Source organism: Diospyros lotus, chromosome 12 (assembly GCF_014633365.1).
Source record: "Diospyros lotus cultivar Yz01 chromosome 12, ASM1463336v1, whole genome shotgun sequence".
Classification (NCBI taxonomy): Eukaryota; Viridiplantae; Streptophyta; class Magnoliopsida; order Ericales; family Ebenaceae; genus Diospyros; species Diospyros lotus.
In genome coordinates this window covers 9695941-9984298 of record NC_068349.1, presented here as the reverse complement: position 1 = coordinate 9984298, position 288358 = coordinate 9695941, and the positions used below count along the sequence as shown (strand labels likewise).

Sequence of the window (288358 nt, the reverse complement as noted above, 5' to 3'; positions counted from 1 at the left end):
GCTTGTCTTTCAATGCAGTCAAGTATCCAAGTTTTAAGCCAATGATTGAGGCTATTGGTCGAGCTGGTCCAAGCATGAAACCTCCTAGTTATCATGAGGTGAGAGTTCCTTATCTTAAGAAGGAGTTGGTACGCACAAATGAAATTATGAAGAGTCATAAGGAGGATTGGCGTAAATATGGATGTTCCCTTATGTGTGATGGTTGGAAGGATAAGAGAGAGAGATCTTTGCTTAACTTTTTGGTAAATTGTCCAAAGGGAAGCATGTTCATTAGATCCATTGATACTTCCTCATATGCCAAGGATGCTATTAAAATATTTAAATTACTTGACCAGTTTGTAGAGGAAGTAGGTGAAGCAAATGTGGTTCAAGTTGTGACTGATAATGCCTCGGCTAATGTTTTAGCTGGTAAGTTTGCTATTTTTTAACTTTTGCCTTTGAATGATGTTGATGTTGTTAGTTTAATGACAGATTTTTAACTTGTCTTATAGGAGAGTTCTTAATGGCTAAGCGAAAGCACTTATATTGGACACCATGTGCTGCCCATTGCTTAGACCTAATGTTAGAAGATATTTTTAAACTTCCTATATTGAAGAAGACTTTTCAAAAAGCATGTGCAGTAAATGGATTTTTGTATAGCTCTACACAAGTGTTGAATATGATGAGAATATTCACAAAAAAGAGAGAGATGTTAAGACCTGGGAAAACAAGATTTGCCACGGCTTTCCTCACCCTTTCAAGACTTCATAAACAAAAAGCCAACTTGAGGAAGATGTTCACTTCAGAAGAGTGGACTAACTCTAAATTTGCAAGAGAAGCACGGGGTAAGCTTGCATCTCAAACAGTGTTACAAGATTCATTTTGAAAAAATGTTCTTTATGCTCTCAAGGTGTCAGGGCCACTTGTCAAGGTCCTTAGAGTGGTAGACAATGAGGATAAGCCTGCTATGCCTTATATTTATGAGGCTATGGATAGGGCAAAAGAAGCCATTGCAAAATCTTTTGATGATGAAAGGAAATACAAGCAAATATTTGAAATCATTGATGGGAGGTGGAATATTCAATTGCATCGTCCTCTACATGCAACCGGATATTACTTGAATCCAGAATTTTTTTTATTCAAATGCAAGCATTGGAGAAGATCAAGAGATTATTGATGGGTTGTATCAAACCATAGAGAGGTTGGTTCCCACTGCAGAGGTGCAAGACAAAATTTCTAAAGAGCTAAGCTTGTATAAAAATGCTGAAGGGATATTTGGAAAACAAATATGCATAAGAGGAAGGAATCAATTGGCACCAGGTAATATGGTTTTTTAATTAATAATCTAAGTAAGTTTAATCATTAGTCTACAACTAGCAATTTTCAATTACTGATTATGTCATTATGGTATATTTTTTCCTAGTTGAATGGTGGTCTCAATTTGGTACTGCAACGCCTAATTTGCAAAAGTTTGCCATCAAGATATGTAGCCTCACTTGTAGCTCTTCAGGTTGTGAAAGGAATTGGAGTGTCTTTGAGCATGTAAGGGTGTTTTTTCTTATTCTTAATATTCACCACTAAAGGTGTATAATTTCTTATTTCTTTAACTTACTGATTCTAATTTAATTGTGACAGCTTCATAACAAAAAGAGAAATCGATTGGAGCAACAACGTCTCAATGATTTGGTATTTGTCAAGTATAATAGAGCTTTGAGACGTCGTTTTAGTTTGCGTAAATCAATTGATCCAATTTCTTTAGATGAAGTTGATGAAAGTAATGAGTGGTTGCTTGGGGCAATTGATAAATTTGGAGAGTCAGATGATGAGCTGGTACATGAAGATCATGATTTGACATGGGCTGATGTTGCTATGTCATCTGGTGTTGAAGAAGCTAATTACTCAACTAGATCAAAAGCGACTTCAACTTCAAATTTGACAAAGGGGAGGGGGATAAGGGCATCAACTTCAAATGCTCCAATGGATCTTGACGAGGAAGAAGAAGATGGAGAGGGAGATGATGTAGAAGAAGATATTGGAGATGATAGTTCTGATGATGAAAATATGGATACATTTGATCTTGATGATGAGGATGATTTCTAGTTATTATGTATATCTAGTTAATCCTAATTAAAATTTAGCCATTTAGGACCTATTAATGGTTTAAGGTTGATCATTTAACTTTTCCTTTTAAGTTGATTGTTGACTTAAAGTCTTAAAACTAACATTTTTTGGTGGGTTTTGCTTAAGTTTAATGACATTTTTAATACTATTTTGTTGGCTTTTAATTATATATGTCAAATACTAATTTTGTTTTTTATTTGTGGTGTTTAAATGTTGATTCCTTTTTCTGATTTGTTGAAATATGGTGAGATTTAATTTGCTGAAATTTACAGGTATGTCATGAATTATGTTTATGTTGTGATTTATTTAATATATGTTGAATTCTTGAATTTTTTGATAACATAAATGTTGATATGTGATTAGGATCTATTTTATGACTTATTATTCAATTAAGAAGTATATTTTTCTTTCTTCTTAGTTAGCATGCGCCTTGCACTTGCCAGGCGCGCGCCTCGCCTTGCGCCTCAGGCTCCAAGACCCTTTGCGCCTTAGTGCATCTTGGGCCTTTAATAACACTGCATTTGCACTGTCAGTTCATTTTCATCTTATGCTTATTTTCGTTTCTGATGTAGGGACATAAACAATGGCTTACTGAAGTTAAATATCTGAGCATTCTCAATCACCCAAACATTATAAAACTTATGGGATACTGTTCTGAAAATTTGGAAGGAGGGCTACATTGTCTATTGGTATATGAGTATATGCCCAATAAGAGCTTAGAAGATCATCTTTTCAGCAGCACATTAGCATCTGTGTCTTGGAAAAGAAGACTAGAAATAGTTCTTGGTGCAGCAGAAGGATTGGCTTACCTGCATGGGGGATTCATATTCCAGGTACTGTTTTTGATAACTTGTTGCGTTCAATTGGTCACACATTGGTACTTTGCAAAGTGTTAGGTATAAAAATTGTTGGAAATTCTGGGCGCATTACACTTAACTTACTGGCCTTTGGTTTGTGGATGCAAGTTCATTCCAATTTTGTTAGAAGCACGCTTATGGATATGAGCATGACTATGGTCACAAATACAGTGATTTGAAAGAAATGAGGGTGTGGATATGGCAGGGATACTAAAAGGTTTACATTTTTGTATATCTTCATTAGCTTTGATTTGAAAAATAATATTCACAAATCACAAAGAGTACAACACCAATCACAAAAAAATAAGGGAATTATTGTGTCTCTAAAAGTGAGTAAAAAGCTGGGAAATGTTGTCTCATAGTTTAATTTGGCATATAGTGAGAACCATAATACAGGTTGTTGCGAGGAAAAATCATTTTCATATAGGAGCACCAAGAACCTTTCCAGCATTTATATTTTTGGCAGTTGGAAATGATGGGAAATCATTCCATCGCCGAAAAAATTTCTTGGCAGCAGGATCTTCTCCAGCATTTTTGCTAAGAATCTTTCCTGGCATTCTCAAATGCTGGGAATGTTTTCCCTTCCAAAATTTGTTACTAAATTTATAATTTGCTAATTTGATTAAATGAAAGTATGCATGCTTCAATAACAACGTATCCAGCCTTAATCCCACCAAGTGGGGTCGACTACATGGATTATAGCTCTTTAATCATCTCTATTTATGACCATTTTTTCTTTAAAATAATTATACTGTGTATTATGATGCAGATTCTAGCCAAAATAATTAATTGCTGACAAGTGGCAGTGGGAGAATAGCAATTAGCTGAAACAATCTTGTTTCAGTTGTTGGTTATGATAGTAGTTTGTTAATTCAGTTGGCAATTATTGGCTGTTAAATAAGTTTTTAGTTAGGGGTTGCCATCTGTTGTCCAGATTGACAGTTATGTTGGTTAGTTGGCTATTAGCTGGTAGGTAGAGATAATTGGAGGGATTGTTAGAGAATTCCCTCCAAAAGAGAACTCATCTTGCCCCTATAAATGCATTTCATTTTTATTCTCTTCTGGAATATCAGGGAACAAATTTCAGTTTTCATCTCTCTCTCTCTCCACCCCCCCCCCCCCCCCCCCTCCCCTGCCCCCTCCCCCTAGCTCTGATACTGGCATCGCTAAAAGTGGGTGACAAGCTGGGAAATCTTTTCCCGTAGTGTAATTTGACATATAGCAAGAACCATATATAGGCTGGTGGGTGCTAGGAAAATCATTGTCACTTATAAACACCAGGAACCTTTTACATGTTTGGCATTTGGAAATTATGGGAAATCATTCTTCACCAAAAAAAATGTTTTGGCAACTTGATCATCCGGTATTTTTGCTAAGAATTAATTCTAAAGTTTTCAAACACCAGGAATGTTTTCCCTCCAAAAGAAGTGGTTAAATTTATAATTTGCTAATTTGATTATACGTACTTCAATAACAACATATCAAGCCTTAGTCCCACCAAGTGGGGCTGACTACATGGATTCTAGCTCTTTGACCATCTTTATGATACGGATTCTAGCTAAAATAATCAACTGCTGACAAGTGGCAGCAGGAGAACTGAGGCATGTGGCAATTAGCTATTACTAGCTTGTTTCAGTTGTTGGTTATAGCAGTTGTCTGTTAATTCGTTGGCAATTAGTGGTTGTTACATCAGTGGGTGGTTAGTCGTTGTTATCTATTGTACAGACCAAAAGAGAACTCCTCTTCCCTACCCCTTTAAAAGCCTATTGTATTCTCTCTTCTAGAATATCAGAGAAAAAAAATTGCAGAATTCAGGTCAACTCAACTTCGTTGACCCCTCAAATAACTACGCAGATTTGCAGTTTCAATTAAGATTTTTAGGTTCACTGGTCTAGTTAAATCGACTTAATGGCCTTTCAATTGACTTACTATTGTTTCATCGAACTGAATACCAATTTAAGTCAACTGAATAAAAGTAGAACGGGTTGATTTCAAAGTCTGGATTAACTAGTTGATTGAATTGATTGTACATCGTGAGAATAGGTTACTTTCAATGGTTTTTAAGCAACATAAGATGAATAAATATGAAGTTAAAGCTTGGGCTTTGATCACACTAAAAAGCAATTGCAATGATGCAATGGGCTCAAAAAATGGATAACTCAATGAATAGATAAAATTATAGTGAAGGTCGGAATTGGATCTATGTGAAAAGTGAGCTACAGTAGGACACATGCTAATCAAGAGATATCTACTTGCAAGAATTAGATATGATGGGAGGAATCAAATATAAGGGAATACAGCAAGGCGTGGGTGTAGGGATGTGAATGGGTCTCCATTGGGGGTCCCAATTAACCCCATTTAAAGTGAAAACAAGTACAAAAATGAGGTATAAGTATAAGGCTCATTTGAAAATTTATCAAAACAAACATGTAAATGGGGTTAATTGGGGACCCCATTTACATCCCTACGTGGGTGAGGGGAGTGTAATGAAAACAAGGGGATAGGGTTGAAGAACATGGGTGATGACACAAGTATTCATGAGATATGGCTTGAGTGTTCAACTAGTACAAGCGAGTGGGATGTAATCATGACAGTGAGGTGACTAAATAGAGCCTAAAGATGTAAGTGGCTTCATTTAATCTAAACCCTAGGATCAATTAGGATCAAGGGCCATGATGTCTCTTATAACTTAAGGATGTACATAAGAAAGAGAGCAGGAAGACTTAGCCATTTTGCTCCAACCAGCTGTGAGAGAGAGAGAGAGAGAGAGAGAGGAAGGAGGCTTTCCAAGTGATCTTCTGCTTTCTGTGCCTTGTGCATTTGATAGTGTATAAACATATGTTTAGATAGTGTATAAACATATGTTTATATTGCACCTTACGCTTTGGATAGTGCTTCTGTATGCATATACCTATGTTTATGTTAGACCTTTGAATCTGATAAGATATTCTCACTGGTTTGGTGAAAATTGGGCAAGAACTTAAGGGAGAAATTGAGAAGAATTGTAGGGAGGAATAGAAGAACAGTGAATGAGAGGGAGAAAGATCTGGAATTTTTCTATTGATATTTCGATGCTTTGATAAGGCTGAATCAAGCCTTATATACTAATTACAGCAGCATAACTAATTGGTTCCTTTCGTACAATGACCTGGCCATCTTCTAGAACAATTTTGTTATAACTACCAAGGTACAACCCCTCACAGCCCTAACAACAATGGTACAACCCTTGTTTACCCTATGCACATGACAGTTTATATTGCATATTTGTGCATACTCATGGCGTATATCTAGCCACTCTAGTAATAACAGGAATACCAGTTTAAAAAAGCATCTTATAAATGGAAACAAGATGCTCATGATTCTAGATATGCATAGACATGGGAAGGAAGAAAATAGCAATTATTTCTTACTGATAGCATCACATGTATTTGGTCTTGGCTACATTCTTTCTGAGTTCATTTTGTTTTTCTTTTCTTCTTTACTTTGTTTGGAATGCTGTATATGATTTTGGGCTATTATTTCGTGTGTAAACTTGAAGGTTATACATCGAGATTTCAAATCTTCAAATGTGCTCTTGGATGAAAACTTCAAGCCAAAGCTTTCAGACTTTGGGATTGCTAGGGAAGGTCCAACTGGTGACCGAACTCATGTATCCACAGATGTAAGTAGATAGTGTATAAATATTAGTGCAAAAAAAAAAAAAATTGTGGATAGTTGTATAAAATAGGACCACATAATGTTTAGTTGTATGTGGTGTAAGGGCATCCTGGCTCCTTCAACTCTTTTTTTTCCTAATCATTTACCAATATTTTTTTAGACAACCATTTGTTGACATTTGATAGGCTCATGAACTTCTTTTCTTTTTTGTTTCCCGTGATTTTGTATTCTTCTTGAAGTTCGTGTTTGAGAAGCATATGCTCTCCCAATCCAGTTTGGCTTACACTGATTATTATAGTTGTGCTGATGAAAACATGGTTTGGATTTAGTTAGCTAATTTTTTTGATGTCAGAAGGTTGGAACATTTGGATATTCTGCCCCAGAATATATTGAGACTGGCCATCTTAATGTCAAGAGTGACGTATATAGTTTTGGTATAGTGCTATATGAGGTGTTAACAGGCCGGCGGGCTGTGGATAGAGACCGCCTCCCCCTGGAGCAGAGGCTTGTAGATTGGGTGCGGCGGTACCCAGCAGACAGCCACGGGTTTAGCAGGATCATTGACCCACGACTTGGAAACCAATATTCTCTCCCCACCGCTCAGAGGATTGCCAAGTTGGCAGATAGATGCGTTAAAGGGTACTTGAAATGCCGGCCTACAATGACTGAAGTTGTGAAGAGCTTGAAAGAAGCAATACAAGATTCTGGAGGAGGAAGTTCTCCAGAGCATCCGCATCCAAGCTGGGCCCCAAATGGGAATCATGGAAACTGTTCAACCAAGTGATACTTCAATGAGGGTTAGTAAAATAAGAATTTATGAACCCTAAAGAGGAGAAAGAAACATTGACTATTGTACATAGCTGACATAATTTCTTCTGCTTTTGACACAGGTATAAATGCTTGGACCTCAAATGTGTGGTAGCAGGAATCGTTCACCTCGTGGCTAAGAGGTTTGAATCTCAAATTCTTACACGTCTATTGTAATTGTTTTGGGGTCAAGTGATAAACGTTATTATTCATGAAATGATGATGTTCTTTTTGCTTTTCATTTTGTAAGAGGTTATTCATTGATTGTGGAAGAGGGCAGGGTGAAAGGCATCAGTGACCTTGGTAGCATGAGTGGATTTTTGTGTACATTTTGACTGTAAATCATTAGAGTTGGAACTTGAACAGCTTATTGCTCTTGTTTTCTTCTCTCTACTCTTTGCTAATTTAGACATGTTTTACACCTTTTAAACCAGACCTATTAATCACGGCCTTCATTAAGCAAGCCATTAGTATTGTTCATTATAAGTGATACCCAACCATTGAAAATTATCTTTCCTCTTTTCTGGAAACAGTTCCTGGCAGAATAATTGATTGTGGTCATTTTTTATTATATTTTTTCTCGCTTTATTTGAAATAGATTTAGGCTGTGCCTCTCTTTGTCAGCAATTAAAGATGACCAACGTCCCCCCCTTTTTTTTTTAAAATAAGGGAATGACTTGTAATAAAGTTTTGGTGTGTATTACAGCGGACAATATTACTGATTAATATTTAATTTTAAAAAGGTAAATCAAACACAACAGGCAGTCTATTTTTGATTTTTTTAAACTAGAAATGAACATTGGACCTAAAATTTTGAGAGGGATGCCGAAAATAAACACAAAAATTGACAGTAGAACCAAACTTAGGCAAGTGATGAGTTATAATGTGATAAATTGAGAGTGAAAGTGGAAGTGTGACAAGTACATTTAAAACATTATTCATGATATTGTTCACTCACCCAAGCATTCAATTAGGATAAACAACTCAAAAGAAAATACAAAAAACATTATAAATAACTGCTTTGATGTGTCATTACTTACACCAAGACCACGGGAAATTTGCAAAAATAGGACTGCCGGTGAAGAATTTTTTAAAAATAGGACTCTTAATTTTTTTTTTACAAAATTAAGACTTTTAATAGTTGAATGGACTAAAATATCCCGATTTAAATCAGCTTACGATCCCCTTCGTCTTCTTCCTCTCGTACGCACATCCCCAATTGCCCCGCCGACCAGAACATCTCTCTCGCTTGTCCTATGTTCTAAGCATCTAAGGTTACTGTTTCTTCGTCGGTCTTTGCCTTCAAAATCATTGTAGGTAATTTAAGAATATCTGATATTTGTTAAAAATATCTGTTAAGGGTATCGGTAACAGATATCTGTTAAGGATATCGGTTAATAGATACCGATATCGGTAACCGATATCTATTAAGGATATCGGTTCTGTTAAAGATATCAGTTACCGATATCTGTTAACCGATACCCTTAACAGAACCGATATCTATTAATCAATATCCTTAACAAAACTGATATCCTTAACAGATATCTTTAATAAATATTAGATATCCTTAACAGATATCTTTAACACTTATCTGTTAAAGATATCTGTCATGGCCACGACAAGAAACTAAAATAGTTGTAGTGAATATATCAGTCACGACCGCAATCAACGATGCCATGGCCCTACCGCAATCGTTTTTCTTTTTTTTCTTATACATGGCCACCATTTGTCTCTTTTTCTCTCCTATCAACGCAAATACACACAATACATGTATAATATATAATACATAATAGAGAGAGAATGAGAGAAACCCATATCTCTTGAATCATAAACAATATATATACATATATTTAAGTTACAAAAAATGGTAAAAAAATAAAAAAATGATAGATGCATATATATACATATGTACCTTATATATATAGAGAGAGAGAGAGAGTAATAGAGAGAGAAGGAAAAAAATCTATTGAAAAAGAAGAAGACAAAAGGGATTGTAGGTTGATTTAAATCAGGGGCATTTTAGTCCATTTAACTCTCAAAAGTCTTAATTTTACAAAAAAAAAATTAAGAATCCTATTTTTACAAAATTCTTTGCCGGCATCCTATTTTTGCAAATTTCCACGGGACCGCACCACTGGGGCTTATGGTACTGAGTCTTTTGATAATTTATTGTTAGAAAGTTGTTAAAAACTTTCCAAGATTGTCAGCAACGCACGTGAATAACTCCTAAATCATTGTACAAGAAATAAAAAAAATAAAATATTATACTAAATTAAATTTACTTTTGATACCTAAACTTGATTGATTTCACAATATTACTCATAAAAATAACTAAGAGAGTGATTTTTAAGTTTAAAATGATTTTTATCAAGTTATTAGTTTTTAAAACAAGTTTAGTATTAGATTTATTGATAAATAGATAGTTGTAATAATCTTAACAATCAAGTGTAATCAACACACAATATTTTTATAAAGATTCGGCTATATGAGTTTACGTCATTTCTTTTCAAGTTTAAAAAAATTGAGGGCTACGCTAAAAATGGAAGAAATAAGGTTAAAGGCATAACGAGCCACCTTTCACCATTTTATCATTTTACCCCCTTAATTTAAACAAGAACCTATTAACCCTCTTAACTTTCAATTTTGAATCTTGTTGACACATGGGTCAATGCGTGTAGCACATCACCTCTTTCTTGTCTCCAGCGAACTCCCGCTCGTTGCCTCTCTCATCCCGCCTCTCTCCTCCCGCTCGCTGCCTCTTTCTCACTCTCGCTCTCTCTGTCGGTGGTTGCCAGCAGCGTCGGAGGTGCCGAACGAGGTTAGGGGCCCGTCGATAACAGCGACCAAGAGTGGGTGAGCAGATTTGGGCGATGGCGTCGATTGGGGTCAGGGGGCGGCAATGATGCCTTCTTCTTCTGCGGTCGTCTTCTTCTTCTCTCTGCCTCTCTCTCGCTCTCGCTCTTTCTCTGTCGGTCTATCTCGCTCTTGCTCTATCTCTGTCTGTATCTCTCGCTCTCTGTCTGTCTGTATCTCTCGCTCTCGCTATCTTTCTGTCATTTCAGGCGACTATCCGTTGCCGGCGGCCATCGGTCCTCTCCCTCTCTTGCAGATCGAGACACATGGCACACTTCCATTGGCTTGGTCAATGTGGGGCCCACATCAAACGGCATGTGCAACTCACACAGCAATGCTTGCTGCACTAAGGTACATAACTATTACAAAATTAATAGTTGAGATACATAATAGGTTTAAAATTAGGAATTGAGGGGCTAATAGGTTCTTGTTTAAGTTAAGGGGGCAAAATGGTTAAATGGTGAAAGATGAGAGGGCTGGGTATGCCTTTAGCCGAAGAAATAACCCTAACTTTTGTACTAGAGGTACAATCGCGATCACAAATAACCTTATTAACAAAATCACACTTGTAGTAATTTAAATACCTCATAAAGTGGGACCACCTCACATACAAGTGACTAAAATACAAATAACTGACTTGTAACCTTTTAATCTTGAAACAAAGAAAAATAACTTTGTTGCCACAAATCTTTTACACTTGAATGCCTTTCACCTTTAAATGTACAAAGAGCTCACTAAGTTCGTTCAAATGCTGATAGGTGAGCTGCTTTCAAAGTTTTTTCTTTGTGTTTCTATCTGTAGGAGAATATGTCATATTGGTTTGAAATGTGAACATTTTACTAAGTAGAAGACCCTATTTTTTTTTTTTATTAAAAACATAGCTCAAAAAGAATTACTCAAAAAAGGCAACCATGTTGCATTAAATAGACAATATTGGTAAAGAAACCGTAGATCTGTAAAATAAAATATGTTCCAAGAGATAAACATCATTATTTAATAGTAAAATAGGCTATAAAAGAAACAATATTGCCTATAAAAGATGGCTAGTCATAGGAGATATAGTATTTAGGACCTCAAACAAGCATTAGAAAGAAATAAGGCAGCTTTGAAAATAAACAATATTTTAAACAAAAAGAAAAGGGCAAACTGCCTCATCATGTTTTAGTGAAAAACATTAATGATAAAGAGGAAAATTAGTTTTTGTCTTGTGTTACAAAAGAGAAAATATGATTGACCTTAAGAAAAATTAGGCAGAAGAGTCTTAAGGTGATTGAGAACACTAATAAATAAAGGAAAAAAGTTAGTTAAAGTTTTTAAAAAAAGATCATTTAGATACAGTATTTGGTTGACCAAATCTCAAGTTTGGTTGACTAAACTCTTTTATAGGAGAAAATAAAAAGTATTTTGTGATGATTTAGTTTACTAGTTTGGCTTTGTTAAAGGGTCTTGAGATACATTGGGATTATTTGGTGGACCATAACTTTCATCTGGTTAACTAGATTAAGTGTCTAAAAAGATGAGATGCATTTTGTCTCATTTTAGTCGACTAACACCATTTATTTGGTCAACTTGATACATTGAAAAAATTAGTGATTTTGATTATAGGAATATTTGGTTGATTGAACCTACAATTTTGGTTCTTAAAAAGGCGTCTAAAATCTTTTATAGGAGTTTGGTCAACTAGACTTGAACTTTAGTTGATTAAATTAAATAGTTTACAAACAAAAATAGCTTAGTACCTATCTGATGTATCCACCAGAAGAGAGGAGAAAACAACTCTTATTACTGAAAAAGATATCTATTATTATTAGATTATACCTTTCAAGATGAAAAATGCAAGAACTGCATATTAAAGAATGGTTAACAAGGTCTTTAAGGACTTGAGAAATACTATGGAGATGTATGTTGATAATATGATCACCAAAAGTAAAAAAATTAAGCCACATGTGATGAAACTTGCCTAAGTATTTAAGGTGCCTAGAAAATGTAATATGAGATTTAACTCTAGCAAGTGCTCGTTCAAAGTATAATTAAATAAATTCTTGAGAAAATACAAGTTATCCTAGACATGAAATCGCCAGCTTTGTTCAAGGAAGATTAGCGATGGATTACGATAATAGTTGCCATAAATAGATTTCTTACAAAATTAGTAGAAAAAAGTCTTTCATTTTTCTAAATTCCAAGGACCAAAATGTTAGTGATATGATCTAATACTAGATTTAAATGACATTTAAATGGATATTTTGATTTTTATTAAATAATTTGTTAAATTTTTTAAAATGCATTAGGGGATATATGAGTCATTTTTTTATCTGTAAATTTCAAGATAAATTTATCTAAATAAAGAAAAACATTTATCTAAAAAATCTAAATAAAAACTCACACCACTTATTTTTCAAGCATTATTAGATAAATTTAATAGATATAATAAAAAATATTTATTTTTTCAAAATACTTTACATACTCCACTTTTTTTAACACATCTTGATTAAAGTGTACAAAACATGAGTAGTCCGATTTGGCTAGATTATCATAGCCATCATAATTTTTTAGCCAAAAACATGAGACAAATAATAGTACCAAAACCATATCATTAAAAATTAGGGTAAATTATATGAAACCCTCCTACACTTAGAGTTATGTGCAACTTACCCCCTATGTTTTTGATTGCATCAAATAACCCTTTTACACTTTCAAAATATTGCAATCGGTCACAATTTGTTATTATTTTACACAATTTTATGCAATCTATTGGTTGATTAATGCAAATTTTTATATTTTTTTGATATATTGAAATTCTATATGTAGAATTATATATTTTGTATGTAGAATATTGTACAAAATTATGTAAAATAACAACAAATTGTGATTGAATGTAACATTTTGAAAGTGTAAAGGGGTTATTTGATGCAATTGAAAGCACATGGGAGTAAGTTGCACATGACGCTAAGTGCAAAGGGATTTCATATAATTTACCCTAAAAACTATAACAAGTTCTTTTAGAAAACTAGGAGCACTTCTTTAGAATCTATAAATAGGTGAAATTTATAAATACTCTTATAAGGTAAAAGGTGTTTGTAAGTTTAGAAAAAATAAACACATTTACAGTCTAAAAGTTTCAAAAATTATACACTTGTACATGGTGAACATGTTTATAATTTTATAACAAAATGCTTATAATTTTTTTCAAATCCTATTTTAATTTTATTTTGGTTCAAAGTAAATTACTCAACTAACTCATTATGTATTTTAATTAACTTTGGGACATATAGCTTTCAAATTGCTCTTTAATTTTCGATAAAATTAGGTCTTGAGGATTGGTTTCAATCCTACCGAGGAAGCCCTACATTGACACCAACCCAATTTGTTTTGATTTTGTCAAATTTCGCACTCAAATTTAGCTTCCTAACTCAGAAAAATTAACCTATTTTATTATTTTTAACAAATCACACACTTAGATCTAATTTCTTCTTAAATTTATGTTTTAATTCTCTTAGGTCTCCTCCTATCCTCGACAATATTTTTCTAAATATTTCTATGTCTCATTCAAAAAAAAATTAATTGAATTAAAAATAAATTTTAATATCTAAAATTTATCTAAAATTTTTAGTATTACAACGTTTATTTTCTTTAACAGAATTTGACGAAAAATCAAGAGAGATTGAATTTAGCAAAAATTAAAGTTTAGTAGTTGTAATAATAAAGATTAAAGTATTGTAATCAATTTGCTACATAATGCAAAATTTAGGTTAGTAGCAATGTAATTTATTAGAAAATATTGTAAAATTATGAAAACTTATCTAAGACGACGATACATGAAATCCACTCGTTAATATTACATATATTTTTTATTTCTTGCTCACATGGTGTCAGGAAACTCAATTAGAATGTAGAAAATTTTAGTTTAAGTTTTAATAGTTATCGATTAATAGTTAATGTAGAGATGGCAAACGGGCCGGGCCGGGCCAGATCAATCGGCTTAAAAAAGGGCCAGCAAATTGCTGGCCCTAGCTCGGCCCTACACGGGCCCGCGGGCCAAGCGAGTCCGCCCAAATTTTTTTTTTTTTTATACAATTTTTGGCCCAAAGACAGACGGCGTGAGCGAGAGAGGGCGAGGGGCGCCGAAGACAGAGGGCGAGGGCAAGACGAGGGTGACGACGACGACGAGCGAGGGCGAGAGCGGGAGGTGTGGGCGAGGGCGAGGGGCGCCGAAGACAGAGGGCGAGGGCAAGACGAGGGTGACGACGACGGCGAGCGAGGGCGAGAGCGAGAGGTGTGGGCGAGGGCGAGGTGAGGGCGAGGGCGACAGAGGGTGAAGGCGAGGGCGAGAGCGAGGGGCGTGGGCGAGGACGAGACAGAGGGCGAAGTGAGGGCGAGGGTGAGGGCGAGGGCGAGAGGCGAGGCTGAGGGGGGAAGGGGATTTTGTGGCCGATTAGCGGGCCAAGCGGGCCGGGCCAAATCGGCCCGGCCTTAAATGGGCCAGCAAAATGCTGGCCCTAGCCCGATCCCAGGTCGGGCCCATTTTGCTATCTCTAAGTTAATGTTTATTAAATTAATTAAAAATAATGTATAATCACCGCATCAATGAGTTTGCAAAATAACCAAGATTCAAGGTTGATGTCAATTAATTTGTGAGAATTAGTGATTGGGCACTTAATTTTTGTTTAATTATGGGAGTTTTTGTTTTTATTCACATGGGGTGTTTAAATTTCGCCCGACTAATTCTCAAGAGGTAAGTGATCTTCTCTCCTGATGTATTTCTTGAGTAAATTCAAATACGAACATAGTCTATACACATTTAAACCTAGACATTCAGTGTAGTTTACACGGGACTTGTTTTCTATTCTTATTGTTGCTTTTTAGTTAAATATTGTCTTCTAGCAATAATTTTATCTTTTAAATTGTCACACTGATTCAAATCTCAATATTCTATGTGAAACTTTAAGGCCACGTTCTTTTTGTTATTTTCAAGCTATTTTTAGTCTTTTATTTCTTTAAAATAATAAAAATGTGTTTACTTTGTCATTTTCGAAAACAAGAAAAATTTTTGTATAAGAAACCCAAAACAATAAGATGTTATTTTAATTGTTTTCAGTCAAAACAATCTCGAAGTCCAAAATATGGAAAATACAATTCATTTTTCATATTTTAGCTATAAAAAATAAAAGAAGGAAAAAAATTATCCTTAAATTTCAAAAATAAAATTATATATTTATTTAAAATTTAAAAAATATAGTATATATATTATAATTAAAAATATAGGATAATATATAATATATTATTAAGTATATTACACATATTATGTATAATAATATTTAATATAAATTATTACTAGATATCAGTAATTTATTAATCAAATTTATTATTTTATTTTAATAGTAAAATTTTATTAAAAATAGTTAATTTTATCATTTAATAATCAAATTTATTGAATAAAATATCATAAAATAATTTTTTTCAAAATTCTAAAATAAACATGTTTTTTAATTTTTTGTTTTAAGAAATAATTTTTTAAAATGATAAAAAGAATATATTTTCAATTTTTTAAAAATAAATTATCAAAATAAAAAATTGAAAATAAATTTAAAATTAAAAATTAAAAATTAAAAATTCAAATAGGACATAGTCTAAATATTTTATCTGCACCATGCCGTGAATCATCATGGTTTGAATATTGGCTTCACGCGTTCATAATCATAATTCTTATGAGGTTGCTCTGACTTAATCATTACTTTTTGAGGAATTCTATATTGGACTTTGTTAATCCACTCATGGACTGAGCTAATAGGATCACACCATGTGTATTGTGGCAAGTCAGCCAATATTTTCTTGAGTGCGATTTTGTTCACCCCCTGTTTAATGGGGTTATTTAACCCTAATTAGTTTGGGGATAAAAATATCATTTTAGGGGTCTTTACTCACCTTATTTCTCTTTTTCTCTTTTCCTTGCTCTTGCTATCTTCCTCCTGCCACCAAATGTCTAGCCACATTCCTTTCACCGTTGCTGCATCATCGCCTCACTACCACCTCGTCACCTTATTACTGTCTCGCCTTGCAGTCAGTACAGTGAGGATGCAGTGGCGAGACTAGGCAGTCTGCGTGCGAGAGGAGGCGACATCAGCATGAGGCTGGTTGGAGAAGAAGATGAAAGGGGGAGGGAGAACAAAAGAAAAAGGGAGACTTGGAAAAGAAGAGGGAAGCAGAGAGAAAAAAAGAAAGACCGTTAGCTTTCATGGGGGTTATTTTAACTCCCATTAAATGGGGTGAACAAAATTGCACTCTCTTTTCTCTACCCTTTTCTCTTTCTTATTCATATGACACATTCTCCCCTCTCAATCGTTGGACGGTAAAAACATGCCACGTGTATTGTCGTAGGTGTGTCCCTTCTTTTCTCTCTCTCTAGTACGGTAGATTGTCCATTCTCTCTCTCTATGTAATTAGTTTAAAAATATAAAAAAATAAAGAATTAAATATTTTGTTATTATTATATTAATACAATTTTTATTATAATTAAATATATATTTATTAAAATTTTGATATTATATTCACTTTTTAATATTTTTTATAGTCTCAACTTTTAATAATTTAAAATAATTAAAATTAAAATGTTGACTCTTTTTTATCATGGAATTCTTCTATTAACAATTTTAGAACAAAATTTTAAATTTACATATTATTTATGTGTATATTTACTAGTCTCTAAAGTTATTTTATAATCTTTTTTTATAATAACTCAATAAAAAATATCAATATATGTTAAAAATAAAATATTACATATAAAATAAAATATAGAATAATCTGAATTATCAATACAATTAAAATCTTACATTTACAATTAAAATTCACATTTTCAATTAAAATAATCTTAGGGAGTTGTAAATATATATATATATATAAATAATATATAAGTATGTGTTTGATAGTATACAAATTTTATGAAAAATGTTACATTTGAGAAAAAAAATATTATTTTGATTGTATAAGCACGATTTCAAATGCTATGGTTAAAAATGTAAGATTTTGATTGTTGGATAATTAAAATTTTAATTTTAAATCATTCTTAAGTAAATTTTCTTTACATTTTAAGTTATTAAAATTTGAGAATATAAAAAATATTAGAAAGTGAATATAATGTCAAATTTTTAGTAAATATATATTTAATTATAATAAAAAATATAATAATAACAAAATATTTTATTCTTCATATTTTTTCATGCTTTCGGCCACTTACAGCCTGAGAGAGAGAGAATCACTTCTCTTCTCTGCTGCCTCCTCGTCTTCTTCTTGGGTACCTAGAAGAAGACGAGGAGGCAGCAGAGAAGAGAAGTGACGCGCCCGCCCCTGCTGGCCCGGTCCACGGGGCCCAGCGTAGAAATTTCCTTACTTTTCTGAGTAGAAATCAGTATGGTCTCTCTGTTTTCCTTTGGGTTTTCTCCAGCAAATTCAGCCAAGTTGATCGCTTCTTCACTTTCCAACTGGGTCTTGTTTGCATTTGCTCTTTCCTGCCATTCTCTACTGACATTTCTCCCGATTCCTCTTCTTGACTGTTGTCTCTCCTCAGTTTTCTTTTCCCTATTTCCACCCCAATTCCGCTTCTTTCTTATATGAGAATCGCAGTCACTTCCTTTTGTTTTAGGCCTTTTCAGGCTCCAATTCCATCAATCGAGGTTTAACAATGTAGAAGTTGCTTGAAGAAGGACAAGAAGAATGAATTGTTGTTGTTTTCCTTTCAAAGATTGCTCCAAGTCCCTGGAAGGCAAATCACCGCCTGAGTTGAAAAACCAGAACAATGAACCAGAAGCTCCGGCTACAAATCTGGTTTTAAACTCAGCAGATTCAGTGTCTTTGCCGCCGAAGAGCTTAACGGAAACGTTCGAAGAGAAGCAGCGGGATTTGAGGGTTTTCTCCTTCTCAGAGCTCAAAATTGCCACTAATTCTTTCGACAAGTCCCTAAAGATTGGAGAAGGTGGATTTGGAAGTGTGTTCAAGGCTACAGTTAGTCCTTCTCATGGTCAAGGAGATCCGATTGTTGTTGCCATTAAAAGGCTTGACCAACATGCCTTCCAAGTATTATTTTTCTACCCATGCAGTTTCTTATTTTCTAATTATGCTTCCCGGTCAAATTGAATAAACTCGTAATTTCTTGCCGCATTCATCCAGTTTAATCTTCAATCATAAATGTAATTTCCTCGGACAAGATCGTTAGTTCCTGAACTAGCAAGAAATGTGACCCCCTGAAAAACTTGTTAAGGGTATAAACTCATGTGATTTCTATATATTTCATTATATGTTTCTGTAGAACACATGTACCTTTTAGGGATATGACTGGTGGAATGATTATTTGAAGCTAAGAACATACTGGTGTAAACCGTGTAATTTGGAAATACTTGTGCAACAATAAGGAAATAGCATTCAGTGTAAGTAATGAGGACAAGAGAAAGGCTTGGGTAGCTTGTCATTCGCAGATAATTTGGAAAGAATTAATAATTGGTAAATCAATGATCATATAAGCAAGAGGTGTGTAAAACCAGCTATGGGAGTTTTCCCTTTTTACAAGTAATACAAATGCCTATGGTGTAATATAGTTTAAAGTTTAAATAATACAGCATGGTCTTGTATGCATGGGCTATGCCATTTGCTTGAGCCGTCCAGCATAAGTTCAAATGCTATTCTTTCCTGAATGAACTTCTTTGCTTTACTTTTTGGGTAATGAAAATTTAGCACTGCTATGCTTAGTTGCAAGAGTATTTTGGATCTGTTCATGTGAGAACTTATGTTGCATCTGTAGTTGGGAGACTGGGCATATATTGATGCGGCCACTGTTCTTGTTTGAAGACCCAACCAATGGCCGACGACCCAACTCGTCCAAGATCCAGCCCAAGGCCGACCCAACGTAAATTGGGCAGTCTAGAACGGCCCAAACAGTAGCGGAACAATAGCGAAACAATATTTTAATACTTTATATATTTTAGGATGTTAATTCTATTTTATGTTTGTTAGGGTTTTACTTCTATTAGGATTTTATTTACAAGTATTAGATGGATTAGTCGAACACTATATATATATATATATATATGCTTAGAAACTAGGGTTTGGAATAAACTTTTTATCAATTCAATTACAACAGTCTATTCGAGTTTCTTTCCAGCAAAACAAGTTCAGTTTTGTGTCTCTTTGAAAGTCAAACTTTGGCTATTGAAGCTTGTTTTCAAGGGTTTCTTTCGTGTGTTTCTTTACACACTCGTTACACGTTGCGTCATGTGGTATTAGAGTGGTTAATCAACTAATGAAATGGATAATTTTAAAGGTAACGGTAGCAACCAGTCTCGTGACCATGATTAGGGGTTGTTCGCGGTTTGGAGAGCAATCGAAGAACAATAGGAAGTAACTCATACTATCTAGTAGCAATTGGAGCAAATCAGCAACCAATTGGGCACCTTACTATGAGTTAATGATGATAGGAACCTGAATAATGGGGTGAATCAATCCGGAGTAAGAAGACCACCCATTAATCATGTCCCTGTTAATCCTAGAAAACCAATGATTGAAGAGAGCGATGAAGAGGATGATCTTGGTCGAGCAATAGCTAACCCTGGTGGTAGCGGGGTTAGGAGGAATGCGTATCAGCACAACCATCGGGGCAACGATGAGTATAAACTAAAGGTTGATATTTCTACCTTTAGTGAAGATCTTGATATTGAGGGGTTCTTGGATTGGATTACTGAGGTTGATCGATTTTTCAAATACATGGAGATCCCAGATGAACGACAAGTCAAGTTAGTGGCTTATAGATTAAAGGGCGGTGCATCTATTTGGTGGGAGTGATTGAGAGAGACGAGATTAAGAGAAGGCCGACACCCAGTTTAGGCATGGCGACGAAAGAAGCAATTGTTAAGAGGTAGGTTTTTACCCCCTGATTATAAACAATACATGTTTGAATCCTATCAAAGATGTGCACAGGGAATGAGGAGTGAGAATGAATATACTTCTGAGTTTCTGAGATTGGCAAAGAGGAACCAATTGTCAAAAAGTGAGAATTAATAAGCAGCTCGTTATTTGAATTGGTTGAAGCCTACTATTCGTGATAAAATTGGGGTTTAGATAGTCCTGATTGTGCAAGAAGCAAGGAACTTGGCTTTAAAGGCTGAGTTCATGTTGAGTGAGAAAACCTACAATGACAACTATCGCTAGTATAGTGAGAATGACAATAAATCTTAGAAATAATCAAAGACAATTTGTCTTAATTAATTACAATGAGCAAGAATAGCATCCTTTTTTAAGGGGAGGATTATAAACAAAAAAGGAAGAAAATAAACTAAATATTGACAGCATCCTAACCTACATCATTGACTTACTATATTTACATAAAATTTAAATCCTAGAATATTCTAGGATCAAGGACAAATTTTCCTTAATTTGAGCATATTTCCAGCACTCCCCCTCAAGCTGGCTTGTAGATGTCTTCCATAGCTAGCTTGCTAATAAGTTTATCAAATTGCTTCTTGTGAAGACCCTTAGTTAGAACATCAGCAATTTGTTCAGTTGTTGGAAGATATGGCATGTATATTATTCCAGCATTGAGCTTCTCCTTGATGAAATGTTTGACCACTTCTATATGTTTTGTATGATCATGCAACATCGGATTATGAACAATAGAAATGCAGCCTTGTTGTCACAATGGACTTTTATAGGTTTTGACTGAGGAAACTTCAGTTCTTTAAGTATCCTTTTGATCCACATTCCCTCACAAATTCCATGAGCAACAGCTCCGAACTCTGTTTCTGTACTACTTCTGGCCACCACATTTTGTTTTTTGCTTAACCAGGTGACTAGGTTTCCCCCAACAAAAGAACAGTAGCCTGAAGTAGATCTCCTATCATTAACACTTCATGCCCAATTTGCATCAGTGTAGATCTCAACTTATAGGTGGCCATGTTTCTTAAACAGTAATCCTCTTCCAGGAGTCCCTTTCAGATATCTTAGGATTCTGTAGACTGCTTCAAAATACTCTGGCCCAGGTGAGTGCATAAATTGACTCACCATACTCACTGCAAAAGCAATGTCAGTTCTCATATGAGACAAGTAGATTAATCTGATATTGTTCCCTATCCTTTACTTCTTCAGCTTTGGTAGCATATAGTTTCACATTAGGTTCAATGGGAGTTTTTGACACCTTGCAACCGAGTAAACCTGTTTCTCCAAGAAGGTTAAGAACATATTTTCTCTTATTGACAAAGATGCCTTCTTTAAAGATGCCTTCTTTGGATCTTGCAAACTCCATTCCAAGGAAGTATTTTAGGATCCCCAGGTCCTTGATTTGGAATTCCTTTGCAAGTTTCTGCTTGAGGACTGCTAACTCTGTCTCATTATTACTAGTTAAAATAATGTCATCAATATAAACAATCAAAATTGCAACTTTACCATCTTTTAAGTGTTTATAAAATATAATATGATTTGCCTAACTTTGAAGGAAGCCATAACTGGTAACTACCTTTCCAAAGCATTCGAACCATGCTCTTGGGGACTGTTTGAGACCATATAGGGATTTCTTCAGTCTACATACTTTGTCACTCCCAAGTTTATTTATTCAGTCTACATACTTTGTCATTCAAGATCACCATTAAGAAATGCATTTTTGACATCAAGTTGGTGTAGAGACCAATCTGAATTTACTGCAAGAGACAACTGGACTCTGATAGAGTTTGTTTTTGTAACAGGAGCAAATGTCTCCTGATAATCAATCCCATAAGTCTGGGTGAAGCCTTTAGCCACCAGTCTGGCTTTGTATCTGTTGGGAGATGATAGAAGGCCGAGCTAATGGAAGGTTGAGTTGCCGAACTGATGGAAGGCTGAGCTGTCGAGCTACTAAGCTCGTTATCGGCTGATTTATCTTATGTGATTTATCTTAATTTATATTGCTGTTATATCTTATCTTTCTTTTTTATTAGATTTGTTTGTATTTAAGGTTGTTGTAATCTAGTCCTACAAATTAGGAATCTAATCTCTAAAATTTAGGAGAATTCTTAGGATCCACTGTGTATATATCTGTGGCATTCTCAAGGGAATAATTTACGGAGTATTATTCTTCTAAAAGAAGATTTCTTCATGGTATCAGAGCCTGCTCTTCGATCCTAAAGCAACCTCTATTCTATTTTTCCGTCCACACTTTGCTTCATCAATCAGTTTTATTTGTTTCTTCCGTCTACACCCTGTTTCATCAATGGCGGATACTCAACCTAATTCCACTCTAACCGAGGCTTCTGCCACAAGTTCTCCGATCAATCTGTCTGTTCCGCCTTCGAATTTTGCAACAAATCTTTCCAGCAACTCAATTGATTATCTTCTTATACAGATTACTCACCATAAGTTGAATGGGAGTAACTTTAGGGAATGGTTTTCGTCAGTTATGCTGGTTATCTAGGGAAAAGGCAAGGCTGGTTACTTAATAGGCTCTACTCCTTCTCCACCGAGCATAGCAGCCACATATGGTACCTGGGAAGCCGAGAATTCCACCATAATGGCCTGGCTGATCAATTCGATGGAGCCTAGAATAGGAAGAACTTGCCTATTCTATAAAACCGCAAAGGAGATATGGGATTCGGTCCAAGACATCTACTCAGATTTGGAGAACTCATCTCAATGCTTTGAGATCAGATCTGCCATTAGGACTACACGACAAGGTAATCTAAATGTTACGGATTACTTTAATGTTTTGGTTGAACTTTGGCATGAAATGGATCTGTTTTACACCATTAATTGAGAATGTTCTATGGATAGTACAAAATATAGTAAGATGACTGAGAAAGATCGGGTGTTTGATTTCCTACATGGCCTTAACCATGATTTGGATGAAGTAAGAGGCAGAATCTTGGGTACAAAACTTCTGCCTTCACTTCGAGAAGTTTTTGCTGAGGTTCGGAGGGAGGAAAGCCGAAAAAAGGTAATGCTAAATCAACAAGGTGAGTCCCCTTTAACTTACTAAAATTCTGCTTTAGAAAGTTTTAAACAAGAAGAGAGTCAACCAAGAAATCTAGGATGGGAGAAGCAGTGGTGTGACCACTGTAAAAGGCCATATCATACCAAAGAAACATGTTGGAAAATTCATGGGAAACCAGCTAACTGGAAGCCAAGAGGAAAAAAGGAGAGTGGAAGGACTGCCTACATAGTTGATGCACCAAAGAAGGCAGGAAGTAGTACCAGCCTTAACCTATCAGAGGAGCAGATTCAAACTTTGTATAAGCTGTTGAATCCTCTCCAAGTCCTCCTATGGCTGCTATTGCTTTACAAGATAATCCCCATTATTCTCTAAGTTCCAACAAACTCTCTATGAATACATGGATAGTAGATATGGGTGCTTCCGACCATATGGCATGTTCAGCCTGTTCAATGACAGAATACACCCCTTGTGACAACTCTATAAACATTTCAATGGTTGATGGTACCACCTCTCCAACCAAAGGACACGTAATTGTTTGTATTTCTGGTTTAAAACTTTAATCAGTTTTACATGTTCCTGGTTTAAGATGCAATTTATTGGCAGTCCATAAGATTACTTAAGATATGAATTGCTGTGTGATCTTCTTTCCTTCATATTGCTTATTTTAGGACCAAGTATCGGGGAGGACGATTGACAGTGCTAAAGCTAAGGATGGGTTTTATTATTTGACAGAGGATAAGATTTTTTCTTCTATAAATAAGGCTATTTTGACAGCCACAACCAATGTCAAAATTTTGTTGTGGCTTAATCGTTTAGGTCACCTAAGTTTTCCTTATCTTAAATTCTTGTATCTGCATTTTTTCATCAATAAAAATCAAACTTTCTCATGTGAACAATGTTCCATTGCCAAATAGTCTCGTTCTTCTCATCTAATTCAATCCTATAAGCCATCTAAACCATTCCATTTAGTTCGTAGTGATATTTGGGGACCATCTAAAACCCCTAATATTTCTGGTTCTAAGTGGTTAACCTTTATTGATGATCATTCTAGGGCATGTTGGGTGTACCTTATGAGGGAAAAATCTGAAGCTTGCAACATTTTTAAGAAATTTCACAAACTCATCTTAAATATGTTTCAAACTTCCATCCAAATTCTTCATATTGATAATGGTCGAGAATATTTCTCCCATGACCTTACCAATTATCTATTCGAACATGGCATTTTACATCAAAGCTCTTGTCCATACACACCACTGTAAAATGGTGTGGCGGAAAGAAAAAACTGCCATCTTCTAGAAATGGCTCGTGCTATGGTGTTCACCACCCATGTCCCACATTTCTATTGGGGGGAAGCAGCTCTTACGGCTACTTATTTGATCAATAGACTTCCCTCAAAGACCCTAAAATTTCAGACCCCTCTTGCTGTCCTTTGTTTTCTCTACCCAATTGTTAGCCACTTACATTCTCTTCCTCCAAAAATTTTCGACTGCACTATGTATGTTCACAATAATCAGCTTAACCGTACAAAGTTGGACCCCAAGGCCCTTAAATGTATCTTTATTGGGTACTCTCCCTCCCAAAAAGGTTACAAATGCTATAACCCTTTCAAAAGGCAAGTCTTGGTCTCCACAGATGTCACATTATATGAAGACCAATCATTTTACCCCTCACTAATTTCAGTTGCTGCATCTCCATCCCTCTCGGATTCTACTCCTATTTCCTTTCCTTCCCTTGATGCTCCTCTGCCCTTATGCTCTCAAGGGGGAGAATTTCTGGCCTCTCCGCCTGTCAAGCCTTCAAGTTCCGATAGCATAAGGGCAGATCCTTCAAGCTCTTCTCCTATTTCTCCTAATCCATCTTCTCAGCCATTCTCTCAACCAGAAACTACAGTTGAACCTCATGTTCCAACTCCACATTCAGCTACTAAAAATCCTATGCAAGTGTATTCTAGACGTTCAAAGGCCTGAGGGGTAGCAAAACCAATCATCACTTCCAGATGTTGGTTTATCAGAAAATAACATTGAGAATGAGTCTACCAGTAGTGATAATTTGGATTGGGCTATGCCTATTGCTCTAAGAAAAGGGATAAGATCTTGTGTCAAGTATCCTATGTCTAATCACTTGACTTATGCTAAGTTATCCCCTCAGTACAAGGGATTTGTTGCAAGCATTGACAGCATTGTCGTTCCAAGGAAAATTCAAGAGGCTATGAGTGATCCTAAGTGGAAAGTTGCAGCTATGGAGGAGATGAGTGCCTTGGTGAAAAATAACACGTGGGAGATTGTTAAACTACCTTCAAACAAAAGGGTGGGTTGTTGTAGATGGGTTTTTACAGTAAAACATAATGCAGATGGAAGTGTTGAAAGATACAAGGCAAGATTGGTTGCACAAGGGTTACTAAAACATATTGGATTGACTATGAGGAGACTTTTGCTCTTGTGGCCAAACTCAACTCAATTCGAGTATTAATTTCTCTTGCTGTTAATCTTGATTGGTCTCAACTTCAATTTGATATTAAAAATGCCTTTTTTGAATGGTGACTTGGTTGAGGAGATATATATGAGAATACCTCTAGGATTTGAACAGGAAATTGGCAGTGGAAATGTGTGCAAATTAAAGAAATCCCTATATGGATTAAAGCAGTCTCCAAGGGCTTGGTTTAAGAAATTTAGCTTGATTCTCAATCGTTTGGGATATAAGCAAGGGTAAGCTAACCATACCCTGTTTATAAAGTCTATAGTAGAAGGTAAAAATGCCATATTAATTGTTTATGTTGATGACATTATTGTGACGGGTGATGACTTACAGGAAATTGAAAATTTGAAGAAGTAATTAAAAACTGAATTTGAAGTAAAAGACCTAGGAGTCATGAGATACTTCCTGGGAGTGGAGGTGACTCGGAGTAAAGAAGGGTTATTCATCTCTCAAAGGAAGTACACACTTGATTTGTTGAAGGAAATTGGGATGTTAGCATGCAGACCGACTGGTACTCCTCCAGAAAAGGGTTGGAATGTCGAAGAAAAAGAAGACACTCTTGTTTAAAAAGAAAGGTACCAAAGGTTTGTTGGTAAACTAATTTATTTGTCACTTATAAGGCCAGACATAGCCTATGTAGTAAGTGTCATAAGTCAATACATGCATTCTCCTACTCAAAAACATATGAATGCAGTGTTTCATGTTCTAAGATACCTCAAGGGAACGACAGGGAAATGGCTGATGTTTAGGAAAACTAATGAAAGAAGAATTGAATGTTTTGTGGATGCTAATTGGGCTGGTTCACGTGAGGATAACAGGTCAACTTCAGGTTATTGCACTAAGTTATGGGGTAATGTGGTTACTCGGAGGAGCAAAAAGCAATCCGTAGTGGCTTGAAGCAGTGCCGAGGTCGAATTTCGTGCTATTGTTCAAGGGATACGTGAAGTTATTTGGCTGGAAAGGATGATGGAAGACTTGGGGATATCCTTATCTCAACCAACAAAAGTTTATAATGATAGCAAATCTGCTATCAGTATTATGAAGAATCCGGTTCAGCATGACCGAATGAAACATGTGAGAATTGACAGGAGTTTTATAAAAAGGGAAATTGAAGAAGGAGGAATCAGCTTATCCTACATTCCAACTACTAATCAAGTGGCTGATATTTTCACAAAAACTGTTGCAAGGCCAGGGATCGAGTTACTAATTGGCAAGCTGGGAATGACTTGTATCTATTCCTCAGCTTGATGGGGAGTGTTGGAAGATGATGGGAGACCGAGCTAATGGAAGGTCGAGCTGATGAGGCCGAGCTGCCAAGTTGATGGAAGGCCGAGCTGATGGAAAGTCGAGTTGCTGAGTTACTAAGCTCATTATCGACTGATTTATCTTCTGTGATTTATCTTGATTTATATTGTTGTTATATCTTATCTTTCCTTTTTATTAGATTTGTTTGTATTTAAGGTTATTGTAATTTAATCCTACAAAGTAGGAATCTAATCTCTAAAATTTAAGAGAATTCTTAGGATCTACTATGTATATATCTGTGGTATTCTCAAGGGAATAATTTATGTAGTATTATTCTTCTAAAAGAAGATTTCTTCAGTACCTATCAACACTCCCGTTAGCCTAACATTTTATTGTAAACACCCATTTACACCCTACTATTTTTTTTTTTTTTTCTTTGGGCAAGTTAATTATCTCCCAAGTGCCATTTCTCCTTAGAGCATTCATCTCCTCTATAACTGCTAATTTCCAGTTTGGATCATCCAAAGCTTCTTGTATATTCCTTGGCACAAATAAGTGTGAAATCCTAGATGTGAAAGTCTTATGATTCTTTGATAGTCTGTGGTAGGAGAGATATTTAGTAATAGGATATTTAGTGCAACTTCTGACACTTTCCTAATTGCTATAGGAATATTAAGATCAGAAATAGTAGGTAAATGATTGGAAATAGTTGAAGAATCAATTTGGGAACTATTAGGTAAAGTAGAAGGAGGCGGACTCAAAGTTGAAGTGGGATTTTGTGAACTTATAGTGCCATTTCTCGGGTTTTCAGACTGGTTTTGTGCAAAATTAACATTCAAGTCTTTGTTCTTTTGGTGAAATCTCTTCCTGGTATAAACCTGAAGCTTAGAATTTAGATCATGATGATCAGTTTGTAGTAATTCTCCCCCTGCTTGAGAAACCCCTTTACTTGGCATAAAAGAACTAGAATCTCCTAAGTGACCATTATTAGAAGTATGTGGTTCTTGAGTAGGACAGATTGCGTTTGGAAGGGGGACAGAAACATCCCAAAAATTGTCTTCAGCTTTATGTTTCTCCCCCTGAAGAGAATTTTTGGTAAAATAGGATTTGTTTTCAACAAATGAGACATCCATACTCACGTGGATCTTTTTTGTGAGAGGATCATAACATTTATAGCCTTTTTTATAAGAGGTATAACCCAAGAAAACACATTTGACAGCCCAAGGATCAAGTTTTGAGCGAAATTGAGTAGGTATATGAACATACACAGTACATCCAAAAACTTTGACGGGGGAGGTCTGAATGTAATCTAGTCTTGGCAAAAATGTCTTTTAGGCACTCAAGGGGTGTTTGGTATTTTAATACTTTAGTAGGCATCTTATTTATCAAATAGGATGCCATCAAAACAGCTTCACCCCATAAATATTTTGGAACATGCATAGAAAGCATGATGGCATGTGCTACTTCAAGTAACTGTTTATTTTTACGTTCAACAATGCCATTTTGTCAAGGAGTATGCCGACAAGTAGATTGGTGGTGAATACCTTTGGTTTTCAAAAAATCCCCCAAGTGCTCATTGAAATACTCGGTGCCATTGTCAGAGTGTAAAATGCCAATTTTGGTTTGAAATTGGTTTTCAATCATAGTGTAAAAGTTTTTGAATAAATATTCCACTTCAGGTTTTTTGTGCATTAAATAAACCCAACACAAACGGGTATGATCGTCTATAAAGGTAACATACTATTTTTTTCCAGATAGAGTAGAAATTTTAAATGGACCCCAAAACATCACTATGAATTATATAAAAAGGTTTGGATGCTCGGTAGGGTTTTGGTAAATATGTAGAACGATGATTTTTTGCCAAGATGCAACTTTCACATTAAAAAGAAGAACAATGCATTCCTTTAAATAATTCAGGAAATAAACGTTTCATATAGGCAAAACTAGGATGTCCTAGTCTAAGATGCCATAGCATAATTGTGTCTTGAACAGGAATTGAACTAGTACTACTAAAGCCTTGAGCTTTTTTTTTACCAGAAGAAATTTCATCAAAGTAGTAAAGACCTTCAATCATCCTAGCACGCCCAATCATCTTCCCCAAGTTCTGGTCCTGAAATTCACAATGGGATTCAAAGAACGTAACACGACAATTAGAATCTTTGTAAAGTTTACTAACAGACAAAAGATTGCAGGCCAAGTTAGGAACATGAAGAACATAGTGGAGATTAATTTTCGCGGTTAGTTTAATAAGTCATTTTCCTGCAATAGATGAAAAACTACCATCAGCAATTTGATTTTTTCATTACCAGAGCAAGGAGAATAGGTATTAAATAAATAAGGAGAACTAGTCATATGATCAGAGGCTCCGGAATCAATAACCCATGGAAGAGGAATGTAGACAAGAAAGAGCTTTAGGTTTTCTATCTGTGTGTGCCAAGGAAATACTAGGAATACCAAATGAGGAATTGGATTGTAACAGCTTCAAAAGTTGATCAATCTGTTCGTTGTTGAAGGGACCTGTGTCAACCTTATTCACAGTAGGGACCCCACGATTACTGCTCTTGTGCCCTTGCTTGTTGCTCTTCCAATTGGCAGGTTTGCCATGAATTTTCCAGCAAGTCTCACGAGTATGGCGTGGCTTGTTGCAATGGTCACATCAGACCCAAGGCCACTCATTGCTCCTACGCTGGTAATTTGCAGCTTTGTAGGCAACAATATCAGTAAACAAGACAGAACTTTCAATTGACTCACCAGTAGTTTTTTTGTCGAGCATGACACTCCTTCGACTTTCTTCACTTCTAACCTTAGCAAATACTTCACCAATAGGAGGAAGGGGAGATCGGCCAATAATCCTTCCTCACACCTCATCGAACTCGATATTAAGGCCATCAAGAAACTTGTAAATACGGCCATCTTCAACCATTTTCTTGTGGTGGTTGCAATCTTCAGTAGATTTCCACTCATAAGTGTTGAAGAGGTCAAGATCTTGCCATAATCTCTTCAATGAATGGAAGTATTTAGTAACAGAATATCTCTTTCCCGAATCTCTCCCAGCTTTAGAGTCAACTCAAAAACTTGATATTAGTTACCCAGGTGAGAGTACATCTGATTTACATTATCCCATAATTCCTTTGCAGTAGGATAACACATATAATTGGAACTGATATCTTAATCCATGGAATTGACCAGCCATGTCATGACCATAGAGTTTTCAGCATCCCAAACGGAGTGTGCTGGGTCATCCACTGCAAGTTCCTTCTTGTCTTTAGTAATGTAGCTAATTTTTCCTTACCCGTGGATATACATTTGGATAGATTGAGATCAACGAAGAAAATTATCACCATTTAAACGAATGGTGGTGATTTGGACAGAATGGGTGTTAGAATGGTTTGGCTGGGTCGCTGGATTTTTTGTTTGGATGGCAGCGGCAAGGTTTAGGGTGGTTTCAGAAGTGACTTCCGACATAACTTATCACGTTGGGAGTGGAAAAACAAGAAGGAAAAGCAGGGTTACCAAGATCTGGGAGGTGGCTGCCGATGTAAGATGCCAGCAAGCAGTAGGCGGTCAAGGCAGAGAGGCTGCGAGCAATTGGCGGTGGTTGAAGCAAACACAGCCAAACCAATCAGAGTGGGCGTCACCGTCCTAAATGGTGAACTTACACTCGCCCAGCAGAAACTTGCACTCGCAGGAGGTAGAAAGTGACCTGACGGTTAACAATGGAGGAAGCGACAAAGAGGACGACCTTGGGTGGCCGCGACCAGTAGATTCGAGCTCGACGACGGCTGGGAAGAGCTGAAAGTTGCCGAATTCGAGCGTCAGTGGCCAATAGAGAGGCACAGGCGGTCGCGAGTAGGGTCTCACACGGAATGGATGGCTGTGATTTAATCCTGCTTTGATACCATCTTAGAAATAATCAAAGACAATTTGTCTTAATTGATTACAATGAGCAAGAACAACATCCTCTTTTAAGGGGAGGATTATAAACAAAAAAGGAAGAAAATAAACTAAATATTGACAGCATCCTAACCTACATCCTTGACTTACTATATTTACATAAAACTTAAATTCTAGAATATTCTAGGATCAAGGACAAATCTTCCTTAATTTGAGCATATTTCCAGCAATAAACAAACAACTTTTGATAGAGGCAAGTCAGTTCAAGGAGTGCAACCTTCCAATCCACCTAATGCAGTCAACCCTAATAAGGCTACAATGGGAGGAAACACTTCAGGTACTACTTCTAATATTCCAAAATCCACTAATCCTTATGCAAAGCTTGTTTTTTTAAAGTGTTTCAAGTGCAATGAGGTTGGACATAGGTCCAGTGATTGTCCAAAGAGAAATACTATTAATATTGTAGAAAGGGAGGAGGAAGATGTTGAAGAAGATCAAGGAGAGTATGGGCATGAAGAGTATACATGTGTAGTGAGGAAGTTAATGTTGTCTCAAAAGAATGAAGATACTACTCAGCTGCATAAGCTTTTTCACATGAGATGTATGGTGAAGGGGAAGATCTTTGAGCTGATTATTGATAGTGGAAGTCAGGAGAACATCATAGGAAGAGATGTGGTGGAGAAGTTGTAGCTAACTCTTGAAAAGCATCCCAACCCTTACATGATTGGATGGATCAAAGAAGTTGGTGGCATACGTGTGGATGAACGTTGCAGGGTGCCTTTCTCTATTGGTAAGTACTTTGATGAAGTTTATTGTGATCTTGTTGATATGGATGCTTGCCATATTTTATTTGGTAGGCCTTGGAAATTTGATGTGGATGCTAAGCACTCGGATAGGAAGAACACATATTAACTTGAGCAATAGGGTGTGCGTTATACCTTGTTACCTATGGTGGAAAATTGTTAGAACGGGAGGTGCTATGGCACACACCAAGAGGGGGGGTGAATTGGTTATTTTAAAATTTTATTTAAACTTGAAAAACCTTTTGATACAAATTGAGGTTTTAGGACTTAAAAACGTGAAGCGTATAAAATGACAGATGTAAGTTTACAAAGAAAAACATATGAACCAAGTGAGGAAAAATCAAATGTTTGGAAAGATAAATAAATTAAGAAGCACAAGCACAAGAGACACAAGGATTTATAGTGGTTTGGCTTAATCCAAGCCTAATCCACTACCTTAGCTCTTCATTAAGGATTTTGCAAACAATCCACTAAAACCCCATACTTAAACCAAGTAGGTCCTCTAGTCCAAGACTAGGAATTACAACCTCTTGCTTATACAAGCAAGTCCTCTAGCACAAAGCTAGGAAAATAAAAGTGATACAAATGTAAACGAGATGCTAAGAGTTGGCACTCTTAGTTACAAGTTCTCTCACAAAGAAAACAAGGCTTGAATGAATTAATACAAGTTAAAATCAAAGCCTTGAAGAGAGAAAAAATTGAAGCCCAATCACTGTAAATACAAACGAGAGTAACAGTAAGCTCAAATTATTTTATTCTCGTCCATTAGCCTTTTCTTGATCATCCATGACTTGTATTTATAAGCTTCCCACAAGATTGAAGAGAAATGAAGCCGTTTGTGACCGTTGGAGAATGAGAAACTAGCCGTTGGAGATTAAAAAACTAGCCGTTGTAAGTTTCTGTGAAACACATAGTCGACAGAGAAAATAGGTTAGTCGACTATTTTATCAAATAAAACTAGCCATAGTCGACAGACAGAAAAGCATAGTCGACTATTGCTCAACCAAAACTTCTCATAGTCGACAGATCCTTTTACATAGTCGACAGATCAAAAATTATAAAGAAAATTTTGAATATCATGTACAAACATAGTCGACAGAATAAATAGCATAGTCGACTATCCTTTCACAATAGTCGACAGAATGAAATATAGTCGACAGAACAATAGGCATAGTTGACTATCCTTAAGCACATAGTCGACTATTTATGGGCATAGTCGACAGATTGAATCACACAGTCGACAGATGAAGAAGATTTTCAACAAAATGAAGCTTGACAACATTACAACATATTTACAACATATCACACAGTCGACAGATGAAGTAAATGTCCTCATTTTGTTTAATTTATATTTTACCTTCCATTTACTTTAATACATAAATGTAAATAAGAAAGTACCCCCCATTTGAATTCAATAAAAATATCAAAAAAATCAAAATCCATAAGAATAAAAAAGTAGAATTTGGATTTTAGTAGGAACTTAGGATTTTGCGATTTTACCACCTCCAAGATATACACTTTCTATTTCTTGAAAAAATCGTTAAAAATCATTTTATCACTAATGAATGTTAGTTATTGAATTACTGGGAGTTAGTTTTCTAAAAAGGAAACATTTTCATATATGTCTCCTTATAAGGTGCTAGTCTTCTAGACTTAGAAAAAAAAATATTGAAATGTTATCAAAACGAGTTTCAAGACATGATGCATGAACTAAAAGATTTTTTATACGATTAAGTTTCAAGCCAAAACCTTTTATGCACATTTCAAAATATGAAAGCTCATTTTGAAGTATGAGATTAACATAAATGATTTTTCATACTTAAGATTGGATTTTCATCAAACACATTTATGTTCAAGTTGGTCTTTTGCCTTAGAACAATTTTAGCTTTATGTTGACCAATGACTTCAAAGCTAATTTGAAAATCATTTTAAGAGATTCTTTTAAGACTAAATACTTGACTTTGCAAATCTCCAACTAATATAGAAAATCATAAATCTTTTTAGTTTTCATTTTAACAAAGCACTTAAAATTGATTTTTGTTGAAAACCATAGACTTGACTCATGATTTAGGGATAAAACAAGGTATTGTTTTTCATCATCAAAACTAAACACAAGGGTAGAACATCAATCTCCCCTTTTTTGAGGATAACAAAACTTAAAATCAATTTCAATTTCAATAAATCTCTCCCTTTTTTTGTCATAAATCAAAAAGGTAAGGCGTTTAAAAAAAATAGACTCCTCCTTAAACCAAAAGATAATCTCTCTCCCCCTTTTTAACTCTCCCCCAACATAGATTGAAAAACTTCATTTTTAAATAAAAACATCTCAAACGATTTCACAAATCTTTAAAATAAATAATCTCCCCCTTAAACCAAAATCTTTTCAATAGAAATGAATTGGAGATAAACATAACCAAGTAAAGATAGATTTAAGAACTAGAGATAGCTCCCCCTTAAGATGACATTATTAATATCAAACATAATTTTTGAGCACATGTCATATATATATAAAAAAAAAAACCTTTTTCATGAGATGCCAAAAAACATTTTCATACCATATTGCAAACTCATGATCATATCAGAGCCAATCTATATCTTTCAAAGTAATCACTCATATTTAAACAATCAAAGCACTAGATCAAATGCATAGCCATTCATCATATAAGAGGCATATATATTAAATGACCAATATAGGAGTGAAATAAATCATTTCCAGCAAATAGAAAGACTCTCTTTGAAAAAGACTCCCCCTTAAACTTATATGGGAGGTTTTAAGATATAGAGACATTTTTCATATACAAGCCCTTAAGGACATGTATCATGGTGTAGAGACAAGGGTCAGAACATGCGGAGGGGATACTGAACCATTTACAACTACAATAGGACTGCATCAAGGTTCTGCACTAAGTCCATACTTATTTGCCCTAGTAATGGATGAACTCACTAAAGATATTTAGACAGATGTGCCATGGTGTATGCTATTTTCAGACGACATAGTGTTGGTGGATGAAACAAAAGGAGTGAACACTAAGCTTGAGTTGTGGAGAAACAATTTAGAATCTAAGGGATTTAAATTAAGTAGAAAGAAAACAGAATATATGGAATGCAAATTTAGTAAAAATGCAAGAGTGGATGATGTTATAATAAAATTAGAAGACCAAATCTTACAAAGAAAAGACCATTTTCGATATTTGGGATTAGTGATTCAAAAAGATGGAGAAATCCATGAGGATGTCGCACATAGAATTAAGGCAGGTTGGCTAAAATGGAGAAATGCATCGGGGGTGTTATGTGATGGTAAAATCCCATTAAAATTGAAAGGAAAATTTTATAGGATAGCTATAAGACCAGTCTTGCTGTATGGCTCAGAATGTTGGGCAGTCAAATACCAGCATGAGCAAAAAACGAGTGTAGCGGAGATGAGGATGTTAAGATGGATGTGCGGACATACAAGAAAGGATAAAATTAGAAATGTAGTTATTCGTAATAAGGTAGGAGTAGTGCCAATCGAGAAGAAGATGAGAGAGACTAGACTAAGATGGTTTGGTCATGTGAGAAGGAGACTAAGAGACGCTCCTGTGAGGAGAGTTGATGAAATGGAACAATTAGTCACAAAAAGAGGTAGAGGTAGACCCAAGAAGACTTTGGGAGAGACATTAAAATTTGATATGAAATATATGGATCTAAATGAGGATATGACAAGAGACAGAAATACATGGAAGTCTAGAATTCATGTAGTCGACCCCACATAGTGGGATAAAGGCTGAATATGTTGTTGTTGTTGTTGTAGACATTTTTCATATAAAAATGGAATAGCAATTTATCTCAATTCAAATGATTTTCGCAAGAGTGGAGGGGAGGAATTTTCTTACCATCACGCTTAAACACTCTGAGTTTGTGATGGAGTGTAAGGATACTCGAGAGGTTCACTTGTTGGTTGTAAAGGACGAGAGTGTGAGTGATCCACTGAAGGTGAATCAAATTCCAGTGGAGGTGCAAGGATTATTGGAGAAATTTCATGATGTGGTTCCTAAGGAATTGCCTAATGAGCTATATCCTATGAACACCACATTGATTTGGTTCTTGGTGCTAGTTTTTCTAACCTACTGCATTATAGGATGAGTCCTAGAGAGAATGAAATTTTGCAAGAGCAAGTAGAGGAATTGTTGAGAAAATGGCACATTCAGGCTAGTATGAGTCCATGTGCAGTGCCTGAATTATTGACACCAAAGAAAGATGGAAATTGGAGGATGTGTGTTGCAGTTAGCGACTTAGCCGAGCAAGTTTAAGCGGTTCAGGAAGATGTCAAGCAAAAGTTGCACAAGGCAAATGAGAAGTACAAGGCAATAGCTAACAAGCATGGGAAGCACAAGGTATTTGAGGTTGGAGATGAAGTTATGGTATTCTTGAAGAAGGAAATGATTCCAGCAGGAAAGCACAACAAGCTCAACCCAAAGAAGTATGGTCCTTACAAGATTACAAAGAAGATCAATGAGAATATTTATGTGGATTTACCTAATCATATGGGTATTTCCAAAACCTTTAATGGTGCAGATTTTTCTTTGTATTTGCCGGACGCTGTGTTGTCATACCCAGATCATAATTTGATGTTGAATTCTTCTCAAGCGGAGGTGAATGATGCGGTCACTGTTCCTATTTGAAGACTTGGCCCAAGGCCAACGACCCAGCCAGTCCAAGACCCGGCCCAAGGCTGACCCGACCTAAACTAGGCAGTCCAGAACGGCCCAAATAGTAGCAAAACAATAACAAAACAGTATTTTAATACTTCATATGTTTTAGGATATTAATTCTATTTCATGTTTGTTAAGGGTTTTACTTCTATTAGGATTCTAGTTGAATTTTATTTACGAGTATTAGATGGATTAGCCAAACACTATATATATATGCTTAGAAACTAGGGTTCGTAATCAACTTTTTATCAATTCAATTGCAGTAGTCTATTCGGGTTTCTTTTCAGCAAAACAGGTTCAGTTTTGCGCGCCTCTTTGAAAGCCAAGCTTCAGCTATTGAAGCTTGTTTTCAAGGGTTTCTTTCATGTGTTTCTTTACACACTCGCTATACACTGCGTCATATATTCCCGGGACTAATTATGAATTGTAGCTCAAATTCTCCTGTCTAACCTTCCCAGCGGTCATGGCCTGAATGTATATCTGAAGAAAAGAAAGGCAATATTCTGCAAAATATACTCCAACAAGTGCTAGTTCTTTTAAAAAAGTAGGGTTTAGTGGCTAGCATTTGATGCATAATTGGCTATTTAATCAAACTGTGAGTCCATTCTCATCTTGATAGATTTTCAGTAAAAAGAATTTTGTTGTCTTTTGATTTTTCATTATAAGGCTTTACTAACTCCCACTCGTTTTATTTTTTGTTACTTTTGCACTGTCAGTTCATTTTCATCTTACGCTTATTTTTGTTTCTGCTGTAGGGACATAAACAATGGCTTGCTGAAGTTAAATATCTGAGCATTCTCAATCACCCAAACCTTGTAAAACTTATAGGATACTGTTCTGAAGATTGGGAAAGAGGGCTACATTGTCTATTGGTATATGAGTATATGCCCAATAAGAGCTTAGAAGACCATCTTTTCAGCAGCACATTAGCACCTCTGGCTTGGAAAAGAAGACTAGAAATAATTCTTGGCACAGCAGAAGGATTGGCTTACCTGCATGGGGGATTCAAAGTCCAGGTACTGTTTTTGATAACTTGTTGCCTTCAATTGGTCACACATTAGTACTTGCAAAGTGTTAGGTATAAAAATTGTTGGAAATTCTGTGCGCATTACACTTAACTTACTGGCCTTCTGTTTGTGGATGCAAGTTCATTCCAATTTTGTTAGAAGCACGCTTATGGAAATGAGTGTGACTGTGGTCACAAATACAGTGATTTGAAAGAAATGAGGGTGTGGATATGGCAGGGATACTAAAAGGTTTACTTTTTCTGTATATCTTCATTAGCTTTGATTTGAAAAATAATATTCACAAATCACAAAGAGTACAACACCAATCACTAAAAAAAATAAGGGAATTATTGGTGTCGCTAAGAGTGGGTAAAAAGCTGGGAAATCTTGTCTGATAGTGTAATTTGGCATATAGTGAGAACCATAATATAGGTTGTTGCCCAGGAAAAATCATTTTCATATATGAACACCAAGAACCTTTCCAGCATTTATATTTTTGGCAGTCGGAAATGATGGGAAATCATTCCATCGCTGAATAAACTTCTTGGCAACAGGATCTTCTCTAGCATTTTTGCTAAGAATCTTTCCTGGCATTCTCAAATGCTGGGAATATTTTCCCTTCCAAAATTTGTTACTAAATTTATAATTTGATAATTTGATTAAATGAAAGTATGCATGCTTCAATAACAACATATCCAGCCTTAATCCCACCAAGTGGGGTCGACTACATGGATTTTAGCTCTTTAATCATATCTATTTATGACCATTTCTTCTTTAAAACAATTATACAGTGTATTATGATGCAGATTTTAGCCAAAATAATTAATTGCTGACAAGTGGCAGTGGGAGAATGGCAATTAGCTAAAACAATCTTGTTTCAGTTGTTGGTTATGATAGCAGTTTGTTAATTCAGTTGGCAATTATTGGCTGTTAAATAAGTTGTTAGTTGGGGGTTGCTATCTGTTGTCCAGATTGACAGTTATGTTGGTTAGTTGGCTATTAGCTAGTAGGTAGAGATACTTGGAGAGATTGTTAGAGAATTCGCTGCAAAAGAGAACTCTTCTTGCCCCTATAAAAGCATTTTATTTTTATTCTCTTCTGGAATATCAGGGAACAAATTTCAGTTTTCATCTCTCTCTGTGCCCACCTCCTCCCCCTAGCTCTGATACTGGCATCGCTAAAAGTGGGTGACAAGCTGGGAAATCTTTTCCTGTAGTGTAATTTGACATATAGCAAGAACCATATATAGGCTGGTGGGTGCTAGGAAAATCATTGTCATTTATAAACACCAGGAACCTTTTACTTTTTTGGCAATTGGAAATTAGGGGAAATCATTCCTTCACCCAAAAAAATGTATTGGCAACTGGATCATCTCCGGCATTTTTGCTAAGAATTAATTCTAAAGTTTTCAAACACTAGAAATGTTTTCCCTCCAAAAAGAAGTTGTTAAATAATTTGCAGGTTTGATTAAATAAAAGCATACGTGCTTCAATAACAACATATCAAGCCTTAGTCCCACCAAGTGGGGCTGACTACATGGATTCTAGCTCTCTGACCATCTTTATGATACGGATTCTAGCTAAAATAATCAACTGCTGACAAGTGGCAGCAGGAGAACAGGAGCATGAGGCAATTAGCTATTGCTAGTTTGTTTCAGTTGTTGGTTATAGCAGTTGTCTGTTAATTTGTTGGCAATTAGTGGCTGTTAAATCAGTGGGTGGTTAGTGGTTGTTATCTGTTGTACAGACCAAAAGAGAACTCCTCTCCCCTACCCCTATAAAAGCTATTGTATTCTCTCTTCTAGAATATCAGAGAAAAAAAATTCAGAATTCAGGTCAATTCAACTTCGTTGACCCCTCAAATAACTACCCAAATTTGCAGTTTCAGTTAAGATTTTTAGGTTCACTGCTCTAATTAAATCGACTTAATGGCTTTTCAATTGACTGACTATTGTTTCATCAAACTGAATACCAATTTTAAGTCAACTGAATAAAAGTAGAACGGGTTTATTTCAAAGTCTGGGTTAACTAGTTGATTGAATTAATTGTACTTCACGAGAATAGGTTACTTTCAATTGTTTTTAAGCAACATAAAAGGAATAAATATGAAATTAAAGCTTGGGCTTTGATCACACTAAAAAGCAATTGCAATGATGCAATCAGCTCGAAAAATGGATAACTCGATGAATAGATAAAATTATAGTGAAGGTTGGACTTGGATCCATGTGGAAAGTGAGCTACAGTAGGACACATGCTAATCAAGAGAAATCTACTTGCAAGAATTAGATGTGATGGGAGGAATCAAATATGAGGGAATATAGTGAGGCATCGGTGTAGGGATGTGAATAAGTCCCCATTGGGTGTCCCAATTAACCCCATTTAAAGTGAAAACAAGAACAAAAATGAGGTATAAGTATAAGGCTCATTTGAAAATTTATCAAAACAAACACGTAAATGGGGTTAATTGGGGACCCCATTTACATCCCTACGTGGGTGAGCGGAGTGTAATGAAGACAAGAGGATGGGGTTGAAGAACATGGGTGATGACATGGGTATTCATGAGATATGGCTTGAGTGTTCAACTAGTACAGGTATGTAATCATGAGAGTGAGGTGACTATGTATAGCCTAAAGATGCAAGTGGCTTCATTTAATCTAAGCCATAGGATCAATTAGGATCAAGGGCCAAGATGTACTCTTATAACTTAAGGATGTACATAAGAAAGGGAACAGGAAGACTTAGCCATTTTGCCCCAACCAGCTCTGTGTGTGTGTGTGTGAGAGAGAGAGAGAGAGGCTCTGCTGAGTGGGAGAAAAGGGAAAGGAAGGAGGCTTTCCAAGTGATCTTCTGCTTTCTGTGCCTTGTGCATTTGATAGTGTATAAATATATGTTTATATTGCACATTACACTTTGGATAGTGCTTCTATATGCATATACCTATGTTTATGTCAGACCTCTGAATCTGATAAGGTATTCTCACTGGTTCAGGGAAAATTGGGCAAGAAATTAAGGGAGAAATTGAGAAGAATTGTAGGGACGAATAGAAGAACAGAGAATGAGAGAGAGAGAGAGAGAGAGAGAGTGTTTGAGAAGGAATCTGGAATTTTTCTATTGATATCTGATGCTTGGATAAGGCTGAATCAGGCCTTATATACTAATTACAGCAGTATAACTAATTGATTCCTTTTGTACAATGACCTGGCCATCTTCTAGAACAATTTTTCTATAACTACCAAGGTACAACCCCTCACAGCCCTAACAACCACAGTACAACCCTTGTTAGCCCTGGGTACATGACAGTTTATACTCCTGGCGTATATCTGGCCACTTATAAATGGAAACAAGGTGCTCATGATTCTAGATATGCATAGACATGGGAAGGAAGAAAATAGCAATTATTTTTTATTGATAGCACCACATGTATTTGGTCTTGGCTACATTCTTTCTGAGTTCATTTTGTTTTTCTTTTCTTCTTTACTTTGTTTGGAATGCTGTATATGATTTTGGGCTATTATTTCGTGTGTAAACTTGAAGGTTATACATCGAGATTTCAAATCTTCAAATGTGCTCTTGGATGAAAACTTCAAGCCAAAGCTTTCAGACTTTGGGATTGCTAGGGAAGGTCCAACTGGTGACCGAACTCATGTATCCACAGATGTAAGTAGATAGCGTATAAATATTAGTGCAAAAAAAAAATGTGGATAGTTGTATAAAATAGGACCACATAATGTTTAGTTGTATGTGGCGTAAGGGCATCCTGGCTCCTTCCAACTTTTTTTTTTTTCTTAATCATTTTACCAATATTTTATTTTGAGACAACCATTTGTTGACATTTGATATGCTCATTAACTTTTTTTCATTTTTGTTTCCCGTGATTTTTTTTTCTTCTTGAAGTTCCTGTTTGAGAAGCTTAGGCTCTCTCGATCTAGTTTGGCTTACACTGATTATTATAATTGTGCTGGTGAAAACATGGTTTGGATTTTGTTAGCTAATTTGTTGATGTCAGGTGGTTGGAACATTTGGATATTCTGCCCCAGAATATGTTGAGACTGGCCATCTTACTTTCAAGAGTGACATATATAGTTTTGGTGTAGTGCTATATGAGGTGTTAACAGGCAGGAGGACTGTGGATAGAGACCGCCCCCCAATGGAGCAGAGGCTTGTGGAATGGGTGCAGCGGTACCCAGCAGACAGCAACATGTTTAGCAGGATCATTGACCGACGACTTGGAAACCAATATTCTCTTCCCACGGCTCAGAAGATTGCCAAGTTGGCAGATAGTTGCCTTAAATGGTCACCGAAATATCGGCCTACAATGACTGAAGTCGTGGAGAGCTTGAAAGAAGCAATACAAGATTCTGGAGGAGGAAGAAGTTCTCCAGAGCATCCGCACCCAAGCTGGCCCCCAAATGGGAATCATGGAAACTGTTTTCCAGTTACCTCAACCAAGTGAAACTTCAATGAGGGTTAGTAAAATAAGAATTTATGAACCCTAAAGAGGAGAAAGAACCATTTGACTATTGTACATAGCTGACATAGTTTCTTCTGCTTTTGACAGATAGGTATAAATGGTTGGACCTCAAATGTGTAGCAGCAGGAATCGTTCACCTCGTGACTAAGAGGTTTGAATCTCAAATTCATGCATTTTACACGTCTATTGTAATTTTTTGGGGTCAAGTGATAAACGTTATTATTCATGAAATGATGATGTTCTTTTTGCTTTTCATTTTGTAAGAGGTTAGTCATTGATTGTGGAAGAGGGCAATGTGAGAGGCATTAGTGACCTTGGTAGCATGAGTGGATTTTTGTGTACATTTTGACTGTAAATCATTAGATTTGGAACTTGAACAGCTTATTGCTAATTTAGACGTGTTTTACACCATTTAAACCAGACCTATTAATCACGGCCTTCATTAAGCAAGCAATTAGTATTGTTCATTATAAGTGATACCCAACCATTAAAAATTATTTTTCCTCTTTTCTGGAAACAGTTCCTGGCAGAATAATTGATTGTGGTCATTTTTTATTATATTTTTGGTCCCTTTATTTGAAATAGATTAAAAAGGAAAAATGGATAAAAGAAATATAGTGTTCATGCATCACATTAAATTCCAGCAGTGGCTGAAGGTGATTTACTAAAATATTGATTTGCATTTGCATCAACCGACTTTAATATAAGAGGGAAAGGGGAATTCGATAGAGCCTTCAATATGATAGAACCAATTAAATTGAATTTTGAAGCACATAAAATGGTGCCCTTTATTTCTCATTTTTGTACTTGTATTTTATTTTAAATGAGGATAATTGAGATTTATGGGGAATTCATCGACAGTCCTAGTCCTGAGGTATAGTCTAATAATCAGTGGATATTATTTTTGATAATAGCTATTAAGGATCAAGACTCTTTGAGAGTAGGAGTCTATTAATCTTTAATTGATTAATGCCCTCACCATCATAGCAATGCATAATAGTCGTTGCCAACCAGATGGGTCAGTCCACTCTGCCCTATCAACTACCAACATGACAATTTTATGGAAAAAAAAGTAGTGGCATTAGCATCAGAGTTGGAATTAGCTATTAATTTAAGCTGTGCCTCTCTTTCTCAGTAATTAAAAATGACCAACTCCCCATTTTTTTTTTTTTTTTTTGGATTATGCTATTGGTATCTTTTAAATTACACCTTAAACTACGTAATATATTACAAATGATAAAAATACTCCTTATGTCTCACAATCTCGCCTAATTGCATCTAATCGTCTCGTGTCGTCTCATTGTCTTGAGTGAGGGGTATTTTAATGATACACTTACTGTTTCACCTTACCGTTTTGACTGAGGGATATTTTAAACATTTTAACTAAATTACGTAATTCAAAGTATAAGTTATAACGTATCAATAGTATTTTTATTTTTATTTTTATTTTTCAAATAAGGGAATTACTCTACAAGTTTTGGTGTGTCCTACAAGGGACAATATTATTGATTAATATTCAATAATTTTTGGTGCGTCATTACTCCAGAACCATTGGGGCTTATGGTACTCAAGTCTCTTGATAATTTATTGTTAGAAAGTTGGTAAAAACTTTCCAAGATTTTCAGCTGAGCACGTGAATAACTCCCAAATCATTTCATTGTACAAGAAATAAAAAAAACTAAAATATTATACTAAATTAAATGTACTTTTTGTTGTCTAAAAAAATAGAGTGAATTGAGTTTTTTTTTTTTTAATTTACAAATTTATTTCTTGTTGAAAATTCTTAAATTGTAATATTGATAATTGGTGATTACAACAAGAATAAGAACACTTAAATCAAATAACTACAAGGAAGATGAGAATTTTTATAGATATTTGACTCTAAAGAGCCATGTCATCTCTTTCAAGATTGTGTTTGAGGTTTCATTAGAAAAATATAATATTATCTTTTAATTGAAGTTAGAACTAACATATAATCATTTGCTTAAGGAAGAATTATTAGTGCACTGCTAGCAAATACAAACCCTTCACATAACAAGTGAATAAAACAATAAACTTTCAACTAAAGATAATTTCAAATAATTTATCAATGTTAAAAATTCCACCAGCTAGTACACTTTCAGTACTTTGAATTTTCTCACTCTTGTTTGAATATTCTTTCAATAGTTTGTTCTCCATATTTAACTTCTAAACCTATCTTATAAATATACATATTTCAGAAAACTAGTTGTTACAAAGTGAGGCAAAAGACAAATTTGAAATTTTGAAAAAAAAATCTTCAAGCTTTTCAGACTTCAATAAGTTTGGGTATCTTTGCTTACAAACATATCAAAAAAAAATATATATATATATATATATATTGTTCAAAAATTCAATCAAAGAACTCTGAGAAGACAATCTGATAACAAAATTAGCCATAAATTTTTTACTACAAAAAGTTTATGAGAGTTAGACAACAAAATCAAAATTTATAAAATTGAAGTCAAATCACATTTTCTTCAAAAAGAGATTTCACTTTTTGTATGAGTAGAGAAAATACGTATCAAAGTATGATTTTAAAGTATAAGAAGAAAGATATTTATATAAATTCATTTTTGAATGAGTAACAGAAAAAAGGTGTAGAAAATAAAAAGAAACATAAATGACTGTTGGAATTATAGGTGTCAAAAGGGCCGGCCCGAGTCGGCCCACTGGCTTTTTAAACGGGTCGGGCCGGGCCCGGGCCCTTTTATAATTGATAGGGCCCGGCCCGGCCCACGGCCCCCCTACAAAAGGGCCGGGCCGGGCTGGGCCGGGCCAGCCTGTGGGCTAGAGGGCCGGGCCAGGCCCTTAGCCCACAGGGCCTAGTGGGCCGGGCCCGGTGGGCCCGGCCCTTTTTTTTTAAATAATTTTTTTAAAAATAATACATATAATATATACATATATAAATATCAAAATAATACATATATAAAAATTAATTTATTTTTTTTAAATATTTTCTATCTTAATTCTTAAGTTTTAAATATTATTTCATTATTTTATATTTCAAAATTCTATATGCCTTATAATTTTTGTTGTGAATTGATATGAAAAATAATGTACGTATAAAAAGGAGAATGTTTATTTATAATTTAAATATATAAAAAATTTAACTTAAAAATTTTAAATAAATTAATTGATGGTTATTATTTATATATATTGCGAAATTAAATTTTTTAGCATCCAATATCAATAATTACCTAAGAATAACAAAATTAAAAAAAAAAATGAGTAAGGGCCTTACTGGCCCATAAGGGCCTCATGGGCCCGGCCCATAAGGGCCCAACGGGCCACGGGCCGGGCCGGGCCGGGTCCTTAGACGGGCCGGGCCGTGGGCCCAATTTCTTTGGCCCAGCCCGGCCCGGCCCGTATGAACAGTAACGGGCTGGGCCGGGCGGCCCGCGGGCCGCCCGGCCCTTTTGACACCTCTAGTTGGAATTCAATCGATTAAAGGTGTCACTTTGATCAACTTAAGTCATTCAACAACTTTATGCACAATTTCAGTTGAAAGGCCAGTTAACCTAAGATTAGAGACCACCCTTCTAGGCAATTTTGGTCAACTAAAGTTGCCATTTCGATCAATTTAAGTTGTCCAAAAATCTTTTATACAACTTAGGTCAAATGAAGTTAATCTTAGGTCGACTGAACTTACGCAAAATTAAATACCAACTTACTATCTTATTTCAGTCAACTTAAACAAAATCACCAGTCGAATTAAGATACAAAATTATGAAAAGCATTTTTACTTCACAAAAAAAATAAATATATATATTTTTAATAAAAATATTTTTATTATTATCAAAATCTTATTATTCTATCTTTGAGCTTAACACTTTTGATACTTAGGATTTGATTGATTACACAATGTCTCTCGAAAAATAACTCAAAGAGCGGGTGAATTAAATTTTAAGTTTATAATAATTTTTACTAAGTTATTAGCTCTTAAAACAAGTTTAGTATTTGATTTACTGATAAATAGATAGGGCTTAGCTATAATAATCTCAACAATCAAGCATAATCAATACACAATATTTTTATAAAGGTACGGCTTTAAGGATTTATGTCATTTCTTTTCAAGTTCAAAAACTTGAAGGTTTCACTAAAAATAGAAGAAATAACTCTAACTTTTGTACAACAGTTACAATCGAGATCACAAATAACGTTGCTAACAAAATCACACTTGTAGCAATTTAATACCTCATAAAGTGGGACCACCTCACATGGAGTAAAATACAAGTAACTGATTTGCAATTCTTTTAATCTTGAAACAAAGAAAAATAATTTTTGGCCACAAATCTTTTACACTTGAGTACCTTAATCTTTAAATGCACAGAGAGCTCAATAAGTAAGGTCAAATATTGGTTTGAAATGTGAACATTTTTATATGAAAAATAATTGTATTTTGATAATAAAATTATTTTATTAATAGTCGGTGCTCCAAATTACTATTTAAGTATAAATAATATCTAATGCCAAAATGTTGAGCTAACTTCCTCTATTTAATTAGTAATTAATTTTTAAAATTTAAAATAATATTTTGAATAAATATACAAATTGAAATATCAAATTATTTTGGATTAGTTTATAAAATTTTTTAATAGTGTATGTATTTCCAAATATATTTTTTTTCACTAAAATTATTTTTTAAGTAATTTTAATATGCATAAAAAATTATTTAATTTTTTTTCTAAAAGATGAATCTCTTAGATATAAAATCTCTCAAAATAATTACAAGACTTGGAAGCAATTTAATACGCTATGAATGTAAAGCCTTTGTGAGAAAGAGAAATAAATAAAACTATTTAAGTATAAATATTCAAGACAATGAAATATAAAATCTCAATTATCTTGTTAACTAAATCACATGCTTATTTTTCTAAAATCTCATTTATTTACATCAAAATTTTATTTTTCAATAAAGAAGATTTCAAGTTCAATTAAATTTTTAAAATAACCCTATTCACCCCTTTCTTGAATTATGGTGTCATTGCTATACAATTATAACATATTTCCCTAAGTAGAAGGCCTTTTTTCTTCTTTATTAAAAACATAGCTCAAAAATGATTACTCAAAAAAAGAAACCAGGTTGCATTATATATACAACATGTAAAGAAATCATAGATTTGTAAAAGAAAATATGTTTAAGAGATAAACATCTTTATATAATAGCAAAATAGGCTATAAAAGGCCTATAGGGGGCATAGCCCAGTGGTTAGGGTGAGCATAAAAAAAGGTTTTTCGTTCTCACATTTACGATGTGCTAGTGTTCGAACTTTTGTTGCTACTATTTCTTGATTTACATCCTCTGCTAGAATCATGGGATCGAGTAATGGGGCGTCCAATAAGTATTAGAAAAAAAAAGCAGCTCCAAAAATAAATAGTATTTTAAATAAAAATAAAAAGGCAAACTGTCTCATCATGTTTAAGTGAAAGACATTAATGATAAATAGGAAAATTAGTTTTTGTCTTATGTTACAAAAGAGAAAATATGATTGACCTTAAAAAAATTGGGTAGAAAGGCCTTAGATAGATTATTAAAGTGATTGAGAACACTAATAAATAAAGGAGAAAAGTTAGTTAAGGTTTTTAGAAGAAAATCATTTAGATAGATATTACTTGGTCGACCAAAGCTCACGTGTGATTGACTAAACTCCTTGAGAAAATAAAAAATATTTTGTGATGATTTGGTTTACCAATCTGGCTTTGTTAGATGGTCCTAAGGTATATTAGGGTCATTTAGTTGACCATAACTTTTATCTAGTCAATTAAACTAAGTGTCTAAAAAGATGAGATATATTATGTTTTCTTTTAGTTGACTAACATCATTTATTTGGACAACTTGATATATAGAGAAAATTAGTGATTTTAATTCTAGAACATTTGGTCAATTGAGCCCACTAAAGGAGTTTGGTTGACTAGACTTGAACTTTAGTCGATTAAAACTTAAATAGTTTCCAAATAAAGTTAGCTTATTGCCTACTTGATGTACTAGTCAGATGAGGAGAAAATAACATTTATTACTAAAAAAGACATCTATTGTTACAAGGTTATGCCTTTCAGGATAAAAAATACAAAAGTTGCATATCAAGAATGGTTAGCAAGGTCTTTAAGGACTTGAAAAATACCATGGAGGTGTATATTGATGATATGATCACTAAAAGTAAGAAAACTAAGTCACATGCGATGAAACTTGCTATGTATTTGAAGTGCTTAGAAAATGTAATATGAGACTAACCCTAGCAAGTGTTCATTCAAAGTATGATTAAATAAATTTCTAGGGTATATGATAATGAAAAAAGGAATCGAGACTAATATTGAGAAAATACAAGTTATCCTAAACATGAAATCCTAAGTATTTGAAGTGCTTAGAAAATGTAATATGAGACTAACCCTAGCAAGTGCTCATTCAAAGTCTAATTAAATAAATTCCTAGGGTATATGATAATGCAAAAATGAATTGATACTAATCTTGAGAAAATATAAGTTATCCTAGACATGAAATCGCCAACTCTGTTCAAGAAAGATTAGCGATGGACTGAGAGAATAGTTGCCTTAAGTAGATTTCAATCATAGTCATCAAAAAAGAGTGTTCCATTTTTTCAAATTCTAAGGACTGGAATATTAGTGATATGATCTAATATTAGATTTAGATGACATTTAAATTAATATTTTAATTTTTATTAGATTATTAATTAATTTTTTTAAAAATACATTAAGGGGTATATGAGTCATTTTTTCCTATCTATAAAATCTAAGATAAATTTATCTGAAAAGAAAAAATAAATTTATCTAAAAAATATCAAATAAGAAGTTATGTAACTTCTTTTTTAAGAATTGTCAGATAAATTTAATAGATGTAATAAAAACTATTTTTTTCTAAATATTTTATATACCTCACTTTTTCTAACTCATATTTTAATTAATAAATACTGTCTAAATATACAACGAGGACATAAGTAGTCAGGTTTTACTAGATAAACAATATCAAACTTACTTGTGAGCATGACCCAGGCACGGGGTCGTTGAGTTGGTGTCACGTTGACTTAACACAATCCTAATTTAAGCACTCAACCAATTATATTTAATTAATTGAATTAAAAATAAATTTTAATATTTATAATTTATCTAAAATTTTGAGTATTACATCGTTTACTTTCTAACAGAATTTGGTAAAAAAAAATCAAGGGAGACTGAATTTAGCAAAAATTAAAGTTTAATAATTGTAATAATAAAACAAAGATACATTAAATTCACTTGTTAATTTACATATATTTTTCATTTCTTGCTCACACGGTCTCCGGAAACTCAATTAGAATGTAGCATATATTACATATATTACTGAAAGTTTGATATTATATTCACTTTCTAATATTTTTTATATTATCAACTCCTAATAATTTAAAATGTAATAAAAAATTACTTAGTGATTTAAAATTAAAATTTTGACTCCTTTTTATAATGAAACCCTTCCTATTAATGATTCTAGAACAAAATTTTAAATTTACATATTATTTTTGTGTATATTTATACATAAATAAAAAAAATTAATATATGTTAAAACTGAATTATTAATATAATCAAAATATTGCATAAACAATGAAATATAAAATAATATGAAATATCAATACAATTAAAATTTTCATTTTCAATTAAAATAGTCTTGGAGGTTCGTAAATATACACATAAATAATATGTAAATTTAAATTTTTATTCTAAAATTGTTAATTGGGAGGGTACAAAATATCATTTTGATTGTGTAAGCAACATTTCGAATGCAAGATCTTAATTGTTGAATTAATTAAAAATTTTAATTTTAAATCATCATTAAATAAATTTTCTTTACCTTTTAAGTTATTAGACGTTAAGAATATAAAAAAAATTAGAAAGTGAATATAACGTTCAACTTTCAGTAAATATATATTTCATTAAAATAAAAACTTTAAATAAAATTTTTAATAATAATAAAATATTATACTTTTCATATTTTTTTCATGCTTTTTGCTCCTTACAGCATGTGAGGGAGAGACATAAGCAAAGGAAACGTCAATTGCCCATAATTTAAAATATTCATGATTTCAGTAATACTTTCATCGATATTTTCATAAATCAGGGGTATTGATATAGATAGAGGGTGAAATCTCTTATCTGTTAAAATATCTTGAAATATTCGCGGTATTTTCGTAAAATATCCTTTCCGTGAACTTGTAGTATAAATTTTACAAAATATTAAGAAAATATTATAAAATAACCGTAGAATATCTAGGAAATAACGAATAATTTTTTATAAATGAAAAGTGAAATTTAAGTTTTTCAAATAAGAATTTGTTAAGATTTTATCAAATAAATAAAATAAGTTTTCAATCCACTTGAGAAATCTCATTCTCATTAAGAATATAATTATTCATATTGCATTTTAGTAGTCAAGTATTTTATTATTCATATTCCATAAAATATTGACTAGGTGTTATCAGAAGAGATTACGAGTAGTAGTAGAGGTGTTCCATGGGACATGGGAATGTGAGGAAATATGCGTAGGTCCAAAACTAGTTTTTATCTAGATGATCATATTGATGGAATTGGTAATGAAGATACTGGTAACATCGCAATGCGATGAGAGGTGTGCAGGTCCACAACTAACTTCAATCAAGATGATCATATTGATGGAATTCATAATGAAGGCAATGGTGTTGATGATGGTGATAATAGTGATGGCGATAATGATAATGATGATAGTAGAGGAAATAATTATGCTTTTACTCAAAGAAACGATACTGATACAAGTGTGTCATTGAGCCCATTTACTTGTAAAGAACAATACACTCATTACACAAATGATGAAGACCATAAGTGTAGAGTTGAGGGTCCAAGCATAGGGACTATCGATAAGGATTATACAAGGAGAATCCATAAAATGCAATTATGGATGTTATCATCCAATGAAGATAACATTTCAACCACTTTTAAATCCATGAGTTTAAAGACTAGTGATGATGGCTACAGAGGTTTTGAGATCTCTAATAATCATTGCACACAATTTCTTATATATGAATAGATGGTAAGAAAAAATCAAGAAACTTATTCATGGCATGTTCGTGATTATATTCAAAATTATTTAAATTATATATCATGGTATCAGTATTGTATAAATTTAGATATTAGTTACACCATGTATGAACCATTTAGGACATTATTTTGGTATTAAAATTTGCATGATTTGTATGATGTAAATTAATTGAAAAGTTTTAATAATTTTTTTTAATTTTTTATATAGCTCGTTTATATATTATATCCATATTTATACCTTTTAATTATTACTTGTTAGATATAATATAGTTTTTAATTATAGAAATAATTATTTTAATATTATTAAAAAATATTATATTTTTAACTAAATTTTTGTACTTTTTATAAATTTTACATCAATATCCATTCATGTCCATATTTTCATCACATCATACTATCGACATTTTCGTACATATCAATATTTTTTATGAAATAATATTATTGGTATATCTTTGTGTATATCTTGGACTACACAAATGTGTATCAATGATAAAAATATTCTTCATAAAGTATATAGAGATACATGATGTTTTGATCATAATACCTCTTTTATAACCTAAGATGTATAAAAATGATTCACGATTCTTTTCTAAGTTGATGCTGACGCATGAGAGAGAGGGGAGGGGGGACGGGGGGACAAAGAAGGGGAAGCAGAGGAGAAGTGGTGCGCCTGCCACAATACACGTGGCGCGCCCCTGCTGGCACGGTGGACCGGGCCCAGCATGGAAATTTCCTTAACTTTCTGGGAAGAAATCAGTACGTTTTCTCTTCTCGGTTTTTCCTTGGGTGTTCTCCAGCAAAGTCATCCAAGTTGATCGCTTCTTCACTTTCCAACTGGGTCTTGTTTGCCGTTGCTCTTTCCAGCTAGTCTCTACTGACATTTCTCCCGATTCCTCTTCTTGACTGTTGTCTCTCCTCAGTTTTCTTTTCCCTATTTGCACCCCAATTCCGCTTCTTTCTTATATGAGAATCGCAGTCACTTCTTTTTGTTTTAGGCCTTTTCAGGCTCCAATTCCATCAGCAATCGAGGTTTAACAATCTAGAAGTTGCTTGAAGAAGGACAAGAAGAATGAATTGTTGTTGTTTTCCTTTCAAAAATTCCTCCAAGTCCCTGGAAGGCCAATCGGCTCCTGAGTTGAAAAAGCAGAACGATGAATCAGAAGCTCCGGCTACAAATCCGGTTATAAACTCAGCAGTTTCAGTGTCTTTTTCGCTGACGGGCTCAACGGAAACGTTAGAAGAGAAGCAGCGGGATTTGAGGGTTTTCTCCTTCTCAGAGCTCAAAATTGCCACTAATGGTTTCGACGAGTCCCTGAAGATTGGAGAAGGTGGATTTGGAAGGGTGTTCAAGGCTACAGTTAGTCCTTCTCATGGGCAAGGAGATCCAATTGTTGTTGCCATTAAAAGGCCTGACGAGCATGCCTTCCAAGTACTATTTTTCTACCCATGCAGTTTTTGATTTTCTAATTTTGCTTCCGGGTCAAATTGAATAAACTCGTAATTTCTTGCCACATTCATCCAGTTTAATCTTCAATCATAAATGTAATTTCCTCGGACAAGATCTTTAGTTCCTGGACTGCAAAGAAATGTGACCCCCTGAAAAACTTGTTAAGGGTATAAACTCATGTGGTTTCTAAATATTTGATTATATGGTTCTGTAGAACACATATAAGTTTTAGGGATATGACTGGTGGAATGATTATTTGAAGCTAAGAACATACTGGTGTAAACCGTGTAATTTGGAAATACTTGTGCAAGGATAAGGAAATAGCGTTCAGTGTAAGTAATGAGGACAAGAGAAAGGCTTGGGTAGCTTGTCATTCACAGATAATTTGGAAAGAATTAATAATTGGTAAATCAATGATCATATAAGCAAGAGGTGCGTAAAACCTGCTATGGGAGTTTTTCCTTTTTACAAGTAATTCAAATGCCTATGGCGTAATATAGTTTAAAGCTTAAATAATACAGCATAGTCTTGTATGCATGGGCTATGGCATTTGCTTGAGCTGTCCAGCATAAGTTTAAATGCTATTATTTCCTCAATGAACTTCTTTGCTTTACTTTTTGGGTAATGAAAGTTTAGCACTTCTATGCTTAGTTGCAAGAGTATTTTAGATCTGTACATGTGAGAACTTATGTTGCATCTGTAGTTGGGAGACTAGGTATATATCCCCGGGACTAATTATGAATTGTAGCTCAAATTCTCCTGTCTAACCTTCCCAGCAGTCATGGCCTGAATGTATATCTGAAGAAAAGAAAGGCAATATTCTGCAAAATATACTGCAACAAGTGCTAGCTCTTTTAAAAAAGTAGGGTTTTGTGGCTAGCATTTGATGCATAATTGGCTATTTAATCAAACTGTGAGTCCATTCTCATCTTGATAGATTTTCAGTAAAAAGAATTTTGTTGTCTTTTGATTTTTCATTATAAGGCTTTACTAACTCCCACTCATTTTATTTTTTGTTACTTTTGCACTGTCAGTTCATTTTCATCTTATGCTTATTTTTGTTTCTGATGTAGGGACAAAAACAATGGCTTGCTGAAGTTAAATATCTGAGCATTCTCGATCACCCAAACCTTGTAAAACTTCTAGGATACTGTTCTGAAGATTGGGAAAGAGGGCTACATCGTCTATTGGTATACGAGTATATGCCCAATAAGAGCTTAGAAGATCATCTTTTTGGCAGCACATTAGCACCTCTGGCTTGGAAAAGAAGACTACAAATAATGCTTGGTGCAGCAGAAGGATTGGCTTACATGCATGGGGGATTCAAAGTCCAGGTACTGTTTTTGATAACTTGTTGCCTTCAATTGGTCACACATTATTGCTTTGCAAAGTGTTAGGTATAAAAATTGTTGGAAATTCTGGGTGCATTACACTTAACTTACTGGCCTTTGGTTTGTGGATGCAAGTTCATTCCAATTTTGTTAGAAGCATGCTTATGGATATGAGCGTGACTATGGTCACAAATACAGTGATTTGAAAGAAATGAAAGTGTGGATATGGCAGGGATACTAAAAGGTTTACTTTTTGTTATATCTTCATTAATGACTACATGGATTATAGCTCTTTAATCATCTCTATTTATGACTATTTCTTCTTTAAAACAATTATACAGTGTATTATGATGCAGATTCTAGCCAAAATAATTAATTGCTGACAAGTGGCAGTGGGAGAATAGTAATTAGCTAGAACAATCTTGTTTCAGTTGTTGGTTATGATAGTAGTTTGTTAATTCAGTTGGCAATTATTGGCTGCTAAATCAGTTGTTAGTTAGGGGTTGCTATCTATTGTCCAGATTGACAGTTATGTTGGTCAGTTGGCTATTAGTTGGTAGGTAGAGATAATTGGAGAGATTGTTAGAGAATTCCCTCCAAAAGAGAACTCTTCTTGCCCCTATAAAAGCATTTCATTTTTATTCTCTTCTGGAATATCAGGGAACAAATTTCAGCTCTCTCTCTCTCCCCCTAGTTCTGATACTGGCATCACTAAAAGTGGGTGAAAAGCTGGGAAATCTTTTCCCGTAGTGTAATTTGACATATAGCAAGAACCACATATAGGCTGGTGGGTGCTAGGAAAATCATTGTCATTTATAAACACCAGGAACCTTTTTACATTTTTGTCAATTGGAAATTATGGGAAATCATTCCTTCACAAAAAAAAAAAAAAAAAATGTATTTGCAACTGGATCATCTCCGGCATTTTTGCTAAGAATTAATTCTAAAGTTTTCAGACACCAGGAATGTTTTCCCTCCAAAAAGAAGTGGTTAAATTTATAATTTGCTGGTTTGATTAAATAAAAGCATACGTGCTTCAATAACGACATATCAAGCCTTAGTCCCATCAAGTGGGGCTGACTACATGGATTCTTGCTCACTGAGCATCTTTATGATACGGATTCTAGCTAAAATAAACAACTGCTGACAAGTGGCAGCAGGAGAACGGTGGCATGTGGTAATTAGCTATTCCTAGTTTGTTTCAGTTGTTGGTTATAGCAATTCTCTGTTAATTCGTTGGCAATTAGTGGCTGTTAAATCAGTGGTTGGTTTGTGGTTGTTATGTGTTGTACAGACCAAAGGAGAACTCCTCTTCCCTACCCCTATAAAAGCTATTGTATTCTCTCTTCTAGAATATCAGCGAAAAAATTTGCAGAATTCAGGTCAATTCAACTTTGTTGACCTCTCAAATAACTACCCAAATTTGTAGTTTCAGTTAAGATTTATAGGTTCACTGGTCTAATTAAATCGACTTAATGACTTTTCAATTGACTGACTATTGTTTCATCGAACTGAATACCAATTTAAGTCAACTGAATAAAAGTAGAACGGGTTGATTTCAAAATCTGGGTTAACTAGTTGATTGAATTGGCAAGAATAGGTTACTTTCAATGGTTTTTAAGCAACATAAGAGGAATAAATATGAAATTAAAACTTGGGCTTTGATCACACTAAAAAGTAATTGCAAGGATGCAATCCGCTCGAAAAATGGATAACTCAATGAATAGATAAAATTATAGTGAAGGTTGGAATTGGATCTATGTGGAAAGTGAGCTACAGTAGGACACATGCTAATCAAGAGAAATCTACTTGCTAGAATTAAATGTGAAAAATAAAAAACTATTGGAAGTTTTATGAGAGGAATAAAGTATCATTATCTCATTGTTCCGATACAATATATATATATATATATACACAATCTCCTAAAATATAGGAATTGATTTCAACAAATTTATTTGAATTAGGACTTCCTTATCTGGTTTTGAAGCAGCTTTATCCTTCCTTTCCTTCATCGTAGAGATGTCAAAAAGGTTGGCCCACGGGCTTTTTAAACAGGTCTGGTCGGCCCATTTACTAAAAGGATCGGGCTCGGTCCGACCCTTTTTTCCGTGGGCCCGGTTTTTGCCTTGGGTAGGGCCCGGCCGGGCCAACCCGTGGGCTAGAGGGCCTGGCCGGGCCCTTAGCCCACTGGGCCTTGCAGGCCGGGCTCGGTGGGCTTGGCCCACAAGCCCTGGTAAGCTGGGCCCACCGAGCCCGACCCTTTTTTTAAATAGTTTTTTTTTTAAAAAAATAATGCATATATAAATATCAAAATAATGCATATATAAAAATCAAAATTTTTATTTTTTTCTTTTTTAAACAATTTTCTATCTTAAGTTTTAAATATTATTTCATCATTTTATATTTCAAAATTCTATATTTCTTGTAAATTTTCTTGTGAATTGATATGAAAAATAATGCACATATAAAAATAAGAATGTTTATTTATAATTTAAATATATAAAAAATTTAGTTTGAAAATTTTAAATATATTGATGGTTATTATTTATATATATTGCGAAATGTAAATTTAGCATCCAATATCAATAATCAATAATTAATAAAAAATAACATAGTTAAAAAAATAAATGAGCAAGGGACACTACAATTTATAGAGGTTCGAGCCATTCGGTAAACAAATGGCCTACTCCTCTCTTCAATCCATCACTTGAGGAAATTTAATAAAATAATTTTTTTAGCCTTTTTTACTTGAGCTAGCAACCATCCCTAATAATCCTAACCTTTTTTTAGAGGTAGGAAATTTTTAAATCTGTTGCTGCAACAAGATCATTATCTTGCGGCTAGCAAAAAACTCCCATCACTCAAATGACGATTGCCAATACTGATTGGTGAGGGAGAACAATAGTTGAATTAAATTTTTACATCTTTTCGATTAAATAAAAGAAAATTGTACAAAATTGCAAAGGTAAAGTGGCTTCAGGTAGTCATCAACATCATCTTCACTTGATTCATCAACTAACTCGATCCCTTGTTGTTTGAACTCCACATCGAGCCAATCTTTAAAGGAAACACACATTTCCAATATTTTTGGTGATAATCTTGATCTTTTTGGATCTAACAACCTGTTATCTGCAGAGAAAACAGACTCCGATGGTACTGTGGACACCAGAAGAGTTAGCACATCATGGGCCATGGCAGCCAAAACGGGATATGTGTGTTAGTTTAGGCGCCACCAGGCTAAAACATCAAAATTATTTATTTAATCAGCAGAAAATTGCATATCTCTATTTAAATAAAAGTCTAATTCATTAAATGCACTACTTGACGTTGTAGTTGTTTTCTTTTTTATTGTTTACTTCTCAAAAATTTTGAAAATTCAAATTTCCTTTGGATTTTGTTTGTTTTAATGAGTTTTCAACTTGTTGTCTAGGTTTAAAATGAAATTCGTACAAATTATACATTTTATATACTAATTGTTTAACTTCATATTTCGTATCATCTATATTAATGTTCATAACATCGCTATAAAAATCTAAAAAACCATCTACAACATTCCATTTTTTTGTGGGATTTAACGTACTAGCTATTAGGTAAAGTGGTGGAATTTGCGTCCAATATTTCCTAAATTTTGCTTCCATTAGGTCAAGAAATGACATGTAACTTTGATATTCTTTATATTTATTGAAACAATTTACTGTACTATATATTTCTCTTAAAAAAGGTGAGTTGTTGGGTATTTACAACCAGAAAATGTAACTATAGCACGATAAAATTGTTCTAATATAAAAATAAGTATATCTAACAAATTCCAATAAAGTTCAGTTATGTGATGAGATGGGGGCATTTTTTTATTCCAAAACATTGTTAAAAGTTCTCTATATGATGTTATCATTTGTAATAACAAAAATGTTGAGTTCCATTTAGTTTCAATGTCTTTTGGAAATTTTTTATAGGGCAGTTGATAAGCATGAACTAATTGTTTCCATTCTCTAAGTCTAGACGTATTAATGCGTATAAATTTTAAACAACTTTTTACTTTTTCTAATGACTGAACCTACACGAAGACCATCTTGAATACATAGATTTAAAATGTGACATGTACATCTATTGTGGAACAATTTTCCCCTAAAATTAAGGGCACAGAAAGTTTTAATCGTTCCATTGCGACATTATTATTACTAGCATTATCAAAAGAAATAGTAAATAATTTTTCCAGAATATTGTAATCTAATACGGACTGTGAAATCGCTTGAGCAATGCAGTTTCCACTGTGTTCTTCTATAAGTTCTTTAAAAGTAATTATTATTTTTTGAATAGCCCACGTGTCATCTATCCAATGGGTTGCCACACATAAATAAGATTATTTGTTAGTCCGTCATACCATATGTCGGACGTAAGTGAAATTTTACTAGTAAGTTGATTAAATACATTTTTTAGTTTATCTTTATATACTAAAAATAATCTCATTACTTCATTTCTAATAATGTTCCTAGAGAAACCTCTAGACTGTGATTTGTGTACAGTTTTACAATACCACTTAAAAGCGGGATCTTGTGCAAACAAAAAAGTGTATTCTGATTTAATTATCATTTTAGCTAAACACTCCTTGTTTAGTTCTGGATTATAGCGATGAATATTACCTGAAAGATTTAATTGAGTTTGTGTACTATTTTTTTCACTACAAGCCATTGCCTCCTCATGCTTTGCTTTGTGCCTTTTTAGATGATCTGTTTCATCGCCACACACAAGATGTTTTTTACATACCTTACATTGGGCCCTTTCAGCCTCGCCTTCAACCTGAACTATTTCATAATAGTTCCAAACAGTGCTTGTCCGCTATATTTTCCTAACAGCTCCAAAATTTGACAAACCTGCATCATCTTCTTCGTCCTCTCTGGGTGTTGGTGGGGGTGGAAAATCAATAGGCCTAGCAAAGTTGATGTTGTCATCCTCTTTTAGTGAGTCAGGTGGAAGTGTTTCATTCTGATCTGCATAATTTGTGTTATACAAATCAGGAATGAAATCCACTGGGGGTTGGGGCTAAGGACGGCGAGGTGGATGGATTATGGGGTTAGACATGCTAGACCGTGGTGGATCCATAGAACCAGAAGGAGTCCCACGAGAAAAACGGGTGGATTTTGAGCGACGAAGGAAAGACATTATTATTGATCGTTAAAAATAAAAAAAGTATAAATTGTTTAGAAATAAGAATAATAACTAACTTGTGAATGGATAAAACTTATAAAATAGAAAGGCAAAAATAAGTAAGAATTAAGAAGTCAAATTCAAGAACAATCGAATAACTAAATTGCATGGAATTCGAAAGCAAATGAAAATAACTCATTTGTTCTCCTATTTATAGATAATCAGTGTCAGGGGACTTGCAAGACTTCAAATTTGAATTTCAAATTCAAACGTTGGTGAATTTCAAATGCAAGCTTAGCACTTGTGACATAAAGCACCTGTCACAAGTGCTTGTGACATAAAAATATAAAGGTGCTTGTGAGTTGTGACATAAAGCACCTGTCACAAGTCTTGTGACATAAAGACATAAATGTGCTTGTGACATAAAGACATAAAGGTGCTTGTGACATAAAGCACTTGTCACGAGTGCTTGTGACATAAAGCTTATAGAAATGTCACACATGACATATAAGTATGGTCCACAGGGCCTAATTGGCCGGGCTCATAAGGTCCCAACGGGTCGGGCCCAGTGGGCCACGGGCCGGGCTGTGGGCCCAAATTCTTTGGCCCAGCCCGGCCCATTTGAACAGTGGCCTCGACCCTTTTGACATCTCCACTTCACCATCTCAGTTCAAACCCTCCTTAATCTTTTCCCATATTAATCTTCATCTTCTTCTCTTCTCGTTTATAGCTTGAAATTTCTACTTTATCTTCTCTAACACTCATCTCAAGCTGGTGAATAGATATCCGTCATTCCCAATTTAACTCAAATGGATTCAAACCCTTGCTTTTGCATTGCTTTAGTGAGAATATCTGCCTCTTGAAACTCAATAGAAATATAAGCAAGACTTATATAGACTTATATCTCCTCTATCAATTTCTTGTTTGACAAAATGTCGGTCAATTCTTACATGTTTCATCCAGTCATATTGTACCGGATTATTCACAATACTAATTGTCGACTTACTGTCACAATAAAGCCTTTTTAGAGAGGATACTAGTATGTGTAAGTCTTCCATCATTTTTTCCACCAAAATTACTTCACAAATGCCTTGAGCAATAGCTTTATATTCTGCTTTTGCACTGCTATGTGCCACTACTAGTTGCTTTTTGCTTCTCCATGTCACCAAATTACCCCATAGTTTAGTGTAATATTCGAATGTAGATCTGTTGTCTTCAATTGAACCAGCCCATTCAACATCTACAAATGTACTAATCCCTCTGTCTTTGCTCTTCTTAAACAAGATGTCATAGCCCAAGGGCTAGTATGTAATTAGAATGGTGTAGCAGGGTATAAGGGAGATTGATATAACTGTAATAAGCCACTTGGCACATGGCAGCCTACTTGGCACATGGCCACTTGGAGATTCTAGAGAGGTAGTTAGAGGAAGTCTTTAGTGTAACCAACTCCTATAAATAAGAAGTTGCTCACGAGGATGGGGATATGTGAAGATTAATTCACAAGTCCTTTCCTTTCTAATTCAAATCTCTATTCTCTCTTTCTCTATTTCTTTCTCCCTCCCTCTTATTTCCCTTCTTCCTGCTAATTCTCTTCCTAAATTCTGGAAGAGATTTTTGGTCAAATCCCGAGATCTGACATTTGGTATCAGAGATAGCGACCTATTAGAGGGTAGAATGGCCGACGGAACGCGAGCAAAGCAAGCGGAATCGAGGTTGGATGCCATGGAAGCTGAACTGCGCTGGAACCAGGCACAAGTAGAGGATCTCCTGGAAATTTTGGAATTAGGCATACGGAACACCCAGGAGGAGATTAGTAGGAGTCGATCGGAACACACGTCCAATTTGGATCGGATTGCAGACGGAATTAGATCGGAATTTGCGGGGTACGCAACCAACTTTGATTGGGCCGTTAATGGAATTAGGGAGGAATTCGCAGGGTTAAGTCAGCAGGTGAACGTCGCTTTGGGCATCTTTGCTAGGCAACCCTAGGCTAGTCTACCAACTGATTTTCCCCCGAGGGCCTAATCGGCACCAATTCTGACTACACCGCGAGTAAGGCCTAATGACCCAGTAGAGGTAGGGGATAGGCGGGAAACAGAGGACGATATAACAAATCGAGGAGGGGGATTAAACTAGAGATGTCAAAAGGGTCAGGCCAAAGAATTTGGGCCCACGGCCTGACCCGTGGCCCATTGGGCTTAGCCTGTTGGGACCCTATGGGCCGGGCCCATGAGGCCCTTGTGGGCCAAGCCGGTTAGGCCCACTGGGCCCGGCTCGTTGGGACCTTATGGGCCCGGCCGGTTAGGCCCTGTGGACCATACTTATGTGTCATGTATGACATTTCTATAAGCTTTATGTCACAAGCACCATAAAGTGCTTATGATAAATGCTTTATGTCACAAGCACCTTTATGTCTTTATATCACAAGACTTGTGACAGGTGCTTTATGTCACAACTCACAAGCACCTTTATGTCTTTATGTCACAAGCACTTGTGACAAAAGCACCTGTGACAGGTGCTTTACATCACAAGTGCTAAGCTTGCATTTGAATTTCCACCAACGTTTGAATTTGAAATTCAAATTTACAGTCTTGTAAGTCCCCCGTCACTGATTGTCTATAAATAGGAAAACAAATATGAGTTATTTTTATTTGCTTTCGAATTCCATGCAATTCAGTTGTTCAATTGTTCTTGAGTTTGACTTCTTAATTCTTACTTATTTTTGTCTTTCTATTTTATAAATTTTATCCATTCACAAGTTAGATATTATTCTTATTTCTAAATAATTTATACTTTTTTTATTTTTGACAATCAATAATAATGTCTTTCCTTTTTCGCTTAAAATCCACTCGTTTTTCTCGTGGGACTCCTTCTGGTTCTATGGATCCACCACGGTCTAACACATCTAACCCCATAATCCGTCCACCTCGTCGTCCTCAGCGCCAACCCCCAGTGGATTTCATTCCTAATTTGTATAACACAAATTATGCAGATCAGGATGAAACACTTTCACCTGACTCACTAGAAGAGGATGACACCATCAACTTTGCTAGGCCTGCTGATTTTTCACCCCCACCAACACCCAGGGAGGATGAAGAAGAGGAGGCAGGTCTGTCAAATTTTGGAGCTGTTAGAAAAAGATAGCGGACAAGCGTTGTTTGGAACTATTATGAAATAGTTCAGGAGCTGTTAGGAAAAGATAGCGGACAAGCGTTGTTTGGAACTATTATGAAATAGTTCAGGTTGAAGGCGAGGGTGAAAGGGCTCAATGTAAGGTATGTAAAAAATGTCTTGTGTGTGGCGATGGAACAGATCATCTAAAAAGGCACGCGGCAAAGCATGAGGAGGTAATGGCTTGTAGTGAAAAAGGTAGTACGCAAACTCAATTAAATCTTTCAGGTAATATTCATCGCTATAATCCAGAACTAAACAAGGAGTGTTTAGCTAAAATGATAATTAAATCAGAATGCACTTTTTTGTTTGCACAAAATCCCGCTTTTAAGTAGTATTGTAAAACTGTACACAATTCATAATCTAGAGGTTTCTTTGGGAATACTATTAGAAATGAAGTAATGAGATTATTTTTAATATATAAAGATAAACTAAAAAATGTATTTAATCAACTTACTAGTAAAATCTCACTTACGTCCAACATATGGTATGACGGACTAATAAATAATCATTATTTATGTGTGACAGCCCATTGGATAGATGACACGTGGGCTATTAAAAAAATAATAATTACTTTTAAAGAACTTATAGAAGAATACAGTGAAAACTACATTGCTCAAGCGATTTCACAGTCTGTATTAGATTACGATATTTTGGAAAAATTATTTACTATTTCTTTTGATAATGCTAGTAATAATAATATCGTAGTGGAACGATTAAAACTTTTTGTGCCCTTAATTTTAGGGGAAAAATTGTTCCACAATAGATGTACATGTCACATTTTAAATCTATGTATTCAAGATGGTCTTCGTGTAGGTTTAGAGTCATTAGAAAAAGTAAAAAGTTGTTTAAAATTTATACGCATTAATACGTCTAGACTTAGAGAATGGAAACAATTAGTTCATGCTTATCAACTGCCCTATAAAAAATTTCCAAAAGACATTGAAACTAGATGGAACTCAACATTTTTGTTATTACAAATGATAACACCATATAGAGAAGTTTTAACAATGTTTTGGAATAAAGAAATGCCCCCATCTCATCACATAACCGAATTTGATTGAAATTTGTTAGATATACTTATTTTTATATTAAAATAATTTTATCATGCTACAGTTCCATTTTTTGGTTATAAATACCCAACAACTCACATTTTTTAAAAAGAAATATATAGTACAGTAAATTGTTTCAATGAATATAGAGAACATCAAAGTTACATGCCATTTCTTAACCTAATGGAAGCAAAATTTAGGAAATATTGGACGCAAATTCCACTACTTTACCTAATAGCTAGTACGTTAAATCCCACACAAAAGTGGAATGCTGTAGATGGTTTTTTAGATTTTTATGGCGATGCTATGAACATTAATATAGATGATACGAAATATGAAGTTAAATAATTAGTATATGAAATGTATAATTTGTACGAATTTCATTTTAAACTTAGACAACAAGTTGAAGACTCATCAAAACAAACAAAATCCAAAGGAAATTTGAATTTTCAAAATTTTTGAGAAGTAAACAATAAAAAAAAAACAACTACAACGTCAAGTAGTGCATTTAATGAATTAGACTTTTATTTAAATAGAGATATGCAATTTTCTAATGATGAAATAAATAATTTTGATGTTTTGGCCTGGTGGCACCTAAACCAACACACATATCCCGTTTTGGCTGCCATGACTCGTGATGTGCTAACTCTTCCGGTGTCCACAGTACCATTGGAGTCTACTTTCTCTGCAGGTAACAGGGTGTTAGATCCAAAAAGATCAAGATCATCACTAAAAATTTTGAAAATGTGTGTTTGCTTTAAAGATTGGCTCGATGTGGAGTTCAAACAACAAGGGATCGAGTTAGTAGATGAATCAAGTGAAGATGATGTTGATGACTAGCTAAAGCCACTTTAGCTTTGCAATTTTGTACTATTTTCTTTTATTTAATTGAAAAGATGTAAAAATTTAATTCAACTATTGTATTCACTCACCAATAAGTATTGGCAATCACATTTGAGTGATGAGAGTTTTTTGTTAGCCACAAGATAATGATCTTGCTGCAGCAATAGATTTAAAAATTTTCTACCTCTAAAAAGAGGCTAAGATTATTAGGGATGTTTGTTAGCTCATGTAAAAAAGCTAAAATAATTATTTTATTGAACTTCTTCAAGTGATGGCTTGAAGAGAGAGGAGTAGGCCATTTGTTTACCGAATGGCTCGAACCTCTATAAATTGTAATTGTAGTGTCTCTTGCTTATTTTTTTTTTTTTTTAACTATGTTATTCTTTATTAATTATTGATATTGGATGCTAGATTTACATTTCGCAATATATATATAAATATTAACCATCAATATATTTAAAATTTTCAAGCTAAATTTTTTATATGTTTAAATTATAAATAAACATTCTCCTTTTTATATGTGCATTATTTTTCATATCAATTCACAAGAAAATTTACAAGGCATATAGAATTTTGAAATATAAAATGATGAAATAATATTTAAAACTTAAGATAGAAAATTGTTTAAAAAGAAAAAAAATTGGTTTTTATATATGCATTATTTTGATATTTATATATGCATTATTTTTTTAAAAAAGGAAAAAAGAGCCGGCTTCCCAAGGCCGGTGGGCCAGGCCCACTGAGCCCGGCCCCTATCCACGGCAAAAAGGGCTGGACAGGGCTTGGCCTTTTTAGTAAATGGGCAGGCTCGGCCCGTTTAAAAAGCCCGTGGGCCAACCTGGGTCGGCCCTTTTGACATCTTTAGATTAAACCACTCCAATCCTCAAGGGCCGAGGATGGACATTCCCCTGTTCGAGCGCGATCGACCTAGATTGTGGGTAAGACGTCGTGATAGGGTTTAGACGAACTAACAGGAGCAACCATCTTCTCAAAGTTGGATCTCACTGCTGGTTACCACCAGATCAGAATGAACCCAAATGATTGCCATAAAACAGCCTTTAGAACACACCAATGATACTATGAGTTCTTGGTAATGCCTTTCGGTCTTTCTAATGCCCGTGTCACCTTTCAAGCTCACATGAACCACATTTTTGCTCCCTATCTTCGAAAATTTGTGCTGGTATTCTTTGATGACATATTAATTTACAGCCCCAGCCTAAACCAACATGTAAACCACCTAAGGAAGGTATTCGAAATCCTCAAAAGCCATTAACTCTTTGTGAAGAAGTCTAAGTGTACCTTTGCAGAGCCAAGAGTGGAATATCTAGGCTATATAATCACTGGTCAGGGAGTTAGTACAGATCCCTAGAAGGTGACAGCTATGGAGAATTGGCCTAAACCAAAAATATTAAAGAAATTGAGGGGTTTCTTAGGGCTCACTGGCTATTACCGGCGATTCATCAAAGGCTATGGGGTATTGAGCAAACCCTTGACAGTTTTACTTAAAAAGAATAACTTCCATTGGGGCAGTGAGGCAGATAAGGCTTTTCAAGCATTAAAGGCAACCATGACTCAAGCTCCGGTATTGGCCCTTCCAGATTTCTCGAAAGAATTCGTGTTAGAGACAGACGCTTGTGACGTGGGAGTAGGAGCTATCCTAAGTCAAGAGGGCATACCAGTATCATATCTAAGCCAAACCCTGGCACCCAGGCACTTAAGCCTTAGCATATACGATAAGAAATTACTAGTTGTACTGGTGGCAGTGGATAAGTGGAGATACTATCTAGAAGGCAGGCGGTTCATCATAAGAACAAACCATGAAAGTTTGAAGTTCTTGTCTCAGCAACGGGCACACAACCAACTGCAATGTAAAGGGATAACTAAATTGATGGGATATGACTATATCATCCAATACAGAAAGGGTAAAGAAAACTTAGTGGCAAATGCACTATCAAGGAAGGTGGAGCTTGTTAGTTGCCACGCCATCTCAGCTTTGGTACCAGATTGGGTGCAGGAGATAACTAACAGCTATGAGCACACGACATGTATTAAGGACAAAATAACCCGGCTGATAGTACATCATCCTCAAGGAGATGCGGGATATTCCTTCCAAGGAGGCTTGCTGAAATACCAAGGTCGAGTGGTCATTGGCAACGGCGATCAACATCGAGGCAGGATCTTGCAAGCACTACATGATTCACCCATAGGGGGGCATTCAGGGCTAAATGTCACATATCGCCGGGTAAGACAACTATTCTATTGGCCAGGCCAAAAGAAGGACACCACTCAGTATGTGCTACAATGTCCCCCCATCTGCCAGCAGTGCAAGCATGAGCAAGTCCCATATCTCGGCCTATTACAACCATTGGAGATTCCCTCCCAAGCTTGGGAACATATCTCAATGGATTTCATTGAGGCCTTACCTAAGTCTGAGGGCTTTGACACCATCCTGGTAGTAGTAGATAGACTGACTAAGTTCAGTCACTTCCTTCTCTTTGCTCACCCTTTCACAACTACTGAAGTGGCCAGGAAGCTAATGGATGGAGTCTTTAAAGTACATGGAGTACCGAAGCCTATGGTTTCAGATCATGATAAAATATTTACAAGCCAATTTTGGAAAACCTTGTGTCAAGGGCTCGGGATAGGGCTGCAAATGTCATTTGCTTACCATCTGAAGACCGATGGACAAACTGAACGCGTCAACCAATGTTTGGAGACATACCTCAGGTGTCTCTGTTTTACAAAACCCATAAATTGGAGCAACCGTTGGTTATTGTTGGCTCAATGGTGGTATAACACCAACTTCCATACAACCCACAAAAGAACCCCATTTGAGGCTTTATTTGGCTATCCACCTCCTATAATTCTCACTGTGATACATTACACTCCAGTAGAAATATCGGCTGACCACTACCTACAAGCATGGCAGGGTGCTTTACAGGTGATTAAGAGGGAACTCAGCATGGCCCAACAGAAGATGAAACAAAGGGCAGACAGGCACCTCACTGATCGGACCTCTGAGGTGGGTGACAAAGTATTTCTGAAGGTAAAACGACTCCAACAACACTTATTCCAAAAGGGACCTATCTCTAAAATTAGCCCCAAGTACTATATTCCCTTCAAGATAGTGGCCAAGATCAGAACTGTAGCCTACAAGTTGCAATTACCTGATAGTGTGGGGTTACACCCAATCTTTCATGCGTCTCTTCTCAATAAGGTAATGGGAACTGCGACTGATGCTAGTAGGGATTTACCAGAGCTACAAGATGATACGGTAATGGAAGTTGAGCCTAAGGCAGTGATAGATCGACGAGTGATTTACAAAGATTCCCTGCCCATTACTCAAGTACTAGTCCAATGGACGCACCTACATCCGTATAACACCACCTGAGAATACCTTCCGAAGCTCCTTCAACACTATCCCAGAGTGGCCAGCTTTCTCTAATTTCTTGGGGACAAGAAATATTTCAAGGGGTGGGGAATGTCACAGCCCAAGGGTTGGTATGTAATTAGAATGGTGTAGCAGGGTATAAGAGAGACTGGTATTACTGTAATAAGCCACTTGGCACATGGCCACTTGGAGATTCTAGAGAGGTAGTTAGAGGAAGTCTCTAGTGTAACTAACTCCTATAAATAAGAAACTGCTCACGAGGATAGGGATATGTGAAGATTAATCCACAAGTGCTTTCCCTCCTAATTCAAATCTCTATTCTCTCTTTCTCTATTTCTTTGACCCTCCCTCTTATTTCCCTTCTTCCCGCCAATTCTCTTCCTAAATTCTGGAAGAGATTTCCAGTCGGATCCCGAGATCTGACACAAGAGTCCTTTCCCTAGTGTTCCTTTGAGGTACCTAAGGATGTGATGTGCTGCCTCAAGATGTTTATATTGCACCTTATGCTTTGGATAGTGCTTCTGTATGCATATACCTATGTTTATGTCAGACCTCTGAATCTGATAAGGTATTCACACTAGTTCGGTGAAAATTGGGCAAGAAATTAAGGGAGAAATTGAGAAGAATTGTAGGGAGGAATAGAAGAACAGAGAATGAGAGGGAGAAAGATTGAGTAAGAGGGAGAGAGAAAGTGTTTGAGAAGGAATCTGGAATTTTTCTATTGATATTTGATGCTTGGATAAGGCTGAATCAGGCCTTATATACTAATTACAGCAGTATAACTAATTGATTCCTTTCGTACAATGGCCTCGCCATCTTCGAGAACAATTTTGTTATAACTACCAAGGTACAACCCCTCACAGCCCTAACAACCACGGTACAACCCTTGTTAGCCCAAGGCACATGACAGTTTATATTGCATATTTGTGCATACTCATGGCGTATGTCTAACCACTCTAGTAATAGCAGGAATACCAGTTTAAAAAAGCATCTTATAAATGGAAACAAGATGCTCATGATTCTAGATATGCATAGACATGGGAGGGAAGAAAATAGCAATTATTTTTTATTGATAGCATCAAATGTGTTTGGTCTTGGCTACATTCTGTCTGAGTTCATTTTGTTTTTCTTTTCTTTTCTTTACTTTGTTTGGAATGCTGTATATGATTTTTGGCTATTATTTCGTGTGTAAACTTGAAGGTTATACATCGAGATTTCAAATCTTCAAATGTGCTCTTGGATGAAAACTTCAAGCCAAAGCTTTCAGACTTTGGGGTTGCTAGGGAAGGTCCAACTGGTGACCGAACTCATGTATCCACAGCTGTAAGTAGATAGTGTATAAATATTAGCGTGAAAAAAGATGTAGATAGTTGTATAAAATAGGACCACATAATGGTTGGTTGTATGTGGCGTAAGTATATCCTGGCTACTTCCAACTTTTTTTCCCTAATCATTTTAACATTTTTTTTTTTGAGACAACCATTTGTTGACATTTGATAGGCTCATGAACTTCTTTTCATTTTTGTTTCCCGTGATTTTGTATTCTTCTTGAAGTTCCTGCTTGAGAAGCATAGGCTCTCTCGATCCAGTTTGGCTTACACTGATTATTATAGTTGTGCTGGTGAAAACATTGTTTGGATTTTGTTAGCTAATTTTTTGATGTCAGGTGGTTGGAACATTGGGATATTCTGCCCCGGAATATGTTCAGATTGGCCATCTTACCGTCAAGAGTGACGTATATAGTTTTGGTGTAGTGCTATATGAGGTGTTAACAGGCAGGCGGACTGTGGATAGAGACCGCCCCCCAATGGAGTATAGGCTTGTAGATTGGGTGCGGCAGTACCCAGCAGAGAGCAACAGGTTTAGCGGGATCATTGACCGACGACTTGGAAACCAATATTCTCTCCCCACGGCTCGGAAGATTGCCAAGTTGGCAGATAGATGCCTTAATGTGGACTCGAAATGCCGGCCTAAAATGACTGAAGTTGTGGAGAGCTTGAAAGAAGCAATACAAGATTCTGGAGGAGGAAGTTCTCCGGAGCATCCGCACCGAAGCTGGTCATTTTAACAAGCGCTCGCCCCAAATGGGAATCATGGAAACTGTTTTTCAGTTACCTCAACCAAGTGATACTTCAATGAGGGTTAGTAAAATAAGAATTTATGAACCCTAAAGAGGAGAAAGAACCATTGACTATTGTACTTTGCTGACATAATTTCTTCTGCTCTTGACAGATAGGTATAAATGGTTGGACCTCAAATGTGTAGCAGCAGGAATCGTTCACGAGTGGATTGTGGAAGAGAGCAGTGTGGAAGCAGGAATCGTGGCTAAGAGGTTTGAATCTCAAATTCATGCATTTTACACGTCTATTGTAATTGTTTTGGGGTCAAGTGATAAACGTTATTATTCATGAAACGATGATGATGTTCTTTTTGCTTTTCATTTTGTAAGAGGTTATTCATTGATTGTGGAAGAGGGCAGTGTGAAAGGCATTAGTGACCTTGGTAGCATGAGTGGATTTTTGTGTACATTTTGACCGTAAATCATTAGAGTTGGAACTTGAACAGCTTATTGCTCTCTCCACTTTTTGCTAATTTAGACATGTTTTACACCTTTTAAACCAGACCTATTAATCACGGCCTTCATTAAGCAAGCAATTAGTATTGTTCATTATAAGTGATACCCAACCATTAAAAATTATTTTTCCTCTTTTCTGGAAACAGTTCCTGGCAGAATAATTGATTGTGGTCATTTTTTATTATATTTTTTTGTCCCTTTATTTGAAATAGATTAAAAAGGAAAAATGGATAAAAGAAATATAGTGTTCATGCATCACATTAAATTCCAGCAGTGGCTGAAGGTGATTTACTAAAATATTGATTTGCATTTGCATCAACCGACTTTAATATAAGAGGGAAAGGGGAATTCGATAGAGCCTTCAATATGATAGAACCAATTAAATTGAATTTTGAAGCACATAAAATGGTGCCCTTTATTTCTCATTTTTGTACTTGTATTTTATTTTAAATGAGGATAATTGAGATTTATGGGGAATTCATCGACAGTCCTAGTCCTGAGGTATAGTCTAATAATATCAAGACTCTTTCGAGAGTATGAGTCTATATTGACCTTTAATTGATTAATGCCCTCACCACCATGACAATGCATAATAGTCGTTGCCAACCAGATGGGTCAGTCCACTCTGCCCTACCAACATGACAATTTTATTGAAAAAAATAGTGGCATTAGCATCACAGTTGGAATTAGGTATTAATTTAAGCTGTGCCTCTCTTTCTCAGCAATTAAAGATGACCAAAGTCACCCCTTTTTTTTTTTTCAAATAAGGGAATGACTTGTAATAAAGTTTTGGTGTGTCCTACAGCGGACAATATTATTGATTAATATTCAATAATTTTTAGTGCGTTATTACACGAGGACCACTGAGACTTATGGTACTCGAATCTCTTGATAATTTATTATTGGAAAATTGTTAAAAACTTTTCAAGATTTTTAGCTACGCACATGAATAACTCCCGAATCATTGTACAAGAAATAAAATAAAATAAAAATATTACACTAAGTTAAATGTACTTTTGATACCTAAACTTTATTGATTTCACAATATTTCTCATAAAAATAACTCAAAGAGGGATTGAATTAGATTTTTAAGTTTAGAAAATGAATTTTATGGAGTTATTAGTTTTTAAAATAAGTTTAGTATTTGATTTTATGATAAATAGATAGTTGTAATAATCTTAACAGCGTAATCAACACATAATATTTTTATAAAAGTTTGACTTTTTAAGCCTATGTCATCTCTTTTCAAGTTTAAAAAAAATTGAAGGTTTCACTAAAAATAAAAGAAATAATTTGTACAAAAAATATAATCACGATAAAAAATAACCTTGTTAACAAAATCACACTTGTAGGAATTTAAATACCTCAAAAAGTGGGATCACCTCACATGTAAGTGAGTGAGTAAAATACAAATAATGACTTGCAACCCTTTTAATCTTGAAACAAAGAAAAAAAACTTTGTTGCCACAAATCTTTTATACTTAAATACCTTCATCCTTAAATGCACAAAGAGCTCAATAAGTAAGTTCAAATGCTGATAGCTGAGCCGTTTTTAAAGTCTTTTCTTTGTGGTTCTATTTGTAGGAGAACATGGCATTTTGGTTTGAAATGGGAACATTTTCCTAAGTAGAAGACTTTTTCTTTTTTTTATTAAAAATATAATTAAAAAAGAATTGATTCTGTTATATTGCATGTGTCAAGCAACATAACATTTCTGTCCGTAAATTGAGAGAAAGAGAGGAGCCCATTGGGGGTGGGACCCACACACCCACCCCCGATGGCAACAAATCATTCTTGCAAAAAGGATTAGTCAAAAAAGGCAATCATGTTGTATTAAATAGACAATATTGATAAAGAAATTATAGATCTTTAAGAGAAAATATGTTCAAGAGATGAACATCATTATATAATAGCAAAATAGGCTATAAAAGAAACAATCATATTTGATAAAAGATGGCTGGCCACAGGAGATATAGTATTTAGGATCTCAAAGAAGCATTAGAAAGAAAAAAAGCAGCTCCGAAAATAAACAATATTTGAAACAAAGAGAGAAGGGCAAACTGTCTCATCATGTTTTAGTGAAAGACATTAATGATAAATGGGAAAATTAGTTTTTGTCTTGTGTTACAAAAGAGGAATTATGATTGATTTTAAAAAAAATCTGGTAGAATAGCCTTAGACAGGTTATTAAGATGATTTAGAACACTAATAAGTAAAGAAGAAAAATTAGCTAAAGTTTTTAGGAAAAGATAATTTAGATAGAAAGTACTTGGTCGGGCAAACCTCAAATTTGATTAACTAAACTCCTTTATGGGAGAAAATAAAAAATATTTTGTGATGATTTGATTTATTAGTTTGGCTTTGTTAAAGGGTCTTAAGGTACATTGGGTCATTTGGTCAACCATAACTTTCATTTGATAACCTATACTAAGTGTCTAAAAAGATGAGATATATTTTATCTCCTTTTAGTCAACTAACACCATTTATTTGGTCAATGTGATACATAGAGAAATAGAGAAAATTAGTGATTTTGATTCTAGAAATATTTGGTCAGCTGAGCCCATTGCTTTGGTTGACTAGATTGGTTCTTAAAGTGCTTAAAATCTTTTAAAGGAGTTTTGTCGACTAAACTTCAACTTTAGTCGATTAAACTTAAATAGTTTCTAAACAAAAATAACTTATTGCTTACCTGATGTACCCACCAGATGAGGAGAAAATAACTTTTATTATTGAAAAATGCATCCACTGTTACAAAGTTATGCCTTTCGAGATGACAAATGCAAGAGTTGTACATCAAAGAATGGTTAACAAGGTCTTTAAGGATTTGAGAAATATCATAGAGGTGTATGTTGATGATATGATCACTAGAAGTAAGAAAACTAAGTCACATGCGATGAAACTTGCCTAAGTATTCGAAGTGCTTAGAAAATGTAATATGAGATTTAACCCTAACAAGTGCTCATTCAAAGTATAATTAAATAAATTCCTAGGGTATATGATAATGAAAAAGGGAATCGAGACTAATATTGAGAAAATATAAATTGTCCTATATATGAAATCACCACTTTTGTTCAAGGAAGATTAGAGATTAAACAGGAGGATAGTTGTCATAAACAAATTTCTCTCAAAGTCAGCAAAAAATAGTCTTCCATTTTTCCAAATTCTAAGGGTTGGAATGTTAGTGATATGATCTAATGCTAGATTTAGAGGATATCTAAATGAGTATTTTGATGTGTTCTTGTGCATAATAAAATGGCAGTTTATTTTCATTCATGACTTCTAATTTTATATGAATAAGTCCCTAAATTTTTTGTTAAATATCTCATTTTTAAGTTATTAAAAATATAATAATGAGATTCTTTAGTACAAAAAATCTTAAATTGTTCATAATTCTTAGCTTCCTTAAATGGGGACTTTAAGCAAGTGGGTATGGATTAACATAAATGTTTACTACTTTGATTAGTATGAGGTATTAATGATAAAGGGTGGTGAGTCACATGTCACAAAACATGAGATGCTTGTAGTAAATGTGTGAATGATTGTTGGTTGAATAACATACCGAACATGACATTGATAACAAATTACATAGCTACAAGAATTAATAATTTGTTATTAGTTGCCATTGTTAACTGATCATTTGACTTGAAGCAACACGGTTGTCTTATGTATTGATATGTGAGATTTGTTGGTAATGTAGATTCATCCAATTGTAAGGTTGGAATGTTCACTGTATGGTCTCATTTGATTGATATGTAGAGACAGGAGTTTGTCAAATAATATCCATTATCTTCTTACATGAGGTAAACATCCTATGTAATCTTCTATTGGTATGTGGTAGAAGAAGACTTTGGCCAGGGTATGAATGATTGAAAAAGAGTTTTCAATGTGTCATCTCATCACTCTGGCTAAGATCTATCATATAAAATCAAGTTAGTAAATTTGATTAGTCCATGGCTCTCAATCAGTTGGGACATTAGTAAAGGAATGATTGAATTATATAGTAATTATCAACAAAATAGGTTTACTATGAATTGACTTCATTCTATTTATATTATCTTGATATGTTGCTAGACGCACTTAAGATTGTTAGAATATTTTGAGAAAATGAAAAGATTTTTATAATAGATTGAAGAGTTTAATTAACATAAAAGGAATTTGATATTTTTTTATTGCTATTTGGCGATGAACTTAGAAAGTCACATACCTAAAATCAAAACATCTCAAAATAAGAATTATGGGGCTCGTGTTATGTTCTTGATACTATTAAAAGTTAATGGAGGGTCTACTTGTCATTAAGAGTTAATGATAGATTTGTATGCAATTGAGTAAGGGCCTTATAGCAACAAAAATCAAATTGTCTGACTCTTTTTATGAACTTCCGACAGTTTTTCAGAAATTAGAAACTGTCAATTACTCGATGAATACTATCGACAGTTTATGTTTAATAGATTGTGTATGGAATGTAAACTTCAAGGAGTCAATGAAAAGTCCACTCACTCTCATGCTACATGGGTTTGAAGTGAATTAATCCAGAATCCACTAATTATCCTTCCACTAATGCATATAGATAGAGAGATTAAAGATAAAGAAGGTTTTGGTTCTAGCTAATTTTACATCTTGTTCTTCTCGGCATCTCCTTCGTGTTCATGTGAGTGCAATGTTATTAAGAAAAGATGACAAGATAGATTAACTTGTGTACTACATTAGTAAAGTACTTAAATACCCTTACACCAAAGGATTGCACTGTCATTAATCACGACTTCCAAAAAGTTAAAGACTATTTTCAAGCTCACTCCATTATAGTTCTAATCAATCATTCCAACAAATATTACAAAGGCTGAATGTTCAGGATGACTTACTAAATGTGCAATAGAGCTTGGTGTGTACAATATTCATTTCTAACAATGACAGACCATCAAAAGACAAGCTCTAGTACACTGTATCATAGAATGCACGCATGATGAGGAACCCTTAAAGATTGAAACATCAGAGTAGAGATTATTTTTAGATGGGGCCTCAAGTTCACAAAGGAGTGAAGTTGGAGTGGTTCTGATATCCCTCGAAAATGAAATCTTAGAATATTCATTACGTTCTGCCTTCCCTAACTCAAATAATATTGTAGAATATGAAGATTTAATTATAGGGATGAATTTAACAAGAAAATTTGAAGTAGAAAAATTAACAACACATAGCGACTCACTGCTAGTGGTCCAACAATTTCAAGGGTAATATAAAGCTAGAGAACCAATAATGGGCTCAATATTTAAAGAAGGTCTAGGCATTAACCCAACTTTTCAAGAACTTTAAGTTATTATAAATCAATAGATTGCTAAGTAGTCACACTAGAGCTCTATCTAAGTCAGCATCGGTAAAAGAAATAACTAGAAAAATGATGCATGTGGAGGTCCTTCAAAGACCTGACATTAAAGAAAATGAAATGCTCATTTTTTATATTGTTGATAATTGGAGAACCCTAATTCAAAATTTTCTAATAACTGGTGAACTCCCAACTAACCCAATAGTTACAAGACAAATGAAAGTCCTAGGAGCACAACTTCCTGTCATCAATGGGGAACCCAAAAGGATAAATATAGTTTAGTAGAAGTTCATAAACGAATTTGTGGGGAACAATTGAAATCATGAGCATTGATTGCTAAAATTCTCCGAGCAAGGTTTTTCTGGCCAACATTGCAAAATAATACCTAGGAAAAAGTTAAAAATGCAATAAATGCCAAAGACATGCTCTTATTCATTTTGCCCCTATATCTACAATTTAGAATACTTTTCAGCCAACCGTCTTTCCACAATGGGGTTGGATATTTTGGGTCCTTTTCCATGAGCAATAATCCAACTTTAGAGACAAAGGCCCTAGCTAGCATTACCAAGAAGAAAGTTGAATCAATGGTATGGAAAGATATTATATGGTGATTTGGTCTACCCATATTAATTTATTAACATAGATCACGACAAGCAACTCAATTGGGAAGCCGTCTCTATTGGTGAAACACCATATAACCTTGTTTATGGGACAAAAGCTCTCATTCATGTCGAGATTAGGGTTGGATCTCTCTAGTTGGGTGACTTTAGTGACAAAGCTAATTCAGAACCCCTAAAAGAAAACATGAACCTATTAGAAGAAAAATGAGATCAAACATGTATTAGAATAACCACATATCAATTGAGGGTGGCCAACTCTTATAGCTCAAGGGTAAAAACCCAACCTCTGGCAAATAGAGATCTCATTTTATGAAAGTTAGCTGTGACTAATGCCTTCCAAGAAGGAAAATTTTATGCTAATTGGGAAGACCCCTATAAAGTCCAGAAGATGATCGGGCCAAATACATGTATACTATAGACTTTATAGGAAAGTAAAATAGGCAAAACATGGAACATAAATCATTTAAAGTTATATTATCCTTCTAATGTATGATGCATTTTTTAAATTGACTAAATAAAAGCTTTCACCTTATTGTAATTTCTTTTTTGTGCAAGTTTTGTTTTCAGGACAATAGATGCATGAAAAGGGTAAAAAGGACGGATGGCTAAGAAAAACTAGAAATAGAAGCACAAAATGTGTAAAAATAATCTAGAATTAGAAACACCGAAAGCATAAAAAATTAAAGAACTGTTAAGACAAACAGTGAGCCCGTAACTCATCATGTGATGCGCATAATATAAGTACATTAAGAACTCTTAATACATGCTATGAGCCCATAGCTCATTATCATGCACGCAGTATAAAAACTAGAAAAATTATAAGACTTGGTGTGAGAAACTTCATATCTTGTGGTTAAACCCTAGCCTAGTTTAACCTAGCTCAAGATTGATTTAGTCTCCAATCCAAAGAGCCATTAAGACGTTCACAGGTTACTTCTATTGAAAGAACCAAGGACTTGTCTTAGACGCACGCAGATAAACATGTAGACATGTTAAGACATCTAAGGGTCACTTGTGTTAACCAAGAACTAACCTTGGATGCAGTTGGATGAACATGAAAACCTATTAAGACATTCATGGCTAACTTGTGTTAACGAACCAAGAATTCGTCTTAGACACACATAGGTGAACACGAAGACTCGTTAGAACATCCAAGGGTCACTTGCATTAGCGAACCAAGGACTCACCCTAGACACACGTGGATGAAGACAAAAACCCATTAAAATGTCTAGGGGTCACTTGGGTGGATGAACCAAGGACACACCCTAGATGCATGCAAATGAACACGAAGACTCGTTAAAACGTCTAGGGGTCATTTATGTTGACAAACTAATGACCCATCCTAAACGCACACAAATGAACACAAAGACCTATTAAGACGTCTAGGGGTCACTTGTGTTCATGAACCAGGAACTTGCCTTGGACACACTCAAATGAACACAAAGGCCTATTAGGATGTCTAGGCGTCACTTGTGTTGACAAATCAATGACTCACTCGAGATGCACGAGGATACCCAATAAATAGCAAACACGAAAATCTTTTAACATAACAAGTCATCTCAAAAGATTAGGGAGCAAACATTATTAAATAGCACGATAAGAAGTAATGAGATGAAAAAGGAAAGTCATTTAATTATATTCAAAGAAAGGAAATGTACATAGCAAAAGAAAGAAAAAAATACATCAAGAAAACAAAAATGACTACTCTTCAAAAGAAAAAAAAAAAATACATCAAGAAAACAAAAATGACTACTCTTCTAATTAAGCTGGAGCGAATCTCCACCTAAGGAGCAGAAGACAAAAAATGGACACTATAAGGAACTGGGGTCGAGGAAGGGTTAGCTATATCAACATTAGCTAGCACCTCAATAACATAAAGAGAGGACGGAGCTAGATTCTCAACAACTATTGTAAAGACCTCTACCTTTAAGAGATTCTCTAAATCGTCATCTAGGCAAGAATCTAGGTAAGCCTCCGAGCTCATGGGATTTAAATCGTAGCAGCGCCAATCTAGTGCTTTGAAGCCCGTAGCCTCCTAGGTGTAGACTAACTCATTAAATAACTGCTCAAGGCATTTCTACTCAAGAAAGGAATGAGCTAGGTGTAATGCCCCACTTTTCCAAATACATAACAACGTGAAATAGAAGCAGACATCACCTAGGGTGTTATGGAAACCCTTGCCAATAGAAGCGTTGCGAATCTGAAAGCTTAATCAAAGCTAAATAAAAGGGGGTTTCCACTATAGTTCCTTTACAAGTATGAGAAATGCTCACGACCTCCAATATGCCAAAAATAATACATCACTGAAGGTACAATTGCAGGACACCCCCACACACACTTCTTACAACCTTGAGTAATCATAGCTGCTATTCACAATGCATCATTGGAAAACTTCCAAAATTCAACAAACAACTCTTACCACGTTCAATATATAGTAACCCCGACTTACACCCTCAACAACATATAAGGTGAATCCAAGCCTTACATAACCCCTGTTTACACGAGTCTCAAATAAATTCAAAGATTACATAAGATCCATAGCACATGAATAATATGAAGTTAAACAAAACATCAGGCTCCTCGTAACCTTTTCTCTTGCTTGTCTCCAGGGTACTTGGCATGCTAATATACCTAGGACATTGAATGTCCCAGGGGTATGAAACACCCAAGTTAGATAATGACATCTAAGTGAGTGACTCAGAAAATAAGAGTACATGAGTGTAAATGCAATAATGCCATTATGAAATCCACCCCTGTGGTAGTAATGCCAAGGTGTTGCAATCACCCCTGCGGTCATCAGTCACCCCTGGCTCACCGTAAGAGCACGAGTTCTTCCATGATGGCCCAACAACTAGCCATAGTCACCAACACAAACATGATATATGACAAAGCAGAAGAAATATGCATAGCGAAGGGAAAATATGACATGTAAGCCACGAAGGCATGATATGCAATCCATCATCCACACACAAGTGAAACAACAAATGCTCAAAGTGTCACACAACATGCAGGAATCACTCACCTTGATCGGTTACCTTAGGAAGCACGGTTTACAACGAGCGGAATGGGTTTTCTCACAGTTTTTCTTTCTGCTTGGCACGAACTTCAAGAAATACCCAAAAATTCTATCAAGGCTTATTCTCTCTCGACTTTTTCCCTTCTTTTCAACAGCATTTCCTCTCTCAAACTCCCTTCCTTCTCCTCCTTACTTGGTGCCCAAAATGAATAACTCCAAAGCCCTTATTTACAGGAAACTTCGACGAACCAAATCGCACCACGTGTCGCGTCATCATTTCATCCTTAAGCATCCAATTAAAATATGCCATGTGTCCCTAGGGATTTGTGCCTCCACATGTTTAATTAGATTTTCAAGATTCCCCATCATTACATCCCACATGGTAAATTACATTTTCTACATTTTCCATCATTACAACTACATCCCACACAGTTAATTGCATTTTTCACATTTCTCATCATTACACTTCAAATCCTATCTCCAAGTGGCCAATGAATGCTTGCCACATGTCTTTAGGGATAAGGTTTGGAGACTTTTGCAAACTTGGAAGCTAAGTAAACTTTTCTTTGGCCAATCACGCAATGCCACCTCAATGGGTCATTATGAGCCATCATGTGACCTTATCTTATCTTCTAAGTGGCCAATGGTTGATTGCTATGTGTCATTGAAGATAAGGGTTCATCATTTCTCCTATGTGCATCCAATCCAAATGCACCATTCGTCTCTTAATTGAATTTAATAGAGTTTGGAATCCAAAGCTCCATTTGATTTGAATTTGAAATCCATGATACCTTGAAAGGATATTTTTAAGGTTTCAAGAACTACACCTTGGCCCAAATTTTTCGAATAATTTGCACTTAGACCCTTGCAACTTGGTCATCGGGCCATTTTTAATTGCACTTTTTGGTTCATGAAAAATAGATAAAATTACACTTAGCACCCCAAGATTTTAGATAAATTACACTTTTACCCGAACTTCAGTATTTATGATTTTGCCACTAGTTCAGAAACTGAACCTTTGCCTCAAGGCTTCTATAATCCCTTAAAATGACCTATTTCCTCAAGTATTAGAACCTAATAACCTCAGGTATTACATCATATTTGAGTTTAAAAATTTAGAGTGTTACACTAGGTATAAACTATCTTGATAAAACTGCTTGCATGTCGCTCATTCCTGTCGTAGCAATCTTGGGACAATTAGTATTTGCAAATAATAGAATAAGACTGCCTAAGACCATCTCCAACGCAAAGCTCCCATCCTTGTCAAGTCAAAATTTAGAGAGCATCTCTCAATTTTTTTGCTCCAACGCTGTTTATCAAGTCACTCCTCAAATTTTTGTGGAGCTTGAAATGGCTCCCTACAGTTGAGGAGCCATATTTTGCTCCCTACATTTTTCCAACGGTTCTATTTGGAATATAGACCGTTGTTGAAATCTTTCAATAGAATATAACCATGTAGAATATGACCGTCATTGTAATATTCCATTGGAATATGACCGTTGTTGGAATTTTAATTTTAACATATTAAACTATTAATTTTTTAATTATAAAAAATATTTTAAATAATTTTTTTTTAAAAATATTAGTAAATTTATTTACAAATATATTAAATATTATAAAAATTTAATACCGTCATATTTATTATTAAATTATCAAATAACTAATAAATTTTATAATAATAAAAATTATAAGTGAGGTAAAATAAATAGAATTGAAATTTATTAATAAATAAATGAGATAGGGAGTATGGTTAGAGCACGCACAATTTTCTAGTCAAAATCAGAATAGGGAATGAATTATTTATAATATAATAGGGAGTGAAACAAGTAGTGCAGTCGGAGATGGCCTAACGTCCTTTATAGTTTTCTTTAGTTCTAGTTTTCTTCAGTTCCCTACTCGCCCTCTTCAGTTCCTAAACCTTATTCTACGAGGCATAATCAGTGCTGACATTTGCCTACTACTCGTGAAGAGCTTTATAGTCCCTTTCTAATAGTCCATTTCCTACCATTCTTTCTCTCATTTTTCCTTCTGGGCAGGCTAATAAAAAGCTCGACTTTATGCTTTCACCACTACCATCCTTTGCACACATTGAAAAAAATCTATAAAGCAAATATCAGAAAAAAGAAAACATCTGACAAAAATTTTGAAATCTTTACCCGAATGATCTCTTGCTCAAGCTCATCCAATACTCGGGGAAAGTTGCTGAAAATCCTATGCTCATCCCAAGAAAGAATGGTGGAATAGATTAGATGAGCGTAATCCTTGAATCTTCCACAAAATCAATATTAATCACCCCAGGGTAAATTTGTTAGTGAGCTCCTTACAGTTGTTGCCTATTAGGAAATTAGATTGAGCGGGAGCTTTGAGGGTTAACCTCAAGAAGGATAGGAACAGGCACATAGATGGCTCTCTTTCCCTAAAATCCTCTGATCCTTACAAAAAGAAGAATAGGGGTAATTGCACTTTGTTTGACTTGACGATGATGCTTACCTAGATCGAGGATAGAGGTGGCCTCCTAGCCCATAAGGTATGGAGAAAAAGGATCTTAACAAGAACTCATGGTAACTGCTCCTCGGGAAGAAGGAGAAAAAACAATTGGAGGCTAAGAAGAAAGAGAAGAAACTACAATTGCAGTATAAGAAGGAAAAGAAGAGGTCGTTGATGGTTGAGAAAGAAGATAAGGAAACCCATAGGCCATTTCAGCTTGGGTAGAATGACCTATTGCCTCTTGGAAAAGATAAGTTCGCTTACGCAATGCTCTCTCTTGGGATGCCATGCATATTCAGGCCCCGTTAGCCTCAATCCTCTGATGGCAGCATCCCCAAAATGACCTATTCTTGCAAAGTCAAAGAAAACAAATTTAAAGCATCAATAACTCAAATCATCACAAAAAACAAGGAAACACACACACACACACACACACACACAAAAAGGGAAAAAATACCCTCAAGAGATGGGTGCTCCTATGAGGATGTGGAGGTGTACAAGTAAACCTCATCTCTACTCATGCTCCTCATCTCCCTTCATTTGCCACCAGAAAAGGAGTCACTAGTAGGCGGAGAATTGGAGGAATTAGGAGCCCTGTCGAAGTCAAAGGGAGAGTTGCCTCCCTCGTTTGAAGAATAATCGGGGAGCCTTTCTCCATTACTAGAGGCACCGAAAGATCTACAAGAACTTGTGCATCTCTATGTTGGGCACCACTCCACACTAGTGGCATAGGATTAAGAAAGCCATTAGTTGGGCCCACTCGTTAAGGTGAAGTTGAGTTGAAATTAGATGACTATTACTCAAAAAGTTCATCCCCAAATTGGAAAGTAAGAATCAAAGACTGGCAGCCAAAGAGGCCTCGTGAACTTCTATATAGTCATCATCCACATAGGTAGTACAAGTGTTCCTATATCTAAGGAGTCTTATTTCATAATTCTCAAGGAAAGGATATAGAGAATGGGCTCTTGCAAGATCAATCTTTGAGAAATTAAATCAATTACCTAAGATCAGTCGCTTGTCTTGAGGAGTGACAAATATTCAAGTTTGTTTTACCCTCATCATAATAATAAGAGAACTCACCACAGGATTTATAAAAACTACAAAAATCTAAAAGAGTCAATGAGATAATCAACCAAAGTTCACAAAAGAGCTCAAGAGAGTCTTTTGAAAGACTTAAGTAAATTCATAGATCATTCTAGTAAAAAAGTAAAAAGAAAGAAAAAATAAAAATTGAGGTCCCCTTTTTATAGGGGACTTTGGAAGACAAAGCGATAGAATACACGATAATTCAAATCGACATGTGAAAAGTTTATAGAATACCTCAATCGTTGGATCAAAAGAATTAGAGATCTAGTAAGATAAAATCCATGGCAAAAGAAAAAGTCATCATCATAAAAAAAATAATACTCTTCTTTTTGGGAGACTCGAAGAAAAGAATGACAAGCCATTGATGTATATTTGGACCAAGGCCCATGAAACTCAAATTCCAAAGCTTAAAAGCATAAAAGCCATGGAAATGAAACTATGCCAAAAGGAGACCTGGGAGACCTTTTCAACTTAAAGGCCCCCCGAGAGACTCCCTCTTAAGCCTCTTGATAAAAATGACCAACAAGTCTTGGGAAAGTCCCCAGGTGGTCCCTCGTAGGGTATTTCCATGACAAACATGCAAACATTTATCTCTAAGATTTCTTCCAAAAAATCCTCAATAAGAATTATTTACAACAATTATAATCTTGATATATCAGGGATTATTATCACGTCCCAACAATTCCATTTATAAATACAAAGACCTCTAAAGTTTTTAACTAATTCAAGAGCTTTACACTCCTTATACAATCTCTAAAAATTTTACCTGAGCATTAGTGTTTGTTTGAAAATTGTCTTGTGCTTTCTAATAGTTGCATTTTTACACAATTCTCAAGATTCAAAAACGATTCTTTCTGATAAATAAATTTTATTATTATATTTGAGCGATGACAATATGACTTTTTCTTTTTAGATAAAATGCGTTAGAAATGATCTTAAAAATAGCTAATAGATTTATTCATATTAATAGGAATTAAAACGTATTCTGGAAGACATAAAAGCCCTTGTCAAGTACATAGGTCAATCCACTCCTCGCCCAAATAAAATAATTAATTCAATGGAAAAAATAGGTATCACCACGCATAAATTTTCTTTATAATAAAAGACAAAAACAAAGAGTAAAATAAATATTTCACTTGATGATTTCGGCCGACTCTTGTGTTTTTTCTAATTTTATTTATATATATTAGTCATATGACCCTTTGAAAGAGTAAGCAGTAGGGAGTGCGATTTTGTTCACCCCTTTTAATGGAGGTGAACATCACCCTCACAGCTTTTGTGAGGGTGAATAACAATGAAATAGCATGCCATCTAAAATAGAGTGCCGTTCCATTACTCTTCACCCTCACAAAAGCTGTGAGGGTGATGTTCACCCCTTTAACGCGAGGGGGTTCCATTGCTCTTCACCCTCACAAAAACTGTGAGGGTGATGGTTCACCCCTTTAACCCCCCGGGGGTGAACAAAATTGCACTAGGCAGAGGTCTTCACGTCACCCCCATCCCCGCCTCTCGGCCATCGCCAGGACCATAGGTTTTCAAATATTTTGTTTATTTTACCGTCTGTGGGCGGGTCAAATAATTTTTATTAATTAAGAAGAAGTGGGCGGTGAGGCGGGAGAAGGTGAGATTCATCGTTCATGGTTCACAAGTCAAATCTCTTATCTTATCTTCCTTAACAAATTTATCTGAGTCTCTATCTGACTTAACAAGTCAAATGTGGAACAAAATCTGTCAAAGGCCCAACTGTCCATTTTACCCTCATATTTTTACTTTGTCAGCTAACACAAGAGAAAATTTGGAATTTTAGTTTACACTGTTACCAGACTTTTTAACTAAGAGACATATTATTAAAATTATACAGATATATATATATAAATTATGGAATTCTATATAAAACAGCGTTAGACTTTGACCTTTATATATATATATCATAAACTACTTTAAAATAGGGTTAATTATTAAAAAAAAAAAACTAAGATTTACCTATTTTTTTAAGTAACCCTTTAAATTTAAACCTCCAACTCGGAGGGTCCCACGGGGGGCGCGGGCGGGGGGAGACCGTACGGCCGTTCTGGGTCCTCACAATTCTTAGTTGGTGAGATGTCCGCGTCGGAGCAGCAGTCTCGTAAGTGTCTTATTGCCAAACCAAAACCCACGCAAACAAACCACGTACGAATACAGAAAGAATACTCGATCAAATTCATAAATGAAAAATCGTGACAATGTGAACGCTGACACCTTTTTCTTTCCTCGGCCTTCCCCGGAAAATACCAGTCAGTTGCGTCATCGTTTTTGTTCACTTTTCCGTTTCATACACGACTCCGTGTCCCGTGTCCTTATCTCCAACCTTAGCTCATGCGACGTTGAATTTCTGAGTCCCATCGCTTTCACCACCTCTGTTAATATGTTATGGGGTGTTCTCGTCTTATCCCCTTGATTTGACAATTTTTTTCTGATTTACTTTGGATTTCCCTTCTGTACCGCTTATCCTTGCTTACTTTTCCACCTGGTCAATCTGTTTTCTTCATTTCCCATCGGGGTTTGCTCCCGTCTCTACTCTGTTTATTTGGGTTTGCCTTTTCCCTTCTGGCTTCCCATTTGGGTCTTTGCCCATTTTTTTGCCATTCACTGTTTTCTCGATTCCTCTTTTGAATCCGTCTTCCTTATGGTCAGTTCCTTTTCTTCATTTCTCATCTGGGTTTTTTTTTCCCCTGTATATTAAACCAAGTTTTTTCCCCCTGTTGTGTGTTTTTTGGCTTTTTGCCCTTTTGTGCTATTCATAGTTTTTCCAGTTCCTCTTTTCCATCTGGGTTTTCTTTTCCCTCTTTGGTCCGCCCCAGTTTTGTTCTTTCTTTATTTGTGAGTTGCAGACACCTTTGATTTGGTTTAGGCACCAATACCGTCAGTGAAAGAAGTTTTCTGAGTCTAGAAACAGCTAGAAGAATGAAGTGTTTCTTTCCCTTCAAGGATAAGTCCAAGTCCCGGGAAAGGAAATCGGCTCCTGAACTGAAAAACCATACTAGTACATCGGAAAATCCGGCACCAGATCGGAGCGCAAAATCATTAGGTTCAACGTCAACGCCACCACGGAGCATACCAGAACTGTACAGAGACAATCAGCAGAATTTGAGAGTCTTCTCCCTCACAGAGCTCAGAAATGCAACTAATGATTTCAACAAGTTGTTAAAGATTGGAGAAGGTGGCTTTGGGAGTGTATATAAGGGTACAATTAAGCCTTCCGATGGGCGTGGTGATCCCATTGTCGTTGCCATTAAAAAGCTTAACAAACACGGCTTGCAGGTATTTGCCTTTCTACCTATCTAGGTTCTTATGTTTATATCCTTCCTTTGATGTAAAATTCAATAAGCTCTTTAGTTGCTTGTCTGCGGCGGTTAAGTTTATTCTCCTATTATTAGGGTAATTGGCATGATAAGATCTTTTCTTGCTGTGTTGGGAAAAAAATGTGAACTCAAGAAACACGTTGAGGGTATAAACTGAAGTGATCCCTACAAATTTGGTTGTATTGTGCTATAAAAAGGTATATATGGTTTAGGGATATGAGTGGTGGATGATATATTTGAGCCCAACAATGTATTGATGTAAATCGTGATAGGTCACTGGGAATTTGGTTATTAGGAAAAGAATTTGATGACAAAATAGGAAACCACATTCAGTGTAAAGTAATGGCTACCTTCTCATTTGCTAATAGCTTGGAATGTATCAATAACTCCTAAAATAATGGTCATAAATTCACAGAGGTGTATACGCGCTATGGAATTACTCCTTTTCAGTAGTAACGATCAGAAATGCGGAATTTCTCTGAATTGCCTAAATAATGATAAAGACAAAATTTTTATGATACAGCATTTCTGCCTACATGCACTGGAGGGGACTCAACCTTTGGACTATTGGTATTGACGATCTCAAAAATAGGGTAAACTGGCCTTTTACCTAGCAATATGAGCTATCAACACTGCCTAATGGACTATTGCATTTGCATGGGGTGTTAGTGTCATTTGACGTATTTTCTTAAATAGTATGGCTTATTTTTCTTGCTTGGGTAAATTAAGGTTATCACTGATGCCATGAAGTATGTGCTTCATAGTTGTCAGATCTTATGCTTATTTAGTTGGGAGATTAATATTGTGTCCTAGAACTGATGATGGAATGTAGCTCCCAACTTCTTATGTCTTACCTTCACATCATTCATGGCCCCTATTTATTTCGAAGAAAAGGATAAACCATTTTCTCCAAAATATACTTAAACAAGTGTTAGTTCTTTCCAGAAACAGGATGAGCTTGCTTAGCATTTGATGGCTAGTTGGCTATTAAAATCAAATTGCAAGTCTATTCACATTTTTGGTTAACATTTAATGAAAAAAAAAAATTGTTGGCTTCCTATTTTACCTTGTACGACTTTGCTAACTTATGCTCTGTTTTAATTTTTGGTTCTTCCAACCCTTGGAAAGCTGGGATCCTCATGCACTAGGGGTGCCTTTTATCTTACACTTATGTTCGTTTCTCATGTAGGGTCATAAACAATGGCTTGCTGAAGTCCAATTTCTGAGTGTTGTCAATCACCCAAACCTTGTAAAACTTCTAGGATACTGCTCTAAAGATGGGGAAAGAGGGATTCAACGACTATTGGTGTATGAGTACATGCCCAATAAGAGCTTAGAAGAACATCTTTTCAGCCGCACAGCGGCACCTCTGCCTTGGAAAACAAGATTAGAAATTATCCTTGGCGCTGCTGAAGGATTGGCTTACCTGCATGAGGGATTGGAAGTCCAGGTATGGCTTATGTTAATTGCCACTGGTTTATCACACATTATTACTTCGGAGACTATAAATTAGTTTTCAGAAATCACAACAAATAACGCTGATTCATCATAAAAAATATGTTATTAACAAGTGAAAAGATATCATAATTTAATACATTGTTACAGTTTGAAAATTATAGAAGGCCCAAGGAAAAAAAAAAGTAAGCAAAGAACGAACTTGGAACTTTGCAATAAACCCAACCTTCACCAACTTACTATCATATTCTTTTGGATGTTCAGCAACTTATTGTCATTGGACTATATTGATGTGTTTGTAATGTACTTTCACGTGTCCTGTAAGTTATATCAATCCACATGGCATGCATGGAAGTATATTGATACATTTGACAGGGCTGTGTAATGCATATACGCTCAAATATGGATGAGTTCCCTGTTTTGGAGGGAGTATGTGCTTGCCAACCAATTTCTTAATAAGTACTAAGGTATAGCCAATGAGAAAAAATAGTGACTTAGCAACAAAAAGAAAAGAAAGAAAAAATAGTGAATTAATTGTTAGTAAAACTTGTTGGTACTTGTGCCAAGTTTTTCATGATGATGATTCCCTACTGTTTTCCAGGCCCGAAAATAGAGGATGTTATCTTGGCTGATTAAGAGGATGCAAATGATCAGCCTCATGTTTGCACCCTCAATAGCGGTCTACAGTGTATGTCCCTAGATGATAGTTGTATGCACGTGCCTCTGTCCATACTGTTCATTGGCTCACAAACTTAACAGTTAACCAGTCCACTAATAGCAAGATTACTAGTTTAAGAAGTTCCTTCTGAAGTGGATATGGGATGCTTGAGAAGGTGTATGGAATGTAGATAAACTGAAATAGGAAGATTAGCATTCACATGGGCAAGACAGAAATAGCAATTAATATTTATTGATATTACCAATTATGTGCATGCACCGGGTACATTCTTTCTGGCTTCATTTTTATTTTTCAAAATCACCTTGTCTTGAATGTTATATATGATGTGGGACTATTTTTTCCTGTTAAACTTAAAAAGGTGATCTATCGAGATTTCAAGTCGTCAAACGTGCTCTTGGATGAAAACTTTAAGCCAAAGCTTTCCGACTTTGGGCTTGCTAGGGAAGGCCCAGTTGGTGATCGGACTCATGTATCAACAGATGTAAGTACTAATGTATCAACAGATGTAAGTAGACAAGTATGTAACATAGGACCACGGAATGGCATTGTTTTATGCAGCATAACTGCTAGCTTCGGCTCCTTAAACAAATAATGTGAAACAACCAGTTGTTGACGATTGATATGCTCATGAACTGCATTTGGATTTTGTTGCCCATTTTTTTTTTTTTTCTTTTTATGTCAGGTGGTTGGAACATTGGGATATGCTGCTCCAGAATATGTTGACACTGGCCATCTTACGATCAAGAGTGATATATATAGTTTTGGCGTAGTGCTATATGAGGTCATAACTGGCAGGCGTACTTTGGAAAGAAACCGGCCACCCAAGGAGCAGAAGCTTCTAGAATTGGTGAAGCAGTACCCAGCTGACAGCAACAGGTTAAGCATGATCATTGATCCACGGCTCAGAAACCATTATTCTCTGGTCGCAGCTCAGAAGATCGCCAAGCTGGCAGATAGTTGCCTTAGAAAAAATGCAAATGATCGGCCTACAATGAGTCAAGTGGTACTGAGCTTGAAAGAAGCGACACAAGATTCAGAAGCAATTTCTTCGGAGAATAGGAGCGAGGGCACGTCTGCATCCAAGCCGGTTGCTTTAAACAAGCCCCCACGCCGCCAAACGGAAATTACAGAGACTGCAACCAGGCCAACTCAGTTACCTCAACCTAGACATACATCGATTAGGGTTGGTAGAAGTAGAAGAATTTTTATGACCTTAACATGTAAAGGATAACCGACTCTTATTGTGCATCTGACTTTTTGTCTACCTTGGGCCTTGGCAGGTATAAATGGCTGAGCATCAAATATGTAGCAGATGCAGGTCTCTTGCAGCTGCAGCTCTGGGCTAATGAGGTTTGGACCCCGGATCCATGCGTCTCAAAGGGAAGGGACTAGAGTCTTTCTTGGACCTAACATCACCCCGGATCCCGGATCATCGACTGGCCGGGCCTGGCCTGGCATATCCATCTATCTATCTATATATATCGAGTAGTGTTTTGGAATGAAAATATTTAATAACCAATTTTTTTATTCGACAATGTTCATCTTTTGGTTCCCCAGCCTTCTCTATTCAGAGGTTATTTGTTTATTTATTTATGGAATAGGGTGGCGGCGGTCTGAAAGGATGGCTGGAATTTCATGCAACTGAGTGAGGGAGGGGAGGGGAGTGGATTGTATGCGTCATCTTGACTCTAAATTACGGAGTTTTGAGCTTTGATATTTTCTGCGGCAAATTACTCTGCCCTTCTCTCTCTCTCTCTGTCTACCATTTGGAAAAGCGTGCTTGTCTTGACCCTAAGAGAAGAAAATATTCATTATGCAACCCCCCAAGCATGTGTCACGTAAATAATGTTACCAACTCTCTTCTCTTGTTGCAATACATCATATAATATTATTTATTTATTTGGGTATGATGTCATGTTAAGGCCTTCATTTGATGTCATCGTTACATTAAATGTATTTTTTAAAGAGAGTTTGATATGACGTTGGGAAACGCATTTTCTCGCATCAATGGTTCATTTATCCATGAAAGGTGCATTGATTAGTGAACCCATTATTACACCTAATGAAGTGGTCGCTACGTGTCAATTTTTTATTGATTTAATAAAATTTATTAAATCCTGCCACATTAACACTTTTAAGCAAACTGTCACAACCTTTGTTATAATTTGAGTTGTTTGTACAGATGACTTAAAAATGTTTTTAAGAATTTTTAACAATTAATCTTAATTAAATTATATTAAATTAATTATAATGAAAATATAACATGAAATTACAATTATTTAATTTATTTTTGAAAATTTTATTTTATTTAGGTTAAAATTTAATTTAAAATAATATAATTTGAGTTAATTAACAAAATTTAGGTTAATTAGTTTTGAATTAACGTAGTTAGTAATGGAGTGGTTATCCAAGTAAAAAAAAAAAAAGGTAAAGTAAAATATACTTAAATTTCTTGTGGTTTGGTGATTGAAGGAGATACTCTAGTGGCTTAGAAATATATTTCTACTAGTCTTTATATTTAGTTTTTTGGTGAAATACTCCCTCCATTACTAATTTTGTTATATTAGTTTAAAGTATTTTAATTAATGTTTAATTAAGTTAAAATAAATAATAATTAAAAATAAAAAGAAAGATTGTGGCATGACAACAATATAATTCAATAGGTATTAATTAATTAGTTTTATTATAATTCATATAGTTAATATTGAAAATAGGATTAGCTAAAATTATTTATATAAAAAAAGAAAATATCTGTTCCCTTTAAATTTGACTGGGTTTATATATATATATATATAGAGATGTGAAATGAATAAACTGGTCTACGTTAAATTTGGCATTTTCTTGTTTTGATAAATCAAATTTGTACCAAGTGACTTATATTAAAAAAATAAACATGACTAAACTCATCGACCTTTAATAAAAAGACCGGTCATGCCACCTATTGAGCCACCCTTAGTCTTAGAGGGCGGCTATGTTTAGGTTAGTCCATATAATTTTTTTAAAAATTTTATTTTTATAACAAATATTTACAGTTACTTTAAAATAAAAAAATATTTCAAACATTTTTGTATTTATTAACAAAACGTTAGATAAAGTCTCAACCATTTTGAAAGTAGATATTTTTCAAATTTGAAATTTAAATAATAAATTTTAGAATTATTTATATTTATTTTATTTATTTATAATAATTTTTCTCAATCAATCGTTAAATTTATCAATTTTACATAATCCAAAGCATCTTCTACGCTAAAACTGTGCAAAAAACTACGCTAGGGGTTGCGATATTATGATACTTAATTAGTGTAGTTTCATTAAAAATATATATAATATTTAAGTGTAAAGAAATAATAAGTTATTGAATCAAATAAAAGAAAAGCAAATTGATAGTGATACCTAACATGATGATATTAAGAGGGCATTTGGTATGGTAGAAATTTTAAGATTCTTAAGAATGTTAGATTGAGAATCTGTATTCTTATGTTTGGTATAACTTTTTATAAAAAGGATTCTGAGAAATATAATTCTTGGAATTGATTTTTAAGCAACTTTCTCACAAAAATATTTCTATTGGGGGTTGAGAATCCAAGTTTTCCATGGATTTGAAAATGTTTTTAACAAATAAAAAGACTAAAACATCACTTACCTTTTTATAACCCAATATAAGCATATTATATATTAAATATAAAAATATATATTATAATATATTTATTATAAAATATTATATATATATATATTAAAGTAGATATTCATACAAACATATATATTATATATATACACATGTATATATATAATGTGTAAAAAAATGACATTTTTTTGATTTCCTAAAATGTTGTGGGTCCCAATATTTTTTAAAGTAGAAGGAATTTATTATTTTTAAATAAAAAATTAAATAAGGGTAATTTTGAAAAAACAACATGAATTCTGAAGAATATTACATTTAAACCAAATATAGGAATATAACATTTTCAGAAAAGAATACTCAACATTCCTGATAATGTTTAAACCTAACCAAATATAGAATTGTATAAATTCTGAGAATCAAAAATTTTTAAGAATATTCTCAAGAATCATGAATCTCAAAAATTTAAAAGTTTCTCTCGTACCAAACGTACCCTAAAAGTATCTACAAATAACTACTTCTAATATTGCTCCTAAGGATACTCCAATACTTAAATTGAATGGTGTATTAAACTCGTAATTTTAAAAGTAAAACTTAAATTTATTATAATCAATTATAATACTACTAATTAGACTAATATGTAATATTTTAATGAATAATGATTAAATAAGTAAATACGAAATATAATATTAATTTCAAAAATTTTAATTTATTATAACAAATTAACTTATTAATTCCTGGGGATAACTGTTAATATTTGATTTTTTAAAATTTTGTTAACTTGTATAATTTTCAAAAAAATATATATAGTTTAAATGGGCCAAATGGATTTTGTCATGAGTAGATTAGGATGAGCCAAACCATAAGGTCAAAGCATGCAATGTCAAATTGATATGTCATATCTTGTTAAGTCATGGATCGGATATATCTAACTCGATATATTTTTATATTTTTCTGTGGGACTAACACAATTGTTTACTATAATAGATATAGTGATAACTTAGAATACAAGATTGAGGAGTCGATAATATCAACCAATTAAGCCCACATCCACGTGCCGATATTAAGTCCTCCATACAATTGTTATTTAATTTATACCTAATCTATTATTATTTTTAAGTTTTCCTTAAGGTTATGAGTACTGATTAACTTGTCATTTGTTTTCTTTTATATTTAAATATATTTTGGTACAGTTTTAGAGACCGTATTCTTAGAGAAACTTTTATCAAAGTTTAGAATTATTATTAGTCAAAGGAAGTTAATTTTTGTTTTCTTTAAGTTTCAAAAACACCTTATTGGTTCAATTTGTTATTTTATTAGGATTATTGGTGTAAGACGGTATTTGTAAATCTTCAAATTAGAAGAAAGACTTATAATTATACAAAACTTTAAGGGTGATTAATTTAATTATCCCTCGCTTTAGTGGACGTTTAGTTGATTTAGTAGATTTTAAGAGAAATCAATGATAAGTTAAAGGTTTTGGCTAATAAATTAAGGTATTCCATTTCTAATCGATAAACTAAAGAGTGTAGTATAGTCATTATTCAAAGTTAATTGCAATAAGATACGGATATTTTTGTAAAGAGTTATGCTAATATTATCTTTACGAAAATGATTAAGTTCTAGTAATTGTATCTTATTTTATAAATGATGTAATAGATAAGTATTTTTTAATTTTAATAAAAATTTATAAATTAATTATATCATACTTTAAAATATATTAAATATTAAAAATAAAATTATTCATGAATAAAATATATTTATTATAATTTAAAAATAGTTAAGGGTGTACAAATGATCGGTTCAGTTACTGAAATGACTGAAATTTAATAATAAAAAATAACTAATATGGGATAAAAAAACCAAATAAAAAAATTGAACAAACTAAAAACTAAGGTAACTGGAAAAAAATAAAAAAAATTGAACTAACTGAAATAATAAAAAAAACATAAAAAATAGAACAAATCGATAAATGAAAAATCTAAGAAAAAAAAAACCAAAAAAATCAAAGGCCAAAGAGTCAAAAGATAAAGACAAACTAATGATACCTAAATTAGAATCACTATCTCCATTGATAGTGGTTAATCAATTGGAATCGAAAGGCAGAAGGCCAAAGAGTTAAAGACAGAGGTGAAGGCAAAAGGCGATAGGTCAGAATTGTGAGTTGATAGTCCAAGAAAAAGAAGGGTTCAAGGGTAGGTAAGTTTAGTCGTTTGTGATTCGCCAAAGGTGAAGGCAGAAAGAAAGGCCAAAGATGAAGGGAAAGGCAATGATGATGATGGTTGATAAGAGCAAAGAAAATGTGTGGATCTTCGTTCGAGACGACAATGATTGACAAAGGTAGTATAAGTAAAGGAATGGATGAAGGCAATATTAGATATGAGTCGTAAAGACCAATTTTAGTGACATAAATGGACTCGATCTTATAATTTTTTAAATATTATTTAAATAGTAAATTTATGTTTTATTTAAATTACAATATGGTTTAAATTATAAAATATACATTCATTAGTATAATAAGGAGTGGATACCATTCTTAAGCGTTAAGAATACGAGTTACGAATAATCTACAGTTCGTTATACTATAAACATGTTCTTGATCGTAGAATTTCTAATTTGGATAATAGCAACTCGTAAAAACCAGCACATTGTCTTCTTCCTTATTCAGTATGAGATACTGAAAGATAATGTTGGTGAATCTCGTGCCATTATGTATGAGATATAGAATAAAAATGAGTGGGTGCTCGTTGCAAGAACGAGTTCACTGAACGTGACTGTTAACATTAAATCACATGAGTTACTTCTCATGGGTCCATGATTTAATGTTACTTGCGATTTTGCAATTAGTTCTTCGACCTGAAATGATATGAATATCTGTGTATTGGTGGATTAGGATATCAGAGATATTATGTGGTTGTTCTAATCAAGGATAATCATACGTATATATGTGTCTGATTCAGTAATACATGAGGTATGTGTGCATTAGACATGCAATCTATCACCTCAAGATTTATGAGGAAGATATCCTATGCAATCCAGTAATCACTTGACGATATATCATTGGCCGAGGTAATATGACGATGGAATTTGTTTCATATGGGTTGTGTCATAATTAGTCAAGATTGATTTTAGATTTGGTCATATGACGAGATTAAGAGATTCGACCTACTGATTATGATCTCATATCTTGTCGGGATATAAGATGATAGAAGGACCATATTACATGGTAACGTAGTAAAAGGTTCACAATGCTCGCTTCACAATAAATTGGGTAATCATGACATATTGTTATATTTAACTCGTGATTTACGAGAATTAATTGTTGATTATTCTTGTTGCCAATTTATTTGTGAACCCAGAAAGTCCCACCCAAAAGAAATCACTTTCAAAGAGAAAATAGATAAATTAGTAATTTTATAATTACTAATAATAGTACATTATTTATTGAATAAATAAGAATAATTAAATAATTATATTATGAATATAATTATTTTATCATTAATTGGGTTGAGCCTTTTGCTAGCACATTAGGCTTGGTCCAATGACACTATTGGATTTAATTTAACACTATTGGATTGGGGTTGACCCAATTACGTTAAATGGAATGGGCTTAAGAAGCCCAACCCATTTAATGTATATATAAAAGCTCTCAATCTCTTTATTCACTACACTTGAGTCTTCTTGATTCACTTGAATGTTGAGAGAGTTTTTGGAGAAGTGTTATTGAATCCAAAAGGTAAGTTAAAAATTTGTGTGAAAAATTTCTTTTACTTATCTCTCTCTTTAATATTCTTGGACATAAGTGATTTCGGGTGGACCGACTCGGCATCCTACACTTGGAGGATTAAAGGGTGAGAAATCTAACGGTGAAATCGAATTTCATCAAAGAGGTAATCTTTCGTTTTTGTTTCCAACTTGTTAAATCATAATTTCTGAAAAACAAGATACCTGTAAATTAAATTTTAATTTTGCTACGTATATGATAAGATTTATGTAATCCAAATAGGCGAAAGAGGAAGGTGATGATGACAACAACCAATGAGAGCAAAGAGGATGTGTCAAAGGAGGCCAAGACGGTAATAATTGATGAGAGCAATCTAAGTTAAAGGAGAAAAAAAAGGTCAAATGTGAAGGTACTAGGGAGCACCCCAATTCTACATCTTTCGTTATGTTTTAGTGTTCATCACTTATTCTTTTCTTCTTCAGTTTGGTAAAAAATGACGTATTTTGTTTAATTTAATTATTTTAGTTTTTTCAATACAAAAACCCGAATCAAAATAATCGAGATTTTCAAAATTTATAACCGAACTAAACTGACCTTTAATAAAAACTGAACCAAATCAATAATTTTGGTTAACTCAATTCAATTTTTTTTGATTAAACCAAAATTTTAGACACCTAACATAACCCTTTTGTTAAAAAGCCATATGAATTTGGCCCAAATAATCGGAATTTGTGGGTAAAGAAATTGGGTTTTGACCGAGATGAACCCTCGCGAGGCCCCCTGCATCCAACTGGAGAGCTGTAGCAACGGAGAAACGTTCCACTCTTATCCAAACAATCGCCGCCGCCGGCGTCTTTTCCACCGTTTCTTCCTGGTTATCTTCCTCTCTCTTATTTGAATCTCGTTCGCCCTTTCTAAAGGTACGGCTTTATATCAAGGAGCTCGGCGACTTGATTGGAAATCTCCGTTGCGTCAATTTCGATACTGGCTCTTCACCGCATTCATAGAAATTGCAATTTGCCAGCCTCCCTCCCGCTCTTTCTGGCATATATTTTTCTTTGCTTGGCTTGGGTAGTAAAATATGCTTTATACATGTCATAGCAGTAGCATTATTGAAATCAACCTGTTTTTTCAAGCTGCAAGTCTTCACGCTTAAAATTACCTTTACGTATTCGTTACTGATGTCTTCACGGCTCATTTCAAAGCAGAGGGTTGCTTGTATGAGAGCCAAAATGGGAGAGAGTAGGTAGAAATTTGTGAGATTGATCGATAAAGGTAGGTTTGCTAGAAAGGCTATTCGCCGTGATATGTACGCAAAAGATGATTATTTCTATGGACAAATTTTGGGATGATTCATCATAGTTTTTAAGTCTCTCTGGCTACATGCACTCCATGCTAGGGATGCTGCTAATTGAATTTGAATATGGTGTTTGACCTTATAGAAAGACTTAAATTGAGCACATGATATCGCTGTTAAATATCAATTGTTACCTCAGCTAGGTAGTAGCTGAAACTCGTTAAACAGATTAATTCAGTAAGTGAGGGGGCTTTGCTGGTGCAAGTCTTTGTATTTGGTTTAATATCTTAATCCATAATTTCTGATCGAACATGTGGTGGTGGTGTGTTTCAGGTAAATTTGGACTTGCAAATAGGTAATTTGTACGGAGAACTTAAAAGGGAACTTGAAATTTGAGAAAACAAATTTATAATGTAAGGAAAAAAATTGTATTAGGACCCTAGTCCTAACTGATGTTTCTTTAGAAGATAGAACTGGAGAACTAGCAAGAATTGAGGGGGAAACAGACAAAATATTAGGCAAAACAAATTGAAATTAGGGAGAACTGACAGAAATGAGGGGGAAATCAAAAAATAATAATAAGGGGAAAATAGACAGAATTGAGGGAGAATAGAGAGAGTTCAATAAATTCTTGATAACTCACAACATCATCTGCATTGTGGGGTTACAGGTTTATATAGAAAGCTAACCAACAATTATTTGTAATAGTTACAATATCCTCCACTGCCAATAACTACTCCTAAACCACTCCACTATCTCCTTACTTTCCATAATTGAAAATTAATTGTAAATAATACCCAATTACTCCTAGAACATAACTGTAAAATTACTGCAACTGAATAAAAATATTACAACTGCCCCTAATTAACTAGCAGGTTGTGACATTCCCTCTCCATTAAAAGATTTATTGTCCCAAAGAAATCTTAGCTTCTGGCCTCACTTCTTCATCCAATCCTTGCTTTTACCATCTGATTCATCCTTCTTAGATTGTAAGGTGTAGGATCCTTCATGGTGCCCAAACGATTAGCCAAGTCTGATACCAGTCGAGGATGAATGCTAACTTATTTTTCCTCCACCTTGCTGGCTCTATCCAGTAAATCCTCCATTACTATCTTTGCATTGACCTCAGGTAATGGAGGGGTACCCATTTTGTCAAGAATAAGAGGCTTGAAATCTTCAAGATTCGGAGTTGATGTAATCATAACCTTCTTCAACAGCACAACATCTTTTGTTGCCTGCTTGCTGGTGTACCCCAAGGGTCCATCTTCAACCGATATCTCTTCCAATGGTGTTGCAATGATTTTTCCCACAACTGTCATTCCTTTCTTGCCATCCAATTCAATATGTTTCTTTGCTTCTTGTAAATCAGAAATCTGAGGAAGGACCCCAGTGCTTGCTTGAATCGATTCTATAGTAGAACTTGAAAGAAATTATACTGATAGACTGATCTAAAACCTCTTTGAAATCATAATCATTAAGCTGTTCAACTTTTTATTTAACTCTTCTTTGAATACTATCACGTTCGTCCCTTAATAGCAAGAATTTTAATTTCTTTTGCATTGTAATTTTCTGATTTGCTTCACTGCTTTCATTTTCTGGTTATTATTATAATTCCTAGAATCAGTTTGTTAGCTAAGATTCCCCATGTGGAGAGGGGGGGGGGGGGGGGGGGGTAGAATAGGACAAAACTTTTGGTTACAACCGTTTGGGGGGTGAGGATCGCCTGTGGTCGCGGCCACCCAGCTATATCAGCCCCCAAGACTCTCTTGGAGAGGCATCGAATATGAATTCTAAATTCTGATTTCTATCTATCTTCTCTCCTCCTTGCTCTTCCTTCTTTTCTTTCTAACTCTCTCAATCTCTCTCATTTCTCTGTTTACGCCGATTACATCTCTTCAATTCCATCTGGATTGTGAGTGTAATCCTATTGTCACCCACAACTGTGACAAATACTTTCTCGAGCAATTGAATTCTCTCAAGAATTCCTTCAGCCATCTGCATAGTCCAAATTCTTCAAAATCTACTGCATATCATTACTGCAATAACTACCTTGTTTTGATCGAAAATCAACTGGTAGGAACCCTAAATTACAGTCGAGAAACCGCTGCTCTGATATCAAATGTCAGGACCCTAGTCCTAACTGATGCTTCCTTGGAAGATATAACTAGAAATTGAGGGAGAAATAGCAAGAATTGAGGGGGAAATAGATAGAATATTAGGGAGAACAGACTGAAATTAGGGAGAACTGACAGAAATAAGGGAAAAATCAGAGAATAATAATAGGGGAAAAATAGACATAATTGAGGGAGAATAGAGAGATTTCAATAAATTCTTGATAACTCATAACATGATCTGCATTGTGGGGTTACAGGTTTATATAAAAAGCTAACCAACAGTTATTTGTGGTAGTTATAATATCCTTCACTATCAATAACTGCTCCTAAATCACTCTACTACCTCCTCATTTTCCATAACTGTAAATTAATTGTAAATAATGCCCAATTACTCCTAGAATATAACTGTAAAAATACTGCAATTGAATGAAAATACTACAACTGTCCCTAATTAACTAGCAGGTCGTGACAAACTGCTAAAATAGGAACAACATGCTTGCATTGATCTTACGTAAAGATCAATTATTAGTAATTTCCATGCTTGTATAACATTTAGGTTTTCTCCTTTCAAAATCAGGAGATAGAAATACAATTTTGTCTTGTCATCAAATACCTTCAAAAGCTTAGCAAATTATGCTGAATTTATAACTGTTTGGGTCCTTTTTAATTTTGTTTTTTCACTAGTCTATATACTGGACTTTTTACCATTATACATGAACATGAGCGGATGCTGCTATATGTCTTTACACAAGAGCGGCCTCCTTTGTCTTCAAATTATTATCTTTTATGAATCCAATGTAGAGGTTTGTTCTGCCCGTGTCACTTTCTGGAAGTCTTCTGCTCCGACCTCCTTCTGACATGTTCTTCACAAAATCCACCATTTGCCTCCAGTTATCTGCTTCAAATAATTTCTTGTTCATCCTTAAATATGTGAATGCACTCAATCCATTTCCAGTATCTGATCTGCTTGTTGCTAAAACTTGTGCATATGCACCAGTATCATACCTCTCCAATGCATTCTCTCCAGCAAGTTCCGTTCCTGCAGTTTTAGTTGCCTTCTTTACTTGTCGAACTAACCCCTCTGGTGAGCAGTTTGCATTCTGTGGCTGTTCTGCATCTCTCATTTCCATGCATGTGAAGTTCAGAATGACTCCGTGTTTGCCCATCATCCTTGCTATTGGTAGGTAGCCATCTCGATGCCTATTATTGTAGTATCCAGCAGTTTGTTCAGCTGCATGGGATCTAGTTTTATAGTGCCAATGAATCCCTGCTACTTTTCCAGATAGTTGAGCTCCAGTTCCTTGAAAGATTCTTTTCGCGGCTGCTAGGATTCTGTCTCCATGCTCTAGTAGCATCCTGGAGTACCATTCCAGGAAGAACTGTCCATACTCACTGTTCCAAGTTCCATCCCCTCGGAAGAATCCAGTATCTTCAGGAAATTGGTTGTACTGGCCAGAATCATGAGGACCACTTCTTCCCCAATCTTTCTTACCAATTGCCTCTGCAGATGCTTGCAATGAAGCCTTCACGTACTGTTTTAACAGTAGCTTGTTAGGGAAAACTGTTTACAATAAGTCTTAATTGTGTTGATGATATGTTCACAGACTTTATATTATGTTGCCTTGGCTTGTCCTTTCACCAACATTTTTCATGTTATGGGCCATTAGTTGAAATGCCTTAATTTCAGGTGCCATCATATATGAAAAAGTTCGGTTATACAAAGGAGTTACCTTGTCATAGCATTGAAATTCTCCAATTCCTGGAAACCTCCATGTTCCATTGCTTTCCGGGTAGGATGGATATCTGAGCTCTCCACAAGGGCCCATCCCCACTTGAATTTCCTGCATTAGAAGAGCGGAGCTTGAGAGATAAATCTATAAGATATGCCTCCCTATCTTTGGAAAGAAAATTTGAAGAAGAATATGGGTGGGTCCTCAAACGTGGTATTTTAAGCATGGCTTGAATATTGTTGATTGGGGGCAAATGCCCTTCATTGCCTCTTTTGGCTCCATCTTTCATCTTATCAGTACTACCTTTTCTCTCTCCCACTCTGTCTGTAGAAATGAGAGATGATTGTCACTCCCCTTTGCATGCCCATTTTCATGGGTCTCCTTATCTTTCAATTTTTTTGCCCTTTCTCAAAATATGATATGTGACCTTTACTGTCTTCTCATGTTGCCATACATATGTGAAGGTTAGATCTTCAAAAACACTGGTATAGTTACATAGGGCTGTCTACAGGTGATTCTATTTAATTGTGAATCCTGTTGGTTTTATTTTCATAGAGGTCAAGTTTCTTTCTTCATTTTCTTCCTTCTCTCCTGTTTGCTTTGCATCAAAAACTTGTGTATCCTTATAGAAACATTAAACAATAACCTTTGGTCCTTTGCCAGGATGTTGACCTAAAAAACTTGGGTTGATAAGAATCATCATAAGACAAAGGATTCAGAAAATGGTTCCAGGAGTTTTGCAATTGTTTTTCTACTTAAGAAATGGGAAGTAAAAGAACAGAAAATCTATCACTTGATAAAAAATAGGATAATGAATGCAAACGTTCAAATGAATAAGTAAACAATAACATCAGAAAGAAAAATAAATTGCAGAAATCCATTTCTTTTTCTCCTAAGACCTTTTGAGGAGATTTGGAATTTCAAAATTTATTATTTGTTGACGTCTAGCAAAACAATCTAGTTGCAGTCTGAACATCTTTATTTTTAATTTCACTTGTTATATTTGGTCTTGTCCCTAAAATTATTGTCAAGCATGTGATATGAAAGTTAATCCTTACCACAATAACTTCCCCTAGGTAATCCCTGAATCTGTCACGGAAGTTGCTCATGTAATCTGAGTAGACCTGAATTGGTGTTCTTCCTCTAAGCACCGGTAATGTATCACAACCCAAGGAGATATATTCAGGATTTCTCCGGCCAGATCTGTCTGTGTAGACAAGGTCAGGATTCCTACTGATTTCTTCAAGTACCCATGGTGGTAGAGGAATGCTGAAAATCAGAGAGAAAAAATGTTTATCACTGGGTACATCTGGTTTACTCTCTCATTAGGTTTAAAAGTAAAAGATTTTAATTTATAAGCTGATATGTGTAATCATAATGGTTCTGAACTAGGCTATCACTGAAGGAGGGGGACAGCTGGTGATTAGAAACAGTTTCTGTTTGTACAATCTGAACAGGCTATCTCCTTGGAGGAGGGATGCTTGATGGAGAAGATGGAAGTGAAATTCAAATGACTGGGTTCAAAATAAAAATATGTCAGCTGGCTGCTTTAATTCAAAAAGAGTGGAATGTTAAGACATTCAGTTAATGGTCTTGATTAATCCATATGCTAAAAAAGAAGAAGAAGAAGACGAAGAAAAGAAAAGAAAAAAAGAAAAGAAGGAACAATTACAGGAAAATGTTTTCATACCTGCAAGAGTCTCCGACATTTCCCCCACATTGATGAAATGACATAACAACTTGGAGCTTCAATCCATGCTTTTGCACCATATTCACAAGCTCTGCATACCCCTCCCAGTTATACTTCAAAGGTCCCTCTTTTTCTACCAGTCCCCACCAAGCATCAACCATTACTCCTTCAACTCCTGCACTTTTCAAGGCCATCAAGCTGGCATTCATTGCTCGTGGCTTGTTTAAGTTTCCTCCAAATGACATGGTGTCGAGTGGTAGCATAACAAACACAGGCACCTTGGAATCATTTTTCCCGTAAGTTTCTGGTAGCCTGTGAAGCCTTTCCCATTTCTCATTTCTCTCTTCCAAACTAGGGTTTCTCTCATGTGCGAGTTGAGCTTCTTGCATCAAACTTTTTGCCTGGAGACTGCGAGATGACCTGATTTTTGCAAAACAGACCTTGCTCGAGAAGTTATCAAGAATTTTGAAACTTCTGGTGTCTTTTAAATTGCTAAAAGAAGTTGAAGAACGTAGTGTCAAAGCCATTTTCTATTCTTCTTGGTTTCCTGAAGGGTAGAGAGATGTGGGAATTGATGAAGAGAAGTTCATGCCACTATATATAAAAAGAGAAACTTGTTTGAAGGAGACATTGGTGGGCTCTTGTTCAAAAGGCAAAAGTGCAAAAAATCAAGACTATTCAGCGCCGCCCCCCCCCAAAGTTGTTTTCCTTTCACATGTTTACACCTGTTTGCATTCTAGTCAAATTCAGGGATTGGACAAGGAAAAACAAAAGAAAAATAGATGTTAGGAAATTTGAAAATTCATGGATAATTTGGGAATTCGGTTATCTGCCATTGACCTGTATCGTTAAAGATTGTTTTGAATCATAAGATTGTTAATTAGTATGACAGATTTGAATAAGAGAATTGGTAATACTAATTTGGTATTATCTGTGAAAATTGTAGATATTCTTGGAACTCAGGGAGCTTGCCCTATTTGCCCCCTCCTGCACCTGCCAACCTTTTAGATGTCTTTATTCACATATAAGTTGCTAATTATTTGGTATAACTTGATTGTAATATCCCTAATAAACTTTGCAACTTAGGTGTAGCACATACATTTGATTCCCACATACTAGTTGTTTATTATATCAATTGCTCTCTTCAGATTCGCATAGTGCCTCCTCTTCATATTGATTTGTCTCTTCTAATGCTGAATTTCACCGCAAGCTTCACTTGGTCTTAATCGTTCAGATATTGAGTGAAAAAATGGGAAAGAAAGAGTGAACTCTATTCGCTAGTCTCTGGAAATATAACTGTTAGTGCCTTCGTTTCCATAAAATTCTTATCCATATATATTGGTGTGATAACTAATGGGTGGCTTTGTTTTGGCTCAATCCACCAAATCCCACAAACTCAGCCCTACTCCTCGTTATGTGTTTTGCTGCACACGGCAATCTATGTGGATGGCAAAAATCCCTTGATTTTGAACATACTTTGGTTTTAATTGGTTTAGGATAAGAAATTGGAGTACAAAAATGTAGGATGTGGTTGTAAAAATGTAGGAAGTATGTGGCTTTTATTTTTATTTTTTGGGATTTTATTGTGTTTTCTACGAATTGTGAACTCAACTTACTTACCTCCCGGGTTTATGCATTTCCTATTCAGACCAGTGTCTTGAAAGGCATGCAAATGGATGCTTTGATGCTAGATGTAATCCATATGAAGCTCCTAGTACCATGACTATTCTTCACCTTTTTTGATTCTTCTCCAATTTACTGGCTAAATTTATTGCGTCAGTTGTAGTTGAATTACATCTTGTGTTATGAAGTTGAAGAATACTAGTCAATTACTAATCATTTATAGGGGAAGTTTCATTAGACAGCATTATATGTGGTCTAGTCCATTTGCTGAAAAGATAACACCGAATCCCTTGCCGCTCAAAATTGACAGTTTGGTCTTTGTTCAAAGTGCAGCTTACTCAGGGTAGCTGCTGGCCATCTAGTTTTCGTGTCCCTATCACGGCATCTTTTGTGGTGGCAGTTGAACCTTATCCTCTATTGCTAGATGTAGAGCATACTCGGTGGGTCTGGGAGGTGACTAAACATAAAACTTTAAAGATCAATTATGATGCCGTAATGTATTTGCCAATCCAGGGATGAGAAGAATTCATTTTCATTACCACCAGTATGAGAAGGGCCCCAAGTGGTCCACCATCAGGAAACCATACAGAGATACATTATTATCTTCATTGGCAACTTTGCAACCGTAAAGCATGCCTCATGTATAGGCCCCATTTTTTGTTGTTCCTCTTTGGTGGCTAAACTTCAATTCGTCTGGAGCAGAGGTGGCATCAACTTGTAGTGGTAGGCACCTCTCCCAGCTCCACCTCTCTCTCTGACCCCCTCCACGTAGATGATATATTCACACATTTATCACCAATATATGACAAAAGTGGAAGATTTTGGTTGCATTGGTGTCATGGCCGAGATTTTGAAGGCCCTAAACTTACAATTTTATTAGAGCCTTAAACTTTTAAGATTTTAAATCGAATATAATATTAACGATTCATAGGATTGACTTTCAAATTTAAAAAATTTAACTAAAAAATTTTAAAGATCCAATGATTAAAGTATTAATTTTTCTTATAAAATTTTGATACATGGATGATATTTATTGTTTAAAAAATATTAAAATAAAAAAAAATATTAAGGTATTAATTATTTTTATAAAATTTGTAGGATTAGTATTTATTATTTAAAAAATATTAAAATATAAAAAATTCAAATGTGCCGGTGGAGTGACTTGACCTAATGACTTAATAAACTTTTGATTTGTAATCCTTTACTCTACTAAGCTCAAATAAAATTTGTATAAATTATATATTTTAATATGTATTTATTATATATTTAAAATATATATTCAAAATTTGAACTTAATTTTTAAGAGTCCTTGTATGGTTGGGGCCTACCTCAGGGCTGAGCTGGTGTGCAAGTCGCTCGGCATCAAGTTGTGCTTTTTTGATTGAATTACGTCAAAGATGTTATCTTTTAGCGGTACTATCTCTTCTTGCACACAAATACACACCCGGAGAGTATGGTTTCACTGTCATCATCAGTACAATTACATGATCTATCCATCTTCCAAAGGAGGAATTAGGACAAACAATCGACAAAGATCTCTACTTTTGCCTACCGGTTTCACACCTGCAAATTACACTTTTTTGCAATCTGTCTGTTTGTCTTGACCCATGCAATGGTCCCCAGTATGCTTCCATTTTCAGGTGATCCCCACTTTTCTCTCTTCAACTAGTGGTTGTTCTTACACCATTTGAGAAGCTCGTGGTTGTTCTTACACCATGTTAAACGCCGGTACGATATTCCCCACATAATTGGCGGTAGTGTCACCGCCATTCCTCCGCCACCGTTGTCTCTCCTTGTCATGTCCCGGACAAAACTTCAATGGAATCTTTTTCTTTTCTTTTTTTTCCCCTTTTAATGTCCGTTGTTTTGTCGGAAAACTATTTAGAAATAATTTTTAATTTTGTATAAAAATTACTTGTAGAAATATCAACTTCCTTTTGAGCGACGTCTTAATGATATTTTCTTTGCACCCAATAATTAAGGACCAAGAAGTGAGTTATCGATAAGGGAGCATAGTTTTCCATTTTCAAGAAGTGAATTATTGATAATCTGGCACTTCTCCAACGCTCGTGCTTGATATGCTGCTCTCGGTTGCTTGCGGGTGCTGCTTCATTGCTTTTCCATTTTCTCATGGATGCTTCTTGGAGTTGGAGCAACGATATTTTGGTTAAAATATAATAAAAGAGGGCCATACATACAGGAAGGAAGGATCTTTTTCTATCATTTTCACGTCTACTTCCTACTTCTTGTAGTTTCCTTCAAGCCAGTTGGCCAACTCAAAGATGGAAATTTGCCAACGCGGAATGATGTGTAATCGAAGAAAAATTTTGTTTTTAATATTTTATTGATAACCTTTTATAACATCAAAAGTGAGTTTGAGTGTTTATATAATAGTTTGTTAAGGCACTTTGAATGTGTCGTGTCTCAAATTGTCATCTAAGCTCTAATCGTTTTAAAATGAAGACAAACTAGGCGAATTATAAGTACGAAAATAACATGTACCTACCCCGTGTATTGAGTTGCTTTACAAGCTACATACAAGTTGCTTGCAAGCAGAGCGAGTAGAAAACATACAGCATACAGCAACACTTATTGCTGTTTGATTATACTTTTGTACAAGTAATGTCTTATCAAAGCGCTAATGCCCCAACAATTTTTCATGTGTTTAGAATTTGTTTATTTAATAAAGAATCCATTTTTATTGATTTCTTTCCCTTGCAACCCTCTTAATAATGGAAGTAAATTAATATTTTGTTCGAGAGTTTTCATGAACAGAGAGAGAGAGAGAGAGACAGATAGATAAAAAATGTTTCATCGATCTCAATTTATGATCCCAGCCCTTATATAATAAACCATAGTTTCAGTAATTATAGAAATGCCATTGTACAACTAATACAACAACTCGAATGTATCACCCCCTTTGTAGCAAAATAATCCTGAAATTTGAGTTCGGAGCATTATTTGACCTAAATTTTTTCACTTTTGTGTTAAATTATGTTTTCACCATGGAGAAAAATTTAGGAACAACCCTAGCATCAAATTTTTGCCGCATCAAGAAAATTCAAGTGAATTGTGTGTAATCATCAGCTATGGTGAGAAAGTATATATAACTAGCATATGTTGGAACATAATATGGTCCTCAAGTGTCACAATGAACTAAGTCAAAGGCATGTGAAGATAGATAGTTATTATAAACAAAAGATAACCCTTATCTATTTGGCTAATGGACATATGGAACAAGAAACATTCTCAGTGTTTTTATAGTTTAGCAAATCTTTCAAATTCTCCATCTTATAAAATGAAATATGTCCGAGCCTATTATGCCAAATATGTTTGCTTACAACATGGGACGTATGAGTAGAAGAAATACATATTCTATCTACTGGTTGACATTTAGAATCAATAGAATCAACATCAATGACATATAAATCTCTGTGAAGATTATCCCCGCCAATTATCTTCGAATATTTGACATCCTAGAGAATACACGTGCGAGAGAAGAAATTAAGACTCATACAATTTTCCTCTGTAAGTTCACAAACAGAAATCAAATTAAACTTGAACTGAGGCACAAACAAGACATTCTTAAGCACTAAACAGTGACTAAGCAATACAGTCCTAGCATATAATACAGAAATCCGAGAGTGGTCTAGCAGAGTAATATATGTGTTCTGAATTGGTCTTAAATGAGCAAATGAAGACTGATTGAGGCATATATGACTAGTGGCCCCATAATCCACTATCCAATACCTAGGATTATTTAGAACTGAACTATCAAAATAAAAGAAAGGTATCTGATGCTTGGTCTTGGGAAGCATCAGGTTTTGCCCGTGTCTTAGCCACGTTTAGATGAGTGTTTAGCATGCTCAACAAATGTTGATATTGTGTAGGACTCAATGTCTGCATAAAATCTCTCATAAACCTGATTACTGCTAGACAAATTGTGATGAGTCTCACAAACTTGATTAATAATAGTATTCACTTGATTAGGATGCATTTGGCTAGGGTTTCTCTGCTTGAACTTATATCTAGGAGGATACCCGTGCAACTTATAGCACTTGTCAATGGTGTGACCATGAAACCCACAATGTGTGCACAATGATCTTTCTTTCTTTGTAGACCGACCATGACCAGTTTTATGCACATCATGTTTAACATTGAATAGAATAGAATCATTTCCAATAGTCTGATTAACTACATTCCTTTGATTTTTTTCTTGAGAAATTAGAGCAAAAATTTTATTAATCAGGGGAATAGGATCCATTAATAATAATTGACCCTTGACTTAAGTGAAAGAATCATGCAACCCATTAAAAATGACATCACATACTCCATGTGATATGCTTTACTAACGCCCTAGTTCCTTCACATGAACAATTTCCACATGTACAAACATGCCTAAAATTACCAAGTTCATCCCAAATAGTTTTCAATTTGGTAAAGCAAGCACTTAACTCTGAGTTAGGTTCATTAATTCTTGCATCAGTTGAAAAATTTGAGGACCATTACTCTACTGGTCTTTTAAGGCTCTGTCTAGATATCTTGCGCTGACTCAAAGTATATGATGCTTGCAAAAATTTCGTTAGATACAGAGTTAAGTATCCAAGATATGACTATATTATGGTTCCTTATCCAAGCATTAAGTAAAGATTCATCACTTGTAGGTTTTGATATTGAGCCATTCATGAACCCTAGCTTGTTCTTCACCAACAAAGCGATCACCATCACACGGCTCTAGGAGGCGTAGTTATCTCCTGTTAATGGCTGAGACACCAAGTGTTACGCCCCACTTTTTTGAGTGTTAAATAACTTAGGAATTTCGGGAATATTTTTTTTTTCAATATAGATAATTTCCTGACAATCCTGTTCCACCTTCTCGGCATATTAAACAAGAATTAATAAGCTAAGACAAGTAATTATCATAAATGCGGAAGCTTAAAATTGAAACCCGATATGGTACATATTTGAATTCACTTAATCACATCATAAGAATCTGTACCATCATATCATTAAATACTTAAATACATGGAGACTTATCTGTACAATTTGACGATTCCTGAGAAATACATAACAATTATACATGATCATCAATATAGTATAATCTTTTAAGAACATGTCCTGAATCCTCAAGAATGAGCATATACCCGAGCAACTCACCGAAACCATTGGCCACGTCATCAATCATTCCTTTGCCACAGCTGCAAATCTTAACTGGAACGTTTGAATGTTCCAGGGGCATAACCCATTAGAAGATGAAACTTCTAGTGAGGGTTCAAAAACATATATATATATATATACATGATACAATAACGTGAACAAACATTTTCCCTAGTGTAACTTCCCTAGCTTACAAGCCCGGCACAGAATCCTAAACAGAATCTTGGCACCTCTGGTAAGATAATTCTAACGTTATCCCATCAATTGCTCTTGAAGAATTATGGCTATACTCTTAGGGTGACATCTCATTTCAATGCACAAATATCAATATGATAATAATATTGTGCCATGCAAATATCACGACTTTTCATGCAATATGACAAAATGAATCATATCTTTCATAAATATCATGCATATATTAGCAATCATATCATATAGGATAGGATAACTCACCTTTAGAGATAAATTTGAATAAACTCAAATTTCTCGAAAAACATGCATTGCCTCGACATGCGTGCCCAACCTTGATTTCTGTGCCAACTTGCACCAATCACTTTTCCTTGAGCACATAAATCATAAAAAACATATTTAATCACTAAATATCTCAATATTCCAATTTCTTTCATTTTTCCTTCATTTTCTTCCATTTTGCTTTCTAAAAATCCCAATAAATACCCTCGAGATTATTTTCTCGAATTTCTTTCTACAACAATTCATAATATCCAATGAACTTCAAAGGAAAATTACTGAATTTACTTGGATATTGCGTTTTCATGCAAAACGAGGCTGTTTGGTGTGAAAACCGAGACATCGGGAAGCCCAACTTCAAAACTTTTTGCACAAACCCTCATAAATTATTTTTCTCGATTTTTGGGACATTTTTTCAATATTTTCCAAGCACCCACACGCCCTCATGCGCTGGCGCGTGGTTTGTGCGTATGACCAACGTGTGCAGGTCAAGCGTTGGTTATCTTCCCCAACCACGACACACCAGAGATTGGAGATTCCGATGCCATTTTGTAGCCCTCTTTGAGTCGATCTAGATGGCCAAGTTTTAGCTCGAAAGGAGCACTAGAGAGCCTCTGACCAGCTGCTTGAAGTTTAGACCTAAGCGGACCGCCTTCTTCTTCGGCGAAGCTTGAAACCCTACCAAACCTCAACCAAAATGGCTCAAATTCTCCAGGATGAATCTACTCCTCATGGGCAACAAAAGCCCTTTAATTTGGTCTCCCAATTCATTCGAAAAAGCCCTCGATTTGAAGGTTTAAACTTCTAAACTTTCGGCCACTTCGTGCACTATTTATAAACGAAATCAAAGCTTGAAATGGCCTTGCTCGACCAACCCAAGGCCCTTAGAGCATCTACCTATCTTGGATCGACCTTGAATCACCCTCACCTAACCGCAAAAGCAAGTTGCAGGTGTGCGATAAACTGACCAACTTTCTGGTTTGTTTTTCTTCAACTTTTGGCCATCGCCGTGGCCTCTGTCGGTCCAGCCTTTACACAAAGGCTTCCTCGACAAGTCCTCGTGCTATCCTTGTGCTCCAGATGGCCAGTCGGCGACTGCCAGATGGGTTGATCGAATCCTATGGCCAAACTTTGCTAATTTTGCACTTTGACCCTTCTAAGTTTGGGTTTCTAGCTTTGACCCATTTTCACAGTCTCTGAACTTTTCATAATTGCTTTCAAGACCCTCAAGTCCTAAAACATCCATTTGACCCTCAAAAATTCTGAAAAAACCCTTTCTCCGGTAATTTTAAAAAACTGCACTTAGGACCGAATCTTCGTTTTGGTCCTAAACCCTTTCATTTCTTCCTGAAACCGCTGAATGATTGTTACTTATGAAAAACCAAAGCCCTCTCAAGTTTCTGTTGACTTCTCGAAAATCGCCTCTAAAGATTCAATTTTGCAGCCTAATTGACAGTTGCATTTTAACTGTACCGAAAATCGTTCCCGATCCGATTTCTTTCGATACAATAAATCCTATCTCAGAACGCTCGTTAATGCCACATCGTTTTTCTTTGGCATCTTGGCTCCAAGGCACTCCCTTCAGTTGATTCGATCATTCATACGATAATAAATTACCTTTATACTCTCAATTTATCTAAAATTTCACTTTTACTCCTAGATAATTTATTCTTGAGCCCTTTTAAAATTCTCGAGTATTACACCAAGACTAGGCTAGAGTTGTCAGAATGATATAAGAAGAAAGGACTCATTCCGTCGCCATGGATAAAAAATGGAAGAACAATTTTGCATATAAAAAATAAATGCAAGATTAACGATTTCCAGAAGAGATCGTCGATAACAATCGTTGACAACAGATCTTCAAGCAAGGAAGAAATGTTTCAGATCTAAGAAAAAAAAAAAAATCAAATCTCTCAATTTCTAAACAAAAGAGAATCAAAGAGAATACGAAAAATCAAAAAGAGAATCCGAACAAAGGAGATATTCACAACTCACGGAATCGTCGATTACAAATCTTCGTATCACAGATCTTCGATCAAAGAAGAAGCGAAGCATGCGATGGAAGATAACCTAAGACTCGACAGAAAGGAGCCCTAAGGTTCCAGAATCGCTTTGATACCATTTCGTGAACAGAGAGAGAGAGAGAGAGGGGGAGAGAGAGAGAGAATGCTTCATTGATCTCAATTTATGATCTCAGCCCTTATATAATAAACCATAGTTTCAGTAATTACAGAAATGCCATTGTACAACTAATACAGCAACTCAGCAACTAAAGCAGCAGCTAATACAACAACAAAGTATAAGTAATACACTAAAGCAACTAATACAAGTAATACAACAACTAATATTCTGTTAAGAGTAAAAAACGATTCTCCTCGTACCCCTGAAGAGACTTGTTTAACTCAAAATGAGCAAATTTACAAAATGCAGAACACCTTGCGCAACCAAAAGTCTTAGATTTACAGAGACCACATTTGACCATTCAACAACCATTTTAACGTGAGCATTACAACTTCTTCCGGCTCAAAACTAAATAAGAAAAGGAAATTTATTTAACCACCACCACCGAAAGAATTGTTACAGCTGAAATCACACAACAGCACAACAATTAACAAACCCAAACTCTTGCTGCTGCTTAGTTTTTTCTAAACAAGAAGTCTTCCCCCTTTACTGTACTGAAAACGGAACTCTTTACTCTTACAACAGCGAGACTAACCCGAGTCGGTCCCAATGAAAACAAAAAGCAATTTCCAAATATGCCGACAATAACAGAGTTGAAGGCAGCATTCTGCAATCTCGTTAAATCTTCAACGAAATTAAGAGCTCCCACATGACGACTACGGAGCCTCTGATGGTAGCAGTACTGGCCGAGCATCGTCAAGAACCCTCATTGGTTTCCAATCAGATTCTTCTCTAGGCTGTCTTAAGGCAACAAAATGAAGAGCGTCACTTTTCACCTGATAAACGTGACATGCCCAGGGATATGAATCGGGCGCTGACCAAATCTTTTGTTGTTCAAATACGGTCTCCTCGGCAAGTGATACTGCCATGCAGTACACGCAATCCAGTTCTGGCTCTGTAAAACTGGATACAGCAACACATCCAGGAGAAACAAAACCCTCTGGGGCGCGTGGGTGCCACATTGATACTGGAGTTACGTAGTCATCTGGGCAATTCCTCCAAACCTGTACACATTTCCAACGTAAGAATGCAAGTTAAAAAGAAAACTTCGAAAAGTAAACCGCAGAAAGGACAGAAAAGAAATAAACATGATAAAGATCAAGAATTTTAATTATTGTAAACCTTATAATTCTAGTTTTATAATGATTTATTTAGGATTTTCCTACTTTAGTAAGGATTTGTGAGCATATAAATAACCCAGCATTGAGGAATCATTTAAATTTGGATTTTGATGGTTTCCAAAGTGTCCAGAGTGTGGCTCCAACAACCTTATGCGGTACCCTGTTTTTACAACTTTCGCACTTCCCCCCAGGCTGGATAGTGTGTGTGTATCATATAATCTCATCCAACGAAGAGTTCCTAAGACAATTACAACTTAATGACTTGGTAAAAATATCTTCCAGTAGATCTTCTGATTTTATACCCAGCAGCCATGTCCACTCAATAGCTTGTTTAGCATGTCTATTTTACTTCTGCTCTAGATCTTGCTACCATGAACTGTTCCTCTTTCATGCAACTAGACTACCCCCCACCAAAAAAAAAAAAAATATTACAAGTGCATTTTCTATCCAAAGGACATAGTGCCAATCAACACCTGTAGAGCTCAGTTAAGCTACGGAATAATAATAGCATTCCAGTAAAGTTCCAAGGAGCTTCAATAAGTTCACCCACCAAACAAGAAGTGGCCGATCTGATAACATACGTTACTGTCCTTTGGCAACTACAAGTCAATCCACCGTATCAGTTTCCCTAACTAATAAAATATATACATCCTCTTGACATCTTTGATCTTGCAACTTGAATCATTATCAACAGCACCTATCCTAATCAAGTTATGATATGTAGCATGGCATTCATAATGTTTCATGACTTATAAAAGTCACATTGATAATACAATACATGCAAAAGAACAATGTGCAAAACTTTTCGTTGCATGTCCTTCCTGCTGCAACCCTTAACAAATAAATGATAAAATAAAGTTTCAACACTATCTTTATATGAAAAAGTTTCATGTCATGAGGTTGTCTTTTATAAGTGCTCTATCACGTAGTTAATATTGTAAAACCAAAATGTACATCATGAAAAAATGACTAGATCTTGGAACTTAAATACCAAGAAAAAATTGAAGTTTTCCTAAATCCTTAATACAAAGTCTTTGTTACTAAAATCTCATTGTCAGTGATCAGAATAAAGTGGTGTCTAAGAAAAGAATACAGTGCTGCTCCATAGTCCCACAAACTTACAACGTCAACAAAGTGCTAAATAATATATCCTATGAAATCTCTTTTTGCATGTAAGTTGGAGAAAGATGAATCAAACTGTAGCGCACCAATGCACATAAATAAGATTGCATACTAATCATGAACACTGGGAACAAATAGTTTATGTTTTCAGTTTTTGTACTCAGTTTTCGTTCTTATTTGATAATTTTGATCTCTTTTCGGAATTTCTTTATTTTATTTTATTTTTTGTATTTTTTTTCTTCTCCCTAGTCCTCCCAGCAATAAAGAACTTGCTGGAGGGGTCCCTAAGAGTTTGGCGTTGGCTGCTGTTTACAGGGAGGGGGAAGGAAATGAAACAGAAAAAAAAAAAAAAAAAAGTTAAAACATCTTTTTCTTATCTTTTTTTTTTTTTTGTTTTCATGTCATTAGAAACATTTGAAAATTTTTTGAGGAAAAAATGCAATCAAAAACCTTTTCTATTTTCATTTTCAAAAATAAGACTCCTTCAAGGAGTTGAAGACACGAATGAAAAATAGTCCACAAACCGTGGCTTTGATACCATGAACAAATACCGTAGGAGAACTCAACTTTTCTCCCTTAATCTTCCATTAGCTAGTGTTAAACTTATATACAGAAAATTCCTACAAAATTTCCTATAAAATCTCCTAGATATTCTCCTAATTTACAGCAGTGATAGTCTTTATCTAATGTACAATACAAACTTAAATTAAATAAGAATATTATCTTAAATAAAATCTGCATTATCTTGGGTCTTCTCCTTCTTGAACAAGGAGTCTTTTCCAACAGTATTGTTTATTTACTTTATTTCCTATTTTAGTTTGTTTCCTAATTTTCTGTTGACTTCTTTTAATATATTTTTGTTTCCTTTAAGAGATTTTTGTCTATTAGTTGTTTATAAATAGTCTTTTAGATTGTAATTGAAGGAAGCTTTTGATTATTGACATTGATAAATGTATTGATCTGAGTAATCTTACTCTCATGTTTTGGTTTTGTGTTCTGCATCGCTTGGATTTCACAACCAGTCTCATTTGGGAGATTAAACATAAAGAACGACTAACAGGAACAAATTCAAGTTTTTGCACTTCCAGTTGTCTATCATTTCTAACAATGATGATTTTAGATAAACTTCTGTTCAGAAATCTTCCTGTGTGGTCCATTCCCAAGTGAAATAATCTAAATTGAATTTAAAATATTTGAAAAAGATGCTAGTACAGTAGTACCATTAACATAGTCTTCTGAATTGAAACGTACCAGGTCATAACCCACTGGAAGTGCAAATAGTTTGTCACTGTTACGATACACAGAAGCAACATTTGGAGGATGGCTTCCAATATGAGCTATATCTCCAACTGAGACATACCTGAAAAATGAAATCCCCAGTTCAAGTTTCATTGATGATGCATTAAAATTGCCAGCATGTGGCTGTACAAAAGGCAAATTCTTTGAAGTTCCAAAAGTAAGACTTCACATTATGTGGAGCAAATTTCATGTCTGACCAAGAAAATATGAGAACTTCCATCACCTCGAGTATACAAATATGAGAACTTTCACAATTTTTATTGAAACAGGAAGATAATCTTCTGGGGCATCTACATTAAACTGGAAACCTATTATAAGTGTGTAAGTATATAGTAAGGTTATTTTTGTAATTAAAGTACTTAGTATACTCTTGAATATATACCTTGTCTATACATTTTAAAGAAATATAAAGATTATTTTATTCCTCTACATGGTATTAGAGCCAAAACTTAACCCTAACTCCCAGTGCTTCACGCCTGCTTTGCCGCTGTTGACTTCATTGGCGTTGCTCACCGGCTGCCATCGTCTTCACTCTTCACTGGGCTGCTCTCCTCACCACAACTCCCAGTGCTTCGTGCCTGGAGATCTGCTTTCCTCACCGACACCATTGACTTCACTGGTGCTGCTTGCCGTGCCTTCCAGTGCTCCCTGCATGCTTTTAGTGGTCTTCAGATCTGGTTGAAATTTTGCAACCCCTTGATTGACTTTGACTCGATTTCTGGTTCTCTCTTGCTGATTATCAGATTAGGGTTTGAAATCATCATCATGTCTTCATCAACTCCATAGTCTTCACCCACAACTATCTCATCAACATCAAATGTTACCATTCCCAGTTCTTGGGCACATCAGTTATTACCACAAAAAAGTTTAATGGGAACAATTATTCTGCATGGTCTACAACATCTGAAATCTGGTTTCTTGAATTCCGGTTTCTTGGGCATGGACTCCAAGATCATTTTAACACATACCATCTCCAACATTCCTGTGAACAATATCAATCTCTTTGGCAAAAGGTAGACGTGCAGTTACTTAGTCTGATATGGAAGACTGCTGAGCCCACTTTGATACCTACTTTTTGACCTCTTCCCGAGTGTAGTGCCCTATGGATTCATGCCTATGAGCTGTACATGAGTGACATGACTCGTATATATGATGTGATTGGTACTCTGTTTCGTCTTCAACATGATTTAGACATGACCACCTATCTTGGTAAGCCTTGGGCTTCCAATACTGATTTTTTATAAAATAATGCGGTTTGATGCCAATGTGAAAAAGCAACAAGAGCAACGTGATAAGATGTTTATTGTTCTTTGTCTCCATGGGGTTCAACTAGAACTTGAGCCAGTTAAAACGCAAATTCTAGGTAGTGCCTCTCTTCCACCTTTGACAGAGGTATTTGCTTGGTTATTATGAGCCTCTCCTCTCTACCTAGAGACCACTTTGCTCTTGCCACTGCCTAGACAAGTTCCCCCTCCTAGTTGGGAGGGGGGGGGGGGGGGGGGGGTGTAACTTATGTCTTGGTGGTGGTGGTCGTGGCGGACTTACTTAGCTCTAGTGTTCCTTTTGCAATCATATTGGTCATCTTTGGGAGACTTGCTATAGCGTACATGGTTGCCCATCTCAAATAGCTAACACTACCCACATTGCTATTGGTACTTACTTCAAAGGGTTAGGAGGCTATAACCCCTAGTGCTTCTTCACCAATGACTATCTCTGAGCGAGAGTCTACTTAGTTTCTTTAATTTCATGTAGCACAATAGGCCATTCCACTTGTTGCATCCCTTACTCGCAGTGGTAATCCTACTGCTTTCTTTACAAAGTCCTCATATTCTCTTGGTTCACTCTCCTCACATCTCAACACCTTGGGGTTTGTACTTATTGTTACCTTGGTTGATGTTTCTCTACCCCTTCCTAATTTACTACGGTCATTTGTTACATTTCCCACGAGGTCTTTTTTTTTTTTTTTTTTTTATGACCCAGGTGTCCGGGCTTAGCCCGAATAATCCTGGGGAGAGTGGCCTTCCCCATTGGTTCGCACTTCGAGTAAATCCAGATGTGGTCACAGCCTATACACACTCGGAGTGAACTTTCGAGAAACGACTACCCTCCTCGTGGACCCCACCTTTACGTCGTGCGGACGTGACCCCCGGAGGGGCGACAGGGTGCACCATGACCCTGCCTCCATGTGGACGACTTGCCTTCCATCCTTATTGCTGCCTTCCAACTAATGCTACCTTCTAGCAATAATTTTGCCTTCCAAGACGTCACAAGCATTCAAACCTCCGATGCTCCTGTTATCCTCATTGTGCTTTACCGCTGCGCCATGCTTGTGGGGGCTACCATGCCGTCTTTTTAATTTGCTTTTTGTTAGTCGACTAACTCATAATCGAAATTGTTCCATCACCTTTTTGTCTAATTCTATTTTTGTTCAAGATCAGAGGATCGAGCAGATGATTAGGACGTGGTATGATTCTCACGGGCTCTATTATCTGTCTTGATCTACTTCACTAGTGGCCTGCACGACTACAACTTCACTATTGCATATCCATTGTCGACTAGGGCACCCATCTCTATTTCGTCTCAAGAAGATGGTTCCCAGTTTGTTTAGTCTTCCTATTTTAGAGTGTGAGTTTTGGTGGTATATGTTGATGATATAGTTCTAATAAGTGTTGAATTATTATATTAACCACCATTTGATCTAAAAACTTAAGTTTAAACTATTAGATAGAAGGTTAACTTTATCTTTTATACTATTATTTTACTCTCAACAATAGGGAATGATGATGTTGGTATCACTAAGTTGAAAGCTCACATTCAATGACGGTTTCAAACCAAGGATTTGGGTCCCCTACAATATTTTCTTGATATTAAGGTGGCTTGAACAAAGCAGAAATTTATATTTCTCAAAAGAAGTGCACCTTGGATATGCTTGAGGAGACATACATCCTTGGATGCAAGCTTATAGAGACTCCTGGACCCAAATATCAAGTTGCTTACAGGGTAGGGGGAGCTTATTTTTGACCCTAAGCACTATCATTGATTTTTTGGCAAGATTAATTACCTCACAATCACTCATCCTGATATTTTATTTTTGTGTGGTAAGTTAGTTTCTAGGTAAAAATTCACCTTGTGATAGCCAATGGGATGATGTGATTCATATTCTTTGATATATTAAAGGTGGCCCTAATTGTGGTGTGATGCATCTAGATCATGGACACAACTAAATTATGGGATATACATAGGGTTGGATCTCCTGCAGATAGACAATCCACATTTGGATATTGTTGTATTTGTTGGTGGCAATTTAGTCTCTTGTAAGAGTACGAAACAAAGTGTTGTTGCTAGGTCCAACACAAAAACTGAACATAGGGAAATGGCAAGTGTGACAATCAGGTTGCTATGCAAATTGCTTCTAATTTTGTATTCCACAAGAGAACCAAGCATATTGAGACTGATTGCCATTTTGTTAGAGAAAAGGTGATTTTTGGGGATGATGTTACAACATTTGTATTAAGTCATTTAGAGGTCTTCATGTGATCAGTTAACTGATTTACTCACTAAGTCATTTAGAGGTACTCGTGTGAGTGACATTTGTATTAAGCTGGGCATGCTTAATATATATGCTCTAACTTGAGGGGGATTGTTGAAGTGTATAAGTATGTAGTAATGGTATTATTGTAATTAAGGTACTTAGTATACTCTTGTATATACTCCTTGTCTATACATTTTAGAGAAATATACAGATTATTTTTGTCCTCTATAATACAAAACTCCTTTTAGTTTTCTTTATATAAAGAAAAAATGAGAATGCCAATATCTGAACCTAAGATAAATCATTAAATGGTCATTACTGTGTTAAATCTAGACTGAATCAGGAATTCCATGTGTCTGCTTAAATAAAAAACTTTGGAGGGAACTGATAGCCTCCAACCAGTTAATTATCAAAGTAATTTCTGGGTTCAGCATCTTAGCAAACTATAATAAAATCTGATAAATCCAAAACTTGAGGTCAGGATCAACAGACCAAAATATTTGAGCGAGCTTCAAAGCCAGAGAGTACAGGCTTAAAATTGCAACAACACAAGTCACTGGAAAGGGGGGGGAGGAAATCTCAAAACAGAAAAAAAGGTGGTTACCCGTCAGGACAGACTGGTCTCCAAATGCTACAGATCTGAGCATCTTCCAAAACCTGAAAGAGTTGATACATGTAATTTATACATACAATAGCATCAGGCACCCTAAACCGAGAGATTAAGTGATTAGAGCAAGGCCAATAGTGATTACCTGTTTTTTGCACAAAATGCATCGACCTTTCAATTCTTGTTCACTGCTCCAGATCTTTACAAAATTTATACTATGTTTAACAAATCTCCTTTCATCAGATAAGGAGCTGGATAATAAGAGCTTTCTTGACTTGACCACGGCTTTGCTCCGGCTTTGTGGGTCCCTCTTATCAGCTTCACTCCAAGCAAAGGATACGTGTCTCTGGCTTGAAGGAACCTGCACAAGAAGCATCTGATATAGATAACATGTACGCTCTTTAACAAATAATTCTATATCCATGTACAACTCTGACCTTCAATCTCAAACTTTTCACACGAGATTGGTGTGCTTTCCACATCTTACGCACAACTGAACACATCCTGACTGCCTGTATTTCTCTTCCCTGTGTTTCATCTTCCACACTGCACTTTATGATTCTGACAAAGACGTCCGATCTCCTAAAACTTTTGAGATGGAGAAGTACGTGAGAAGGCACAGCAGATCCTGCCTTTGCCAACTCAACTGCCATAAGCTCTTCCCAGGGCACATCCCACATGATTTTACAAGGTTTTTTATCCAACTTGTCAAGGGACAGGGACTTTGCAAGCAAAGAGGACAACAAAGTCAATACAAAGAACTAGGACTTATTAAAAAACTACATAGTAGGAGTCAAAAGAAGTAACATGTGTCCAGAGCAAATATAATACACCAACCTGAAGCAGCATGACTCGTTTATTAGTGACTAGAACAATCCTTTGATAGGGCACGATAAAATGGTCTTCATAATAATCAGTCCAAGCAAATTTTGAAGGCTCTTTGAATATGTCAGTGCATCCAAAATGCCGACTTGCTTCAGCAAGGTAAAGTATCATCTAAAAACCAAAATAAAGGATGAGAAAATGCTGAACCTATACCAATGGGTCTAAAGAACTGACGAGTACAAGGAACTGATGCATGGTTCTCTTTCAAAATAGGCATTATTTTCTACCACTCAACTATTCTTGCACGAGAAGCTAAATTTAGTTCACCCTGAAGGAGAAACAAAAGTCATCTGGTCTCTGTACCATCAGATTTCAAGTATTTTTATTTATTAATTTATAAGAAAGAGTATAAATAATGGACAAACCCTGTATGAGCAAACCTGATAAACTAATTACAAGGAAAGGTCATAAAAAATAGAATTAAAAACTCTATAGAGAAGGGAGATCTCATCCACAAAAAAGGAAGGATGACTCCCTTAATGGCATACAAAGTATTGTGGCACTTTGAACAGCCATTCAGCAGGATACTCTACTACGAATCATGCTTGATACTTTTGAGGGCATTGTTTGGGTAGGATGAAGCAAAATCTAGGGGCATTACAATGGTTCTATGGTCTGGAATGGATGAGAATTTGAATTTGACAAAGGAGTAGGGTAAAAGAAGAGTTTGGCAAGAAATCGCCAAGAGACGAAAGAGGAGTTTCTCCATTGAATTCAAGAACACTATGGCAGCACTCGATTTGTGAAAAAACAAACCATAAGAGCTACAATTCCTTCTTGAATCTGCTGAAGTTCTGCACTTGCTCCAATTGTTAGTACAGCAACTTAGTTTTTAACTCGACCTTTAGTTCAACACTTATCGTTCATTTAGATAATCATCTTACCATCGAAAGGTTTCCATTTTCCGTGTACTTCTTTGCAACTTTTCTTTTAGTTCCTTCAGAATTCACTCATCTAAATGAGAATTGGGTTCAAGATTAGATTTTTAAGCCTAGGATTAAAAGATTGGGTCATTGTGAGCCAGTTATTATGCCTAAACAGAATGGGAGAGAGAAATTCATGGGAGGAGAAGAAGAGAGAAAAGAAACTGAAATATGACTTTCCTTATCCTAGAAAATGGATTCATCAGCTTTTATACTAGAATATTGGAGGGAACTCTTCAACTAATTCTTCAACTAACTACCTTTCAGCTAGCTAATTGTACAAGTAACTGACAGTTTATAACACACTGACAAATAACAAAACTACAACCAATGGTTACTGCCACCTTCTTGCAACTCCTTTCTATTACCAATGCTTCTAGCCAACTCCAAGCATTTGTACCATCATATGGGATCATGCCTTCCCATAATATAATGGGTTTATCACTAAAATACTATAACTTTTAAATAATATTACCTAAATAATATTAGGGCAAACTTACTTACCAAAACAATAGTGAGGCTGCCACCTAGGTAATATTATTTAAAAATAATATAATTAGTTAAATGCTTTCATCATTGGTACCATTACACGAATATGAGAACCAAAAAGAAAGAGAATATGGTTTGTGTAATTTGACCACATTGAAGAGTGCCCTCCAATCCATCTTAAAGCTCATTTCTAAGTTCAATACTCACCTACAAATGAAATAAAAAAATCAAATAACATTTCCAATAGTTGATAAATATGCCTGAAGTAAATGGCTATTTGACATAACACTCATATACTTCAAGAAAAGAAATCATCATTTCATTTGTGATTAGAGCTCCTATCATTTTAGAAATCCATATTGTCTATGTTGGCCAGAATTTCTTAGTTGCATGCCTCTGGTGATGGGTAATTATTGCCTCCACCTAGCAGCAGTGATTTGATTCTGGAAAAGTTGAATAGTATGATGAGGTATAACAAAATGGATTGGTTTGAGTCCATTCATAATCCAATAGTAAAACCTTAAAATAAGTTTCAGAATCTTGAGGTATGACCTTTTTTCATTTCAGAGCATGAATGATAAGCTACTCCTTTTCCAAACTTCAATCATAAACCAATACAGAGCAGGCGCTTATAGAAAATAAATAATAGTAGAAGGTAAATAAAAAACAAGGTGTGTTTACTGAATACTAAAGCATCATACTGACAAAAATGTAGACAATAATGTTTTTTTGGGGACTTTGTTTCAGATCCGCACAAGATTTGGCTTATCCAAGCATAAAATGCAGGAAAATTGTCAGCCTAATACATGGATTTTATGGAAAAGGAAGAGAAAAAGTACCTGGCCAACAGCTTCTCTTTCGCAATACTCTCTAAGTATATTATCAGCACGGATAGCCCGGGGATTTCTAATCCTCTGGAACGTGATTTTGTTATTCAAAACCTCTAAGCACCTGGTACAACTTGCCCCTATGCCATCAACAGTCAATGAGAAGAAGTCTAATGCTCCACTCACTGGTTGTACAATGATTCCAAGGAAAGCTCGTCCCAGTCCATGAGCAAACCCAAGAAGCCCATTTTGCCTGGCACTCTCCACGGGTTTTGTCACAACTCCAGACACCCCAAAAGCAACACCTTGCGCAAGAGCTTCTGTTCCTTGTATGATTCCATCACCTACACCTGTTATTCTTCTTGACCATACCTAACCCCATATTCCATTTTCAGGTTTGGATTATACTGTTGAGGTATTTAAGAAAATAAATCAGTAAATACTTACCTGCTTTGAACGTAGCTGTAGAAACTGGCCATCTGTTGAGAGTTCAGCAAATCCTTTACCAAGAGAAGCTAATGTAGAGCTTGCCATACCAAGTACATCTACTGAAAAAATTAAATGCAAAGGATTATGGATTAAATCTCTCCATATACTGTTTCCAATGGCTGGAATGACTGAGCTTTTCCGCATGAATCTATCTCTGTGCATCACGCTCCTTAAATGCACCTAAAAGAGTTGTTACATTGAGTGTGAGCATCATGCCAATTATACATGGTTTTATATCTGATATTTCTCAATTTTACTTGACAGAAATTATTGAAAAATTTCAGAGAAATAGACTGACTTCGAATTGAGAAAGAGACTGAAAAGACAGCAATATGAACATATAAATTAACTGGAAGAAGTGATAGGAATTGGATATGAAAAAGAAAAGAAAAAATGCAAACACATTAAGAGAAAGCACCAGGTAACCAGACAAAAAAATGCAAGGACTGAGGACTTGAAATTTTAAATATAAGGTTCATAAGAATGAAATCAGAACTTGACTTTCTAGTTTTAGATTCCTTTTAGGATAGGGAACTCAACTCCAGATGTACAAATTTCAGGCAAAGTATAGGATAGATACAAAAAGCCCCATATGTCATCATAAAATGATTACGGAGAGAATAATTGTATCTCCAGGCCCATATGTTCTCTGTTTTGCTTCACATATCAGTATATTTGCCACTGAAACAATTGGATGTCTATCTAACTAGGATCACGCTATTTGTACAGAAAAGGGTTCATAGAACACTTTACAGGCGCGATATATCGCGATTTTGTTCACCCCCTTCTCTTTCTCTCTCCCCGCCCGCCTCACCCTCGCCTGCTCTTGCCACTGCCTCACCTCGTCTCGCCGCTGCAACCTCACCGCCTCGCCTCCTCTCGCCACCTCGCTTGCTCTTGCCTCTACGCCTTGCCACCTTGCCTCCGCCGCCTCACCTTCTCACCGCTGCAACCTCCAACAACCGGCGACCACCCAAACCAACCAAGGATGCAGCAGGCAGTGAGGGCGAGGCGGGCGAGAGAGAGACAGAGGAGAGAGAGTGTTTTGGGTCATTTATCAGAGGGATAAATTGGTCATTTCATTATTCTATAAAGCTTTCTGTACACTGCCTTTTGTACAAATAGCATTATCCATCTAATTATTGGCTTTGCACAGATTTTGTAAGGTTAGATGAACCACGATCAGATTGGAAACTATACTATACCAACACTAGCTTTGCCTAGGTAAATCATTGCAGCAGAATTAAATTATTTTTACATGAAATCTTGTGTTAATAACTGAGTTCAAGAATTTTATTTTTTTTTTTTTTAAATTGAAGCATGAAAGGAACTGTATGATGTAAGAAATAAGCAATTTAAAGGTCTAAAATCCTTCACCAAATTATATCATGACAAGTTCAAACAATTAGGCGAAGTGAAGGGTAAAAGCTTTTATAAGCATAAAATATATAAACTATTAAAAAGCAATCATTAAAAGGAAGGATGAAAGGTCTGAACTCTTCATTGAATATGCTGAACTCTTCATGGAGAAAAAGATGTTGAACACTTCATTGAAAGATGAAAGGTATAAACTATTCATCTTCTGCCAGAAGAAGTCCAGGCATTTCTAGGAATCTGGAGTTCTCTCTCTCTCTCAAATATATATCTGATTTTATTCAGATCTTTTTAAGATCCAATAATAGATTTTTTTTTTGAGTAAGGGTTCCATACAGCAGCCACAACATATCACAAATTTGATTGCGCTCAACTATAGTTGTTGAGCTTTGTCCACAAAAATCTCTGAAGGAGTTACGCTTAGCCCTTTGCACTTAAAGTGTGCTTTTTAAAACACTAGCGTATATATATATATATATACATATATTTGTGATAGGCTTGGCCTAACATTGTCTCCTAACTGTGCCTAGAGACAGATTTCTCTTTCTGTGTAATATGCTTGATCTAACATTTTCTCCTAACTGTGCTGTTCAAGATAAACTAAACAGACTGCTTCTACTAAGGATGATTTGCCCAAAGTTGCAGTGTCTAATTTGAGGGGGAAGGTAGAGATAAGTAGTTTTGTTTGTTATTAAGTAGTTACTGTTGAATTCAGTTTGTTCGTTAGGATTTATCCATTTGTTCTTAGGATTTGTCCGCTTGTTCTTGTACAGCTGTACAAATTAGTTGTATTTTTACCTACTTGTATTTCTAACAGAATCAGTTGAGTATTCAAGTCTATATATACTCAACTGATTCTCTGTTTTTAGCAATCATGGGATTATTCTTCAGTAAATCCTAGCTTCTGTTTTCTCTCAGTTCCTTCTCTTTTCTTCATAGAAGCTCTCGTTTCAGTGGTAGAGGTGCTGGCTAAACAGCCTTTCTGTAATTACAGTTGTCACCCTGAACATTATAAGGAACCTTGTTAGGCTCTCCATGGTTGGCCTCCTAAGGCCAATCTTGCAGCCCTTGAGAGTGCAGAAGAGCAATCAGTAATGCCTGATACTTCTACTCACACCGAGAGACCAATCCCTACTTATAATATCTTTGTTGAGGAGTTGGCAGAGTATCGCCAGCAGGTGGCTAGACAGGCATCCTCTCCTGTAGTCTTTGTTGCCCAGGATTCTTCTTCTCTCACTTTGTCATCCACTAGTAACTCTAGTATGCCATTCACAAGTCTCTCTTAGTCCTAGGATCCTTGATTCTATCACTTCAGAGTATATTTCTGGTAATCAATCCTTACATTCTTACTTTGATCCATTTGTTCAACTTCCTCCTATTACTATGGTTGATGGTTGTAAAAAAAATCCCCACAGGCACAGGTCCATATAATCTCATTTCCATTTCGCCTCACTCAGTCCCTTCATTGCCATGTTATTTTTTATTTTGATTTCCTTCTTATGTAGGATGGGGAGCCTAGTCTCTTTTTCTCTTCACCATCTGGTACTTCTTCCCATCTTGATGATGTTCTTCCTGTTCCATCTTTTCATCCTCCAGTTCCTGTCCCTATTCCAGCTCCTGTTGTTCCTGCTCCTTTTTAGACTTATCATTGCCATTCTAGACCACCACATACTCCAGTGCCTTTTGTAGTAGATCCAACGCCTCCTATTGCTGATGGTGATGTTTCTTCAAACTGATGTCTTCCGACAGATGGTGCCCGAAGAAAGAAATAATTCTTCTCTTGCATTGAACTAAATATGAACTTTATAACATATACTAGAGATTCAGAGATTATATCCTAATGTCTTAGGAAATATACAACAGGAAAAGAAAGAAAAACAAGAAATTTGACACTCCCCCTCAAGTTGGTGAGTAGATATCTTTTATTTCCAGCCTACTTGTTATTTTTGAAAACTAGGCAGTTGAAAGTCCCTTAGTTAGAACATTTGCTAATTGATCACACGAAAGCACATACGGAGTGCTAATCAGCCCACTGTCAAGTTTCTCCTTTATAAAATGTTTGTCAATCTATATGTGCTCAATTCTATCATGTTGGACTGGATTGTAGGCAATGCTAATGGCTGATTTGTTATCATAATACAACTTCATAGGTCCACTTCATTTAATCCTCAAATCATTTAGCAGTAACAACTCAAAAATTCCACGAGTCATCATAAATTCAACTTCAACACTTGATCTAGCAACCACAGATTGCTTCTTCCTCCTCCATGTCACAAGATTGCCTCCTCGGAACATGCAATAACCTATAGTAGGCCTTTTATCAACGGGTGATCCTACATAGTCTACATCTGTATAAACTTCTAGGGCTAGCTCACCACCTATTTGGATTAACACTCATTTCCCAGGTGTAGCTTTGAGATAGATATTGAAGTATTCTTTGAACAGCTTGTGGATGCTTCTCCCTAGGATTATGCATGAACTGACTTACTACACTGACATCATAGACTATATCTGGCCTTGTGTGTGATAGATAAATTAGTTTCCCAACCAGTATTTGGTAGCTCCCTTTATCCAAAACACTACCGGTTTCTTCTTTGCCTAAGTTGTGATTTTGTTCAATAGGAACATTTGTTGATTTGCTGCCAAGTTTATAGTCTCCTTAGAGTAAATCTAAAACATACTTCCTTTGAGAAATAAAGATTCCTAGTTTGGACCAAGCAACTACAATCCCAAGAAAATATTTCAATTTTCCCAACTCCTTAATCTCAAATTCACGGGCCAAGCAATCTCTAAGTTTCAGTTTCATCATTTCCAATTACAATTATATCGTCAACATAAACAAGTAAGGCAGTAACCTTACCTCTCTTGGTATGTTTGATAAGCATCATATGATCCACTTGACTTTGCTTATATCCCATTTGCGGCTGTGAATCTCCCAAACCATGCCATAGGTGATTGCTTCAACCCATGTAGTGCTTTCTATAGCTAGCACACCTTCCCTAAGTCGTCCTCATCCCATGCTTGGAACTTAGGGTCATCACTGCTTGGACTAGTCCCATCTAAGTGGCAAATTTTCCCTTTTCTCTTAAAGAGCGTCATCATGATCTGCGACCATTGCAGATAATTCTTCCTATTCAAGCAATAAATGGCATTGATGCTTTGAAGCTCTCCACTTGAACCAGTTGATGGGACATCAGGAACAACTCTAGGATTGGATGTCATGTTCTCAGAAGTCTCAGACATATTCTCATCGAATAATTAGAAAATAATAAAGGAGATTGAAGGGAACAAGAACAAGTTAGAATAGTGGTTAGCAAAGAAAGGTCGACATGACAGGATTTCAGCAAGCACAAAGAATAGATGCGATAAAGGTCAACAAGAAACAACACAAAGGGTTACAGTTCTCTGAGTTGCTCTGATACCATAAAGAAAGAAATAATTCTTCTCTTGTATTCAACTTAATATATCCTTTACAATATATACTAGAGATTGGGAGATTATATTGTAATATCTTAAGAAATATACAACAGGGAAAGAAAGATAAACAAGAAATCTCCAACAATAGGAAGAGAACATATTTAGGAAAGGAGACATTAGGAAAGAAGCCATATTTAGGAAAGGAGACATTAGGAGAGGAGCCACATTTAGGAAATGAGACATATTTAGGAATAAATTCACAATCTTTGATAGTGCCATTGTTTCGTCTCCCTTTGGTTTTGCCCAAGCTCCTATACATCAAGGTACAAGTTCCACTTAGAACCCTTATCCCATTTATACTTTTGTGAGCTATTTTCATTTGTCACCTGTCCATTTTGCTTTTGTTTTTGCTCTTCTTCAGTTTCTATTCCTGAGACAAATGCAAAGGCTCTTTCTCATCTTGGGTGGCAGGATGCTGCTAACGAGACATGGGATCTTACACCTCTTGGGAAGTCTATTGTTGGTTGTTGATAAGTGTTTACTATTAAGGTTAGTTTTGATGGCACAATTGATCATCTAAAGGCTCAGTTGGTTGCTAAGGGCCATACTCACATTTTTGAGTTAAATTATGGTGATACATTCTCTTCAGTGGCTAAGATTGCTTCTGTTCATGTCTTTCTTGTGATAGTTGCTATTTAATAGTGGCCTTTTACCAACTAAATATTAAGAATGCTTTTCTTCATGGCAACCTCCAGGAGGAGGTGCATATGGAGCAACCTCCTAGGTTTGTTGCTTAAGGGGAGTCTAAACTGGTGTGGCTTGAAGAAGTCCTTGTATAGCTTGAAGCAGTTTCCTCAGTGTTGGTTTGGTCACTTTTTATCATATAGTCCTTTTCCATGACTAGAAGTGAAGCTATCATTCGGTTTTCTATAGCCATTCTACTAATCGAGTTATATACTTGGTGGTGTGTATAGATGATATTGTTATTACTGTCTTGAATCAAGACTGTGATTATGTGTGTGATTGCTCAAATATTTTATAGATTCAAAGGCTATAGCAATCCCACAATCTATGGGATTGATTATTATCAATCTTAATTGTTGGGATTGATTGATTGATGTAAATTAGTAATTGATGTAATTAGGGTTCCTTCTTTTTTCCCCCTTAGTTATAGGGATTTGATTGATTTCTTTCTCCTGTATATATTGTAATCAAGTGGAAGTGGAAAATATACAAAGTTTTCAATTTTCTTCTACATGGTATTAGAGCTCAAGAAATCCTAGGACTCTTATTTTCGAGCCTTCATCGTCGACTATTCTTCTACTGTCTCTGATATCCTATCACTAACCTTCATTATTGCCCAACCTTACCCGCTACTACAGCCATCACAAGTAGCATTCATTACTGCAATAGTACATTATTTCCCATTCCTCCCTTGGCTCTTCCCATTAACCGAAGATGTCAGCCACCACTGATGAAGTTAGTTCCCATGATAAGAAGGGAAACACTGGCACCCATGCTGCTTTAGTCGTCAGGAGAACCGTAGTAAATCAATGCTGCTGACCAGTTGGATGAAAGGAATTATCTTAAATGGTCCTAGTTGATTCGAACCAATTTGAAAGGGAAGGGGAAGATTAACCATATTATAGGAACTAGACCAAAGAAGGGAGATCCAGCCTATGCAACATGGGATGAAGAAGATTCTATGATCATTGCATGGCTGTGGAGTTCCATGGCTCCTGAAATCAACAATACCTGCATGTTTTTGTCAACAACAAAGGAGGTTTGGGAGTCTATCTAACAAACCTACTCGAAGGTGAAGGATGCAGCCCAGATCTACGAGTTGAAGACCAAAATAGTTGCAGCAAAGCAAGATAATAGAACTGTCACCGAGTATGCCAATTTCCTAAATGGACTATGGAAAGAAATGGATCGCTACAAGGTAATTGTGATGAAGAACAGTGATGATGCAACCACCTTGAAGGCTTTTATAGACAAAGATCGCACCTACAATTTTCTTACAGGCCTAAATGTGGAGTATGATCAGGTGAGGGTTCAAATCCTAGGCAAAGATGACTTACCTTCCCTTAATGAAGTGATTTCAATTATTATAGCTGAGGAAAGCAAGAGGGGTGTCATGTTGGACCCCAAACCAATTGAGGCCTCAGTAATAGTGACAAAAGGAGGAGGAAATCGTGGGTTTAAGAAGGGCTAACTGCTTGGAGAAAATGGAAAAACAAGTCTCAAATCCATGGGCAATGACAACTATGAGAATATGTGATGTACTTTCTGTAAGAAACCACAACATACTAGGAAGATGTGCTGGAAGCTACATGGAAAGCCACCAAGTAAGGAATGGGCAAAACATCAGCATAGGAGCCATGGGCAAGTTAATATGGCAACTCCACAGGAGGGAAAACAGTCCCATGAACTTGAATTCAACAAGGAAGAGATTGAAAGGCTATAGTACTTTTTAAGTACCCTTGAGGCATCATCCTTTTCAGGTACATGCTCACTGCAACAATTAGGTAAAACCCCAATTTCACATGCTTTAAATGCCTTTGAAACATCCTTAAAGACTCATGGATTATTGACTCTAAAACCATAGACCATATGACTCCTTCCTCCCGGTCTTTTCTTTCATACTCACCCTATTCTAGCAATATATATAGGAGAAAGAAATCAGTTAACACTAACCTTTGATATGCTATATCTGGCCATGTTTGAGAGAGGTAAATTAGCCTGACGACTAACCTTTGATATGCCTCTTTTTCTGTGTCTCTATCTCCCTTAGCTTCACTAAGTTTGTGATTGGCGTCAATTGGAATGCTAAATGGTTTGCAAACCTATTTTCCCTATGTCTCGTAAAAGATCAAGAACATACTTGTGTTGGGATATAAATATCCCTAGTCCGAACCGTGCCACTTCAATACCTAGGAAATACTTCAAATTTCTTAATTCCTTAATCTCAAACTCTTTAGCCAAACATCTGCCCAAGTTTTGCCTCTCCTTTTCATAATTTCTTATCACTATAATGTCATCAACATAAACAATAAGAGCTGTGACAAGACCTGAACCTGAGTGTTTTATGAATAAAGTGTAGTCCCCTTGGCTCGGTTTGTAACCCACGACCTGCGTTACTTTGAAAAATCTCCCAAACCAAGCTCTAGGTGTCTATTTTAGGCCATATAGTGTCTTCTTGAGTCTACAAACCTTAGTCCCAAGTTTATTTTTGTTGAATACTAGGGGTATGTCCATATAAATTCCCTCCTCAAGGTCTCCGTGCTAGAAAGCATTCTTCACATCAAACTGTAACAAAAGCCAATCAAAATAAACTGCTAGGGATAAGAGAATTCTCACCGTGCTCATTTTGGCTATCGGGGCAAAAGTTTCTTGGTAATGGGAATAGGAGAGATCAAAATCAGCCCTTCCCTGACCCTAAAAAATGTCCTTCATGTGCCTAAACTGTTCACCAACTTAATCTCTATATCCAAGCTATCTTATAACACTAATTGCAAAGTGTTTTTTCTTCCTTCTTCTTGTTGGTTTTAGGACAAGGACTTGGGACTGATGATTGGACATGCTAAGGAACGAGATAGCCTGTACTATCTAGAGAAATTTGAGAAATTATTTATTGGCAGGTGGAAGCAACCCTTAACATGTCTTTCAGAATCATATAACCCCCCCAAGGACACTATTTGGTTGCATCGTTACAGGTTGGGACATTGATTCATAGATATCAAGGGTCATCAACCATTCCAAATGTTTCTAGGGCACGTTGATTTGTTTCGTTCATTGATAATTGCACAAGGGTTACATGAGTCTTTTTTCTTAAATCTAAATCTGACGTGAGCAATATTCTTCCCAATTTCTTTTCTATGATCCACAATCAATTTGGGGCACAAATCAAACGATTTTGGTTAGACAATGCAATGGATTATTTCAACTAAACCCTTTCCCACTATTTTCTTCATCGGGGAGTTATTCATGAATCCTCATGTGTTTCTGCCACTCAATAGAATGGGATTGTAGAATGAAAAAACAAGCATCTCCTAGATACTACTAGGCCATTGTTGTTTCACAAAAATGTGCCTAAAAATTTTGGGGAGTAGCTGTCCTCACAGCCACTCATGTCATAAACCGATTACCCTCTCGAGTGTTATATTTTCAAACTCCTATGGTAGTCTTATCCCTCTTCTATCTTGCTCTTCCCACTGCAAATCAGCTTAGTCCTAAAGTATTCGAGTGTGTTTCATTTGTTCATGTTCACAACCCTCATCAAGGGAAGTTGGATCCTAGAGCTCTTAAGTGTGTTTTTGTGGGCTATTCTTCTACACAAAAAGGGTACAAATGCTATCATCATTCGAGTAAAAAATTTTTGGTTTCTGCGGATGTTACCTTTGTTGAAACTGAACCCTATTTTAGTCACCATTCTCTTCAGAGGGAGACCTCAAGTGTGGAAGATAAGGATGGGTTGCTCCTTCCTAACTTTCTGTCGCTAGCCCCAGTTCCTAAACCTCTACTTGAACAACTTGCATTTGACTCAGCCTCACAAGCTCATGAACCTAAATCCTCCCTCCAACCTGTCGGGGAAGAGACCACCACTGACAAACAGTTTTTCCAAATTTACTCCAGAAGAAATAATCTAGAACCTGAACCAAGACTACGCCTATCATCAGTTCCAATGTCTGGAAATGAGGTAACATCTATTGACTCACCTTCTAATGTTGATTCCATGGCTGATATTGACCTTCCCATAGCACTAAGAAAGGAATTAGAGAGTGCACAAAACATCCCTTATATCCACTCTCACTTTGTATCCTTTAAAAGATGCTCTTCATCTGATAGAAGCTTTCTTACAAACATGCACACAACATCCATTCCTACCACATTATCAGAGGCTTTAAATTGTGAAAATTGGAGGAATGCCAAGAATGTTGAAATGCAGGCTCTTAAGAGGAATAATACATGGGAGATTGTGGATTTACCAAAAGGGAAGAAACTTATTGGGTGTAAATGGGTCTTAGCAATCAAGTATAAAGCAGATGAGATACTTGAAAGATACAAGGCTAGGTTGGTAGCTAAGGGTTTTACCAAAACATATGGAATAGACTATCGAGAAACTTTTGCCTCGGTAGCCAAAATGAACATGGTGAGAATTCTCTTATCCCTAGTAGTTAATCTCTTATCCCTAGTAGTTAATTTTGATTGGCTTTTGTTACAGTTTGATGTGAAGAATGCTTTCTAGCATGAAAACCTTGAGGAAAAAATTTATATGGACATACCCCTAGGATTCAACAAAAACAGACTTGGGACTAAGGTTTGTAGACTCAAGAAGACACTATACGGCCTAAAATAGTCACCTAGAGCTTGGTTTGGGAGATTTTCCAAAGTAATGCAAGCTATGGGTTACAAACCGAGTTAAGGGGACCACACTCTATTCATAAAACACTCAGGTTCAGATCTTGTCACAGCTCTTATTGTTTATGTTGATGACATTATAGTGACAGAAAATGATGAAAAGGAGAGGCAGAACTTGGGCAGATGTTTGGTTAAAGAGTTTGAGATTAAGGAATTAAGAAATTTGAAGTATTTCCTAGGTATTGAAGTGGCACGGTCCAGACAAGGAATATTTATATCCCAACACAAGTATATCCCTGATCTTTTACGAGACATAGGGAAAATGGCTTGCAAACCATCTAGCATTCCAATTGACCCTAATCACAAACTTGGTGAAGCTAAGGGAGATAGAGACACAGACAAAGAAGCATATCAAAGGTTAGTCAACAGGCTAATTTACCTCTCTCAAACATGGCTAGATATAGCCTATGCTGTGAGTATACTGAGTCAATTCATGCATGAACCTAAGGAACTTCACGTGCAAGCAATCTACAGAATTTTACATTACCTCAAGGGTACTCTAGGAAAGGGAAATCTGGTAAAAAAGGGGGACAAACTCACTTTAGAGGCCTACACTGATGTAGATTATGCAAGCTCAGTGATTGATAGAAGATCTACCTTGGGATATTGTACTTTCTTGGGTGGAAACTTGGTTACTTGGAGAAGTAAGAAACAATCTGTCGTGGCCAGATCAAGTGCAGAATCAGAATTCCAGGCAATGGCACAGGGGATATGTGAACTATTATGGTCAAAGATTATTTTGGAAGATCTAAGACTCAAGTGGGAAGGTCTTATGAAGCTCTATTGTGACAATAAGTCGACCATCAGCATTGCACACAATCTTATGCAACATGACCGGACAAAACACATTGAGGTGGATCGACATTTTATTAAAGAAAAATTGGATAGTGGTCTTATATGCACACCTTATATACCAAGCGAATCACAACTATCAGATGTTCTAACTAAGGGACTCAATAGTCAGGTCTTTTACAAGCTTACAACCAAGCTGGGAATGGACAATGTTTATTCACCAGCTTGAGAGGGAGTGTCGTGAATCAAGGCTGTGATTATGTGTGTGATTGGTTAAATATTTTGTAGATTTAAATGTTGTAACAATCCCACAATCTATGGGATTGATTACCAATCCCAATCAATCCCTCAATCTATGAGATTGATTATAATCAATCTTATCCCACAATCTATGGGATTGATTATAATTAATCTTAATTGTTGGGATTGATTGATTGATGTAAATTAGTAATATATTATAATAAAGTGGAAGTGGAAAATATACTAAGTTTTCAGTTTTCTTGTACAATTATCGACCATGATAAGATTGGTGTTGGAATAAATGTAATTAGCTTGTAATTAGACTTTAATTTTAGCCTTAGTTATTGTATAGCCTTACTATAAATTTCAATAGGAGGCGGCTAGACCTCACACAATTCTCTTCTCCTAAAAAGGGTTCTCTCTCTATCTCTTGTTCAACAATTGATATTAGGTAGTTGAAGGCTCATATGCGCTCTCATTTTTAGACCAAGGATTTGGGTAGGTTGAAGTTATTTCCTTGGCATTGAGGTAGCTTAAACCATGCATGGTGTGTATTTCTCAATAGAAGTATGCCTTGGATATATTGGAGACTAGTATGCTTCATTCTTGAGCTATAGATATTCCTATAGATCCTACTGTTAAGCTTATACCAGAACAGGGAGAGCCATTGGGTGATATAGGAGCCTGGTTGGGAAGCTTAATTACCTCATCATTACATGACCAGCCATATTTTTTGCTATAAGTGTAGTGAGTCAGTTCTTGGACACCCTTTGTAATAGCCACTAGCATGCCTTAGTGTGTATCTTGAGGTACATTAAGAGTGCTCCTAGTAAGGGTTTATTGTTTGAGGACAAGGAACATTAGCAGATTGTTGGATACATTGATTGGTTCAGTTATCCCACAAATAGACACTCTACCCCGGGCTATTGCATCCTAGTTGGAGGTAATTTGGTGTTTTGAACAAGTAAGAAGCAGAATTTTGTTGCTAGATCTAGTGCTGAAGTGGAATATCAGGCCATGCCTTTAGCTGCTTGTGAGCTGATTTGGCTTCTGTAACTCAAAGAATTGAGATTTGGCAACTCGAGGCCTATGCAACTTATTTGTGATAATTAGGCAAGATTAGGTATATTGCCTCTAAATCTTGTTTTTCATGAACGAACTAAACATAGAGAAATCGATTGTCATTTTGTGAGATAGAAGATGGTCTTTGGACAAATTAGCACCTCATTTGTTGGCTCTCATGACCAGCTAGTCGATCTTCTTACAAAGGCATTACGGAATATACAGCTTGACTACATTTGTATTGAGCTAGGCACATATGATATATATGTGCCTACTGTCGGATATCATATAGCAGATTTACGGGAGTTATCTTGGAAAGTTGAAGGGCTGTCAATCAAGCTGTTCTTGAATTATTTCCTAATGTATAAATAGAAGATTAGGTGTACAGATTTGGTAGGTTATGCAAATCACTTAGAGATTATCTCCATTAAAGGAAATTTCTAAATAAGAGTTTCCTATTATAGATTAGCTAGTTTTCTGTATATACATAGATCTAGACAGAATGAATAAACATACATGCAGTTTTCTTTCCAATTCATGACATGGTATTAGAACCTTAGGAAACTTATAGGCAACTTTTTTTTTTCCGCCTTCATTGTCGTTATCCTCTTAGCCTCCAGCCTTTATTGCTGTTAGCTTTTTGGCTTCATTGTCTTTGCTGTTCGACTAGCCTTCATTGCCCTTGAAGCCATCAATTTTCCTAAGTATTTTAGCAGCTAGGAAGGATGTCAACCATTGTTGCCTCTGCTGAAGTCGTCTCTCATATTGCCAGAGAAGTATCAGCAAATCTAGTATTCGAGGAAATGCAGCAAATTGGTGCTGCATACCGGCTCAATGGGAAGAACTATCTAAAATAGTCACAGCTGATTAACACCATTTTAAAGAGAAAAGGCAAGCTCAACCACATCATCGGAACTGGACCAAAGGAAGGAGATCCCAATTTTGTCTCATGGGATGAGCATGATTCGATGATTATGGCTTGGCTCTGGAATTCTAAGTCACCAGAGATCAGTGGCACGTGCATGTTCCTACCAATTGCAAGGGAGGTCTAGGAGTCAATTCAACAAACTTATTCCAAAGTCAAGGACGCAACCCAAATCTATGAGTTGCAGATAAAAACTATGTTAACAAAACAAGGAGATAAAACTGTCACAGATTATGTGAACTTGCTGAAGGGGCAGTGGAAGGAAATGGATCAATATCAAGTAATAAAGATGGAGGGCAGTAAAGATGCTGTGTTGTTGAAGGCATTCGTTGAGAAGGACCATACATAAGATTTGCTAGCAGGACTGAATGCAAAATTTGATCTTGTGAGAATCTAGATCTTAGGTAAGGATGATTTACCCACTCTTAATGAAGTAGTTTCAATTATTTTGGCAAAAGAAAGAAGAAGAGGAGTGATGTTGGAGATGAAATCACTAGAAGCCCCGGGTTGACAAAAACTACAGCCCATGGTCCCAAAGAAAATTGAAAGGCTAAATCCAGGACAGCATGTGGTGAAGATAAGGACTCTCTATGGTGCACCTATTGTAACAAACTGAGGCACACCCTGGGAGAAGTGCTGGAAACTGAATGGGAAACCTCCTAGCAAAGAGTGGGGAACCAAAGGAGGACAGAATAAGTAGCACAAAGGGCAGGCATACTAGGTGACTACACAACAAGGAGAGGAGAAAGGCCCCTAATCAACAGATCTCAATAAAAAGGAGGTTGAGAAGTTGAGGAATTTTTTGGCAACTCTTGAGAAACCATCAAGTACCTGTTCATTGGTACATTCAGGTAGGTTTTCAATCTCTCATGGTTTAACTACCTCAGAAAAGTCATTTAGAAATTCATGGATTATTGATTTGGGAGCCACAGATCATATTACTTGTGCCTCTCATAATTTTAGCACTCATACTCCTTGTCCTAGTAATAGAAAAATAGCCACTGCAGATGGTTTACCAACCACAGTAGCTGGAATAGGAGATATAAGAATCAGTCCAAAATTCACCCTTAAAAGTGTTCATGTTCCTAAACTGTCCAGAAACTTGGTATCTATCACCAAGATTTCTCAAGACCTAAATTGCAAAGTTACATTTTTCCCCAACTCATTGTTTATTTTAGGACCAGGGTTTGGGAATGATGATTGGATGTGCAGCGGAAAGGGACACCAGACATCAGCAAGTAGAATCATTCCCTAACTCTCCTATTCGAACACATCAATCCACTGCTAAAGACTTGATCTGGCTTCACCGTTGTAGACTGGGTCATACCTCCATTAAAACTCTTGCAGTTATTTTTCCTTTCTTGTTCAAAGGATTAGAAAATAAACCTTTTGTTTGTGAGGTATGTGAGTTAGCCAAACACAAACATTCAACCTTCCTTATTACCAATAAAAGGAGTTTAGTTCCTTTTGAGTTGATTCATAGTGACATATGGGGTCTATCTCCAATTCCTAGTATTTTTGGAGCTTGCTGGTTTGTGACATTCATCGATGATTGTACTCAAGTTATTTGGATTTTTTTGCTCAAATCCAAAAGTGAAGTTAGTAATATACTGCCAAACTTTCTTTCCACGGTAAAAAACCAATTTGGCATCCAAGTTAAACGGTTTTGTTCAGATAATGCCAGGTATTACTTTAATCAAACTTTGTTGGCTTATTTCTAGGGGGAAGAAATTATTCATGAGTCTTCTTGTGTCTATGCTCGTCAACAAAATGGAATAGTTGAAAGGAAAACTCTCCACAACTTGGACATTACTATTCCAAAGAAATGTGCCAAAACATTATTGGGGAAAAGCAGTTCTCACAGCCACTCGCATTATTAATCGACTTTCTACTCAAGTATTCAATCTCCAAAGCCCTATGGGAGTATTGTCACACTTTTACACACATCTTAACATCACTAACCATCTTGCTCTTAGAATATTTGGGTGTCTCTCCCACGTTCATATTCATGGTCAAAACTGTCAAAATGATAGAAAATCCAATCACATTTTCAATGAAAGGTTACAAGAAATATATATACAACCTATTTGCCCATATAGGTAGTTTCCTAATCTAGATTAGGAAATATTTACATTCTAGGATATGTTAAGAGTAACTCATATCACTCCACCTATTTTCTCAACTCAACTAGCTCACTATCAAACCCAAGAACACACCGATAGCAGAAACGCACAAAGATATAACACAAACAGACACACACAACAAGAAACAAGCAAAGATTTATCCTAGTTCTGTCTTGAAAACAAGACTTACATCCAGACTGCTAGGCACCAATCTAATCCACTATCTTGAAACATCCAAGGGATGATTACAACGAGAACTGAATCCCCTCCCACCCATATACACTGAAAGCTATAAGGATCCTAGAGAATACAAGTTATAAACCAGCCACTCTCTAACTCTCGCACTCAATCCCGAAATCAAGACAGAAAACCTGAAGCTATGCTTCACAACTATAGGTGCACTAAAACCCTCTGCTACATCTCCTATCCCATGACCCCTATTTATAAGATATAGGGGCGAGGATTACAAGATTATAACTAACTGTCCAACTAACCGAAACTAATTAATTTTGGCCAACTGCCCCTTCTAGAAACAAACCTTCTAAAAGAGGTATTTAATTCTAATGCTAAATAGAAAAGAATTATGCAGCAATACAATAATACATGTTTACATTTAATCTAATCTAATACAAATGACACAACAAATTCTCCACCCATTTGTACTTCGATTAGACTTCATCTTCAACCTTGAAATGACCTCCGCTTCCCAGCATCATCACTTCCTTCCTGGATCTCTCTGAAGGATCCTCATGCAGTGCTTCAGCTTTGCGACAGGTACTGGTTTTGTAAACATATCCGCCGCATTGTCTTCGCCTGCAATCTTGGTTAGAAAAACAATTTTATCTTCAACAATTTGCCTTATGAAATGATGTCTTACATCTATATGCTTAGTCTTTTCATGATGGGCTTGATTTTTGGACAAATGTATGGCACTTTGACTATCATCAAAGTTGCCTTGACATCTACCCCTAGGAGCTCACTAACTAGACCCTTAAGCCACATAACTTCTTTTATAGCATCAAATACAGCTATATATTCAGCCTCGGTGGTGGACAATGCTACCACATGTTGCAAGCCTGACTTCCAACTAATTGTAGAATTCCACAGCTGAAAGACATAGCCGGTTGTGGATCTTCTCTTGTTTAGGTCGGTAGCATAGTTGGCATTCGAGAATCCTAGGATGCTAGCTTCCTCTCCTAACTTAGCTCCACCATAGGTTAAAGCATTTTTTATAGATCCTTTAATATATCTAAATAACCATTTCACTGCCATCCAGTGAGATTTCCCTAGATTTGCCATAAATCTGCTGATGACACTCATTCCATGCGCCAAATCAGGCCAAGTACACACCATGCTATACATGATGCTGCCTACTGCACTCGAGTAAGGAATATGATCCATTTCCCTCTTCTCTTCCTCAATTTTAGGAGACTGGTCTGAGAATAACTTGAAATGAGCAGCAAAAGGCAGACTGACTGCCTTTGCTTCAGCCATACCGAATCTAACTAGAAGCTTTGTTAAGTAGGATTTCTGAGAAAGATATATCTTCCTATGGAGCTTATCTCTTAAAATTTCCATTCCTAGAATTTTTCTAGCTTCCCTTAGCTCTTTCATTTCAAATTCAACCCTCAATTTATCCTTGAGAAGCTGGATTTCTTGAGAGGATTGACTTGCTATAAGCATGTCATCTACATAGAGCAGTAAATATATAGAAATACTAGAAGAGATGTGCTTGAAATTGATGCAACAATCATAGGAACTCCTAAAATACCCTTGGCTCATAACCGAATCAAATTTTCAGTACCGTTGCCTTAGGGGACTGCTTAAGACCATACAAGGACTTTCTAAGCAAGCATACTTTCTCCACCTCTCCCTTAGCTTCAAAACCTTTTAGTTGATCCATCAAAATCCTTTCCTTTAAGTCCCCATGGAGGAAGGCTGTTGTAACATCCATTTGCTCAAGATATAAGTTCAGTTGAGTAGTGATGGCTAGGAGAATTCTTATGGAAGTGTGCCTAACAACTGGAGAGAACACTTCATTAAAATCAACTCCATGAACTTGAGTGAAGCCCCTAGCCACGAGTCTAGCCTTAAACCTAGGCTTAGATTGATCTCCTGCTCCCTCTTTAATCTTATACAACCATTTGCAGCCTACCACACGTTGTCCTCTTGGTTTTTCAACCAATTTCCAGGTGTGATTTTTATTTAGAGATAAAATTTCAGATCTCATGGCTTCCAGCCATTTTTCGTACATCTTTTGAGGCCATTGCCTCTTCATAAGTAAGAGGTTCTTCTCCTATGGATTTTGCTGCACTATTAAAGGCATAAGCTACCAGGTCTAAGAAGCCATATCTTTGGGGAGGTCTACGGGATCTAGGTTGCCTATCTCGAGCCACATTATATCTATCAGGATTAGGTGGTTCTCTAAGGCTTGAGTCTGCATCACTGTCACCTTCTTCTTCTTCCACTTGGGAGGATCCTTGGTCTTGGTTGGTTACTTAAAGGTTCAGGATCAAACTGTTCGAAATCTGAGATATCTTGAGTCAGATTTGGGTTTTCACTTGGGATCTCCACCTGAACTGATTTTCCAAGTTCTTTCTGATTTGGCTGAGGTTCATTGCTTCCTAATTTTATGGTAGAGTCTTCATCAAATGTTACATCTCTTGTAACTATGGTCCTAGGTCCATCTAATTCTAAGTTCCATAGTTTGAAACCTTTAACACCTGATGGGTAACCAATAAAGAGGCATTTCTTAGCCCTAGATTCTAATTTACCTTGCTTTAGATGAGCATATGCTAGGCAACCGAATACTCTAAGATGGGCTAAGCTTGGTTTATGGCCGGTCCACTTTTCATAAGGGGTTTGGAGGCTGATAGCTTTTGAGGGGGTTCTATTTAGGACATGGGAAGCAACAACAACTGCTTCCACCCCAAAAAGACTTGGGTAATTGAGCGTGAAACAGCATGCACCTTACCCTTTCCAAAAGAGTCCTATTCATCCCCTCAGCAACCCCATTTTGCTTGGGATTTCTGGGAGCTGTAAGATGTCTAATTATGCCACCATCTTTACACATTTGATCAAACTCTTTATTACAAAATTCCAACCCATTATCGGTTCTAATTACTTAAACTGACCTGCCCTTTTGGTTTTCTACCATACTCTTCCATGATTTAAATGTGTCAAAAGTGTTATCTTTTGATTTTAGAACATATACCCACAACGTTCTTGAAAAATCATCTATAATAGATAGGAAGTATCTAGAACCTCCATGGGTTTCTGTTTGGGCTAAACCCCATAAATCAGAATGTATGTAATCTAGGGGTGCTTTAGAAGAATGGATTGCTGATTTGCTGAATTTTACTTTGGTTGCCTTACCTAAAATGCAGGATTCACATTTAGTTAATTCTAGAGACAGTCCCATATCTAAAATACCTTGGCTAGCAAGTTCCTTGAGCCCTTGCTCACTTATGTGTGACATTCTTAGATGCCACAGACTTGCTTTAGATCTAGAATTACTACTGGCTGTTGAAACTTCACCACATAGAGTGGTGGCCTGCAATAGGTAAATTCCATTCTTTAAAACAACCTTCATATAAATTAATGACCCCTTTGAAATCTGAAATGATCCACCATCACCTTTGAACCTAAAACTATTTTTGTCTAGCTCTCCAAGAGAAACCAAGTTTCTCTTCAAATCAGGGACATACCTCACCGAAGTGAGGGTTCTTATGGAGCCATCATGAAGTTTTAACCTAATATCTCCTACCCCTTGAACCTTACATTCATGGTCATTGCCAAGCAAGACCTTTCCACCATTAATTTTCCTGAAGTTTTGCAACCACAGCTTTCTTGGGGTCATGTGGAAAGAACAACCAGAGTCTAGAACCCACTCTAGGCTGTCTGAATGTTCACTAACGATTAGGGCTTCTGAACTATCATAACCGGAGTCACAACAGTTGGCTCCACCATCTCCTGATTTTTCTTTATCCGCTAAGTCTTTCTTTCTCTTTGGGCATAGCCGTTTAATGTGGCCTTCTTGCTGGCAGTAGTAACATTTTATTGGGCCTTTCCCATTTCTAGACTTAGACCTCGATTTATCCCTTTTTTTTATGATCTTTCTTAGTGCTTCTTGACCTGACTGTTAAAGCATCCCTAGAAGAGGTTTTCTCATTCATTTTGAACCTAAGTTCTTTTGAATTTAAGGCACCTATGACATCTTCTAATGAGAGCTTATCTCTACCATGTTGAAGGATGTCTACAAAATTTTCATAGGACTTAGGTAAAGAGTATAACAGAACTAGGGCCTTATCTTCCTCTTCATACTTCACTCCTATATTCTCTAAGTCTAGGCACAGCTTATTAAAATCATCTATATGGTCATGCAATTTCTGGGATTCTTGCATTTTGAAATTAAAAAACCAAATTAAAAAACCTGGCCTTTAAGAAGAGACGGCTGGACAACGATCTTTGAAGGTAGAGGTCTTCAAGTTTCTTCCAAATTTCCGCTGTAGTCTTCCACTTAGAAACTTCTCGAAGAACTTTATCGCCCAGGCTTAGGATTAGAATGTTGTAAGCCTTTTTATTGATTTCCTTCTTGGCCGTTTCTTGTTCCTCAGTTAGCACCGGTACTTCTTTCCCAGTGGTCGTGTCTGTTGTCTTGGCTTCTTGCTCCAGGGCTCCTTCGAGTCCTTAACTACAGAGAAGCGCCTCCATCTTTATCCTCCATAGACTAAAGTCATTTGATCCATCGAATTTTTCGATGTCAAATTTGGAGGTAGATGGCGCCATATCAATTTCTTGAAGAAAGTGAGATTTCTTGAGTTTCTTGAAAATCTTGATCACCAAAGAAGACTTCTTGGCTTTGATACCAAGTTGTTAGAGTAACTCACAACACTCCACCTATTTTCTCAACTCAACTAGCTCACTATCGAACCCAAGAACACACCGATAGCAGAAACGCACAAAGATATAACACAAACAGACACACATAGCAAGAAACAAGCAAAGATTTATCCTGGTTCGGTCTTGAAAACAAGACCTACATCCAGACTGCTAGGCACCAATTTAATCCACTATCTTGAAACATCCAAGGGATGATTACAATGAGAACTGAATCCCCTCCCACCCATATACACTGAAAGCTATAAGGATCCTAGAGAATACAAGCTATAAACCAGCCACTCTCTAACTCCTGCACTCAATCTCAAAATCAAGACACAATCTCAAAATCAAGACAGAAAACCTGAAGCTATACTTCACAACTATAGGCGCACTAAAACCCTTTGCTACATCTCCTATCCCATGACCCTTATTTATAAGATATAAGGGCGAGGATTACAAGATTATAACTAACTGTCCAACTGACCGAAACTAATTAATTTTGGCCAGCTGCCCCTTCTAGAAACAAACCTTCTAGAAGAGGTATTTAATTCTAACGCTAAACAGAAAACAATTATGCAGCAATATAATAATACATGTTTACATTTAATCTAATCTAATACAAATGACACAACAGGATACAATTAAAAATACAATCAAGATACAATCTCCTAGGAAGAAATATAGAAAGATAAATCAACTGAATTCAATCCATATTAATCCCTGAATATGGATAGTAATCTCTCGGTATTTCTAACACTCCCCTTCAATCAAGCCGTTTTTGAATTATTTCCTAATGTATAAATAGAAGATTAGGTGTTTGGTATGTTTTGTAAATCACTTAGAGATTATCTCCGTTAGAGAAAATTTCTAATTAAGAGTTTCCTATTGTAGATTGGCTAGTTTTCTGTATATATATAGATCTGGACAGAATGAATAAAACATACATTCAATTCTCTTCCCAATTCATGACACCTACTTGAGGGGGAGTGTTAGAAGGATACAGCTTAGTATACTTCTGTTTCTCTTAGTTGTACAGAGTTTGTTAGTTTGTTTGGCAGAGCTGTCTATATACCTAAGAGTGAATAGAGAATTCAGATCTGCTTTTTTCCTCCATATCATTCTCTCTCTCTCTCTCTCTCTCTCTTCTTTGCACAAGTTTCATCCAATAAATCATCTCCACCGTATACTTCCATAATAAATTCTTCAAAGGAGTTCAAACATGCAAACATGAAACAAATCTGACCATGCAGGCAGCTAAAAATCTGACCTGAATTTTGAATGCATTTCCAACAGCTGACAATACAGGGCTCCATACCCCTAGAATCCTGTGCGGTCTTTGAGCTGGTGCAGTCTCCAAAGACACCTTTAGCCTCACTTCAGAAACATCTATTAGGCTGATGAGAGAAGTAAGAATGACCATCTTTAGTTCTTAAATTCCAAATAAATAGCGATAATGATATGTGAGGATAATACACGATCATCTTAGATATAAAATTTTTTCAAATCAGGGGTGCTACAAGAAAAATGATTTGAACCACTGAAGCTTGCATGGGTACTGCCTTGCATTGGTTAATATAAAAAGTAATGCATGGTAAGTTTGAAAACAAAACCTGTAAATTTGAAAATAAAACCCTCCCAGACAATAAATAGCATCAGGAGAAGGGAGATGTATTGTTCAACAGAAAAGTTAACCACTAATATATCTTGTTCCTCACTGTTAAGGTTACTTAGGATAGATAAACTGTCTGTAAAGGTTCCATCCCAAGCCTTTACATCCCTGGAAATGTAAATTTCCAATGGTTGGAAAGGCCCTGTAGATTGCCATGGTTGCACAGAATTCATGGTCCCTTGTATTTATACCTTTCTTTGGCTTTATGGTAAGGAGGTGGATGTTGAAATGATTATTTTTCTCTTACAAATCTTGGAGTTCCAGATAACAGGGTTAATGGTCTGTCTTACTGAGTTCAATATCATCTTCTATTGACAGTTATCTTGAGCCAACTAGGGTTTCCAGGGAGAGTTGATCCTCTCTTTGTAGCATAGGGTTGGAAGTAACTATTGGGTGGTTTGCATATGGACAATCCCTGTTTGAGTCATGAATAAGATCTGCTTGAAAGTGACGTTGTTTAATGCCATTCTTCTTGCAAAGCAATCTAGATGTGTACTGTGATCTGTTTGGGAATCCCTTTGGACCTAATGTTGTACTGCTTGCTTCAATTATAAACATACCCATGGAATTTTCAGGAATAGTTCTCTATAGGGTCGAAGTGGAAACCTTCCCATCTGTAGAGTTGGAAATGTCATTCTTCCTACATCTAGACTAGATAATGCTAGTGGGAATGACCTCCAGATCCCGGGGGTAACACTACCATTCAGAGATGGCTCCATCATTCAGAACATCATTCATTAGGACCATATAGTAGGCCAGAGCTCATCAAAATGCTACCTCCACAAGAAATGATTTTTCCAAAATTGTCTTCTATCATATGGCCATTTCATTTTCCCTTCTGTCTTTCTTCATATTTTTTTGGGGAAAGGGGTGGGCCATCCATTGTATAATTCTCTTCATTTTGATGAATAAACTTCTTAATGTGTACTAAGAAAAGTAAACAGTCAACAAAGATGAACATCCATAGAAAAATGGATGCCAAATTATGACCTTGACAAACACAATTTATGGTGTAATCCACAGCATATTCATGTAATACTACTTGAGGCTCAAACCTATTATCTCGTCAAGGAGGACCTGTGGCAAGTTACAACTGCATAGTGGTGTTTATTACTCTGAATAGAAAGGATATGACCTCTAATAAAAGCTATTCCTAAATCCTAAATACATCCCTCTGACTCGTTTCTGGGATTAGTGTAGTTTATAGTATTTGTTAAATTATTGATCATCAAATTATGTAAATGCTTAAGCTATTAGAGTAAGGGGTGACTTTATTTGTTACATTATCATTTTTTTTTCTCTCAACACACCTCCTTACATGTGGTGAAACTTCATTGCATAGTTAGGCCAAACACATATAAATATTGGGTTGGCAATGATATTTGAACCTAGGACAGTTAGTTGCTCTGATACAATGCTATATTTTGACCATCAACTCATTTAAAAGTATTAGCTGCTAGAAATAAGGAAATTTATCTTTTATATTATTATTTACTGTCAATTGTATCTAAGAAAGTATGGGTTATTGAAATTCATTGAGGAAAGCAACATTTTCAAATATTTTATGCAATTCATTTGAAATAAAAATAATCCAAAGGAGAATTAAGTGAAGAGTTTCAGAAACAAAAGAAAAAGGAACAAACCTAGAAAGAGTCAGAAGGAAAGAAGCAGTACTACTAAAATATCATCCACATCCTCACCTTTATTTCAATTCTACACATTGATGCATTATGGATTTTCAGACCCCATGACAATAGAATGACATATGAAAGTGGCGGGTCTAAGGCGTAGCAAAGCTCCCATTGTCTAAAGCAAGCAACACAAAGGCCGGGGAAGAAGGGGGCGGGCAGTTGAGAGGGCCACAAGGGAGGGGCAGAGTTAACCATCTAGCAAAAAGTAAATTGTCATGGGCAATACAACCAGACCTCCAATCATCTAATTTACAAGCGTAGAACTAGGTCTAAAACTGAATAGGATTATTTCTTTTTCTATTTTGAGTCAGTTTCTTATTTCCTAATATTGTTGGATCTTTTCCTATTTTGATTAGGAGATTTGTTTTCCTATTTTGAGTTAGTTTATTAATTCCTAATATTGTTGGGTCTTTTGCTATTTTCATTAGAAGATTTGCAATTCGTTTCCTATTAAGAGTCTCTAAGGTTATGTTATAAAGACTATTGTAGTTGAGTACGGGCAATAAGAACAATATTTTTCCAGCATACTTTTGTGTGCAAGAGATTGAAGGGTTCTCTCTAACAAGCCCTAGCTTTCAACATAGGTGGACAGGGAAGGAGGCCTTTGAAGGGGTTAGCTTCTGATCTAGCTAATCGCCCTTGGACTCAATCTGTTAACATAAATCCTTTTCAGTAACAAATGCTAAGTATTAGATGATCAACATCACTAAAAAAAGGGACCATCAATTTTGGGTGGTGGGGGGTAAAGATGCTAATCAAATCAATTAATTACCAAATTTAACGTAATAAATGCAATGGGCTGGAGATACTAAATTGCATTAATAAGACATTAATAGAGGAATAATCTTTGGGTAAAAGGAACCAAATCATTAAATTAGCTTGGTACTAACAAGAAAAAGGAGGAACCTTACTTTATGCGTATCTCTGGATCAACTTGTTTGACACTGGAACTTTGGGGAACACGATCTAAATGAAGATTACTGTAAAAATCCACAAAAGCCCAGATAATTGGCTCATGAATGTTAAGCCTCCAACACCTTTCTGTGACCTATCAAAAGAGTTATATAAAATAGGTTATTATCTGCAGGCTATGGTCAAATTACAACTATGAGATTGCCATCATGGAAACATTACCCGTATATAAACATATGGGTAGACCTGGATACCATTAGGGTTCTCATTCCGCAGTGTTATAGTCATCTTAAAAACTGGATGAAGCATATCAATGGTCTGCTCAGGTGCCAACAGCACAGGCATCAGTGTTAAAGGGAGTTGATTGTCAAGCTGCACTTGGCCCAATATGAGCTTGAACCTGAAAAAATGAACACCTTTCAGCTTGCTGGATTTTCAAAAATTATTTTAACACATCAGAGGAAAAAATGCATAGGCTTTGGATGAACTGTTACTAAATCATGAGTGTTGTAGGAGAAGTGCTTTATTGGGCTTCCCAGGATTCAGAAGTGGAGGTAGATAGGCAATTGTTTCAGCTTGATGGGATTTAGGTCTAGGGATTATGGGTTGATTAGGGAAGATAATGGCAGGAAATTCAGATCCTTGGTCATTTGATCAGAGGTGAAGGTGGAGCCCTTCTTTGGACAAGCATTACATATGTTGACAGGTGCAGAAAACCAGACGCTTAGGCATTCTAAGACGTGGGAATGGAGCAGAAATTCTACATTTTTGGAATCTTGGTCATGATGGCTATGGCCATTCATCTTATTTGGGTTTAGCATGCATAGATTGCGTTTGAAAAGGGGTCAAGAAACATTGCATAGCAATAAATCAGAGGTGATAACAAAACATAATTCCTAAAAGAAACAAGAAAGAATGGATGAAAAAGAAGGCACCCAGACTAGTTCAGATAAAACAAAGAATGATCACAGAAAATTCATATCAGAGTTTTTAGATATAGCAGATGTTGAAAAACAAAGAATGATCAGAAATATAAGAAATGTTCTCACCTGCTTGTAGTTCCATTATCATAGCCGGTTGAATATGATATGAAGACTCGCTCAAGGTACAAGTACAAGAGCTCCTTTGGTCTATGGTCTATAACAGAAACCCCAACAGCTCCCAATTCAACTATAAGCTCAAGAGGAGATGTATTATCCTGTGTCTTGCTCTGCATCTGAGAACTCCCCCAATTGCCAACAGGTGTCATTAAGGTACCTACATTTGATTGAGATCCTGACGCTCTGTCGTCCATGAACCTAGCAACCTTGATATCACCAACTTCAGCAAGATGAAATAACAATCCTATATCTCCATCATTTACAGAACATAATCCTTCCTTATCCAAATCAAGGTTACAGAATGCAGTACTACTGCCACTATGGATTCTAGCATCAAGGACCCTTTGGCCATAAGGATCCTCCAAGCAAAAATTGGTGGTTGAAAGAGGTTCTAAATTAGTCCAAGAATCATCATCAGATCCAGACTGGCGAACGCTTATTGTCTTGCTGATTGTTCTATTCTCAAGCCTGTTGAATAATTAGTCAGCATTATAAGATGTAAAACATGTCATGTATTTTGTAAATTATTATAGAGATAGACAAACCTGATTGGACCATTTGTAGATCCAAGGCGGAATATAACAATAAAGCGAGATCCTTCTTCATAGCCCCGGATTTCCATCCTCAAAATGCTACAGGCACCGTCACGTTTCCTCAAAGCTAGAGGAATGGTGTCCTCTTTTGTGATTTTAACTGGAAACGACCATTCTGAATTTTCTAACCGGACCTATCGGGTAAATGCAAGTTTATTCAGTAAAATGATTGACCCGATCACATAAGTTGATAAAATCAGATCCAGGTAAACCACAGTTCCACAACTGCATTCCAGAAAAGCATAGAATCCCCGAGATTCATAGGACACAACAAAATATGAATAAAAGAGGGCAACATTGCCAACTTCAGAATGGGAAAAATACATAAACAAAGATTCATAACACCAAGACAAAGTTTACACAAGGTCCTAAAAAGAGTCCATCCGCAATTTAAATTTGCTATTTTGGGGCCTGATTTGTTGAGTTTTTGTTTTTAGTTTTTTATATTTTAGTTTTCATTTCAAAATTGTATAAAGAAAATATGCAAATTGTGTTTGATTACTTATTTTGTTTTTGAAAACAGTTAGAAATACTGAAAACATTGTTTCTATTTCCATAATCTAAAATGTTTTCATTTGCTTCCCTTCTCCTTCCACCATATATATCTTTCCCCACGACTGGCTCTCTCAGGATGGGAGTTGTGAGTAGTGGAGATGAGGAAGAGGAAGAAGAAATAAAAGAACATAACAAAGTTATTAAACAACAAATTAATTTTTTATTTTTTTAACTGCAAAAGGAAACTAAACGCAAAAATAGAAAACCAAAACTGAAAACTGGAAACGTTGTTAAACAATAGAAAATGGTGTTTGATTGCCGGTTTTCATTCTAAAATAAAAGGTTAAAAATTTTGATAAAGGAAAAAAAAAAAACACACCCAAAATGATGTTTCCAATTTTTCCATTTCATTTTCAGTGTCAACCCCAACTGTACTACTTCTTTCTTGTTTCTCACACCCCCAACACCCTAGACTAGAGAGTGACCCCCTACGAAGACACTTTCTTCTTTTTGATCCTTGATCACTCCATTTTCTCCTACTTCAAGGCAACCCAACCTTCCTCTTCCTCCTTTGTCTTCACTTCTCTTCCCTTCCCTTCCTTCACAGGCACCGGCCCCTTTGTTTTCTCCCACCTCCAGGCAGCCCCCAACCCACCTGACCCTTTTTCTTCTTCCTTTCACCACTAACAACCTTGACCCTTTTTTTTTTTTTTCGTTGGAAGAAGAAAAGGAAGCAATAAGAAAGGAGGAGGAGAAGAAGAATGACCAACAACCCTAAAAAGAAGAAAACATAGAAGAAAACATAAAAGTTAAAATTTTCCTGGGTTAATAGTTTTTTGGTCAATATTAATTGAATCATTACATGTATTTATTCATCATACTGAATAAAAAAAAGTTTGTATCAAACATTGTGTAGAAAAGGAGGAAGGGAAGCGGTATTCTCATATATTTTATTGATACGAATGAAAAATATTTATACAAGAGTTTCCTAAGAATTCTCCAAAGAATTCTCCTAGATTTTAGAGATTACATTCCTATTTTATAGGACTAGATTACAACAAAAAAAAAAATACAAATAAACCTAATCAGGAAAGAAATAAGATAAAGATAAAGTACAAGATAGATAAAATACAAGATAAACAAGGAGAATAGAGAATATATTTTATCACTATGTTTACTTTTATTTTCAAAATTTTAAAAAGTAAACAAAATTATCAGACATGTTCAGTTTTCATTTTTTTAAATAAAAAACAGAAACTGAACACAAAAATAAAAATCAAGCCTAGAAATTGGAAACACAGAAAATGGAAGCTTTGTCATTCCACATGTTCAATTTTCATTTAACACAAACCAGAAACTGAACGCGCACACACACGCAAACAAAACTGAAAATTGGAAGCAAAAAAATTGGAACCTTTACTTAAATGACTATAAATTTTAGATTGTCTGCTGATACTTGCACAAGGATTGGCATTTGAATCAATTAATGCTGTTGGAAAGATTAAAAGGAATTCCCCTTTTTCTCTCTCATGGCCAGAAATAAGAGGACGAAAGATGAGAGAAATTTAAAGGATGAAGTGATAAGGCTGTTAGAGATAAGGAGATAAGGCACATAAGATAATTCCAGCAACTCTTAACAGTTTAAAATTCCTAATTCAAATCTGTATATCTGTACCTATAGTTTAGGAGAAAGAGATTCTTATTTTTTAAGAGATATCTTGTATGACAGTGTGTATATATATCTCTCATAGCTGGAGAAATAAATTAGAGCTTTCATTTTAATCGATTAAAGTTTTGTACTCGAGTAAAACTCTTTTGAATTCTTATACTACTTGAGTGATTTTGTTTGGTACTCGAGTAAGTCCCCTTCATCTTCGGTTCGTTATTTGCTCATGGTATCAAAGCCATGGCACAAGGAATGTGTGAGCTTATCTGGATACAAAGGTTGATGGTATCAGAGGTGGTGTTTATCTAATGAAAGAAAAGTCATAAGTGAACTACTATTCATATTTCCCTCATCTAGAGTTCATAAGTCTCTCCCAATCTGTGTGTTTGGGTGCATAGCTTTTGTTCATACCATTCATCCTAATTGGGGTAAATTTGATCCTAAAGCTCTTAAGTGTATTTTTTTGGGTTGTTCTCCATCTCAAAAGGGCTACAAATGTTATCACCCTTCTCTCAAACGTTTTTTTGTTTCATGTGATGTTTCCATTGATGAACAACAAGCCTTATATCCCAATGTTTCTCTCTAGGGGGAGCATGATAATCAAGGAGACAAACATTGGGATCCAACTATTTCTATACTTGTAGCCTTACCCGAGGAATTGCCTCAAACTAAGCCTACTACTACTTCCACCACCTGAGTCGTATGTCAAGGGGGAGAGTTGTACACATCCAAAACAAGTTTTGGTATACTCTAGGAGACCATGAGCTCCCAAGCAAAGTCATGAATCCAAGCTGATGGCAGATTCTCCTACAATGAATTCAGAATCTGCCTACAATGAATTCTCATGAAGGGGAGGAGGAGGCAGTGACTTGTGTTGAAAATGATGACGGATCTGCCAATTTCTGTAAGGAAAGGGGTAAGAACTTGTACCAACCATCCAATTTCAAACTATCTTACATATTCCAAGTTATCAAGAAATTTTAAGGCATTTATTACTGAATTTGATGCAATTCAAGTACCAAAAGATATTCATGAGGCTCTCCAAGACCATAAATGGAAGGAGGCTGTCTTAGAAGAAATAAGGGCACTAAACGATAATGAAACTTGGGAAATGGTAGATTTACTGAAGGAAAAAAAGGTAGTTGGCAGCAAATGAGTTTTCATGGTTAAGTACAAACCAAATGGTACAGTTGAAAGGTACAAAGCAAGGCTTGTGACACAAGGTTTCACTCAAACATAAGAGATTGACTACGAGGAGACATTTGTTCCAGTGGCAAAGTTGAATTCTATTAGAGTGCTGCTTCCTATTGCTGCAAATTTGGACCGGAAACTACACCAACAATATATCAAGAATCCATTCTTGAATGGTACATTAGAGGATGAGGTGTATATGAAATCTCCACTCGGATTTGAGGATCAAGAAGGTTTTGTCAAGGTATGTAAACTTAAAAAGTCTCTTTATGGCTTGAATTAGTCTAAAAGGGCATGGTTCACACGGTTTAGTACTGTAATGAAACAATTCGACTATTAATAAGGGCAAGCGGACCAAACTCTATTTGTAAAAGGGGATGAGTTAGGAAAACAATCAATTCTTATTGTTTATGTTGATGATATGGTAATTACAGGATATGATGAACTAGAAATTGAGAATCTCAAGAAGAAGCTGTAGGCCATTTTCAAAGTGAAGGATCTAGGAGCTCTCAAATATTTCCCAGGCATGGAAATTGTAAGAAGTAGAAGAGGAATCTATATTTCACAAAGAAATACACCCTAGATCTACTTAAAGAAACAGATAAGCTCGGGTGTAGACTAGTTACAACACCCTTAGAATGAAATTGGAAGGATAAAGTAGATGAAGAAGATCCATCAGTGGATAGGAATAGGTATCAGCTTTTAGTAGGCAAATTAATCTATTTGTTACTTACTAGACTAGATATTGCTTTTAGCGTGAGTATTGCTAGTTAGTTTATGCATGCTCCACTAAAAGACACTTGGATGAAGTGAATTAGATTTTGAGATATCTCAAGGGAAGTCCAAGTAAGGGGCTACTATTCAAGAAAAGAGAGGATAGGGATATAGTGGGTACTCAGATGTAGATTGGGCATGAGCTATTGAAGACAACAAGCCTACAATTGGATATTGCACTAAAGTATGGGGGAATCTAGCTACCTAGGGAAATAAAAAGCAATTTGTAGTAGCCCGTAGTAGTGCAGAAGCTGCATACAAAGCCATAGCACAAGGAATGTGTGAGCTTATTTGGATATAGAGGTTGATGTCTGATTTAAATCTACCATTAATTGGCCCTATGAAGTTATTAAGTGATAGTAAATCAACAATAAGTATAGTCCACAACCTAGTTCAACATGACAGGATGAAGCACGTGAGAATTGACAGAAATTTTATCAAGTCTAAAGTAGAAACTAGGGCTATCACTCTTTCCTATATCTCTACCAAGTCTAAAGGGGCAGATGTTCTTACAAAGGCTTTGTCTAAACCAAGTTTTGATCTATGTGTGAGCAAGCTAGGAATTGTTGATATCTATTCACTAGCTTGAGGGAGAGTGTTGGAAAGATTAAAAGGAATTCTTGTTTTTCTCTCTCATGGCTAGAAATAAGAGAATAAAAGATGCGAGAAATTTAAAGGATGAAGTGATAAGGCTGTTAGAGATAAGGAGATAACGGCAAATAAGATAATTTAAGCAACTCGAGCAGTTTAAAATTTCGAATTCAAATTTGTATATTGGTACTTATAGTTTAGGAGATAGATATTCTTATTTTTCAGGAGATATCTTGTATAGTAGTGTGTATAAATATCTCTCATAGCTAGAGAAATAAATTAGAGCTTTCATTTTAATCGAGTAAAGTTTTGTACTCGAATAAAACTCTCTCGAATTCTTATACTACTTGAGTGATTTTGTTTGATACGTGAGTAAGTCCCCTTCATCTTCGGTTCATTATTTGTTCAAATGCCTTTAGGGCTGCACTGATGTTCATACTTTTTTGGTGTCTTTTGGTCCCATCTTGGAGTTAGTTTTGGTTTTGTTCCAGTATGTAATGGTCCTCTATAACTTAATCTAATGTAAATTTGAACCTTCTTTCAAAAAAAGAAAAAAGTAAATGTGAATGATGATGGCATGCTACCTTGATAAGTGAACAATATTTGTAGAAAAGGAGGAAGGGAAACGGTATTCCCGTGTATTTTATTGATACGAATGAAAAATATGTCATGATCCTGTGGGTTATTTTGTAATCTCTACCTCTATTAAACTGTTGGGCAAGTTAGGAGGCGGGAGAGGCTGTTATAACAGTCTTTGAAAACAGTTAGGAGGTTAGAAGAATCATTGTATAGCTAGAGGTCTTATTAATAAGGAGACCTACGGCACATGGAGGACTATCGATTGATTGATGAATAAATCCTTCTCTCTTTGATCTTTCTGATCTCTCTATTCTAATTCTCTTTTCCCTCTCTTTCTCGATCGGAATTACGGAAACTGCCAAGTCCTAATTCAAGGACTTGACAAGTGGTAACAGAGCCGTACGATTTGGCTGTGAGGTTCGGATTCCAGGGCGCAATGGCGGAAGGCACACGTCTGAAGCAATGGGAGATCCGGTTAGAATCACTGGAGTTGGGCGCGACCCAGACCCAGGAGACCCTACGACAAACGCGAGAAGAATTGACTGAATGGAGGGAAGTAATGCAAACAGCTATGGAGAAACAGCAAGAAGCAACAAATCGATGCCAAGAATCGGTAGAGATGCAAGGGCGGAGGATGGACAGCTTGGTAAGCATGCTATCTTCGCTACCCCAATTCCGTTTACCACTAGAATATCCACCACGACAGACGTCGGAACCGATTCTACCATACCAGGGCAATCATCTGGGCACACAAGGGATTCTTGATGAAGTAGACCAGGGTACGGTGCAAGGAGTTATGGGAAGGAATCACCAGCTAGGGATTCAGAACCATGTTCCTATGCCAAGATTGGAGATTCCGATGTTCGAAGGGAAGAAACCACGATGGTGGGTGAGGAGGTGTGGACGATTCTTCCAATTTTACCAAATTCCAGAGGAGCAAAAGGTAAATTTGGCGACGGCTTATTTGAATGAAGAAGCAGATTCTTGGTATCAAGGATGGATTCAAGATGGAGGAATGCAAGGGAGCTGGGCCGAATTTGCTGAAGGATTATGTGAACGGTTCGGGGAGAAAAAAATGACCGATGTAGTAGAAGAATTCAGCAAGTTGAAACAAGAAGGAACAGTGATTGAATACCAAAGCCGACTTGAAGAATTGAGATCTCTGGTGAGTACAGTACAACCCAGACTTACCGAACAGTACTTGGTATCGGTCTTCATTAGCAGATTGAGGGAAGAACTGCGGCCCATGGTGAAGATGATGACTCCAACTTTCGTTAAACAAGCAGCGGAAAAAGCAAGACTTCAAGAATTAGCCTTAGAAGCCATCTTCAAGAAACATAAGGTTCCTTATAAACCCAGTATTTTAGCAGGACAGTATGGAGGGAGAAACGCAAGGCCATTGCTAACATGGCATAATCAACAAAATTCCAAAACACCCGTAAATAATAACGGGAGTAAAGGGAATTTGATAGAGCAGCGAAGGCAGCTGGGGTTGTGCTTCAAATGCGGAGAAAAATACGGTCCGGGTCATCAATGCAAAAGACAGCTGATGAACATGGAAGGAGTTGACGGAGAAAAGATGGAAAAAGAAACAAAAACAGGGGAAACCACTGGTGAAGAGTTACTGGAGCAAGAAGAAGAAGAAGAAAAGCAAAGGGAGGAAGGAGGACAGATTTCGTTCCATGCATTGAAAGGAAGCCCTATGGGGCAGATTATAAAAGTAAAAGGACAGGTGGGAAAACGAAGACTGATGGTGCTTATCGACAGTGGAAGCACCCACAGCTTCCTCAGTGAAGCCACAACGACGAGCCTCCAATGTCCCATGACAACCACAACACCCTTGTCGGTAACGGTAGCCAATGGAAATAGAATGTACAGTCACAATAAATGTCTCGGATTTACATGGATCATGCAAGGGCAAGAATTTGTGGCTGACTTGAGGATCTTAGACTTGGGTGGATGTGACATAGTCCTTGGCGTAGATTGGATAAGTACTATAAGTCCTCTGACTTTTGACTTCAATAAGTTAGAAGTCATGGTGGTAATCAATGGACAAAAGTTAACCTTGCTGGGAAATTTGGAGCAAGCAGAGTGCAAGTTAATTGGAGGAAAAAGGCTAAAGAAAATGATGTCAAAGAAGGGAAGAAATATAGCCCAACTCTATTCTATACAAGCAAAAGAAATAGAAGATGACAGTGAAGTGAAGGCAGAATTGCAACTCACAAATGCTGACATCGGTTCCCAACTCACAAACAAGGTAGGTTTATCGGAGAACTTGCATTCACAATTGGTAGAATTTAAGGATCTATTTGTAGAACCTAGCTCTTTACCACCCCAAAGGCCATTGGACCACTCAATTCGCCTTAAACCAAATTCAGAACCTGTCAACATTAGAGCCTATCGATACCCTCCTGTGCAGAAAACTGAAATTGAGAAACAAGTTAAAACAATGCTAGACTCGGCCATTATTCAGCCCAGCCAAAGGCCCTTTGCTTCTCCAGTTCTCCTTGTTAAAAAAAAAGATGGAACTTGGAGGTTTTGCATAGACTATGGACAGCTTAATTCCAATACAATCAAAAATAAGTTTCCTATACCTTTGATTGATGACCTATTGGATGAGTTAAATGGTGCCCAAATTTTTTCTAAACTAGATCTTAGGTCTGGTTATCATCAAATCAGAATGACACCATCTGATATCCACAAAACAGCATTTAGAACTCACCAAGGGTTATATGAATTCACTGTTATGCCCTTTGGTTTGACTAATGCCCTTGCCACATTCCAAGCTTTGATGAATCAGATTTTTCTACCCTATTTAAGGAAATTCATCCTCGTTTTCTTTGATGATATCCTTGTTTACAGCCCCAATATTGAACACCATATTATACATCTCCGCACTACATTTGAGATCCTTAAATCTCACCAATTGTATGCTAAGCTCTCCAAATGTACCTTTGCTGTGAGGGAAGTAGAATATTTGGGACATATTATTTGTGGAGAAAGGGTACGAACAGATCCAAAGAAAGTGGAAGCAATGTTGGAGTGGCCTAGGCTTAAAAAAGTGAAGGAGCTAAGAAGTTTCTTGGGATTGACAGGGTATTACCGAAAATTTGTGCAACACTATGGTATTATCAGCAAACCTCTCACTGAGTTGCTGAAAAAGGAAGGGTTCCAGTGGAATAAGAAAGCAGAAGCAACATTCTTGGCCCTTAAGAAATCCATGTCTACAGCTCCAGTATTAGCTCTGCCAGATTTTTCTAAGCCATTTACAGTTGAGACGGATGCTTGTGACACGGGGGTGGGAGCTGTGTTAATAAAAGAAGGGCGACCATTGGCTTTTATAAGTCAAGCATTGTCTCAAAGGCATTTAGGATTAAGTGTGTATGACAAAGAATTGTTAGCAGTGCTTAGAGCAGTTGACAAATGGCGACACTACCTGGAAAGCTAGCCATTTGTGATCCGCACGGACCATGAGAGTTTACAGTTCCTAGGCCAACAAAGATTGCATACTCAGCTGCAAAGGAAAGGGGTTTCTAAACTTATGGGGCTGGACTATATTATTCAGTACCGCAGAGGAAAAGAAAACATAGTGGCTGATGCATTATCTAGACGCAGTGAAACTGTAGCCTGCCAAGCTATCACAGCAGTAGTACCTGAATGGATAGGGGAATTAGAAGCTAGCTACGGCCAGTCAGAATGGCTTCAAGGTATCCTAACACAGTTGGCAATCCAACCTACTGCAATAACAGATTATACATTATCCAACGGTCTGATCAAGTACAAAGGAAGGTTGGTAGTGGGGGATGACAGTGCATTAAAGGAGAGAATAATAGGAGCACTTCATGCTTCGCCGGTGGGGGGTCATTCAGGGATAAGAGCTACTTATCAAAAGGTCAAACAATTATTTTTTTGGCCTAAACAAAAGCCAGATGTAGTGAAATTTGTGATGTCATGCATAGTGTGCAAGCGATGTAAAAATGAAAACGTGGCTTACCCGGGATTATTACAGCCCTTGGCAATACCTAATCAAGCTTGGGAAGGAATTTCTATGGACTTTGTGGAGGGTCTGCCCCGATCGGAAGGCAAGGATGTAATCATGGTGGTGGTGGATCGTTTGACAAAATTTGGCCATTTCATTAGTCTATCTCATCCATTTACTGCACAAGAGGTGGCAAGAGTGTTTTTGGACAGGATAGCCAACATCCACGGAATTCCTAAGACTATTGTCTCGGATAGAGACAAGGTATTTACAAGTTCATTTTGGCAGGAACTGTTCCGGAAATTGGTAGTAGGCTTGTGTTTGTCCACTGCATACCACCCTCAAACGGATGGTCAAACGGAAAGGGTCAATCAATGCTTAGAGGCATATCTAAGGTGTATGTGCTTCACAAATCCTAAGAGCTGGAATTGGTGGCTATCTTTGGCACAATGGTGGTATAATACCACCTACCACAACACTATTCGAAGGAGTCCTTTTGAAGCCATGTTTGGGTATAGACCCATGCTGCTGCCTGCTATTTCTGAGTCTTCCCCTACTATGGCAGAAGTGGGGCATTATTTCCAGCAGAGGCAGCAACTGTTAACTGTCCTAAAACAAGAATTGGCCAATGCCCGGAACCAAATGAAGCAAATAGCAGATAGAAGGAGGAGTGACAGGACTTTTGAGATAGGTGATTTGGTCTATCTCAAGGTAAGGAGGTTCTTGCAACAGCCCTATACAACAATGCCATCCTCTAAGTTGAGTCCCAAATATTTTGGACCTTATCCTATTGTGGCCAAAATAGGTCCAGTCGCATATAGATTGCAGCTACCTGAAGGAGTGACAAATCATCCGGTGTTCCATGTTTCTTTATTAAAGAAGGTTACAACAACAACTGATTCTATTTTGACAGAATTACCACCCAATGCGGAAGAAGCAGAAGAAATCATAGAACCCCGCGCTATTCTACAGAAGAGGATAATGTACGAAGGAAAAGTACCCTTGACGCAAGTATTAGTCCAGTGGTCACACCTTCATCCAGACCACACTACTTGGGAATACATTCCAAACCTGTTGAAGCAGTTTCCGCGGGCCATGGGACTTCTCTAAATTTTTGAGGACAAGAATTCTTTCAAGGAGAAGGGATTGTCATGATCCTGAGGGTTATTTTATAATCTCTACCTCTATTAAACTGTTGGGCAAGTTAGGAGGCGGGAGAGGCTGTTATAACAGTCTCTGGAAACAGTTAGAAGGTTAGAAGAATCATTGTATAGCTAGAGGTCTTATTAATAAGGAGACCTACGGCACATGGAGGACTACTGATTGATTGATGAATAAATCCTTCTCTCTTTGATCTTTCTGATCTCTCTCTTCTAATTCTCTTTTCCCTCTCTTTCTCAATCGGAATTACGGAAACTGCCAAGTCTTAATTCAAGGACTTGACAAAATATTTATACAAGAGTTTCCTAAGAATTCTCCTAGATTTTAGAGATTACATTCCTATTTTATAGGACTAGATTACAACAAAGAATAATACAAATAAACCTAATCAAGAAAGAAATAAGATAAAGATAAAGTACAAGATAGATAAAATACAAGATAAATACGGAGAATAGAGAATATATTTTATTACTCCCCCTCAAGCTGGGGAATGGATATCAACCATCCCTAGCTTCCACACCAAGTCTTCAAACCGTTTAGGAGGCAGCTCTTCGGTCAAACAATCAACCAGCTGTTCTTCCGAAGACACATACAAAATGCAAATCAATCTGGCTTCCAATTTTTCCTTAGTAAAATGTTTATCTATCTCCACATGTTTGGTGCGATCATGTTGCACAGGATTATGTGCTATACTTATAGCTGATTTATTATCACAACACAACTTGATTGGCCCATGGCTGAAAATCCTCAAATCTTCCAAAATAATTCGCAACCAAAGCAACTCACATAGGCCCATTGCTAGTGCCCGAAATTCAGCTTCAGCACTTGATCGCGCTACTACCCCTTGCTTTTTACCTCTCCAAGAAACCAAATTTCCACCTAAGAAGACACAATAACCTGTGGTAGAATGTCTATCAACTAAAGACTCTCCATAGTCTGCATTAGTGTATCCTGTGAATCCAAATCTATCCCAGCTTTAAATAAGATTCCTTTACTTGGAGTTGTCTTTAAATAGCACAAAATTCGTCGTAAAGCTTGCATATGATCTTCTGTAGGACAATGCATGAACTGACTAACCAAATTTACTGCAAAGGCAATATCTGGTCTGGTGTGAGATAAGTAGATTAGTCTGTCGACTAATCGTTGATACCTCCCTTTATCCACTGGTTGATCTTGATCACATAGTTTAACATTAAATTCCACCAGAGTACTTGCACCTTTGCCACCTAGCAAACCTGTCTCATGCAATAGATCAAGAATATATTTTCTTTGGGATAAGAAGATACATGCTTTAGAATAAGCTACCTCTATACCCAAAAAATACTTCAAAATGCCAAGATCTCTAATTTCAAAAGTCTTGGACAGATTATCCTTAAGTTGTACCTGCTCCTCACAGTCATTTCCAGTGACAATAATATCATCCACATAAACCAAAAGAGCGGTTACCCTTCCCTCAAAGGAATGCTTAAAGAAAAGAGTATGATCACCCCTACTTTGAGAATAACCCATATGCCTCATGACTTTAGAAAAACGATCAAACTAGGCCCGAGGAGATTGTTTAAGGCCATAGAGAGCTTTCCTTAATTTGCATACTTGTCCGGACAACCCTTTATCAAAGCCGGGAGGGGGTTCCATGAACACCTCTTCCTCTAAATCTCCATGCAAGAAAGCATTCTTTACATCAAATTGGTGCAACTTCCAGCTAATAGGATACGCATAGTTAACATTTTGGCTACCGGAGCAAAACTTTCTAGGTAATCAATACCAAAAGTTTGTGTGTATCCCTTAGCAACTAGCCTTGCCTTATACCTTTCTAGGGACCCATCTACATTATATTTGAGGTTAAAACCCACCGACAGCCCACGGGCTTGACTCCCTTTGGCTTAGGGACAATGTCCCACGTCTGATTTTTTTCTAAGGCCCTCATCTCCTCTTGCATTGCTTGAACCCAATTCTGATATTGGAAAGCCTCATTAACTATCTTAGGAATAGGAATTGTGTCTAAGGAAGTCAGAAAAGCCTTATGATTTGGAGATAAGCGGTGATAGGACATATAATTGGCCAAAGGGTGTTGGGTGTAGCTTCTGCTCCCTTTGTGAAGGGCAATTGGTAGATCAAGATCATTAGTAATTGATGCAGGCAGTGAATTAGATGTGGCAGAATTGGGCTGAGAATCAGAGGGACAACAACGTGAGGTTTCATTACCTGGATTAGGAGAGGAAACTGGTGCTGAAAGAGGTTCTGGAATGGGCTGTTGTTGCTGTGTTCTCCTCTTAAATACATAGGGAGATCCTTTGAATCGAATTGGAGTGGATGGCAGCTGTTCTTCTGGAGGTTCCGGCTGGTGTTGTTCATCTAAGGAAGAGTTAGATGGAGCATGAATCTGTAAACCATGAGAGGTTTCCAAAATGGGAAGATCATTATTTATATCAACCCAAGATATATGTATATCTTGAATATCAACACTAGAAGGATCAAAGAATGATTGATTTTCAACAAATGTAACATCTTTGGTCACATAAAATTTTCTAGTAGCAGGGTGATAACACTTGTACCCTTTTTGAGTGGGCGAATAACCAAGAAACACACATTTGAGGGCTTGAGGGTCCAGTTTATCCCTATAATGTTTGGATACATGGACAAAAGCAACACAACCAAAGACTCTCAACAAAAGAGGAGTATGAGAAAACACTACTGGAAAATAGGAGGAGAAGCATTGAATTGGGCTTTGGTGTTTTAGAAGAGTAGAAGGAACTCGGTTAATTAGGTAGGCAACAGTCAAAACTGCCTCCCCTCAGAAAGACTTGGGGACATAATGATGTAGTAAGAGAGCTCTAGTAACATTGAGCAAATGTCTCGTTTTTCTTTCTGCTACACCATTCTGTTGAGGAGTATCAACACATGAAGACTCATGAATTATACCTTCTTGCTGGAAGAAGTTATACAAGTGATGATTGAAGTAGTCTCTTGCATTATCAGTTCGGAATTTTTTAATTTGAGACCCAAATTGAGTAGATATCATCTTATAGAAAATATGCAAGATAGAACTAATACCAGCCTTATTCTTTAAGAGATAAACCCAAGTTGTTCTTGTATAATCATCAATAAAGGTAATAAACCACCTAACCCCAGAACAATTAGGAATTTTAGATGGTCCCCACACATCCGAATGAATCAAAGTAAATGGAAGAGAAGATAAATTGTTACTCACAGAATATGAAACTCTATGATGTTTAGAAAGTTCACACACATCACAATGAAGATTAGAAATGTCCAAATTTCTAAGCATAGTTGGAAACATAGACTGCATAGTACTAATGGCAGGGTGCCCTAAACGACAATGTTGAAGTTAAAAATCATGAATCAAAACAGCTGGTTGAATAGGAATCAAAGAAGCTGAAGCTGGCTGAGAAGAGTAAGCTAAAGGTTTCTCCCCCTTAAGATCAGCATTGCATGTCTTCAGAAAATACAACCCATTCCATTCCTCACCAACTCCAATCTTCTTCCTCGTGTCCAGTGCCTGAAATTCACATTTGTTTGGGAAAAAGACAACACAACAATTTAAATCCTTGGTTAGCTTATGAATAGAAATCAATTTTCTAGAAAGATTTGGGACATGAAGCACATGTTGCATAGGCAATGAGAAATTAAGATTTACATTACCATGTCCAGCTATAGGAATTGTATTACCATTGGCCACCGTTATCTTTTTGGAGCTACTTAGTGGGGTATAGGAATCGAAGACATTTATATCAAAGGCCATATGATCAGTAGCCCTTAAATCCAGAATCCATAGATTATTCCTAATAGTATGTGAGGCAATACTAGATTTAGAATTCAAGCAAATACCTGTTTGGGCCATGGAACAAGAACCACCTTGAATAGTCTTTAGGAAGCTTTTAAGCTTGCTGATTTCTTCAGCATTAAGCTGTTCGGTCATGATAGATGAATTGGTTGTAACTGAATCTGTCTTCTCCAATGTAGTCTCTTCCTTTTTGGCAGCTTGATAGGTTTGAACTTGCTGTCGGGGTTGAAAATTTTGAAGATTCTTCATTCCTCCTACCTTATTCAATACTGCTTCTTTCCCATGGAGTTTAAAATAGGTCTCCCTGGTATGCCTGGGTTTCTTACAAAAAGAACACCATAAACCATCTTTATTTTGAGCTTTAGGATTAAAAACATTCCCACCTTATTGTGACCAAAACCGAGAAGCATATTTCTTGTTAGTTGCCATTACAGATCCCTTAAGAGAAGTCTCATTTAGCATAGCTATTCTCCTATACTCCTCACTACGAACAATAGCAAAGACTTCATTTAAAGAAGGAATTTTGTCTTTCCCTAGGACTTGCACCCTTACTTGATCAAAATCAGCATTAAGGCCTGCTAAAAATTCAACTACCCTATCTCTTTCAAATATTGCAGTTATGGTGGCTGCATCTTCACTAAATTTCATCTTGATATCTTGATAATGATCCAACTCAAGCCAATATCCGTTCATTTTATTATAGTACTCGATGACAGTTAGAGAACCCTGTTTAATACCACTTATTTTCATCTTGATATCAAAAATAACCGAGGCATCTTGCACTTTAGAATAAGTCGCTTTGCAGTATCCCAAATCTCCTTAGCCGTAGACAAGAACATGTAATTTTTACTTACCTCAGGGTGAATTGAGCCCCACAGCCAAGACATTATCAAGGAATCCTCTACTTCCCATGCAGCAAAATTAGGATCTTTAGCATCTGGACTAGGCTCAGTCAGATGGGCCATCTTTCCTCTTCCTTTCAAGAAAGTCCGCACAAGCTGCGCCCATTGTAAGTAGTTCCTTCCATCAAGCCCATAAGAGTGATGTAACCCTGGAAGGTCATTGTTAGACAAACTCCCCATTGGCATGTCAGATGAAGCACGTTCTTTGTCTCAGAAGTGTCTGTCATGGTGAAGACTCAGCAACAGTATCGACAGTTTGAGACAGCAATGGAAGGAAGAAGCACTCAGCAACAGAAGATTTTGACACCAGGGATGGGCTAGAGAGACGCTGGAGATCAGATCTGGAGCAGTCGGAGGCGAAAGGGTTGCAGACGCTCCTTCACGCGCTAGCGCGTGGAGTCGGAAGAGAACTGACAACGACGTGTGGGGGCGTGTGTGGACTCCGATGGCGGTGGTTCTCCGGTGGTCGGCCAATCTGATGACGGCGAACCCAGTAGTAGTGGCGATGTTGGAAGGCGGTGATTGGACAGAGGCGTTTCTACGTGAATAGTGATGGTGAACAGTGACTGAATAGTGACGGTGCAATGAAGGCACTAGGGTTTACTATATCAACCTATTAACGAGGCTCTGATACCATGTAGAAAAGGAGGAAGGGAAGCGGTATTCCCGTGTATTTTATTGATACGAATGAAAAATATTTGTACAAGACTTTCCTAAGAATTCTCCTAGATTTTAGATATTACATTCCTATTTTATAGGACTAGATTACAACAAGGAAAAATACAAATAAACCTAATCAAGAAAGAAATAAGATTAATATAAAGTACAAGATAGATAAAATACAAGATAAATAAGGAGAATAGAGAATATATTTTATCAATATATATTCTTAGTTCTTTAAAATATCTACTTTTTTTAAGGAAGCAATGTAGGACTCCAATATCCATTATGATATAGCTAGTACAAAGTTTTGGGATTACACATATCCCCTTCATTCACATCTTAACCTCTGCTGAAGATGACTACCTTTAGAGAGTTAGAAGTCCACCTACCTGGAGTTTCATAGGACCATCCACTTCACGATAAACGAAGGAGACTCGAGAATCAGATGCATGCAGAACCTTCGGTTCATCTCCATGACTTAACTTCACATACATATTTTGACCAATTCTGTTTGTAAAAGTCATGTATGGTTGGACAGAAATCACCTGAAGAAAAGGGGAGCAAATGTTACGATCCAAATTAAGGAATGCTGAAATCAAAATTCTGTAAGTGCATGAAAGGACCTTTGTTGGGACAGACTGATATTGGCATGGTTTCGAAGAAATAAAAAGTCGCAAGCAATCTCCATCAGCATTGTAGGCGCAAATATCCAAAGACCCATCCTAAAAATTTAAGAAATACTCAGCACAAGAGACTGCTAACCAAAAAATGAAGTAACTATTTAGATTAATTACCTACCATGTCACCTAGGGGAGAAAGATCTTTAACAGGTCCAAATAGCTCCTTTCCAGATTGAGTGACAGACACAGAGAGGCCCATTGATTTAAAATTCAAAGCAGATGCAATAGTATGACCTTCATATATTTCTTCTTCAGTAATTTCCTCAAGGATTACTTCATTTTTTTTCCCCAATGGAAAAGGGAAATTGATCTTCTTTGTATGTTTTCTCCCTGTCACATCTAAAAGCCTAAATGTAAGTGGTGGGCACCTTGCAATCACAAACCAGTAAGGAGAATAGACTCTAATGATCTTTGCCAAAAGTGGGTTATCCTTGCTTTGGTTTTCTTCAAGAATGATTTGAACAACCCTGCACAATAGAACAAATTACAAAAGATAAGAGAAATTATTTTCAAGCCTGGAAAAGAGTCACAAGAGGCCCAGGCAAAAGAATGAACCTTCCAGTAACTGAACTTCTTAAACTTATCATTTTTGATGGAACTCTGCTCGGATGGGATATAAGAACAGCTTCCTACAAGAGAGCAAAATTGGAAAGAGGAAACTATTAAAGATTGATTACAGTTAAAAAAAAAGAATAAAAAAAGAGAGAAGCACTTGACCCTTAAACACTCACATGTATTGGCAACCATCCTCTTTGTGGAAGCAGTGAGAAGTATAAAGGTTTTCTAATGTCAACAGTATAAATCTTTACAGTTTTCCCTGGGCAAAAAATTCCTCTTGAGCAGACAAGAAAATGACCACTGGCTTGCATCTCCATAACAGAAAATTCAGCTGTCAGTGGAAGATAATTGGTTATGGAGAGAGGGGATTTGACGACAAGGCTCCAATCTTGAATTGGATCAGAATGAATGTCCTTTGCAATCTCTGTTGCCTGTATGCTTAGACAAAACCACATTCCATGAGGGATATCTGATGAAGTTCCAGTGATCTCAGAGCAATACAGTAGTTCTTCAGACTTGGTGAGAGTTGAGACACATATTTCAGAGTTTTGTTCAGGTTTATCAGAGTCTCCTGATTGACCAGGACAATCCACCACAGAGCTCCAAGAATATTCATTAGTGAAATTGAGATCCAAAGGTCTTAACTGAAGAATATACAATCCTAGGTGGGTTAAGGCTGGTAAAGGAAGGGGGACAGTTTCACCAGGTTTCAGTTGCCCAATGGATATTTGCTGTGCCACATCGCCAGATATCTGCTTTCTGTTCCTGATCCATCTCCTTTGCCTTGCATAGTTCACAAATTGTATAGGATCATATGATTCGGGCCATTTTAAACTTTCAAGATTTGGAGCATAAATCCACCCATCAATAGTACTAACAGAAACATTGTCTATATGCCAATCGTCAATCAATTGCCATCCTGGTGGCATATCCACTCCAAAAGTTTTCTGTACAATTAAATAAATTAAATAATCACCTAGGAGCTCCAGAGCAGTCAAAGCAGGATTAGGCAAAGGATATTGAATCTATCATCAAATTAGCGAGGTACCAAATCCAATTACGGATTACAGTAATTGTATGGAGTTCCGACAAGGTACAAATGGTATAGCAACATTCAAAACTGCAAGGAGATTCCCACATCAATACTCAAAATCAAAATCTGAAGCTGGGAGGAATGACGCCATTTGATTTGTAAGGTCATTTTGGAACTAACATAAGCATATTAGATTTAACCAAAGTTGAGTCAGATTTTAACCGTGTTAGAGTTCAGGTTTAAAATTTTATTACAAGAAATTAAAAGAAGGGCCACAAGCAAGGCCGGTAATGGTGGTGGTAACTGGTATGGCCAGCAAGGGAGCGGCCATCAAGAACCCAACACTGCAAATCATTGTTCGAGAGAGAGAGAGAGAGAGACACACACACACACACACACACACACTCAATGCTGATGGGAGAGAATTGTTCCTCAATTTCGGCAACTGCAGGTGCTGGCTTCTAATCATTCCAGTGGACTTAAATCAGCGGCAAGCTGGCAAGTGAAGGCAACGAAGAAGTCTGTTATATTTATGTGAAGCTTCAAATTGCTGCATTTAACGGAGGGGCTGGATGGTCTTTTTGGCAACCCTCGGGACCACCCAAAATGGCTGCGTTTTGGGCCCTAGGTGGATGGCCAAACAGCAACCCCCTTTGCCGTTTTGCTTGGCGTGCTTACTTTATCGTTTTGCTGCTGCTTACCTGATCGTCAATGTTCTGCTATGCTTTTATACGACTTGATCTCCACCGCTAGTGGCTTCTTTATATCCTCTACAGTAGCCTCGAGATCAGCAGCGCGCACAGCCTCCGATTATCTTCCTCTTGTTTGGTTTGATCAGTTCATTCTCTGTAATTCCTTTCTCTCTTTGTATAGTTTATGAATGTTTATTTTCTCTCTAGGATTTGAGCTTCTAACCTTTAGTTCTGTGGTTATGGGGCCAATTTAAGGTGAGAATTGTTCTTTGTACAGTGAGGGTTGAGATTGAATTTGTGTATACTGAGGTTGTAATAGTTTTTGTCCCAATAGTGGAGTGAGCTCTTTTTCCGGAGCTCAACGTGGACATAGCCCTCATTAACGGGTGAATCGCGGTAAACTTTTCTGACGTTTTGTGTTTGCTTTTATTTTGATTAGTGCATGCTTACAGTTTTGAATATTCTGTGATTACTGCTTTGAGTTTTTGGCTGAGATTCATCTTGGCATAACAAAGTCGACCCAAAAGATGATATCTCTAGAATTAGAGAAATCCTATTCGCTTTCTGAAGTTGGCCATGGTTGCTTCTCTATCCCTCCCTCTTAGTGGAGGCAAAGGCGTATTTAAGGATAATCTATTTGGGGATTTAGTTACCCCTCTCTCCCCTAGACTTGTGCTCCCTTCCATGGAAATGGGAATTCTTCTTCTTCTTCTTCTTCTTCTTCTTGTGAGTTAATTTGTTCTCCCATGTAAAACATGGGAGGACCCCAGACTAATGATCTGATCACGGTTCCCTTGTTGCTGCTGGCTCAATATTAGAGTCAAAGGACAAACTCCTGTTAGGACCCCCGTTATTCATACCTATCAGAGGCGTAAAAGGAGGGGAGAAATCAAGGGTAGCCAAGGAAATTGACCAAGGGATAGAAGAGTCCAAAGTTGGTTAGGGGTAGAATATTCCTTCACGTGGCTGTAACAGATTGTTGATAAGGTATATAAGGGGAGGGGAAAGGAGAGAGAAGGTGTGGAAAATCTGGGCAATTGTCGTGGGGAGAGAGAGGCCCTCTAGAATAAGCCGATTGGTTGTTTTAGCTTTTCTCATCCTAGCGATTGCTGGGAACCTTGTAAACACCGATTCACTTTATTGTTTTAGTGTGGAATTTAATCCAAAATAGTGGGTTCTATCATTTTGGTATAAGAGCATTGATCCATGGGTATCTCCGTTTCTGAGAGAGTCGGGGAGTTGGAGGGAAGATTGGAAACATATCAACAACAGATGGAACGATGAATGGAGGGATTGCAAGTCGGGTTGGATTCTATGCGGAATGAATTCCAGAAGGTGCATAACATAGAGAAGAATATGACGATGATGTTGGACCAATTCAACGTACTGATAGAGAGGTGGGAGGTGCAGGAGAAGGATAGGAAAGGGAAACGAGGTGAGGAGAACGTACCTTTGGGTTCCTCTTTTACAGTGGATGCGACACCAAAGGTGGGAGAAAGAGGGAGAGACGAATGCGGAGTGACTGAGGGCTTCAGAAGACTGGAGACAAGAGGTCGACGCTTGGAGATGCCACTTTTTGAGGGAGATGACCCTGATGGGTGGGTCTTTAGGGCGGAACGGTACTTCGCTGTGAATCGATTATCGGACGCGGAGAAGATGGACACGGCGGCGCTCTGCTTTGAAGGAGCTGCTCTCGCCTGGTTTCAGTGGGAGCAAAGGCGTCGGCGTGGGAGGAGTTGGGAGGAGCTCAAAGAGATGTTGGTCAATCGATTCCGATCGACTCAAGAAGGCACCGCGGAGGAGAGGTTCCTCGCGCTTAGGCAAACGGGGTCCGTCAAGGACTACCGCCTCTGTTTTGAGACCTTAGCTTCATCACTTGAAGGCCTGCCATAAGCGTTTATGGAAGGTCACTTCCTAAATGGCCTGAAGTTGGATATCCGGGTGGAGATGCGGGTACTGCGGCCAACGGGACTGGAGCAGATGATGGAGCTGGCTCAAAGGATTGAGGAGAGGAATCAGGTGGTCCGCAGAGGGTATCTTGGATCAAGCCTAACTCGGGTATCGGCCCTTTCCTTCCCAGTAACAAGCACCCAGCCAGTGATTCGGGCCCCCCCACCAGCACCGCCGAAGTTGGCGACACCTAGCACTGCCTCCTCACATCGGCCACCAGCCGTCGGTAGGTGGAGCAACCCTTCTTTTAAATGGCTGAGTGAGAGCGAGTTGCAAGCCAAACGAGCGAAGGGTCTCTGTTTTCGTTGTGATGAGAAGTACTCGGTGGGGCACAAGTGCAAGAACAAAGAGCTGCAGGTGATGGTAATCTATGAGGAAGAAATGGAAGAGGGAGAAGAAGAAACAATAGAGGCTGAAACTGGAGAACATTCAAGGGGAGCAGAAGACACAATCATAATAGGGGAAGAGGTGGAGCTATCCTTGAATTCTTTGGTGGGGTTAACACCTCCACAGACCATGAAGATCAAAGGAGAAATTGATGGCCAAGAAGTAGTGGTCTTAATCGATAGTGGGGCTTCTCACAACTTCATAACTGTTGAACTGGTGTAGAAACTGGGGTTGTTTCGGACTCAAACGAGAGGTTATGGAGTGATCATGGGGTCAGGCATGGCTGTTCAAGGGGCTGGAGTGTGTAAGGGGGTTACTCTGCGGTTGCAAAATGTTGAGGTAGTTGAGGATTTCCTACCATTAGAGCTAGGAAGCTCTGATATAATTCTTGGAATGAAGTGGCTAGCCACGCTTGGGGATACCCAAGTAGATTGGGGTTCATTGGTTATGAAGTTCAGATCGGGGGGTATGACAGTAACACTGCTTAGGGACCCTAACCTCAGCAAAACATTGGTAACTTTGAAGTCGATGATGAAGGCCTTCCGAGAAAATGGAGAAGGAGTGCTGTTGGAGTTGGGAAGTTTGACAGTTGAATAAAAGAAGGGAGAAGAGGTGGTTCCTGGGGAGTTGCAGGACCTGCTGGTAGATTTTAAGGAGGTGTTTAAGGAGCATTATGGGCTGCCCCCGCACAGGGGAAGGGATCAGATGATTACGTTACAATCCGGAGTCCCTCCGGTAAGCGTAAGACCTTACCGTTACCCCCATCTCTAGAAAAAACGAGATTGAGAAGTTGGTTCGAGAGATGTTGGCAGTAGGTCATATCAGGCCGAGTATCAGTCCATTTTCCAGTCCGGTGTTGTTGGTCAAGAAGAAGGATGGTGGCTGGAGATTTTGTGTGGATTATAGGGCTTTAAACAAGGTAACAATTCTCGATAAATTTCCCATTCCTGTCATTGAAGAGTTATTGGACAAACTGGATGGGGCTGCTGTTTTTTCTAAGCTAGACTTGAAATCGGGGTATCATCAGATACGTATCGCACCAGATGACATTTCGAAGACTGCTTTTCGCACTCATGAGGGTCATTATGAATTCTTAGTCATGCCGTTTGGCTTAACAAATGCACCTGCCACTTTTCAATCCTTGATGAATGGGATTTTTAAAAAGCACTTGAGACGATTCGTTTTGGTGTTCTTTGATGACATTCTGGTCTATAGTAAGAGTATGAGTGAGCACAAGGAACATCTAAGGTGTGTGTTAACGGTCCTAACTGCTCACCAGCTATATGCTAATGCTAATAAGTGTATGTTCGGACAGCGGAAGATTGGGTATTTAGGGCACATCATCTCCCAAGAAGGAGTGGCTATTGATAATGCTAAAGTGCAGGTGATGTTGGACTGGTCCAGCCCCAAGTCGCTGCGAGAACTCCGAGGATTTTTAGGCCTTACGGGGTATTACCGAAGGTTTGTAAAGAATTACGGCAAGCTGGCTTGGCCGTTGACAGATCGCCTAAGGAAGGATAATTTCTCTTGGGACGAGGAGACGGAGCAAGCTTTCCAATCTCTTAAGAGGGCAATGATAGGACTGCTCGTGCTGGCTTTGCTGGACTTTTCGAAGGAATTCATAGTGGAGACAGACGCGTCGGGGCATGGTTTGGGGGGAATCCTGATGCAGGGGCAGCGACTGATTACTTTCTTCAGTCATGCCCTAAATCCCAATGGTCAAAACAAGTCGGTGTATGAGAGAGAGCTGATGGCAATAGTTTTTGCTGTGAGGAAGTGGCGACATTATTTATTGGGACGAAGGTTCGTTATAAGAACTGTGGAAAAAGGAAGCGGTATTCCTTGATCATTTTATTGATGTCAATAATAGAATTTATACAAGAAGTTCCTAAGAATTCTCCTATATCTTAGGACTAGATTACATTCCTATATTTTAGGACTAGATTACTTATCTAATATCTAGGATTAGATTACATCAATTTAAATATACAACAAGAAGATAAAACACAAAATAGATACAAGATATAAAAGAATAAAAACAACCTATCTCTATCTTGCCATAGCTTCTTATCCTCGTTCCAACACTCCCCCTCAAGCTGGGGAGTAGATATCAATCATGCCCAGCTTGTTGATCAAGACTTCAAATTGGGTATTTGGCAAACCTTTTGTAAGAACATCAGCCACTTGATGGTTGGAAGGGATATATGAAATCTTCAATAAACCGCTGTCTAACTTTTCCTTTAGGAAGTGTCTATCAATTTCAATATGCTTGGTTTTTTCATGTTGCACTGGATTGTAGGCTATAAGTATGATTATCCACCAAGAGTTCAATAGGCCTTTGAATAATCTTCTAGGATAATCTTTACCCATAAGAGCTTGCATACCTAGGGCCATAGCTCTAAATTCTGCCTCAGCACTGGATCTAGCCACCACCCCTTGCTTTTTGCTCCTCTAGGAGATCAGATTTCCTCGTAGAAATACACAGTACCCGGTTGTAGATCTTCGGTCAACCAGTGAGCCACCATAATCCGCATCTGTATATCCTTGAAGCTTTAAGTCTATCTTTGGAGTGAATAAGATCCCTTTTCCAGGTGTAGCTTTAAGATAATATAGAATCTTCCTTACTGCTGCCATATGTTCTTCATTAGGATCATGCATGAACTGGCTGACTAGGCTGACAACAAATGATATGTCAGGTCTAGTATGTGATAGATATATTAATCACCCTACTAAGCGTTGAAATCTCCCTTTGTCCACCTCTTGACCACCTTTATTGGCTTAAAATTTTGTATTGGGATCAACAAGTATCTTTCCTCCTTTTCCCCCTAATAACCCCGTTTCATTAAGCAAATCCAAGATATATTTTCGTTGAGATAAGAAAATACCTTCCTTTGAGTGTGCTACTTCTATGCCTAAGAAGTAGCGCAATTGACCGAGCTCTTTGATTTCAAACTCATGAGCTAATTTTTGTTTGAGACGATCTTGTTCAGTTGTGTCATTCCCTGTTACCACTATATCATCCATATAGACAAGCAAAACTGTTACCTTTTCTCCTGTATGTTTGATAAATAGAGTGTGGTCTCCTCGGCTTTGGTGATATCCCATAGAAAGCATGGCCTTTGAAAATCTTCCAAACCACGCTCGAGGGGACTGTTTGAGTCCATATAGAGCTTTTTTGAGTTTACAAACCTGAGTCTTCCCATCTCCTTCATGTGTAAAGCCAGGAGGGATTTCCATAAAAACTTCTTCCCCTAAATCTCCGTATAAGAAGGCATTTTTTACATCAAATTGTTGCAATTTTCATCCAAATTTAGCTGTCAATGCTATTAGAATTCTTAGCGTAGTCATTCTTGCTACAGGTGCAAAGGTTTCTAGATAATCAATACCATAAGATTGAGTATAACCTTTGGCCACTAGACGGGCCTTATACCTGTCAAGAGTTCCATTGGCTTTGTATTTGACATTAAAAATCCACCTGCAACCCACTAGTTTGGTATCCTTTGTTCTAGGAACTAATTCTCAGGTTTGATTTTTCTTTAGGGCATCCATTTCTTGTAACATTGCCTTCTTCCAATTATGGTCTTTTACAACTTCTTCTACTGATTTGGGAATAGCAATTGCATCCAATGCTGTTAGGAAGCTTTGATATTGATCGGATACACGGTGGTATGATAGATAAGAAGCTATTGGATGTTTGATGCAAGTTCTAACACCTTTTCGAATGGCAATGGGAAGGTTTAAGTCCTGGGGTTCAGATTGGGGTTGAGATGTAATGGCTGGATTTTTACTTGGTATAATTTCCAGCCTAGTATTCGGAGCTGGTGATGGGACTGGCTGTAGTTCTTCAATGGGCTGCCTTCTCTTGTAAACATAGGGAGAACCTTTGTATCTTATAGGAGAATCGAGGTTGGAGTGAGGTGATCAGTTGGTAAGGGTTGAGGTATCATACTAGGGCTGAAATTTTTTGAAGGATCCTGACCGGCTGCTCTAGTCTCTAGACTTGCATTTAGAAATTCCTAATCCAAATCTACAAGATTTGTACCTGTTGGCCTAGCTGAAATGGGAGAAAAATAGGGCTGGGATTCATTAAATGTGACATCTTTTGAAACATAGAACTTTCGGGTGTTTGGGTGGTAACACTTATACCTTTTTTGTGTTGGGGAGTATCCAAGGAAGATGCACTTAAGGGCCCTAGGGTCCAACTTGTCTCTATGGATTTTGAGTATGTGAACAAAACATACACATCCAAACACTCTTAAGGGTAGCTGAGTATGAAGATTAAAGTCTGGAAAAAATGAATTTAAAGATTGAAAAGGACTTTGACCATTTAGAACCCTAGATGGAACCCTATTAATGACGTAAGTAGCTGTTAACACAGCTTCCCCCCAAAAATATTTTGGCACATAATGATGATGAAGTAAGGTTCGAGTGACATTGAGAAGATGATGCATCTTTCTCTCTGCCACCCCATTTTGTTGGAGTGTATCAATGCAAGATGACTCACGTATGATTCCCTCTTGTTGGAAATAAGTTTGCAACTGAGTGTTAAAGTAATCCTTTGCATTGTCTGTTCTAAGCCTTTTTATAGTAGTCCCAAATTGGGTTTGAATTATTTTGCAGAATGTGATCAATGTGGACCCAATAATAGTCTTATCTTTTAAAAGAAATACTCAACACATTTGTGTGCAATCGTCAATAAATGTAATAAACCATTTTGCCCTAGAACAATTGGGTATTCTAGATGGCCCCCAAACATTAGAATGGATCAAGTGGAAAGGTTTTGAAGATAAAATATTACTGATTGGAAATGAGACTCGATGATGTTTAGCAACAATGCATTCATCACACCTAAGACTCCCAGGGTCTAATGACTTAAACAAATCTGGAAATAATTGTTTTAACAATCTAAATGGAGGATGACTTAGTCTAAAATGATGTAACCAAATAGAAGATAATTTAGAGGACGATTGGGAGGATGAAGAATAAGCCACATGTTGCTGTTGTCTCCTTATAGAACAATCATTCTCCCCATCCAAGATACAGAGCCCATTTCGAACTTTAGCCACACCAATCATCTGCCCCGTTTTCTTGTCCTGAAACTTACACATTGAAGGAACCTCCCTCGTTGTTGGGTTATGAGAAAGGGACTATGGCGGTTTCAGCAATTGAGCAATGGTTGCTGGAGCGGGATGCGGTTTTGGAGGAGTTGCAGGCCCAATTGCGGCGAGCGCGGGCCAGGATGAAGAATTTGGCAGATAAAAGGCGACGAGACGTGCAATTTGAGGTTGGCAAACTGGTTTATGTGAAAATCTGCCCCTACCGACAGACGACATTGGCTACTAGGGTGAATGAAAAGTTGTCACCTAAATTTTATGGGCCTTTTGCTGTGGAGAAGAAGATTGGAAAAGTGACGTACAAGCTGTCCCTACCACCTTCCTTCGCGATCCACCCTGTCTTCCATGTCTCCCAGTTTCGCAAGGCGGAAGGAGCAGTGCAAGAGATAATAGACATTCCAGACTAGCTCACAGCTGAGCTGGAGATGAAGGTGGAACCAGAGTGTTGTAAATCACTTGAATTAGATTAGCTTGTATATCTTGAGAGAATTGTTTTTTCTTTTTGCTGTTAAGCATTTGTATATCACTTGTTTTATTCTAGAAGGTTTATTTCTAGAATGGTTAGTTAGCAATTGTGTTAATCGGTTAGTTAGTTGTAACTGCCGATAGATTGTTTTTGATAGCATTCTGTTACCGCCTCTATGTTGTATAAATAGAGGTCGGGTGTTAGCTTTAGGAGTATGCTTTTATTCTGTCTTGGGAAGAGAGAAAGAGAGAGGAGTATGCGCTGATTTCTATTGAAATACTTAGAGGGTATATCTTTGTAGTTTGGTAGGAAAAACTCTCAGCAGTTCTGTGTATAAGGCTGGAGAGATAGATTAGTGCATGTAATCCTTTCAAGTTCATTCAAGATAGTGAAGATAAAAGCGCCTAGGGCAGTCTGGATGTAGGTCTTGAAAAAGACCGAACCAGGATAAAATTCTTGGTGTTCTTGATTGTTTGGTTGTTGATCTGTTTTCTGATTTACCAAAAATCTTGTGTGTGTTTCGAGTGAGTGATTCAAGGAGTGTTTCGGTTGTGAATTAGAGTGTGATTGAGTGACTCGGAGCTGAGAATTATTCCAACAACTTGGTATCAGAGCCTTCAATCTCAGTGGCATTCAAGATTCATCAAGAAACCTCAGGAGGTAGAATCAGATACTCAAAACCCTATGGCACCAACTGCAGCAAGATATGACATCGACAAATTCGATGGGACCAACGACTTCGGCTTATGGAGGATCAAGATGGAAGCTTTCCTCTGCAGTCAAGGCTTAGAAGGGGCGCTGGAATCAGAGGTAATCGAGACATCAACTGAAAGCGCGACACCAGTTCTATCTACCACACAGAAAGAGGCTCAGGCGGAGATCAAGAAAAAGGCATACAGTCTTTTGATCCTGAGTCTTGGAGACAAAGTTTTAAGGGAGGTATCGAAGTTAAAGTCGGCGGCAGAAATCTGGAAAAGGTTGGAAGATCTCTACCTCAAGAAGACTCTATCCAGTCGGTTATTCCTAAAAGCCAGGTTCTTTAATCTTAAAATGCATGACAATCAAAAATTGCAGGAGCATTTAGATGACTTTAACAAACTATGTTTAGATTTAGAAAACATAGATGTGAAATATGATGACGAAGACAAGGCCTTAGTCCTTCTATATTCATTACCAAAGTCCTATGAAAACTTTGTGGATATTCTCCAACACGGTAGAGATAAACTTTCTTTAGAAGATGTTATAGGGGCTCTAAACTCTAAAGAATTAAGAATCAGGATGGACAGTAAACCTAACTCTAGTGAGGCCTTAACAGTAAGATCAAGAAGCACTAAAAAGGATCATAAAAATAAGGGAAAGTCAAGGTCTAAATCTAGGAATGGGAAAGGACCAATCAAGTGTTACTACTGTCAGCAAGAAGGCCATATTAAGAGGCTGTGTCCTAAGAGGAAAAAGGATTTAGCAAAAAAGGAGAGTTCAGGAGGAGGGGCAAATTTTTGTGATAATGTCTATGATAGTTCTGAAGCTTTAGTTGTGAGTGAAAGCGCTGTAAGCTAAGAATGGGTTTTAGATTCTGGCTACTCTTTTCACATGACTCCTAATCGTCACTGGCTACAAAACTTTAAGAACTTTAATGGAGGTAAGGTCTTACTAGGTAATGAGCATGAATGTGAGGTAAAAGGGATAGGAGACATTAGGCTAAAGCTGCATGATGGCTCTCTTAAAACCCTCACAGCCGTTAGATATATTCCAGAATTAAAGAGAAACTTGGTTTCTCTTGGGGAGTTGGATAGAAATGGCTTAAAGTTTAAAGGTGAAGAAGGAGTAGTTAAAATAACTAAAGAGTCCTTGGTATGTATGAAGGCAGAGCTAAGAAATGGAATTTATTTTTTGCAGGCTACCACAGTATGTGGGGAAACCGCAGCCATAAGTCCTATAGCCAAATCTAAGGAAACTCTATGGCATTTACGAATGGCTCATATCAGTGAGCAGGGCCTTAAAGAGCTTTCAAAGCAAGGTATATTGGATTTAGGACAGACCATAGGTATAGGCAAGTGTGAGTCTTGTATATATGGTAAGGCAGCAAAAGTAAAATTCAGTAAAAATGCTATACATTCATCAAAAGAACCCCTAGATTATATCCACTCAGATTTATGGGGTCCAGCTCAAACTGAATCCCATGGTGGCTCAAGATTTTTCCTATCAATAATAGATGATTTCTCTAGGATGCTATAGGTATATGTCCTAAAGTCAAAAAATAACACATTTGAATCATTTAGGGCATGGAAGGCTATGGTGGAAAACCAAAGAGGCAAGAAAATCAAAGTTATAAGAACTGATAACGGGTTAGAATTTTGTAATAAGGATTTCAATCAAATGTGTAAGGAATGAGGGATTATTAGACACCTAACTGCACCAGGTAATCCTAGGCAAAATGGTGTTGCAGAAAGGATGAATAGAACCCTATTAGAGAGGGTTAGATGCATGCTAAACTATGCAAAATTGTCTAAAGAATTTTGGAGAGAAACTGTATCAACAGCAGCCCATGTTATAAATAGAACCCCATCTACAGCTATAAATTTCTTAACCCCATATGAAAGGTGGACAGGCCATAAGCCAAACCTTGATCACCTTAGAGTGTTCGGATGCCTTGCCTATGCCCATGTAAAGCAAGGAAAACTTCAGCCTAGGGCCAAGAAATGCTTGTTTATAGGATATCCATTTGGAGTCAAAGGTTATAAACTATGGAATTTGGAATCTGAAGGTCAAAGGATTATAATAACTAGGGATGTAACATTTGATGAGAATTCTGTTATGAATGAAAATGAAGATAAAACTCATCTAGATAAGAGTCAAAATAGAGTTTTAGTTCCAGTAGAACTCTCAGAAAACTCCCCAGGTTTGCCTCAAGATTTCTCAAAAGCTGAGTTTGATTCTTCAAATCCTAGCTTTAATCCAGATCCTGAAGATAACCATAACCATGAATCATCTCAATTTGAAGGAGATGAAGATGAAAGTGAGGTAGTCTCTAGTATAGAAGATCAACCTAATAGGGATAGATATAGTGTGGCTAGGGACCGGTAGCCTAGAGCCCGTAGGCCACCTCAAAGATATGGCTACTTAGATTTAGTAGCCTATGCCCTAATTAGTGCATCTGAAATAGCAAGTGAAGAACCTTTGTCATATGAGCAAGCAGTGTCTTCCAAGGATGCTGATAAGTGGATGGAAGCTATGCAGTCTGAGATAAATTCCCTTAAGAAAAACCAGACTTGGGAGCTGGTGGAGAGGCCTAAAAGGCAACGAGTAGTTGGCTGCAAATGGCTGTTTAAAATCAAGGAAGGGGCTGGAGATAATCCTAAGCCAAGGTTCAAAGCTAGGCTAGTTGCTAGAGATTTTACTCAAGTCCCAGGAATAGATTTTAATGAAGTTTTTTCTCCTATAGTAAGGCACTCTTCTATAAGAATTTTGCTGGCCATCACAGCTAAATTGAATCTTCATTTAGAGCAGTTGGATGTTACAACTGCCTTCCTTCATGGAGACCTTGAAGAGAGAATTTTCATGGACCAACCAAAGGGGTTTGAAGCTAAGGGAGAGGTGGAGAAAGTATGCCTCCTTAGAAAGTCATTGTATGGACTCAAATAGTCCCCAAGACAATGGTACCGAAAATTTGATTCGGTTATGATAAATCAAGGTTATCTAAGGAGCTCCTATGATTGTTGCATATATTTTAAACATGTCTCTCCTAGTATTTCTATCTACCTATTGCTATATGTGGATGACATGCTTATTACAAGTCAATCCACTAAAGAAATCCAACTTCTCAAGTAAAGGCTGAAAGCTGAATTTGAGATGAAGGAATTAGGTGAAGCAAAGAAAATTCTAGGGATGGAGATTTCTAGGGATAAGCAGCATGGAAAAATTTATCTATCTCAAACAACATACTTAGCAAAACTGTTATCAAGATTTGGAATGTCAACTGCAAAGGCTGTTAAAGTGCCTTTTGCATCTCATTTCAAACTGTCTTCAGAATAGTCCCCAAAGGATGATGAGAATAGAAAGGAGATGGCCAATATCCCATACTCAAGTGCTGTAGGCAGCTTAATGTATGGAATGGTTTGCACTAGACCTGACTTGGCTCATGGAATGAGCGTTATAAGTCGATTTATGGCTAATCCAAGAAAGCCCCACTGGTTAGCTGTAAAATGGATGTGTAGATATCTTAGAGGATCAATTAATTATGCTTTGTCCTATAATGGTGAAAGTCTAGAAGATCATCCTATTATCTTAGGGTATGTAGATGCAGATTATGCTGCGGATATTGATAAAAGAAGGTCCACAACAGGTTACGTGTTTAGGTTATGGAACTCTACTATTAGTTGGAAATCAAGTCTCCAACATGTGGTAGCATTATCAACTACCGAAGCAGAATATATAGCCCTTTCGGATGCTTTTAAAGAGGCTTTGTGGCTAAAAGGATTAGTAGGAGAGATTCTAGGTGTAGATGTTAAGACTACTTTGATGTGTGATAGTCAAAGTGCAATCCACTTATCTAAAAACCAAGCACATCATGAAAGAACAAAGCATATAGATATAAGATATCATTTTATCAGACAAGTTATTGAAAATAAAACTGTTATTCTAACCAAAGTTTCAGATGAGGAAAATGCAACAGATATCTTTACAAAGGTTGTTCTTGTTTCAAAATTAAAGCATTGCTTGAATATTTTAAAATTGATTCCGTCAGATTGGCAGCAGAATCAAAGCAGCATGTGAAGATTCAGACAGCAGGAGAAGATCTCTTGAGGAAGCAAATCAAATCAAGTGGGTGGAGAATTTGTTGTAAATCACTTGAATTAGATTTGCTTGTATATCTTGAGAGAATTGTTTTTTCTTTCTGCTGTTAAGCATTTGTATATCACTTGTTTTATTCTAGAAGGTTTGTTTCTAGAATGGTTAGTTAGCAATTGTGTTAATCGGTTAGTTAGTTGTAACTGCCGATAGATTGTTTTTGATAGCATTCTGTTACCGCCTCTATGTTGTATAAATAGAGGTCGGGTGTTAGCTTTAGGAGTATGCTTTTATTCTGTCTTGGGAAGAGAGAAAGAAAGAGGAGTATGCGCTGGTTTCTACTGAAATACTTAGAGGGTATATCTTTGTAGTTTGGTAGGGAAAACTCTCAGTAGTTCTGTGTATAAGGCTGGAGAGATAGATTAGTGCATGTAATCCTTTCAAGTTCATTCAAGATAGTGAAGATAAAAGTGCCTAGGGCAATCTGGATGTAGGTCTTGAAAAAGACCGAACCAGGATAAAATTCTTGGTGTTCTTGATTGTTTGGTTGTTGATCTGTTTTCTGATTTATCGAAAATCTTGTGTGTGTTTCGTGTGAGTGATTCAGGGAGTGTTTCGGTTGTGAATTAGAGTGTGATTGAGTGATTCGGAGCTGGAAATTATTCCAACACGGAGTTTTTGTTGGGGGTCAGGCCGGGCACCAGAAAGAATTTAAGAAACCTTGATGTTCTAATCCAATGGAAGGGGCTGCCACCCCTAGAGGCAACCTGGGAGCCTTACCATCAGATACAACAACAGTTTCCTAAATTTCATCTTGAGGACAAGGTGTATCTCTTGGGCGGGGGTAATGTTAGGACCCCCGTTATTCATACCTATCAGAGGCGTAAAAGGAGGGTAGAAATCAAGGGTAGCCAAGGAAATTGACCAAGGGATAGAAGAGTCCAAAGTTGGTTAGGGGTAGAATATTCCTTCACGTGGCTGTAACAGATTGTTAAGAAGGTATATAAGGGGAGGGGAAAGGAGAGAAAAGGTGTGGAAAATCTGGGCAATTGTTGTGGGGAGAGAGAAGGCCCTCTTGAATAGGCTGATTGGTTGTTTTAGCTTTTCTCATCCTAGCGATTGCTAGGAACCTTGTACACACTGATTCACTCTACTGTTTTAGTGTGGAATTTAATACAAAATAGTGGGTTCTATCAACTCCCTCACAAAGTTATCTACTTTCCGGCATCCTCCTTTGAGCTGAGTCAAGCCGCACAACGATATTTTATATTTGGTTATATTATATATATACTATCACAATAAAATTATGGGAAAATTGCAATAATCACCCCCGAGGTTTGACTTAATTGCAAGAACTACCCCACACATTTCAGAAATAACAATAACCTCCCTATTATTAAACAAAGGAAATAATAGGCCATTTTTACCTTTCATTCTCTCTTTTGTTTCCTCTCATTCTTTCTCCTCTGATTTTAGAAAAAAAAGGAAAAAGAAACAAACAGTGGTCCTTGCCTGTCGACAGTGGGAAACTACCATTGTAGCCGATTGTTAGGTTCAATCTAACACCCAAATATGTGGGAAACTACTATTGTAGCCGATTGTTGGGGTTCAATCTAACACCCAAATATGAAATCTAGGTTTGACTAGAACCTAGATTTCGTTCATCTAGGTTTGATCGAACCCAAACCCAAATTTATGAAGTCTGGTAGTGTTGAGAAAGAGAGAGAGAGAGAGAGCGAGCTACCATCGTGTACAGTCACTACCACCACATTTGTGAAGATGCATGGCTGACCAAGAGAGAAAAAGAAACAAAGGACAAACAAAAGCGAGTTTAAGAAGAAAGAGAAAGAGAAAGAGAAAGAGAAAGAGAGAGAGAAATGAGAAAAGTTTTTAAATATAAGGGTATTTTGGTATTTTTAGATATTTAATTGGGATTACCTAACAATCCAAGGGTACTCATTGTATTTTTGTAGAAGTCAGGGGAATTATCTACATTTATCTTAAACATCAGGGTACCAAAAACACATTTTTCCCTAAAATTATTTCAGAAATAACATAACATCTTTACAAGATAACATCTTTATTACAAGATAATTAAGAGTAAAATATTACTTCCCAGCTACACCATAATTATTTAGAACATGGTATATCATCTTCTAACATGAATTGTACAATATATCTAATCTAGATTAGCAAACACAATGAATACATAACCAGATATTATAGAAGAAACATTTTATTATCAACATAAAATATACTAGTATACTTACATGTAGAATAATTATATAATTATATTAGTAGGTATATAATAACATACTATAATATAATTGAAGAATTTGGAGAATAATGAACTTCTCTACATTCCTTTGATCAAGAGGTACAATTATATAGAAGTAGGAACTTCCAAATACAACTTAGGAAACTATACACGTTAGGAAACTACCAAATACAGCTTAGGAGACTGCCAAAAAAAGAAAGGTTGACTTTCATCATTAATTCCATAGGATCAGAAAATCATCCCTGGTTCCTGAATTAGGAAACAGATAAGAACAGCCGGGATTCTACAATAATACAATATAATTTTTCCAAACAAACATATTATAGTACTTGTTAATTATTATCATTATATTATTACTTTGCACAACATAGGGACAAATTCATCTTTTAATGTTATCCTCAGCCCAGATGCCTCTAAAGAAAAACAACTAAAAATTATCATACCAATTTATGAGACGAGTATCAAACATAGGAGAAAAATTTAACATGATGTGCATTCTCCAAAAATACCATCACCCAAGAGATTATATTATTGCTTATTTTAACCTGTGGACCAAATGTGCACTATTAACAAACTCTGTTCTTATCAAATGCCTGTGTGTGTGTGTGTTTTTTTGCCCAGAAGAAAAGAGAATCATATGAAATTTAGTCAAGCTGCAATACTGATGTAAACCACTTACCTGAAGAGACCCTGCACTTTCTGAGTGATCTAGGTTAGGTTTGTAACCAACCCAACCAGTTGTTGGGTTATACTTCTCAGTTTCAAAGAACTCATCTGTCTCAAATCTATTACCATTGATCTCTATCTCCACCTCATTGACTGCATCATCTAAAGGCCTCTTATTTTCATCAGAGGCTCTAAGTTTAAGGCATATATCTAGTGTCAAATCTGTGGAGTTATGAACTGACACCAAAGACCTAATATTCACATATCGGTTGCCATCTTTTACGCTTACTTCACTTGCAACAACATCATTTCCTAACCGCCAACAAGCAGCTGGTGCAGCATAGTTTAGCCTCACAGTAGTCCATGGTCCTTCCCTGGTAGGACTGATCTGAATAAACCCAGATTTTCTGCCTCCAGTGATGGAAAGATCACTTTCTTCAACTTCAGTTTTTGATGGTAAGAGTACAGCACATCTTATTCTTCCAGATGACTTCTGAGATTTGTCACTGTGAGTCATCTTCTGCATGACCATTAATAAGGTATGATCCCATAAGTCCATAGGAATCCAGTTAGAGAGGAAAAACAAGTATGTCTGGCATTGAAAAATAAGATAAACAGGAAAACAAAAATTGACAGAAATAGAAAACTAACTGTGGATTCTGCTGGAGACAAATATATCCAAGTAAATCTATCGAGATGATTACAAGTTCCTGATATCTGCTTCAAAGAAGCTGAAAAGTACCCAACCACTTCACCTGTAGTGACAAAGTTGATTTAGTTACAGGAAATCATATCTTGAGTAGAGTTGTATAGAACATTTATATCAGGTAGACTGAATGGACTGAAAGGAAACATCCAATACCAAATTGGCATTCCCAATCAAACATTTTTTCTTACTCAATGCTGCAGGCATTTAAGACGTCAACTGCACACTTCAAGATAGAATTTGGAATGTTGTGTTTTTTTTTTTTTTTTTTTTTTGGGGATAATCTTGAAATAAATTATCACCACTTTACGTCAATAATGTTCAGTTGAGCATTATATTAGGATTCAATAATTTCTATGTCGTGAAATGAATAATCACTGTTTACTAACAATGAAATTCAAAACTCAAGTTAGATGTGAATCCTAAGTTGTAAACAAATTTCAAACTTAAATAGAGAACCAATGTGAAAATCATACTAGTTTCTTTCAAGAAAAATAAATGCTCTCTGTGAGAAATTAGAGGCAGAACTCCAACCTGAAAAGCTAGCTTAACAGGTAGAGGGATCCTCCTCTTTATATATAACCTAGGTCTCTCTTGTTGAGGCGATGTGGGATTCTCACACTCCCCCCATGCTGAAACTTCTCCAGTAACTAATACATGCTCAAGTGATCGGGCAAGGTACTGGTCCATGACCACGACTGAGGATAGTCCCCCAGCCAAGGGTTGGCTCTAATACCATACGAAAAGTCAGAGGTAGAACTCTTACCTAAAAAGCTAGCTTAACAGGTGGAGGGATCCTCCTCCTTATATATAACCCAGGTCTCCCTTGTTGAGGTGATGTGGGATTCTCACACACACTCTCTTTCTCTCTCTCATGTTGTCTAAACTCTAAATAACATCTGCAAATGAAAGATCTTATCACGACCCAATCCCACATCTGTAGTCTACTAGGGAGGCTATGAGCCCATAAGTCACCCTTAGCTAGCACTTTTGGGTAATGACTAATGGTATTACATGTCTTCATTTAAATAAATGAAAACAAAAGACAGATGCAAAGGTCCATTTTTGAGACTACAAATAGACAAATAATTTCTCAAAAAGAAAAAGTATGGTTTGCTCTGTCTGAATGGACCATCAAGTAAAATGGTGTTAGTCCCCATGCCTTTCTCTGACTTGTTTCCGAGCAGCAAACTATTATTTAATTCTCGACATGGACAACAAATATATATATGCCAAAAAAACTCTAAAACCAGAACACAACATACACCAAAGTTCCTTAGTCACGTTACCATGCAACAAAAGATGATTGGCTCCTGTGCCTTTGGTGCACATATCACTAACGATGAGTGAAAGAAGAAAAGGAAGAAATTGAGAGAAAACTAAGAAGAAAGAACTGAATTCTCAAATTCTTAATCAGGATCTCAAATGCTACAATGAGACTAGATGAGTTTATATACTAAACAGAATCTCTACCAAACTTACTGTTGCTAACAACTGGCAATAACAAACTGAGCAGATAACTACTGTTTGTTAAAACATAATAAAACTAACTAGCCACAAAAGAAACTGAGAATAAAGTTGCCAACTACTAATAACAAAACTGCATAAACTTCTCTTCTGTCCTCAAACTTATTAGTACACAGAAAGAACTAGGACGGTCCTTAACATTCCCCCCTCAAATGACACCTAGTTGCTTGCATAGAAGCATATTTCCTCCTTGCTCTTGTGTCACAGAATTATGTAAGACTTTCTGCTCAACATTTGCCTTCAAAATAAACTGAGAAGTCCTCAAAACCTAATGTGTTACACAGATAAAAATCTCTCTCTAGGTGAACCCTCTGTAAAAATATCAGCTGTTTGATGCTCATAGGGTACACATCTGATATACTCTTGGCTGCTGGATTATCACACCAAATGAAGTTTTTGGACAAAAAAACTGCATCTATTACTTGCCTCTCACAAATATATATAAATTACAACTTAGTAACCGCCCTTATGAGTCGCTTATGCCATGAAAACTGTCAGATAAAGCAGGAAAAACACTGTCACCTAGGGACATAGCTGTACACTTAAAAATACAAAACTGTATAGTTACACATTTTCTACACTCCCCCTCAAGCTGGGTTGTAAATGTTAAGTCTTTGACTCTGTTTGTATCCCATACCAAGCATGACTTTGGTGAACTGACCAAACCATACTCTTGGTGACTATTCCAGTCTGTATAGAGCCTTTTTCAACTTGCATACCACACCTTCCCCTATCCTTGATCCAAACCCGAGAGGAACTTCCATATAAAGCTCCTCCTCTAAGTCACCATGTAAGAATGCATTCTTGACATCAAAATGTTGCAATTTCAAGCCTAGGTTAGCAGCCAAATACAATAGCACCCTTAATGGTGTTCATTTTTTCCACTAGAGCAAATGCCTCAAGATAATCTACTCTATATATCTGTGTATATCCCTTACCAACTAACCTTACTTTGTACCTTTCTAATGATCCATTTGATCTATACTTCATAGTGAACACCCATTTGCATCCTACTAGGCTTTTCCCCTTCTGTAATTTCACCAACTCCCAAGTTTGATTTTTCTCTAGTGATGCCATCTCTACCTCCATGGCACTCTTCTAGTTCTCATAGCCTATTGCTTCAGAAAAAGTCTTAGGTATGGGAATTGTGTTTAGGCTGGTGAGGAAAGATCTGAGCTTAGGAGACAAGTTTGTATAGGATATGAATAAGTGTAGAGGGTGTTTGGTACAGGTTTTTGTTCCCTTCCTAATGGCAATAGGAAGATCAAGATCATTAGGATCAAGTTCATCAAGGTCATTTGAATCAGGGTTAGTTGCAGGTTTAGTGATAGGTTCAGCTCCGGGAGTGGGAATAGCAGGATTAGGACTTGGTTCAAATGATGTAGGCTGCATAGGTTGAGGAGTAGCTTGTATAAGTTAAGGAGCTGACGTTTTTCTTCTTGAATAGACCAATAGTGGACAAGAAGAAGTTGGTGGTTGCTCCCCTTATGTCATGCCCTGTGAGTTAGAGATCAAAGGAGGTAAAGAAGAAGAAAAGTCAAGAAGAAATAGATCTTTGTCCTTGTCTTCCAAGAAGGAAGTCTCCCCCTGAAGATAAGGACAATCAAAATAGGAAGTATCTTCCTGTAACATCAGCTAAGACAAAAAACTTCTTGGTAGGTGGATGATAACACTAATGGCCCTTTTAAGTAGAAGAATACCCAACAAAAATACATTTGAGGGCATGAGGATCAAGTTTTCCTCTCTTTGGAGTGTGTATATGGACAAAAGAGAGGCAACCAAAGACTTTGGGATTAAGACCATTAGAGGCATTGAACCCGGGAAAGAATTTTGTGAGGAGTTGAATTGGATTATGAGAATCAAGACTCCTTGAGGGTAGCTGGTTAATAAGATGAGTGGCTATCAAGACAGCTTCTCCTCAATATTTAAGGGTGAGGTGATTGTTTATAAGGACATCTCCTTGGCAAGCCACAGTTGTTACTGACACATCTGTCATGGTTATTTTCCTTGTGCTAGGACATGGAATATAGGATATAAATCTGTGGAAGGAACAAGAACAGGTCATATGATTTGTGGCTTTAGAGTCAAGGATCCATACATTTGGGAGAGTTATATCTGAAGCATGAAAGACATGAAAAGAGGAAGACATACCCGTAAAGGCCAGAGCGCAAGTACCTGTCCCAGGTTTCTTTTCCGACGAACCCCAACAAACTTCTTAGTTTCTCAATCCCTCCCGATTAAGCTTCGTTGAATCTGTCTATTCTTGACCTTTTCCTCTAGCAAGTTGATGGGTACTAGCCACATAAACTTGCCCTTGCCCTCTTAGTTGTCCATTCTTAGTAGGCTTACTGTGGAGCTTCCAACACTTCTCTATGGTATGACAAAGCTTTTTGCAGTAGTTGCACCATTAGGAGTCCTTGTTGGTCATTATTGATGAATCAAAGGCCTTCTTTCTTCTCTAGGTTGCTTGTCCAAGCTAGAACTCTTCACAGTTACAAGTGCTGAACTGTTTATAAATGAGGTCTCCAACATCACTCCCCTTCGTCCTTCCTTTGCATGAACGATCACAATTGTCTCATTTAGAGAAGGCAGATCTTCATTTCCAAGGATTTGAACCATAACTGCATCAAACTCCAGATTTAGACTAGCAAGAAAATCATAGATTCTCTTTTTTTTTCAATAAATTGTTTTTGTATGGCTGCATCATCACCACATTTCATCTGAATGCATTGATAGTGGTCCAACTCCGACCACAAGGTTAGCAAGAGATTGGCGTATTCAGTGATTGACCGAGATCCTTGCTTGGTGGCCGTCACCTTTGTCTTGATCTCATAAATCTGAGCAACATCATAAACTTTAGAGTATGTGAGTTTCATTGCATCCCAAATCTCCTTGGCAGTACTTAGGAATATAACCTTGTCCCTGATCTCCGACAGTATGGAATTCCATAGCCAAGTTTCTAATGGGATGCAAAATGACAAGGTTATAGAAACTAGGCACAAATGCTACTGAAATCGGGGGGGGGGGGGGGGGTGTCTTGGTAAGGTGTTGAGTGGTCTCTCCAAATCTTTTGGAGGGTGGAGAGGACAAGAGAAAGAAAGGATCAATATCAAAGTGACTTAATATTGCAATCCTATTGAGAAGAAGGATGATTTGAAAAGTTTCGAGGGCAATACTATAAATTTTTTCCTCCTAAAATGTATCCATTCGTTGTCTATCCATATCACTCATTTCTTGGTGGAGATGCTAACAAGCACCAACTTGCACCAGACTGCTGAAAGGTAGCCCCTTGATTCCCCTAGACCTTTCCTCTTCTCCTTCCAATTGCATATTCCTCCACTCCAAGCTACTAGAATTGTACACAAGAATAAAAGTTTTATTTACCAGAAGGGAAAGGATTGATTCAGACAGCTTATGCGACAATTATACATTACAAAATTTCCCAGACTGACATACTGCACAAGTGACAATTTTGGAGTTTTTCCAACAGCATCTTCACTTAAGCTTCGAAAACTGGGATCTTAATAATTCAACAATTAATAAGTAAAGATAGAACCGTAGAAAATGACAATACCTTTTCCCAGGTCAGTAACTACAAATTCCACCATGTGGTGCTCCTGTTCAATTAAGAAAGAAGAAAGCATAAGGCGGTAGCAACAAAAAGTTGTACTAGAAGTAAGGTCGAAAAGAAATTTTTGAAAAAGGCAAAAAAAAAAAGCTTAAAAGTCAACTTAGATTGGTATGCCTGAAAATATAAAAGCATAAATACACAATGTTAATGGGATTCCCAAAGCACAACATGCATTGTCAAATTGTTGGGGATTTCCAAAAATACAATATCAGATCTTGACTCCTAAAAGGTCTTGGATTTTATAACCAATAAAAATTATTTGCAGTCATATTAGCATCTTTGAGCAACTCCCAATTGGATGTTGGGAACTTGGGTAGCCTCCATCCCTCCCTCTCTCCCCCAGCTGCAGGAAGGCTTGTATAAGAGGTTTAGGGAGGGGGGAGTGAGAAATTGACATGCATGATTAAGCACAATCTAGAAATGAAATCTATAGATGTGAAACTTGTGTATGCACATCTCACACACACACACACACACACACACATATATATATAAGAGGGCGAGTGTTGAGATATATAACAAATACCAAAAAGAAACGCAAAAGAAAATAAAAATCCTAAATTTTGAGGTGATGCATGTTTCTTAGCATAATCTATAGTACCATTTTGATTTATAGATTGAACATTGCAAACTGAAATCACAGATTGGTAACTTAATACGAGTCCAACATAAATGGGCAGAAGAATTAGCATGATCAGAGTTACATGGGGGGTAGGGGTGATTGGCATCACAGAAACTTCATTAACTAAAACCAATCATAACCAAGAACTAAAAGAATACATAGTTGGAAAACATATGATGCACATAGCAATGAGTTCCTTTGCTCACCGGTGAATCAACTTTGAAGAAAAATGTTTCGTTCCAATTCACCAACTCAAACTCAGAAGATAGAGTAGGCCTCGAGCTGGTGCCGCATGTTCGTGCACTTTGTTGGGTCAGGGGTGATCCTCCAGAAACACTGGGATCCAGACTGAGACGAACTGCTACAGTATATTGATGAGATGACAATCCTTCAACTCTTTGCAACTGTGTGAACACAAAATAATTGAGTAAAAATGACATACAATTCAAGCAAAACACGAGTAAAGATAAATTAGGCTTGATCATGTAATACTGGTAAGGAAAATTCCAACAGATAGATCCAATATGTTGATGTAACCAATGAAAGCTTATACTTTGCTCAAAATTTGTGCCATTTCTGCAAAAGATCAGTGGAATCTTGTTTTTATATTCATTAGTAAATCTCTCTTTCTCTCTGTTCTGATATTACCTGGTTAACCTATATTAAAAACCTCTGTAATGAAAGATGCTAAAACTGTTATCAGCAACATTCAAAAGCAAAATTACATTAATTAATCAATCCAGAGAACTAATCTTTCTAAACCTCTATAGTCCTCATCCTTTGTGTAGCTTGTGCCAACTGTTTTTCACCAATCATTCTATCCAGTTCCAAGTCTACTGGTATGCATGCCACCCCATTTTACTCGGTAGTTTTTATAGCACCTTCAGTTGATCCAACACCATTTTGGCTGTTATTTGTTGTTAATAATGAGACCAACTAGCTCTTCCAATACTAGTTTGGTGTTGCCCACAACTCTATAATGCATCCAAAGTATAGATATTTTTGCATTCTGATCCAAAAAGAATAAACCATGTCATACTAATATGCTTAGTAACTCGAACTTTTGTAGCAAATGGAAGAAGGTGGATATCCACAAAGAAAGTGCACAAACAATAGGAATGTTATAAATTACAAGTTGCAGTAGGACAAGTATGCAACAACCTATGGATATATTTTGCAAGCAAAAAACATTTGATAAACATGGGGGGAAAAATTTTCTCCAGCCACTAAAGGAACTAGAAAAACAGCTCTACAAAAGGAAAAAAAAAAGATATATACATATATCATAATAGTCGTGTTTCCATGTTAAACAGGTTGGCATGTGTCGGATGCTAAGATCTGACAATGACTAATTTGGGTAGAACTCGAGAATTAGAGAGAAAATAGAGGGCAAGTTAGACTAAATAGGGAGAACAACAAGAATTTGGGGAAGAACAGAGGGTTCGAGAGAGAGGGAGAGAACAGAAAAGTAGAGGGAAAAGATTCAATATCATTCACAATGAATCCCCATCATCTTACAATTGGCCTTTTATAGGCATAGGCAGCTGCTCTTCAGTTATTGTAATTGAAAGCACAAATGAAAATAGCAGCAGCCATGTGCGCCTAACGGAATAACAAACAATATATGTAGCTCAATTACAATATTACCCCTCTATTGTCCCTAAAGTCGTGACAGTATGCAATAGAACACAATCATCGAACTTTTCCATATGGAGACAGTGTTGGAACTTTATCTCATCATTTCCTAGCTAGAGGGTTGCATTAGCAAGGGCGTCCAACATAAAATTTTGCCACATTGTTCTTTTGCATAGATTTGTATTGTAAATGTGACTTCTAGAAGTCAGTTGATGATGTTGAAGAAGATATACATATATCATAAAATTACAAAGAAACTGAGAAGACTGGGATGCCTGGACAGCCAAAGATTTTTTCAGCCATTTATATATTGCCCAGAGAAAAAGTGTATCTGCTTTGTCTGTTTCACCAGAACTACTTTTTGAAAGATAATTCATAGCCATTTCTAATTTGCAATGTATTCAGGTACCACAATATTTATAATGCTTATCCCACTGTTCACATTTGAGGATAGTAAAATCAGTTATCACAGTTTCTTCACTGTTTCTATCAAATAGTAAACCACCAATTCAACTAAAAGCTTAAGTTGACAGAGAGAAGGCCACCACCTGTCTACAACCACAATTGATGCAGTCAATATTAAAAATAAATAAATGTCAAAAATCACGATTTACGTAGCCATGTCATAAAATTTTTCTTAGAAAGTTTCCAAGAAGGAAACCAAAAAATTCGATAATGTTATATCCAAAACAATGAAGAGTCAAAAACAAATAAAACAGCACACCTCAGCTTCTGCTATAATGATTGTAACCATTGTTCTAACTTTCTTGCAAAGGACTCCTTTCAAGTGTGAGTCCAACATATTACTCCATACTCGAACTTTTAGAGGCTTCATATCTCCAGAAGGCATCTTTATTACATTAGGAAGTCCCCTGATTTCAGTAGCTCTAATAAAAATTTCTTGACCAAGTTTGTTCTGTGGAATTATATGATAATTTCTCTTGTGATGGATGCCAATGAATGGCCTTCCATCATAAGCTGGTGAAACTGCTTCCTGTTAAAATAAGCAGTAAAACAAAAAAGCTCTCATTAGTAGAACAAAGCAAGTTAAATAACACAAAAATTGTGGTATACTAAGACACGTGTTCATAAGAGTTAAAAAGAATTTACCTTTTCCCTATAGGACCCATGGACATGACTAAGATTGTTCCAACTTGCATAAGCTTGAAAAATCATATTAGCATTAGACACAGAAACATTCAAGTTCAGATCTCTTGTACATGTAAGACGTAATTGAGAAGCAGAGCCTGGAGCATTGTGATCATACTGGTACCTGTTATGAAATACATATCCATCAACCAAATAAACTCTTCTTTTTCCCATACCAATCAAATAAATTCATATCAAAAAAACTGAAGCACATCAAGCACAAGTAAACAACAGGAATAAGGTAAAAGGGATACATAAATTTGTAGCAAGCACATACTTTTATAACACCTAAGACAAGGCAGAACTCAAGTGGCAAGAGAGAAGATAATAGAAGGATGGTGACAAGAACATTGATCATGGAAGAAAAATGAAATCAAAGAAGTTTATGGCTGGTATTGAAAGATTAGAGGATTTTGACAATCAACTAAAGCTACATTAACTTCATCTAAACCCATTTTTTATCAACAACAACGGTGGGTGAACTTCAGATTATTTCCCACAAGTACTTCCTTGTTCCCGTACTGACATTTTTATTTTATTGGAAAAACATTGTCCATCTTGTCCGTTGTAGGTGCCAATCTAATCTTATTTAGAATTCTTTGTTTTTTTTTTCTTATTTTTCCATGGCTGCACATCTACCATAACTTCCTCACCTTAGTTATGCTTGTATTTTATGTCCAATAAAAATTTTCATTTAGCTTTAAATGGATTTTATAATCACATAAAATAGTAGAAGCACTTCTCCACTTTAACAATTCCGCCACAAGCTCATTTTCAATCTTTTATCTTCTCTTCTTTTTGCACAATTTATGTGAGATATCTGAGCTAATATTTTCTTAGAATAACATAATCTTCAGGTCTCACCACATCACCATCCAGACTTCTACTTACTAGTATCTTGCTCAAAAGTTATGATGCATTTATATAACACTCGCATCTGAGAAAGTGTTGCTACTTTAGAAGGTTCCTTCCAAGTTACTTAAGAAACATTAAAGTAGTAGATAATAGAAGGGTGTTTATGCAGGGAGAGGGGGAAAGCAGATCTTTCCGGTAGGAAACCAAAACAACAAGAATAGTCATCTAAGTCAAAGCTCTAGTTCCCAACCATCTAAACAAGCATGACATACAAAACTGAACTGAAGATAGCAAAACCTTGCAGACACTAAGAACCAAATTTCACCAACTCACACTCAATAACATTCAAGAAAAAGTACTACCATGAACCACCCAACTCACACATGCGCATTTCAAGAAATCAAGAAAAACATAGGCAAAAGTCACACATATGGATGAAGAAATGCAACATGGGTAAATAAAAATTCCACTAAAACTTCTCAATGAATATGTGTGGTCTGTTCTCAATTTTGAATAGCACAATTTATACACTAAGACAATGAATCTCAGGTTAAGAAAGATTTTCTCCAGAGATAATAGATGGCAGTCCAATTTGCTTCATCTAATGGTCAAACAAAACATGCAGGCTGCAGCAACAGAAACATTTATTATTCTTGTATATCTTCTTTTTATGAGATCTCTTAAATAGTCCAGAAAAGACTAAAGTTCTAAATTTTCAAAATCTTATCAAAATTACATAATCAATTTCAATAATACAAGATGTTTTGATTTAAAGGAGATAAACTATGTCTTGTGGTTTATCCCTCCTTCTCCCTTCCTCTTCCTTTTCCACCTTTCTTCAGCATTTTCTTTTCTTTTTTTTCCCAGAAATTTTTATTTTATGCCTTTCTTTGAGAAATCTTCATCCCATAAGTTCAATCATTTTCAACTACTTTCATGAACAGTTGAAGTTGTTGAATCACACCAAATTTAGCAACAAAATGAAATGTACAGCAGACATGCCAACTTTGGTTGCACCAACATAATTATCTTGTAATTCTCATTATAAGATAAATTACAAGATCCATGTCATCTTTGGCTTCTCCTTGCTGAGTCTTTGATAGTTTGAAGGCTGTTCTAAAGGATGACTGGTTTGAGTGAGCAGAAGTAGTTTGTTTTGTTCATTTTTTCATGGCAAATGCCGTTCAACTTGGAAGCAATGGGTCTCCGAGGTGATGTTCCTGTTTTTTGAATATTTACTGTAATCAAGCTTCAGGTCAAATTTTGGTCCGGCATCAGTCTCTCCTGGCTATTTTTTATTGTCTGGGGGTAATGATTTCTGGATGTGTCTTGGTAGTGATTCTGTCATCATGGGGATTTTGACTTCAGTTTCTCATTCTCTGTCTAGTTCAGGTTTTCTTGGAGTTGTTCATAGTATTTAGGGCTGTTGTGTAGCTGCTTCTAGTGACCTTGCTTTTATGCATTAATATAATATAATCTAACCTTCTTTTAAGAAAATCATTATAATTAGTAATTTGCAGATAGAACTCCTACAGTGTAGTTATTTTTGGCAGATGGTAGTGACTGCTAAAGACCAAACTGCCTGTGCCTAAGCCCAATGCTTGATCTATGAAACAAAAGGCAACATTTAACATAGCAAATAAAGAACACTAAGAAACAAGAATACTCAGGCATATCCCAGTGCACTTTGAGCATAAAATTGGAGAAATCCTAGCAATGATACACACCCCCATTCCAAAACATGTTAACTGTATCCATGAATATAGATTTCTCATCAGTAATGTAATCTAATAGTCACTCTTTAATGCAACTGGCACTAAAGTGTAAACTCATATATAGAACATCACCTTAAGAATCCATCAACTGGCTCAACAACTGGCTCCCAGGTTTCATATTTGTCATTATATGATCTGGCTGCCAACGAGAAGCTGATTGTGGAATTCAGGTTGTCGGGTCTTCCATGTAAGCTAAATCCAATCCCACTTAAGGAAATGTTGAACAATGGGACCATCTGCAAAATTACAAGAAGGATAGAAGAGTAAATTTTCACAAGACGCAACATTATGGGCCACATACAAGTATAACCTCAAACATTTCACATGGCTTGCAGAACATTGCAAACTATATAAAGTTCTAAAACCTAATTAGCTAAGAGTATGTTGAAGATAAAAGACTTCTTCAGGAAAAAGACAGAAACATTCAACATTTAATCCAAATAGCAGCTATATAATGAGGACGAACAAAGCTACCTTCTTCACATGGAACAAAATTATTAGCATGTATTATCTACTGACACAAAATCTCTAGAACCTTAAAATGAAAACAAAGAAAAGAATTAAAATACATAATCAAAGAAACAGAAACAGGTAACTTCAGGGTGGGAGAGGGTGTGGTTTCTTATGATGACCGAGGCCAAGGATGGGAGAACATCCTGTGCCAGCGACATTGTCTTCCAACTTACCAGAAATTTAATAATTAACAAAGTGGAATCCTTGTACCTATCCTTCCCCTTTCCTCAAAGAGAAAGACTTTCCACTACATAATGAACATAAAATGGAAATGTTATAGTTATGATTAGCACAAGGACTAGAATGTAAAGATAAAAAAAAAAAAAGTAATATGTTTTTGATGACAACCAAGTTCATCAAGAAAAACTTTTAAGAAAATATTTTTTAAAAAAGGAAAGTCAACAAAACAAAGGAAGCCTTAAAAATTCGCACTTTTGCATCATGGATGCAACAGTTGTATCTATAACCATTTTCCTCACAGTTGGTCATGAAACAACAAATGACCATGTGGAAGCATACGTATTTGTGTATTACTACTCGGATGGCTGTTCTCCACAATCAAAAAGGATGTTCTTGCACAGGTGATTCATTCTGAATCATCTGCTGAGGTATGGAGTTCCTTAGAGAATCTTTATTCTCGACAAACTATTGCTAAGTCCTTCCAGTTAAAATAGCAGCTACGATCTCTTAAGAAATGAGCAATGTCTGTGAATGATTATGTTCTCAAGATTAAAACTATAGGACATTCATTAGCTGCAATCGGAGAACCTTTAGATGATAAGGAATTGCTTCTTTCTATTCTAAATGGTCTTGATCATGACTACGAAACAGTTGTCAGCTTAATAACCTATCAAATGGATGAGATCAATATAGAGAAGGTGCAGTATTTGTTGTTAATGCATGAACAAAGGTTGTCATCTAAGAATTCACCTTTGGCTGCTTCTAATTTGATTCAGATCTACATATGTCCTCTGCAAAAACTGTTAATGTTGCACAGTCAACTAGAACTGGTGAATTTGTTGCTAATAGAGGAGGTTTCATGCTTAGAGGAGGAGGTTTTATTAATAGAGGAGGAAAAGGACAAGGTAGATCTTCAAATAGAAGAATTTATTGTTAGCTTTGCGGAAAACTGGGGCATTTTGTTGACAAATGCTACCATAGGTTTGACAGGAACTTTCAACGAATGCCTAATCAAGGTTTTGGTTAGTTTAATAATGGTGGTCAGCCAGATTCTAAGGCGTTTATGGCTGCTTTTAGTGGTTCTAATGGAGTTTACATGAATGATTTAGGATCAGTTTCAAGTGGTGCTTACTGTAGTAATTTTTCTTCTCCACAACTTGATAACTTGTCTCATTCCTCAGCATCGGTTGTGGATGGATCCTGCTTGGTTTGTTGACTCTAGTGCAACAAACCATATCACATCTAACCTAGACAATCTTTCTATCCATGCTCCTTATACTGGTGACGACAAAGTGGCCATAGGAAATGGTAAGACTCTACCTATCTCAAATATTGGTTGTAGCAATTTATACACTCACCAACAACCTGTTTCTATCATTTCTTTACCCAATGTTTTGCATGTTCCTAGTATGCAAAAGAACTTACTTAGTGTTTCACAACTCACTTGTGTTCACAATGTTATTGCTGAATTTCATGCTACTTCTTGTTTGATTAAGGACAAGGATTCCGGGAAAGTGCTACTTCAGGGAGGTCTTAAGGATGGATTATATCAATTGTCACCAGCTCTTGCTCCTGGTGCTTCCAGCGTTTCTGTTCATCCTCATTCTTCAAATGTTCATTTGTTGTCAGCTTCTTTCAGTTATAATAAACCCGGCTCATTTGTTCATGAGCAGCCTTCAAATACTCAATGTAATACTGTTAGTTTACAATGGCATGCCAAATTAGGGCATCCATCATCAAATGTATTGAGAACAGTATTGAATAAAATTCATGTTCCCTTTTCTAAGTCTGACTTATCCTTTTGTGACTCTTGTAAACTTGGTAAACTTCATCAGCTTCCTCTTGCTGATTGTGAAATTAAGGCCACAAAACCATTAGAATTGATATATTCTGATTTGTGGGGACCCTCTCCAGCTTTATCTACTGAAGGCTTTCGATATTATATTGTCTTTGTGGATGCCTAAACTAGGTATTCATGGATATATCCTCTCAAATTGAAATCTGATGCCTTATCAGTGTTTGTCACTTTTCACAAGTTTGCTGAACTGCAGTATAATTCCAAACTTAGAGCTTTGCAAACCGATAATGGGGGTGAGTTTAAGGCTTTCTTACCTTATCTTCAAAGCTAAGGTATTCAACCTAGATTTACTTGTCCTTATACACATCAACAAAATGGTGTGGTTGAGAGAAAACATAAACATATTGCTGAAATGAGACTCACTTTGTTAGCTCATGCTAATATGCCATTAAAGTTTTGGGTTGAAGCCTTTCAAACTGCAGTTCATATTATAAATCTCTTACCTGCTTCTCCTCTCAAGTTTAAAACTCCTTTTGAACTGTTGTATCACAAATCACCAAATTATTTTTTGTTGCAACTTTTTGGTTGTGCTTGTTTTCCTTATCTTAGACCCTATAACAAGCACAAGTTTGATTTTCATACATCCAAGTGTGTTTTCATTAGATATAGTCACACTCAAGCTGGCTATAAATGCTTGCATCCTTCAGGAAGGGTATATGTGTCCAGGCATGTTCAATTCAATCCTATCGAATTTCCTTATACCTCTTTGTTTCTTGCATCTTCTTTTGTTTCTAAGTCCACCTCCAGTGAGTTTCAATGTGGAGGATCTACTGCTGTGTTTTCTTCTTTTCCATTTTCTTCTTCACCTCCTCAAGTAGCACTATCTCCTGATCCTGATCCTAATCCTACTTTGTCTTCGTCTTCTTCTGTTCCTCAAACCATAACAAGCTCTTCATCCTTTGCTTCATTGCCAGTTTCAAATCCTTCCTTAACTAGATCCAAATTTGCTTTTGCACCCTCTATTCATCCTATGGTCACTAGATCTAAATCCATAAACAATTCTATCTTTCCTCATACTCTAGTAAGCACTCTTGAACCTGATTCAATTCATAAGGCTCTATTAGACCCACGATGGGTTCAAGCCATGGAGGAGGAAATTTCTGCCTTGCATTGCAATCGTACTTGGGTTCTTGTACCATTTTCGAAGGATATGAATTTAATTGGGTGCAAATGGGTGTTTAGGGTCAAGTGTAAGGCTGATGGCTCTATTCTTAAATACAAGGTCATATTAGTTGCAAAGGGATTTCTTCAAAATCCTGGCCTGGATTATGGTGAGACATTCAGTCTAGTTGTAAAGGCTCCTACCATTCGGGTGTTATTTTCCTTAGCTGTAGCTTTTGGTTGGGATGTGCAGCAAGTAGATGTAAACAATGCTTTCTTAAATGGAGACCTATAAGAAGCTGTGTTTATGGCCCAACCAGAAGGTTTTGTTAGCTCTTTGTTTCCCTCACATGTTTGTCAATTGAAGAAGTCTTTGTATGGTCTCAAACAAGCACCTAGGGCTTGGTATAATAAGTTGAGGATGGCTTTAAAGAGCTGGGGATTCTCTAGGGCAACATCTGATACGTCTTTATTCATTAAAAGGACCTTATCCTATGTCTTGTTTATTCTGGTTTATGTAAATGATATATTGCTCACTGGTTCGGATAGTATGACCCTTAAATCTTGTATTGCTGATTTGGATACACATTTTGCATTAAAGACTCTCTGTTCTGTCAATTATTTTCTCGGATTTGAGGCTTTTCGAGATACAAGTGGACTGTACTTGACTCAATCTAAATATGGTTTAGACTTGCTGAAAAAGGGTAACATGCAAGACTGGTAAACCTTGTGATACACCCATGGTTTCAGGTGTTTCTTTGATTGATGAGGGTGAAGTGTTTCCCAATCCATCTTTGTATAGAACTCTCATTGGATCTCTCCAATCTTACCTATACACGTCTCGATATTGCCTTTGCTGTTAATAAGCTAAGCCAATACTTATCTGTTCCTAAAATACAGCACTGGACTGCATGCAAAAGGCTACTTAGATACATCAAAGGAACAATTGGATTGGGCTTGTGGTTCTCTTCCTTTATAGGTGATTTGTCTTTAAAAGTTTATACTGATGTAGATCATGCTGGCTGTAAAGAAACTAGGAGGTCAACTACTGGTTTCAGTGTGTTTCTTGGAAACAATTTGATTGTGTGGGGATCTAAGAAGCAATCTGTGGTGGCTAGATCAGTAGGAGAAGCTGAGTATGGGGCTATAGCCCTTGGGAGTTACTAAACTGTTGTGGCTGAGATTTTTATTTACTGAATTGGGATATCTAGTGCATGCTACATCAGTGGTTTGGAGTGATAACTTAGCAGCAAAAAGTATGGCTGAAAATCTTGTGTTCCATTCTTGGACTAAGCACATTGAGATCGATGTGCATTTTGTGCGTGAACGGGTTGAGAATGGTGAAGCGGAAGTTTGGTACATTCCTACAGAATTTCAGATAGCTGATATTTTTACTAAAAGTCTAGCTAGAGATCGTTTTTGGTTTCTATGCACTAAGCTTGGACTGAAGGTGTCTCCTGCGTAGAGAAATATTTCTGATACCTCATGTTTCAACAAGTTACAGATTATAGAATGTTCTTCTGCAAAAGAGTCTGATTTGAGGGGAAGTGTGGAAGCATAAGTATTTGTGTATTGCTATTGTTATGTTTTATTAGCTTGTTACGTGGTGTTACTTAGGCGCATAGGCACTGTTTATTTCTAAAGGTGTTTCGCTATTATATATATAGCTACACCTCTTGTTTGAAAAGTATGTAGTTGTTATTTTTCTGATTAGTGAATTTACCGAGAGTCTTCTTCCTCTCTCTTTCTCGTAATTTCATTTCTTTGTGCCCTAGCATTTCATTACAGACCATATTTGTAAGACAACCGCACAACATATGATATCATCTATACCAACCATGCCTATCAAGCATTTCAGCAGATGCTTCTATGTGAAAAGAATGTCAACACAAACAAAAGACACATAGAATACATGCAACCTAATCAGCACCTGTGCAATCAAGTCTAGAATTATTTCAACTTTCGTACTTCAGATTTTCTAGATTTTAGTATTGTGCTGGAGAGGTACATTTTAAGTGTATAAACTTTTAGTTGATAAGGTTAGTTTAGGATTTCTAGTATCATTCTTGTCACTCTATCCATGAATTGAGTAATCCCCACAGCATTTCTAGTACTGAAGGTGTTCCTTCTATTTATAGCTGGCCCCAATCCTGGACAAAGGAAGGTTACACTAATTGGATTAAACATCATGGATTGTAGACAAATGAGAAAATTGTTGGGGCATAACCCTCTCAGCAACACACTGTATTGCACGAGTACAGTGAAAAATTAGCCAGGGGCATTGCATCAATTGTAATTTTGAATCTACAAAAGCTTCTCATATTTTCATGGACAAATGCAAGAAATTAGTCTATGATCATAGATGGAAGATAGGATCACAGAACATCAGAACTTTGATAGAAAAGTTATGGAAGTTCCATACATGATGCTTGGGAGATAAATTAATGTTATTTGCCTCCAAGAGACAAGATGGGTTGGAGAGAAGGCTAAATATTGAGTGTGTCTGGAGATATAACATTTGGTAATCAGGAAAGGATTGTGCAAGGAATGGATTGAAAACATTTAAGATTAAGACCATAAAGGATGAGTAGCAAATGTGAAGAGAATAGAAAATAAGATTTTGTAGCTAAAGTTGTTCTAGGAATAGAAACTATGAACATTGTTAGTACACATGCACCACTAGTTGGGCTAGGAAAAGAGAAAAAGACAATATTGGGAGGATTTAGAGGGGTTTCTACAAGGAATTCCTAGAGGAGAGAAGATTATTATAGGAGGCAACACAAATGGTTGAGGGCATGGAATGGGTATAGAGATGTACATTGAAGTTTTGGATTTGGAGAAAGAAATAAGGAGATCAAAACTATTTTTAATCTTTTCACAACATATGAGCTCAATACAATTAATACTTGGTCACATATAAAAATGGCTTACCAACTATCCAAATAAACTACTTCATTATCAGATAAGAAGACCACGTATGTTGTATAGTTAAACCAGGAGAATGATACAAACTGAAGCCAAGAATTAGATAATCGGATTTAAACGATGAAAATAAGCTATGTTCAAAAAAAAAGTGCCACATTGGATTGTAAGAGGAGAGACTAACCAAATGTGGATTGAGATGACTAAAGCAATTCAAATACAACAAAAACAGTTATAAGAAAGTCAAAGGGAAAAGCACCAAATTGGAAAGAGTCCTTGTGGTGGAATGAAGAAGCACACATGCATGTAGATTCGCCCGCACATAAAATCAAGAAAGCTTGTTATAAGATTTTAAATACATCAAATATTGAGGAAAATTCTAGAGAGGAATATTTTGAAAAAAAGAAGCAAAAAGAAAGTAGTTAATGAAGCAAAGTAAAAAAGGTTATTAAAGTTTGTACGAATGACATGATATACAAGATGGGGCAAGAATAGAGGTTAGCTCAAGGAAAAGAATGAAAAACATGGAATTTGAACCAAATGAAAAGGACAAAAGACAAAAATCAAGAGGGACTAGTAAATGGCAATCAAAGAGAGGTGGAAGGAGCATTTCTCAAAGACATTAAATGAAGGTAGAGAAACTAGTAATATTTTGGGGCGTCTTGATAAGTCTTTTAAGTCTAAAGAAGATAGGAATTACATTGTCCTATAGATGAAATTATCCAAATAAAATAAAGGAACCATTGAAGAAGATGATGAATAGTAAAACAGTTTGACCAAATAATATCACCATATATATAAATGCATAGAAGAAGAGGACATTTTTTTCTTTGGTTGGAGAACTTATTTAATGTGATCCTTCCTTAAATCAAAAATATGCTAAGAGAGTTGAGACAGAGCATTGAAGTGCTTATTTATAGAGTGGAGACAGCATTTAAGAGTTTATTTATAATCATAAAGGAAAATTGTGCAAATTATAGATGGATCAAGATAAGGAGACTCTATGAAACAGTTTGACCAAATAATATCACCATATATATATAAATGCATAAAGAAGAGGGCATTTTTTCTTTGGTTGGCGAACTTATTTAATGTGATCCTTAAATCAAAAATATGCTAAGAGAGTTGAGACAGAGCATTGAAGTGCTTATTTATGTTTTGTGATTTTTGTTGTCATGGCAATGACATCAGAAATCACAGTTTTTACCTTCTTGGCATCTACTTGTTTGGTAGCATTAGTTGTTCTTGGTTCATGGGTTGCCATCAAGAACTACACCCAACTGACTCAAGTTCAACTAGACCAGCAGGAAGGATTAGATGATTGGAACAGGTAAGACACAGGGAGGACCAGAACAAGAACAAAAAATAAAACAATCAATACTTGAGTCACCACCAAGAACACAACTGGCTGCTAGAATCTCGGAAGAGCCGATACTTGAGTATCCACTAGGAACTCGACTCATTGCTGTGTCGGGAATCAACAAGATCCCACAACTACACCTCGAACAGGATTGTGAATAGAACAGTCATTAGCACACCAAGCACACCTGGAACTGGGCTCGCCTGGGCTTGGAACTGCACCTCGTAATCGGATCCAAGCATGACAAGGACTGCTTCAAATCGAGCAGAAGGGATTGCTCAACTAGGGCAAAACTTCGGGCAAACAGGCTGGCTCTGATACCATGTAAAAAGAGAAAAATATTCTGTATTTCTGTTTCTTGCAGAGACACATTACACTATTATAAATACATTCTAGATCCTAGGATTGTGTTTAGGATATTCTACTTCCTACATTTACAAAGTTGACTATCCTACATATTCTATGCTTACAAGATTGAATGCTCTAGTTGTCTAGTTTCTATATATCTATCTATATATATATATATATATAGTTTCTATAGATAACAAAAGGAATAGGTGGCACACCTATATCTGCCCTTTGTTTTTCTCTTCTTCTTCATTTTGTGAAGTCTATTTTTTTCAGCTACTTGTTTATAACCCAAGAACTATTTCTTCAGTCCAATTACATATATTCACTTACGCCAATCACCTACAATACTAGAAGCTTTCTCAAACCCAAACCCACCACAACCTAACTGCAGGAAATATTAGCCTGCCAGATTTCCTTGCCCTTGCATGCGAATCATAAAGCTTTAGGGAGAGCTCGTATTAAGCAAAATTTGAAAGCTATTCAGATAGAAAATCATTACCAAGCCACCAAAGTCATCAAAAAGGGCTGCAGAAAATGTTCCAATTTCTGCATCAATGACTGTGTCATCTGAACCACTCGGTAAGTGTGGATCTGCAGGCTTTAGAGCAAATCTTCTAGGAGGCTTCCTGAAACCACTACGGACAACAAAGGTTCCCAATTCATTACCAACAGTCCATATACTAAATGGTTCTTTTACAAACTTGACATCAGATGTATCCCATACACTCTCCTCCAAAAAATGATCCCCCGTGACCATATTGATGCGCAAGCATCTCAATGAGCTGAAATCAGATTGTTTTGGTGTGACCTTACATGCAATGCAACCTAAAGAAACAAAGCCTGGTGGAGCTTGGGGCAGCCAAAAAGAAATGCTTTCCATATGCCTCTGCTTCTTTATCTGTCCAACAGGATGAAAATCTATAGGATGCCTGAAAAGTTCATCACCTCCAGAATCATGGAGAACAATGCAAGAGTTCGGAGGCTCATACCTATATTCCGAAGGAAAAAATTGAAAAAGAGATGAATATTGGCTTATTAGTTTGAAAAGAAAAATCAGCAATAAACCCACAATTACAATTGACATACCCTTGTACAGCAATATCTCCAAAATATACCATTCCATGGGGGACTATAGGGCGCCATATTGATAATTTCTTTCTTGAATTTAAACCTTGATTCCACCATATCAATTGGAAACTAGCGACAGCTTCGAAACGCCATTCAGAGTTTACAGCTGATGGTCTTTCTGACTGAAGGGCTTGAGCATGACCAGAAGAGAATGCTTTGGATTCTGAACTCTTTGATGGATTTGAAGATACTTGTGGAAACCGAAAAAATATGTGATGCAATTCATAAGCTCTACCAATCAAGCTCAGATTTGAGGGATCCGCTGGCAAGAACGTTCCAAAAGAATTATCCACACGCCAGAATGCCAAAACTGATGAACGGCTGCAAATCAAATGATAAACTAAATTCAGATAAATATAATTGGACGGCCAACAAAGGATCCATAATGCAGTGGAACTGTAAATGGCATCCAAGCAGATGACAAACTAAGTATTCGATGTGTATCCAGAAGGTTGTAGCTAAGTGACATTCTTAGCAAAGACCAAATAACCATTCTCCTAGTAGAAATTTGCCAACATTTTTACTTGGATAAAAAGTTCACAATAAGAGGACATTGGCAGTGATCATTGCAATTCACTGAAGCTAAACATATTTTGGTTCACCAATTACAGGTGCTCACACCTGTCATGGAGTAACCAAACTCTTTATTTGTGATTGGGTCAACCCCATAGGGATCACATAGTGAATAGACATGTTAATGAAGGTAGACATCCATATGTAACAGGGAAAAGTAACATACGCGATGCTGGAGCTGATAGTAATACAATCCTGCAAATCACATGGAGAAACTAAAGACGCCAAGATGCAAAATGCAGAAGATAATGGAGGCTGCGTTCTTCCAGTAGAAACTACACAACCCAATGCAATATAACCTTTGGGTGCTTCTGGGAACCAAATGGAACAGATGCTACTATTGGGCAGACCTTGAAATTCAGAGACATCAACATTAGCAATGGGAGGCCAAATTAACTTGAAAGATACTGGTCTCTTGACTCTTGCAAGACTGGTATTCATGGCAAGAACTCCCTTGGTTGGTGGCTTGTCACTATCATGTGAAGACAATGTTGATAAATATACAGTTCAGAAATCTAACCAAAAAAGATCATGATAAGATATGATGTTAAGAAATTTACTGACAGAGGAGTCAAATAATCGCCAAGCACCGCAAAACCAGGTGGTGCATGAGGTCTCCAAAATGCATATACGTGGCCACTGTATGGATCTGCAGAACAAAATATTAGATGATCACTGAACTAAATGAAACTTTAAAAAAGATCAGAATTCTAGAATTGCCGTGATGAAAGAAAGAAAAACTTACTTTCAATTGTTCCAACTTTGTCAAACTCAGAGCACACCACTGTCATTTTCTTTGATGTCGTCCTCAAAAATGCCAAAATATCCTCTTCCACAGCTAAAAATAGTCTCAAGATGCTAAAAGAAAAATTCATAAAAATATCTGAGACAGAAAAATGGACATTTATCTTTCCAGAAGCACTAGAAAACTTCATGAAGGTATCAAAGGGCTCCAAAATTCTGATGCCATTGCTCTCCATTGTTAACCCAAGGGCATTTGCATTCATTTCCATTGTGTCGCCCTTCAGAACAAGCCTAGAAGCAACACAACTGCATGAGACGTCTTCTGATCTTCACCTAATGTTGTACTTTGTAAACTTATGTAAAGTTAATAGTATTAATTTTTATACTTCAGAGTCGAAGAATCTACAATTCATGAAAAGAAAAATTATGACAGCAGGTGCAATAGGAGAAGGGAAAACTTTGGATGTATGATATGTTAAAGGTACATCACAAATAAGCATTCATGGATACAACATATGACTATTTATTTAGTTCTCCACATTGTTTGGCAATATCTATCCATGCAGAATAACACAAAGTTAAAAACTGAACAAGCCAGCTATTAATTAAACACACAAGGTTTACAACCAGAAATCTGGCCAAAAATAAGTTGTGCATAATGTCAGATGACAGTCTAGCATTTATTCAATGTGCATGTTTAACTCTAATGAAAAAGCCCAAACTGTAACTTATGCATGTAAAATCAATCTAATAACCAAAGCATTAGTCAAAATGAAAATCAATCTTCATCTAAACTTTATGATGCCTTAAGAAACTACTTGCATGGTTTAAGTGAAGTAACCTGTCATGCATTTAGACAATAACCAATAGCTAGCTTCTAATAAGCAGTAAGAAAACATATCTTAAGCCAAATGGAAGGATTGATGAAAGAGAGAGCTGACCTACAAAATGCATCCAATTGTGCATGTAGAAGTTTGTTAGAGAGGATTAGTGATTCTTGAACATCTTTTGATGTGTTATAGAAGGTAAGCTCTGGACCAATAGCCTGCAAAGTAATATCAGATCTACATAAGATAAAATTGACATGCATAATAAATCTAGCAAATTTCATGCTACTAAGAAGTATTGCCATGTCACACGCTTTGAGGCAATCAATGGTTCCATCAAGGCCAATCTTGGGAGTAAAAATCCATCGACACCCAACGGTAGTCTTTCCTGACGGGAGAGGACCTAGGTCCCATGTCACATTAGAGTGCAAGGCTTTCATCTCATCAAGCATAGCCTAGTGCCAACCAAAATGGGATAAAGCTTCACCTATATCTTTAGGAATAGGGACAAAAGAAAGACTCGAAACAAAGGCACAATAGGTAGGTGATAGGCAGTCATATTTCAAAAAAATGATAAATAGGGTAAGGATTGAGAGTAGACTGTCTACCTTTGCGTTGGGCAATAGGGAGACTATCTATGTCCAGATCCATCACACAATGGAGTTATGAGTAGTGGCTCACAACTACTAGTTCTTCATCTTCATCATCTTCTCTCTCTCTCTCTTCCTCTAGCAATGGGTTCTAGTGATTATAGAACCCATGCGGTGAGAGAGAGAGATGGATGCTACATGATGGGTTCTAGTGATTTTAGAACCCATGGGAGAGAGAGAGAGAGAGATGCGTTAAAAATAGAACAAAAGATCAAACCACAAGTCTTTGCACATCGAGTTTACCCTAGTTCATGCCATAGAAATGGCACTATATTCAACAACTCCACCGAGAGAACAATTCAAGATAAGGGAGTATCAAGATAAGCCCGAAATGGTTTTTGGACCAAGATATGGAATGGTCAAAATAAAGTTGGGAAGCATTCCAAAATTTTTATCAAATTCTTTGTTAAATTCTTTGGAATGCATTAGAGGACACAGACGCCATTTTTTTCTTATATGCAGAGACCAAGATATGCTTATCTTGAAGGGGAGGAGAAATATGCATATCTTGAAAAATCAAGATAAAAGGTCATTGATGATTTTTCCAAGAATGGTCAGATAAGCTTAACAAACATGTTAGAAATGATAGAAGTCCGGGATGCATTCCATATCTTGGCTTTTCCACCCCATATCTTGATTAACAAACGCCCCCTAAGAATGTAAGAAATCTGTACAAGGAATCACTCGCCCTCTCTTTTCACTTGAGTATAATTCTCTCAAAAGACTCCAAGAACTATCCTTTTCACAACTCTCTCTCTTTCACTACACTTGAACAAGAGAATGAAATGATTTAATGATTGATGATCATAACAGATCCCTTGCCCTCATATTTATAAACTAAAAGGGCGAACCAACCTAGGGACATAACCAACTTTTACAAAGTCTAAACTACCCCTAACATTTTCAGTTAATTACAGATATATCCTGCATACTAACTGTCATCCGATCATCATCATAGACTTCTTTGATTTCTTCTAAGCTTCCAATATACTTACTTGAGCAAAACATCAACAAGATGATGATGATAATGATGTAAGGAGAAGTCGACAAGGGGTTCCATCCAACTGGACACTAGCAATGTGTTTTGCATAAATTAAAATGGAAGCATGTTAATGACGCTCGGTGTGGCTAATGGAGATCTGAATCTTGTTAGCCACATCAACAAAAATCGTTAAATTGAGTTGGTTTTTGTCGTTCAGATACTAAATTGCTCCCCCCCCCCCCCCCCCCCCCAACCCAAAATACCAAACTGATCTTTAGCATATACTTCAAGACTAAACTAGCATTTCTCAAGCTCATAGGGCTAAAGGTTAAAGTAGGTTGTAGAGTTTTACTTTGTATAGCAGTTGTAGTAGATTAGTTTTGCAGAGGATCAGCTACAACCTATAACTGATTTGTAACTATTGATTGGTTAGCTATATATAAAGCTAACGAACTTGTTTGGAGAATCAATCAAGAATTGAATTTAGTTTATCATTTCTCTCTCAATTCTCTCCTTTTTTTTCTCCCTAATTTCTCTCTATTCTCTTTGTGTTTCTTTCTTCCATTCTTCCTTCTCGTTTCTTCCCTGAAAACCCTAGGTTAAGACCATTATAATGCATATCATACCAAAGAGTTCCTCACCAAGTTTTTCTTGGTCTTCTTCCATCTTCTATGATAAAAACTTTTCCCATTTTGTCTGATCTCCTTGCAAGATGATCCATTGATCATCTTCTCACATAAAAAACTATCTCAATTGTGCCTCACACATCTTATATACAATAGAAGCCATTCTAACCCTGTTGACATAGAACCTCATTTACAAAAAAAAAAAAAAAAAAAAAAAAAAGAACCTCATTTCTAATTATATCCATTTTTGTATGGCCAAGCATCCACTGTAACATCTTCATTTCCATTATGCAAATATTTTGCACATGGTGGTGTTTTACTAACTCCGACCGAGGATGTTATCTACTGTCGGTCTCAAACCCGGACAAAGGAGGAGAATTGTGTTAGGTAGCCGACAGCCAACGTAAACTTAGTCGAATCCAAAACATGAACTCTAGACAAATTATGAAAAACCGTTGAGCGTAACCCTTCATAACGACGCCCTACACTGCAAAGGTGTAGTGTCAAGTGAGCTAGAGCCGTTGCATCGGAGCCCGGATGTAGTGACAAATGAGCAAGGGTCCGCGCATTTGCTTGGATGGATGTGGGTAAAGAAGCTAGTCCAAAATCAAAACCAAAACCAAAAACAAAATCAAAGTCAAAGTCAAGGCCAAAACCAAAATCTATATTAAGGATTGGGTCACGGAACATAGGAACATTAACAAGCAAAACTATGGAAGTGGTAGATGTGATGATTAGGAGAAAGATTAATATTATGTTCCTTCAAGAGACGAAATGGGTAGAGAAAAAAGCAAAAACTTTATCAGAAACTGGATATAAAATATGATACATAGGAAATAATCGAGTGAAAAATGGAGTGGGGATTATTATGGATAAAAGCTTAGTCGATGAGGTAGTAGATGTAAAGAGAGTAAGGGGATAGGATTATTATGGTGAAGGTTAGTCTAGGAAGAATGACTATGAATATCTCTAGTACATATGCACCACAAGCAGGGTTAGGTGAGGAGATAAAAGCAAAATTCTGGGAGGACCTAGAGGGACTCATACAAATGATACCAAGAGGAGAGAAAGTGATTATAGGAGGTAACTTAAATGGTCACGTGGGTAGAGACGGAAGCGACTATAGAGAGGTATATGGAGGGTATGAATTCGGGAAAATTAATAATGAGGGTAAGTCTATTCTAGATTTTGCTATGGCATATGGGCTCATCATAACCAATACTAAGTTCAAAAAAACGAGATAAACACTTAATCACATATAAAAATGTCATATCAAGCACCCAAATAGATTACTTCCTCATGAGACAAGAGGATCAGTTATGTTGTAGGGATTGTAAGGTTATTCTAGGGAAGTGTTTGACTACTCAACATAGACTTTTGATGCTTAAGGTCCAAGTAAGAAATTGGAAGAGAAAAAATCACATAAAACAAAACCCAAGAATTAGGTGGTGGGATTTAAAAGGAGAGAAACAACTAATCTTCAAAGAAAAATTAAGGGGTCGAAGGGAATGGAATAGAGAAGGACAGGCAAACCAAATGTGGATGGAAATGGCTAATGCCTTGAGAAGCACAGCAAAGGTAGTCCTTGGAGAAACAAATGGTAGAGCCCCAAACCTTAAAGAGTCTTGGTGGTGGAATGAAGAGGTGCAATTGAAAATTAAAAATAAGAAAACTAGCTATAAGGCTGTATATCAATGCAACAATGAAGAAAATCTAAAAAATTATAAAGAAGCAAAAAAGGCAGCAAAGAGAGCTGTTAGTGAAGCAAGGTCAAAAGCATATGAGAATCTATATAAACGACTTGATACAAAAGATGGAGAAAGGGATATATATAAATTAGCTAAAGCAAAAGAAAGAAAAACAAGGGATCTAAACCAAGTGAAATGCATAAAAGATGAAAACCAAAATGTATTAGTGAATGAAGGAGCGATTAAGGAGAGATGGAAAAAGTATTTCACAAAATTATTCGATGATGGTGGGGATACAAGAGTTAGGTCGAGACACCTTAGTAACTCCGAAGGGAACGTGAGCTATACATTTTATCGACGCATAAGTTCAAATGAAATAAGACAATCATTAAAAAATATGAAAAATCATAAGGTGGTGGGATCAGATAATATACCAATAGAAACATGGAAATGCATGAGAGAAGAGGACATCTCCTGGCTAACGAAATTATTTAATGCGATCCTTAAATCAAAAAAGATGCCAGATGAGTGGAGGAAGAGTACTTTGGTTCCTATATACAAGAACAAATAAGATGTTCAAAACTGTGAAAATTACAGAGAAATTAAGTTAATGAGCCATACCATGAAACTCTGGGAAAGAGTAATAGAGCAGAGGCTCAGAAAAAAAAAAACAAAGGTCTCGAAAAATCAGTTTGGTTTCATGCCTAGTAGGTCAACAATGGAAGCTATATATCTACTGAGGCGCCTAATAGAAAGGTATCGGGATCATCAGAAGACTTGCATATGATATTTATAGATCTAGAAAAGGCCTATAATAGAGTCCCTAGAGAAGTATTATGGAGGGTTTTAGAGAAGAAAGGAGTCCGAATAGCCTATATACAAGCCCTTAAGGACATGTATCATGGTACAGAGACAAGGGTCAGAACATGCGAAAAAGATACTAAACCGTTTAAAATTACAATGGGACTACATCAAGATTCTGCACTAAGTCCATACTTATTTGCTATAGTAATGGATGAACTCACTAAAGACATTCAGACAAAGGTACCACGGTGTATGCTATTTGCAGATGACATTGTGTTGGTGGATGAAACAAAAGAGGGAGTGAACACTAAGCTTGAGTTGTGGAGAAACAATTTAGAATCTAGGGAATTTAAATTAAGTAGAAGGAAAACGAAATATATGGAATGTAAATTTAGTAAGAATGCAAGAGTAGAGGATGTTATAATAAAATTGGAAGACCAAATCTTACAAAGAAAATACCATTTTCGATATTTGGGATCAGTGATCCAAAAAGATGGAGAAATTCACGAGGATGTCACGCATAGAATTAAGGCAGGTTGACTAAAATGGAGAAATGCATCAGGGGTGTTATGTGATGGTAAAATCCCATTAAAACTAAAAGGAAGATTCTATAGGACAACTATAAGACCAGTCTTGTTGTATGACTTAGAATGTTGGGCAGTCAAATACCAGCATGAGCAAAAGACAAGCATAGCGTAGATGAGGATGCTAAGATGGATGTGCGGCCATACAAGAAAAGATAAAATTAGAAATGAGGTTATTCGTAATAAGGTAGGAGTAGTGCTAATCGAGGAGAAGATGAGAGAGACTAGACAAAAGATGGTTTGGTCATGTGAGAAGGAGACCAAGAGATGCTCATGTGAGGAGAGTTGATGAAATGGAACAATTAGTCAAAAAAAGAGATAGAGGTAGACCCAAGAAGACTTTGGGAGAGACATTAAAGTTTGATATGAAGTGTATGGGCCTAAATAAAGATATGACAAAAGACAGAAATACATGGAAGTCTAGAATTCATGTAGCCGACCCCACATAGTGGGATAAAGGCTGGATATGTTGTTGTTGTTGTTGTTATGTTGGTGTTTTACTATTCAACATTCTATACTATATAACAAAACTAGTCTTATAGTCATTCAATAAAAAATTTCTTTACTTTAATGGGAACTATTGCATAACATGGCAGGCACTGCTTCTCCAATTTAACCAAATAAAAGAAAAAATAACAAATTTAAACCAATAGAATGTCAAGATAAATGATCAGGAAATGAGACTAGTACCACATGAGCATCTACATCGGTCATTCTAGTCACCAAGACACATCAGTGTCGAGACGAGTTTTAAACACCTCCATCCATTACTACACTAAAACATGACTATGGACAAAAACACATATCGAACTAGTTGTGCAAAACTATTAGTCATGAAACAATAACCGTATTATGTCTTTAAATAATCCTTAACCTGTATCTCTATGATGAACTCTGTGGATCTCCCAGCTGGAGTATTTTGAGATACCATACCATCAACATTTTGCCCTGAATTATTCAGTTGATGAACTTCATCATCTCCCTCAAAATAGACTTGATCATTCTCTGAAGCAGAGTAACTACTGTTGGTCCCCAGTAAAATACAGGAATCCAAATACTGCCCATTCTGCACCAGTAATAGATCAGAATGTATAAATTCTTGGCAACCAGAATAGTCTATAATCAAAAACATTGAGCAAATGAACACAGCATGGGCAAACCTTGATAGTGACATTTTTAAATTGCAATCTTTTTCCATTTCCAACATAAATTATTGCATCAGTACTAGGAGAAGATATATTTGTCCCCCATCTGTCATGTAAATACAGAGTTCCACCTCTTCCATCATAAATAAAATGGTCAAATTGATCATCATCAACAACCAAAGGTCTCTGAGGGGAGAGTGAAAATTCAGAAGTGGGTTGATTATGAATTGGCTGATCTAGGATGATTGCATCAACTATAAGGGAAGAGTTTCCATCTTCTTCATTCGACAGCATACGATGGATTGTTGGAACAAAAAATTCAACAACAGCTAGCAGAAAATCAAGTGCAACAAGCAATTGTGGCCTTTGCGCGCACAAAAATACATATGTTGAGTATTGGCCAAATTTGGCATCAAGGATAAGCATTGTAGGAACTGGTTTTGCATCAATGCTATCCAGAACATCTGTTTCGGCCATGTGACAGTCCTCATCATCAATCATAGACAGTGAAGGACCATGTTCAAAACTCTCAGGCTTTCCAACTGCCAGCCTAAGTGCTTCTTCAGCCCCCTCACGGTCATCAATCACATTAAAATCTTTAAGTGATGCTGATAGAAAGCCTTCACCAACAGTGTTAGACTTGTAGAGCAGCCAAGCACCACTAACCTGAAATAAACAAGAATAGATTAAACATCTCCAATTAACAAAACCTAATACATGCAATAACACACGTGAACTCTAAATATTTACAAATGCAACCAGAAATATGGCTGAGATAACAAATGAAGTCAATGGATAACTGCTAAATATAAAGTTGCCAACCCAACTGAATTAACCATCCCTATCACTCCATAAATTTGAGAAACCCTTTTCTCCTAGCATTCCCTCATTTTGCAGTCCCCAAATTGAAAAGTCCCATATTTTCCTTGGAAATTTATGACAATGTTGAAGATAAAGTTGGCCTCTTGCTTTAAAGGACTCTGGAGGAGACTGCTACTTTTTAAGATTTCAAGCAGATATGACATCCCTGAATCAAAAGAAGCTCCAAGATGACCCCAATTTGACTTGATGCATTCAATTAGACACACCTTACTCAAACGCTAATGTGATGACTTCAATATTACAAATATCAATTAATGATAATACTAGATTAAACTTGCCACTGTAAAAAGTACTTCAATACCTGAACAGTGGCCAAAGAAGCATCTCTTGCTACACCATAGAGCAGGCACAACTCAACCAGACTAATGTCAACAGAAACTTTCAGAGCAATCCAGGTTGTCATATCTTGGGCTTCAGAATCAACAGCACCTGAATCATTAGGAAGAAGAGAGTCCCGCGTATCATAAGAAGACATCCCAGAATCATAATTCAGTTCAGGTATGGTATGCGGAGTCTCTGAGATGTTTGACAGTGCACATTCTGTAATTATCTGGTACTCGGTGTTAGAGAGAGCCGCCTTGAGTTTTTCTACCTGAAACACACACAATATACACAAAGCTTAAAATATTTAACTTCACAGATGAAAACCTGACCAACACCAGCGGTCTTTTCTTCTTGACACCACAGCAAGAAGAAATATTTAACTCCACAGAAAACTTGAATTTTGCAGTACAGCAGTACCTTAATAGCAATTTCTATACTTGGTAATTGATGCAACAGGTCTCGAAGAGGCCTCTGGACAACAATAGAAATCCCCTTCACATCTTGAATTATACTTTCACCTACTTCTGTTCCCATACCAACATTCAAGTTGATGTCTTCCACCTACGTCACGTAAAAACAATGTTAAGACAGTTGGGGAAAAAAAAAGTTCAGATCTTTGACAGATCCTGACAAGAATATCTATGAACAAGGATAATCCCAAAATTCATTACAATACTGGGATGAGATATTGAGCAGATAAATTTAAGCAAAGAGAATATTGAAGGGTATAAAGATATAGAAATTACAAGATTCCCTCGAACAGAAATAACAGGGTAAAATATATATTTTTTTGGTTGGGTAACAGGATAAAATAATTACTGTCTATTTCTTAAATGTAAAAGCACACCAAAAACATCAAGCTGCATTTTCCCTGCTTTTGATTGACCTAGTAACTGGAATCACACTATAAAAGCAATAACTTAAGGACACAAACCTCACCATAACTGTTAGTACTTCCACATGTATGGCACTCATTTCATGTTTGCCACCAGAAAACCACTGAAAGGTGTTCTGAACAGTTATATGGACAACGTCCAACTTCAGATAACTACAACAGTAAACCATGAAAATTGAATCATGTAACCATTAGGATGATAGGTAAAAACAAGAACAACAAAGCTAATAGATTTATATCATATGTACTTATGTTATATTTTGTTTATGGTGAGAAAAGGGAGATCAGTCAGTGGGCAAGGTACGGGGGTGTTTGAACGTACTCAAGACTATCTGTCCTCTGAGGCATTAAAATTATAGGCTTTCTGAGAGAAACATTCAACTTCACAGCAGGTGATCCTTCAATTTCACTTGCTGTGACCCATTTCTCTGAGTTTGTTGCTTGATCTTTTATCTTCACAATATCCTTTGAATTGTTAGGAATGAGACCCATGAAGTAACTCACAACCTACAAGTTAATTTCAAACCCACATGAGAAACTTCATAATGCAGCAGTAAATGTCAGATCAACCTGTTAAATGAACTACCTCCTGGATAAAGCGATTCAGATATACAATGCGTACTTCAGAAAGCTGCCCAACAAGGCTATAATCATAACCTTCATAATCTTCTTCATCAGTATTAAATGAACTGAAGACCAGCTGTTTCATGGATAAATGTTTGATGTTAGACATGGAAGCTACAGAGAGTTATTCTTCCAAAAGAAAGCGATATGTGAATATGAAAAGAAGCTAGAATCTGGCATATAACCAAGAAGATACAGGTGGGACATTTACTTAACTTAAAAAAACTACATTTCAAAAGGAAAAGAACATTAACTATTACAAATATCTCAAGAATTTGCAATTTCCATGAAGGATTATGTACACACTTTTGTTAAATTCACTATATCATGCACATAAACACATACAACAATGCTCAACTCAATAAATTTGCAATGGATGACATAAATTCCACAAACTCCATGCAAGAGTCTTTTCATATTACCTCAATCCATTTTAGTTTCGGTTGTCCTGACTCCTTTCTAAAAATGTAGATTCTAATCATTCTTCACAGCTTTGTAGCTGAACATATTGCCACAGCCAGATAGTTCGTATTGAAAGAGCAAGCTACACTCAGCCAAAAAAAAAAGAGGCAGGCTACTGAGAGATGCCATAACCTTGTGGTTGAAACAGGAAAGCTCGTTTCACTTGTAAGAGCCGATTTCATAACCTTATCGTATGAAGTTGATTACTGGAGGTCAACCAAACAATCAATAAGAATATTATTTCCACTCCTATTTCACTTGTAAGTATATATGTGCTTATCTACTTATTCTTCTTCTCTTTCCATTTCAACATAAAATAATGGACAAAACATAACTTTGAAATTGCAACATTCACTTCATTATTATGCCTTTTTATCCACTTCAGGTAAAGATAAAGTGATTGTGTACTTTTCAAAGACGTATTCACTTCAGAACTCCACTCCCCTTTTCCAGTTTCTCCATGATGTTCACAATTTGCTCCAATAAACCAAAAGACCAATATTGTATTTTCTTGATATATAATTGAATGAGGAAATAGTTAAGACCCCAGTCAAATTGTTCCCTACTGAATATATCCAGAACCTATGACTTAATAATCATCTAGGAACTTGACTGATATTCTTTGTCCATTGCGAGGTTGTCCTGTGCTTGTGGCGGCAGATCATTAGATGGTGGGGCTATGAGTGGGTTTGTCCGAGATTGGTTGGGGATCTATTTGATCAGTGGGATTACTTCGCTCAAGGTAAAAGACAAAGGAAGGTATGGAAGTCTCTCTTATAATCAGTGCTATGGACGGTGTGGCTGGAGCAGAATAGGTTAGCTTTCAAAGATCGAGGGTCAGGTGCGATTGATATCTTTAACTTGGTGCTTGCCGTGATAGTGGCTTGGGTGAAGGCTGTGGAGCCATCTTTCCCTTACTCGGTGGACTAGGTCATCATGTCTGCTTTTGCTCTTGGCCACTAAGTTCTTCTTCTAGGCTTGATGTCTATGAAGTCAATTTTGGGTTGTCATGATCCCCAAATGGCTTGTGTTGTGGGGGGGGGCTGCTTGTTATAGAAAGTTCAGATTGTATGGAACTCTCTTGTTCCAGATCATTGATGTACTTCTTCTATGATCTCATTAATATAATTGTGCTAATATAATTGTGCTCACTTATTTCAAAATAACTTGACTGATATTAGCTTATTTAAACAAACAAAAACAATAGAGCTATTTGTCAATCTTGTTATGGTCTAGAAACAAAAAAGACATATTAATGTTAAATATTGATCATCCAGCTACCCCAGAGGGGAAAAAGTAGTGAACTTAGATTCAGACAAGAAAGAAATGGATAATGAAGAGAGAACTTATCGACAGAGGTATAGAAATACCTCCACAAATGAATTACCACCAGGATTTCTCATGTCACAAACCCAGAAATATATATGGCCATCATGGAGACTGTCATCGCTTATCCTCAGATTTCCAAGGGATGCCTTTATACTAAAGGAAGACGGAAATACCTAAAAGAACCAAAGAAAATAGCTCTTCAAAACAGTTCATGAATTAGAGAACTTAAGCTTTGATTTTTTTGCCTTTTTAGTTGATAACTAAGAGGCATAACAAAAAGAACTGCTATAATGGCACAACCACTGGACAAATCAATAACTCATCAGCTAAAAGGAAATAGTAAAAAAAAAGCTAAATTAAAATAGTTCATCCATAAAATGACCAAGATAACATTAAAAAAAAGGAGCAAACTCTCACCTCCAGCCTCCTTCGGCCAGCAATGGTGGTAGAAGCCCCTTCGACCTCAATATTTCCAATGCACAACTCTCTCACTCCAAGTTAAGCCAGAGAGCAAAACTGAAAGAGCTTTAAGCCCTAGTGTCACGCAAGGTTTGACTCTACCCAACCCAGTTGCCAGAACCAACCAGGTCAAATTGGGTTAACCCGACCTGATCAACTTGGGGTTTTGGGTTGAGTCAAACTGGTGTGACCCCAGTCAAAAATTATTTTGACTCATTAAAGAATAATTAAATTACTTTCCAACCAAAATTCTAAAATAAATAGGACAAGCCCTTAGGATTTTTATTTGGTCCAATTTTCGTATTAGTTAGACCACAACTGCTATGTCAATTATTGATGTGGATCAGGTCAACAGTATTCCGTTAGGAAATACCGAGATTCCTGTATCCATATTCAGTAATTGATATGCATGATTTAGGTTTCCACATTTCCATTCTAAATCCTTCTCCTAGGAGATCCTATCTTGGCTGTATTTTCCAGCTGTATTCTAGGTTGTGAATATTTCCCAATTCAATAGGTTCTAATTAGGAAACTTCCAATTATGGGAGATCAGTTTGTATATATTCTTGTAACCCTACAATGAGGAAGATATTGGATTTTCGGCTACTTTTGACACATTCATTAGGAATTATCTGAAAAAGAATGAGATAATAGCTGCATTCATTAGGAATTATCTGAAAAAGAATTAGATGACTGTCATTTCAATTAATTATCTGCTTTTAAAATTGTTCCCACGCATGATTGATTGTGGATTTACAAGAGCTAAATTCTCAACTTTAGTTGATATACAAAAGGTCTTTAATTATGCAATACAATTGAGGACATGATCTAGAAATTGAAATGCAATGTGAAATTATTGAGAAAGGTTATTTAAATAGAGTAATCATATGGATGTGGTATGACAGGACCATTGACGTAAAGTTCAGAAGATTATGCCAGGTGCTCCGGCTGACCCAATGATGACTCCAGCAACTAGAGTGAACACCAATCACTCCATCTAGCAAAATGACTTTAGCTTCTCAATAGTTTGGAAAAGAGACCAGGTGCACTCATAGTAATTCCAACTGGGTATATTGCAGGGAATGATCTAGAAATAATCCTATGGTACCCTAGTAAGATATGGGTGCATAGCTTGTAGGTGTCCAATAAATAAATAAATAAAAGAAAAAAGAATCCAACAATTCACTAATCCCAAAGACCATAAGCTTCAAAACCTGTAGTAAGAGCTCCCAATTAACATGATCATGGGCCTATTTCTAAATCTAGGGAACAGACCAAACATAGCACAGCCCTCTTCACCCTAGAATCAATATATTTCAGCAATTAAAGCCATCAAAATCCAATTACCACTAATAACAACAATTAGGAAGGCTCACACTACACTGCTCATAGCCTCCTCAAGCCCAAGCAAAAGCAGCTTATCCAAAATTTTACACAAACTACCACTAAGTCCAATAAGTAAAAAAAAATTAATATTTGAAGCCCCCACCCTAGGGACAAGGTCACAAGGGCAAAAGATACGCATTCAGATTCTTCTCAAAACAACACAACCCAAATCTTACCAATAATAACTATAATTATTCCTGTTACAATATCCCACGGTTGTCGGGAAAGGCCAACTATCCTGCACCAGGGCTTTATTAAGGACAGAAATAAAACAGGGAAAAAATACAAATCAAACCTTGATATCCGTAAGAAAATTATCTTGCAACAGAGTAGCCAACTTGCTTCCATTTTCGTTCATCAGTAAAATCTGAGCTTGAGCCATGTTCAGTGTCAAGTAGAAGATGATCCGGGATTTTCCTTTTCCCAGCAAACCTTTAACAATGGGTTCCTCAACTGCAGTAGATTGGTGATCATCATCATCCCTTGAGACATCATGTTGCACAATGGCTGGAGAAGAGCTGTCACTGAAAGATTCACACTTCTCATCTTGAATGTTAATTGCATTTACAAATTCCATTATGGCTAGTATAGTTGGCCTACGACAAAAAAATGACAAGGTAGCAAGGGTGACCGTCACCTGAAATAATCATCCATGAAGCAAGTCAATAACTAGACAGCCACCATATCAGAATCACAAAACTTAAAGGTATACTCACCCATTTATCAATATTACGATACAGAAGAGAGTTCTGGTCATAAATTACTATTTGAGCTTTCACAAAACTATCCAGTGTTTCTGTTGGATCCATGCCATCGCTCCTAATTTGCATAGAATCATTAGGTAGTAGGCCAGCAACACGAGCAAAAGTGGGTGTCTTAAAAAGTGAATTTTCTGATGGAACAGAACTTTGGGAACCTAGGTACCGAGGTATGCTTCCTGTTGGGCTATCAACAGAATCATTGAGGTTATCTGATGCCTCATAAAACTTATCATCTCCTTCAGATTGGTTTATGTCAATGTTGTCATGCCTCTGGTTTTCAGCGTCATCGAATCCAGGAGGTGCATTTACACTCCTGATGAATGATCTCGCCAAATAACAAGCTTGAGGCATTCCCTTGCAGCTAACTAAATCTTCTATCTCTAGAGATTTCAGGACTGTACCAATAAACATGTCATTCGCTCTTATTGAAAGCTCAACCTGTTTTCATTGAATCACAAAAATTATCAAAATTGGAAAGCAACTAAGCATCCATGCTAGAACATATGAATCTAATATCAAATTTACCTGACCACCTATGGCTCGGAATTCAAATAAACGGTTCTCCTTAGCTAAAAGTACCTTCATAAAACTTTGATCATGCTACATGAAATCATATAAGAGAACAACCATGTCAAAGATCTTACAAATTCAACTGAAGGACAGTTAATACTGATTTAAAAAAAAAGAGAGAGAGAGAGAGAGAGAGAGACAAAAATCCCCCTTACCCAACGACTGTAGTAGAAGCATATATTTAATCCATCCAGAACTCCAGTTACAAAAAGTTTTTCCATGTTTGACATATCTATTACACCATGGTTTTCAATAAGCTCTCTCTCAGTATCTTCAGCATCAGATGATGTCTCAGATAGACCGCTGATAGGAGCAGAAGCCTGCACAAGAAGCTGATTGAGATGGCCTATTTATTTTGGTAGACAGAAAAATGAGACTTTTAGAACATGCATTTGTAGAAATTGATAAAGATTGGATGGAAGAACTCGTTCAATTGTATTAGATAGACACTAAAATACATTCCTTATTAATAGGGAAGAAGATTACACTATAGGAAAGTTATAGAAAAGGAAAATTAAATAAGCTGTAAACTATACAAGGAAGCTAAATATACAATCACAGATTTAGGAAACTTATTTAAATCAGGATCACTTTCCTAATCTTGGAGAGGATCTGACTTGATTTTGGAAAGGCTGCTCACGATCTTTCTCCTCTAATTCTCCTTCAATCTTGTGAATCATTCAACACTCCCCCTCAAACTGGTGAATGAATATCTATCATTCCTAGCTTGCTTACAAGTTCTTCAAATCTCTTATAGGTAGGCCTTTTGTTAATACATCAGCAATCTGATTTACTAAAGAAACAAAGGGTATACATACCTTCTTAGATTTCAACTTCTCTTTAATGAAGTGACGGTCAATCTCAACATGTTTGGTCCTATCATGCTGCACAAGATTGTGTGCAATGCTGATGGCTAACTAATTATCACAACATAGCTCCATTAGACCATGGCTAGGGATTTTAAGGTCTTCCAACACTATCCTTAGCCACAATAGCTCACATAGACTAAGGGCCAATGCTCTAAACTCAACCTCTGCACTAAACCGAGCCACCACACCTTGTTTTTTGCTCCTCCAGGACACCAAGTTGCCCCCAAAAAAGACATAGTACCCTGTAGTTGACCTTCTATCCACTAGAGAGCCCCTATAATCAGCATCTGTGAACCCTACAACCTCCATTTCTTTCCCCGGTCTGAAAAGTAAGCCTTTCCCTGGGAATTGCTTTTAGGTAACATAGGATCCTTCTCATGGTTTGCATATGTTCCTCAATTAGATTATGCATGAACCGACTCACCAAACTGACTGCAAATGCAATGTTCAGCCAAGTGTGAGAGAGGTAAATCAATCGTCCCACCAATCTTTGATATCTTCTTTTCTCCACAATTGGGCAGTTAGAGTTTCCCGACTTTAGGTTAGGCTCTACGGGTGTACCTGCAATCCTGCCACCTAGCATCCCTGTTTCCTCTAGCAATTCCATGTTATATTTTCCTTAAGAGAGAAAAATGTCATCCTTAGAGTAAGCCACTTCTATTCCCAAGAAGTACCTAAGCTTGCCAAAATCCTTGATATCAAATTCACGGGTCAGATCCTTCTTTAGCTACTGCTTCTACTCAATATCATTTCCTTTAACAATGATATCATCTACATACACCAATAATGTTGTTAAACTGCCATTATTAGAGTGCCTAATAAATAGGGTATGGTCTCCCCTACTCTGCCAATATCCCATGGTCTTCACTGCCTTTGAAAATATGTCAAATCAAGCCCTTAGGGATTGTTTTAATCCATAAAGGGCTTTCCTTAGCTTACAAACCTGCCTTGTAACACAATTGTTAAGACTCGGGGTTGGCTCCATAAAGACTTCATCTTCTAGATTATCGTGTAAGAAAGCATTTTTAACATCCAATTGCATCAATTGCCAACCATAACAACTAACTAAGGATAAAAGAATTCTTACTGTGGTCATTTTTTTCACTGGTGCAAATGTTTCCAAGTAGTCAATGACATAGGTTTGTGTATACCCTTAGGCAACCAACCTGGCTTTATATCTCTCCAAAATGCCATCTGCATTATAATTAACATTGAATACCCATCTACAACCCACAGGCTGCACCCCTTTGGGTTTAAGCACCATTTCCACCATTTCCCATGTCTGATTTTTCTCTAGAGCCCTCATTTCCTCTTGCATAGCATGCACCCAATTCTAATTTTGTAATGTCGCCTCCACAGTCTTAGGAATGACTATAGAATCAAGGGAATATAGAAAACACTTGTGCTTGGGTGACAAATGATGGTAGGAAATGAAATTGGCTATAGGATACTGAGTACAGCTCCTAACTCCCTTTCTAATGGCAATGGGCAAGTCTAAATTAGTGTGATCATTGTGTAATGGCTCATGGGACTAAGAGGATTCCATACCTGACCGTGAGGAGGAAGCTAGTCCTTGCTGAGCACACTGAATAGGCTGACTCCTTCTCTTGTACAAATAAGTGACCCTTTGAACCTTCCAGGAGACCTTGTTGAATCTGGGATAGGATTAGAAAATTCTTGAGATGTTACCTCTTGAGGAGCTGAACCTTGAATAGGAGAGATAGGAGGGGGAGAATTAGCATAGTCAAGAGGAAGAGTTCTGGACTAAGGTTCATAGGAAGACAAGTTGGGAGATGGCCAAAACACTTATTCCAAACTTGGCAAGGACTGGTCACCACCCAGACTCTCCCCCTGGTGACCAAAAGTACAAGAACGAAAAAAAGCCTAATTTTCAACAAAGGTTACATCTTTAGAGAGAACAAATTTCCTAGTGAGAGGATAGTAATATTTATATTCCTTTTGAGTAGAAGAATAACCAAGGAAGACACAACGGAGAGCTCTAGAATCAAACTTATCCTTGTGTTGTTTAGACACACGCAAAAAGGCCACACCCCCAAATATGTTAAGTGGTGAGGGGAATAAAGATGGAGTTTTGAAAAATGAGTGGTGAGAAACTGAAAAGGATTGAAAAGGCAGCAAAAAGAGCTGTTAGTGAAACAAGATCAAAAGCATATGAGAATCTATATAAACAACTTGATACAAAAGATGGAGAAAATGATATATATAAATTAGCTAAAGCAAAAGAAAGAAAAACAAGGGATCTAAACCAATTGAAATGCATAAAAAATGAAAACCAAAATGTATTAGTTAATGAGGGAGCAATTAAGGAGAGATGGAAGAAGTGATTCACAAAATTATTCACAGATGGTGGGGACACAAGTGTTAGGTTGGCACATCTTAGTAACTCCGAAGAGAACGTGAGCTATACATTTTATCGACGCATAAGTTCAAATGAAATAAAGCAAGCATTAAAAAGATGAAAGATCATAAGGCGGTGGGACCGGATAATATACCAATAGAAGCATGAAAATGCATGGGAGAAGAAGACATCTCCTGGCTAACGAAATTATTTAATGCAATCCTTAAATCAAAATAGATGCCAGATGAGTGGAGAAAGAATACTTTGGTTCCTATATACAAAAACAAAAGAGATGTTTAAAACTGTGAAAATTACAGAGGAATTAAGTTAATGAGCCATACCATGAAACTCTGAGAGAGAGTAATAGAGTAGAGGCTCAGAAAAGAAACAAATGTCTCAAAAAATCAATTTAGTTTCATGCCTAGTGGGTCAACAATGGAAGCTATATACCTACTGAGACGCCTAATAAAAAGGTATCGAGATCATCAGAAGGACCTGCATATGGTATTTATAGATCTAGAAAAGACCTATGATAGAGTCGTATAATGGAGAGTTTTAGAGAAGAAAGGAGCCCAAATAGCCTATATACAAGCTCTTAAGGACATGTATCACGGTGCAGAGATAAGGGTCAGAACATGTAGAGGGGATACTGAACCGTTTAAAATTACAATGGGATTGCATCAAGGTTCTGCACTAAGTCCGTACTTATTTGCTTTAGTAATGGATGAACTCACTAAAGACATTCAGACAGAGGTGCCACGGTGTATGCTATTTGCATATTACATAGTGTTGGTGGATAAAACAAAAGAGGGAGTGAACACTAAGCTTGAGTTGTGGAGAAACAATTTAGAATCTACGGGATTTAAATTAAGTAGAAGGAAAACAGAATAAATGGAATGTAAATTTAGTAAGAATGCAAGAGTAGAGGATGTTATAATACAATTGGAAGACCAAATCTTACAAAGAAAAGACCATTTTCGATATTTGGGATCAGTGATCCAAAAAGATGGAGAAATTCACGAGGATGTCATAGAATTAAGGCAGGTTAGCTAAAATAGAGAAATGCATTAAAACTGAAAAGAAAATTCTATAGGATAGCTATAAGACCAGTCTTGTTGTATGGCTTAGAATGTTGGGCAGTTAAATATCAGTATGAGCAAAAGACGAGCGTAACGGAGATGAAGATGCTAAGATGGATGTACGGTCATACAAGAAAAGATAAAATTAGAAATGAGGCTATTCGTAATAAGGTAGGAGTAGTGCCAATCGAGGAGAAGATGAGAGGGACTAAACTAAGATGGTTTGGTCATGTGAGAAAGAGACCAAAAGACGCTCCTGTGAGGAGAGTTGATGAAATGGAACAATTAGTCAAAAAACGAGGTAGAGGCAGACCTAAGAAGATTTTGGAAGAGACATTAAAGTTTGATATGAAATGTATGGGCCTAAATGAAGATATGACGAAAGACAAAAATACATGGAAGTCTAGAATTCATGTAGTCGACCCCACATAGTGGGATAAAGGCTGGATATGTTGTTCTTGTTGTAGGATGATGACATTTATAGCCCTTTTGTATAGGTGAATACCCAAGAAAAACACATTGAGGAGCCCTAGGATCCAACTTATCCCTGTTGACTTTGGGTATGTGGACAAAACAAACACACCCAAACACTTTAACAGGTAGGGGAGTATGAAGATTAAGATCTGGGAAAAAAGATCTTAAAAGCTGAAAAGGACTTTTGTTGTGAAGCACCTTAGAAGGGACCCGATTTATAACATATGTGGCCATCAACATAGCTTCTCCCCAAAAGGTTTTTGGAACATGACGATGATGAAGGAGAGTTCGGGTGACATTAAGAAGATGTCGCATTTTTCTTTCAACAATTCCATTTTGTTGAGGAGTATCAACATAAGAGAATTCATGAATAATACCCTCTTGTTGGAAGTACTAATGCATATGAGTATTCAAGTAATCTCTCGCATTATTAGTCTTAAACTTCTTAATAGACATGCCAAATTGGGTGTTAATCATTTTGCAAAAGGATGGTAAAACAGTCGCAATGCCAGCCTTGTCTTTTAGAAGAAACACCCAACACATACGAGTACAATAATCAATAAAGGATATAAACCATTTTGCCCCAGAACAGTTTAATGGGTCCCCAAACATCAGAATGAATAAGATTAAAAGGCTGAGAAGAGAACTTATTGCTGATTGGATAAGGAACCCAATGATGTTTAGCCACAATACATTCATCACATTGAAAATTGCTTGGATCTAGAGAGTTGAACAAAGTAGGAAACATTTGTCTTAACAAAACAAATGGAGGATGACCTAATCTAAAATGATGCAACCAAATAGAAGATAGATCAGAAGCAGATTGAGAAAAACAAGCCTTCCTAAGCTATTCCCTTTTAGTACCAGAATTTTGTGCTCGTAAGATATAAAGCCCATGTTGCTCCTTAGCCACACCAATCGTCCTCCCCGTGTCCTTGGTCTGAAACTTACACATATGAGGAGAAAAAACAGCCAAACAATTAAGGTCTTTAGTTAGTTTATGAATAGAAACTAAACTGGTTGTCAATTTCGGAACATGAAGGACTTGATTAAGGGGTAGACAAGGATTAAAGGAAACTTGGCCTTCTCTAGAAATAGGAACAGATGTTCCATTTGCAATGGTAATGTGTCTAGTAGTTTTAAAAGGTTCATAGATATCAAAAACATATGGATGAGGGGTCATATGGTCAGTGGCTCTTGAATGAAGGATCCACATGCTATTCCTTTTAGATTTAGAAGCCAAAAAAGTCCCATAAGTTAGTTGTTTACATTTCTGAACCAAAGAACGAGATGCTCCATCCTGGAAAGTCTGCAGGAATCCCTTCAGCTTGCTTAATTCCTCTGTTAGCTTGCTAAGATCTGCTGGATTTAACTGAGTGGAATCAGGCTCTGTTATGCCCCTTTTTTCCAGCAGCTTCTTCTGATTCTTTATTGGAGATATAACTCTGATGCTTTATGTTTTTAAAACCTCCAAGTCGGCCCAAGACAGACTCTTTTCCATGCAATTTGAAGCATGTTTCCCTAGTATGTCATGGCTTATTGCAAAAGGTGCACCATTGCCCCTCATGATTATATCCTCAGTTTGCAACATAAGCTGTTTTTCCAGCAGCAGCTGGTTTCCCAATCCCTGATTTGATTCCTCCTCCTTTATTGCTGGTCATAAGTGCTGATACCTCAATGCTATGATCTGACAGCATTGCATACCGCCTATTCTCCTCACTTCTAATGATCACAAAGACTTCATTTAGGCTAGGAAGTTTGTCCTTACCCAAGACTTGGATCCTAACTTGATCAAACTCAGTGTTTAATCCAGCCAAAAATTCAACAGCTCAATCCCGTTCGAAAATCTGACTGATGGTGGCTGCATCTTCACTACACACCAACTTTATTGCTTGATAATGATCAAGTCCTAACCATAACCCTTTCATCTTATTGAAATATTCAGTAATTGATAACTGACCTTGTTTCATAGTGTTTATCTTGATTTTTACCTCAAAAATTATGGAAGCATCCTTAACCTTGGAATAGGTTTGCTGGACCGTATCCCATATTTCCCTTGCCGTACTCAAGAACATGAAGTTCTTGCTAACTTCTGGCTGCATGGTGCTCCACATCCAATACATGATTTTCGAATCTTCTATCTCCCACATTGTGAAAGATGGATCCGTTTCCTTTGGAGGCAATCCAGTTAGATGGTTGCCTTTCCCACGACACTTAAGGAAAGTCTTGATAAGTTGAGACTATTGAAGGAAATTCCTACCATCTAGCTGGTAGGTTTGATGGACAATCGGAAGCTCTCCTCCACTGGGTTGATCCACCGAATGAGTGTCCCCAAAAATTAGGGTAGGGGCTGCAGTTTTAGAGGTTTCAGACATGATCTTTGACTAACGTAGGAGAGGCAGACCCTTGGAAAAAAAAACCCGCAGAAGATGTGTGATGAATGCACAAGTTGCGCGATGAAGACATTGAAGAATCGAGGAGTTGATAGTGTGATAAAGGCACCAGGTGAAACCGAGGCAATGAAGGCCGAAAAAGGAAGGCAATGAAGGCCGGGAAAAAAACGAGCTTGAATCTTCCTTAGAGTGGTTCTGATACCATGTAGAAGAAGGCACTGTAATTACTTGGAAAACAATGTACAGGGGCTGTCCTCGTATAGAGGATAGGAGAGATAATTTAGGACAACAATGTACAGGGGCCGTCCTCGTATAGAGGATAGGAGAGATAATTTAGGACAATACACTTTAGGAAACCAAAAGATACATTCTATCTACAACCATTACTAAAAACAAAACATATATACATTTTAGGAAAGCAAAAAACTTAGGAAAGCCAAGGATTTAGGGAGTTTCTTAAGTGACCACTTAGGAAGTCTCCTAAGTGTAACTAAGGAAACTTCTTAATCAATCAAGGTAGATGGCGGCACCTTGACTTGCTATTGCCGCAAACCTAGAAGCCACATACCACAATGCTCAACAATGATCATTAAACATTGCTACCCTTCTATGTTCCTCACTTCAAACTATAAAGTAGACCTCATTCAAAGAAGGCATTTTCTCTCGGCTAAGGATCGTGCTCTAACTTTATCAAATTCAAGATTGAGCCCGGCCAAAAACTCTACTATTCTATCTCTTTCTAGCATAGATGTTAAAATAATAGTATCTTCACTACATACCATCTTTAATGTCTTGATAGTGGTCTAATTCAAGCCAAAAATTATTCATCTTGCTATAATAATCAGTCACATTCATAGACCCTTGTTTTCTACTACTAATTTTGGTCTTAATCTCATAAACAACATATGCATCTTGCAGATTTGAGTATGTCATCTTAACTGTCTCCCATATATCCTTAGTTGTAGATAGAAACATGTAATTTTTACTCACCTCGGGTTGTATGGAACTTCGCAGCCATGACATCAACATAGAGTCCTCTACGTCCCAAGCAGCAAATGTGGGATCTAAGGCCTTAGGGGCTGGTCCAGTGAGATGAGAGATCTTCCCCCTTCCCTTCAAAAACATCCTCACCAGTTGAGATCATTTGAGGTAGTTGCCACCATCCATTCGGTATGATTGGTGCATACCGGGCAACTCACCGAAAGAGGTACCTCCGGTTGATGGCTCAATAGAGATCGCCTCTCTCGTTGACAAGGGAGAAGTTGTTTTCGAAATTTCCGACATTCTATGGGGTGACTACTAGAAGAGAAGGACAGAAAACAATTGAGGCAATGAAGGCCGAAAAAAAGACAAGTATGAATCTTCCTTAGGTTGGTTATGATACCATGTAAAAATTGATAAAGATTGGACAGAAGAACTCGTTCAATTGTATTAGATAGACACTAAAATACATTCCCTATTAATAGGGAAGAAGATTACACCATAGGAAAGATATAGAAAAGGAAAATCAAATAAGCTGTACACTATACAAGGAAGCTAAATATACGATCACAGATTTGGGAAACTTATTTAAATCAGGATCACTTTCCTAATCTTGGACAGGATATGTCTTGATTTTGGAAATGCTGCTCATGATCTTTCTCCTCTAATTCTCCTTCAATCTCATGAATCATTCAACAGCATTAAATACCATCCTCCAACAACTTTCACACATTCTATAATCAAAATGCACGTGGTTTATTCACTAACAAAATAAAAGCTCATGCCTTTATTAAGGATTTTCTTTATTATCATACAAGTACAAAATTGAAATTCCAAAATCATGTCAAACATAAAACTGCATCCCCCTTTATTCTCAAAAAATAAAGCCCTAGAACTCATGCATGAGCTCCCTTTACTTGACAGGCTTGAGCTTCCCAAGAATGTAGCATAAAATATAACTAAACAGAAATTACACCTTGTAAAGTGCTGTGAACAGAAACAAGTTTAGGAACTTTATTTTCTTTCAAAGAAAGGAAATAAGGTTACAGACCCAGCTAAGTCGTCATTATCATCACAAGCCTTAATACCACAAGGTGGGTCTACTAACTCAACCATATTTAATTAGCTATTCACAATTATTATAAGATAGACTAGGAATACAATTTATGACAATAATCAGCACCATTACAGAAAGTGAATACATGACATACTGATGCACGGTAAATTGCCCCCTGCAGGCGGTTCTGCCAAGTTCTCCTTGAATCATCAGAAGCACATCGCAATATCAGGGAATTTACATCTTCCATGACCTACATACAAATGACAGAATAACGGTCTACAAAGATAAGTCAAGAACACACTCCAATCAAGAAACAAACTAAAGACTCTAAACACTGAATTTTGCCATCAAATTTAAGTAACTACAACCTTATTGTTGGATCGTGAGGGATCCGACACGGCTAATACATAGCCTACATTGCCAAAAATTTCAGCAGGAATCTGATATAGCTGTTTTCCTCGGAGGCTACAAAATCATAACAGCAGCTTTCATCAATAAAAAGGACAGCATGAGCATAAAATCTTTACAGGTGGAAATCCAATTGGGATATTTAAACATGTAAAACATCATGGAAGTTTTGGAATGCCTTAAGCAAGTCCAAGAAGCTGAATTGATCTTTGGATAGGAAAATATTATACGGACAGACTGGCCCAACAAATGTCCTGCATGCCAGGTGGACATTCCTCTAACATAAATAAGTTCAGCTGTATGCATGCTTTTTAAGTGAGAATTTCCTGCAGATACACGTGGACTACCTTCAGCCAGGAGATGAAAGCAGTGACAGAGAGGGACAGAACCCATCTCCACAATAGTTCCCAGACTTATATTTAGAACTAGTCTCTTGGGTACTTATGAAACTACATAGTAAGCAGCCGCCCCACCTATCCCCGTCTCCACCCCCCCTGATAATCATAGAGACATATCTAAGATCCATTAAACTTACTTTCAGCTTACAAACACTTACTTGGATCACATTTGACCTAAAAGAAACTGTTGGGAATCAAGGCAGGATAGAGGATATAATTAGTCAATATTCTGTAGGGAAATTAAGGCTGTAATTAGACTGTGATTATGTTTATATTACTGTAAATAGATGATTACCCCAATTAGGAGATTAGGGGAGTTATTCATGAATCCTCATGTGTTTCTACCCCTCAACAGAATGGGATTGCAGAACGAAAGAACAGCCATCTCCTAGATACTACTAGGGCATTGTTGTTTCACAAAAATGTGCCTAAACAATTTCGGAGAGAAGCTGTCCTCACAGCCACTCATGTCATAAATTGATTACCCTTCCAAGTGTCACATTTTCAAACTCCAATGGTTGTTTTATCCCACTTCTATCCTGCTCTTCCCACCACAAATTAGCTTAGTCCTTAAGTATTTGAGTGTGTTTCATTTGTTCATGTTCATAGCCCCCATCGGGGGAAGTTGGATCCTAAAAGCTCTTAAGTGTGTTCTTGTGCGCTACTCTTCTACACAAAAAGGGGTACAAATGCTATCATCCTCCGACTAAAAAAAAATTATTTCTGCGGATGTTACCTTTGTGGAGATTGAACCCTATTTTACTCTCCCTTCTCTTCAGAGGGAAACCTCAAATGTGGAAGATAAGGATGAGATGTTCCTTCCTACTTTCTACCAGCTCCAGATCCTAAACCTCTGCTTGAACAACCTACATTTGAACCTCTTCCTCCTCACCTACTGCCTGAACCTGCATTTAACTCTACCCCACCTACACTTGACTCTACCACACAAGCTCATAAGCCTAAATCCTCCCTCCAACCTATTCTCCAAATTACAGGGCAGAGACCACCACTGACAAACGTTTCTCCAAATTTACAGAAATAATTCAAAACCCGAACCAAGGCTACACCTATCATCAGTTCCAATGTCTGGAAATGAGGTAACATCTATTGACTCAACTTCTAATTTTGATTCCATGGCTAATATTGACCTTCCTATAGCACTAAGGAAATGAATTAGAGAATGCACGAAATATCCCTTATATCCACTCTCTCCATTTGTATCCTTTAAAAAATGCTCTCCATCTCATAGAAGTTTTCTTACAAACATACACACAACATCCATTCCTACCATTTTATTAGAGGCTTTAAACTAAGAAAATTGGAGGAATGCCATGAATGTTGAAATGTAAGCTCTAGAGAAGAATAATATATAGGAGATTGTGGATTTACCAAAAGGAAAGAAACCTGTCGAGTGCAAATGGCTCTTCACAATCAAGTATAAAGTAGATGGGACACTTGAAAGATACAAAACTAGGTTGGTAACTAAAGGTTACACCCAAATATATGGAATAGACTACCAAGAAACCTTTGCCACGGTAGCCAAAATGAACACGGTGAGAATTCTCTTATCCCTAGCAGCTAACTTTGATTGGCCTTTACTACAGTTTGATGTGAAGAATGTTTTCTTGCATGGAGACCTTAAGGAGGAAATTTATATGGACATACCCCCTAAGGTTCAACAAAAACAGATCTGGGACTAAGGTTTGTAGACTCAAGAAGGCCCTATATGGCCTAAAACAGTCACCTAAAGGGTGGTTCGAGAGATTTTTCAAAGTAATGTAGGCCATGAGTTACGAATCAAGCCAAGGGGACAACACTATATTCATCAAACACTCAGGTTCAGGTTTTGTCACTAACTCTTATTGTTTATGTTGATGACATTATAGTGATAAGAAATGATGAAAAGGAGAGACAGACGTTTGGCTGAAGAGTTTGACATCAAGGAATTAGGGAATTTGAACTATTTCCTAACTATTGAACTGGTACGGTCCAGACAGAGTATATTTATATCCCAACACAAGTATGTTATTGATCTTTTGCAAGACACAAGGAAAATGGCTTGCAAAGCGTCCAACATTCCAATTGACCCTAATCACAAACTTGGTAAAGCTAAGGGAGATAGAGACACAGACAAAGAGGAATATCAGAGGTTGGTCAACAAGCCAATTTACCTATCTCACACACGGCCGAATATAGCCTATGTCATTAGTATAGTAAGTCAATTCATGCATGAAACCAAGAAACTTCACCTGCAAGCAGTTTACAAAATCTTACTTTACCTCAAGAATACTCTAAGAAAGGGAATTCTGTTAAAACAAGGGGGGCAAACTCACTCTAAAGGCCTACACTAATGCAGATTATGCAAGCTCAGTTATTGATAGAAGATCTAACAAGGGATATTGTACTTTCTTGGGTGGAATCTTGGTTACTTGGAGAAGCAAGAAGCAATCTTTCGTGGCAAGATCAAGTGCAAAATTTCCAAACAATGGCACAGAGGATATGTGAATTGTTATGGCAGAAGATTATTCTAGAAGATCTACGACTTAAGTGGGATGGTCCTATGAAGCTCTATTGTGACAATAAGTCAGCCATCAACATTGCACACAATCCTGTACAGCATGGCTAAACAAAACACATTGAGGTGTAACGACATTTTATTAAAAAGAAATTGAACAGTAGTCTTATTTTCACTCCTTATATACCAAGTGAATCACAGCTAGCTGATATTATAACTAAGAGACTCAATAGTTAGGTCTTTCAGAAGCTTATAGTCAAGCTGGGAATGGACAATGTCTATTCACCAGCTTGAGAGGGAGTGTCGTGAATCAAAACTTTGATTATTTGTGTGATTGGTCAATATTCTATAGATTTAAAAGCTGTAATTAAGATATGATCATATCTATGTTACTGTAAATAAAAGATTACTCAATTCGGAGATTTGTTTCCATAGTTAGGTAGACATCCTATGTGTATATATGTATCTTCCAATTCAATGAGAAAGTAAGCCATATTTTTCCACAAGAGACCGTATCTGAGTTTCATTCTAATAACAAGTACCATATCCAATTGCAAAACATGATTTATCTAATTAATTCAATAATTGAGCAACATGATTTCCTTTTCATAAAGTATGTGAATGGTCTAGGGTTCCTCCCAAATTGTTTCTTCCACATGGAATGTGTCATGAACCTAGGATTTAGCTAGGATTAGATTGGAATTCAGAAGGATCCGAGAGACTTAGGATGAAAAACAAAATGTTTGAGGGGAATTTGGACAGAAATGGGGAAGATAACATATAGAATTGAGGGAGAGATATTGAGAGAAGAGGGGGAGGGGGAAAGAGAAACAAGAGAGAAACGAGAGGGAGATTGGAGAGGAAATTGTAGAGAGAGAATTAAGATTTTTGTTTCTCAATTCAAGCATACTCTTCTCTACATACTTGAGACTATTTATAGGCTATACAACTGAAAGAAACATCTAGAATAACAACCCCATATGTTGTAACAGAATAACAGAAATAGCTCCTAACAGACTAAGGTAACTAATTACATTATTGCCCTTCTAATTACCCTTGGGTCGTGACAATCCCCTCTCCTTGAAAGGTTTCTTGCCCCCAAGAAACTTATTACGTTGAGCCGTTCTTATTCATCCAATCCCAACTTTCTCTATCAATTTAATGCTTTTCTCCTTCTTTATCCTTCTAGGTTTTTTCCTCTTTTCTTTACTCTCAACAGTAACAACATTATGACTTGCTGCAACATTGTCTTCAACCATCCCCCTCTTCATTATTACCATTAAAAATGGTTTCATATGAGCAGTCAGTCCTACCACTCTATTCTTTTCAATCATGGGAAGAATTTCAAACTTCTCTGCAGATAAAAATCTGTGCATTACCTCCAACTCTTCTGACTACAATGTTACCGTTGTCTTATCTTGTGTGCCCGGTGCCATCCCTTGTTCCTTCTCCTCAAGTACTTGGTGAAGAAGCTTTTCTGGCTCCTTCTTTTGCTGCTTCTAGAGATCAATAGCATCAACTGTCACAGCACTAGTAAGAGTGCTTGAGAGGCTGCCAACTAACTGAGTGTCATCCTCCAATTCCTCTTCCTCACTCTCTTCTTCCACCTTCTCTTCTTCCTCTTCTCCTTCTTCCTTAAAGTTGGACTGATCTTGTTGCAGAACCCTAAAAACATCACCATTGAGAACTTCTTTTCCAAAGGAATCAGTGTTTTCCTTTAATTCTCCTTTTGCCCACACACTCTGGACCAAACCCCCATAATTGTTGTTGTTGCTACCAGCATTGTCATTACAGCCACCTTCCTTGTTAATTATGCTGCCTAAATCAGGGTATTCCTTTTTCGACTACTCCATTTTAAGGAAGTCCTCTTTGTTAAGAGTTCTGCAATAATCATCGAAAAATTCAGCAGGAAAGCTATAGTGATACTTCTTAATCAGTATCATCACGAACTCCTGCAACTGCTCATGCAACATACGGCCAAATTCCTTGCACGCTCCATGTATCCCACTACTTGTTTCCTTATCAACTCGGCTGGGCTCATTATCCAACTTTCCCCATGCCTAATTTTTCTGGCTAAACTGCTCATGATTCCTTTTGTTTCCAACTGAAAATGCAGCATCCTTCAGCTGCAATTGAGACTCCATTGGTCTCATATGTGCACTGCCCATCATGGCTGAAATCTTGTGTTACAATTGAGGCTCCTATGGTCTCATGCGTGCACTGTTTGTCATGGAAGAAATCTCACGAGCTAGACAAGCCGTAGGCCAATAAACAGGAGCTCTGTACATCCTTTGAAATTAGCAGTCGAGGGTCACTTGCTGGAATTTCAAATTCCGTCGAATCCACCAATCTTTGGAATAATCAATTCACCAAGGTTGCCTAGATCTGTTGGGTAATCAATCTCCTCAGAGCAATTGGCAACCTATAATTGGCTTATGTGGCTTACGGCTAATGAGTGCCACCTCACCCACTACTTCAAGAAGTCGCCTCAAGCCCCACTGCCTCAATCACATACTTCTTTTAAACTTTCCTGCCTGAGTCACCTAAGTCCACAACAATTGCAGCTTATATTGTCGGACTACTTCACCCTCACAGAAAATCGATTGATGAGAACTTATTACATTATTGCCCTTCTAATTATCCTTGGGTCGTGACAATGTGTTGAATTGTTAACCACCAGGCACCAACTAATTTAAAAGCTTAAATCGTATGTAATTGTATATTTTATATTATTAATTTTTACTCTCTCAACACACCCCATCACATGTAACCAAGCGCATAACTAGGCCTAACACATGAAACTATTTAAAGATAGGCTTGGTGGTGAGGTTTGACAGAATCTTTACCTACTCTAATACATGATTGAATGGTTAACCACCTACTTCTCTAAAACTTAAGCTCATGGAGATTAACTTTTATATATTTTTATACTCTTATTTTTACTCTCAACATGGTTTTGAATTCAGATAGATTACAAGTGATAATTTAAAACAAGAGATCACTTGCTCCCATAAATAGATTAAGCTCACAACAGTCTCGTAATCATGATCTAATCCATTCAAGATTGCAAGCAGTAAAACTTTATCGGTTAATGGCTCGCCTATAGCAGCTAAAGAATGATCGATTGTCTAAATTTTCAGAATATAATCATTTATCGAGAGATCATCCTTCTTAATTGATCTTAATTTCTACTTCAATTGAAATGACTTGGCTATGGTTTGGCTAGCATAATTATTTTCTAAAGTAAGCCATATCTAGGCAAATGATTCATAGTGAAACACCTATGCTAGAACTTCTTCTCTAATTGTCGAGAATAGCCATCCCAACAAGAGCTGATCAGATCGAATCCAATTCAAGTATTCTGGATTGATAACTGCATCTACACCATTTGGATCGAGCAGACTTTTTGTAAGAGGAGTGGCTTTGTTAAGAAACAAGACTAGATCAAATGCTCGAATTGTAGTAAGAATTTGAGTCTTACAGAAAATATAGTTACTGGAATCAAGCTTTATCAAAATGAAGCTAAAGCTTTAGCTACTGCGGAGAAATCCGCTTAAGAAGCAGACGACAAAGAAGACGAGAATCAAGGAGAAGGAGAGGAGGATTGATTTGAGGCCATTAGAGAAGAGCAGATGGTTCCGATACCATGTAGAAACCCTAGGATTAGGTCAAGGACATAACACGAAGTAGAGAGAAAACAATACCTCGAGCAAAACTCTTATTCAGAGAATCAGCAAAATGAGAGTTTCAATATAAAAAGGAACCGTGCGCTCCTTATATAGACAGCTTAACTATCGGAAATAAGAGTACCACCTACACTAAACATCAATAATCAAAAACATAAATTGCAGATACAAAATAGCAACAACAAACTGTTAGATGCTTCCACAAAAAGATCTACTTGTTTTAGTTCTAAACTATGACGATGATGACTTGAAAAAATTATGAACAATAGAAAATCATATTCCTATGTATCCTAGACATTTTAAACTGAATAATTCACTTAAATTCTAGCAGTCCTTATACAACACATGAAAAAAAAGAAGAAGAAGAATACAAATATGACAAACCTGAGATATTGCTTGTAAGATTTAGAGCTGGGACTCTCTAGTACATAAAGGAAAGGCCCAACTAGGCATAAGTATCTATGCTGCCATACAGCTTCCCTATTTCCCATACCCTACAGCAATTAAGTGAAGGGAGAAGAAAGATTAGATACAATCATAAAACAATAATCACTGACATCAAAGGTCTAGGAAAAAAGGGGAACCTTCCAACTAAGAAGATACAACCATCCTTCAAAATCAGCTTGATCCCAAGGGCGAACAGTATCTGCATTCTCATTATCATCCTGCTGAAAGATCTTTGCAATCTCCATCAATCGATGATAGCGAGCAGGAGAGAAATGAAATCCTAGTGATGGAAGGTGCACAGCAAGTCTTGTTGAAGGATAGGAGGGGTCTTCTGACCAAATCTGAATAAAGATGTTATAATTTCACAATATCAAGCCAATAGCTTTGAGGCATCAAGAGAAAGCAAGAAAATGTATATATGACAGGCATCAAGAAGAAAGCAAGAGTGTGTTACCTGTTGAAGCTTTAGGACTACACCACATTTATCAAGAACAGGCAAGAAACTAACAACATTTAACTGAGCAGAATCCCCAGAAAACTTCTGAGAGATTTGCCACCAACTGTAGTCACCATCCACCAAAAAAGCAGATACATCACTCAAAATTAGATCAAATTGCAAATACAGATTCATCTCATCAGGCAAACCCCTTTCACTGTCATCCTGCACATGTTAGATAGGTTTTTAAATAAAGATTGGCTTCAAAAGCTTCTAGCTAAATAATATAGATAAGGTTCCCGAAGCAACCTGACTACGAATGATTAAGTTTCCCAAGTCTAGCAAAAGTTTAGTCGAATGGATGTTGTCTGGACGGAAGTCAGCAGGAATAGTTATCTTAGGAGCTGCTATATCCAAGTCCAAGAAGAACCTAACAGTATACAGAAGTTAAATGCAATTTAATTTCAAACAAAATTCAAATCCAGAGAATTAATGATGCCCAATAAAACCACCAAAAACTACAGTATAATATCAACAAAAATCCTTGAGAAATCATTAATAGACTCCACACACTGTTATCTTTTATTGTTTTCTGTTGATAAATAAGGTGTAAAATAAAAAATAAAAAAGCCTATGATCCATGTACAAAGGAAGAGTCGTTTTTGCTACTCTAAGAAATGAGGTGGGTAGAGAGCTTTTTGCTACTATTGAGGAATTCACATTCACAACACTTTGAAAAGATTGGATGTCTCTTTCATGGCATCTATTCCTTTAAGGGTCAGGGCTGGAGATCGTAAGGATTTCAGGCAAATTATACTCATAGGGAGTGCACAAAATTTTGGTGGAAGTTCTATCCTCTAAGCCAAAAATGGTCATTAAAAAATTTATCTTCGAATTCTTAGAATGCTTTTGTACTTGGTAGGCAAATTATAGAAGCAACTTTTATGGCTAATGAATGTTTGAATCCTCATTTGAACGATAATCTCCAGAGCATTTTACTACATGTCACAGATAGAATAGGTTTAAGTGCAACCCAAGATCCTAGATTAAGTGTACATCAGTTCTATCTAATTCTCCATTTTAATCAACAGTGTGACTAAAGGTTCCTCCCAAAGTTCTAGAGTTCTCGAGGAAGGTGATCCCCTCTCCCCCTACTTATTTATCCATGTTAAGGATCAAATTAGAAGGACCTCTAACTTCTCGAGAACGGAGAAATACCTAGCTTGCAGTTAGTAGCCCCTAGAGACCTATTGGTATCCTAAACCAGTAACCCATGCTAATTTGAAATTGATAAGGCAAGAAAACAATGAATCTTTCATCTTTTTTATGAATAATTCAATATATCGAAGAAGAAAGGATAGGAAACCAATAGGTTCATGGTATCCAAATCCAAGCTCAAAGGAGGATAGACTAAAGAGAGCATGTAGTTTCAAGGCTTCAACCACAACAAAAAATGCAAGAAAGAATAGATTCTTCCAAACAAACAAACAAAAAGCTCTATATCCTATTGTTGATTGATTCTCGAGATTATGAGGAAATTGGATGATGATCTCTTGGCCTAATCTTCCTAAATTAAGACAGATTCTATCTCCAAAATTTAGAAAGAAGTTTTGATTTAGCTATTTCCTATTCTTGGTTTTCTATCTTTGATTTCTTTATAGAGTGTACAACATATCTTTCTTTTTGTGTGTATCTTTCCTGTATTGTATTCTTCTTCCCTATTAATAGGGAATGTAATATAGTGTTCACATCATCGAGAGTAATAGAATTTTCAGTTCTTCCTACATCTTTCTGATCCAATTTCTACATGGTTTTAGAGCATATTCTCTCAAATCATTAGTTGTGAGCCTTTATTGCCACGATTACTCTCTGTTTTTTATTTCCCATTCTCTATTCTTGTTGCCATTCCACATAATGTCTGAAATCTCTGGAATGGCTTCTCTCATCTTAATGAGAGAAGCAATGCCAATTGTGCAATCAACCGGAGGTGCTCCTACTGGTGAGCTGCCAGGAATGCACCATTCATACTGCTTAGATGGCGGGAACTACCTTCAGTGGTCTCAGCTGGTGAGAATATTTCTAAAGGGTCGGGGAAAGATTGCTCACCTCACTGGTCTAGCACCTAAAGCCTCAGATCATGCGTTCGTTGCTTGGGATGTAGAAGACTTGATGCTGATGTCATCGCTTTGGAGTTCGATGCTACTCGAGGTAAGCAAGAACTATATGCTTTTATCTAAGGCTAAGGACATCTGGGAGATAGTTAAGCAGACTTACTCTAAGGTGCAAGATGCATCAATTTTCTATGAAATAAAGACAAAAATCAGTAGCACAAAACAAGGGTCCTTGTCTGTGACTGATTACTACAATCGGATGAATGATTTTTGGCTTGAATTAAACCATTATCAGGACATTAAGATGGTGTGTAGTGAAGATGCTATTATTCTAACCTCTATGCTAGAAAGAGAGAGAATAGTAGAATTCTTGCCTGGGCTTAATCTTGAGTTTGATTAGGTAAGAGCACAAATCCTTAGCCGAGAAAAAATGCCCTCTTTAAATGAGGTATATTTCATAGTACGCAGTGAGGAGCATAGGAGGAAGTGATCAGTCTTCCTCCTAGGAAGGGTTAGCTATGGTGTCTAACAAGGTGCAGGGTTCGTGGATAAAATCACTGCAAGGAAGAGATCATTCTTCCTCTAAGAAAAACAAGGAGGGCTTATGGTGTTCCTACTGTAAGAAGCCAAGACATATGAGAGAAACATGCTTTAAATTGCACAAAAAAGAGGTTGTGTTGAACAAAATGGGAGGATTTAAGAACCTGAATTCTAAGAATCAAACAAAGGCATATCTCTCAACTAAAGAACCAGAGGAACCAGCTGAGAAGGTCGGTTCTACTATCTCTTTTGATTTGGGAGAATTGAATGCAGAGGAAATTAGTAAGTTAAAATCCTTCTTAAAGACTTTTCAAGGGGAATCACGCTCTCTGGCTCAAGCCGGTATGTGCTTTAATTCTAAACTCTCTATTGCCTCACACAATGCTAGGAATGAGCTATGGATCTTGGATTCCGGAGCTACTTATCACATGACCCCTAACCTGAGAGTATTTGAGACTTATGAACTAATAACCAGCTCCAGAAAAATTACAATAGCTAATGGCCATACTATTCATATAGTTTGGCAAGGAAATGTGTGTTTGAACCCTTCTCTTCCTATCTAGCATGTGCTTTTTGTGCCTAGCCCCTCTACCAATCTACTTTCAATTCATGGACTTAATCAAGCTCTTAATTGTCGTGTGATCTTTTATCCACATGATTGTGCGTTTTAGGATTTGGTCACAGGGAAGATGATTGGTGTTACTAAGGCACAAAATGGGTTGTACTATCTACAAGAGATCACCCTATCCTAGCTTGTTCATCCAAACCTACCTCTACCAAAATTGATGTTTGGCTCAAGCACCTTAGATTAGGACATCCACATTTTTATTTGTTAAAGACCATGTTTCCCAACATGTTTCAATGTTTAGATGTTAATAATTTCCATTGTGATGTGTGTGAATTATCTAAACATCATCGGGTGCCTTATACTATCAGTAATAAACTCTCTTTGTTTCCTTTCTCCTTGGTACATTCTGATGTTTGGGGGCCTTCTAAAGTTCCCAATTGTTCTGGGGCTAAATGGTTTGTCTCATTTGTTAATGACTGCACCCGAATGACTTGGGTATATTTACTAAAGGATAAAGTAACCATTAGTGACACCCTACCTTTATTTCATAGGATGGTACTCACTCAATTTGGGGTGTGTATTAAAAGGTTCAAAACTGATAATGCAAGAGATTACTTTAATCATCACGTAGAATAGTTTTCCCAATAAAAGGGGATTATTCTTGAATTCTCTTGTGTTGATACTCCCCAGCATAATGGAGTTGCTAAGAGAAAGATGAGACATCTCCTAAATGTAACTAGAGCTCTCTTGCATCAGCATTATGTTTCTAAATCCTTTTGGGGTGAAGCAAACTGCAACATATTTGATCAATCAAGTTCCTTCAAGAGTGCTAAGTCATCTCAGTCATTTCCAGTATCTCTCTTCTCACTTTCCAAAACTTAGTCTTCATACTTCTCTTCCTCTCAAAGTATTTGAATGTGTTTCCTTTGTTCATATTTTTAAACATTACAAGGATAAATTTGATCCTAGGGCCCTTAGATTTGTCTTTATTGGCTGCTCTCCTACTCAAAAGGGCTAATAAGTGCTATCATCCTTCCACTCGCAAATTTCATGCGTCCAAAGATGTGACTTTTGTGAAAACTCAGTCTTTTTTTAAGCCTTCTATCTTTGGTCCACAGGGGGAAAGTGTAGGTAGGCGGTGACCATGATGTGCCTAATTTGGAGGACTCTTTGGATTTTCTACCATACCCTGAACCTCAGCCACAATCTCCACCAAATCCTGCTTCGTTTACCCTACCTATCTCTCCTATACCAAAGTCCACAGAATCAAGAGAATTGAGAGAATTATTAACATCTCCTGGATCTCCTACACTTAGAGTCCACAGAATTAGGAGAATTGGGAGAGTATTTACATCTCCTGGTTCTCCTATACCAGAGTCCACAAAATCAAGAGAATTGGGAGAGTTATTAACATCTCTTGGTTCTCCTATACCAGACCTACCAGTGACATCTCGTGCTAGATTCAAGGGTTCACCTTATGTGTACAAAAGGAAGGTTGTTCAGCCTATTTCATGTGCCAAGCAAGGACAAACATTTGTCCCAAGGTTAGGTTTGGAACTATCTCAGCCTCCTGTTTATTCTGATCCTATGCATAGTGATTTAGACTTGCCCATTACTATTAGAAAAGGAGTTAAGAGCTATACGCAACATCCTATAGCTCATTTCATTTCCTATCATTGTCTTTCATCTAAACACAAGAGTTTTCTATCTTCCCTTGATTCCATAGCCATTCCTAAGTCGGTAGAAAAAGCATTATAGAATCAAAATTGGGTACAGGCAATGCAAGAGGAAATGAGAGCCTTGGAGAAAAATCAGACTTGGGAAATGGTCCCTGGACCAAAGGGAATTCAACCTGTAGGTTGCAGATTGGTGTTTAATGTGAAGTACAATGCAGATGATATGTTAGAAAGGTACAAAGACTGGTTGGTAGCTAAGGAATATACACAAACTTATAGTATTGAATTTGGGAACATTTGCACCTGTGACAAAAATGACTAATGTTAGAATACTCTTATCCTAAGCTAGCTGTTATGATTGGGAATTGATGCAATTGGATGTAAAAAATGCCTTCATACATGGTGATCTAGAAAAGGAAGTCTTTATGGAGCCACCTCCTAGTTTCACTAGTGGTGTATCATGTATAGTTTGCAGATTGAAAAATGCCCTTTATGGAAGCAATCTCCAAGGGCCTGGTTTGACAAGTTTTCAAAGGCAATGAAGGAAATATGGTATTGGCAAAGTAAGGGAGATCACACCCTGGTTATTAAGCGTTCAAAGCAAGGTAGTCTAACAACATTACTCATGTGTGTAGATGATATTATCACTGGAATTGATGTTGATGGACAACAACAGCAAGGTAGTCTAACAACATTACTCAAGGAGATTTTGGCCCGTGTTTTTAACATCAAGGACCTTGGCAAGCTTAAGTATTTCTTGGGAATACAAGTTACCTACTCAAAGGATGGTATCTTTCTATCCCAAAGAAAATATACCATGGACTTATTGGAAGAAACAGGCTGTTAGGTGGCAGGACAGCAGATACTCCCTTAGAACTCAATCTTAAGCTAGGAAAACCCGACGGTCCAGTGGTAGATAGAGGGAGTTATCAAAGGTTGGTCGGCCAATTAATCTACTTATCCCACACCAGGCCTAACATTGCATTTGCTATCAATTTGGTAAGTCAATTTATGCATAATCCAACTGAAGAACATATCAAAACAGTGAGAAGAATCTTGTGTTATCTAAAAGCAACACCAGGGAAAGGTCTTTTGTTCAAATCAAGAAAAGAATTGGAAGTTACAGGGTACACAAATGCTAATTATGAAGGTTCACTTGTGTATAAGAGATCTACTAACTTAGGAGGTAACTTGGTGTCTTGAAGAAATAAAAAACAAAATGTAGTAGCTCGATCTAGTGTAGAAGCTAAGTTTTGGGCAATAGCTCTTGGTTTATGTGAATTATTGTGGCTGCAAATTGTGCTGGATGATCTACAAATCCCTAGTCATGATCCAATAAAGTTGTTTTGTGACAATCAATCATTTATCAGCATTGCACATAATCCAGTGCAACACAATCACACAAAGCATGTTGAGATTGATCGCCATTTCATTAAAGAAAAATTAGAAGTTGGAGAAATTTGCATACCTTTTGTTACTTCAAAAAAATAGCTAGCTAATTGATTAACAAAAGGTCTTCCTTTCACGAGGTTTGAGGAGTTTGTAGCCAAGCTGGAAATGATAGATATTCATTCACCAACTTAGGGAGAGTGTTGATTGATTCTCGAGATTACGAGGAAATTGGATGATAATATCTTGGCCTAATCTTCCTAAATTAAGATAGATTCTATCTCCAAAATTTAGAAAGAAGTTTTGATTTAGATATTTCCTATTCCTGTTTTTATATCTTTGATTTCTTTGTATAGTGTACAGCATATCTTTCTTTTTGTGTGTATCTTTCCTATATTGTATTCTTCTTCCCTATTAATAGGGAATGTAATATGGTGTTCATATCATCGAGAGTAATAGAATTTTCAGTTCTTCCTACATCTTTCTGATCCAATTTCTACACTTTCAAACCTCAACTACTCATTTCACATCATATACACCACATAACAGAAAAATGAAAGAATAAAATGTGGTATCATCATAGTCCAATTTTTATATGAAAATATTATTAAAGTTAACTCACCCTATACACAACTTAGAGCAAAAAGCAACTAGACAGCCATTGCTTTCTTTCTCTCTTTCATTCTTTCCCTTTTTTTTTTTTTTTTTGGCCATTCGCTCATCATACACTTTCTGTATGAGCTGGAAGGGAAAGTGAAACCCACATGACAGACACAACCAACATAATAACATTCAAATTCAGTTAGAGCTGCTAATTTCATTCCTTTTATCAAGATTCAATGTAAGGTAACAGAACCTGGTTCGATCCTTCAATGCTCTGTTCACTTGCTGTTGTGCAGTACGCTTAACTCCATCAATTGTCATCTGAAATGATAAAAATATCATCAATTAGACAGGAATACAACGAAATCACAGCTATATTTTTAGATTCTGAAATATAGGGCAGACACACTCAGAAGATGAAAGCATTAAGCAGACAGGAATACAACGAAATCCCTAAGCATTAATCAACAGAGATATCTCCATAAACACTCTCACTTGTCTGATTTAGTACTACAGTGTGCTTCAACCCATAAGGCCATTTTTCTTATTAGCAGAATCAGAGACAGTATCCATCGTAAAAGCAAGTTCTGCTGCATGGTGGTGGGTCAGACTGTTCAAGCGGGATGAGCAGCCTAAATGATCAACCATTTTTGGGGCCACTAATTTACAAGGAGCTTTTATATTCAAATTCAAATCAGAATTCTAATGACAATCATTTGTAGAACCAAACCTGTACTGCAGCAGCAGTCTCCACTGCTATTGTCTGACTAATGGCAGCATTGCTTTCAAAAAAATTGATGATCCGGTCAAAAGAATCCTTCAAATACTGGTGAAATGCATATAACAAGTTAGAGGGCTCCTTTCCGGATGCAAAATTTCAAAGATAAACATAAAGATAGCATACAGTCACATAACAGGGAGAAGCTTTGGCAACCATACTCCAGTCCAACTTAGCATCGAAAGGCTTATAGCAAAAAACACCAACTAATGAATCATAGGCAGTTGCACTCTGCATCGAAATAAGACGAGAATTTAGGCTGACAAATGATTTGCACAACCAGTATGCCCAGATTCTTGCCTGGGGGAGGAGGGTTTTCAAATATTAGAACATAAGGCAAAAGTAGGACCTTGGCAAGTAGACCATCTGTTGCTGACAATTGATATGATCCCAATTTCATGTCAAAAACTTTGGCCTCCGGATAAAGCTTTATAAGGCAATCCAGATTGTTACAAGATAATTCAGCCAGAAGCTCTTGGTCATCAATGAGCTTTGAAGCATTGTGTCTCATGTGAACCTCCAGTAAAGTATGAAGCACATCCCCTTTGTCCTGGGTTGTCAGAAGTTGTCCATCATCATCTTCTTTGTATCCAATAATTTTATTCAGCTGTTCCATATCTTCCTCACTTAAAGCCCCTGGCACACTTTCATCCTTATCTAATTGACTACTCCTGCAAGAATACATGCATTCACTCCAGAACCTGAAGCATCTGGACATCCAAAAATAGTGTAAACTAAAAGGAATTTCAAGATAAAACAGTACCATCCAAATGACCACCATGACTTCTTGGGTTTCTGTCTTCTTAAAGAGACATCTGATTCCATTGAATGCTCTACAAACTTGTGCGCCAGCATCCTAGAAAGCTAATAATACAATGAGAAGAAGGGACAACACAAATGAAAGAGCAAAATAAAATGAAAAGAAGGAATATGGAGAGAAAGGAATAGTTTTCATTCCTTGACATGAATTTTCCACACGGGGGTAAAGAAGAAAGAAATTTAGAAGCATCGATTGAGCGTACCGCTCTGATTAGTGTGCAAGGGTAATGTGATGTGTTATCTAAAGACACCAAAAAAAAAAAAAAAAATCAACAAACATGTAAGCCCTAACAAAATTCCAACTCCCACCAAAATTTCAAAGTGCTCATAGACAATGACTCAACTAAAAGAACTTATTATAACATATTAAAAAGATATGTAAATCAAGCAAAGAAGATACCTCCACTGAAGTATGAGTTCAATGTCCAGTTCACGATCCAGTTCCTCAATTTCTTCATTATTCTCAACCACTGCATGACTGGGGTCGGATTTCAGCAGGGTAGCATATAAAGATATATATCTCTTGCGCAACCTTGCATACCTCAGGACATGCTCCCATGACAATTTCCCACTGCCATAACATTAAGGGAACACAAATTAAATGTTGTTTCAACTGCTAGAATTTTAATACTAGCCAGCAACATGTGATAATTGCATGTAGACATGTCAACCATTCACAAGAATGTTCACACTACGCGAAGAACACATGCAAGGAGCTCAACTGTAAACATGTAAGTTGCACAAAAAGGTGTGAAGGTTTGGCACACAGTTTGTTAACATGCAACATAGAAATTCCACTGTCTGGTGGCTTGGATGCATATAGGATGAAGATTGTCGGAGATCATAAAAATGGCAGATTGGATGTTTAAGTTTAAAAAAGGAAAAACAGGGTGGTTGAAAGAATTCAAGATTTAAAAGATGAGGCATCCTAGAAGATAAGATAAGCTCCAAAATTCAAGGGAATGATACAGCTTAAAAGAGGAAGATAATTCGGCATTTCAAATATCAGTTACAGTATTTCAAATATCAATTGTTGTTATCTAAATTTGAATTTATTCATGTTTTCTAAGAGATAGCATAAATATTTTGTACTTGTATAAAAATCTCTACTCGGATTCAATAAAATTTCAATTAAGCCTTCTCCCTAATTACTAACATGGTATCAGAACTTTAGGGAACTCTCTGTGATCAATCCTTCTCTGGCATTCATTGTCGATTATTTCCCTAACCTCCGGCCTTCATTGCTATTCAGTTTTCAGGCCTTACCTCCAGCCTTCGTTGCCGTCCAATTTCTCCGACCTTCATCGCCCCATCACTAGTTGCCCTAAATTTTTTTAGCAGCCCAAAAGGATGTCATCCACATCTGCCGAAGTTCTCTCTCACAGCACACAAGAAGTACCTGCAAACCCAATCTTTGACAAACTACAACAAATCTGCATACTGGCTCACTAGGAAGAACTATCTAAAATGATCACAGCTGATCAAAACCATTTTAAAGGGCAAAGGAAAACTCAACCATATCATTGAAACTAGTCCTAAGGAAGGAGATCCCAGTTTTGTCTCATGGGATGATCAGGATTCGATGATATTGCTTTGGCTTTGGAGTTCCTCTCCAAAAATAAGTGACACATGCATGTCCCTACCAAGTGCAAGAGAGGTCTGGGAGTCGATCCAACAAACTTATTCCAAAGTCAAGGAGATAGCCCAGATCTATGAGTTGCGGATCAAAACTATGTCAACAAAACAAGGAGAAAAAAATGTCACCGAGTATGTAAACCTACTGAAGAGGCTGTGGCAGGAAATGGATCAATATCAGGTGATAAAGATGGAAAACAGTAAGGATGGTGCATTGCAGAAGGCATTCATTGAAAAGGATCGTACATATGATTTTTTGCCAGGGTTGAATGCAAATGTTGATCATGTAAGAATCCAGATATTAGGTAAAGATGATCTACCCAATCTCAATGAAGTAGTTTCAATTATCTTGGCAGAAGAATGTTGATGCAAATAGGGACAGCAAAAATAGCACAAACACAACAAGGATGTAGTGTTGAAACAATGGACAGCAAATAACACGCTTAAATAACTGAGCTCACACTTTTTCAATCCTAGAACAGCCAAGTAGCAGCAGCTTCTTGCTAGCCTATCATGCCTATGGCAATAGTGGAGGGATTGGCAGACACTGCAGGGTCGACTCTTCAAAACCCAAGCCTCCAAAACAATTGGAAATCCTAGATGAACCGTCAAAAACCCAACCCAATTCATTCTAGTGTAATCATTTATAAAAGAGATGAACTATCTAGCCCCGAAACAATTGGGAATCCTAGATGGCCCCCAAACATCAGAATGAATTAATGCAACAGGATGAGAAAACAATTTATTGCTAATAGGGTAGGAGACTCGATGATGCTTTGAAATTTCACATACATCACAATGCAAGATACTAGGATCTAAATGTTTGAACAAATCAGGAAACATAGTTTTTAGTAATTGAAAATGAGGGTGTTCCAGCCAATAGTGATGAAGCCAAATGTGGCTAAGGGCTGTAGGAGACCGAGATGTGCAGGCTAGCTTAGGCCAAGTCCCTTCAGGCAACAAATTCTTCCTCTTTAGAACATACAGCCCATTCCACTCCTCAGCAGCACCAATCATCCTCCCTATGTCCATTTCCTAAAATTCACAAGTATTGAGGGGGAAAAAATAATACAACAATTGAGATTCTTAGTAGGTTGATGGACAGAAATCAAGTTGGTGGACAAGTTAGGGACATGCAAAACCTATTTGACAAGAAGAGTAAGGCTAAGAGTGACCCTGCCCTGACCCTTTATAGGAATAGATGTCCCATTGGCAATGATGATCTGCTTAGGAGTCAAGAGGCTTATGGGTGTCAAAAATAGTGGGATTATGGGACATGTGGTATGTAGCCCCTAAGTCTAAAATCCATATGTCATCCTTAGTGGTTTTTGAGACAGTTAGAGAATTAGAATGAAAGGTGTTACCTTGAAGGTTACCTTGTTGGGCAATAGAGCATGATCCATCCTGAATGATTTTCAGGAACACCTCAAGTTTGCAGATTTCATCAGCATTTAGCTGGTTAACCTCCGATCCAGCCACAGATTCTACCTTCTCCATCACCTCTTCTTGCTTGTTGAAAAGATAGGCTTGATTCCTAGAGGGTATGTTTCTAAAACCCCCTAATTTTTGTAGCACGGCCTCCATCCTATGCAGATTGAAGCAAGTTACTCAAGTATCTTTAGGTTTTTTACTATAAGAGCACCACAAACCTTCTTTCTCTTGTGACTTAAATGACCCATCAGTCTTTCCTTGTTGAGGTTTGAACTTCGATCCTTCTCCTTTATTAGTTAACATGGTTGATCCTTTAAAACTAGTCTCCCCCAAACATGGTTATTCTCCTCTTCTCCTCACTTCAAACAATAGAAAAGACTTCATTGAGAGATGGAATCTTTTCTCTTCCACGGACTTGAACCCTCACCTTGTCATACTCGGTATTGAGTTCAGCCAAGAACTCCACAATTCTATCCCTTTCAATTATAGAATTGAGGGTAGTTGCATCTTCACCAAATACCATTTTAATGTCTTGGTAGTGGTTAAGTTCCAGCCAACTGTTAAAGCCACTTGCTTAGTGCTACTCAATTTCATCTTAATTTCAAAAATAATTGAAGCATATTGGACTTTAGAGTAAGTACGCCTAACTGTCTCCCGTATGTCTTTAGCAGTGGACAAAAACATATAGTTTTTACTAACCTACGACTATATAGCATTCCACAGCTATGACATGATCATGGAGTCTTCTATATCAAGCTGGGAATTCGAGATCTGATGCCTTGGGGCCTGGAGTCATTAAGTGACTTAGCATTCCTCTTCCCTTTAGGAAGGTCTTCACCAACTGAGTCCATTGTAAGTAATTTTGTCCATCCAATCGGTAAGATTGATGCATCCTAGGTAGATCATCGGTAGGCAAACCTCCCATTGGAGTATCAACAGGATTAGTCTCTCCTGAGGTCATAGATGGAGCAATCTCAGAAATTTTAGACATGTTTGGAGAGGTAAATGGAGTAGAATAATGCAATGAAGGCTGAACTAGTTGTTTCGTCTCTGGTCCTTGACCGCCTTGGATTGGGGTCTTGATCCCCACTGATTAAGGATGGTTTAGGGGTGCATCCCAAGAAGGCTCGGAGAAGGAAGGGTTTTAGATATACGTACGCCAAAAAGAAGAAGAAACCGATTGTTGGGGTTCTTGTCCACCATCCTAGTGGTGCTAATCAAGTTGAGGGAAAGATGGCAAGTTTGGGGCCCCGATAAAGGACAATGATAGGGGCTTGGTTCCTTAGATCCCTATGGAATGCAGAACACACTTTGAACTTAGGGAAGGCTTTGGGTCTACAAGATGATGGTAATGAGAAGGAATTGATTCAAGCGCTAGTGGCTTGGGATGCCGAGGATCTGGCAGCTTAGGAGTTGGAGAGGGGGGAGAAGGCTGACCAATGAAGATCTTGTCTTGAAATATTCAGGGCATGGGGGCTAACTTGAAAAAGAGGTCAGTCCTTAGGCTTGTACATAGGAGGGGCATTGAGTTTGTCGCAATGTTGGAGTGCAAGTTGACTACAATTTCGGTCGGGGATGTTAAGAAGATTTCTGGTTTCTCGAATTTTGGGTGGTGTCTTGCTGAGACTGTGAATTTTTCGAGGGGTATACTAGTCATTTGGAATAATGATAAGTTGAAAGTCCATCAGCAGTGGAAGTTTGGGTCGTGGGTCGTAATTGAATGTACTTCGAGGTGTCCAAGGGTTAGATGCATGATGGTTATGGTTTATGCTCCCACTGATGTGGTTGTTAGGACTAATGTTTGATCTCAAATCTTGGTTTTTTTGCAAAATTGCCGCTTGCCTTTGTGTATTTTTGAGGATTTTAATGAAGTGATTCATCGGGAAGAGAGGTTGAGTGGGCTGGCCTTAGCTCGCAATATGCGGGATTTATTGGTTTTGCAAACCGTGCTCCTCAAATTGAAGTTCCTCTAGTGGGAAGGTCATTTACTTGGGCAAACAGCTTCAATGCTAGAAAAATTGATAGATGTCTTATATCATCGAAGTGGCTGGTGGCTTTTCCTAATTGTAGGCTATGGGGGCTGCCAACAGGCCTTTCAAATCATTGTCCGATGGTTCTTGAGGCTGGAATTGTGAATTGGGAACCTAGGCCTTTTAGATTTTTTGATTATTGGCTCACGGTCCCGAGGTTTGGGAGGCTGGTGGAAATCTGGCAGTGTTCCCGAGCTGCTAAGTTTGTGGGCGCTAGTTGTTTTGTGGATAACCTGGAGGCTCTGCATAGAATGTTAAAGCAATGGAGCAAGTCCTCGGTAGGTAATCTTCCGAAGCAAGTCCTCGGTAGGTAGCCTTTGGAGGCAGCCTAGTAAGTCAATTCATGCATAGCCCCAATGAGAAACACATGCAGGCAGTAAGAAGAATTCTTCATTATCTAAAGGCTACACCAGGAAAAGGTATACTATTTACACCAAGAGCTAATCTAAAGGTTCAAGGATGCATAGATGTAGATTATGGAGACTCTCTAGTGGATACACGGTCCACAACTGGATATTGTGTGTTCTTAGGAGGTAATTTGGTGTCTTGGAAGAGTAAAAAAACAAAGGGTGGTAGCAAGATCAAGTGTTGAGGCGGAATTTAGGGCTATGGCTCTAGGTGTGTGTGAACTTTTGTGGCTAAAGATAATTCTTGAACACTTGAAGATTCAAATATAACACCCCATTGAGTTATTATGTGATAACCAATCAGCAATAAATATTGCCCAAAACCCGGTACAACATGACCAAACCAAGCACATTGAGATTGACAAGCATTTTATTAAAGAAAAATTGGAATCTAGATTGCTACACATCTCCTATGTTTCATCTAATCAACAGGTAGCAGACATAAATACTAAAGGATTGCCTATTAAGCGCTTTGAGGAGCTAATAAGCAAGCTATGAATGGTAGATATTCATTCACCAGCTTGAGGGGGAGTGTTGAAGAATATGGATAAGAATAAATAAGTCTTTCAAGCCGAAGAGTCAAGACAAGAAGACTTAGAGATAATTAGATAATTAGAGTTTAGTGTTTTATTTATCTATTTTATCCTTTTGTTTTATCACTTTTATCTCTTTGTTGTACGTTTAAATAGTGTTGTAATTTAGTCCTAGATATAAGGAAATATAGATAATAGGGATGTAATCTAAGAGAATTCTTAGGGTATCTCTTATATAAATATTTGTACTCATATCAATAAAATCATATGGGAATACCGCTTCCCTTTCTCCTTTTTCTACAGTCCCAAATGATTATGAAGAAGAGTTCGAGATTAAGTAGGTGAAGATGGCTTGTTGAGAAAATAAAGTCCCTGCGACTCATGCCCGACGCCAATTATCTGTCCCGTACCCCGATCCTACATGACAACAGAATCAACAAAAAAGGTTATGGAACAATGAAGAGTACGTGTCAGTTTACTTACAGAAGCAAGATTAATGGGGCTTCCGGGAACATATAAAATAGAATCTAATGGTAATGAAGGGACCGGTCGTGCTTGAACAATGCCTATAGAAGATGTTTTGGAACCATTGGCAAGAGTAACAGTTGGCAAACAGGAAGAAGTAGAGAGATATGAAAAGAGACTTAAGTTACCAAAGAGATGATCAGTTGCACCAGAATCAAGAACCCATGGTCCAGGAGTGGTAAACCAAGTAACACAAGCAATAGAATTACTAATGTGTACCACAGAAGCAATGGATGATGACGTAGTCTGTTTAGAAGTCTGATATTGAAGGTAGTCCTCATAATCACTGCTAGTCAAAACAAGGGACGAAGAAGAATGATTCTCAAAAAGTTTTGATTGGGAATTGGTTGCAACAGACTGAGCCACGTTAGCGCACATGGCGGTCAACCATGTAGTTTGTGGCATCGTTCTCAAGGATGGCCCCACTTATGACAAAAATTGCATTTAGGATGATTACCTCGTTGTGAGTTATTGCCTCAATTGGTCCCTTGTTCTCCTCTACCAAAGGTTTGTGACGCCAAGACAGAGGAATCAACTTGAGAGCCATCGATGACTGAAGACGAGGAAGATATCTGAAGAAGTCTAGTAAAGGCATCTTCTAGCGTCGAAACAGTAGGACTGGATAATATTCGATCCCGAACCGAAGCAAGGTCAGATCGAATGGCAGTCAATCCTAGAACCATAAAAAACTTATCTCGCTGCTACAATTGTTCTTTTGTAGTATTACCAACCAGTAACAAAGAGTTTCCTTAAGGGATTATAGATAACCAAGAAATTATATGTCTTGTTGCTTCAAATGAACAATAGTGGAAACAACATAGTAGAGACGTTGGATATCATTTATATAGAGATTTGGCCTTTGTCCATACCTGAACACAAGTCTTGTATGCCTTGTAAATAACATATAGTTTTGGATAAATTGTCTACCATAACAGATTGCAAAGAAGAGCATCGGTGTTCTTCATGTTGCTCTCTCAACAGCGGGAATTTCATCATCTTTCTTACTCAAGTGATCTTCCATTCCTGGCCCATGAACCATAACTCAACAGAGGCAGCCCAAGACATGTAATTGCTACTTCCAACTAGCTTTTCAAAAGTAATGATAGGTGAGGAAGAAAAATGGGAAGAAAAACCTATAGATCTAGATCCGAAAGTGACTAAAGATGCTAGACTCTCCATATTTTGGATGGAAGGCAATTTGGAAGCATGTTCAATGGTAGATCTGTCGGAAGAGCCCTCCATATTTTGGATCAGAACAGCAAATCTGAACAAAGACAGATCTGAAATCGAGCTGGAAATCTAGGTGGCAGATCTAACGGGTCGAATCTAGTCTGATGGGTCAGCTCTGGACTGAATAGATCTGAAACAGATTGATCTTGTCGGGTTAGGTCAAACCAAATCTAGTTTGAGATCTAATCAAAGACAAATTAAAAGGGACGCAACTGTAGATCTAAAGAAACAAAACCCACGGAGACCGTCGACTGCTAGCAGACACAAAAGCGAACGGCAGCAATGCAACCGACAAAGGACGACGAGGAGGCAGTCAGATCGACGGCCACGAGGTCTAGCAACAATGATGGCGACGGCGGCTAGCGAAGAACGAGACACCGATGCCGGATCTGGGTGCGAATATCTTGGTGATGGCAGTAGGCCTTAGATCTGGGCAGATGTTGGGCGACAATGGCATTTGTCTGGGCCACGGCGGCCGGATCTGGGTGATGGCAGCTGGCGGTGGCAATGACTAGAAGGTGAGATCTAATGAGATCTCTTCTGGCAATGGGCGACGGAAGTGGCGTTGGCGATGCTTCAGACCGACGACTGCAACGACAGTAATGGAAGATGAAGCGTGGCTGCAGAAGACGAAGACGGCAACAGTGATTGCACGTTGGGAAGGAAGCTACCACTGCTGGAAGGGGGGGGGGGCACATGTCGAAGCCGGTGGTAGACGAACACCGAAGGTGGAGGAGACTCACACAGTAGAGGCTAGATCTAGGGTTTGTATGGTGGCTTTGATACCATGTTGAATCAAAGAACTTGGTGAGGTCTAGCCTCTTTCTATTGAGATTTATAGTATGGATGTACAATAATTAAAGCTAAAATTACTCCTAAAATTAAGGTCTAATTGTCAACTGACAGCTAATCCAACAAAACCCATGACCTTCCAATCACAAATAAACAACCTTAAATTGCAATCAAGGCTCACCCTCTATGCCAAAAGGACAATTTGGTATTAAAAAAAAATCAGTTGTATAAGAAACATATAGCAGTAAAGAAAATATGTATATACATATAGAAAAAAAGAAGAAGAAAACTAGAAACATAATAGAATGACTAGTTAATTACCTAGCCTTCTTCATCTGGTCTAAAACAGCTTTGTAGGCATACTTCCACCAAGATCTTGGATCAGATTTCACAGAGACACGAGGGCGGAAATGAGCATATTTTAACCGTTGATTAAAGGCAGCAAAGTTGTCAGCCAATTTTAATAAATCCTTGTAACCATTCTGTAAACATCAACACAATTAAACTTCCAACGTGACAAAAATCCAATGACGCAAGAACTCTTCGAGGAGAATTTGATCTACCTTTGATAAGCAAAGTGTAACATCATCCAAGTTTACAGCTGCTTTTTGTCGTGGTTGACCACTGTTAGCAGATTCATTAAGTCGAAGCTTGAAATACTTTGCACTACCAGTAACTGGTTGCAGAATGTAACTATGCCTTCCAATAAGACTATCAGCAAGTTTGCCATCCTTTGTGCCATATTTGAAAACCTATTGCTCATGGGACCAGTTATGGAGTTCGAAACTTAAAATCCAGATGTAAAATGATTAGAATAGGAAAGAGAGAGAATACCTGACACCATTCTACAGGTATCAAATCCTCCCACGGCTTATCAACATGCCATGGACAAATATCAGAATCCAAATAAACAGCTAGTTGTTCAAGTTCCAGAGACTGTATAATAATGAACAAAAAAAATATTATGCAACAGAAAAAAAGTTATGAAACGCAAATTGAAATCATAAAGAAGTTTAGTTTTTCATTATTTTCTTAATTAACTGTTTGCAACCCACCACCAGAGTCAATAACAACAGAGAACCAAACAAAATATAGTTTGCCCACAACAACCTCAAGAAAAAATAAGTTACAAAAATGAAGGGAATGGAGGAGCGACAGAAATAGAAAAATAAAATAAAACAAGAAATGGATTCGACTTCGACTGTAACGAGTAAATACTCTTTAAGAAAGCTGTTCACAGTAAGACAAATACTAGAACCACACAAGCACAAAATATTTTACCTACAGTTTCTCTTTTTGTTTCAGTTCTTGAATGTTTGCCCAATAAGCTGGCAAAGCATGTAGTGCAACTAGTGAAAGGCTTCAGAGAAAATGGTGCGCAGATTCCCGCACAAACTAAAAATGTAAACTCCATACAGGAACAGCTAGGTATACACCCCTTGGATGCTAACACCAAAAAGATAATCAAAATCTAAATACAACACTGGTTACACACTGGTGAAATAGCAGCACATGAAATCATAAAACTTGCAAGCCTGTCATGTAAGCAAGTGGGGAAACAAAAATAATGAATAACATAGTTGAGCCTTTCTCAGATTCCCCACAAACTGAAAGACATCTATTAGAATTATTAGTATAGTTGTACATATTTTACATGTTTTTTATTTGTAATTATTAGGCCTTGTAATTAGCCCTAGGTTAAGCCCATAGATTAGTCCCATTATGTCTATTATAAATAGCAAGCTTGTGGAAGTTTTAAATAATTGACAGTTTTAAGTTGCTTTCAGTTGTTAGTTATGTAGCTGTATGGTGTTAATTTTCATTAGTTATGCTCTATGTTTTTCATGTATGTTGAGCTACTTATATAAGTAGCTCAACTGTTTATTTCAAGTGATTGTTATTCATTTTTGTGATCGGCCAATTACAAGATACAATTTTCTCTCTCAATTCTTTCTTTGTTTTGTTTCTGCCCTATCTTAATTTTTCACAAAGCTGAGAGAGACTAATATCTTAGGTTTTTCTCTCCAAATTATTCTCACATGGTATGAGAACCACTAGTGAGAAAACCCTAAGCCACTGTTGTGTATCCTTCTCCAGGGATCTCCCACCGTTGTGTATCCTTCTCCAGCGATCTCCCAACCCTAAAATTCTTTGTTTTTCTCTCTCCTCGCCACCCCCGTCAAGGCCGAAACTCCACTATCCTGCCACCATTTGCCTACACCGCCGCTGCCATAGTGTTCACTAGTGTTAGATTGGGCGACCACCAAAGACCCATCGCCGCCAGAGCCGTCATGCACCGATCAAGGTTTTCTGGCCAGTTGCCTCACCAAAGTTCTTTCGTCTTCTCACCAAAACCTCAACAGAGCCTCCTGAACCCGTACTCGATGTCCATTTTCCCAAAAACCATTTCGATTTGTGTGTATCAATTACCCAACATCTTTTTTACCCACTTTTATCACCCAAACATCTGAGTTCCAGTCTATTCACCTAAATCCCGCCATGTCATCCTTGAGTGATGCCAACTCTATTCCTAGTGCCTCATCCGCATCTCAACCCTTCACCCTTTCCAACATAGGACCCTATTATCACCTCTGACAAGTTGATAGGGTCTACCAACTATCTCTCATGGGCAGCCTCTATCAAGATGTGGTTCAAGAGGCAGAGATAAGTAAACCGTCTCACCAAGAAGGCAGAAGATGTTGACAAAGCCAACATGGCTAAATGGGAACAATTCGATGCTCAATTGGACCGCAAACCGGTTAACACTCCAATGGATCCGAATGTTAAACTCTTACTAGGACAGGGGGAGCTCTTTTCAAATCCTAGAAGGTATCGAAGACTAGTAGGCAAGTTGAACTATCTTATAGTCACTTGTCTCGACATTGCTTTTGATGTGAGTGTAGTTAGTCAGTTTTTCAATTCTCCGTATGATTCTCACTAGGATATTGTTATCCGAATTCTAAGACTAAACTAGTAAAATAGCATCACATGCTCAATAAAAAATAAAACTTGTAAGCCTGTCATATAAGAAAATGGGGAAAGAAAAATAGTGAACAAGATAATTGAGCCTTTCCCAACTTTTGTAGAAATGTTAAACTACATATGTATGATGGAAATGTGATTTTTCTTTGGTGGGTTCAGTTGTGAAACTCTTCCTGCAGATTCCTACCTATAGCCAGCCCAAATAAAGGAGGGTTGCATTAGGGAGCAGACAATCAATGTAAAACTCATCAGATCAAACAAAATGAGTTCTAGACAAATGAAAAATAGTGGGGGCATAACCTTTCGAAGCGATGCACTACACTGCTCGCATATAGTGAGAAATGAGCTAGAGTCGTTACATCAAAGCCCCACTGTAGTCTTAAATTTGCAAGGGTTCTCACTTTTTCATGGACTAATGCAGCAAAAAAGTTATTCCAACATCATAGATTAAGGATTGCATAATGGAATATTGGAACTTTGACAGATATCTATGGAACTGGCTGGTATGATGATTAGGAGAAAAATTAATATTATGTGCCTCCAAAAGACAAGAAGGGTTGGAGAGAGGACAAAATGCTAACAAAATCTAGAGATAAACTTTTGTAAACAAGGTTGAGAAAATATGTTTCTCTATTTCTTAAGATTAATTATACATTGATTCCCCTTTTCTCTTTATAGATGACTAGAATAATACAAAAGAAAAATAACAAAAAATGAAAGAGGAATATACACAAAATATACATATCTTCTAAAATATACAAAGAATATTCTATATTCAAAAATACTTCTATTTCTACACTCCCCCTCAAGCTGGCTTGAAGATATCTTCCATGGCAAGCTTGTTCATAAGTTTCTCAAACTGAGTTTTATATAATCCTTTTCTAAGAATATCAACCACTTGGTCAACTGTTGGAATCTAAGGCATACAAATTACTCCATTATCAATTTTTTCCTTAACAAAGTGTTTATCCACCTCTATATGCTTCGTCCTATCATGGAGAACTGGATTATAAGCAATAGAGATTGCAGCTTTATTATCACAATAAACTTTAGCTGGTAGGGAAGTGAAGATCCTCAAGTCTGATAAAAGCCTCTTTATCCACATGACCTCACAAATACCATGGGAAACTGCACGAAATTCGGCTTCAGCACTGCTTCTAGCCACCACATTTTGTTTCTTACTCCTCCAAATAACAAGACTGTCTCCCACAAAGGTGTACTACCCTAATGTAGATCTTCTGTCAGTTTGCATCTGTATAAGCCTCAATATAAAGATGTCAATATTTTCTAAAAAATAGACCTTTCCCAAGGGTTCCCTTTAGAAACCGCAGAATTCTGTAGGTAGCTTCAAAATGTTGTGAACCAGGTGAGTGCATAAATTGACTTACAACACTTACAGCAAAGGCTATGTCTCATCGAGTATGGGATAGATAGAAAAGTCTACCCACAAGTCTTTGATATTTCTCCATTTCTACTACATTCTTGGCCACGGCAGGTTGAAGTTTTAAGTTGGCTTCAATGGGAGTTTCAACAACCTTACACTCAAGCATTCCTGTTTCACTAAGTAAATCCAAAATATGCTTACGTTGGTTGACAAAGATCCCCTACTTCAATCTTGAAAATTCCATCCCAAGAAAGTACTTTAGAGGACCCAAATCCTTGATCTCAAACTCATGAGCTAATCTCCACTTAAGCTCTTCAATCTCTCCCTTGTCATCACCAGTCATTATTATATCATCCACATAGACAATTAAAATTGCTTTCTTACCGTCACTAACATGCTTGAAGAACAGTGTGTGATCTGCTTGACTCTGAATCAGTGTTCGAAAATTCGGCCTAGGCGGCCGCCTAAGCGTTAGGCGACCACTGGCCGCGGCGAAGAAAGGCTGGTCGGCACCTTAAGCGCTGGGTCCGATTAACTGGGCCACAGCGCCGCCTAGACGGCCGAGGCGGCGCCTAACCACCTGGGTCGCGCGCGGCCTGGGACGATCTATTTCCCCTTCCCTTTCTCTATTTCCCCTTTCCCTTCCTCTCTCTAGTCGTTCATCGCGGGTCGTCTCTCTCTCTCTCTCTCTCTCTCTCTCTCTCTCTCGTCGCCGATCTCGTCTCTTGATCGTTCACCGCCACCGTCGATCTCGTCTCTTGACCGGTATGTATCCATCTTCCTCTGCCTTCGATTTGGTCTTCCTCCGCTATGCATGTTGCTCGCTACAGCAAGTAGCAGCAACTTGCTGCTTGTTGCAAGCTTGTTGCTGCTTGTTACTGCCAACGCAAGCTTGGGCCTAGGCGCAACAAGCTTGCTGCTTGTTGCCAACACAAGCTTGCTGCGTTGCTGCTTGCGGTGGTAGCAAGCTTGTTGTTATCTATAATACATTAATACCAGTTCATTAGGAAAAAAAAAAAAACAATCATAACAACCATTTTTCCTAGTCGCCGCCTAAGCCCCGCCTAGGCGCTAGGCCCCAGCCTGGCGCCCGACTAGCGCCTAGCGCGTTTTTGAACACTGCTCTGAATGTAACCATAGCTTTTCATCATCTTTCCAAATCTTTCAAACCATGCTCTCGAAGACTGTTTTAGACCATACAAGGATTTTTTTAAACGACATGCCTTGTTTGTACTGAGGCTCTTCTCAAATCCTGGTGGAAGATCCATAAACACTTCCTTCTTCTAAATCACCATTTAGGAATGCATACTTTACATCAAATTGGTGGAGAGGCCAATCAAAATTCTTTGCAAGGGAGATGAGAACTCGAATGGAGTTTATTTTAGCTACTGGAGCACATGTTTCTTGATAATCGATGCCGTATGTTTGGGTGAATCCCTTAGCAACCAGCCTTATTTTGTATCTTTCTATGCTCCCATCTGCCTTACATTTTATAGTAAATACCCACTTACAACCTACCGTTGTTTTGCCTTCCGGTTTGTTCACAATCTCCCAAGTTCCATTCTTTCTAAGAGCACTCATTTCCTCTGGACTACTAACTTCCAATCTGGGTCACCAAGGGCATCTTAAATTGTTCTTGGGATATGCAGGATAGAAATATTTGAAAGAAATGTCTTATGATAATTAGACAATTTTTGGTATGACAAGTATTTAGCAATCGGGTGTTTGGTACAACATCTCACTCCTTTCCTAGTAGCAATAGGGACATCAAGATCGGACAAGTCAAATGAAGAATAATCTAAACGAGTGAGTTTAGAGTTACCATGAGAAAAAAAAGTACTATCGAAAGGCCCATCATTCGAAGACGTCGATTGTTCAATTGTTAGAAGAATATTCGAATTAATAGTATTCTTTAGGGTTTGCCTTCTCGTATAAAACTGAAACTCCAGTTTTGGAATATTTTGATCCGTTTGTGGTAATTATGCCCCTGGTTCCAATCCCATCACGCTAGGCACCTGTGACCCAGACACACCCTATTCCACAATGTTTGGAACATTTATATCCTTGAGTTGTTTATCAAAGTGGAGGGGAGCACCAATCATGGTAGGACGAGGATCATAGAGTTTTAAGGAATTATCCTCTTCAACATTAGAATTTAAAAAATTATCTTCTTTCTCAATATGCTCCCCATAAAAATGATTTTTGGGAAAGTATGGTTGAGTTTCAAGGAAAGACACATCCATACTAATATAAATTTGTGTGGTGACAGGAGTCTAAAACTATAGAACACAAGTGGGCATACAATTGATGAGATAGAAAGCAGTTAAAATTGCATCACCCCAAAGGTATTTAGGGACATTCATAGAAAACATAATGGCCCTGACAACCTCTAATAGGTGTCGATTTTTTCGTTCAGCAATACCATTTTGTTAGAGAATTTCACGGCAAGTGGATTGATGTAAATTTCATTTTTCTTTTAAAAAAAAATCCCAAAGATTCATTAAAATATTCAATGCCATTATCATATCAAAGAATACAGATTTTTGTGTTAAACTAAGCTTCAATCATATGAAAAAAATCCTTGAAAGTTCTAGGCACATCTGATTTCTTTGCAAATAAGTAAACCCAACAAACTCGAGTATAATCATCAATAAAAATAACAAACCATTTTTTGCCAGAGAAAGTAGAGACCTTAGAAGGGCCCCAAACATCACTATGTATCAAATAGAATGGTTTTGAAGGACAATAGGGTTTTGGAAGAAATTTAACACGATGATCTTTAGATAAATAACAACTCTCGCATTGAAACATAGAATGATCAAATCCTTTAAACAACGTAGGAAATAAATATTTCAAGTAAGGAAAACTAGGATGGCCTAGCCTAAGATGCCATTGCATTATTTGATTAGAAACAGAAGTAGAACTAGTACCACTCAGCCCGTGAGCTTTTTTATTACGCAAGACATCTCCATCCAAATAGTATAGCCTATTTATTTCTCTAACACTGCCAATCGTCTTTCCCAAATTCTGGGCTTGAAAAATGCAATAGGAATTAAAAAAAATAACACGACAATTAGAGTCTTTGGAAAGTTTACTAACGAATAGAAGATTGCAGGCAAGTTTAGGAACATGGAGTACTGATTGAAAAAAAATATTGTCAGAGAGTTTAATGAAAACCTTACTTGCAATAGGTGAAAGACTACCATCGGCTATTCTTATTTTTTCACTACCAAAACAAGGAATATACAAGTTGAATAGATGCGATAAACCAATCATATGATCAGACACTCCTCAATTAATGATCCATGGAACAGATTGAAAATAACTAGACAGGGCAAAGTAATTTCTACCTGAATAGGCTAATGAACAATTGGGTGTACCAATAGGTTGGGATCACTTCAATATAGGCTTCCAATTGGCTAGCTTGCCATGAAGCACCCAACAAGTCTCCCGAGTATGGCGTGGTTTATTGCAATGATCACATCAAACACAAGGCTTTTCTTCTGCCTTTCGTTGACCCGCAATATGCGGTCCACCAGCATTAGCATCAACAGTCACGAGCGTCATATTTTCAGATAACCCACTTTCACCACTCTTATTCTTGCCCAACATAACAAGTCTTTGGCTTTCTTCACGGCGAACTTCAAAAAAAGCTTCACTTAGAGACGAGAGTGGATTTCTACCGACGATCCTTCCTTGGACTTCATCATACTCAACATTGAGTCCAGTGAGAAACTTAAATACCTGGTTAGCATCGACCATTTTCTGATAATATTTGTAATCTTCTGTGTTTTTCCACTCATATGTGTTGAAGTGATCCAAGTCCTGCCATATACGCTTTAAAGAATTAAAGTATATGGTGACAGTATCACTACCTTCTCGAATCTCACCAAGCTTCAAGTTGAGCTCATAGATTTGGGATTGATTCCCCAAATCGAAATAAATGGTAGTGACTTCATCCCATAGTTTCTTTCCTGTAGAGAAGCACATATAGTTTGAACTTATCTCTTCCTCCAAGGAGTTAACAAGCCACGTCATCACCATTGAATTTTCGGCATCCCATATGTCATATAGTGGGTCTTTACTGTCTGGGGCTGATGTGGCGCCAGTCAAATAGCTAATATTTCCTTGACCTCGAATGTACGTACAAACAGATTGCGACCAACGCAGGAAATTGGTACCATTGAGACAAATGGTGGTAATCTGTACCAGATGTGAGTCGGAGGAGCTTCTTCGAAACTGGTCTTGAGAGGACTAAGATTGCTGGGTTAGAGTGACTCAAGATACAGAGTCAGTTATGGTGGCTGAACAACTAGATTGGGGGTATGAGTGATGGCAGCAAAAGCTAGGCGATGCAACGCGTGACCAAGGAGTGGCCAGATCAACACACAGTGGCCGGATCTGGACACGCCAGAGGTGACCCATAGATCTGGGCACTTAGATCTAGGCACCCAGATGCCCAATCTGAACAATAGAGAACAAGAACTTATCTGGGTGACAGAGGAAACGAACAGCGACGAACGACAACCAAGGATGGCGCTAAACAGCGGACGAGGGCGGCTCTGATGCGCGATATAGAGGCAACAGGAACGCCAACCAAGGATGGCAGACAGGGGTGGCTCTGATGCGCAATGAAGAGGCAACAAGAACAGCAACAGATGGTGGCCGACCTTCGCGAGAGGCTAGGAGGCCGTGGTCGTTCCAGAGGTGGGAACCCACTGGAGAACAACAACGATAGTAGTGGCGGCAACGATAGGGATGGCCGAATCTCAAAGGCAGCGCCTGGTGTAAGGGCAACAGCGGCTTGAGGATGCAGCGGTGACAGGCGACTGGTGTAAGGGCGGCGGCAGTTCTCGGGTATAGCAGAGGAATAGAGAAAGTTAGGGTTTCACAATGGACAGTTGTGATTTAATCCCTAATTCCTGCTTTGATACCATATAAACAAGGTTGAGAAAATATGTTTCTCTATTTCTTAAGATTAATTATACATTGATTCCCCTTTTCTCATTATAGAGGAAGAAAATAATACAAAAGGAAAATAACAAAAAAGGAAAGAGGAATATACACAGAATATACATATCTTCTAAAATATACAAAGAATATTCTCTATTCAAAAATACTTCTATTTCTACAACTTTGGTACTCAAGGAAAGATCTGGAAAAGAATGGAGTGGAGATAATTAAGGATAGGGGTGTGCATGGTTCAGTCTGGCTGGTTTTTGGCCAATTTATTGCGCCGAACCGCACATGCGGTTCTCACATATAGTCAAACTGACCGGTTTGATTTGGGGCGAAAAAACCGCACCGCGTAACGCGGTGCAATTTTCACGGTTTGCAGATAAATCCCAACAACCCCAATCGACATACAAATAAATCCAAATCCAAATATCTTGATTAGGCAATGTCCACCAAAGATCTCAAGCTTCCGCACCGAACCATCTTATTAACAAAACATTCAAGAATGGAAGTGCAAATGGAAGAGATACCTTGTCATAAATGGAGTTGGTATCGTTGGATCTGAGGAAAACAAATCTGAGTCGTCCGTGAACTGGTGCGGCCGACGGCAAGGGATGGGTCCTCGCAACTCTCCATCGCTCGTGCGACCGACGGCAAGGGATGGGTCGTCACAGCAAGTCTCCGTCACTCGTGCATGGACTGGTGCGACCAACAGCGGGGATCATCGCAAATCTTCATCGCTCATGCCTCGTGGTCTGGTGCGGCGGCCAACGAGGGATGGGTCAGGTGGTCTGGTGCGATGGTCGACAGAGGATGGGTGGGTGCAAGATTGGTGCAGCAGCCGGCGAGGATGGGTACGTGCGATAGCTTTGAGAGACGAAGAGGGGGAGAGGAGAGAAATGCTGAAATTGTTTAGGGTTACCCCCACCCTCCCTTTTATATTTTATTTTTTATTTTTTATATTTTATATTTTTAATTATTTTAATATATATCAGGCGATTCGGTTTGAAACCGAATTGCGAAACCCCCAAACCATGCGGTGTGCGATTTGGGGGTTTCTCAAACCGCGCCGGACTACCACTCTAAAAAAACTGAGCGGTCCGGTTCGGTGCGAGCGGTTTTCGCGGACCGTCGGTTTTTTTGAACACCCCTAATTAAGAATAAGACTTTAAAGGATGGCATAGTGGATGTGAAGAGAACGGGAGATAGGATCATTGCATCTAAAGTTATTATAGGAGAAGAAACATTGGATATTTTTAGTGCATATGCACCACAAATGTTGGGGCATCTTAGTAACTTTACAGAAGATATGAATTATATGTTCGATACACGTATATGTCCAAATGAAATAAAAACAAGCATTGAAAAAGATGAAGAATAATAAAGTAGTTAGACCAGATAACGTACTGATAGAAAACATGAAAATGCATGAGAGAAGATAATTCTTTTGGTTAATGAAGTATCAGTGTGATCCTTAAATTAGAAAGAATGTTGGAGACGCAAAGGAAGCGCACTTTAATAGCTGTTTACAAGAATTAAGGAGATGTTTAAAGTTGTGGAAATTATAAAGGAATTAAGCTAATGATCCACATTATGAAACTTTAGGAGTGTGTGATTGAGCAAAAGATTAAGAAAAGAAACCAAGGTGTCTAAAAGCCAATTAGGTTTCATGCCTAGTATGTCAAAAATGGAAGTTGTATACTTGCTAAGGCACCTAATGGAAATGTATAGAGATAAACAAAAGGATTTACATATGCTATTGATAGATTTAGAAAAAGCTTATAACAAAGTTCCTCAAGAAGTCTTATGGATGGTTTTAGAGAAGAAAGAAACCTGAGGTGATTATATATAGGTTATAACAAAGTTCCTCAATAAGTCTTATGGATGGTTTTAGAGAAGAAAGAAACCTGAGGTGATCATATATAGGTTATTAGAGACATGAACAAGGATAAGAAACAAGTTGTCATGACCCTAGGGTTTAGCTAGGGTCTAGGAAGGAATTTGGATAAGAGTTTGAGGAAGATAGAGCAAAGAAGAAGGCAAGGAAGAACAGAATAGAATTGAGGGAGAGAGAGAAAAGCCGTGGGAGAGTATTGAGAGAGGGAATTGAGATTCAAATCATTCATTAAACTGCTTTCTCTAACTACTCAAGCCTATTTATAGGCTTACAATTAAAGATGCTAACAACAACAACATATAATGCAACTAATAAGGAAAACACATGACATGTATTACTAATATATCCTTGGGGTTCCTTGGGGTCATGACAATCCCCACCCCTTTAAACAATTCTTGTCCCCAAGAATTGATAGTTGTTGACCCCATTCCTCAGCCAATTCCAGCCTTAGCAATATGATTTCTTCTTTGCCTTTTTTTGTGCTTATCTCGTATCTTCCCTTTCTTTTGCCTTTTTCTTCAAAAACATCAGTACTATGACTTGCTGCAACAGCAAGTCCAGCCATCCCCCTCATTCTGATTTCCGTTGAGAATGGTTCCAATTGATCCGTTATAGCTACAACCATATCATTTCCAATCATAGAAAAGAATTCCAACTTCGTTGAAGGCCAAAATCTGATTCGGCGTTGCAGCTCTCCAACTGAAAAAGGAATAAACAAAACAGCAAGAGTTTTTTTCCCCTCAACAAAAATTTCATTATAATCTTCAAACTCTGAGGTTGGTGTAGTCATATCCTCTCCCTTCTTCACAACCTCTTCTCCTTCCTTATCTTCAATAGAGACTTCCTAGACCTCCATGTCAACTATCCCTTCTCCAATATCTGAACTTTTGAACCGTGGGCAACAGCCTCCTTTTCCCTCATCTTTTGAACCACATGGTTGTTCTCCTGCTTAGTTAGTTTCAATTGCTCCTTTTCTACTAGAATTAACACCTGTAAATGATCTACACCCTTTGAAGTAACAGCAAGACTATCACTCACAGCAGCTGCAGGATTGTGCAAGTCTTCAGCCTCCTGCTTCTTCCTTTGGTCCAAGTTCTCATTGCATGGTTGTCTTTCATCATTGGCATGGAACCTATCAGCAACGTCATCCTCATCTTCCGAAGCTACTCCATCAGCTTCCTACAAATATAAGTTGTGATTTTCACTAATATCCATGTCCGAACTCTCTTTATTGATAGAGTTTTTAGTTATAATTGGCCGGTCCAGCTCCAAATTTTCCTCAAATTCCTGCTAGTCATAATTTGCAGCCTTAGAGGCTCCTTCAATCTGTTTGCCGCTCTCCATAGATTCATTAGGCTGCAGCCCAAGCTTCCTAAAGATGGCTTCCAAGGTGAGTTCCTGCAACCTTGCTTTTTTAGCTGCCTCTTTCACAGTTGCAGGCATCATCATTTTGACCATTAACCTCAGTTTTTCTTTCAACCCACTAACAAATCTTGATACAAAATAGTGCCCGTCAGAACTGGCTGATCACTCCATAATAGGGACCTTAACTCCTCAAATCTATCCCAATAATCTGTCACCGATCCCTCTTGACTTAATTTGTTGAACTCCTCAGTCACCTTAATCATGTTCTTCTTCTTCCCAAATTGGTCTTGTGAATTTCCAGCAAGATTAGTCTCCCTAGACTTCCCTTCTCTAGGCATTGGGGCATGATGGGGAGTGAGGGAAGATGAACCTCTTACCTGAATTTCCGATTTCAAGGCTAGCAGTTCCTCTGTCTCTTGCAAGCCATAGGTCATAGGGAGGGTACCATGTTTGGGCAAAATTGGATAGGCAACTGCCCAAGGAGGAAAATCCAGTGATAGCATGTTGAACATGTTGTTGATCCGCTGGCCATGTTGCTCCATCATCTTCTGATGCCTCTCCAAGTCTCTCTACACTCTTTCTTGAGAGGCAGCTAGTCCCCAACGCATGTTTGCTTTGCTGGTATCCTCCCAACTGTGGGTCATTGCCTTCTGCGTTACCTTATATTCCCTAGCTTCAGAATTCCACCTCTTAAAATAATCAACAGCCTCATAAAATTGATTTTCCATAGGTTGTTGTTCTATACAATCTTCCTTAATCTCTTATTCAAACAGAACCTCCAAAATTCAGCTGTTGCTGCTGCCTTCGATAATCACTTGATCTTAATCGCCACCAAGAACAATCTTCAAGTCCAATTCTTCTTCATTGAACTTCTTGAATTTGCCAGAATTTCAAGAATCACTGCCCAATCCATATCGTCACCTGCGGTGATTTGACCATCCCAAATCCGAGCCGCAAAGCTTGAGTAACGATGCAGTAGCTGAGAATCAGCTGCTACAATTCCGTCTTCTAATAATCTGCTTCACCTACTATTTTTGGATCTGGTTCAGCTACATATTTGCCTCCTATGCTGGTCGATTCTGCTGCAGCCCATAAAATCACTCGCGGAATTCTCCTCTGGACCGTTTCCAATAACGCCTTCCTTCACAACTCGGTCACATTCAATGACCTAGATCTGAATTTCCGCTCCCGACCGCTCCTGCCTTTCGCCTCAATCACATGCAGTGAGTTTGCTAGAATCAAACTGATTTAAGGCTAGCCCCAGCGGAGTCGACACCCAATCACCGTCCCACGTCTTGCTTTTGAAAGCAACTTCCGCTGCGTAACTCCTCCTTACCAGATTTGATTTCGTCACTGAGAGCAATAGCCTATGGCCGCATGCAGATCACGGTCCTCCTGTTCCGCGTTCGATTCACAGCGGATTCAAGATTGCTCGGATTCGACCGCGATCGTTGTAGCCTCCGATCGCTCCAATCTGCTCCTCTTTGATGCCTTAGTCTACTTCAGCAATCGAGGATCGAATTTGTTTGGCCTTCAAGTTTGCCTACTCACAGCTTCCAACTTCACTAGAATTTCGTCACTGGAACCTCGCAAAGCAGCCTCGATCAGCCCTATCCTGATTCACTTAACTCATAAACAACAACCGAGATGCAGTTAATTGATTGCACCTTCAACAATTCTGAGTCTCACCGCTAAGAGCTGCCGGAATCATAATCGAATCGCTGCTATCCATTTCCATAGCCAAGATTCCAGCCACGGGGCTACCACCTGCTTCGTCTTCAGCTTCTAGATTGCCTGAATTGCCTAGCCTTGTTTTGCTCCTGGCAACTGGTCCGCAATCGGCAGCCTTGCTTACTCCTAGAATCCCAATTCCACGCTCGCCCAGACCTATTCCATGCCTTCAATTCCACCAAAAGTCAATTGAAGGACTCGCCTGATCTAAGTAATTCTCAATCGTTGAAGGCTTTGCTCCGATCGCGACAGCCTTCCAATTCCAAAAATCAACCTTCGGAATTTGTTGCACGGAATCACACAAGTCACCGCTCGATCAATTCCGTGGCCTTATGTTGTTGAATTCAGCTATTAAAGTCTCCTTCTAATTCCAAGAAGCAACAAAGAAAGTCGTTGCCGAGGAACGAGGGCTCTGATACCAATTGTCATGACCCTAGGGTTTAGCTAGGGTCTAGGAAGGAATTTTGATAAGAGTTTGAGGAAGATAGAGCAAAGAAGAGGGTAAGGAAGAACATAACAGAATTGAGGGAGAGAGAGAAAAGTCGTGGGAGAGTATTGAGAGAGGGAATTGAGATTCAAATCATTCATTAACCTGCTTTCTCTACCTACTCAAGCCTATTTATAGGCTTAAAATTGAATATGCTAACAACAACAACATAAAATGCAACTAATGCAACTAATAAGGAAAACACATGACATGTATTACTAATATATCCTTGGGGTTCCTTGGGGTCGTGACACAAGTGTCAGAACATGCGGAGGAGATATTGAGAAGTTTCTAATTACAATTGGATTACATCAAAAATCCACTTTAAGCCCTTCTTATTTGCCCCAGTAATGGATTAACTGAACATGTCGAAGCAAAGGTTCCTTAGTCTATGCTATTTGTCAACGACATTATATTGGTGGATGAGACAAAAGACTGCACGAATACTAAGCCTGAGATCTAGAGAAATAATTTAGAATCTAGAGATTTTAAGTTAAGCAGATTGAAAATCAAATATACAAAATGTAAGTTTAGTAAAAATAGAAGTGTAGATGATGTTATGTTAAAACTATAAGATCAAGCTATACAAAGCACAAATTAGTTCAGATACCTAGGATTAGTCATCCAAAAGTAATGAGGATGTTAACCATGGAGTTAAGAGAAGATGGTTAAAATGGAAAGTCCATATGAATTAGATGAGGATGTTAAGATGGATGTGTTGAACAAGAGAGAGAGAAAACCCTTTTTAGGAAAAGAGAACAATGTAAGGTCTAGCCTCCTTCTATTGAAATTTATAGTAAGGCTATACAATAATTAAGGCTAAAATTAAGGCCTAATTACAAGTTAATTGACAGCTGATTACATCTAATTACATTTATTCCAACAAGATGTATGGTATACAAGAAAAGATAAAATTAGAAATAAGATTATTAATAATTAGGTTGTAGCAACTTTTATTGAAGATAAGATTTGTGAGACTAGATTAAGATAGTTTGCTCATGTGAAAATAAGACCAATAGAAGTATACGTCAAAAGAGTGGATGGTATGGAACAAGTATCTAGCGTAAGAGATAGATGAAGGCTAAGAAAAACTTGGCAGAGACAAAAGGTCTGGTATGAGTTCTACAAGCCTTGTAGAGAATAAGACATGGATAAAAATGACTACCAAGCTAGAATTCATGTAGCCGACTCCACATAGTCGGTTTAAAACTTGAAATGTTATTATTATTGGGGCGCAATTATGAATGTACATGGGTGCATCACCATGGATGACTTCTTATCAAGTAAAAGGGCAAGTAGAAGAAGAAAAGAGATCATATAGAAATCCAACATAACTGTGCATTATTAGCTTAACCGTAGCACTCGAATTTTTAAAAAGAGACAAATAAGAGCGAAAACAAAATTCCAAAGGAAATAGGATTTCCAAAGCCATTGTAGATTAGGATAATTTAAAGTTTCAAAGAAATTGGAATTTAGTTCAAATTCTAATTAGAGATTGAGATGAGACAGATTATCATAGTTGTGAAAGGATTTAGATTGGGCTGGAAGTTTGTATTGAGGATAAACTTTATTCTAGAAGTTGTCTTGGAAAAATTGGGTTAAATTAGAATGATAAATGTATTATTGGATGAAGATTTGAGAAGGATTGGGATTAATTGAAGAATTCGAAACAAATCAATTCCTTGTTGAAGAGGGATTAGGCCTAAAGATGTAGATTTGAGGATAAATTTAGAAGAAAAGCCTATGTATTATTTGATTAGGATTTGATAAGGTTATAATTTAATTGAAAAATTAGAAACAAAAGGGGAAATTGAATCCAAAACCAAAAGGGATTTGGATAAAACCTAAGAAGCTTATAAATATAAGACTTAGGACAATTAAATCATAAAACTTCAAGCAATGGGAATTAATGAGAAGCAAGGTTGCTTGATAACTGTGGACCATATTGTGGATTTTCTCTACAAAGGGATTAGGTAAATGGTTATTCTTGCACTAAGTATGCTTTGAAAATTTTTCTCATGCATTTTGAAAATTATTTTGACAAATATATGTTCTCAATTTCATAGAATGGGGATTTATCAAATTGGTTTGAAAAGATTATTTATGATGTTAGTGTGTTGTTATAAACTGTTATGGAACCATTCGAGAAGTCCAATGGTTACTTTGGCAACTGAAATTCAAGTATTCACACAGTGCCATGGAATTTTAGTTTCTCAACGAGAGAAGATGAACTGATTATTTCGATCATGCTCCACCAGCAGGAAAATTATTGGTCCCCCTTGTACATTGTTTGGATCTAAGGCTATACTACTCATTAAGATATTTAGTGGGGTTTGAATTGAATAATGAATATTGTAGTTCCTTGAATAAATGATGATTATAGCGGAAACTGTTAGCTACACCATTTGTGATTTTTATTGGGGATGCATGTTATTACATGGGGAAATATTGGTCAATAATTGAGTTTCATTTTAACATATATCTATGAAGTTGTTTATTCTTGGTATTAATCTATTATGCAGGGTGACCTTCAATGGCTTTAAGCTTACCACTCGGACCCAACATATTTTCCAAGCACGCAAGATTAGGGGGCTGGACATGGACTCAAATCGGGGGATTATTAGTGGACTCAATTTGGGATAGTTTAATTTTCAGTTATTTTTTATTATTTCAGTTATGTAAATATGGAAGGCTTTTTAGGCTTTGTGAACTTTAAGTCTGGGCTTAGGGTTCATGGCCAATTATACAACCTTTTTTTTTTTTTTTGGGGGGGGGGGGGGGGGGGTGTTAACCATCAAATCACCATCACCATCTTGATATTTGCTCCTTATAAAAGATACAACAGTTAACTGCAATAATATAACAGAGACAATTTCACTTACATAACAATTACACTTACATTAGGAACCAAGGTGAATATGCACTTAAAAGTTTAGAAAAATGGAACCTTCTGAATACACTCTAGTGCACCCCCAGTAAGAAACGTCTCTTTCCCATTATCATCAACTGTCACAGCTGACAGTTTCTCCAAGGTCACACCAGCTGCAAATGGGTGGCCAGGATTGCTACAAAATGAAAGTCACAAAGTCCATAAACAAGTTATTGAGTTAAAAAGAAATCAGCATTCAAACTTATTAGTTATTACCTCTCAGTATCTTCATACCGGACGTGAATATTTGAAATTGAAAGCCTCAAATTACCAATTATTGTGTCGATCAACGACCCCAGCCATGATTTGTTCTTCAGAACAACCAAAGCAACAAGATCTTACTTCAATAAGAATAACAAGAATAGGAGAATCAAGAAGCCAACTATTAAGCAAACAAGAAAGTTTAGCAATTTCACTTTCAACAACTTGGCCTAAAAATTACAATTTTCAGCACCATAATGTCATTTACCTCAAACAACAGCAACAAAATTGATAGGCAAAAAAGCAGCAACAAAAAAGCCAGCAAAAAACAGTGAAGCGTAAATACAACCTCAGGAAGTAAATAATCTGCATACAAAAATGTCTCAAAGTACCTTGTACCATCGTAACAATAATCAGGAAAATGCAATGGAGGGGGGACCAAAAAGGCCAAGGTGGTATTCTGTATAAAAATCTTCTTTTCTCTTTTTTTCTAATTATGTAAAAATCTTTTAATCCAAGTAAATTTCATTAAAAGAGTAATTGGGCATCACCACCACGAAAATTGAAGGAAGAAGTGCTAGAGCCCCATTCCAAGGCTAAGCTCAACCATAAAATGGACAAGAGTTTTAAGAGAATGCATATACTTTTTTTACATTTTATTTCTTCAGAAGTGTGCAAATTCTACTACCTCCAAATGCATCGCATCATGCAAGAAGGTAGCTTTCATGTCTTAAGATGTATAAAAAGTGATCACTAATAGAAAAATTAGAAATAGACAAGAGTAAACACATCACTCCTGCACTGCATCATAGTTATCAAGAGGTTGTTTTGCCATCTCCTCTGTTTTTTGACACATGCAAAACCCCAGTTAAGAGCATGCTCACCCACCTCACAGAAATGTCCATTACAATAATAGAATACCTACCAAGTGGCAAATCAAAATAGAGGGGTGTAGGGACAATAGGGGCACCCAAGTATTCTTCTAAGGAAAAGACAATGCCAGGCATTTTTACTAATAATAATATTATATGAATACAGGAATGACGTGCACAAAGGCACATCCCCAGCCAAATATTGTGCCAAGTCTCAAGCCACCCGCCACCCCCAACCCATCTCGAATCATGAACTTGAATTGTGAAGAACTCATCCCGTCATCTCCTTGTGCTGGTCCAGATGCCAATACAAGAGAGCTCCCAGAGAAGGATCAATGAACCACACACTTTGTACTTGTACTACAAGCAAACACACTTGTACAATATTAAGACGGAAACCCTAGGGCACAAAGAAATGACAGAAACAAAACAGGAGAAAAGGAATAACAAGAGAAGTCGTAAACTGTATTGCAGAGAAAATAAATACTTAACCTTAGAGAAAGAACATAAGAGCTGCTTAAATAGGCAGCTCATTACCCATGAAAGAGCCACCGCCTCATCAATAACTAATACAGAAATTCAGCACTAATGCTAATACAACAACCAAACAACAGCAGAAATTATACAGAAACAAGAACAGCAACAGCAAACAATACTATCACAAAACTTTAGATGCTTCCACACTCCCCCTCAAATCAGGCTCTATGGAAGATAAGCACTTATTCTTGGGCAGTCCTGCAGCAACCCTAGAATCATCATACACGGGGGACATCTTCAAACCAAGCTTCTAACACAGAAACAAGAACTGGTCTCTAGGCAACCCTTTAGTGAGAATATCAGCCACCTGATCAGATGTTGGAACATATCTGATTTCCACTTCACCACTTTCTACCTTCTCACGAACAAAATGGACATCAATCTCGACATGCTTGGTTCGAGAATGAAAGACTGGATTTTCAGCCATGCTCTTGGCAGCCAAATTGTCACTCCACACTATAGGAGTAGCAGCACACAGATATCCCAACTCCAGAAATAAAGATTTCAGCCACATCAATTCTGTCACACCTAGAGAAACTGCTCAGTACTCATCCTCCCCAACTGATCTAGCAACAACTGATTGTTTCTTAGACCCCCAAACAATAAGGGCCTGTTCTCTTTGGCGTTTTCGGGCCGTTTTCTGTTTTCAATTTTTCAAAACACTGAAAACATGTTCTCTTTGTTATTTTCAAAAACACGTTTTCAAAAACAAAGAAAAAATTTGTAAAGGAAACCCAAAACAACATTTTGTTGTTTCGGGTGTTTTCTGCGAAAACACACACAAAACATGAAAACACGGAAAACGGACAGCCGCCCCCCCCCCCCCCCCTCTTCCACCACCAACCCTAGCCTCCATTCTCGCATCTCTTCTCTCTCTCTCAAGCCTCGGCCAAACACCGAGCCCACCATCTTCGTCGCTGCCAGAGCCGCCGTCGACCTCTCCCGCAATCTCCGTCGCTACCAGAGCCGCCGTCGACCTCGCCCACCACCGCTGAAAGCCGCCATCGACCCCCCCTCTCCCCCCAAATCTGGCAGACCCCATCCATTCTCTCTCTCTCCTCTATTCTCCAAAACACCCAAAAATCGCAAACCTAAAAACACAGCACTGCCTTCGCCACCGCCGTCGATCACATCAACCACTACCACCGCGACCACCGCTGTCGACCGCGCTCGCCACCGGTCGTGCGAGTCGCCGTCCACTGCCCACTGTCGATCCCCTTGCATCGCGTCCACCATCATCGCCTCCCCTTCGTGCGAGACCCCATCCATTCTGTCTTCTGTGTTCTTAATTCTTTTTTGATGTGATTTTTTTAGGTTTTGTTTTATTTGAATACGAATATGTAATATGATATGTAATATAATTTTTTTGTATTAATTTTTTTAATAATAATTTATTAATAAATGTTTATAATTTATTTTAAATTAAATTTATTGAATAAAGTATTCTAAAATGAAGTTTTTCAAAATTTTAAAGTAAACCTGTTTTCTAATTTTTTGTTTTAAGAAACAGTTTTTCAAAATAACAAAAAGAACACGTTTTCAAAAATCTCAAAACGGATACTCAAAACACAAAACTAAAAATGAATTCAAAACTCAAAATTAAAAACTGAAACACGAAGAGAACACCACCTAAGATTTCTTCTGAGATAGACACAAAAACCAATAAAAGATCGTTTAGTCACTTTGCAGCCATCATGGTCTGCATCTATGTAAACTTGTAAGGACAGATCATCTGGTGAAGGAGAGAAGACCAACCCCAAGCCAATAGTCCCTTTAAGATATCGAAGTAGTCTCTTACAAGCTAACCAATGTTGAGACTCAAGATTAGACATAAATTGGCTCAATTTATTCACTGTAAAGGCTATGTTAGGGAGAGTATATGTCAAGTACTGCAAGGAACCAATAAGAGTTCTATACAAAGATGGATTAGAAAATGACTCTCCTTCATTAGTTAAAGAAATCCCAGCAGCCATAGGAGTCGCACAAGGTTTGCAATCTTGCATAGCAGCCTTTTTCAACAAATCAACTACATATTTGGACTGAGTTAGATATATACCACTGTCATCCCTATATGCTTCAAACCTTAGGAAGTAATTCATAGAGCCAAGGGTCTTAAGAGCGAAATGTGTGTCCAAGTCATGAATACACAATCTAAGGGTTGTGGAATCCGAACCTATGATGAGTATATCATCAACGTATACCAAGAGAAAGAGCACATAACCAGCTGTCTTCTTGATAAACAAAGAAGCATCTAACACAGCCCTAACAAATCTCCAATTCTATAATGTTGTTCTCAGCTTCATATACCAAGCTTGAGGAGCTTACTTAAGCCCATACAAAGATTTCTTCAACCGACATATATGATTAGGAAACTGAGAGCTTATAAACCCTTCAGGTTGAGTCATAAAAACAGTCTCAATTAGATCACCATTAAGAAAAAAGTTGTTGACATCAACTTGTTGGATCTCCCAACCAAAAGTGGCTGCTAAAGAAAAGATATCTCTAATGGTTGGATCCTTAACTACTAGGCTGAAAGTTTCAGCACAGTCCACTCCCGGAGTTTGAAGAAATTCCTTGGCAACCAGCCTGGTCTTATATTTAAGAATAGACCCATCAAGATTATACTTCACCCGAAAAACCCATTTACAGCCAATTAAGTTCATATTCTGAGAAAAATAAACCAGTTCCCAAGTATTATTTCTCTGCAAAACTGTGTACTCTTCTTCCATGGTCTTAACCCATCATGAGTCTAAAAGAGCCTCATGAACTGAACTAGGTTCAAGGGAACTCACTAAGGCATGAGGGGAAGGGACAACTAGTTGTTTAGACTTTCATCTTGTGATCATAGGGTGAATTGAAGGTGTTGGAACAGGTTTAGGCTTGGGTAGAGAGATTGGAGGTTCTAGTGACTGAATAATAGAAGGTTGGAGATCTTGTGAGGCACCAGTAGACCGAGCTAAACTGTCACATGTACCATTGGAGATAGCACTAGACGGTGATGGGGCTAAAAACTGTGCTATTTGAGGACACATTAAAAAATTAGAAGAGGAAGAGATAGGTTCCAAAAAGGCAATAGAATACCTAGTTAATCTTGATGACTGAGGTAGAGAAGAAAAGAAAGTGGGATAGGGAAAATCACTAGGATTGAACTGTACATGTCCAGATACATACGCTTTCCCTGATGGGTGTCTTAGCCTATCATGCCACTGTTGACAAATTCTAGTATTTGGAACTACATTTACATCCCTTGGAAGCTCATGACAAAATAAGTTCTTCCATTTGCATGAACCTTGTTTGTTACATGTAACTAAAGAAGAAAACACTAAAGGAACAGATGAAAATGCTAGGGATTGGACAGAAGTGCTACCAACAGTAGAACAAGTTGCTGGGGTCAACTGATAGAGCTCATCCTTAAGATGTCCCCGAAGTAGCACCAGTTTGGAAGCTTTGTCCTTAATCAAACAAACATCCAAATGAAATTCAGCTACAACATTATGATCATGAGTAAGTTGTGACACACTAATCAAATTTTTCTTCATACTCGGAACATGAAGAACATTAGGTAATGGAAGAACTAAATTTGATTTGGACTTGGCTTGTAAATAACTAGTACCAATATGAGTAAGAGGCAGTTGCTTACCATTACCTATGGCAACTTTGTCCCCACCAGTATAAGGAGATGCAATGAGAGGTTGTTTAGATTTGAAGTGATGTGATTAGTTGCCCCGGAATCAACAAACCAGGCTGGATGTGAAAAAGAGGGCTGAACAGCCAAAGTTATCAAGTGTGTAAGGGTTAGAAGGACTACCATAGTGAGACCCTTGTATTGAACCAGTGTCATTCATGTATGCTCCATTAGAATCACTCAAGGAGACCATATAAGCTCTAGACTCTGACTGATTAGCATCACTAGATCAGCCAAATCCTTGATTAGGCACACCCTGGAAGTTTCTGTCAAAACGGTGATAACACCAATCCACAAAATGCCCTAGTTTCCCACACAATTGACAATAAACTCTCCTGTTAGAAGGTCTACCTCAACCTCTCCCTCCTCCTCTATTAACAAATCCACTCCCTCTCTGAGAACATCCTCCTCTATTATTACCAAAGCTATTATTCTGTGTAGTACGAACTGATGCCACATTCACATGCATAAAAGACACCGAATCAAAATTTATAGCAAAATGAGATGAATTCTTGACCGACAACCTTTGTTCATGCATCAACAGTAAATATTGCACATTTCCCAGATCTATTTCGTCCATCTGATATGTTATGAGGCTCACAACTTTTCATACTCTTGATCTAGTCCATTAAGTATGGCCAGCAATATATCTTTGTCATTCAACGGTTCTCCTATGGCTGCCAAAGCATGTCCTATCATCTTAATCTTTAGTATATAATCATTTATAGAGAGTGAATCATTCTTTATTAATCTTAACTATTGTTTTAACTAAAATGACTTTGTTATTATTTGTCGAGAATATAAGTTTTCTAAAAAATCCATACCTCGACAGATGATTCACAGTGAATCACTTGCGCAAGTACTTCCTTATCGATGGTGGAGAAGAGCCATCCCAATAGGAGCTAATCAGATCGGATCCAGCTCAAATACTCCGGATTGACTGCCGCTTCTCCTTCTGGATTGAGCAGAAACTTTGTTGGAGGAGACGTTTAATTGAGGAAAGACATTAGATCAAAGGCTCGAACTATGGTGAGAACTTGAGCTTCCCAGAAGATGTAGTTACTAGAGTCAAGTTTGATCGGAATGAAATTGAAAATTCAGATTCAGAAGCAGTTGATAAGGAGGAGGAGGAGCTGAGAGTGTGATTTGAGGCCATTAGGTTAGAGCAATGGCTCTGATACCATAAAACGGAAACCCTAGGGCACAAAAAAATAACAGAAACAAAATAGGAGAGAAGGAATAACGAGAGAAGTCGTAAACTATATTGCAGAGAAAATGAATACTTAACATTAGAGAAAGAACATAAGAGCTGCTTAAATAGGCAGCTCATTACTCACAAAGAGGCACCGCCTCATCAATAACTAATACAGAAATTCAGCACTAATACTAATACAACAAATATACTACAACAACCAAACAACAGCAGAAATTATACGGAAACAAGAACAGCAACAGCAAACAATACTATCACAAAACCTTAGATGCTTCCACAAATATGATAATCCAAGAATTCTCCCCCCAAGTGGCATGGAACCACAAGCTAATGCAGAGAAGCTTCATAATTCTACACATTATCCAACATTCTCCAATGACAAATGCAGATTCAAAACTTCTGTTTTTCTAATTGTGAGAAAAAAATTCCCATTTTGTTACTTGTTATTTACAACCAGAATTAAGCATCAAAAAAGACTGTACTTGGTCCACAAAATAGAAGGCATAATTGGTCCAGGGCACATAATATTTGCTCCCCAAATGTTACATTTACCTCACTCATCGTATCATCAGGTTCTGCTTATAATTGTTTCTTGCCACCCCCCACCCAAAAAAAAAGAAGAAGAGAATTGGTGCCATGTGCCAGTTGCAATTGCATTACCTACCAATATCATATTTATAATTACTGTTTTATATTAATCACTTCTTACATTCAAAAGTGCCATGTGCCAGTTCCCCATTTACCATGTGATCATGTAAGGAAGTCTACTGATTAGTGCCTAAACTCCAGTAAATCACTTCTTCTGATCCTAACCCCCATCCCAACTGCCAAAAAAAAATGTGTGTCCAAATTAAGCGGCATATAATTAGTGTTCCTTGTAGCATATACACCTTCAGCAAGAAACATAACATCACAAAGCAAAAGTCATTGAACCAAAAATCATTTGTGCACACGTGTTTTGTTGGGTGGGGTGGGTTGGAGAGGTGAGAGAAATATAACAATTTTGAAAGAGCTATAAATTTCAAGCATACATCCACATGCTGTAACTTGAACCAAGAAGCATTGACAGAATCAATCATTGGTTAACTGCAGTTAATGTCTTTTTTACCTGGTTGAAGGAGTCATCTGTAATAAGTACAGTAAGCATTAGCTCATTACTTCTTAGGTAATTGTGGCAGATTAATATGTCCCATGTGATAAAATTAAAATTATCACAACAAGAACTTGAAATATACAAGATAATTGTTTGGAAGTCAAACATTCAATATACGATGATAGGCAATTATTATCTATTGCTTAAAGGGAAAACAAGACAACCTCTCTCGAACTGCAAGTAAAGCAAATAAAAGAATGCTGAAATGCAATATTCAACTAGTACCAGAAATTTAGTGCAAAAAGAATGTCTAAGTCAAATCTGTCTGCATAAGATTGACCATAGCATTGCAATTGGGAAAGCAAACATATGCATGAGCAATTACTGTTGAGCTCTCTTTAGAAGTTGCCGAGGCCCTTATCTAGATAGACACGCAAATGAAATGAAGCCCACAGCCATAGCTTTTCGCTATACATGTTTATGGCTGACAGGATGTTGGCAAACAGGAGTTCTTCCAACACATAAATCTTCAGTATAGGATAAAGAACACTCACATCTTAACCAGGTTTTCTGTACCATAAAATGTAACCTGTGTTCCACAAGTTAAGTGGGCAAGCTGGTCACGGCTTAACATAGCCCAGTCAAAAACAAAAATAAATGTACTTATTTTTGTGAACTTTTTCCAGGCATGTGTGTGTGTGTGTGTGTATTTATATATATATATATATATATATATGTAACACCCGAATTTCTAGAAAGAGACAAATAAGAGGGAAAACAAAATCGAAAAGGAAATAGGATTTCTAAAGCCATTGTAGATTAGGATAATTTAAAGTTTCACAGAAATTAGAATTGAGAAAAGATTCTAAATGGACATTGAGATAAGAGGGATTACCATAGTTGTGGAGGGATTTAAAGGGGATGGACTTTTGAATTAAAATTGATTAAGTCCAGGCTAAATAAAGAAAAATCATAATGATATATATATATATATATGTATGTATTATTAAAAGAGAATTTGAGAAGAATTAGGATTTGACTCTAAGGGATAGTTGAGAGAGAAATCAGAAACATATAAGGATATTATCTTAATATGATTTGAGAAGGAATAGGATTAATTAAGGAATTGGAAACAAATCAATTCCTTGTAGAAGAGGAAACTATTTATTTAAAGTTCGGAGACAAACTAATTCCTTGGTGAAAAGGGATTAGGATTGATAATGTAGATTTTGAGGATAAATAAAAAGAACCCTATGTATTTGCTAGTTAGGATTTGATAAGGATTATGATTAATTGAGGAATTAGAAATAAAAGGGGAAATTGAATCCAAACCAAAAGGGATTTGGATAAGAACTATGGGGCTTATATATACAAGCTTATATACAAGCTTACAGGAGTATTAAGTCATCAAACTTAGCTATGACCATGAGTGAGAAGTAAAGTTGCTGGATATTTATGGATTTTCTCTACAAAGGGGTTAGGTGAGTGGTTATTCTTGGACTAGATGCTTTCAAATGAATCCCATGCATGTTGAAAATTATTTTGACATAATGAATATTCTCAATTTCGTTACTTGATTTATATTCTTGAACTATTGATTTAAAAACAAATTGAGAATGGGGATTTATCAAATTATTTTTAAAATATTATTAATGGTATTAGTGTGTTGTTATAAACTATTGTGGAATCATTTGGGAAGTCTAGGGATTACTTGGCAACTAAAATTCGGTTATCTATACAATACCATGGGAATTTTAGTTTCTCAATGGGAGGAGATGAACTGATTATTCTGTCATGCTCCACCAGGTACTTGGGGGTAAATCCCACAAAATTTACTGGCTCCCCTTGAACATTGTTGGATTGAAGGCTATACTGCCCATTGAGATATTTATTAGGGTTGAAATTATTTATTGAATATTATTGTGATTCCTCTTATTTATTGGTGATTATACATTGTGGAAATTGTTAGCTACACCATGTGGTATGTTGTCATTCTTTATTAATTTTATTTGTTGTTGCATGGGGAAATATTGGTGAATATTTGAAACTAAAATTTGTTTTTATTGTATATGTATGAAATTCTTTATTTTGGTATTGACCTATTATGTAAGGTGACCTTCACTGGCCTTTAAGCTCACCACTCTACCTAACATATTTTTCAGGTGAGCAGGATTAGGGAACTAGAACTGGACTTGGATCAGAGGATTAGCAAGGAATTCAATTGGGATAGTTTAGTTTTCGATTATTTTTTGTAATTTCAAAAATGTAAATATGGAAGGAATTTTAGGCTTAGTAAATTTTAAGTCTTAGTTGGGTTCATGGCTGGTTACATAACCCATAGAGGGGGATGTGACATGTGCGTGTGTGCTGCATGCTAACAAACACATACACACAAAAATACACAAGCAGCATCAGCAACCAAGAGTGAAACTTCTGCATAAACCTCATTGAACATTAAAGACATACCATCTCAGACTTCAATATTTTTCTACTCTCCAGGAGCTTCATTTCCATCTCCTAACACAAAGCAACAAAAATCAGATATTTGGACAGATACGGGGCAACTGGCCAACTTCAACACAGTAAGATAATGTTTAACCTGTATTCTGCTTTTCTTTACTTCTTGAACAGCATCTTCACTGCATCCTTCAACTTGAGTTGCAGGTTCTGCCAGTAAAAATATGCGGTCCAGATGCACTAAAACTGGATCTTGGCCAAGCCTACTCCATGGAACCTAAATTAATGAAACATTAGAGACCTTATTGGAACTATGCAAAGATCAATATTATTGCCACAATGTAGTATAACTCGAGTTTTATAGATTGAAAAGATCCAATTCAGTGATTGATGAAACATATAGCAATATGATAGGCACGCCCATGAATGGTAAATAAATATCTTCTTAAAGGTACACTTGGCCTTCTAGTGAACAATTCTCAAGGTGCACTCTGGCTTTAAAGAGAGTATATCGACATACGGTAAGTAAACATGAAATGAAACAACTGGATTTTGTAGATGCTTTGAAACAACAAAACTGTTTTTATTTTACTGTCCAGTATGATATGAAACAATTCTTTGTTTATCTGACATGTATCATGAATTTCTTAAGACAAATATCAACTCGAAAATGGAATTGCTTCTGGAAACAAATTATGTGCCCCCCCTCATATAATTGAAAACAAAATGAGTTTAAATGATAATTCTGCGACCAGATATGTGAATTGTGTGAAATATGCTTTTGGTCTGCTTATGAATAGAAACGGCCAAATCAGAGGAAGTTTGTTAAGACTGGAAATAATATAAAAGATTATTGCTTTCTAAAACAACTTAAAGATTTAAGTGAATTTGGTACTTAACAATTCTACAACAATTGGTCCAAGTTATAAACCAGAAAAGTATGGAAGACAAACCTTCAACTTAACTGATCCAAGAAATCCTGCCTTAACCTTAATGGGCAAATTTAATGCATTCAATGCTTCTGGCTTCAGTTGCATATTTGTTAGCTCAACATCACCTGTCACAGCAATGACAATCACAACAAAAAGTGCCCAATAAGGTCTTCAGCTCATAAGCATTTATCAGAAGAAGTAAGATGTTACTAAACAGAGTGCATCTGAGAGAGCACTCTGCTTCTGATTTAAAACCAAAATACATGTTTAACTGATTCCAACGCTCAAACAACAAGAACGGTGGTAAAGAAACGAAAAACGTGCTATATTATGTATGTTACCAACCACAACAGTATGCTTTCCCTACCCTACACAGTCACATAGTACCCTGCAATAAACCAACTTTAGCTACAAAGAGGTAATAACTCTAGCTGTCCCTGCCTATTTCTTGTTTCAACCTGCCTAAAAGAAAGAGCAACTCTACCAACAAGAAGATATATATATATATATACACAAAGAAAGAGATAGAGAGCAATTCCCCTCTTACTTCTATTTAGCAACTATTGCTTTGAAAACCAGTTTTCTGCTCAAAACTGTTGTTTCTTGGATCCACTCATAGATGGGCATCTCCCAGATGAGCCTATTATAGCCTATTAATGAATATATACAAAGTTGTACATGTTGCCCCAACAAAATCTAATTTCAATTTCAATCCTTAAGAACCCTAGCTCTTACCATTCTCTAGTGGTATTTATTCATATTTTTCCTATGACAGTTTCTTGGTTGAATTCCTTTTGTTGCCTTACTCTTTTTTTTTTTTTTTTTTTTTTTTTTACTTCACTACCAATATTGCAGAATTGCCTATTTTCACGTTTACAACAACAATCACAAGCCTTAATCCCATTAAGTAGAGTCAACACATGAATTCAAAACCTCTAGTAAGCTTTATACAAGTCATATCCTCTATAAGGTTATTATATCCTATGCCATGTCTAAGGGTTTCCCATCAAGTTTTCTTCGGTCTTCCTCTCCTCTTTTTTTTTACAATTTTTTCTCCATTTCATCTATTCACCACACAAGTGTTTCTATCAATCTTCTCCTCACTTGTCCTAACCATCATAATTATAACTCCTCCATCTTATCTTTAATAGATGACCCTCTTATCTTTATCATGTATGACCTACTTCTCATTTTGTTCACACATGCATCCTAACATTCTAATCTCGGCACACTCATATTTCTTACATGTCAGCACTTAAAACACTTAACTAACCAATTCGAAATCCTATAGTCATCCTATAAAACTTCCCTTTTGGCTATAAAGGGATTTTACCATTGCATATAATGCTAGAAGCGCTTCTCCACTTTAACCATCATTTTCATGTTAGAGATAGAAAATACAAGTTGATCTAAATGATTGTCAACGTACATCCAAGTTCAATAACTGGCCCCAATTATGAAAAGTCACGTTGAGAGTATTGCTTGAGATAAAGAATAAACGGTTGGTGTAATTTTGTTTCAACAAGAAATTATAGCCCAAGTAGTTCAAAAATGTTTAATTCAATAGAAGATATATTCATATATACATTTATCTAACTCATTTCATCAATGAATGTCTTTATCTACCTCAATTCACGGATTATTCATCCCGAGTGCGGCCCACAAAAGCCTCAAGCATCATTCCCTAAAGGAACATACTATGAAAAGAATAACAGCAGCGACGATACCGTATTTACATCGGTAGAAAACAATAGATTCTACTTCATGACGAACCACTTTTAAGTTTATCCGTCCACGGCCCAAAGAATACACACCAGCACACAAAACTCAAGCTATGCAATTACAACAGTCCACATTAGTTGACTCCAACATCACTATAACAGCAGACTTGGATTACTTTTCTTCTCCACTCCTAAATTATACCAATAACGGTAACGGCAAATTGCATCCAATTCGAAAGACGAATTACATCCGTAACTCGAAAAAAACAGAGAAGAAACTGAAATTAGGTCGAGAAAGTGAAGTGATCAAATGATTCAAACCTTTCCAGACGCTGATCTTGAGAGCTTCTTTATTGAGACCTCTGACATAGTTCCCGAGGTAACTCTGCAACAGAAACGCCACCTGATCTTCCAACATCTTCGAATTGCTCGGTCCGTGATTGCTCAAAGAACACTTACGGACACAGTCTGTCGTGTGAAATTTTCCGCACCGAAGCTTTCATAGGCTTCGATGAGAGAGAGAGAGAGAGAGAGAGAGAGACAGAGACAGAGACAGAGACAGAGCCAGAGAGAGAGAGAGTCTGTCGAGAATGAGAAAGTGCCAGAGAAATCTTCGGTTTATGGAGATCTGGGCAGAGTAGGGAACACGTAAAAACGAGGGCAAAAGCCTTGGACACGTGGAGGTCTGATTGCACAGCCACGTAAGATTTGAAGAAACTGCTATGAAAAATGTTACTCTAATCTCATGAGTTGGAGCTATATAATAATATTAAAATATTTAAAATATCTCTCATTTAAGATAATGAAATGAGATGGTGAGGTAATATAAAATAGTGAGTGCATCACTAAAATATCTTTTATCCAAAATAGTAAGATATCACGAGACGATGAGACACAAAAGATATTTTAATCATTTATAATATATTATGTAGCCTATAGTGTAGGTCATGAAATAACAATAACATGACCCTATGATCCATACGTCACGGTTCAATCACGTTGAGTCTTGGTGGCTGTTGTTGATTGGCACCACTCTGTCAGTGGCCAAGGATACGCCATCGAGGGTGATGTTTGCAGGCCTACCCTATCCTTAAGCCATTTATGCCATGGCATTAGGCTCCTCAAATTATTAGATTTTAGAAATTTGTAATATTTATACATATTTTTTATTTTTTTAATAATTAATATTTTATTAAAATTAAATATAAAACATTTTAAATTTTTTTAATTTCCTTCACCAATTTTTATTTTTTAATCATTGTTGTGGTGTTCCCCATAAAACTCACGATTTATTAGATAAACTTGACTATGGAGATTTAATCAACAATTTTGCATCTCAAAAGGAAAAAAAAAATTAATTTTATATAAAGGTAGACATAGTCCAACACATATTTGTAGAATGAAAAGTTGTTATTGGTGAATTTTATCCTTTAATACTATCAGTTTAATGTTATGTTTTGTTTCTCTTTATAAGAGAATCATGAATGTATAGTTTTTACTCTCCTGATCTTCTTAGATTTTTAAGAAAAATTAATTTTCTTTTTCTTTGTTTATTGTTGTAAGTTGTTTGGGTTTTTTTTTTTTTTTTCTTATCTCTGAGACATTATATTTTAATTAAAAATTTATTATCTTTAAGAGATTATTATATTTTGTAGTTAATTGAATTTTAATTTTTTATTTAATAAAATGATGAAATATTTATGTAAAAAAATATATTATTTATTTTTTAATAAAAAAATTAATATTGAAAGGCCTCAACAAACCTTTTTGCCTAAGACCCCCAACTTTGTTGGGCTGGCTCTGGTTGTTTGCAGAATTCCCATTATCGAATGGCGGCAACGACCATCGGAGGGTGTCGTTGGAATTTCACATAGGCAACTTATGCACAATTGGCGAGTGTGTGTGACAGGACATTTGAATTCTTAAGCGCTTATGGTTAAGATTTTGTAGATTTTGTATAAATAACAAACATTTTTAGTCAATGGCGGATCTATTGTGGGCCCAAGTTAGATAAAATTTTAAAAATATATATGATATTTATTTTAAATTTATACTTTACCCTCTTCTCTCTCTCCCCTCTACCCTCATGGGCCTCACCACACCATCATTGCTCGAAATAACTTTAATAATAATTAATAATAACTTTTATTATATATAATAATATTAATTATTTAAAATATTTATTTAATTTTTTCTTTTTTTTCTTTTCCTTATTTTTTTTCTCCTCCTCTCCTTCTTCTTCTTTTTTCTTCTTCTCCTTCTTCTTCCTCCTCTTTTTCTCTACGCTTCTCCATACACGCACGAACACCGCACACCTTCCAAATCCACTGCTTGCTCCAGTACCCGCACACTTTCAAGATCTACACCGTCGTTGTTGCTCTGCACCCAGGTTCGTTGTTGCTGCCTCCTAGATCTACGTCGATAGCCATCGATCACCGTCTGACTTCTCCGGCTGCCATCTCGACCAAAGCCGCTTCCAGCAACCAGCAGTCGTGCCCTACTATGCCGTGCGATCGCTGACTCAGCCCGACCCAACTCAGATCTATCATGCTAAGGTTCGATCTGTTTCGATGTGGTGCCTGCAGAGTTTTGAGAAGGTAGTGTACCCACTGTGCATCTTTGCTCCTTATTTATGTCATGAGGAAGGATCTACTTATTTTGCTCCATCCACACATTTTTTTGTAACAAAAATGCCTCAATCCTCTTGGCCCATCTTCCATGAGTGACCGGCTTGAAGCTGCTATGACACTCTTATTTGAAGCTCAAGC

The 288358-nt window shown here is 36.9% G+C and overlaps 7 protein-coding genes across 25 annotated transcripts in view; 5 read left to right on the top strand and 2 right to left on the bottom strand.

Annotated features, from left to right (window-relative positions):
* Positions 1–2666, top strand: part of LOC127786893 (uncharacterized) — a 4590-nt gene extending 1924 nt beyond the window's left edge. For 2 of the 5 annotated variants that reach the window (XM_052314612.1, XM_052314609.1), the window contains 3 exons: positions 1–408; positions 492–1299; positions 1403–2666. The exon at positions 1–408 is cut by the window's left edge. In XM_052314612.1, the coding sequence (XP_052170572.1) occupies positions 1–408; positions 492–865 (782 nt within the window). In that variant the 3' untranslated portion in view covers positions 866–1299; positions 1403–2666. The other 3 variants (XM_052314611.1, XM_052314613.1, XM_052314610.1) reach the window with 3 other exon arrangements.
* The window catches only part of LOC127786895 (probable serine/threonine-protein kinase PBL19), a 12505-nt gene extending 4719 nt beyond the window's left edge, over positions 1–7786 (top strand). The window contains exons 2-6 of one of the 5 annotated variants that reach the window (XR_008020069.1): positions 2673–2933; positions 6496–6618; positions 6967–7411; positions 7505–7564; positions 7672–7786. Coding sequence is in view for 4 of the 5 variants with exons in the window: in XM_052314617.1 (XP_052170577.1) it covers positions 2673–2933; positions 6496–6618; positions 6967–7398 (816 nt within the window). In the remaining variant the exon portion in view is untranslated. Of the gene's footprint in view, positions 1–2672; positions 2934–6495; positions 6619–6966; positions 7412–7504 lie in introns of all 5 variants that reach the window. The other 4 variants (XM_052314618.1, XM_052314617.1, XM_052314619.1 and 1 more) reach the window with 4 other exon arrangements.
* A 9769-nt stretch (positions 7787–17555) lies between these two features.
* On the top strand, positions 17556–42173 carry LOC127786894 (probable serine/threonine-protein kinase PBL19). 2 transcript variants are annotated; one of them, XM_052314614.1, is made up of 5 exons: positions 17556–18341; positions 37075–37335; positions 40860–40982; positions 41332–41791; positions 41884–42173. In XM_052314614.1, exons 1-4 carry the CDS (start codon positions 17982–17984, stop codon positions 41776–41778), a joined length of 1191 nt encoding a protein of 396 aa, XP_052170574.1. In that variant the 5' UTR covers positions 17556–17981; the 3' UTR covers positions 41779–41791; positions 41884–42173. The 2 variants fall into 2 exon arrangements, with proteins under 2 accessions (XP_052170574.1, XP_052170576.1); XM_052314616.1 differs by lacking the exon at positions 40860–40982.
* Positions 42174–51624: 9451 nt separating this feature from the next.
* Positions 51625–69821, top strand: LOC127786896 (probable serine/threonine-protein kinase PBL19). 4 transcript variants are annotated; one of them, XM_052314623.1, is made up of 5 exons: positions 51626–52306; positions 53398–53658; positions 68458–68580; positions 68966–69398; positions 69490–69821. In XM_052314623.1, the coding sequence occupies exons 1-4, from the start codon at positions 51947–51949 to the stop codon at positions 69323–69325; spliced, it is 1104 nt and encodes a 367-aa protein (XP_052170583.1). In that variant the 5' UTR covers positions 51626–51946; the 3' UTR covers positions 69326–69398; positions 69490–69821. The 4 variants fall into 4 exon arrangements, with proteins under 4 accessions (XP_052170586.1, XP_052170583.1, XP_052170584.1 ...); XM_052314622.1 differs by having other exon boundaries at positions 51627–52306; positions 68924–69398; XM_052314626.1 differs by lacking the exon at positions 68458–68580 and having other exon boundaries at positions 51625–52306.
* A 14972-nt stretch (positions 69822–84793) lies between these two features.
* Positions 84794–89740, top strand: LOC127787300 (probable serine/threonine-protein kinase PBL19). Of its 5 annotated transcripts, none has more exons than XM_052315270.1 (6): positions 84794–85026; positions 85249–85658; positions 86889–87149; positions 88192–88338; positions 88516–89016; positions 89114–89740. In XM_052315270.1, exons 2-6 carry the CDS (start codon positions 85302–85304, stop codon positions 89117–89119), a joined length of 1272 nt encoding a protein of 423 aa, XP_052171230.1. In that variant the 5' UTR covers positions 84794–85026; positions 85249–85301; the 3' UTR covers positions 89120–89740. The 5 variants fall into 5 exon arrangements, with proteins under 5 accessions (XP_052171230.1, XP_052171229.1, XP_052171233.1 ...); XM_052315274.1 differs by lacking the exon at positions 84794–85026 and adding an exon at positions 86223–86292 and having other exon boundaries at positions 85455–85658; XM_052315269.1 differs by having other exon boundaries at positions 84795–85658.
* A 9369-nt stretch (positions 89741–99109) lies between these two features.
* On the bottom strand, positions 99110–102608 carry LOC127786821 (beta-amylase 3, chloroplastic). Its single transcript, XM_052314507.1, has 4 exons — positions 102008–102608; positions 101376–101586; positions 100318–100428; positions 99110–100119 (listed from the first exon to the last, which is right to left on the bottom strand). Exons 1-4 carry the CDS (start codon positions 102532–102534, stop codon positions 99331–99333), a joined length of 1638 nt encoding a protein of 545 aa, XP_052170467.1. The 5' UTR covers positions 102535–102608; the 3' UTR covers positions 99110–99330.
* Positions 102609–111585: 8977 nt separating this feature from the next.
* Positions 111586–286171, bottom strand: LOC127814276 (uncharacterized). 3 transcript variants are annotated; one of them, XM_052355686.1, is made up of 64 exons: positions 285912–286171; positions 283891–283994; positions 283080–283214; positions 282947–282997; positions 273096–273190; positions 272898–273015; positions 255983–256084; positions 255712–255900; positions 255470–255630; positions 246966–247136; positions 246510–246602; positions 246096–246417; positions 245873–245977; positions 245699–245794; positions 245222–245289; positions 238391–238511; positions 238100–238306; positions 237783–237986; positions 237583–237692; positions 230560–230656; positions 230343–230441; positions 221132–221308; positions 220932–221006; positions 220362–220844; positions 219941–220282; positions 217842–217973; positions 215972–216085; positions 215708–215892; positions 215430–215538; positions 214908–215051; positions 214468–214758; positions 213300–213950; positions 213014–213205; positions 206920–207023; positions 205980–206269; positions 205799–205883; positions 205401–205706; positions 204620–204982; positions 204033–204522; positions 195321–195484; positions 192580–192742; positions 192194–192463; positions 190041–190238; positions 189156–189198; positions 184000–184103; positions 183362–183868; positions 166148–166921; positions 165972–166045; positions 165535–165883; positions 165360–165458; positions 165126–165281; positions 148883–149064; positions 148287–148805; positions 147460–147637; positions 147237–147373; positions 144233–144359; positions 122689–122910; positions 122254–122613; positions 119955–120113; positions 119555–119839; positions 119263–119478; positions 119115–119167; positions 114931–115039; positions 111586–112440 (listed from the first exon to the last, which is right to left on the bottom strand). In XM_052355686.1, exons 1-64 carry the CDS (start codon positions 286006–286008, stop codon positions 112093–112095), a joined length of 13074 nt encoding a protein of 4357 aa, XP_052211646.1. In that variant the 5' UTR covers positions 286009–286171; the 3' UTR covers positions 111586–112092. The 3 variants fall into 3 exon arrangements, with proteins under 3 accessions (XP_052211646.1, XP_052211647.1, XP_052211648.1); XM_052355687.1 differs by having other exon boundaries at positions 221132–221296; positions 285912–286170; XM_052355688.1 differs by lacking the exons at positions 272898–273015; positions 273096–273190; positions 282947–282997; ... (1 more) ...; positions 283891–283994; positions 285912–286171 and adding an exon at positions 272850–272878.
* Positions 286172–288358: the final 2187 nt, after the last annotated feature.

Coding starts and splice junctions, on each gene's coding strand:
- LOC127786896 (XM_052314622.1), top strand. CDS start 51,947: ATGAATTGTTGTTGTTTTCCTTTCAAAAATTCCTCCAAGTCCCTGGAA. Junction 52,307..53,397: donor CTGACGAGCATGCCTTCCAA/GTACTATTTTTC, acceptor TTTCTGATGTAG/GGACAAAAACAATGGCTTGC. Junction 68,581..68,923: donor GAACTCATGTATCCACAGCT/GTAAGTAGATAG, acceptor TTTTGATGTCAG/GTGGTTGGAACATTGGGATA.
- LOC127786821 (XM_052314507.1), bottom strand. CDS start 102,534: ATGGCTTTGACACTACGTTCTTCAACTTCTTTTAGCAATTTAAAAGAC. Junction 101,587..102,007: donor AATGTCGGAGACTCTTGCAG/GTATGAAAACAT, acceptor TCTGATTTTCAG/CATTCCTCTACCACCATGGG. Junction 100,120..100,317: donor AATTTCAATGCTATGACAAG/GTAACTCCTTTG, acceptor CTGTTAAAACAG/TACGTGAAGGCTTCATTGCA.
- LOC127786894 (XM_052314614.1), top strand. CDS start 17,982: ATGAATTGTTGTTGTTTTCCTTTCAAAGATTGCTCCAAGTCCCTGGAA. Junction 18,342..37,074: donor TTGACCAACATGCCTTCCAA/GTATTATTTTTC, acceptor TTTCTGCTGTAG/GGACATAAACAATGGCTTGC. Junction 37,336..40,859: donor ATGGGGGATTCAAAGTCCAG/GTACTGTTTTTG, acceptor GTAAACTTGAAG/GTTATACATCGAGATTTCAA.
- LOC127787300 (XM_052315270.1), top strand. CDS start 85,302: ATGAAGTGTTTCTTTCCCTTCAAGGATAAGTCCAAGTCCCGGGAAAGG. Junction 85,659..86,888: donor TTAACAAACACGGCTTGCAG/GTATTTGCCTTT, acceptor TTTCTCATGTAG/GGTCATAAACAATGGCTTGC. Junction 88,339..88,515: donor GTACTAATGTATCAACAGAT/GTAAGTAGACAA, acceptor TTTTTATGTCAG/GTGGTTGGAACATTGGGATA.
- LOC127814276 (XM_052355686.1), bottom strand. CDS start 286,008: ATGTTGGAAGATCAGGTGGCGTTTCTGTTGCAGAGTTACCTCGGGAAC. Junction 237,987..238,099: donor TAGTCCTAAAGCTTCAACAG/GTAACACACTCT, acceptor ATCTTTATTCAG/ATTTGGTCAGAAGACCCCTC. Junction 165,282..165,359: donor ATCAGTCTGTCCCAACAAAG/GTCCTTTCATGC, acceptor CCTTTTCTTCAG/GTGATTTCTGTCCAACCATA.